This window comes from Pleurodeles waltl, chromosome 11 (genome assembly GCF_031143425.1).
Source record: "Pleurodeles waltl isolate 20211129_DDA chromosome 11, aPleWal1.hap1.20221129, whole genome shotgun sequence".
NCBI lineage: Eukaryota > Metazoa > Chordata > Amphibia > Caudata > Salamandridae > Pleurodeles > Pleurodeles waltl.
Genome location: NC_090450.1, coordinates 485582635 through 485870992, shown reverse-complemented (window position 1 = coordinate 485870992; position 288358 = coordinate 485582635). Strand labels below are relative to the sequence as shown.

Sequence of the window (288358 nt, the reverse complement as noted above, 5' to 3'; positions counted from 1 at the left end):
TAGTTATGTTTAGATTCCACTCATACAAAGCCATTGAAATCCAGTAGTTAGAGTTCTTTCAAGTAACTATAACTCACAAACTAAGGTAACTATAACTTGCGTCCCCGCATTGCACAGTTTTTTCTTCAATAATTTGTCTTCTAATGTTTCATTGATATTTGTATTGCCGTTAAAAAAGTTGTCATGAGTGCTGTAATATCTGGGGTAATTAGTAGTGCTTGGGGGGACGGGACATGAGTTATAGTTACCTTATATATACAGGGACGTTAGAGTTAGGATCACATTTTAAACTTACAAAACTAAGAAATTCAGCAGTTATAGTTAGAGTTATTTCAATTAACTATAACTTGTGCCTTAAGGTAACTGTAACTCACATCCCAGCATGCACAGTTTTCTCCCCAATATGTTTACTGCGAATATTACATTGATATTATCAATGATGTTATCAAAGATGTCATGAGTGTTGCAATATGTGGGGTACTTACCAGTGCATGGCTAGGGCTCAAAATAAAGTTACCTTAAAGTAAATTTCAATGGTTTTGTACGTTTAAAATGTGAGCCTAAATATAATGTCCCTGTAATCTTTGGGTTTTTAAGTGAATTGTATATATATATATATATATATATATATATATATATATAAATGATAGAGAAACACATGTCAGTGCTTTTTCTCATTCCAGGTTGGTTTGGATGGTATTTTACCAATTCAAAGCTGTAATACTGTGTGTTGTGAAAGGCTTTGGCCATTTACAGCTCGGCAGTGATGCAAATGTGCTAATACTTTGCTAAAAGACTTTGCTGTATAAATAGCAAAAGAGTTTGGTGGTCATTATATTCATGGCGGTGTGGCCTGCCATGCCGGCGGTGGCAGGAAAACCTGCCAGCCGGCATGGCAGGCCACACTGCCACATAATGAACACTACTCACCTCCAGGCTGCCTCCGTCAGGCAGCCTGGCGGCGGTCAGAATCATTATCCGACAGGGCAGCGGTGCTGCCCCTCGGATAATGATTCCTAAGCCTCCAGCCCTACCCTGGCGGGTTTCCCCCCAGGGAAAGCATGGCGGAAGGGGTGCACTGGGGCACCGCTGGAGGCCCCTGCACAGTGCCCCATCGCGCAGGTCACTGCTCGATTTTCAGGCAGTGATCAGCGCGACGGGTGCAGCTGCACCCACCGCACAGAGGCATTGGTAGCGACTCCATGTGGACCCACTGTCAATGTTCCGGCCAGGCATTCCTGTGGGCCGGTGGTTGGAAACAATGTTTCCACCCACCGGCCCACAGGAATGTTCTTTCTGCAGCCGGCAGGGATCCGGGGACGCTGGCGGTCAGTAGTTTGACCGCCAGCATGAACACAGCGGTTTTGACCGCCGTGCTCATAATGAGGGCCTTTGTCTTTATATATTAAAGCTTTGAAATTCACTGAAAAAACCCAAAGTTTACAGGGACATTATATTTGCTGTGTAAAAGGCAAAATACTTTGTCATTTTTCTAGCTTGACATGGATGACACTGTGCTAGTCAAAGGCTTAAAATCTTTGCTAGAAAAACAGACATTTGAGGTGAACAAATCTAGAGTGTTGTTGGTATAATAGGGTGCTCTATACTTGAGCTGCTCTCCACCTAAACTTGGCAACTACCCAGAGTTATCTTTTTTCTTTTGCATAATGTATGCGTCACTCTAACCCTGAAAGGGTTTTGTTTTGACTTATACTGGGTGTTTCCTTGTGTCTGGACAAGACTAAACCTCTCTGAAGAGCTATAATGATAGTGAAACATGTATCAGGGTTTGCGTTTGCTCATTCCAGGTTGGCTTGGATGGTATTTTACCAATTCAACACTGTAATACTGTGCCTGAAGTGTTGAAAGGCTTTTGTCATTTACAGCTTGAAAGGATGGCACTGTGCTAATCCTTTGCTAAAAGAATTTGTTGTATAAATAGCATAAGACTTTGTCTATATATATAAAAGCTTTGAAATGCACTGAAAAAACCCACAGTTACAGGGGCATTATAGTTAGGCTCAGACCTCACTCATACAAAACCTTTGAAATTCTGCAACTATAAGTACCTGCGCTAACTATATCTTTTGCTCCAACAATGCACTCACATATTACACTATTCATGACATGGTCAGTAACATCGCTGATGGCATCTCAAATGATATCACTGATGACATCATTCAGTAATAGTCAGTGTTTTCTAAAATTTCTGAGTGTTAAACATCTGTACTAAGATACCACAAAAGTTAAATCAGTATACTTTGTGTACTATTAATTAGTGATTCCATTTTTAACATTTATGATGTAAGTGACTGTGTGACTGCATGCGTCCATGGGTGAGTGGGTGTGTGAGTGACTGGGTGTGAGTGGGTGTGTGAGTGGCTGCATGGATGAATAGTTGGGTGTATGAGTAGCTATTTGGGTGAATAAATGGGAGTGGGAGTAGCTGTGTTGGTAAATGAGCGGCTGTGTAAGTGGTTGTATGGGTCTGTGAATGGGTATATGAGTGGTTGTATGGGACTGTAAGTGGGTGTGTGAGTGCCTGTTTGGGTCTGTGAGTGGGTCGGTGAGTGCCTGTGTGGGTCTCTGAATGGGTGTGTAAGTAATGCAATGGGTCTGCAAATGAGTGTGTGAGTGTCTGTTTGGGTATGTGAGTAGGTCTATGAGTGCCTGTGTGGGTCAATGGGTGGGTGTGCGAGTGGCACTATGGGTCTGTGAATAGATGTGTGAGTGCCTGTGTGGGCCTGTGGGTGGTGTCTCAATGGCTGTATGGGTGTGTAAGTGGGTGTGTGAGTGGTTGTTTCTGTGGATGGGTGTGTGAGTGTTTGTGTGGGTGTGGGTGTGTGAGTAGGGTGTGAGTGGTTGTATGGGTATGTGAGTGGGTGTGTGAGTGGTCGTATGGATCTATAAGTGGGTGTGTAAGTGGTTGTGTGGGTGTGTGAGTAGGTGTGTAAGTGGTTGTATATGTCAGTGAGTAGGTGTGTGGGTAGTTGTATGGGTGTGTGAGTGGGTGTATAAGGGGTTGTAAGGGGGTGTAGGAGTGGTTCTGTGGATTATGTCATCAGTGATGTTATCAGGGTATCTGGTGAGGGCTGGCCATCACGAAAAACCTGGCATACACAGAAAGTACAAAAGGGGACACCCACCTCCAGGCACAGACACGCCTCTGCGGCCGCCATGGCTGACAAACTGCTAGTCTTCCCAGCTTTTTTCTCTCTATACACCTTCAGGGCCACCGATAACGACGAAGATGACAACCGTAAGTACGCCTAGCACAGAGGGGAGGAAATGGCAGTGATATAATCCCACACATAAAACACATTCCTCGCACAGACAGCTAAGGCCACACACAGGCACACACAATATACATCAATGGCAAGTACCCCATAAACACACCAAGCCAGGCTGATACGTGGAAAACATACAGCAGAACACACACAAACACCACCAACACACCCCATAACCACACAACGACAACTAGACCACAAACACCTCAATGCCAGCATAGACAGGCACATTGTGCAACACCACACATACACACACACACACCATGAACTCTATGTAGCAATGACACACAATCAATAGTTGTGAACACACATCCAAACAATGATACAGGTGACACACCATGTACAACCAACAATCAAGGAAATCCACACATGCAGCACCATACACATGGACACACACAACACCCCATATAATCACTCAAGCAAGCAGTCAGACACATCACAACATCTCCATGGCCCAAACCATCTACCCAGCACATGCAACAACACAGACACAATCCATACACAGACCACACACACCTTTGCACACAGATGTCACACCATTAAGTAGAAGGAAACCAGGACTCATCTCAACTTGACAACCACAGCAATGTGGGCAGTTGTAGTCAACAACACATGAATTAAATAAACTATTTACAAAATGTGCCAATGGCAAGCCCAATGTCCAGAAATGCAGGACACATTGTCCATGAATCATGGGCCCAACTTGACTCCTGACAGCAAATAGGCCTCCACATCGTAGGGCATCAATGGGACAGGCAGGCACCTGAGGGGTGTGGGGGTGGTGGGGGAGGCTTGGATTTGGAAGGGGCACTTTTTGGTTTGGGCTTTGGAGGGGTGACTTTGGCACTGGGAGGGGTGGATTCCTTGCTGGGTGGAGGAGCAGGGGAAACACCAGAGGGGGCACCTGAGGAATTGGAGGTGGAAGGGCCTGAGAGGGGCAGGGGGACACAGCATTTCTGGGGAAAATGGGGTAGGAGAAGAGTAGGGAAGAGGTCAAGGGTGGCAAGGAAAATGTCTGTTGTTATGTCTGCAGATGTGTTTTGTGTGTGTGCATCACTGTGGGGACATTTGTGATGCCTATGGCTGTCTTTGCACACCTTGTCTGTTGTAGTGGGAGTATGCTGGTATGTAGGTGTGCTTTGGGCGGGAGTAGGAAGAGGGGTTGTGGATTGGGAACAGGTAGCTGGAGGGGGGACGGAAGATAAAGGGACACCGGCTGCCATTAACCAGGAGGCCAGAGCCTGAAAAGATCTCTGTAGGCCAGACAAGACACCGTGAATGCCTTCCAGGAACGCATTGGACTGTTGCATCTGAGATGCCAGTCCCTGGATGGCATTCATGATCATTGTCTGCCCCACAGAGATGGACCTCAGGAGGTCAATAGCTTCCTCACTGAGGGCAGCAGGGCTGACTGGGGCAGGGGCAGAGGTGCCTGCAGCGAAGGAGACACCCACCCTCCTGGGTGAGTGGGCACGGGCAACTGGGTGGGGTTCTACAGGGAGGGCAGTGCTTGTAAGGGGGTGTCGGACAAGGATGGTGCTGGGGTGGTCCCAGATGGCTTTGCCACCACCAGGGAGCCACCATCAGAGAAGGAATCTGAATCAGATGTGTTGGTAGCTCAGGTCTCCCCCGTGGTGCTCCCCTCACCCTCGGTCCCACTGGTCCTCACAGCTTTACTGGTGCCCGCCTCCTGGGACCTGGTTCCTGCATCCCCACTCACTGGTGCCCTTCCTCCTGCACCAGATGATGCTAATGCACACATAGACAGAGGTGGAAAGCGAGAAGGAGGGTGGGAGGAACAGAAAAGGAGGAAATTATGTTAACCCACACATCCACTTCACATACAAACAATACAGATTACAGCCCCTGCCGGGGAAACAAGAGAACATTCAGCAATCATATACTATTGGGCCATGCAAGCGATACCCTAACTCACCTCATCCCTGCAGCCTAAACACCTGAATGAAGATCTCTACATGGCTACCAACTGCACTAATGACCTATCCAACAAACCAACCCACGACCATACCAATCCACAAGTCATCCATTATGGGATGATACAAATATGAGCACGGAGGGACTGGGAACATTAACTTACTAACAGGAATGTGTGGAGTACATGTGCTAGAGAGGTCCATTGATGTAGCAAGTTAAACAATTGCAATGTTCATGTAACATGCTTGTCATTACACATATACAGTGCCTAAATGACAACATTGTACTACTGCAGTACACACAGAGTTGGAGGATGCAGCCAGTGACATCACTGCATACATGAGCGTCCCATACCTTCAGGTGAACGTGTGTCACAGTACCACCACTTCTTCTGCATGGCTCAACATAGCTAACGTCCCACACTCCTATATGATGGGTGTGACAACCAGGACTGTACATTCCGTAAATGACATCTGACAACATCAATTCCTAATCCAGTGAGGGTCACAGTACACAACCATGCAGTAGTCACCCGACGGTCAACACTTACCCCCTTGTGGATGCTGTGTTTCCTTCAAGCGCCAATCCAACTCTGGGTACGCCATCGCCAGTATGCGGGCCATTAGGGGGATCAAGGTCTGACAGGCACCCCTCCCACATTGGGAGACTATCCCCAGCTGGGCCTCTGCAGTCTTCCTGACCCAGCGCCTCAGGTCTTCCCATCGCTTCCTGCAGTGGGTGCTCTGCCAGCTATGGACCCCCAGGGTCCACACTTCCTTGGCGATGGCTCTTCATAACCCTTTTTTCTGGTGGGCGCTGACCTGCATGGGAAACATTCAGAAAAGGGGGGGACATGAGGTTAATTACAATAAATACAATAGTAACCTTTGGTGACAAACAACAAACAGGGACCATGTACACTGCCAATATTCCACAAATATCCTGTGCATGCTAAACACCTGAACAGTCATGACATGTCCATGTGCACACACATACATCATCAAACACCACCTGACATGTGGGCCAAAGGATGTTGTACTGACCTGCTGCCCTGGCGCACCGTACAATTGCCCATACAGGGGTAGGACCCCTGCCACCAGTTTCTCCAGTTCCTCCATAGTGAAGGCTGGGGCCCTATCCCCTGCAGTGCATGCCATCTTTGCTCCAAGTGACAGGACACAGCAGCACACGAAGTAGAGGTCTGCCTTGCCCGAAAGTCAGGAGCCAAGTGAGCTGGCTCTTACAAAATGGCGGTTACGACCGCATCAGTCATGACCATCACCGCCAGCGGTGATCATCATTGGTTCTAGTCTCCCATAGACGTCAATGTAAACCAATGGGGAGTTGCACGGCGGTTCAGACCGCCTTCTGCCATGACGACTTCCATGGGTGGAATGAGGTCACTTCCAGATGTACAATGCATGCCGACAGGCGGATGCCACATTAGTCTGTGACATTACTGTCCTGGGTGTACACTGCATAATTATCTGCATGTCGTCACAAATAGATACATCAGGTCACACATTGTCGATAATGACACATGTAGTGAGTGTCTGGTGACATCACCTCATTTGTCACTACAGTTATCAGCATATATGATCAGTATAGTGGAACACATGGAAGGTGTACGTGTACATGTCCTGCATAAGACCATTGCCACAGGGATCATGTGCCATTGTCTGGTTAGGAATGGAGTGTGGAGTAATGTGTCTTCCCTCAACATGACAGCCAACTTGCATTAATTACACTTCATGTCTGTCGTATGTCATACTTGGTGCCCTACATTGTGAGTGGTTCCCAGATTGTTGTTTGTGTCCCTGTACAAATATCGCCACAATGGAGTGATGAGGAATACACCAGTTTACCGGCCACTCGTAGAGCTTGATCCCATGGAAGAGCGCCACATTATCATGAGCTATCGACTGAACCATTTGTGTATCAGGGAATTGGTCGCCCAGTTGAAGCTAGACCTCCTGCCTGGTTTGAGAAAACCCCATGCCATTCCACCAACAGTCCAGGTTTTGTCAGTCCTGCATTTTCTGGACAGTGGCTCTTTTCAGGTTACAGTGGGACTGGCTGCAGGGTTTCATAGCCCCAGTTTAGTAAGGTGTTGCAGGATGTGCTGGATGCCCTACTCAAGCATGAACACAGGTACAGTAGGTTCCCACAATGTCCTGAATTGCCCACTGTAAAAGCAGCCTTCTACAACATAGCAAATGTACCACACATAATTGGGGGCATTCATGGGACTCACATTGCCTTGGTACCTCTGAGGACCAATGAACAGGTCTACCGAAACAGGAAGAGTACATATTTGCTCAATGTACAATTGGTGTGTCTTGCAGACAAGTACATAACACAAGTGAACGTAAACTTCCCAGGATCAGTACATGATTCCTACGTCCTGAGGAACAGCAGGGTCCCTGCAATGATGTCACAGCTAAAGGGAGAAAGGGCCTGGATCATAGGTATGTGTACTGTCCGCCATGTCAGACGTTTGTACCCCTCATATCACAGTCAGCACTCATGTCCCCTTTTCCACACAGGTCATTCTGGATACCCCAACCTGCCCTGGCTCCTGACACCTTTGAGACATCCAACTAAAGGAAGGAAGAACAGGTACAATGAGGCACATGGCCGAACGAGACGAGATGAGTGATTGAACGGACTTTCGGTCTCTTGAAAGATAGATTTTGTTGCCTTCATGTGTCTGGTGGTGCCCTACAGTACCGACTAGGAAAAGTCTACAAGATCATTGTTGCATGCTGCATGCTCCATAATCTGGCCCTCAGAAGGCACATCCCACTGTTGCAGGAGGGGGACATTGATGCAGGAGCAGTGTTTGGGGCTGGTGACTCTGATGCTGAGGGGGAGGCAGATGAGTATGAGCCACATGGCAACAGGACTGGTCTGATTTGTCACTACTGTCAATGATGTACAGGTATGTGTGAATTGCATTTCATCTGCACATGGAAGATGTATTTCTGAAGCCAATCACTAGCCAGTATTGTATTCATCAAGGTGTGTGGAGGGGCTACAGTCTGCCATCTTGGTTTCCGAGCTTGAAGGGTAGTAGACTTACCATGAGGGGTAGTGGTAATGCACTGCTGCTGAGTACATGTGTGGAATCCTGGTGCCATTGCAGTACAGCCTTATTGTTGTACCAAAGGTTTAAGGTCCTCAGTCTTCCTGTTTGGGGATATGTTAGGGGGAATTATCAGTCATGTCCTACTGTGTAGGCATGTCATGCTGCATTGTTAGCTGCTGTGTGGCAAGTACCTGTTCCTGACCACTCAGGGAGGTGAACAATAGAGGGTGTTACCTATGTTACAACTTTTCTGTCCCACACGTGTGTGACTGCCTATGCAGACCCTTACATATGTGGTATCATAGCTGCTGGGCCTGTCATCCTGTGCATGTGTTCAAATGCTGTGGATGTATGTATTGTTTACATGTCTTACAACTTTGTGCCTGATTCCATTTCATTTTCCCTCTTCAGGTCACATCTCTGTCTGCAAGCTGATTTCTGTATTGTCTGTTGCCATCGCTGACACTGGAAATCATTACAATTTGGATTTACGTACACACCTGCCCCGGTGTCCTACTACATCAGTCACTTCAACATTGTTGTGGTGCTGACATTTGTATTTATTTGCTGTTTGGAAACAGGATTGTCACTACATACAATGAAGAGATTTGCACCATGACTTGTGTGAATTTGTGTTTATTATGTGTATGACATCACTTTCATAGGAGTGGGGTATTGGTGTGGTTGCCGATCACAGTGGGTGGTACAGATGTTTGTTTCACAGATCCTGTATGCATTTGCCCGGTATACTGTGTACTTGGTATTTGACAGCCAACAGGGTGTGACAATAGCACACCAGGGTGACAGTTCAGAAGAAGGATCACTTCCTGGTGGGGGAATTGGTACTGGCCTGAGGTCCTGCAGGATGTCTGGATGGGTGGCCTCTTTTGCGGGGGGTTCCTCAGCTGCAGGGGTAGGGGTGTTGGTGGCCTGAGGGTCCTCCTGCTGTGTCCCAATTCCAGTAGCAAGTGCTGATGTTGTTGCCAGTGGTGTTGCCTGACTACTGGATGTGGCCTGCTGTTGGGTGGAGGATGTCCGCAGGATGTTGTTTAATTCCTTGAACTCTCCTAGTATGAGACCATGGTCGCATTGAGGGCCTGCCACTGCTGCATGACTTCCTGGTGGTATTCCCCCTTCAGCCTTTGTGTGTCCTGCAAACTGGTAAGTATCTGGCCCATCTTGTCCCTGGTTTGCTGGAAGGCTCCCAGGACTCTGGAGATGGCCTCCTGGCCAGTCGTGTCCTGTACCAGCCTCGTCCCTTGGCCCATGATTGCCCTCCCAGTGGCCCTTGCCCCCTGGTGGAGTGTGCCCCTGGTGGAGTGTACCACCTCCCACTGACACCAGGACCGTCATTGTCTTGGGTTTGCACTATTGATTCCTGCCCCTGTCCTGTGGGGCAAACTATTGTTTGATGTGACCTTGGGACACAGGTATGGGAAGGTGGGCTCTGCTGTACATTGGCTGCCACAGGGGAGGTGGTTTCAGTTGTGAGCAGGGTGATGCTGGTGGTGGTGGACTGACCACTCATGGCTGATTGGCAAGGTTTGTCATCCATATTTATATTTCCAGGGGAGTCCTCCCCTATTGGACCTGCTTCCAGGCCTGGGCTCTCTGTCACTGGGCTCCTATGCTGTGTGTCAGTATTTGGGAGACCTGTGTAATGAGAGGTATTGTGTCAGATGATGGTATTGTACCAGTGAGACACACTGGATTTGCAAGGCAGTAATGCTATTGACAGTTAGCAGTCCACGGCTTGTGCTCCCATTGGTGGAATGTTACAATGGGCCTATTTTGGAGGATAGTTCATGTTTGCTTTGCTATTGCCTGCCATGTACTGATGTGCATTCCTCATACTTATTTTTAATGGAGAGTGACATGGTTCAAGGTTTAATTGCAGTGATGTGATGAGGATGTAGCAGTCATGCAAGGGTAAAGAGTGTTGCATTGTGGTAGATGTGGTACTTGCTCAGTGTGGGGTAGCCATGCACAAGGTGGGCCTGTGTGGGAATGGTGTCAGAAGGGTGCTGTGGCATGCAAGGGTGGGTATTGTGTCCATGGTGGGTTTGTGCATGTTAGGTTAATGTGAGGGGGTGAGAAGATGGTGGGGTTACATGCTTTGCACAGGGACATATTGGCCGGGCAGTACAGTATACTTACCAGTGTCCAGTCCAATAGGTATTCCCATCAGCCCTTCTGGATGTAGTATGGCCAGGACCTTCTCCTCCCACTGTGACATTTCTGGGGGGTCTGGTGGGGGCCCACCACCTGTCCTCATAATGGCGATTTGGTGCCTGGATGTCATTGCCTAAACCTTCCCCCAAGGCCATTCCACCTTTTCCTAAGGTCCTCACTTATGCATGGATGGATCCCCACTGCATTCACTCTGATGACTATCCTCTGCCATAGGTAGTTCTTACAGGCTATAGATGTCTGCTGGATCTGTGCTCCAAACGGTCGTGGCTCCACTCTGACAAGTTTGTCAACCTTTACCCTGAGCTCCTCTTCTGTGAATCGTGAGCTTTTTGTGGTGCCATGGTGGTTGTGTTGTTGGTGGGGGTGTTTGTTGTGAAAAGAGTTCTGGGTATGTGTGGGGGTGTTTGTAGTGCTGTGGACAGGTGAGTGTGTGTCTCAGGTGTTGGGTAATGGTATTGTCCAATGTGGTGCAGTGTTCTGTTGGTGGTTCCTTTTTTCCCCGTGACGGTTCTGAAAGCCAATTGATTGCCGCCGTATTGGGTCCGCGGTGCTGATTTGTGAATCGTTATTTGGCGGGTGGGATATTATCGGCGTGGCAGCGCTGGTGGTGCAGCTGCCTCCTTCCCGCCATCATTTCAGCCGATGGTGTCATTTTATGGGTTTATTTTAGGTGGTGTTGTGTGGGTGACTCGTAATACGGCTGTCTTCACTCTGCCATCACTGGCGGTGTTTCTGGGGCCGCTTGCGCAAAGCTCTTCGGTAATGGCCACCAAACTCGGAAAGACCACCTCAGTCTGAAATTGTAAGTCAGTTTCGGTCATTATTCCATGGCCTTGAAAGACTCAAAACAATGAAAGTGCCACTTCACATTAATGAAGACATTTACCCTGTTTCTCAGTGGCACTGCAGAATTGCCTTTCATTTGCTAAAAGCTGTTGAGGAAGAACTGTAAAGGCTGTTGAAGCATGACATCATTGAATGCTCCACAGATCGTACGCCATGGGTTTCACCCATAGTGGTGGTGCCCAAAAACAATAATGGAGGTGCTGTTTGCATTTCTGTTGATATGCGCAAGGCCAAAAAGGCAATCAAGAGAGGAAATCCATCCTGGTCCACTCATAGCGGACATGATCATGCAGTCAAATGGTGCCAAAGTCCCTTCTCGTCTTGATCTGAACAAAGGATACCACCAACTTGTGCTGGAAGAGAACTGCAGGTACATTACCACTTTTCAACTCATGCTGGTTTGTTCTGATATTAAAGATTGAGCATTGGAGTGTCAGCATCACCAGAAATATTTCTGGATGGTATGTGTTGCAAAATTCAAAGGGTCACGCATGCTTTCAACTACAGTGATAGCATACTGGTGTGTGGAGCATCATAGGAGGAGCATAACAAAGCTCTTACACAAATGTACAAATTACTTAATGATGCCGGTCTCACTCTGAATGCAGCATAGTGTGAGTTTCATAACAACTAACTTAAATTCTTTGGACACATTCTCTGATGGGGGAATGACTCCTTACCCAAGCAAAGTGCAAGTGCTGTCAGCTACTTGCCCCCCACAAGATATCACCATGCTGCGATCCTTCTTGGGGATGGCTAGTTATTGCTTAAGGTACATTTGTGATTTTGCGACAGTAAGTACCCCATTGAGAAATTTGACAAAACAAGAAATTCCTTTTCAGCGGTCCGTGAAGTGTGATCAGAGTTTTAAAAAATTAAAACAGTTGTAGTTGAAAACGCAACTGAGATTGCCTATTTCGACACCAAGCTACATACTGAGATCACTGTAGATGAGAGCCAAGTGGGGCTGGGGGCAATCCTTACTCAACATAATGGCCATCGGAATGCTCAGAGACACATTGTGGTCTTTGCCAGCCCAAGCCTGTCTGACACAGAACAAGCCTATTCTCAGCTGGAGAAGGAAAGTTTGGCTGTTGACTGGGCCTGCAAACATTTTCATGTGTTTCTAGATGAAAAATGTTTTACTATCATTACAGACTACGAAGTAGTACTCACTATCCTTGGGAACCTGAAAGCCAAGATGCCACCCTGCATTGAGAGGTGGGGGTTGTGACTGCAAGAGTAAGACTATGTGATTATGCACAAGATAGGTAAAGATCAGAACCCTGCTGATTACTTTTCATGAGTACCTCTAACCAAACACAGGTCAACATCTAAAACAGCTGAAGAATATATCAATTTCATTATAAAGTCCAGCACGCCAGCAGAATTATCTCTTGAACAGATCATTGCTGCTACTGATGCAGACAAGGACATGATAATTCTTAGAGACATCATTTCAACTCAGTAATGGATAAAGAGTGTTTGACCCCTGGAGGATGACATTGAATTTCAAAAGTTAAAAAATGTATAAGTTGGACTGTCTGTAACTAAGGAAGGCGTTGTGCTGAGAGGCTTGAGAATCATCATACCTGACAGCCTACAACAGTAGGTTATTGAAATGGCTCATGAAAGACATTGTGGCATCATAGCTGCCAAAAGAGCTCAAGAGATTGAGTGTGATTCCTGCGCATAGACGAACGAGTTGAGAGGGAACTGAAGGGATGCCATCTTTGAAACTGTCTTTTGCCTAAAGTGACTCAACACCCATTGACAATTTCTGATCTAACCTACGTAATCTTGGGAAAGAGTTGCTGTTGATTTCTATGTGTCCTTAGGGTCGTCATCTCACGGTAGTACTTGATGAGTATTTATGCTTTCCGCTAGTGCAGGAAATGTCATCTAACAACCATAACAAGGTCATTGAGTGGCTGGACAACATCTTTGTAGCACGGGGTATACCTGCCATGTGCAAATCTGACAATGGCCAGCCGTTCACCAGTCAAGAGTTTAAGGAGTTTCAAATTAAACTGAATTGAAAGCATCAAAAGAGCACACCTCTGTGGCCTCAAGCCAATGGCATCGTTGAACGATTCATGTGCACCCTCAAGAATGTAATTGAGTGAGCAGCGATAGCAGAAATTAAACTGAAACATGATTATTAGTACATTCTTGCAATTACAAATATGGAGTGATGACAAAACAGATTCAATGTAATAGTGAGTATGGGGTTTCTGTTGCAGAGCATGTTCATAATGTAACATGGATGCATGGTACAAGTTGTTCTGCAATATTAGCTTTTTAAAATGATGTACTTGTAAGTATTGCAGATAGCACTTTTGGATGGTTATAGGAAAGTATTTTGTCAATGTCCATGATGACGCTTTGCACTGTGGGTGTACTTTAAGAATTCCAAAATGGTGTCGCGACTGAGCCTTCTTTATAACTGCAGATGTCTATCTATCTATCTATCTATCTATCTATCTATCTATCTATCTATCTATCTATCTATCTATCTATCTATCTATCTATCTCTGTGGGAACAGACAATGCAGCACAATCAGTGTAGTGCTCAATGTGAAAGTTAATTTATGCTAGGAACAGTAGGAACAGGTGGTATATATATATATATATATATATATATATATATATATACATATATATATATGTGTGTGTGTGTTGGAAAATAAAGTATTGGTAACGGCAGGTAAGTACCTACACTTAGCAATAGGCCACTAACCTCCACTTAGGTCCAGTTAGGTTTCAATAAATTATACCCAGATCAACCCTTGGAAGCTTGGCAAAGAGCGACAAGGCTTAACATAGGAGACATATGTGTAAAGCCCTTAAAAATCACAAAACAGTAAATAAGTAAGACACAAAACACAATAGAAATCCAACACCAATTTATAAATAAAGATTGTATTTTTATCTTTAAAATTACACCAAAAGAAATTACATTGGATAAGGGGAACCGGAGATATGAATTTCTAAAGAATTAATGCCTTTGGCGCTTAGAAATGAATAGCGCCAATCTGGTCATCTGGTCGCACCTCGACTGGGGCAAAGTCAAAGTTTGAGGCTGACCGCGATGGAGCCCTGCTCGACTACAGCTTACGGGAGGCCTTGGTCAAAAGTTTACCTTCGGACTTTCGTTTTTTTAAGATTTTCTTCAGCGGGACCAAGTCGCCAGTCAAATCCGACCTCCTGGAACTCTTCCTCGGATACACGTTGTGGGAGCCCTCAGTGGAGATTTTTACCTTTGGACTTAGTCATTTTTTTTTAGTTGAAAATCCTTTGACCAGGGCAAACCTGAATCTTGATCTGACGTCCCTGGAGCCCTCTTCGGATACACTGCCTGGGAGGTCCCAGTCAACTTTCTACATTTAGACTTACTCACTTTTTCAGAGATTTTCTTCACTGGGACGAACCTGCAAGTCAGGCCGGGTCATGGTTGAGGCAAGCCGACTAGAGTTGCTGCGGCGGGTCGGTCCCTTTATGGAGCTTTTTTCCAAAGGTTCTCCAAACTTCTCCAAACTTCTGGATCTTCTTCCAGATGTTATTTTAAGGTTCTTTCGGTGTCCACAGTTCACCCCAAGGTTCCAGAAGCTCTCAGATGCTCCTTGAGGGTGCAGACTACAACTCCCAGACTGCACCTGGCGCCAACTCCAAATTAGCCACTGGACAGTGGTCAGCTGGTCAGTTTCTTCAGGCATTGGTGCAGGGGACTCTGGTTAGCAATTTTTTCACCTGTAACAAAGATAGAGTACCTCCTTTCACCAGTCATTCTTGTGGTGAAACCCAAGTGTGCAGCTTGTACAGTCCTCCAGAGCGCAGTGTCCAGGTGCAGGTCAGTCCTTTTTCTTCTGCAGTTCTTCCTTGTTGGAATCTGGTAGGGATCTGAGGTGTGGGTGCAGGACTGCCAGTTTTATCCTTGCTCCTGGGTGAAAATCAGGGGTTTCCTGGATCTCCAATCAGATGCTGGGCCCTTCCCCCTGTGATGACCACTTCATGGGAAGTGTGGCAAAAATCAATCCCAGGGAGCAACATTCTTCAAAAATCCATCATGGCTGAAAGTGATTTTTGGAGGTTACATCCGGTTGAGCCCACCTACTGATGCGGCTGACAATCTTAAACACACCTTTCTCCTGCCCTCTCCTAATCTAATTAAGGGGGCACCTAATTGTCTGGGTTTGCAGGATGTGAGGGGGGTGCTGGATACTCCAAATGTCCTTCCCTGCCTTTGAAGACCAGTTTGACAGCCCTCCCCCTTCCTACTTCCCCATCTGCGGACGGAAGATCTCCTCCCTGTAGGAGGCTGGACTGGCTTGTAGTGAGTACCAAGGGGTACTTGCACCTTGCACCAGGCCCAGTTATCCCTTATTAGTGTATAGGGTGTCTAGCAGCTTAGGCTGATAGATAATGGTAGCTTAGCAGAGCAGCTTAGGCTGAACTAGGAGACGTGTGAAGCTACTACAGTACCACAAGTGTCACTTGCACAATATCATAAGAAAACACAATACACAGTTATACTAAAAATAAAGGTACTTTATTTTTATGACAATATGCCAAAGTATCTTAGAGTGTACCCTCAGTGAGAGGATAGGAAATATACACAAGATATATATACACAATAGCAAAAATATGCAGTATAGTCTTAGAAAACAGTGCAAACAATGTATAGTTACAATAGGATGCAATGGGGACACATAGGGATAGGGGCAACACAAACCATATACTCCAAAAGTGGAATGCGAACCACGAATGGACCCCAAACCTATGTGACCTTGTAGAGGGTCGCTGGGACTATTAGAAAATAGTGAGAGTTAGAAAAATAACCTTCCCCAAGACCCTGAAAAGTGAGTGCAAAGTGCACTAAAGTTCCCCTAAGGACAAAGAAGTCGTGTTAGAGGAATAATGCAGGAAAGACACAAACCAACAATGCAACAACGATGGATTTCCAATCTAGGGTACCTGTGGAACAAGGTGACCAAGTCCAAAAGTCACAAGCAAGTCGGAGATGGGCATATGCCCAGGAAATGCCAGCTGTGGATGCAAAGAAGCTTCTACTGGACAGAAGAAGCTGAGGTTTCTGCAGGAACGAAAAGGGCTAGAGACTTTCCCTTTGGTGGACGGATCCCTCTTGCCTTGTAGAGTCGTGCAGAAGTGCTTTCCCGCCGAAAGAACGCTAACAAGCCTTGCTAGCTGCAAATTGTGTGGTTAGCGTTTTGGATGCTGCTGTGGCACAGGATGGACCAGGATGTCGCAAATTGCGCCAGGAGGTAGAAGGGACGTCGAGCAAGACAAGGAGCCCTCTCAGCAGCAGGTAGCACCCGGAGAAGTGCCAGAAACAGGCACTACGAGGATGCGTGAAACGGTGCTCACCCAAAGTTACACAAAGGAGTCCCACGTCGCCGGAGACCAACTTAGAAAGTCGTGCAATGCAGGTTAGAGTGCCGTGGATCCAGGCTTGGCTGTGCACAAAGGATTTCCACCGGAAGTGCACAGGAGCCGGAGTAGCTGCAAAAGTCACGGTTCTCAGCAATGCAGTCTAGCGAGGTGAGGCAAGGACTTACCTCCACCAAACTTGGACTGAAGAGTCACTGGACTGTGGGAGTCACTTGGACAGAGTTGCTGGATTCGAGGGACCTCGCTCGTCGTGCTGAGAGGAGACCCAAGGGACCGGTAATGCAGCTTTTTGGTGCCTGCGGTTGCAGGGGGAAGATTCCGTCGACCCACGGGAGATTTCTTCGGAGCTTCTAGTGCAGAGAGGAGGCAGACTACCCCCACAGCATGCACCACCAGGAAAACAGTCGAGAAGGCGGCAGGATCAGCGTTACAGAGTTGCAGTAGTTGTCTTAGCTACTATGTTGCAGTTTTGCAGGCTTCCAGCGCGGTCAGCAGTCGATTCCTTGGCAGAAGGTGAAGAGAGAGATGCAGAGGAACTCGGATGAGCTCTTGCATTCGTTATCTAAAGTTTCCCCAGAGACAGAGACCCTAAATAGCCAGAAAAGAGGGTTTGGCTACTTAGGAGAGAGGATAGGCTAGCAACACCTGAAGGAGCCTATCACAAGGAGTCTCTGACGTCACCTGGTGGCACTGGCCACTCAGAGCAGTCCAGTGTGCCAGCAGCACCTCTGTTTCCAAGATGACAGAGGTCTGGAGCACACTGGAGGAGCTCTGGACACCTCCCAGGGGAGGTGCAGGTCAGGGGAGTGGTCACTCCCCTTTCCTTTGTCCAGTTTCATGCCACAGCAGGGCTTAGGGGTCCCCTGAACCGGTGTAGACTGGCTTATGCAGAATTGGGCACATCTGTGCCCAAGAAAGCATTTCCAGAGGCTGGGGGAGGCTACTCCTCCCCTGCCTTCACACCATTTTCCAAAGGGAGAGGGTGTAACACCCTCTCCCAGAGGAAGTCCTTTGTTCTGCCATCCTGGGACAAGCCTGGCTTGACCCCAGGAGGGCAGAAACCTGTCTGAGGGGTTGGCAGCAGCTGCAGTGAAACCCCAGGAAAGGCAGTTTGGCAGTACCAGGGTCTGTGCTACAGACCACTGGGATCATGGGATTGTGCCAACAATGCCAGGATGGCATAGAGGGGGCAATTCCATGATCTTAGACATGTTACATGGCCATATTCGGAGTTACCATTGTGAAGCTACATATAGGTAGTGACCTATATGTAGTGCACGCGTGTAATGGTGTCCCCGCACTCACAAAGTTCAGGGAATTGGCCCTGAACAAAGTGGGGGCACCTTGGCTAGTGCCAGGGTGCCCTCACACTAAGTAACTTTGCACCTAACCTTTACCAGGTAAAGGTTAGACATATAGGTGACTTATAAGTTGCTTAAGTGCAGTGTCAAATGGCTGTGAAATAACATGGACGTTATTTCACTCAGGCTGCAGTGGCAGGCCTGTGTAAGGATTGTCAGAGCTCCCTATGGGTGGCAAAAGAAATGCTGCAGCCCATAGGGATCTCCTGGAACCCCAATACCCTGTATACCTCAGTACCATATACTAGGGAATTATAAGGGTGTTCCAGTAAGCCAATGTAAATTGGTAAAATTGGTCACTAGCCTGTTAGTGACAATTTGGAAAGAAATGAGAGAGCATAACCACTGAGGTTCTGATTAGCAGAGCCTCAGTGAGACAGTTAGTCACTACACAGGTAACACATTCAGGCACACTTATGAGCACTGGGGCCCTGGTGAACAGGGTCCCTGTGACACATACAACTAAAACAACATATATACAGTGAAAAATGGGGGTAACATGCCAGGCAAGATGGTACTTTCCTACACAACCCCCCCCAAACGAAGGACAATAAGACTAGCCATGACCTGATGAGTCTTCATTGTCTAAGTGGAAATATCTGGAGAGTCCATCTGCATTGGAGTGGCTACTCCCAGGTCTATGTTCCACTGTATAGTCCATTCCCTGTAGGGATATGGACCACCTCAACAATTTAGGATTTTCACCTTTCATTTGTTTTAGCCAAAGTAGAGGTTTGTGGTCTGTCTGAACAATGAAGTGAGTGCCAAACAGGTATGGCCTCAACTTCTTCAGAGCCCAGACCACAGCAAAGGCCTCCCTCTCTATGGCAGACCAACGCTTTTCTCTATTGGTCAACCTCCTACTAATAAAAGCAACAGGTTGATCCTGGCCCTCAGAATTAAGTTGTGATAGGACTGCCCCTACTCGTAATTCAGATGCATCAGTTTGGACATAGAATTTTTTAGAGTAACAAGGGCTTTTCAGGACAGGTGCAGAGCACATGGCCTGCTTCAGCTCCTCAAAAGCTTTCTGACAGCTTGCTGTCCATAATACCTTTTTAGGCATTTTCTTGGATGTGAGGTCATTAAGAGGGGCTGCAATGGAGCCATAGTTCTTAATGAACCTCCTGTAATACCCAGTGAGGCCTAGGAAGGCTCTCACCTGAGTCTGAGTGGTAGGGGGAACCCAATCAATAATTGTTTGGATTTTCCCCTGAAGTGGTGCAATCTGTTCCCCACCAACAACGTGTCCCAGATAAACCACTTTACCCTGCCCTATCTGGCACTTTGAAGCCTTGATAGTGAGGCCTGCCTTTTTTTGCAGGGCATCCAAAACTTTCCATAGGTGGACCAGGTGATCATCCCAGCTGGAGCTAAATACAGCTATATCGTCCAAATATGCTGCACTGAAAGCTTCCAGCCCTTGCAGGACTGTATTCACCAACCTCTGAAAAGTGGCAGGTGCATTTTTCAAACCAAAAGGCATTACAGTAAACTGGTAATGGCCTCCAATGGTTGAAAATGCAGTTTTAGGTTTAGCATCTTCTGACAATTTGATCTGCCAATACCCTGCAGTCAAATCAAAAGTGCTTAGATACTTGGCAGATGCCAGTGTATCTATGAGCTCATCTGCCCTGGGTATAGGGTGAGCATCAGTTTTGGTTACCAGGTTGAGACCTCTATAGTCTACACAAAACCGCATTTCCTTCTTTCCATCTTTGGAATGGGGTTTTGGTACAAGTACCACAGGAGAAGCCCATGGACTTTCAGAGTGCTCAACCACTCCTAGTTCTAACATTTTCTGCACCTCTTGCTTTATGCAGTCCCTGACATGGTCAGGCTGCCTATAGATCTTACTTTTGACAGGTAAACTGTCTCCAGTATCTATAGTGTGCTCATACCAAGAAGTGGTACCTGGCACAGTAGAGAAGAGTTCAGAGAATTGATCTAGGAGATTTATGCAATGGTCTTTCTGCTCAGCAGTAAGACAATCAGCCAAAACTACACCTTCCACAAGAGCATCTTGTTCTGTGGAAGAGAAGAGATCAGGTAGAGGATCACTGTCTTCTTCCTGTCCCTCATCAGTTGCCATGAGCAGGGTGAGATTAGCCCTGTCATAGTAGGGTTTCAGGCGGTTTACATGGAGTACCCTAAGGGGACTCCTTGCAGTGCCTAAGTCAACTAAATAGGTGACTTCACCCTTTTTCTCAACAATTGTGTGGGGACCACTCCATTTATCTTGGAGTGCTCTTGGGGCCACAGGTTCCAAGACCCACACTTTCTGCCCTGGTTGGTACTGAACCAAAACAGCCTTCTGATCATGCCATTGCTTCTGGAGCTCTTGGCTGGCCTGAAGGTTCTTACTGGCCTTTTTCATATACTCAGCCATCCTTGATCTGAGGCCAAGTACATAGTCCACAATATCCTGCTTAGGAGCTTTTAAAGGTTGTTCCCAACCCTCCTTTACAAGTGTGAGTGGACCCCTAACAGGGTGTCCAAAAAGAAGTTCAAAGGGGCTGAAGCCCACTCCTTTCTGGGGTACCTCCCTGTAGGCAAAAAGGAGGCATGGTAACAGGATATCCCATCTCCTGCGGAGTTTTTCAGGGAGACCCATAATCATGCCTTTGAGAGTTTTGTTAAATCTCTCCACCAGTCCATTTGTTTGTGGATGATAGGGTGTAGTGAATTTATAAGTTACACCACACTCCTTCCACATGGCCTTTAAGTATGCAGACATGAAATTGCTTCCCCTGTCTGATACTACTTCCTTTGGGAAGCCCACCCTGGAAAATATTCCCAAGAGGGCCTTTGCCACTGCAGGAGCTGTAGTGGTCCTTAAAGGAATAGCTTCAGGATATCTTGTGGCATGGTCCACTACCACCAAGATGAATCTATTGCCTGAAGCAGTAGGAGGGTCAAGGGGGCCAACTATGTCAACCCCTACCCTTTCAAAGGGAACCCCAACCACAGGCAGTGGAATAAGGGGTGCCTTTGGGGTGCCACCTGTCTTGCCACTGGCTTGGCAGGTTTCACATAACTTACAAAAATCTTTTGTGTCCTCAGACATCCTAGGCCAATGAAACAAGGGAACAAGTCTGTCCCAAGTTTTCATTTGTCCCAGATGCCCAGCTAGGGGAATGTCGTGGGCAAGAGTTAGGAGGAACTTCCTGTACTCCTGAGGAATCACTAATCTCCTGGCAGCTCCAGGTTTAGGATCCCTATGCTCAGTGTACAAGAGGTTGTCCTCCCAGTAAACTCTGTGAGAGTCACTGACATCCCCATTAGCCTGTTTGACAGCTTGCTGTCTTAGACCCTCTAATGTGGGAGAGGTTTGCTGTGCCACACTCAGCTCCTCCCTGGCAGGCCCCCCTTCACCCAAAAGCTCAGCAGTATCTGCTTCCAGCTCCTCTGGTGTAGGTTCTGCACATGGAGGGAATTCTTCTTCCTCAGAAGTTGAATCCACTGTAGAGGGAGGGATAGTAGGAAGTGGTTTGCTTCTACTAGCCCTAGCTTTAGGGAGCACTTGGTCCATTGTTCCAGGATCCAAGCTTCCCTGTCCTTTTTGCTTTTTGGCCGGAGCCCTGGTTAAAGCAAAAATATGCCCTGGGATGCCCAGCATTGCTGCATGGGCCTCCAACTCCACATCTGACCAAGCTGATGTCTCCAAATCATTTCCTAGTAGACAGTCTACAGGTAAATCTGTGGCTACCACAACTTTCTTTGGACCAGTAACCCCCCCCCAGTTGAGATTAACAACAGCCATGGGGTGGCTAAGTGTGTTGTTGTGAGCATCGGTTACTTGGTACTGGTGACCAAGTAGGTGTTGTTCAGGGTGGACCAGTTTCTCTATGACCATAGTCACACTGGCACCAGTGTCCCTGTAGGCCTGAACCTCAACACCATTTATTAGGGGTAGCTGCTTGTACTTATCCATATTAAGGGGACAAGCAACTAAGGTGGCTAAATCAATAGCCCCCTCAGAGACTAACACAGCCTCTGTGGCCTCCCTAACAAGGCCAACCCCAACTAAGTTACCAATAGTGAGCCCAGCTACTCCCTTGGATTTGCTATTAGTAGGTTTGCTCCCACCACCACTGCTATTAGTAGGGACACTAGGTGTAGCAGTAGGGGTTGTAGTGGTAGGAGGCTTGGTGCTTTTCTTTGGACAACTGGGATCTGTTGTCCAATGGCCTTTTACTTTACATAAATAGCACCATGGTTTCTTTTCTTTGTTTTGATTAAAGGAGGATTTGGACCCACCACCCCCACCAGAGTGTTTTTGTGGGCCTGATGAAGACTCATTTTTAGATTTGTCCCCACCCTTGTCAGAAGACTTACCATCCTTCTTTTTGTTGCCATCTTTGTCACCCCCTGTATGAACTTTTCTGTTCACTCTTGTTCTGACCCATTTGTCTGCCTTCTTTCCCAATTCTTGGGGAGAGGTCAGATCAGAGTCCACCAAGTACTGGTGCAACAAATCAGACACACAATTATTAAGAATATGCTCTCTCAGGATCAAGTTATACAGGCTGTCATAATCAGTAACTTTACTGCCATGTAACCACCCCTCCAAGGCCTTCACTGAATGGTCAATGAAATCAACCCAGTCTTGTGAAGACTCCTTTTTGGTCTCTCTGAACTTTATCCTGTACTGTTCAGTGGTTAAGCCATAACCATCCAGGAGTGCATTCTTAAGAACTGTAAAATTATTGGCATCACTTTCTTTAACAGTAAGGACCCTATCCCTACCTTTTCCACTAAATGATAGCCATAGGATAGCAGCCCACTGCCTTTGAGGGACATCCTGTGCAACACAGGCCCTCTCAAGTGCAGCAAACCACTTGTTAATGTCATCCCCCTCCTTATAAGGGGGAACTATCTTGTGCAGATTCCTGGAATCATGCTCTTTTGCAGGATGACTATGGGGAATACTGCTGCTGCCACCATGGGTTTCTAAACCCAACTTCTGTCTTTCCTTCTCTAATTCTAAAGACTGTCTATCCAAATCCAGCTGTTACTTTTTAAGCTTCAGTCTGGTTTGTTCCACCCTCAACTTATTGAGTTCCCTTTCTAACAATCTGTCATCAGGGTTGGTGGGGGGACATTTCTAGATACAGAGGTATGATGGGAATGAACAGAAGGAGACCTGTCCCTTACAGAGGGCACCCTAACAGCTTGGCTGACAGTGTAATGTGAGAGAACATCATCTGTATGATGTGACTCCACCTCAGTACCAACTATGCTAGACTGTCTTGTAATGGGAAGGCTAAGAAGTTTCTTTCCTGAACCTTTACCTGGGGGAGTCCCTGGATCAGATTGAGAACCATTAGCTACTTTTTCAACAGATGGGGCACCTTTAGCCTTATCTTGTTCTCTAAGCATGTTAAGTAACAGTTCCAAGGAAGGATTCTTCCCTACACTCAAACCTCTCTCTATGCAGAGACTCCTTGCTCCTTTCCAGCTAAGGTGATCATATGCAATCTTAGACAGGTCAACATTTTGGCCTGTGCCAGACATTTTTAGAGAGAGTTAAAGTGATAGAAAAAGAGAAAAAGGTTTGTCAGAGCTTTTAGAAAGACAGAGAAAAAAACGTTTTAAACTTTTTAGAACTTTTTAGAAAGTTAGAAGTACTTTTCAGCACTTAGAAAAGAGTGAAAAGAGGAAATGCAAAACTTTTTGGCTATGTGTATATACACTGACCTTGTTTTGTATATTTTTCTCTTATGAAAAGTACAATGACAAGAGTGGTAAGTAGTCTCAAAGCACTTATCCCACCGCTGCACAACCAATGTAGGAGGCTGGACTGGCTTGTAGTGAGTACCAAGGGGTACTTGCACCTTGCACCAGGCCCAGTTATCCCTTATTAGTGTATAGGGTGTCTAGCAGCTTAGGCTGATAGATAATGGTAGCTTAGCAGAGCAGCTTAGGCTGAACTAGGAGACGTGTGAAGCTACTACAGTACCACAAGTGTCACTTGCACAATATCATAAGAAAACACAATACACAGTTATACTAAAAATAAAGGTACTTTATTTTTATGACAATATGCCAAAGTATCTTAGAGTGTACCCTCAGTGAGAGGATAGGAAATATACACAAGATATATATACACAATAGCAAAAATATGCAGTATAGTCTTAGAAAACAGTGCAAACAATGTATAGTTACAATAGGATGCAATGGGGACACATAGGGATAGGGGCAACACAAACCATATACTCCAAAAGTGGAATGCGAACCACGAATGGACCCCAAACCTATGTGACCTTGTAGAGGGTCGCTGGGACTATTAGAAAATAGTGAGAGTTAGAAAAATAACCTTCCCCAAGACCCTGAAAAGGGAGTGCAAAGTGCACTAAAGTTCCCCTAAGGACAAAGAAGTCGTGTTAGAGGAATAATGCAGGAAAGACACAAACCAACAATGCAACAATGATGGATTTCCAATCTAGGGTACCTGTGGAACAAGGGGACCAAGTCCAAAAGTCACAAGCAAGTCGGAGATGGGCATATGCCCAGGAAATGCCAGCTGTGGATGCAAAGAAGCTTCTACTGGACAGAAGAAGCTGAGGTTTCTGCAGGAACGAAAAGGGCTAGAGACTTCCCCTTTGGTGGACAGATCCCTCTCGCCGTGGAGAGTCGTGCAGAAGTGTTTTCCCGCCGAAAGAACACCAACAAGCCTTGCTAGCTGCAAATCGTGCGGTTAGCGTTTTTGGACGCTGCTGTGGCCCAGGATGAACCAGAATGTCGCAAATTGCGCCAGGAGATAGAGGGGACGTCGAGCAAGACAAGGAGCCCTCTCAGCAGCAGGTAGCACCCAGAGAAGTGCCAGAAACAGGCACTACGAGGATGTGTGAAACGGTGCTCACCCGAAGTTACACAAAGGAGTCCCACGTCGCCGGAGACCAACTTAGAAAGTCGTGCAATGCAGGCTAGAGTGCCGTGGACCCAGGCTTGGCTGTGCACAAAGGATTTCTGCCGGAAGTGCACAGGGGCCGGAGAAGCTGCAAAAGTCACGGTTCCCAGCAATGCAGTCTAGCGAGGTGAGGCAAGGACTTACCTCCACCAAACTTGGACTGAAGAGTCACTGGACTGTGGGAGTCACTTGGACAGAGTTGCTGGATTCGAGGGACCTCGCTCGTCGTGCTGAGAGGAGACCCAAGGGACCGGTAATGCAGCTTTTTGGTGCCTGCGGTTGCAGGGGGAAGATTCCGTCGACCCACGGGAGATTTCTTTGGAGCTTCTAGTGCAGAGAGGAGGCAGACTACCCCCACAGCATGCACCACCAGGAAAACAGTCGAGAAGGCGGCAGGATCAGCGTTACAGAGTTGCAGTAGTTGTCTTAGTTACTATGTTGCAGTTTTGCAGGCTTCCAGCGCGGTCAGCAGTCGATTCCTTGGCAGAAGGTGAAGTGAAGAGAGAGATGCAGAGGAACTCGTATGAGCTCTTGCATTCGTTATCTAAAGTTTCCCCAGAGACATATACCCTAAATAGCCAGAAAAGAGGGTTTGGCTACTTAGGAGAGAGGATAGGCTAGCAACACCTGAAGGAGCCTATCACAAGGAGTCTCTGACGTCACCTGGTGGCACTGGCCACTCAGAGCAGTCCAGTGTGCCAGCAGCACCTCTGTTTCCAAGATGGCAGAGGTCTGGAGCACACTGGAGGAGCTCTGGACACCTCCCAGGGGAGGTGCAGGTCAGGGGAGTGGTCACTCCCCTTTCCTTTGTCCAGTTTCGCGCCAGAGCAGGGCTAAGGGGTCCCCTGAACCGGTGTAGACTGGCTTATGCAGAATTGGGCACATCTGTGCCCAAGAAAGCATTTCCAGAGGCTGGGGGAGGCTACTCCTCCCCTGCCTTCACACCATTTTCCAAAGGGAGAGGGTGTAACACCCTCTCTCAGAGGAAGTCCTTTGTTCTGCCATCCTAGGACAAGCCTGGATTGACCCCAGGAGGGCAGAAACCTGTCTGAGGGGTTGGCAGCAGCAGCAGCTGCAGTGAAACCCCAGGAAAGGCAGTTTGGCAGTACCAGGGTCTGTGCTACAGACCACTGGGATCATGGGATTGTGCAAACAATGCCAGGATGGCATAGAGGGGGCAATTCCATGATCTTAGACATGTTACATGTCCATATTCGGAGTTACCATTGTGAAGCTACATATAAGTAGTGACCTATATGTAGTGCACGCGTGTAATGGTGTCCCCGCACTCACAAAGTTCAGGGAATTGGCCCTGAACAATGTGGGGGCACCTTGGCTAGTGCCAGGGTGCCCTCACACTAAGTAACTTTGCACCTAACCTTTACCAGGTAAAGGTTAGACATATAGGTGACTTATAAGTTACTTAAGTGCAGTGTCAAATGGCTGTGAAATAACGTGGACGTTATTTCACTCAGGCTGCAGTGGCAGGCCTGTGTAAGGATTGTCAGAGCTCCCTATGGGTGGCAAAAGAAATGTTGCAGCCCATAGGGATCTCCTGGAACCTCAATACCCTGGGTACCTCAGTACCATATACTAGGGAATTATAAGGGTGTTCCAGTAAGCCAATGTAAATTGGTAAAATTGGTCACTAGCCTGTTAGTGACAATTTGGAAAGAAATGAGAGAGCATAACCACTGAGGTTCTGATTAGCAGAGCCTCAGTGAGACAGTTAGTCACTACACAGGTAACACATTCAGGCACACTTATGAGCACTGGGGCCCTGGTGAACAAGGTCCCAGTGACACATACAACTAAAACAACATATATACAGTGAAAAATGGGGGTAACATGCCAGGCAAGATGGTACTTTCCTACACTCCCCCAGGCACATCTCTTTGTATTGAGCCCAGGCCACTTCACACATCATCAAGAGAGCCTGGCCGGCCTGCCAGAGGCTGGCAAACAGCAAAACACTACAGGGCTGAAGTTGGCAACTTTTTAGGTAAAGTTAAAAACTCTTTACCTGAACAAGTTATATTAAATTCAACAATTGAATGTTGTGGAATTTATTATAACAATTAATTTGATACCAAATTTAAGGTATCTGACACTTAAGGGGACTTTATAAATTAAAATAAAGTCTCCCTATTCTAACCTATGGAGGCCATTCACTACAATGAGGGAAAAATGAATTTGGCTGCTTTAACTCCCCAGGGCTTATAAAACTATTTTATAAGGTCCCTGCTTATAGTTACATGGCACGCAACCCTAGGGGACATAGGGCACACCTTACGGGTGACTTAAATATAAAAATAAAGTAGTTTAAGACTTTGGAACTACTTTTAATTCCAAAGTCGAATTTGCATGTGACTTTAATTTAAAAGCAACCAGCAAGACAGGCCTGTCTTTAAAATTACACTGGGCACCTCAGCAGTGCACCTGTGGGTGCACCACCTATGCTGGGGTCCCTGAACCTACATGCCCTACCACATACTAGGGACTTATAGGTAGGTTGACTTAGCCAATTAGATTTAGCCTAATTTGCATGCTCATTTTGTACAGAGCACAGGCCCTGGGACTGGTTAGTGCTACCCAGGGCACCATCAGAGTCAGGAAAATACCAGCAAAAAGTGAAAAATGGGGGCAAACAGTTAGGGGACCTCTGCAATCAGCCCTGTTTTCTCACACAAGCCCCCCCAACCAGCCTACACGCCCAGGAGACTCAGCCCAGCCCTGGGAGAGTCTTCCTGGCTTGTCAGGCGAGGAAGATAGTGAAGAAAACTGTCTGTCTCTTTGCAGGTTCTACTCTGCCTTACATCCTACTGTCATGGTTACACCTTCTGGGAAGTGAACCCATCCACACAGAGAAAGGACCCATCCTAAATAGAAACTTCCCTCTAGGGGGTCTTCCTCTTCTCTCTCTGCCAACTTGGGTAGTGAGGTGCCCACCTCCCCTATCCCTAAACTTGCTAGGGCAACACCTAGCTTACCCAAACAGGTCACCCAACACATGAGCAACCCCACCATGACCAACAGGGTCATGGGGCCTAACTTTCTTTAGGCCCTGGGGTCTGTCTCCCAGGCCAAGTGCAATGCTGCCATTAAGGCCAGCACCCAGCAGAGGCTACTGACAGCCGTCAGCACCCAGAACCACACCCTAAGCTCTCCACTGAGAGGTGGCTGAGTTGCTATAGGGGGAACTGTGGGGTCCTGGCACCACTCTTGCTGTCTAGAGTGGGGGCTACCACCTCCTGTGGCAGACACCATCCTTCCACTCTCTCTTCTGTCAGTACAGGGCAACACCCTGCATCTGAACAGTTGCCTGACTACTCAGGACTTCCTTGGGGTCAGGTGAAGCCTCACCAGTGCCAACTCTGGGCTCCCCCCTACAGGGGCATAAGGCCTTTGGCTCCCTAGAACTCTCTTTAAGAGTGGCCTACCCTTCCTTTTCTTCAGGACCCCTGTCTCCTAACTGTAGGGACTGGCTCCCCAGGACTTTGGGGTGCAGGGCGCCCTGGACGACCACCCTATCTGAGACCAGACTCATCTCTAGGAGGTCAATTACCAGGATAGAATCCAGGGGGAGGTCAGCACTGACTACCACCCTAAACCAGTCAAAAATAGCCTCCCTCTCTAGGGGCACTAAGGCTACAGGTTTGGAGGTGACCTCCCCTGTGGCTATCCTGACTTTCCTGGTCTCTCCTGGGACATATGTGTCTGGAGTCACCAACTGGTCACTCACTATAGTGTAACTGGCACAGGAGTCTCTCAGGCCAGTGGTAGGGATTCCATTCACCTGAATGGGGTGAAAGTGCCTACTCCCACCCTCAATGATCACCAGCTTACCATCTGGTCCTGTCTCCCAGCCCATTGCTATGATGACTTCATCATCTGAGGAGATCGCCTCCATGGCTACACTGTACAGCCCAATGCTAACCTCCTTCCTGGGACAGGCTGCATCTCCTCTCAAGTGACCTGTCTGCTGACAGTCAAAGAAACCCTTACTGTCCAAGAGCTTTTTCAACCATAGGTCTCCCTGCCGCTGCTTGCCAGAGTGGGAGTGGTATTACTCCCCTCCTTCTTAGGGTTCTGTGGTACAGGGGGATTCTCTGTTGTGGGCTTACCACCTCCCTCCTTAGGTTTTTGAGGACCAGACCCCACCTTCTTGGAGTCTCCCCAATGGTACTTGACGAACACCCTGGTTCTCAACCACTCACCAGCTGCCTCCCCCAGCTCTCTGGGATTGGTCAGCTTAGAGTCCACTAGATGCTGGCGTAACCTTTCTTGGATACAATTGGTCAAGATGTGCTCTCTCATGATCAAATTGTATAACCCCTCATAAGTATTTACTTTGTTACCATGTATTCAGCCCTCTAGTGCCTTAAGTGAGTTGTCTACAAAGTCAACCGAAGACTGGGTATTAGCATTCTGGGTGTCCCTGAACTTCATCCCATACTTCTTTGGGGTCAGACCAAACTTCTTGGTTAAGTACCTCTTCATACTAGTGTATGAATCTGCTTCCTACCCACTTAAGGTCAGAACTCTATCTCTCCCATAGTTGGGGACCATCTCCCATAGAAGTGAACCCCAGTAGTGAAGCCTAACCCTTCTCATCTGGAAGGCCCTCTCAAAGGCCCCCAGCCACTTCTCTATGTCATCCCCCTATACATAAGCAAGAACCACCCCCTTGGGTAGTCTGGGACGAAACCCCCCCCACCCGTGGACATCTCAACTTCTCTATTGCTGCCACAATTTCCCTGTTCAATTCTTGCCCACTTCTCCTTCTCTAGGGCCAACTTCTCTGCCTCCAAAGCTATGAGGGCTACCTGGGCCTCAAGTTCCCTTACTCTGAGGTCCAGCTCTACTTCCTCCTGCTATAATACCACAGACCCTCCCCTCCCACTAGCGCTGGATGGGGCCCTAGCTACTGAGATCACAGTGAGGCAATCGTCCTCCTCCTCCTGGAGGTTGGAGATGACATCTTCACTTTCCCTTCCTATCTCCGAAGCGTTCTCTGTCTCTTTCTGCGCTACCCAGGTTTCAAATGACTTGACCATCACAGCCGCCATAAGGTTGTTAGAAGCAGGTAATCCCCTCTTTCTACACAACACCCTAAGCTCAGCTGCAGTAAATGTGGGTAGGCTAGCCAGATCAAGCTCCATGGTCTCCCTTGAGTTTTTGTGGCACTTAAAAAAAACATTGGCAACAATTGATCAGAACAATTTAGAAAAATCCACAATGAAGTAATTATAAAATGAGTCCAAATTTGAAAAATCAAAACCATTTGTGCTCTAGGTCAATTTAGAGTATTTTCAACTTACTGCACTTAAAACTGTAGTGTGACTTTAAACACAAGTCTTGGATCCCACCACTGTGCACCAAAAATGTTGGAAAATTGAGTCTTGGTAAGGGCAGGTAAGTACCTACACTTAGCAATAGGGCACTAACCTCTACTTAGGTCCAGTTAGGTCTCAATATATTAAACCCAACTCAACCCTTGGTAGCTTGGCAATGAGCGACAAGGCTCAACTTAGGAGACATATGTGTAAAGCATTTACAAATCACAAAACAGTAAATAAGTAAAACACAATAAAACTCCAACATCAATTTATAAAAATAGATTGTATTGTCATCTTTAAAATTACACCTAAATGATTAAAATTGGAATAGGGGGAACCAGAGAAATGAATTTTCAAAGAATTAACGCTTTTTAGTGCTTAGAAATCAATAGTGCTAAGCTGGTCATCTGGTCGCACCACCACCAGGGCAAAGTCAAAGTTTGAGACTGAACACAATGAAGCCCTGCTTGGCTACAGCTCACGGGAGGGCTCGGTCAAATGTTTACCTTTGGATTTCATTGTTTTCTTGAAGATTTTCTTCATCTGGACAAAGTCGCCAGTCCAATCTGACCTCCTGGAATTCTTTCTCGAATACACGTCACGGAGCCCTCATGCAGATTTTTGCCTTCGGACTTAGTCGTTTTTCCGAGACGAAAATCCTTCGACCGGAGCAAACCTGAACCTTGATCTGACGTCCCTGGAGCCCTCTTTGGATACACTGCCAGGGAGGTCCGGGTCAATGTTCTACATTCGGACGTAGTCACTTTTTCTGAGATTTTCTTCACCGGGACGAACCTGCAAGTCAGGTAGGGTCACGGTTGAGGCAACCCAGATAGAGTTGCCGTGGCGGGTCTGTCCCTGTGATGACCACTTCCTGGAAAGTGTGGCAAAAATCAATCCCAGGGAGCAACATTCCTCAAATATCCATCATGGCTGTAAGCGATTTTTGGAGGTTACATTTGGTTGAGCTCACCCACTGGTGTGACTAAAAATCTTAAACACACCCTTCTCCTGCCCTCTCTTAATCTAATCAAGGGGGCGCCTAATTGTCTTGGTTTGCAGGATGTGAGGGGGTGCTAGGTTGCTCCAAATGTCCTTCCCTGCCTTTGAAGACCAGTTTGGCAGCCCTCCCCCTTCCTGCTTCCCCATTTGCTGAGGAAAGATCTCCTCCCACAGGCACATCTCCTTGTGTTGAGCCCTGGTCGCTTCATACCTCATCAAGGTGATCTGGCCAGGCTGCCAGAGGCTGGCCAATCAGAGCAAAGCAGCAAAACACTACAGGTCGGAAATTGGCAACTTTTTAGGTAAAGTTTAAAACTGTTTACCTGAACAACTTATATTAAATCCAACAATTGTAAGTTGTGGGATTTATTATAACATTTAATTTGATACCAAACTTAATGTATCTGACACTTAAGGGGACTTTATAAATTAAAACAAAGTGTACCCATTATAGCCTATGGAGGCCAGTCACTACAATGAGGGAAAACAAATTTGGCTGTTTTACCTCACCAGAGCTTATAAAACTATTTTTATAAGGTCCCTGCTTATAGTTACATGGCACCGAGCCCTAGGGGCACATAGGGCACACCTTAGGGGTGACGGATCTGTAAAAATAAGGTAGTTTAAGACTTTGGAAGTACTTTTAATTCCAAAGTCAAATTTGCATGTAGCTTTAATTTAAAAGCAGCCAGCAAGGCAGGCCTGTTCTGTAGCCATTTTTAGTCAGAGCTCCATGTACGTTATTTTAGCACATTAAGCCTGCTAATATGCACTTTAATCTAGATATATTTTATTCAGCTTTGTTTATTATTTTAGCAATAGCCATATTTGCGGCCTTGTTTACTTCTCTCTATCTAGCTGTTATTTGCCCAGGCCAGCACTACGTTCTTAAACAAGACATTCTTGTTCACTCTGTGTTTCTCTCAAGGCTGCAGTAAGATAGGTTGCCGGTAAAACATGGTAATGCTTTGTCTCTGGTATTCATAGAAACAGCCACACCCTTACGTAGGGACATTTCTCAGAGCATCAGCTGTTTTATTATAAAAGCACTTCCCGGTACCATACACGTTAGAGGGAGAGTCCAGCCAGATGACCACTACTGTATGCTGATTGCTAAATGCTTTGCTACAGCCGCATATGCAGACTTCAGGCCTTTGCTCAGGTATGGTGGATGAGGACTTTCCAAGGGAACCTGAAGGGCAGAACTAGAGCTTAACAGGCTGTGCTCTAATATAGCCTAGGTAGGAATTAGTCTATTGACTCCAGTGACAATATGGTAGCGTTATTTCTATGTTTTACTCTCCTTGTCACAATTTTAATCCTGTCATGCTTTATCGTCCTGGGTATTGCAGTGCATACTTTATTATCTAAGATGCAGTTGCTTCATTAAAACCTTATGAAAACATTACTGCCTCTGTATGTCATTGTATATGTGAGACTAACGTAACTGAGAGAAACGGATGAGATCTGAATGACCACGATTTGCCTGAGGAGTCAATTGTGTAATGCGCTCGGCTGCCCAATCATCCCTGCTCTTGGGTAGAGATGAGGCACTGCTAGTTAGCCAGAGCAAATCTGGATTGGGGCGACAGGGGACACCTGTAGTGGGTTAAGACACAGTCTCCCAACCTGCAGGCGATTCTGCCGCTCAAATCCATTAGTCTCATTAGAATTGTGAGATCCTACACGACAGGCCTGCCTTTAAAATTACACTGGGCCCCTCAGCAGTGCACCTATGGGTGCACCACCTATACTGGGGTCCCTAAACCTACATGCCCTACCATATACTAGGGACTGATAGGTAGGTTGATTTAGCCATTTATAATTAGCCTAATTTGCATACTCATTTTGTACAGAGCACAGGCCTGTTTTCTCACAATGTATATATTTATATATATATATATATATATATATATATATATATATGTATAAACACACCTCTGCGGGCAGGGAAACAGATGAAAACTCCGCTCCTAGCAAGTAAGAGCTGTTTGACAGCTCTCGCTTCCTTGGAGTGGAGCTGTGTTTGCTCTGACTTAGCAGGAGCTGTCATAGCTCCTGCCAAGTCAGAGCAATAAGCTTTGTCCTGGGGGTGGGCATCCCAGGACATAGCAGGAGCAAGCCCTGGCGGGTGGTGGTCGCCAGGGACCACTGCCTACGCTGAAGAAATAAAAAGGAAACTTTTCATTTTTTTTTGTAATGCATCCTGTTTTCCTCTAAGGAAAACCACCTGCATTTCAAAATAAAAGAAATCTGCAATATTTAAAAACTATGCGCCCTCGCCATGCACTGCTAATTATCCCAGATATTACAGCACTCATGGCAACTTTTATAATGTAATTAAAAATATAAATGAAATATAAGCAGTCAAATTATTGAAGAAAAAACTTTGAAAGGTATGGGTGTGATTTATGGTTACCTTAGGGCACGAGCTATAGATACTTGAAATAACTAACTATATCTGCTGAATTTCTATGGTTTTGTGTGAGTACATTCAGAATCTAACTATAATGTCCCTGTAACCTTTGTTTTTTTAAGTAAATTTATACGTTTTTTTCCTAAATTCTGTTTTCTATCCCTTGGATTTTTTCAGTGGAACAAAGAAAAAAAGAAATAATAAATAAAAATTATATATATATATATATATATATATATATATATATATATATACATTTATATATATATACACACACATATATTACATGTACATGTATACATATATATGTATTTCTATATATACATATATATATGTATATATATATTTAGAGATATATATATATATATATATATTTTTTTTTTTTTTATTTTTTTTCACTGCAAAAAAGAAAGGTTAAATAACGTTATATTTAGGGGAATTTCTCAGTGACAATGTTAAGGTTTCAAACTAAAAAAACAGAAATTTACCAGTTATAGTTAGCAGTGCTAACTATAACTTGTGCCCCCACCATGCACTGCTTATGACCTCACATATGACATCATTCATGACATGTTCTATGATATCATTTATGACATCACTGATGACATCTCAACGGACATAATTGATGACATCACAGATTAAGGGATTCAGCTATTTGTGGCAGGGGTTGGTCACAGGCCCTGCAGTCAACTCCTCACAGACAATCAACCCCATGCCACACACGACATTCGGCCAAGAGTGGTGTGGAGTTGGCCCATGGCCAGGTCTGTGGCCAGTCCCTGTGTTCAACCACCCTCAGGCGGCTAACCTGTCACCTTGCATGACTGAAGGCTGGTGGTGCTTGCAGGGTCTGGCTATGCACAGGCAGGCCCCATTCCCTAGGCTGATATGTCAAAAAAGAGGCACGTGACCACACTGAGCATTTGTAGGCCATAGGGACCTCAGCCCAAAGGGTCCAAACCCCAGATCATGGCCTAATTATTTATATTTTTGGGGACGGGGGCCCAAGTGACCTACCTTCCCAGAGCCGATCTCATCCCATCTCCAGCAGCCCAGCCATGTGGCCTGGGTGCCCCCCATGGCATCTAGTCTCAATGTTGGGGACCATGGGGGGAGCCTGACGGCCCCTACATTCCTAGCTGTTGCACAGAGAAAGGTTATCTATCCATGGAATATTTTCTTGTATGCTGGGATTTTGAGACAGGGTGCCAGTCTAAAGAGTAGGCTTCTTTGTTGGATGCATTTTGTCATTTTCTTCTTGAGGAAGAGTGGTCCTTTGCCATGTATTGCCTTGAGAGTGATACAAAGTAGCTTAAAGGACAACCTTCAGACAACTGATGATCAGTGCTGGGCCTTCAAGGCAGGGGAGCTGGGGTCTTGTGGTTTTACATGTATAAATAGTTTAGCAGCAAAGTTCTGAATTCTCCTTAATCTTCTCATGGCTAATAAATGCGGGCTGTATTAAAAACGATTAGCATAATCTAGTTTTAGTAGGACAAGAGAGAATGTCGCTTGGACCTTGAAGGCTGAGATCCAAAATTGGGGAGATGTGTTGAAATGCTTTCATGGCAAAAAAAGCTTGATCTGGAAAACGTTTATGGATAGCATTCATGGACAGATTGGAGTCATTGGTAATTCCCAGGTTTCTTGGCACCTTGGATATTTTTGGTGGTAGTCCTAGATAGTCAGGACGGGCACAGAGTGGGTCATAATACTTCCATTTGCCAAGTCTTCCACTGTTCAACAGCCCCCAGAGGTAACTGAAGAGTTTCCAAGTTTTCAAAATCCTCTTGCTTTTTCCAATTTAAATATTATCTTGAGTTGTCTACAGAGATAAAGCAGGCAAACTCAGGAACATTGATCATTTCTAATATGGATTTTGTGTAGATATTCAAATGGGAGGGTGAGATGATAGAGATTTGATAGAATCCTGCTTTTATACTGTAGGGTTTCAATGAGAAAAGAGGAGTGTAGATCACATTCTATTTTGTAGGTAAGATGTGATACAAGTGAAAGAGGAACCTTCTATGGCAGCGTCCTTGAGTGTTAAGATTAGTGTGTCATGATCTACTGTGTCAAAGACAGCTGAAAAGTCCAAGAGAAGTAGCACAACAACCCCATGTGGGTCTACTGTATTTTTAAGCTCATTCCAGATGGAGGGTAGGGCTGTTTCATTGCCTCTTCCTGGACAAAATCCTACTTTAACGTTGGAAAGTAGGGAGAGTTCTTCAATGAATTGTGACATATGGACAGTGATTGCTCTTTCCATAAGTTTCCCTAGAAATTACCTGTTTGCTCTAGGTCTGTAATTGTTGATTTCTTGAGAGTTCAGGTTTGTTGTGTTTAGTAACAGGCCTATGTATGTCTTTTTTAAATCTTCTTTAGAAAATTTCAGAATTAAGGAGTTTTTAATGAATGCTCTGAGTACAATGGCCACTGAAAGATTTCAGAAGAATGTTTTTGAAGAGTTGGGTGGGGCAAGGGTCAGAGTGGCAACTGGCTGGCCTGCTCGCTTTGATAAAATTCAGAAATTAAGTTGGTGATAATTCTTTGAAAATGGACAGAAATTGGGTTAACCTTTCCCTGAAGGGATTTGTTGGAAAAGGGTTAGTTTTATTGTGTTTTTCTGTTTTACCTATTTATACAACTTGCCTGCTTTAGTTGTCTAATGAGTTGCCAGTTTGTGACAAAATTCATGAGAAATTGGATGGGTTCCTTCAGTACATTTGAGATTGAGAAATTCTGATGGTAGTTTAAAAAAACTTTATTAGGGCATTTATATTGTGAATTCTGATTCAGTAGTGGCTTTTTTAGCATTTTGGATTGCTAACTTGTACATTCTGTTATATCTGTGTAGGGTTATTATGTCTTAAGGGTTGTTTGTTTTGAGCTAGGTGCATTAAATATTTATGATTTGTTGTTTTATCTTCCTAAAATTTGCATTCATCCAAGGTCTGTTTACTTGTGTTATGATTTAATGTTTTGTGTGATATTAATATATCAAACACTTCATAGAGGCATCAATTACATTTTTGGACTGAGTTTATTGTGTCCATATCTGTGTTGGATGTAAGTTGGTTTTCTAAGTCCTCCAAATACAGCTTATTGCAAGGTTGAAGCGCATTGGTTGCTACTGAAGGTGTCACCAGTTACCAGGGGGGCAGGAGCCCTTTAAAAGAACTTCGCGCTCCCGCCGTCGCGGGAAGCGCATTGGTTGCTACTGAAGGCGTCACCAGTTACCAGGGGGGCAGGAGCCCTTTAAAAAAACTTTGCTCTCCCGCCGTCGCGGGAAGCGCATTGGTTGCTACTGAAGGCGTCACCAGTTACCAGGGGGGCAGGCGCCCTTTAAAAGAACTTCACGCTCCCGCCGTCGCGGGAAGCGCATTGGTTGCTACTGAAGGCGTCACCAGTTACCAGGGGGGCAGGAGCCCTTTAAAAGAACTTCGCGCTCCCGCCATCGCGGGAAGCGCATTGGTTGCTACTGAAGGCGTCACCAGTTACCAGGGGGGCAGGAGCCCTTTAAAAGAACTTCGTGCTCCCGCCGTCGCGCCCGTCATCGCCCGTAAGAGGCTGGGCTGGGCCACCCCTCTTCCGTTCTCAGCAAGGAGTGACTGTTTGAATCTATTTAACCCCGACGTGTAACCTGAAGTCCTCCTCTCTGTTTTTAGTGGTCTTCTAAAAAGCCTAATTAGTCTAAATAAGTCTGTCTTGCCTGTTGCTTGTTTGACTATTGTGACTTTCATCTGGTCCTCTGGGGGGTGGTGGAGGCAGTAGCAGACAGGGTTGTGGTACCACCACTTTAGACTCCTTTCTTGCAAGAGCAGTCAGGGTTGTTACAAAGGAGATTGATTTGGCTGAGAGGAGGCTATCCATGGAATTAGAGGATTGGCACTAGGCCTCAATAGAAAATGGTTCTTGTGAGGCTGTGGAGCTGGATTGCCTGGGGGGGGGGGGGGGGGGGCAAGGTGCTGGTATGGCTGATGCTGAGCCAGTCCAGGCTGGGATAATGGAGTCAATAGTGGATTCCGGGGGGTTTGGCCCCTCTAGAAGAAGTAAAAGACATTTAATATCTTCTCCCCCGGCCTGTCCCATGGAAAAATGTAGTCCCCCTCCAAGGAAAAAAAAGCCCTAAAAAAACTGATACCCAAGACGAAAACACCTCTCCTGGAGCACCCTAAGGATGCGAGCAGCGACCTTGCACCTGGCCAGCATCTGGGGTGTGATGCAACTGGTATAATGACCAAATTTCGGGAAATTATACAGGAGATTTTGTCTCCAGTGGTGGCAAAACTATCAGCCATAGAAAAAACAGTATCCCTGATCTGTGCGCATGGTAGCCAAGGAGGAAACGGTATGGCTTCAACTAAGCATCCCTGTGCCGGGGAGGAGATGTCCCTTCCAGAGGTAGCTGCAGGAACTTTGGGGCCCATGGGTAAATCACCTTACCTATTGGTGAATCCAGTAAATTCAGGGGGTCAGGGTGCCTGTGTTGAGACCAATTGCACCAACGTCTTCAGTAAGGCCAGAGGGGACCGTCAATATGTTTAGCTGCAGGAGGCAGCCTGAGACTGTTTCTGTGGTAGCCAAGGGGGGTGGTCAACTGCTGTCTGAAAAAGATATTTTGAACCCGCCAACGGCCAGGCCCTCCTCAGCTTGCTTGGATCTCCCCCCAGCATGTGCCCCCTATGTGGTAGTCCTGACGAATGTGCCTGCTCTTGTTTCTGGGTCAACTGAGTCTACCAACCAACTCATAAATAAGGTTGGCCACTGGCTGAGCAATAATTGTGATTTTTCATGTAAGGACTTCAAGGACATTCTGTTTACCAGAAGAATTGGCTGGGTTAGTCCTAAAAATAAGGTGGGAAATGAAGACTGTATTATCATAAACGTCAGATATCCTGCCCTGACTAAAAGGCTTCTTTCTAGCTTTCGCCCTCCTGTTTGTAGAACAAGTAAAATGGGTATGGTCCCTTTGGGCTATTTCTACGATCACATGCGTCTGAGTACTGGGGTGTCTCTTGGTTCTGGGAGAAATCTCCCCCTGGGACAGATTAGCCTGCAGGAAAATAGCAGAAGAACCAACAGCAACCTATCCCTGGAGGGGGTGGATTGACAATGCGCCGAGGCGCTGGCTGTACAAGAAGAGGTGCTCACACAGTGTAATCTTATCTCATGGAACATTGCGGGCTATGATGCTAAGCTATAGGATCAAGCTTGGGTTGGGTGTGTGGCTAACTATGATGTCATCATGCTTCAGGAAACCTGGTCGGAGGGACTGTCTGTGTGGGATGGGTATGACAGATATGCAATTCCAGCTGTGCAGTCTCTTGGCGGTCGCTCAAAAGGTGGCCTGGTTACCCTAATTCGCCTCTCAAAGATAGTGGGTGCCTTTCAAATTAACTGCAACCATCAAGGTATATTGCTGGTTTGGGTACTCTTCTCTAATCATTTTAATATATTACTGGTCAACTTTTATAATACTGTGTGGGATGTGGGGTGCCAAATTGGGGCCTTGTTCTCCGTTCTCAAGGTTATGAAATATAGAATGGAGAAGTTGGGATTGGAATTTCGTGCCATCATCTCGGGTGACTCTAATGCCAAATTGGGCAGGGTTAGCACTGTGGTTAATCCCTTTATTCCTGACCGGGAGGACTACTCAGCGCATGGTCTGCAGGACCCTAGAGGCAGAGATCTATTAAAGGAACTCAGGAAGTTGGGCCTCTTAAATTTCTATGATATTGAAGCAGTAGGCACCCATCAACTTCCAACCTATGTGGGAAGAGGGTCTGGATCCACCATTGATTATATTTTTGTCTCTCCTCCTATGAGAGGCTTGGTGATTGGGGGTAAAGTGTTAGGCGAGTGCTTTAGCGATCATAATCCCCTTATACTGTCCTTTAAACTCCCTGGGGTCCTACGCTTACGGGGACGAGGTAGGCCTGTAATGGTGGAGACAAGGGATCAGGGTAGGAGGCTTGGGTGGAAGCAAGTAGACTCTCAAAAAGTAGTAGGAAGGGTTGTGGGGGAAAACTTACACCTATTTATGGAAATACTCCTGACAGAAGCGCCAAATCCCACAACTGTTATAGATGCGATAACAGTAGTAAATGCAGTAGTCGGTGACTGCCTCTTTCCAGTTGGCAGCCACCCTAGCAAACACAAATGTGGCTGGTACGACAAAGCCTGCTATGATGCAAGGGTAAATTTAAAGATGGCTACCAAGATTCACCCTAGAGACTGGGCTCTCGTAAAAGAAGCTAGAATGAGGTATAAAAGGGCCCTGAGGGATAGTAAGCTAAAATATAAAGATAAAGCTTGTGGAAGAGTTAGAGCGTGCTACAGCTTTGAAGGACCCTGGCCTGTTTTGGAAGGTGGTAAATAGAGGCTCCTTTGAAACAGAAACCTCTGAGAGCCTTGGCTGTAATATCGCCCCGGAGGCCTGGGTAACTAATTTCTGTGGAATATTTGATGGTACCCCCCTAAGAAATATTCGGGAGAGCGTGTATGATGCGGCTCCGAACCTAGCAATCGGGTTTTCACTACAGGACGTTATTGATGCAATACAGAGTAGCGCGAATAATAAAGCTCCGGGCCCGGACTCGATCCCGATGGACATGTATAAAGCTAATCCTCAGTTATGGGCACCCATTCTGTGGGTATCCCTGCCTCTTGGAGACTGGCATGTATAGTTCCAGTGTTTAAAAAGGGGGATCGTAATGATCCTAAGTCTTATCGCCCCATATCACTCCTGGACTCCTCTGCGAAGATTCTGAGATGAATTATCCTAGGCCGCCTGGAGGCCTGGATGATAGGAAATGATATTCTAAGTCAGGAACAGTATGGCTTCAGGGAAGGCCTCGGCACGCAAGAACAATGTCTCAATTTACTGATGATGATCGGTAAATACACCCAGGCTAGGAAAGGTACCCTTTATCTTGCATTTATGGACCTTAGCTGTGCTTTTGATAAAGTGAACCGGTCTTTATTATGGAAAAGGCTAATTCAGTCAGGGCTGGATCCTGATATTGTAGAGATTCTCCGATATCTCCATTCAGGGACAATCGCAAATGTGAGGGTGGGCCCTAATGGGGAATGCTCGGAGGCTTTTAAGCTTTCAAGGGGTGTGCGCCAGGGGTGTGTTTTGGCCCCTACCTTGTTCCTACTATATACAAATGGATTGTCCGACTTTCTGATGGAATATTGCAGGGATGTCCCGAAGGCGAAGGGTATTGATATCCCTGTGCTGACGTATGTGGATGACGCGGTCCTTATGGCCCGCACGATGAACGGTCTCAGAGAATTAGTTAGAGCTTATGTTATCTTTATGTCAGCTTTGGGACTGGAGGTAAACTTTAAGAAATCACATTTTATGGTGTGCGGTAAACCTTTGAGTAGGGTGGGGGAGCTAAGGGTGGGGGATCAAGTTATTAGCAGATCCACGAGTTCCCATACTTAGGGGTCATTTTTGATGAGAAAGGATCTTGGAAACCCTGTACTGCTAGAAGGATTGTGCTTTTTCATGCAACAGTTGGTGCAACCTTTGACTTTGCGGCTAGGGTAGGCAGCAAACCTATCAAATCCATGCTTGAAATCTATAGGCGGAAATGCCTACCTGTCCTCCTGTATGGTTCGGCACTTTGGGGGTTTAGGGATACCCGAGCCCTTATGGTGGAAGAAAATCGTTTTTGTAGAAGGCTTCTGGGTGTTGGTCAAAATATTCCTGGTTTTTGCCTACACCTGGAACTCGAGCTTGAGTATGTACAGGACACTACCCAGCTGGCCCCCCTTCTGCTATGGATCTCAGTTTGGAGCAACGAACATACCACTCTTAATAGGGATATCCTAAGGGATTGTCTGGCCTGCGATAATGTAAAGCATATTCCCTGGCTGTCGCACATAAGGAAGATGGCACATGACCTGGGGCGGCCTGATTTGTTTGACTATCCCGAGGACCTGACTAGCTATGATAAGAAATGGGTTAAGGATAACTTTCTGAGAATCCAGGAGACCAAGAGAGAGGGGGAGGTTCTGGGTAAAAAATCGATCAGGGATTTTATTGTGCTAAAGATGTGGGTGGGTCCTGAGCGATATCTCTTAGAAATCAAGGATGTGAGGAAAAGGTCTCTCATAACTCGATTTCGCTTGGGGATCATTAGAAGTAATTTGTGCTTCCCTTTAGGTCAGTATGGGGAAAAATGTATTAGACCCTGCCCCTGTGATGGGGTGTCCCATCAGACCTTGATCCATTTGACAATTTTTTGTGTCTTTTATACACCATTTAGAAATCGATTTTTATTACCGCTCCTAATGAACAAGGGTTTCGTGCAATACCGTCCTGCTTTTATGTGGCTGCAAATGGCCTCAGATGTATTGGTATGGAAGGGCCTGGGATCATTCCTGAAGGGAGCTACTACTTGGCGAAAAAATTTAGAATTTTTAGAGTGATTTCTTTTTATTCTTTTTCTGTTTTTATGAATGAGGTTTTTATGATGGGTGTTTTCATTACATATGGTTTTTATTTGTATTTTAATAATGTATTGGTTGATTATCTTGCTGTAATGGATGAATTTTTTCATACCGAATAAAGTTTCTTCTTCTGTGTAGGGTTATTATGTCTTAAGGGTTGTTTGTTTTGAGCCAGGTGCATTAAATATTTATGATTTGTTGTTTTATCTTCCTAAAATTTGCATTCATCCAAGGTCTGTTTACTTTTGTTATGATTTAATGTTTTGTGTGATATTAATATATCAAACACTTCATAGAGGCATCAATTACATTTTTGGACTGAGTTTATTGTGTCCATATCTGTGTTGGATGTAAGTTGGTTTTCTAAGGCCTCCAAATACAGCTTATTGCAAGGTTGATATGTAGTTGGGGTGAGTGCTGTCTTGTATTGGAAGGTAATTAGGTGGTGTTCTAACAACGTGAACGGATTAACCTTTGAGACTGGCACTTCTGGGTTGCTGAAAATGACAGCTAAGGTGTCTCATGTAATGTGTATGGGTTTGGGAATGAGCTGTTTTAAGTTAAGCATGTCTGATCGAGTGAGGATTGTTCTGGAGAGTGGCTTATTAAGTTTAGCTAACAATATGTTTAAGTAACAAAGGATGCATAGGTTTGAGCGTTTGACAAATAGGTTTGAATTTTTGTCTAGAAAGGTGTATGGTGAAGTTTCATTGCTAGATGGTGGTCTGTAAAGAAGAAGAAAGTTCTTGGAAAAGGGTGGAGTACACCTGAATCTGACAAAAAGGGCCTCGTAAACTTCTAAGGAAACATCATCAGCTTTGGTGAGAGTTATTACTTCCTTAAGTATAACGGGTAAGCTACCTTCTCTTTTGATGGTGTAATTTTGTTTAACCATTTGGCATCCTACTGGAACATGTATGAGTGTTCTTGATACACATTTTAATTCAATGCAAATAAGTGCCCACACACTGTCAGCAGATTTATTTGGTGAATAGAATGGTGTCTCTGGTTTACACATTAAGCATAGTTGACTGAACACAACATTTAGAAGCTTTATCACCTATTCATCTGCAGAACTCTCACTATTCTTCGGGATGGCAGTGGCCTTTTAGGAGATATTGTATATAAGTGTCCTTGTGGTTCACAGCAACCTTGCTGGGCAATTGAGATACCTTGTTGCTGCACTATGATCTGGTTAGCAGACTTAGGACCTGATTTAGTTCTTGGAGGTAATGGCCCTGCCGTAGAAGTTTTGACAGAAAACCCATCCATCTACGAGGCGGACTACCCGTTCAATTTAGATGTTGGCAATCCCATAGCTGATAGCACACCGAGTCCCGCCAAATCCACCTGAACTTCCCAACCATGTTGATGGCACCATAGGAGAAAGAAGCTGACAGCAGGATTCCAGCCACCCTCCCCGTCGAGCAGATTTGGATGTGCCTTACCCACCAAGCTAATTGTGGTGGTGCTACCATCATACCAGAGTTGGCGGATTGGTGAGGAAATAAGGTAAAAACCTACCTTTGTACCTGATTCCACTTCCGTTTTCGACTGAACAGGACTGGACAAGACCTTCTGTTGCTGTTGTCACTGGACCGTGGAGAAAACACAACCCCCGTCATCAGACTTGAAGCTAGGGATTCCGCATTGCCAGTCTAAGTGATGTGGTAATGGCACATGAGCTCGGGACCACTTCAGTCATATACATGTCACAGTAATTTTTTAAAAGTACTGTGATGTGCATATGTTGGGACACACAACTGTGTCGGACATGGATGGGGACACACTGGTACAAGGAACATATCACACGCATACGCAGTTGTCATTTTGGTGTCAGTAAATATTACCAAATGAATGCTGGCACCACAATGAAGTAACATTCATGCTTGTCAACTATGTCCATGTATGCACATGACAAGGGGACCTGTACCTGAATGTTGTACTTCCAGTTGTGTATGTGAGTTAGAATGGGTATGTGTGTGTACGATTGGATTGGCTGGTTGGGGTGCGGGGAGCTAGAGTGGGTGATGTGCTTGTGTCAGATTGTGTGCCACTCGCTTATGGGTCTAATGTTGTTGTTTATGTTTGATTGTGTATTGTGTTGCTCTGTGTAACATTCAGGGGAGAGTCATTGTTTTGTGGTGGTCATTGTTGTGATGTGTGTAGTTGTGCTTTTATGTGAGTGTGTTTGTGTAGATGAGTGTGTAGTTGCATTGGTTGTCGTGGTTATGCCGTATGTGGGTGTAGTGTGAATACTGTGTGTATGCTATGTCATGGTTGTATAGCAATGTGTGTGTTTCGGCATTTATGTGTTGTGTTGTGCTGGAATGGCACTGGATAACAGATAGTGCAGGGGGACACATATGGCTAAGGTACAGTGTGTGTGTGTGTGACTTACCTCTCTTCCATAGCCACTGACATTGTACTATCTCCATTGGGTCCCGCAATGGCCTTCCTCCATCAGCAATCCACCACCAGTACAACACCTGTAGACCTGTACCATCTAAACATGGTCCCCTGGAGCCCACTAACCTGATGGCTCGGAACAGCAGTCCGTCATGGTGGCCGGCAGCTCAGCCACAATACATCTCATAACACCGTCTACTTGATGGCGTACTCAGGTCCGTGGCCACACCAGATTGGCGGTAATAACATCAAGATCTAAATCAGGCCCTTAGTGAAAACCCAGGAAATTGTTTGTTTTCCTATTATAAGCATGTTTGAAGTTGAATCCAAAGTATTCTAGGGAGAATAATCATATCTTAGAAACAAACTTTAATAGTTTCAAGTACTGTTTCGAAGACAAATGTGAAGGGTTACAAGCTTATGTCTATTGGTGCAATTTTGAACATTTAGCCACATGAGACCGAGAAGGATTCTCATCACCTTTAAAGACTAATAATATGTGTCCTAGATACATTTGTATTTAAGTTAGTGGTATGCACTTACAGAGGTGACTTGTTTCAATGCGAACTATGTAATTTTGACAAATGTTTCTTTGTATTACAATATAAGAAACTGCCTTGAATGTATGTCAGAGTGTATATTCAGATTACAGACAGTAGTCGTTTTAAAAAGGAGTGAGTTTAAGGCAAAAAGACATGTGATATATGTTTATGTTTCATTTCCACCAATATCACAAAGTGTCTCAGACATTAGGATATTCTAGTGGTGGGTAATGTATTATTGCAAGTCTAAGATGATTCTATTTAAAGATAAATTATGAAAGAAATATTGTCTATTCTATCCTGATGACATTGGTGCTCAGCAGAGTGACATGTCCAACAGGTGATGTCCAATGTCTCTGTTTTCTCTCTTATCACATTCCCCTTTTGATGGGTCTAGTGCTAACCTACATATTCTCATTGTGGGCTATGGTTGCTCATATGGAGAAATGCAGAAAAGGTCATAGATCCACTGGACCTGGAATTCTAGTTAGTGTATTCTGTCAGACCTCTATAAGAGTACTTGATCCTAACCTAACATGCAACACCAGGACTTCACCTCTATTAATACTAATACCTTTTTCCAGACAGGGAAATCAGGCCTGGCACCTTACCCATATGTCCTTACCATTAAGAAATAGGCATCATACGTCCTTATTATTACCCACCAACAAAAAATTAAAGCAGAAAAGGCCAATAGCCAATGCCAGTAGTAAAGGTGTTTGGTTTCCTGAAATGATTGCCATCAGAGCTTCTGCTATATCTAAATCTCACTGTGTATAAATATGCAGTGGGATAGACATATATAAATATATCAACAACCTCCTGTTTGGACCCGCTCATGAATCAAGAGCTTTTATATAAGAGTTTGTCAAAAATGAGACTAAATGTATTGCTGCATATGTGGTCAGAAACTTCATTTCCCTTGAAGCCCTGCAACCCTGTGATAAAAAAACGAATGAAGGACACTGGCAGAGAAGAGCACTGGAATGCTCATTCTGCCCTCACATAGGGAGTTGAAGGTGGTCTACAGTAAATGATGACAAAATTGCTTACATTCATGCAAATAAATAAATAACTGAAACCTAACCCTTTTATTAACCCTAACTCAAAATGTATTTTAATTTAATTAAATAAAAAATAAGTAACATTACGTTAATACTCATCATAACTTATCCTTAAATGACATTATAATAAATAAATTAAATAAGTAACTTTTGTGTAGCACTATCGTCAATCCTAGAGTAGATTAATAAAAAACAAGTAACTGAACCCAAACCAATCCTTTCTATTAAATATACACTACTCAATGTAGCAGCATCCTAACAAATGGGAACCAGTTGCAGTAATGTTGATTTAGTGCCACTGATGCAGTGCCAACTCAATGCAATAATTTCGAAGTAGTGAGGTTGATCACCTATTGAACTCACAGAACAGTTAGCTTAATTTATTTAGAAAACAATGCTCTAAACAGGGTGAATAGGACCTCTAAAAAGACAGCAGAGGAATGTCCTGCTTTTAAACCACTGCTCATCAGATATCAATCTTTAGTTAAAAGTAGTTTTTCAATGCCTCAAAGGCATAGGGGAGCATAGAAAGAACACGCAAACTTGAAGATAAACACTAAGGGCCTGATTTAGAGTTTGGCGGATGGAGTTGCTCCATCACAAACATACTAAGATTCCATGATATGATATAGAAATTGCAATATGTCGGACTGGATATCCATCACGTTTGTGACAGAGTAACCTGTCTGCCAATCTCTAAATCAGGTTCTAAGTTCGGCCAGGGTCAAAGGAGATGAACCTTTATAAATTAAAAAACATATGGGCATGTAGTCATGAATGATATTCATAATATGTCAGATTCAACAGGAGGTCCGGTGCTTAAAATTATGGGCCCGATTTAGAGCTTGGACGATGCTAGCCTATGAGTAAAGAAAGTGAAGAACATAATGTCCAGTTACCCTGATAGAGGATTGCCCGCCCACCAAATTGAGAGATCACCCCTGCCCAGAATAGATCTCTGCCCAGTCATCAGAAGTGTTGTCATGGTAACTACTCAAAAGGTACAAAAAGTCTGGTTGACGGTCACCATCAATTTTAATGTATATCCACCAAATCATTTATTTTTGAAAAACAAACTCCCAAAGTAGGAGTTTGTTTTTGAAAAACAAGTTAATAGTGACACCCACTCCCCCAACCATGGAGTCTTTTCCCTGGGTATGGCTGTTTGTTACCACCATGATTTTCTGGCAGTGACTAGCAGGAAGAAAAAAGCATCAGACTGTCCATCCTAACTAGGGTGGGTTATCTGATGCACATACTACAATGGCCAGCTTTTCTTCTGGCTATGGGAGTTCATTTTATGTTTCCACATGCAACAAGAGCACCACCCATGAACTTCTGAGGAGCAGCCCAAATTAAAATAGGCCGGGTAGACTAGGAGTTTAGCCTACACTTTTGATGCCGTACCTTGTCTGCCAATTTCTAAATCAGGCCCTTTATTATTAAAACATGGAATATATTATGCAACAGAGCAATTTATTGGTTAGGAAACATGAAGATATGTCTATTAATCATTCGTTAGCACTTGTAAAGGTATTTTTGGATATACTGATCTCATCTTCACTTGTTTTCATCAAACAATAGGAATGACTGTTTCCTCACGTGATGTTCAGTTTGACCTGACAATATAAATGAGTGTGAGATGCATGACCCATATTGGTGTTCAAGTATGTTTTGTCCTTGCACGTGCTGCTTTCAAGAGGATTTGTTGCAGAAATGTTCTGACCTGATTCACAAAGGTAAACTTGAACCTTTTGTCTAATTTTAGACCAAAAGCCTAAGTATATGACTGGGAATTCATAAAGGGAATTTACGAGTACTATCTTTAGGTTCACACTCAGGGATAGTACTCGTAAATGCCCTTTGTGAATTCCCAAAGTCATAAACCTACATGTTTGGTCTAAGTTCAGACCAAACGTTTAAGTTAACCTTTGTGAATCGGGCCCTTCATTTCTAGAAAATGCTATCTCAAATATATTATCCTGAAGATTGTAGGAGGAATAGTGAAGGCACTTCTCAGGCTTTTCAAACAAATCTGGGACTACCTACTGTTTAGCATAATCTGACGATTCTTTTTACTTACCTGTGTAACAATGTCCAACCCAAGGACACTAGAATCAACCACTATTGCAGTTAAAATTGTCTGTAGTACCAAAGCCACAAAAGTGTTTATCCCAAAAACAAGAGCATATCTTGCCATGCTTAAATTTGCTGCAATCTGGAACCTGAAAAAGAAGAAAGGAGACTGCTTTATTTTCTTAAAATTCTCACATTCCATTGTTAGGAATCATCAACTTAGAAATATTTTGTGTGGCTTTGGTTGGCTTATTTTTTACAGGTACGCCAAAGAGAAATCGTGAGCTATGTTAGCTACAGGCAGATCTACATCACCTTGTCAACATATCCAAGACAAGGATTACCAAATGCCTAGATCATTCCTCTGCATGGATAAAAAATATATCTCCCTAAGTGCTACACAGCTGTACTACTGCTTTGGTAGACCAGTCGATTTGTTATTTTATCAATTAAAATGTCTAACACAGTTATTTCTAGTGCCCTGTACCAAAAGCAAGTTCTCAGAAAAACATCAGTGAAAGGGAAATTACACAAAGCCAGGAGACTGCTTAGGTGAAAAATGGAAAATGGAAGTGTATTAACTGCTCAAAAGAAATTTGATTATCACAGTGAAAAGTAAACATATTAAGTGCTTAGACGAAGACTGAAAATTACAAAAACCAGGCAACAAGTATGTCTACAACATTGATTTTGTATTGATATTGCCAAAATGTAACTGTACTGCATTCACTGCGGGCCACAATCTGAGTTGATGTCTCTGAAATTTGTGGCTTCCAGGACCTGAAGTCTGCATCCAGGTTTCACTCACTTTTAGAAGTATGCAGGTGGGTATTTTATCATTGGAATTACTCCCTGGGATTCACTTTCTGCACGACCTACCAAGATTAAACTGTCCTGAAGAGCTTTAATGAAAGTCAAGATATCAGGAGACTATCACAATGAAAATGAAATTATGTTACATTAGTGAAATGAAAACTGAAAAATTAAGAAATGGAAGGTATATCTATCACTGTTCTAATGTGCCTTTTTGATGACACAACTGTGATATGCTCTTTGCTGTTTTGATTGAATGTTGATGTTCCTTAATGCAGCCACTATTGAGATCACAGATGTAGGTGGCACCAAAGCTAAAGATCTCACCATTGCTACTGGGAGCCACCCCAATTTCAGTCGGGAAAATAAAAAACTTAAACAAAGAACAGTTTTAGCTCACCGTATTAGGGAAATTCATGATATTTATTGACCAGTTATGTGAATAAACTGTCAAAAGCCTTGGGTATGACAAAGGTGAGGGCAAGCGTAAGATAAAGTGAGACGTACTCCACTGCTGCTCCTGCATGGCTGCTGTATAGCCGGTCAATGTTCTGAAGCAGCATGGCCACCTGCTCAGTCATTTCAATCTTCTGAAGAAGTGTAGCTTGGGTGAAGCAATGAGGATGAATGTGGACCATGTCTCTGCGATCCCGGGCAGGAGAAAGTAGAGTGTCCTTCGGATTGGAGCCTATCACAATATGTCAGAGCTGCTTGAGTCTATGGGTGGAGAACAGTCTTGGGACACGTGTTGAGCTGCTGCCGCTGGGGTAGAAACAGGTTGGGGACTCAAACGTGGGGCCCCACCACATTTTATCAGCATGAAGTGAGGCATTGAAGTACATTTGTGGACACCCAGGTTGGTCCTCTGCTGCTGAAAGCCATCTGGAGCAGCGGGGCGGGTATTCTGAGGAGGGAACAGCTAAAGTGATATGCCCTTTATTGAATGGGGTAACATGCAGTGTGAGAAGAGTAGAGTGTGCAGAGTACAGGTGAGGGGGCATGGGAGGTGACCCGCCATGTTTGGATAGCACAAAGGGTGAATGGATGTTCGCTGGTAGTCCCGTCCATGGGCCCTGCTTGCCAATGAAGGATGCGTGGAGCATCAAGTAGTGGGGTCTGAGAAGTGGATGTCACTTGTCCGGCATGCCTATCCCTGGATAGGGCCTTCTGTAATTCCATTTGAGGAGGACAGGTGCGCTGGGGCACAAGGGCACTGCCCCCCTGGTGACGATGAGCAAATGGAGGAAACTTTGCAGGCCCTGGACCTAGGGGCCTGCTTGCATGCACTCGCCCAGAAGCTGATTACAAATGTAAACGTACACTAGGGGCACAGTGGTGGATTTGTTATCAACAGTAGGATGAAAGGGTGACACAGTCACAGTGGTGGATTTGCAATCAAAAGTAGGATGAAAGGGTGACACAACAGTCTTTATCGAGGCACCTTTCTATAGCTGGGTCACTTACACCACATTTGTGCCTTTTAAGGGGGGCATTTTAGCACTGGAAAAACACAGTGAAATGCAACATGATGGAGTGTGGAGGCAGACATCATGCTGGAGTCCCTTGAGATGACTCTGCTGGGTCACACTGAAAAATTCAACACCATTTAACAGGTGATATTGGTCATTAGATCCACATTGGATAACAAGATTGATGCTTGATGATTCAGTTGATGTAAACTTGCTGGGCACTGACCACAGACACTTAGCGGAATGGATGATACAAAATGAGTTGCGCTACTGAAAAGTAGGGACTTACGGTCCTCTTATGGAACATAGTGGGAATTCACTCAATGTTGAGGAAACTGGACTGATTGTCTGTCACTAAAGATGATATCACTTGCTTGAAAGGAACCTGAACTCCTGATGACTTTTGTCTAAAAGTTTTTAATTGTATGCGTAGTCAAGCTATTCCACTTTGGGCAGGCAGAGCCACAGGAGGCTTGGCATTCATGATCTCAGTCAAATTAACCAAACTCCAGACAGAAGTAACTGTTTCTACTCTCTGTTATCAATGTGTTTGGAGACTCCTAACTCCTTTGTTGTAATGTTGATTAATTTTTATTGCATTTTTTTGATATGTATGTTATTATGGTTATAGATGACCTAGAAGTTAGTTTAATGACATTTCAATATGGTCAGACAAAAGAGGTTTTACTAATTTGGGTTGAAGATTTCAATCTACTATTGTGTAACTTTAGTAAGAAGTCATTGTGTGGCATAAAATGCTGAAACATGATACATTTCCAGCATGTCCCACAGGGGGAGACTATAAACAGGATTACATTGTCAAAAAATCTGGCCTTTGCTAAAGAGTACAGGTCAAAAGAGACACCTCTCCCTCTGACTTATAAAGGAATTGGGCATTGCAGTGAAACAGAATTAGTAATGCTGCCCTTGGATATAACTATCTTACTGAGAGATTAAAATGTTGACGTCTCCTGTCTGAGCGATCACAGCCCACTTGTTGTCACTTTAGATTTACACTTACTTGAGGACAGAGCCTACAAGGAAAATTTGATGCTATCAAATACATGCAGGAAAGGTATCAGAATTAAAAGGGAAAGGGTAGATAAAGAGGAATACTTACATAGACTTATAAAGAACAAAACCCATCCAATTACAATGCTGACCTCCATTGATAAAATCTTCAGAGAAAGAATATTCTAGACCTCTTTCATGCCCAATTCTATATCACATGGTCTCACCTTAAGTAAACCTGTCAAAAATGACACCCCACAAGGCTGGTTTAATCATGCAGGTAAGCTGCACACAAGCGGTTAAAGTCAGTTCTCTTAAAACAACTGCACTCAAAGGTAGACATAATGAATGGTAGGAGGTTGTATAAAGAAATCTTTAAAACCAGGAAAACAGAGCGTAGAAAGAAAGCTTGGGCAGAGTTAGAAGTGGCAACAAAATGTAGGGCTAGCTCTGCTTTTTGGAAGTTGGTATATCAGCCTTTTTTGTCAGCATATCTAAAGCCTGTGATGGAATCTTTAATACCAGTGTGGGTGGATCATGTTTCTAACATTTTTAATCTGGGAAATAAGGATACTATCTCAAATAGCCAGAAACTAGTAATTGGCAGCTATGAGGATGCTGTCCAATTTAGCAAGACTATTGATATGAGAGATGGGACAATTACCATTAAGTCAAGCCCTTTTGGGCAGGCCCCTGGCCCAGATGGTATGCTGTTCGATATGTCCAAAGATAATGTGTACGTTTGATTTCCACTACAAGCTAATGTTATTAGAGCGGTCACAAGAGGGCAATTTATTCCATCCTAGAAGGAGGTTGTGGTAGTTCCCATTTTTAAAAAGGGGACAAACACACTTCATGTTGTTACTGCCCAATCTCTCTCTTAGACAGCTCCCTGAAAATACTAGGTAGAATTTTGGCTGCTAAACTAGAGGTTAATTAGAGGAAAGGCATGCTCTATCCAGAGTGCCGTATGGTTTTCATCCAGTTCTGAGCATTGTGAAACAGTGCCTGAACATCCAGCTAATAATTGGGAAGCATGCTAGGGCAAGGAGAGGATTCATTAACTTAGCATTTATGGCCCTCTTCTCTGCACTTAACATGGTCAACAGAGTAAAATATTGGGCCATTATTGAGAGAATGGGGTTAAATCAGGCTTTTATTGATTTACTGGTCATCCAAGAGGGTAGTGGCCTGCATGTGATTGGACAGTTGCCCCCCCCCCGCTTTCTACCCAAGGAGCAAGGTAAAATAGGGCAGAGATGCACCCACTACTCAGATCCCTACAAGGAACAACATCAGAAGAAGAAGGACTGCCCTTCTGGACCCCTGACCTGCACGTGGACATTGCACTCTGAAGGACTGCACCAGCTGCACACTTGGGCTCCACCACTAAAATGACTTTGCCTGTCTTCAACAGTTTCAAGAAGGGACTTCCAGCTTGCTACAGGTACAAAATAGCTATCCAGAGTCCCCTGCATCAAAACCTGAAGGAACTGACCAGCTGACCAGTGGTTAGTGCTCATTTTTGGATTTGAACCTGGTGCATTCTGGGAGTTAGAGTCCTAACCCTCAAGGAGCAACTCAGAGTTTCTGTAACCTTTGGGTGAGCTGTGGACTCCTAAAAGACCTTCAAAGTCCTTCTGGAAGAAGATCCAGAAGTTTGGAGAACTTTTGAAAAAAGCCCCAAAAAGGGACCGACCCGCCATCGTGAGTCAAGCCGGCTTACCTCAACCGTGACCCGGCTTGACTTGCAGGTTTGTCCCACTGAAAAGCTCCGGAGCCCCAGACTTCCAGGTTTTCACTAGGGGCTCCTGGAAAAACAATCAAATGACCTTGCATCGAAATTGGCTTGCTATGGCAGGGATGGCCCCCATCGGAAGGATAAACCTCCAAAAAAGTGACAAAGTTTGAACGTAAAAGTTGACAGGGACTTCCTGTGCAGCCTATCTGAGGACGGCTCCAGGGACGTCAGATCAAGATTCAGCTTTGGCCCGGATGAAGACTTCCGTCTTGAAAAATCACTAAGGGGGTCATTCTGACCCCGGCGGGCAGCGGTTGCCACCCGCCTGGCGGGAACCGCCATTTGGCCGCACCGCGGTCAAAAGACCGCTGGTGCCATTCTGACCTTCCCGCTGGGCCGGCGGGCGCTACCCAAGGTAGCGCCCGCCGGCCCAGCGGGAAGGAGCCCTGCAACACAGAAGCCAGCTCCGAATGGAGCCGGCGGTGTTGCGGGGGTGCGACAGTTGCACCCGTTGCGCTTTTCACTGTCTGCTAAGCAGACAGTGAAAAGCTTAATGGGGCCCTGTTAGGGGGCCCCTGCACTGCCCATGCCAGTGGCATGGGCAGTGCAGGGGCCCCCAGGGGCCCCAGACACCCGTTACCGCCAGCCTCTTCCTGGCGGTGAAAACTGCCAGAAACAGGCTGGCGGTAAGGGGGTCAAATCCCCATGGCGGCGCTGCTTGCAGCGCCGCCATGGAGGATTAGCCCAGCCGGGGGTAAACCGGCGGGAAACCGCCGGCCCTGGTTTTCTGACCGCGGCTTTACCGCCGCGGTCACAATGGGCAAGGAAGCACCGCCAGCCTGTTGGCGGCCCGTAGAATGACCCCCTAAGTCCAAAGATAGAATTCTTCACTGAGGCATCCTGCAGTGCGCATCCGAAGAGGGCTGCAGGGAAGTCGAATCGGATTGGTGACTTCATCCCACTGAAGAAAATCTTCAAGAAAAAGACTAAGGGCCTGATTTATGAAAAGTTAGCGCCGCCTTTACGACATTTTCTGACTTAAAAGCAGCACAAACGTACAAAATATAATTGTATTTTGTAAGTTTGCGCCACATTTATGGAAAAAAATGATGTAAAGGCGGCGCTAACTTTTCAGAATCAGACCCTAAGTCCAAAGGTAAACTTTTGACCGAGGCCTCCCGCTTGCTGTAGCCGAGCAGGGCTCCATCACTGTCAGCCTCAAACTTTGAATTTGCCCCAGTCTAGTGCGACCAGATGACCAGATTTGCGCTTTTAGTTTCTATGCACTTGAAAACATTAACTCTTTAAAAATTCATATCTCTGGTTCCCACCGTCTGATTTTAATAATTTTGGTATCATTTTAAAGATAAAGATATACTCTTTTTTATATAAATTGTTGATAGATTTTTATTGTGTTTTATGTTTTACTTATTTACTGTTTTGTGATTTGTAAATGCTTTACACACTTGTCTCCTAAGTTAAGCCTTGTGGCTTGTGGCCAAGCTACCAAGGGTTGAGCTGGGTATAATTTATTGAGACCTAACTGGACCTAAGTAGGGATTAGTGGGCTACTGCTAAGTGTAGGTGCTTACCTGTCCTTACCAATAATCCACTTTCTAACACTGCTGAATTTCTATGGTTTTGTACGAGTAAATTCAGAACCTAACTATAATATATATTATAAGCAGCCAAGCCTGTGCCATGCATGGCCTTTGGCCGTGTGCAGCGCAGGTTGGCCACAGTGCCTGTCTCTGTCAGTGGATGTGTGAGTGTGAATCTATGAGTGGGTCTGAGTAGGTGCATGAGTGTCTTAGTGGGTGTGTGAGTGGGTGCCTGAGCCTCTGAGTGCATGTATGCGTGAATGAATTAATGTATGAATTAATCTGTGATTTTTTTCAAATCTTTCCAGAATCGTGAATATTTTGTAAATAATTAGCGGAAATTCATAAATTTTCATGAATATCGTGCACCGTGACACAAAGTTATATTAAACCTATATTTTGTCCCTAAAACACACCTATATCACACGCCTGGGGCCAGGGTACCTTCACCCTGACCCCTTATGTCACTTTTAATTTGAATTTTCACCCCCGGGGACAGTATCTTGTAAAATAAAATGGTGGTCACAACATTCTAGTCATGTTGCTGTCAGCCAATTGCAACGCTTCTTTTACGCACGCGTATTCATGAAAATTCACGAATTTCACGAATTATTCACGACAAGAGATATACAAATATATTTGCCCCTAAAAATCTTCTATACTACTGAACAGATTTACATCAAATCACAAGAGATTAATCATTGCACCGAGAGCTAGCTTTCTGCCAAATGTAATGTAATTCCGCCCTGTGTTTCAGGCTGTAGGCATTTCCAAAGGTCCTACCCCCACTTCACGGATCACCCAGAAACTTTCTGTGCACAACAAGAATCACTGCAACACAGTTTTGGGAAAATTCATGAAGATTCGTCAAATGGTGGCAAAAATATAAGCAAGTTAAAAAACCTCTTTTTCTATGGAAGCATTGTCCTAACTATAACTACTACTATCAGTTATACTCGTGACCAAGGAGCGAGAGGCTCCGAAACGCGTAGAGGTTATGCTGTCATTTTTAATTCAATAAACGCTGGATGAATAAGAGCCGTGGCCTGTGGTCTGCTACGTAAGACATGCTTAGGGAGCAGGCAACGCGTTTGTTGGGATATATATATATATATATATATACTTCCCTTTACACCTCCATTAAGCACCAATATGGGATACGAGCATGCAGATATTTTTTTAAAACATGGCCCATTGAGTTCTTTGAACATACAGAAATGCTTTTGTCCATGCTACAATTTTGTTTGACCCATTACCTTTTCATGTTTGACAATGAATGTTTTCTGCAAAAACAGGGGACAGCTATGGGTGCTTCCCTTGCTCCCACTTATGCTAATTTATATATGGGTTGGTGGGAGAAAGAAGTGGCTTGGTCTGAGGTTAACAACATTTACATGGACAAAGTGATATCATGGGTGTGATACATTGACGATGTTTTTATTATCTGGGATGGTTCTGATCATTCACTATTGGACTATATAGCGCTACGAGGCCTCTGGGTAGCTGGCGCTATATAAGTCTCAATAACATAACATAACATAACATATAAATGTACTTAATGAAAATTAGTTCAATATTCATTTAGAAACTACTTTCAGTAGAGACACTATTGAATTTTTAGATGTTTTACTGGAAGTGAAAAATTATCGATTAGAGACCACCATATATCGCAAACCCACGGCGTGTAATTCTATTTTGCATGCTAATAGTGGACATCCCACTGCATTAAAATGGAGCATACCTTATAGCCAATTTCTGCGGGCTCGCAGAATATGCTCTGATGACAGTAGGTACGATATGGAAATCCTGACAATGACAGAAAGATTTTTAAGCAGAGGATATCCTCTTAAAATCTTGGTTGATGCACAGAACAGAGTCAAAGAGAAAAGTAGGGATGAGTTACTTTTTAAGAACACACCCATAGATAATAAAGTTGAGACCTAACAATCACCTCCTAGAATATTTTTAGAATTCAATCAACAACATGGTTCATTGAAAAACATCTTACAAAACAATTGGCATATTTTACAGAATGATCCAAATATCAGGGACTGTATTGGCCAACATCCTTCCATAACTTATTGTGATGCTCGTTCATTAGGAGACCATCTTACCCGAAATTTCTTTTCTATGAAAGATAACACATCTTGGTTGAGTAAAAAAAGTCTGGGGTTCTGGAAGTGTGGCCACTGTAAGGCATCTAAATATGCACAGAATATGCAAAACTATCAGACATTTGATGGACGTTATTGTGAGATTAAGGATTGGATCACATGCAAAACTGAATATGTGGTCTATGTTGTTGAATGTGGATGTCGAAAAAAATATATAGGCAGTACCATCCATAAATTGAAGATCAGATTTTTACAACATTTTAGAGCCATTAAAAATCATGATAGAAGGTATCCTTTGGCTAAACATTTCTGGGATACACATAATGGTGATTGTAGCACTTCAGTATTTTATGGAATCAAATTTATCAAAAGCAATCCCAGGGCGGGTGACAGAACATTAGAACTTAGACAAATGGAATCAAAGATGATTTTATTACTTGGATCTGAATCTCCTTGGGGTCACAACCTTGATGCTGAATTACATGTTCATTTATGAAATACTATAGGAATTGAATTTCAATTAGAACTTGATTACAGTGGAAAATGACAATTGCTGTTGAAATTGCCAGCATCTATTGGATTATGTAGACAGTAAAATGTCTGCATTTTCTATGAATTAATGGGGACTTGAATTTTTCTCTATGTTGCCTTGAGAAATACGGAAAAGTATATTTTAATTTTTCTTCCTATACCTATATGTTATTAAGGGAAGCTAATTTTCCATCATTTTTTTTAAACATGTGACGTTCACATTATTTATATAGATGTGTTTTTGACGTTTTGCACTTTGCACTTTATTCAAGCAGCCCCCTTTTTTGCACATTCATATATTACAAAATTGAACAAATGATGAAGAATTATTGTATTGCGCTTTAAATTTCATTGTATGTTCAGGACACCAGGCACTTTGAATGACAATAGTAAATTATACATTTCAAGACTTGAATGACAAAAGGCTCTTCTATCTGAGTCACAGTGTATGATGCTACCTGTGAAAGATGGCTCCAGACTAAAAACTTTTTTACAGTTCAGTATTATATCTAGACTATTTACAAATATTTACACCATGTCACACTTTATTTCTAATCTCAGTTTTAGAGAATAACAATGATTTTATCTATTTTCTAATTTTATTAAGAATGTGAGTTAATTGAAGTATTTTATTATATGATAATGATTATTTATATTCTTCATGACTGTATTTAGAAATAGATGATTATAGTGTTTAGTAAAAAACATAGCCCAAAACGCAAATCCTGCCTAATAAATTACATTAAAAAACAAGGAATGCCTAATTAATAACAAAATTCAGAGCATAGTGATGCAAAAACACTCTACGTATAAGAGACAGAATGATTTCAATAATCAAACTAGACTGTATGCAATGCATGTTCACAACATAAAGTTTATGTAGCCTTGCATGGGTCCTATTTGGTGTCCTGTAGTCCAATGTTTAGGGCTTAGTTCGTTTTTCTAGATTGCACCCAAGCATTCCAACGCCATTCCTAAGCTTCAGGTCATGGAAGTGGGATTAACACAACCTGAAGCAAGAGTTTCCACTACAAGCTAATTCATAAGCAATCTCCATGTAGACAAGTGTTTTGACTACAAACAGCATGGCCTAAATTGAATATAATGATTACTACACCCCGCTTTTTTTTATAAAATGTGATGGCCCCAAAGAAGTGCTCATCAGATTATGGGGCATATTTATACTCAGTTTGCGCTGAAATAGCGTCATTTCTTTTATGCTAATTCAGCGCAAACTTAACTCCATATTTATATTTTGGAGTTAAAGTCATTTTTTGCCTGCAGAAAACTACCTTGCATCAATGAGATGCAAGGTAGGCGTTCCTGGGCAAAAAACTACAATATGGCCTCAGCGCCATATTTATCCCCTGTGCTAAAATCAAGCACAGGGGATGGGGGGTTTAAATAATGGCACTAAGCTTGCTTAGCGCCATCATTCAACGCCTGGGTCAGGGCCGGCATTATGAGACCTTTGGGCCTTTTTCCATGGTCAGAGACCATGGAAAGAGCCCACAGGTGCCCTTCCCTTGCCCCAGGGACACCCACACCCACACCAGAGGGACAGCGGAGCATGGGGGACCCCATCCCAGGTAAGTATAGGTAATTAGAGGTAAGTATTATTTTTTATTTTCCGTAGTCCCCTGAGGGGGAGCCTAAATTGGGCCCCCCTATATGGCACTGTGTCCAATGGCCATGCCCAGGGGACATCTGTCCCCTGGGCATGGTCTTTGGGGTGGTGGGCCTGACTCCTGTCTTAACTAAGACAGGAGTCATATCCATGGTTTTTAATGTCAGAAAATTACGCTAGTCTGGTTAGAGGCATTTTTATGCCTCTGCTAGTACTAGCGTCATCCTTTGAGGCTAAACCACCTGTTTCAATTACGCCTCCCCCACCTACCTAGCGTCTTTTTTTCATGACGCTAGCTGGGCCTTACTGCCGGCTACCATCATATCATAAATATGATGCCTGGCTGGTGTGTTGGGATGGCCCTAGCCAGCGGTATACCTTTTGACGCTAAACTGCATTAGTGCAGTTTAGCATCAAAAAGTAAAATCAGGGCCTAAGTCTCCAGTCTCACGTGCTTTGGTGCAATCTATTTTTTTAACTTTTTGTATTTTTTCGAAAACTGCCAAATTTAGCAGGAAGCTAGATTTTGTTTAAACCATTTAAGTAGTTTTTGAAAAACTAAGGTTAAACAATATTTGTATATCTGGAGTGCCCCCCCAAACACAACTTCAAAAAATGAGAAATTGGTTTGCTGGTTGTGAAAGAGTGACCCCAATTCAAGCAACAGCCACAATTCTCGTCGGGGTGAACTGCAAAAGTTACTAAATTAACTTGTGCTTAACCCTTGGTCGCTTGGCACAAAACGCAGTCAGGAGTACATTTGAAGAGAAGACACAACACAAGAAAAATCCCACATCAAGTTAGAAAAATAGAGTACATTTCAATAAATTGAAACCAAAACAACAGAAATCCAATCAGTAAAACCAGAGATTTTTTAAAGATTGAGGTAAAAACTAGATTCTAAAAGATTAAAGTACCAACCAAAGACATCTTGTCGTGCAAGACTGGGTCAAAGTCGAAAAATATGGCAGACCATGATTCAGCATGGGTCGGAGACAAGAAGTGGATTGAGCCCAGTGGGCATTTACTTCTGTACTCAGAAGAAATTCTGGAGAAAAAGTTCTGAGAAGGCAAACGTTCACTGGGGCAGGGCTGCAGGCGGTGTTTGAGGAAGGAGCGTCGCCATTAAGGAGCAGGTGGAAGAAGTCACGGTGACAATGTCTACGTTCTGACTTAGTTCACTGGTGATACACCTTAGGAGGATACACAAACTGTTTGTTCTCGTTCTTCTCTCGATCCTCAGAGCAGTGTTTATGAAAATTTTTCTAATTTCTAAGTCACAAGTTTTGGATTTTGGCTATCTGGACACATTTAACACAATAACCAAGGGTCCGGGACTGGAGAAGCTCCACTTGGCTGTTCAGGACTCACTCAGGCTGGGATTAGGTGCAGGTTCAAGATAAAAGGAGCCTGTTATCTACCTATGGCTCTGAGCAGGAGGCCAATGAAGTGGTCCTTGGAGTCACTCTAGTGGTACTGGGTTCAAGTAGTGAAGCAGGCTCAAACAGCAGTGCAGGCTTCTGAGGGTTGAAGGCAGGCTCAAGGCAGCGAAGCAGTCCTTCCAGGTGCAGCAAAGCAGACTTATGGAGTACAGAGGAGGCCACAGGAGGAGGCAACCCTCTGAGAGTTCTTCCGCAGGTCCACAAAGTGAACTAAAGAGCGCATCTGAAGGTCCCCTCTATTTTGTATTTGTTTATTTTTCAGCTTATAGGTTTGGTCATAAAAGATACTATATAGTTATACAGTAAGAGCATTAACGGCATGCAGTAGCTGTAAAAAACATCACAATTAAACCAAGGATCACAGAAAATGAAATATCCACTCAGGTATGGAGATTGGGCGCAATTTGTGTGCGATATTCACAGTTCAGAATTACAGTCCCAGTTCTTAGACATTGCAATTGGTGTGGCCGAAGATGCGTATGAGGCAAACCATATTTACAGGATGGGCCAATGTTGAATGCAGTGCATGTTTGTAATTGGGCTTTGCATGTAGCCTGTCCAAGAGAATAGAGAGAGAAGATGTAAGGAGTGGGGGATCTCTGGCATGAACAGTAATCTACAGCCTGTATTGATATGTGCACTAATATGTAAGGAATATTGGGATGCACAGCAGGGTGCTCACATTTGGAATGATACCCAATACCATCCTCATGGCGGGGTAAGACAATCATAGGTAAAAAGAGTTTCAGTGGTGTCCAGAAGTGTCAGGACAAAGAGAGCCTACATACTTCATGAAAAACATCCATCTGATCATTCAGTTTATAAATCACCTTCGTCTGTGATGCTGTATCTGCAAACAACATAGCCTTTTCCTACACTGATAGTGGTGTCGTGGATTGCCAGTGCCTCAGACTGCATATAATGGCCACAGTCAGTGAGGTAACTAGCCAGCATTTATGGTGGAAAGATTTGTCATATGTCTTGTGTGTCGTGTGCAGAACTGCTAGATCCAGGGAGGGTCAAATTTGTAATCTGTGGCTGTTTGAAGAGTATCCCACACCACTGTCTAGAACAGTGCTTCCCAACCTGTGGACTGGGGACCCCTGGGGGTCCGCGAAGCCTTCTCCGGGGGTCCGCGACTGCTTAGAAAATGAAAAAATATTAACAAATAATGACAAATTAGGTCCCATGCTTCCAGTAATGACTCAGTGGGGGTCCACTGATTCCAATGATGATTCAGTGGGGGCCCCTGGGTTCGATTAATGATAAAGTGGGGGTCCACAGAAGTCAAAAGGTTGGCAACCACTGGTCTAGAGTATCCCATATTTCTGATTAATAAGAGTATAGTGCTTGACATGACCATATTATGTGCACTGTGTCGCCTCAGACATGTCTGGATCTCCAGCAGCAAGGGAGCCATCCAAATTTGCCCTTTAGAGCTTGAATGGGTCCCAGCGCCACTCATGGAGGATCTTAAAGTGGCTACATTTCAGTTACCCTTCACCCAAACTTTTCTTGGGTTGAAAGAGTAGCTCCTCCTATTCCGATTCAAATAGAGTAGCTGTGCGTTGAGAGACAAGGAGGCATAAAGATGGGTGGAGATGGTCTTCGAGAGTGTGTTATTGATAAGATTATCATATAGCCCCATATTGACCCTCATTTGGACAGGTACCTGTGAGAGTAGAGTCTCCCAGACCCTTCAGGTCACCTCCTAATTTCCAAGGTAGCAAAGGTATTGAATGTGTTCCAGGTGATAGTCCTGTTGTAGTGCAACAAAAGCAGCTAGGTTTGTGTTACGAATGAGAACAGCTACTGTGCCAATACCCAGTGTGGGCCAAACCATTTGTTCTCCTTCTACAGTGAGGTCTGTGTTGTGCCAAAGTGGTGGTGAAGAATGGACATACCCCTTTTGTTTAAGCATTCTATGGCCTGCATCCAAAATCTTCTGGTTGCCTTGTAGTATTTGGTTGGTGTGTGCCATAGTTGTTAAGGATTTGTTGAACACCACTGAAATGTTATCTGGCATCTCCTGTAACTGTTTTTCGTGTCACAGTCAATCCAGAGTTTCCAGGGTGGGCTAAAAATAATAGTTGAACTGAGGGAGTTGAATTGCTGTGTGGTGTGGTACGTCTTGAGATTGGAGAGGCAGTCCTTCAGAGGTGGTAGCCACATTCAATCTGGAGCCTGATGCCTGAGTCAATTTGACATAGCTTTGGCTGGGGAACAGGCACTGGCAACATTCGCAAGGTGTAGTTGTAGTGAGGGGCCACGTTCATCTTAATGGTTTGTACCCTTTCCACAATTAAAGTTTGCAGGTATTGCCACATCAAAAAGTCTCTCTGCATCTGATCCAGCATAGAATCAATATTGCCAGCTACTATGAGATGTGGGATGGACTGAATCATGATTCTCAGATACTTCATCAATGTTAGCATCTAGCAAAATTCCAATCCTTGTGGGCTGTTCAGCGTTGTAGTCAGAGTCATGGGAATGGTGTACCAGCGTATGGTAGAAGTAGCCTCACACCACTCAATCAAAAGCCTTCTTAGCATCGAGGGAGAGGGCAACACATGTCTGTAGAGGATTGCATAATGAGCATCCTGGTATGAAGCCCACCTGGTTAGCAAGAATAAGGGATGGGATATACTGTCTGAGTCTGTTAGCCAGGATCTTAGTGAGGATCTTCATACCTGAATTAATAATGGAAATCAAACTGTAGTTTTTGCAGAACGAATGGTCCCTGTTTGGGTTCGGTATCAGCATGATCAGGGCTTGTGTGCATTTTGGTAGTGGCTGAGTTTGGCAAATAATGGCTCTGAAGGATTACCCTAGTAATGGTACAGTGTTCAGCTGGGATTTGATAAAATTCAAAGGAGAATCCATCCATTCCCAGTACTTTTCCTGTTAGCATCGCCCTGATGGGTTTCACAACTTCGCCATCCACTATCTCTTCATCCAGAGCAGTTTGGCTGTCATGTGGTAAGTGTGGCAGTGGGAGATCCTAAAAGAATATGGTTTCCTACTTATTTTCAGCTGGAGCTCCTGTGGTGTAAAGGACAGAATAGTACTGAACAAATTCTGCAACAATAGCCATCATGTCCATTAGAGGCAGGTAATGTAAATTGTACAGACCATTGTTTCAGTTGGAAGGTAAGAAACCTGCTAAGCTTTTCTACTCTTTCATAGTGACAATGTCAGAGTTTTTTAAGGGCTTTTTCAGCAGCCACCCTAAGCAGGGAATTCAGTTCAAACATTTTGGTTGTGAAGGAGCGAAGAGCCAGTGTGGGCCAGTGCAGAATCTCTTGTCTCAAGGCAAGCTGGCAATGTTGAGCCTGTTTCTTTGCCTTTGCAGAGTCTCTCATCATCATACCTCTTATATATGACTTGCCCAATGCCCACATAAGCTATGGACAGGGTATTGAGCCCACATTGCACTCCACATAATCACTCACACATTTCTACCTGTTCTCAGTAAGTTTGTAGTTGTGGGTGTTTATCCTCCAGACTGTGTCACAGGGTTTTTAGGGGTACAGTCAGTTCAAAGTGGACTGGGGGATGCTTTGAAACATGCTGCTCCCCTATTACACAGGAGTATACCTTGGGTGGTAAATCAGTGCTAAGTAGAAAGGAATCAGTACGGGATTCCACTTGGTTCATAGAAGAATATAAGATGTAGTTCCTACTGGTCAGGTGGAACAACTTCCAAGTATCCACCAGTTGATAGTCAGTTGTTGTATCATGAAGGGTGTATCACTCAGTGTTGTGAAGATGGTCAGGATGTCCAGAGCAATCCAGAATAGGGTCCTGGGTGAGGTTCCTATTACTACCTATTATACACACCAGTATTCCCACATCCATCAGAATTCTGTTAAGTTTAGAGAAAAAGTATTTCTTGTCCCCTGTCGGTGTATAGACGGAACCCACCACATATGTTTGGGATTGGAACGTAAGGTGGCTAAATATGTATCAGCAAGGAGTGAGATTTAAAGTTCATCTTGTTGCCTAAAAGAACACATTCTACAAGACAAATTATGGGGCTGTCAATAGAAGCAAAGAGAGTATTTGGCAACCAATGCCGTATGCCAAGTGGATGCAGATTCATGAGCTATTGTTGTTAACGTTATGTGGGTGAGCTGACTGTGTCATTGCCGGGGGGGTTCTTAACTAATGAAATTAACTGAAGGAAACAGGGGCTAAGTGAAAAGCATGCTGTTCTTGGGGTGCTAAAGGTGTCCCAGCTTGGCATTCTCTGAGGGTTTCCCAGATGAGAACAATAGTCCTTTAAAGTTTAAGAGGAGATCAAGATTTAACTTGTGACTCTGTGTTACGGTCTGCAGGTGGGCACAATGCTTCCATCTGGAGACTGGTGGGGACTGCCTATCATTACAATGAGAGTGGGGTGGGTCCCCAAAATGGCAAGGTCCCCTGGTGACATTTCCGGGTGAAGGCAGCAATGTATTCATAAAATTGCAGTCTAGCAAATCTAGAAAGTCCTCCAGTGCTGAAGATTTGTAAACTCTCAGGTGGATCTGTCAACAGTCAGGATCTTCGTGGCCGTTTCAGTAGTCTGTATTGAATCCCCTTCTGCGTCAATTTGGGGTGGAGAGAGAGAAATCAATGACAAAGCAGATGGGTATCATAAGAGAAGTTTGCACAGAACATGATTAAATGTTCCCTGTAGGAGAACCTTGCAGCTGTTGTGCTATCCTGAGGATCTGCCAGGCCTGCGCATGGCGCGAGAGAAAATTATGATCGGTCGAGAACAGTTCAGTGTGTCAGGCCCACTTTGCCTCAGTCTGTGAGCCTGTTCAAATTCAAAAGGGGATTGAAAGTCTGTGTCAAGTATGTGGGTAAGAAAGGTATGTAGTAAGCCCCCAATATCTTCGCTTTCTTCCGTCTCAGGCACTCCCAGCCAATGAACATTGTTCCACCTACTGCCGTTTTCCGTGAACTTTTAATGGAGGGTCCATATCTCCTGCCCCTAATCATGGGAGTTGTAGAATGTATTCTCTAGTGTCAATATCCCGGCATCTGTGGAGTCCAGTTTGATCCTAAAGGTATATAATTAAGCGTGTATCAATGTGAGCTTGCCCATTGTAGTAGATGAGGTCATTTCCACTGTTGTATATGTAGCTTTTGAGGTCCTTCAGAGGCACCACCATATTGATAGCCTACTCCCCAGACATAGCTTCATGTAGCAGTTTACTGTTTGTGCCAGACATTGCTTCAGTAAACTGAGTTGCCACAACATCTTCCCTTTCAACATTCGAGAAAGTAGGGGCATCCAATGGCAGGTACCTCACATGGTTGATTCTTCCCCTTAATCCGATTGGCATCATGTGGGTAGTGCCACAATGATTTCTAAAGCAAAACCAAAAAGGGTACCTGACTTGATAAGGAGAGAAACCAAGAGAGCAACATCTAAACACGACACATGTAGCTCTCACACAGTATTCACACTATTTAAATAGTTGTCCATTATAAACACTGTAACTGTTTCATGAGCCACTTAATGATCCTCAGGGTTCATAGTAGGCAGTTTTGATTTCATCCTGCCACTTAGTACTCTTTAGCCATCTCTTAGCCGGTGCCTAACGTTAGAGCGTTTATAATGGACAACTATTTAAATAACCACAAGTACGCGATTTACAGTGTTCATAAAGGACAAATATTTAAATAACCACAGGTACGCGATTTGTGAGGATCACTAAGTGGCAAACGAAAGGGCTGTAGTGCTCAAAATCAACATCTATCTACTGGAACTGTATGTGCACCTATGAGTATTTGGACTAAAGATTGACAATTACACTATTTGGGTAGAATGTACATTTGACATTATCTGTGATAAATTTTAAGTATTGGACGTTTTGCTTGATGTATATGTGTTGTTATGTGATATTTGTGTCTGCATGTCAGTTTATTGTTATTGTGGTTTTGTACTTTATTGTTTCTAATTTGAGTAATTTTCTTTGATTTCTGTTCTGTCCTATTTATGGTTACATGTTCTATCTTTATCTCTGTTTGTCTAGGGAATTTTTGCTTTGATACTGCATGATGAAGTATATATATTTTGAATAAAATATTTTGTTCTAAGATTGTATGGTAATTACTGATGTGATACATTGTGAATACTGTAGGTAATACCGCCAACAGGCTGGTGGTAAATACCGCCAAATTATGACCATGGCGGAAAGAGCTCAGACAGACAGCCACTTTAACACACCGACCACCAGGGCGGAATCAACAGGCACCACGCGGTAACCGTCTATAGCCAGGCAGAGGCCAATTGTTCGCCAACTGTATTATAACAGTCCAATCCGCCACCTTATCCAGGGTGGTACCAACGACATCAAAAGCCTGGCGGAAACATATCTCAAAAGTCAAAGGACTCACCTGTGGAGACACAGGGAAGCACCACGCTGCCATGGAGCCCGAGCTGCACATATTCACAATATTGTTTTACGTCCTGCCCCACCACGAACACCAACGACGGCGAAGACGACTACGGTGTGTACAGCCGCCTAGCACACAGGGGAGGGAGGGAGGAAAAGGAGAGTGACACACACACGCAACACCCCCACCCCCAACACCATGCACACAAGCAGATGCAGTAACATTACATATTTACCCCGCACCACTCAGGAATAATGCAAGGAAAACACCAATAGATAAAAGTGAGTGTAATAAGATAAATATTGTAGCAATACGTACATCCAAATAAAAAAGCATATGCATATTTATAAATGAAGAGACACTGCCCAGTCCTCAATGTTCGTGGGCCACAGGGCCACATTACAAAGTCCAAGGCCCCACTTGACTCCTGCAAAAACACGGAGAGAACACTGCAGAGGCATCAGTCAGAAAATAGGCAGGCACCTCAGGGGGACAGGGAACTGGGGGCACCTCAGCTGGCAGATGGAACAACGCACTGGTCCTAGAGGGGGCAACATGCCCATTACTTTGTCCTGGGAAGTGCAAGGTCACAGTCTCTTAAGTGGGTGACTTGCCCACTGGTCTGGAGGGGCAACATGCCCATTACTCTGTCCTGGGGAGTGCAAGGCCACAGTCTCTCAAGTGGGTGACTTGCCCACTGGCTCTGGAGGGGGTAACATGCCCTGTGCTCTGTCCAGGGGAGTGCAAGGCCACAGTCACTCAAGTGGATGGCTTCACCGCTGGTTCTGGAGGGGGCATCATGCCCTGTGATCTTCATCCTGGGGAGGATGGGATGAGTGGATGGCTTCTCCACTGGTTCTGGAGGGGCATCGTGCCCAGTGAGCTTCATCCTGGGAAGGATAGGGTGAGTGGATGGCTTCTCCACTGGTTCTGGAGGGGGCATCGTGCCCTGTGATCTTCATCCTGGGGAAGATGGGGTGAGTGGATGGCTTCTCCACTGGTTCTGGAGGGGGCATTGTGCCCAGTGACCTTCATCTTGGGAAGGATGGGGTGAGTGGATAGCTTCTCTATTGGTTCTGAAGGGGGCATCATGCCCAGTGATGCAGATCGTGAGGAGTGCAGGGTCACAGTCTCTCAGCTGGGTATCAATCCAGCTGGATGTGCAGGGGGCAGGCCGGACAACAGCCCATGGAGGCAGGAAGACACAATGTCCGCTGGCGGTGACGGCTGTTCAGTAGTGGTGCTGGTGGTGCAGCTGCTACTGGTGGTAGTTGTCGGGGGAGGCTCCAGGCCATCCCCTGCAGCCTTGGATGGCTGCCACTGGTGCTGTCGCTGCTGGTGCTGGTGGCGGTGCTGCTGGCAGAGCTGGGGCTGGTGGTGGGGGAAAGCTCCAGCCCATCCCCTGCAGCCTCAGACAGCTGCCCACTGATACTACTGGTGGTGGTGCTGGTGGCAGTGCTGCTGGCAGAGCTGGTGGTGGTGGTGGGGGGAAGCTCCAGGCCATCCCCTGCAGCCTCGGACAGCTGCTCACTGGTGCTGCTGGTGGTGGTACTGGTGCTGCTGCAGAGCTGGTGGTGGTGGTGGGGGGAAGCTCCAGCCCATCCCATGCAGCCTCGCACTGCTGCACCACCATGGTTGGTGGTGTGGGCTACAATAGAGTCCCAGCACCAGGCCCCTTCTCTTTACTGCCTGCTTGTGAAGGCCCCTTGCCCTTCCTGCCAGCAGCTGAAGATGGCTCCTTATGGACTTTGGGGTGGGAGAGGGAGAAGGTTTGTGAGTGTATGAAGAGGGAGTAGTTGCAGGAGGTGTCTGTCTGCTGTGTTTGGGTGCAGGTGCATGGGCTGGATGCTGTTGTGAGGTGGATGGCTGTTGGGTGTCTGAGTACTTGCGTTTGTGTACTTTGGGAGGAGGGGGCACAGACACAGTGGGAGAGGACACAGGGGATGTGTGCATGGCTGTTGGGGTGGTGACTGCCAGTGAGGTGTGTGTTCTGATAGGTGTGCTGGTGATGGCGGTAGTGGATGAGGATGTAGTGCATGCAGGTGTGAGTGTAAATGAAACTGGGAGGGAGGTGGACGACGAGGAGGGGACCACAGTGGAGGCAGTGGATGTTGGCATGTCTGCATCTGGATGGTGTTTGTCTGAGTGTCTTTGGGATGAAGTGTGGTGCTTGTGTTTGCCTGTGCCACTCTTGTGTGTTGTCCTGTGTGCATGCTTGTCTGCCTGTGCGCTTGGGATAGGTTGGGATTGAGGGGAATGGGATTAAGTAGAGGAAGTTGGAGGGGGAGGGTGGAAACAGGGACAATGGCTGCCGTCAGAGAGGAGGCCAGAGCCTGGATTGATCTCTGTTGGGCCGCCAAGCCAGTGTGAATGCCCTCCAGAAATGCATTGGACTGTTGCATTTGGGCTGCCAACCCCTAGATGGCATTCACAATGGTTGACTGCCCAACAGAGATGGATCGCAGGAGGTCAATAGCCTCCTCACTCAGGGCAGCAGGGCTAACTGGGGCAGGGCCTCAGGTGCATGGGGCAAAAGAGATGCCCACCCTCCTGGGTTAACGGGCATGGGCAACTCGCTGAGGGGCTCCTGGGAGGGCGGTGCTGGTACGGGGCGGAGGCTGTACCTGTAGCTGGGGTGGGCACAGAGGTGTCCGCCACCACCAGGGAGCTTCCATCGGAGGAGGTATCGGTTTCCGAACTGTCCCCTCCAGTCTCCGCCATGGTGCTCCGATCGCCCTTCGTTCCACTAGTGCCCTCACCGTCGGTGTACTCTGCCTCCTGGGTGCTGTGGGATTCAGCTCCTCTAATGCCGGCACCTCTGCTCCTCCACCAGATGATGCTAATGCACATAAGGACAGGGTGACAAAACAAGAAAGGGGGGGAAGAGAAAAAGGATACACTTGGTCAATGGCGGCACCAACACCACCGTTGGCGTACACAACACACTCACATACAGGAAACAGCCATACGCACTAGGCAATACACTACCAGTTACAATGCTAGTCACCAGGGCATGGGGAGGGACACATACTGCCAACTGCAGCATACCTGGGACCCACACACCCCTGCCCAGTAGTGGATGCCTACTAGCTAGGTTTGAGGAATTTCACATCAGAACCCTGCCCAACATGGGACCTACTCTGCAATGTCAGGCCTGGCCTAGGGGCACCCACAGGGACACATCCCCCACCAGGATACCAATCCACCAGGCATATGTAGTAATGAAGGGGACTGTACTCACCCCCTTGTTGCTGCTTTGATGCCCCCAAGCACCCATCCAGCTCCGGATAAGCCACCGCCAGTATGCGGGCCATCCGGGGGGGTCAGGGTTCGACAGGCACCACTTCCTCGTTGGGATCCCATCCCCAGCTGGGCCTCTGCTGTCTTCCGTGGCCAGCGTCTCAGGTCCTCCTACTGGTTCCGACAGTGGGTGCTCCACCTGCCGTAGACAACCAGGGTCTGCCCGTCTTAGTGATGGCACGCCATATACCCTTCTTTTGATGGGCGCTGACCTGCAAAGGAAATCTACACAGGGAAAGACCGTCCTGACTGTTACACTCATGGCCCACCATACCCCTTCCAAACCCCATTTGCACAGACATGACCCAGCATACATGCTGCACGCTGCCCAGGGTCCATTCACCAACTCCCCCCCTACACAAGGCCTTCACACAAACTTCTCCATGCATTCATGCCCCATCCATCGTACTCACAGTGTACTCACCTGTTGGTCTGGAGGCCCATACAGTAGTCGGTACTGGGGTAGGATCCCATCCACCAGTCTCTCCAACTCCGCCGAGGTGAAGGCAGGGACCCTTTCCCCGTTCACACGAGCCATGGTATGTTCCAGACACAGGTCACCGCAGCACATGCAGTGTAGGTCCTCTCCTGTTGAAGGTCAGGTAGCAAGTGAGTGAAAAGATACAAAATGGCAGTGACGCCCGTGGCGTTGCATACCGTCAACTCCGGCGTACATCACCATTGGTCACTGTACCCCATAGAGCCCAATTATAACCAATGAGGAGTTGCACGGCGGTTCCCGATCGCCTCCTGCAACGGCACACTACGTCAGTGGAATCACCTAATTTCCACCTGTTCCTCCATACAGGACAGGCAGGCGCCATTTCAGGGCGGGGGGCAGGCCATGGTTCCTAACTGCGTCACAGTTCGCAATATCACATTCTGGACATATGCCACCAATAAATTGTAAAAATCACAATATGCATTGAACTGTAGTGGTTACAATGTACAGATTATGACCAGCTGCTCACTATTTTGCCCCATAGATTGCAAACGCTGAGGATGAATAGGAGATGGAGACATTCCCCCGTGTACAGACCCCTGGTGGACTTGGCAACAATGGAGGACAAGCACATTATACTCACCTACAGACTTGACAGGGCCACAATCACAGAGCTGTGTGCCCAATTGGAGCCTGACCTGATATCTGCTATCCGTAAGCCCACTGGGATCCCCCCTCTTGTGCAAGTGCTATCAGTGGTCCATTTCTTGGTGACAGGTTCTTTCCAAGTGACGGTGGGCTTGGCAGCAGGAATGTCACAGCCAATGTTATCAATAGTGGTGACCAGAGTGTTGTCTGCCCTGATTAAACAATGTGCAGCTACATCGTTTTCCCCCAGGTGGAGGATTTGGCCACAGTGAAGATTGACTTCAATGCATTGGGACATGTCCCCAACATCATTGGGGCGATGGATGGAACACATATTGCATTTGTCTCCCCCCAGCAAAATGAACAGGTATTCAGAAACTGAAAACTTTTTCACTCGATGAATGTGCAGATGGTGTGTTTGGTGGACCAGTACATCTCCCTTGTCAATGCTAATTATCCAGGCTTAGTGCACAATGCTTTTATCCTGAGGAATAGCAGCATCCCAAATGTGATGGCCCAACTCCAGAGACACAGGGTGTGGCTAATAGGTGAGCCCTGGTTCCCACCCAGTGGATGTTGGTGTATGGGTATGGTGTGGGCCATAAGGGTTAGTGTGTGGCTAACAGTTGTCCCTCGATATTTGCAGCTGACTCAGGTTACCCAAACTTATCATGGCTACTGACCCCTGTGAGGAATTCCAGGACAAGGGCAGAGGAACGTTACAGTGAGACACACAGGTGAACAAGAAGGATTATTGAACGTACCTTTGGCCTCCTGAAGGCCAGGTTTCCATGCCTCCATCTAACAGGTGGATCCCTGTGCTACTCACCCAAGAAGTTCTGCCAGATCATCGTGGCATGCTGTATGTTCCACAACCTTGCCTTGAGACACCATGTGCCTTTTCTGCAGGAGGAGGAAGCTTGTAAATATTACTGTACAGTTGAATTGCAATGTTTAAACCTTGTTAAATGAATACATACTTAAATCATTTGACATGCTCCATACTTGTATTTTTTCAAAGTGTGTTTATTGCAGTGCTCTGACAAAAAGGGAGAAATGCAATGGGCTGGGGTGATGATGGAGGAAAGTCCAGGTTAGAGTCCAGTCTATTTAGAGCACAGGTGCATTGTCCAAGGGGGCATAGGAAGGGGAGCAATGGCAGTTCAAGGTGGACAGTGTGACAGAGTGGGACACAAGGGTGACAATAAGGAGTCTTAATTCCTGGTGGGGTCTTGCAATAGTCTCTGCCTTCTGCCTGGATCGCAGGGAACATTTGCAGGGTGGTTCTCCTTCTGCAGGGGGAGGGGTGCTGGTGGCCTCTTGGTCCTGTGGCGGGGCCTCCTGTCCACTAGCGGCAGCGGAGGTGGAGGGCTGTTCAGTAGTCTGGCTAGTGGCAGGGGCCATATGTTGTGCCACTGCCTCCCTCGTACTGCTGGCCAAGTCCTCCCTGATCCCCAGGTACTGTCCCTCCTTCAGCCGCACGTTCTACTGCATCTTGTCCAGGATCTGGCCCAGCGTATCCTGGGAATGTTGGTATGCTCCCAGGATCGCGGTGAGTGCCTCCTTGAGAGTCGGTTACCTGGGCCTGTCCACCCCCTGGTGCACAGCCGTTCTCCCAGCTTCCCTGTTGTCCTGTGCTTCTGTCCCCTGTACCGTGTGCCCTCTGCCACTGAACCCAGGTCCCTGATTGTCCTGGGTTTGTGGTGTGCCCTGGGGTCCATGTAGTGGTGGACACACTGCTGATTGATATGTCCTGGGGACAGAGGTATGGGCCCGCTGTGGTGGTGTTTCCTGAGAAGGGAGGCTCTGTGGTGGTGTGAGACTGTGCCTGGGAAACTGACTGTCCAGATGTCCCAGATGGGCCAGGTTGGTCATCCAGATCTATGCAACCAGAGCTGCTATCATCACTGTGTGCCTCTTCTGAGGGGGGACTGGATGTTGCTGGCACCTCTTCTCCGGTGACATTGGCTGGGATACCTGTGGGGATGTAAATGTAGTGTAATTGTTTCTGTGTGACATATTGTACATGGGTGGGTTTCCCTCTATGGTTCTTATTGCCGTGGCAGTTTTGCCTTGTGTGAGTTGTTATTTGGTGGGCTAGCTGATTGTCTCTAGAGTGTATGCTTTAGTGATAGGTGTCCATGCAGGTCTGTGAGTGGTGTCCATACATTGGTGGTGCATACCGTGCTTGGCATTGGGATGGCTGGGTTGTGATGGTGGGGTGTGTGGGAGATGGTAAAGTGATGGGACTGAGGGTGAGAATGGGGATATGTGATGGCATGCAGGTAGTGTGGTAGTAGTATTATAGAGTTGACTTACCAGAGTCCAGTACTCCTCCTACTCCTGGCAGGCCCTCAGGATGCATGATTGTCAAGACTTGCTCTTCCCATGTTGCTAGTTGTGGGGGAGGAGGTGGGGGTCCACCACCAGTCCTCTGTACTGCGAGCTGGTGTCTAGCTGCAATAGAACGTACCTTCTCCCGTAGGTCATTCCACCTCTTCCTGATGTCGTCCCTTGTTCTGAGGTGCTGTCCCACGGCATTGACCCTTTACACGATCCTCCACCATGGCTCCATCTTCCTAGCAATGGATATCTGCTGCACCTGTGATCCAAATAGCTGTGGCCCTACTCGGATGATTTCATCCACAATGACCCTTAGCTCCTCCTCAGAGAATCTGGGGTGTTGTTGTGGTGCCATGAGTGTAGTGTGAGTGGTGTGGGTGAGGGTGTGTAGGGTGATGTGTTGGGGTGTGTGATGTAAGGTGCGTGGTTGGTGTATAGGTGATAGATGTGTGTGTCTCTGGTCTTGTCTCTGGTCGTGGTGTCTATCTTGTGCCAATTGTTTGTATTTGTAAAGGGTTGTGGGTAGTGTGGGTGTGTGTTTTATAGTGGTGTGGGTGTGGTTTGTGTAAGGGTGTCAGGTGTGTGTAGTTTGTGTCCAATGCAGTGTTGTTTTGTGTGTGTATGTATTTTGAGCATGGCAGTATGTACCGCCAATGGTTTACCGCCATTGAATGTCCACCGTGGTGATTCGTGGGTCATAATGTTGTGGGCATTGTTCTGTTGCCGTAACGGTGTGGGTTTGGATACCGCCAGTTTATCACTGACCTTTGGGCTGGCGTTTTTGTGTGTGTGGCTGTACAGTGACGGATTGATGTGTGTGTGTTATTATATGGTAAGCGGATATCCACAGTGGTATGTTGGTGGCAGGCAGCATGGCAATAAGTGGGATTTACCGCCAATGTCATAATTAGGGCCAGTGTGTTTTTTTGGCCATGATCCTGCCATTCTCTTGCTGGATCAAGTTAAAAAAAATGGTGGCTGACATTGTTTTTTTAAATGACCCCCTGGTTGGCCAGGTCCCAGGGTCAGGGTTCGACAGGCACCACTTCCTCGTTGGGATCCCATCCCCAGCTGGGCCTCTGCTGTCTTCCGTGGCCAGCGTCTCAGGTCCTCCTACTGGTTCCGACAGTGGGTGCTCCACCTGCCGTAGACAACCAGGGTCTGCCCGTCTTAGTGATGGCACGCCATATACCCTTCTTTTGATGGGCGCTGACCTGCAAAGGAAATCTACACAGGGAAAGACCGTCCTGACTGTTACACTCATGGCCCACCATACCCCTTCCAAACCCCATTTGCACGGACATGACCCAGCATACATGCTGCACGCTGCCCAGGGTCCATTCACCCACTCCCCCCCTACACAAGGCCTTCACACAAACTTCTCCATGCATTCATGCCCCATCCATCGTACTCACAGTGTACTCACCTGTTGGTCTGGAAGCCCATACAGTAGTCGGTACTGGGGTAGGATCCCATCCACCAGTCTCTCCAACTCCGCCGAGGTGAAGGCAGGGACCCTTTCCCCGTTCACACGAGACATGGTATGTTCCAGACACAGGTCACCGCAGCACATGCAGTGTAGGTCCTCTCCTGTTGAAGGTCAGGTAGCAAGTGAGTGAAAAGATACAAAATGGCAGTGACGCCCGTGGCGTTGCATACCGTCAACTCCGGCGTACATCACCATTGGTCACTGTACCCCATAGAGCCCAATTATAACCAATGAGGAGTTGCACGGCGGTTCCCGATCGCCTCCTGCAACGGCACACTACGTCAGTGGAATCACCTAATTTCCACCTGTTCCTCCATACAGGACAGGCAGGCGCCATTTCAGGGCCATGGTTCCTAACTGCGTCACAGTTCGCAATATCACATTCTGGACATATGCCACCAATAAATTGTAAAAATCACAATATGCATTGAACTGTAGTGGTTACAATGTACAGATTATGACCAGCTGCTCACTATTTTGCCCCATAGATTGCAAACGCTGAGGATGAATAGGAGATGGAGACATTCCCCCGTGTACAGACCCCTGGTGGACTTGGCAACAATGGAGGACAAGCACATTAAACTCACCTACAGACTTGACAGGGCCACAATCACAGAGCTGTGTGCCCAATTGGAGCCTGACCTGATATCTGCTATCCGTAAGCCCACTGGGATCCCCCCTCTTGTGCAAGTGCTATCAGTGGTCCATTTCTTGGTGACAGGTTCTTTCCAAGTGACGGTGGGCTTGGCAGCAGGAATGTCACAGCCAATGTTATCAATAGTGGTGACCAGAGTGTTGTCTGCCCTGATTAAACAATGTGCAGCTACATCGTTTTCCCCCAGGTGAAGGATTTGGCCACAGTGAAGATTGACTTCAATGCATTGGGACATATCCCCAACATCATTGGGGCGATTGATGGAACACATATTGCATTTGTCTCCCCCCAGCAAAATGAACAGGTATTCAGAAACTGAAAACTTTTTCACTTGATGAATGTGCAGATGGTGTGATTGGTGGACCAGTACATCTCCCTTGTCAATGCTAATTATCCAGGCTTAGTGCACAATGCTTTTATCCTGAGGAATAGCAGCATCCCAAATGTGATGGCCCAACTCCAGAGACACAGGGTGTGGCTAATAGGTGAGCCCTGGTTCCCACCCAGTGGATGTTGGTGTATGGGTATGGTGTGGGCCATAAGGGTTAGTGTGTGGCTAACAGTTGTCCCTCGATATTTGCAGCTGACTCAGGTTACCCAAACTTATCATGGCTACTGACCCCTGTGAGGAATTCCAGGACAAGGGCAGAGGAACGTTACAGTGAGACACACAGGTGAACAAGAAGGATTATTGAACGTACCTTTGGCCTCCTGAAGGCCAGGTTTCCATGCCTCCATCTAACAGGTGGATCCCTGTGCTACTCACCCAAGAAGGTCTGCCAGATCATCGTGGCATGCTGTATGTTCCACAACCTTGCCTTGAGACACCATGTGCCTTTTCTGCAGGAGGAGGAAGCTTGTAAATATTACTGTACAGTTGAATTGCAATGTTTAAACCTTGTAAAAATGAATACATACTTAAATCATTTGACATGCTCCATACTTGTATTTTTTCAAAGTGTGTTTATTGCAGTGCTCTGACAAAAAGGGAGAAATGCAATGGGCTGGGGTGATGATGGAGGAAAGTCCAGGTTAGAGTCCAGTCTATTTAGAGCACAGGTGCATTGTCCAAGGGGGCATAGGAAGGGGAGCAATGGCAGTTCAAGGTGGACAGTGTGACAGAGTGGGACACAAGGGTGACAATAAGGAGTCTTAATTCCTGGTGGGGTCTTGCAATAGTCTCTGCCTTCTGCCTGGATCGCAGGGAACATTTGCAGGGTGGTTCTCCTTCTGCAGGGGGAGGGGTGCTGGTGGCCTCTTGGTCCTGTGGCGGGGCCTCCTGTCCACTAGCGGCAGCGGAGGTGGAGGGCTGTTCAGTAGTCTGGCTAGTGGCAGGGGCCATATGTTGTGCCACTGCCTCCCTCGTACTGCTGGCCAAGTCCTCCCTGATCCCCAGGTACTGTCCCTCCTTCAGCCGCACGTTCTACTGCATCTTGTCCAGGATCTGGCCCAGCGTATCCTGGGAATGTTGGTATGCTCCCAGGATCGCGGTGAGTGCCTCCTTGAGAGTCGGTTACCTGGGCCTGTCCACCCCCTGGTGCACAGCCGTTCTCCCAGCTTCCCTGTTGTCCTGTGCTTCTGTCCCCTGTACCGTGTGCCCACTGCCACTGAACCCAGGTCCCTGATTGTCCTGGGTTTGTGGTGTGCCCTGGGGTCCATGTAGTGGTGGACACACTGCTGATTGATATGTCCTGGGGACAGAGGTATGGGCCCGCTGTGGTGGTGTTTCCTGAGAAGGGAGGCTCTGTGGTGGTGTGAGACTGTGCCTGGGAAACTGACTGTCCAGATGTCCCAGATGGGCCAGGTTGGTCATCCAGATCTATGCAACCAGAGCTGCTATCATCACTGTGTGCCTCTTCTGAGGGGGGACTGGATGTTGCTGGCACCTCTTCTCCGGTGACATTGGCTGGGATACCTGTGGGGATGTAAATGTAGTGTAATTGTTTCTGTGTGACATATTGTACATGGGTGGGTTTCCCTCTATGGTTCTTATTGCCGTGGCAGTTTTGCCTTGTGTGAGTTGTTATTTGGTGGGCTAGCTGATTGTCTCTAGAGTGTATGCTTTAGTGATAGGTGTCCATGCAGGTCTGTGAGTGGTGTCCATACATTGGTGGTGCATACCGTGCTTGGCATTGGGATGGCTGGGTTGTGATGGTGGGGTGTGTGGGAGATGGTAAAGTGATGGGACTGAGGGTGAGAATGGGGATATGTGATGGCATGCAGGTAGTGTGGTAGTAGTATTATAGAGTTGACTTACCAGAGTGCAGTACTCCTCCTACTCCTGGCAGGCCCTCAGGATGCATGATTGTCAAGACTTGCTCTTCCCATGTTGCTAGTTGTGGGGGAGGAGGTGGGGGTCCACCACCAGTCCTCTGTGCTGCGAGCTGGTGTCTAGCTGCAATAGAACGTACCTTCTCCCGTAGGTCATTCCACCTCTTCCTGATGTCGTCCCTTGTTCTGAGGTGCTGTCCCACGGCACTGACCCTTTACACGATCCTCCACCATGGCTCCATCTTCCTAGCAATGGATATCTGCTGCACCTGTGATCCAAATAGCTGTGGCCCTACTCGGATGATTTCCTCCACAATGACCCTTAGCTCCTCCTCAGAGAATCTGGGGTGTTGTTGTGGTGCCATGAGTGTAGTGTGAGTGGTGTGGGTGAGGGTGTGTAGGGTGATGTGTTGGGGTGTGTGATGTAAGGTGCGTGGTTGGTGTACAGTATAGGTGATAGATGTGTGTGTCTATGGTCTTGTCTCTGGTCGTGGTGTCTATCTTGTGGCAATTGTTTGTATTTGTAAAGGGTTGTGGGTAGTGTGGGTGTGTGTTTTATAGTGGTTTGGGTGTGGTTTGTGTAAGGGTGTCAGGTGTGTGTAGTTTGTGTCCAATGCAGTGTTGTTTTGTGTGTGTATGTATTTTGAGCATGGCAGTATGTACCGCCAATGGTTTACCGCCATTGAATGTCCACCGTGGTGATTCGTGGGTCATAATGTTGTGGGCGTTGTTCTGTTGCCGTAACGGTGTGGGTTTGGATACCGCCAGTTTATCACTGACCTTTGGGCTGGCGTTTTTGTGTGTGTGGCTGTACAGTGACGGATTGATATGTGTGTGTGTTATTATATGGTAAGCAGATATCCACAGTGGTATGTTGGTGGCAGGCAGCATGGCAATACGTGGGATTTACCGCCAATGTCATAATTAGGGCCAATGTGGTTTTTTGGCCATGATCCTGCCATTCTCTTGCTGGATCAAGTTAAAAAAAATGGTGGCTGACATTGTTTTTTTAAATGACCCCCTGGTGGGCTAGGTCCCAGGCGTCAGAACATTTATTAAAAAAGACAAGGCGATGCTTGTGGACCCTCCCTGAGATGATCTCAGCCCCAAGGACCCATTCCCCTGGGGCTGGGCACTTTTGATGAAGTAGTGAGGCAAGACACTAGCAGACCTGAAAAAATGTTCAACCCAAGCTGCAGCTATATTGCTTCACAGTGGGGTTGCAGGGGCTGAACCCTTGCTGGCCGTGGTTTCCCAAAATAAGCGACGATTTCTCCCCTTAGACGCAGCCAATAATGCCTCCCATCCAGAGATCTCATGGTCTTGTTTGGCCCTGCCCAGTACTGCTTTATAGGAAACTCTAACGTCCTGTGTTACAGCTCTAGTCCCTCCCTTGATAGTAGCTATCAAGGCCCTCCTAGCTAACTGACATGCCTTTGTAAACCTTTTGCCCACAAGAGCCTATTTTGGAAGAGTCCTAGCTTCTACCACAAAGAGCTCCTTTATGGAGCAGAACAGGGAATTGTGAATGTCAGTGAGGCCTTCCCAGGAGGGCACTGCAACCAAACTTCATCCTAGGTCCAGAACTGCTTCCAAAGCTATAGGAATGTCCTCGTACAGCTTGGCCTGAATAATTGGGGTGGTGGCAATGACACTCCATCTCAAGCTATGCCAATTGCTGGATAGCACATGCCTCCTGTCAAGGGGTTCTAGATTGTATGATGGAAAACTGGAGCCTAACAACCTCATGGAGAAGCTCAAGGCATTATGATCGCTATCCTGACTGGGAACCACCTCCATGTCAATTACTTGTGATCATAGGCTTACATCCATCAAGATATAATCAATGAGACCCACCCTGCCGATTGAAGGTACTGTTCCCCTTTTTATTTGAAGGGGTCCTCCAGTTGAATGCTCTCAGGCCATTATTGTGGGTAAAGGTATTAATTTGCAGAGCTGCTATAGACCATTTTTTAATTGGTTGAAGTGTAAGCTCTGGAGTTGCCCAGACTTCAGCCTCTTCTCCGCTAAGTGCATCATCAGCAATACCAAGAGGTTGAAAACTGCATTTGAAGTCCCCTGCCACAATTCTAAAAACACCAACTGGAAGGAAGGAAAGGTGCACATTAATACCATCAATAACAGCAAGACCATTTGTGTTACCTTTGTGTCTACATTAGACATTATACAGAGATTATGAAGGCCTATCAGGAAATTGTAAAAGTACACATAGCACGTCAGGGGACCCAAGATCGATGACTTTAGCAGTGCAGGCCAAAGTGTTTCTCAACCAGATTTCAAGGCCCCCGATGGCGTGCCCTTTGCTGAGAACTGAGCAGGTTGATCAATATTGGGAAAAACCCAGGCCTAAAGCATAGCTTAACAACCAATGTCTCCTGGAACAAGTTTCTAATGAAATAGTGATGTTTTGGGCACCCAATAGCTCTGCATGACAATTCTATCTTCCTTCCTTACAAGTCAACGGGGCTGGCTAGATGTGGTAGTTGAGCGTAGTTTATAGAAGTAGCCCAAGGGGACAATACTAATGTTTGGACTTCACTTTTCTTTTCTTTTCTTCCTCCTTTCTTTCTTTTTTGTCTTCTTCCTTTTTCCTTTCCTTCTTTCCTTCTTTCTTTCCTTTCTTCCTTTTTTTGCTTTCTTTTCGATTTTTTTATGCATTCTTTCTTTTTCTTTAATTTTGCCTTTCCTTTTTTTCCTTCTTTCACCTTTTCTTTTCTTCATTACTTCATTCTTTCCTTATTTCCCTTATTCTTTCTTTTTTTTTCTTTTATTCTTTTTTGCCTTCTTTCTTCCTTTTTTCTTTTTCCCCTTTTCCTTCTTCCCTTTCTTTATTTTTGTCATCTTTCCATTAATTTCCTTCTTCCCATTTTTGTATCTTTAGTTCTTGCCTTCTTACTTTTTCTTACTTTCTTTTCTTCTTACTCAATTTTTCTTCTTTCCCCCTTTCTTCTTTTTACCCTCTTTCCTTCCTTAGTTCCTTCTTTCTATTTTGGCTTTTTCCTTTTTTCTTTCCTTCATTCTTTTTTCCCCTTCTTCCCTTTGTTCTTTTTTGCCTTTTTTGTTCTTTCCTCCGTTCTTTCTTTAATTCTTCCCTTCTCTATTTTTCTTTCTTTCTTTCTTTTTTTCTTATTTTCTTTTTCTTTTTTCTTTCCTTCTTTAATTATTTTTGCCTTCATTTTCCTTTCCTTTCTTTTCTCCTTTCTTTTTTGCCTTCTTTCCTTTTTCTTTCTTTCCTTCCTTCTTTCATTCTTTCTTTCTTTCTTTCTTGTGTGTCCTCTTCCCTTCTTTCATTCTTTATTTACCTTCTCTCCATATTTTTCTTTCTTCCTTACTTTCTTCTCCTTTTTCTTGCCTTCTATCTCAGCATCTAACATCCAAGGACAGATTGGAGGCTTTTTAGATCTGTGTTAGCTAAGACCTTTTGATTTTACTAAAAGTATGTATGACATAGTTACTTATAAGGGTTTTCAGCCTGACTTCATCCATTAGTCTGTGATTGTGTCATACATTTTTCTTCCACCCACTCCAGCATGCATAAAGGGGCAATGTTAGTCCACTTCAGCCACTGACTGACTTTACTGTCAGTAACAACATGCTACCCTTTCACAAGGAGCACACCCATATATAAGGTAGTTTTCTTCACTGCATGGGTACACTATGGGCATGTGTACTTTTTTGAGACCAGAAAAACACTTTTGCCTTTAGCTAAACATTTTTTAGATTGAATAAGGATGCAGCAGATTACTTTAAGTTACTTTAGGACATGAGTTATAGTTCCTTGAACTAACTATAACTGGTGATTGCAGTGGTTTTGTTAATTGAAAATGGTATGTATATATATATATATATATATATATATATATATATACAGCATCGCCCCTCTGGCTGTGCCAGAAGCAGTAAAAATTAAACAATGGTTTTCTTTCATTTTATTTTTCTGCTTGTAGCACAGCAATGCAAGGAGGGGTGGGGATGATCCTCGGGCGGTAGGAGGAGGTAAGAGAGGAGAGTGCACTAAGTGCACATGTTTGTTTGTACGGTGGTCTGAGGCCAGCCAAACACACATGCATACTTAAGTTTCTCCAACCTGGCTGCATACACAGCTGGGCTGGAGAAACTGCAGAGACTGAAGGCTTGTGACTGAGCGGCCAATCCTGATGCTGCTTACTTGCTATGTAAAGAACGTAAGCAGTGCCAGGATTGCTGGGGAGCCTGTAATAGGTGGATCAAGGCGGCAGGTAGCAGCAGCGGTGACAGAATGAGGTAGGTACATTGTTTTATTAATTTTGATTCCCTCCCAGCTCCCCCGCCCCTCCCCTTGAGATTTGCGGTCGCCACCGCTGTATATGTATATATATATATATATATATATACATATATATATATATATATATATATATATATATCACTGAAAAAAACAAAGGGTTAAAGTAACGTGAAAAGCATATTTTTCCTTTTAAAATCTAAGGTTATTAATATACCTAACTATAAAGCCGCTTTAACTTTTGTTATTTTTCAGGAAATTTCTGAGGTTTTTCAATATTAGGGAACATCAAATTACAATACCTGACTACAGCGACTATTTATCCTTTGGTTTTTACCATGAATTTCTAGGTTTTTTAAACAAGTTTATTCAATACCTCCACTACACATAGCCTTCGGCCATTCACAGTGAGGGGTTTGCATAGATGCCTCCCACTGATGGCCAGCATACCACAGCCTACCATCCACGATCAGCCCTCTGCCTTTGCCCCTGCTGCCTTTCTGCTTGTGCTCTGTTTTCTACCTGCCCCAAACTACTGCCCTGTGTTCTCAGATTGATGTCCCTGCCTCATCATGCCTGCTCTCTGTTCTCCATCTGTTGTCCCTTCCACATGCCCTCTGCGGTCAGCTTGCTACTCCTACCCTCTTCCTGTCTGCACTCAGCTCACCATCTGTGGTCCCTCACTCTTTCCCTCCATTGTCCTGAACTTGCTCATGCCCGCCTGCTCATCATGGTCATGTTGCTGCCCCTGTTCCCCTCCTGCCTTCACTCTGTTCACCATCTGTGTGCCCCTGCCTCATCCTGGCAGCCCTCTGTGGATGGCTTACTACCCCTGTGGGCCTGCCCTACATGGTGAGCATGCTACCCCTGACTCCTCCTCCAGGCACTTCATACTCCATATGTGTGTTCATACCCTCTCTTTCCCTCTGTAGTCTGTTGTTCTGCCCCTGCCCAAGCACGCTTTACCCCAGAGGTCAGATGGTTGTTGCCCCAGCTCCCTTCCCTCCATTGTCCCAGTCTATGCCCGTGCCACAGCTCTCCCACTTGACCTCTGTGTTTAGCTTGCAGCCCCTAACTTGTTTCTCTGTCCTCTGAAGTCAGGGTGTGGGACTTTGTCCCCTCCATCTTGTCCTTCATGTTCCATTGTGCTTCCACTGCCCCTCCCATCTGCCCTGCATAGCCCAGTGTGCACCACTGCCCTTCCTGCCAGCCCAGCATGGTCAACTTACTGAATCTATACCTGCCGCTCAACCATGCCTCACATTGTCTGCATTCCTCCTCCCTCCTGCCATCAACAGTTCATTGTACTACCTCTCTGTCCTGCTCTCTATGGTCCATTGTGCTGCTACTGCCCCTCCTTCCTGCCCTGTGTAGTCTGCTGTGCTGCCCCTGGTCCTTCCCTCTGCCCTATGTTGTCTGAGCTTGGCCCCAATCCCCTCCCTTCTGACATCTTTAGTCCTTTGTGCATGCCCCTGTCCCAGTCCTCTTGCAGAAAATAGTCAGTTGTGCTGCAACTAACCCATCAATTTGCCATGCATGGTCTGTTGTGCTGCCTCTGCTCCTCCCATCTACTGAGTGGTCGGCTTGCAGCCGCTGCCCCCTCCCACCTTTCCTTCATTTTCCATGTGTGTGCCATTATTCCCTCCTTGCTGCCCCCAGTGGTCTGCTGTGCTTCCACTTCCCCTCTGGCTTGCCCTCCATGGTCAGTATGCTGCTCCTGCATTGCTGCCCTCCACCTAGGGGTTCTTGTCCCCAAAACCCCTCCCTCCTGCATTCCTTGGTCATTTATCTTGCCACTGCTCCTCTCCCCTGTCTTCAATAGTCCGTTGTGCTCCCGTTCTCCCTCTCTCCTGCCCTGCTTAGTTCATTGTGCTGGCTCTGCCCTCCTACCAGCCCTGCATGGATAGTTTGTTGCCACTGTTGTAGGAGGCTGGCCTGGTTTGTAGTGGGTACCTAAGGTACTTACACCTTCTACCAGGTTCAGTAATCCCTTATTAGTGAAATGTAGTCAATGTCTAGAAGCCAGGCTGTCTAGCGGGAGGTGTAGGCAGAGCGGCCATGGCTGAATGAGGAGACATGCAAAGCTCTTGCAATACCACTGTAGTCACAAAGTACTTACACACAAGCAAGACAATACTCAGAGTTACCAAAAATAAAGGTACTTTATTTTAGTGACACAAGACCAAAAATATCTTAGAGGCTACACTCCCTTGGGAGGTAAGTATTGCACAAAAATATACACTAATAACCAAAATCAGGTGAGTACACAGTCATAAAATAGTGCAAATAGTGAAAATCACAATAGGTTGCAACGGGCCTAGGGGGAACACAACCCATATACTAAAATAGTGGAATGTGAAAGTCAGTTTCCCACCTAGGCAAGTGTAGTGTGAAGAGGGTCCCTGGGACTACTTGAAAACACCAAAGGTAAGTACTAGAACCCACCACAGAGCCCAAGAAAGTAGGAGTGAAGCACAGTAACTTTCACAGAACACACACAGAAACAAAAAAGAAGATCATACAAGAACCAAAAGAGATTGCAAGACACTAACAGTGGATTCCTGGACCTGAAGACCTGTGGAAGAAGGGGACCAAGTCCAAGAAACACAGAAGAGTTCAGGGAGAACAGGAGCCCCTGCTAACCCGGATAAAGGTACAAAAGAAGAACCACTGGTGAAGAAGAACAGTCAGTACTGCACCCGAGATTCGGGTTCCTGGTTGGTGCAGATGATTTCCCACGCTGGATGGAAGATTGCAGTCCTGTTTGCGCCACTGGAGTCTGCCAACAAGCCTTGGCACACACAAAGCTTGCAGTTAGTGAAAAATGGTGCTGCCCGGGACCAGGAAGGACCAGGTAGACTCTACAGAGGAGGGGGAATCAGAGGGGGCTCTCAGGAACTCATGGATCCCACAGAATACCAGTCAGCATTCACAGAAGTCCCACAGCATGGAGGCAGAGGAGTTGCAAAAGGAGGCCCATGCAGCACTACGACAAATACTCCCACACCACCGGGGAACCACTCAAGAAGATGTGCATCACAGGATAGAGTGCTGGGGGCTGGAGCTGCACAGTGCATGAAGAACTCCATGCCAGAGCAGGGACTGGGGGTCCCTGAACAGGTGTAGACTAGATTATGCAAGAAGGGCACCAAATGTGCCCTTCAAAGCATTTCCAGTGGCTTGGGGAGGCTACTCCTGTAACACCTATTTCCAAAGGAAGAGGGTGTAACACCCCTCTCCCAAATGAAATTATTTGTTCTGCATTCCTGAGCTTGAGCTTCGCAAGCAACAGGAGGGCAGATACCTGTCTGAGAGGTGGCAGCAGCATGGCTGCCTGGAAAACCTCAGAAAGCTGTAATGACAATACTGGGGGTCCTCTAAGGAGCAAACAGAGTGTATGAAATCATACACCCAATGCTGGCATTAGCACTGGGGTATGATTACAACATGTTCAACACCAGACATGACCATATTCGGAGTTACTATCATGTAGCTGGACATAGGCATTGACCTATGTCCAGTACACGCGTAAAATGGTGCCCCGCACTCAAGAAGTCTGGGAAAATTGTCCTGGAGGGCATGGGGGCACCTCTGCTAGTGCGGGGTGCCCTCTCACACAGAAACTCTGCACCCAGCCCTCAGGGCTGGAAGGACTGCCATAGGGGTGACTTGTAGGTGACCTGCTGCAGTGTAAATGACGGTGAAAGGGTGAATGCACCTTTTCATGCAGGCTGCAATTGCAGTCATGCAGAAGCTTTTGCATAAGCTCCCTATGGGTGGCAAAAGATATGCTACAGCCCATAGGGATCTCCTGGAACCCCAATGCCCTGGTTACCTAAGTACCATATACTAGGGACTTATACGGGGGCACCAGTATGCCAATTGTGGGTGACCAGTAGGCAACAACCATAATTTAAGGGAGAGAGCATAACTACTGGGGTCCTGGTTATCAGGATCACAGTAGACACAGTCAAACACACTGACAAACAGGGAAAAATTGGGGGTAACCAAGCCAGAGAGAGGCTACTTTCCTACAGCCGCTGAGGGAGCCTCAATTCAAACCACGGTCTCATTGCTCCTGCACACAGAGAGCAGCAAGAAATGCTGCTCCCTGTCTGCGGGAGCAATTGATTTATCTGTTTTCCGTAAACAGATAAAAAGTTAGCTCCCTGCAAGTGGAGCAGTTTTCCTGCTCCCACCTGCTGGGAGGGGTTTCACTGTTTGCTCTCACTTTTAGGGAGCTGTCATGGCTCCAGCCAAGTGACAACAAACTACTCTGTCCCAAGTGTGGGCACCTCAGCACATAGGGAGCCGGGAGGTGGCGGTCCACAGGGCCATTAATGGCTCCAGGACAGGGACTGTGTGGTCCCCTCCATTTATTTTGAGGGCCAGCCCTGGGGAGGTGATGGTGCCTGGGGGAGGACAACCGCGCAGGAGGGGGGGCACATGGCATTCCTTCCTTTCCAGAAGTAGGCCAAGTCCCAGGGAAGTGGTGGTCTCCAAGGCTGAAAATGGCTTGGGAGGAGGTCTGTCTGACCCACCTCCCCTTTTAATGCACAATTGTGGCCCTGGGGTGGTGGTGGTGGTGGTCACCAGGTCCTTATGGGGCAAATGAGGGGGATCCGGGCAGCCCCCTTCATATTTCACAGTTAAGTCCCCAGGAAGGATGTGGTCTTTGGGGCCTTTCAGGGCATTAGGAGGGGATCCATGCAGCCTTACTTCATTAAAGTCTTTACTTGGCCTGCTATGTGGAGGTTTGCATCCCCGGTGCCAAGATCGGCCATGGAGAAGGGGTCCACGTGTGTTCCCCTTCTCAGAGAATTTAAGAATGTATGTATGGGTCCTGGCTGGCCCAGCTGGGGGTTCAACTTTACACAAGCACAGGAGACCACACTTTAAAAAATCTGGATTGGTGGATTCTCTGGCGTTTTTTGCAGGAACCTTTTTAGAAAAAATGTTTTTTAGCCCTGGTGGAGACCTCACCACCAGGGCTGGGGGGGAGGGTAATCCTACCCTGTCCACTCCTCTTTTTTAACTGTTTTTGGGACTCAGCTCAGAGTCCAAGTCCCAAAATGGCTGCCAAGACTTCCTCGATGAAGTGTTAGCAGCCAATCAGATCTCAGCATGACATCTGTTAGATCTGGGGAGGATCCGCGTGCCTAGATATCTATATTTTTTTAGTTCAAATATCTCCAAAACTACTGAACAGATTTACACCAAATAACAAAAAGAGCACTTTTTGGACCAAGATCTAGCTTCAGGCTGTAGACTTGTCTAATAATGCCTATGGAAATTGTATAGGGAAAAAGTATTTTTCTTGGCCCTCGCTTGACAAATCAAACCACAATCTTGAAGACAGCAGCTGAAGTAAGTGACAAACTAGTTTTGAAAATTTCTTGACGATTCATGAAACTATGTAAACTAGGTACTAACTATTACTACACAGACATATATACTTTCTCACTATCTACCTCTGCGTGGATAGCACTGTGCTGATCCAATGCTTAAAGACTTTGCTAGTTAAACATACATATGAGGTGAGCAAATCTAGAGTGTCGCTGGTGTTGCAGGGTGCTCCTTCCTAGAGCTGCTCTCCACCTAAACTTGGGAACTACCCAGAGTTCTCGATTCTTTTTTGCATAATTTACGCGTCACTCTAACCCTGAAAGGGATTTGTTTTGACTCATACTGGGTGCTCCCTTGTGTCTGGACAAAGCTAACCTCTTTGATGAGCTCTAATGAGAGCGAAACACGTGTCAGGTGTTGCTTTTACTCATTCCAGGTTGGCTTGGACAATATTTTACCAGTCCAAAGCTGTAATACTGTGCCTGGAGTGGTAAATGGCTTTTGTCATTTTACAGCTCGCCAAGGTTGACACTGTGTGAAACCTATGCTTAAAGACTATGTCACTATCTAGCTCGGCGTGGATAGCACTGTGCTGATCCAATGCTTAAAGACTTTGCTAGATAAACAGACATTTGAGGTGAGCAAATATAGAGTGTCGCTGGTGTTGCAGGGTGCTCCTTACTAGAGCTGCTCTCCACCTAATGTTGGGAACTACCCAGAGCTCTCTAATCTTTTTTGCATAATTTATGCGTCACTCTAACCCTGAAAGGGATTTGTTTTGATATATATATATATATATATATATATATATATATATATATATATATATATATATATGTATAATACAAATATTCATTTTACAATATATTAATTGTTTTTATATTTGAAATAAATAAATAGGACGGTTATATTTAGTCATAGTATTATTATAAGCAATTAAATAAATTTAATTTAATTGAATAAGAAAAATAAAATACAGGAATTCATGTAGACAATAAACATTCACTAAAAATACTATACACATTAAAATAAATGGAAAAATAAAACAAAATAATATCAAATATTAAACCAAATAATGCTATAAAATGTATTTAACCAATATTATAAAAAAGATTGAAGTTTAATAATATCAAATTAACTATTTCTACTCCAGTTCATGCAAAGGTAGGTAAACTGTTGAACTTCGGAAGGGTTAGATTTATTATTCCTACTCCAGTCAGTGCAACAGTGGGAAAGCTTTGGACTTCGGAGGGGGCAGATTTACTATCCCCACTTCAGTCTAAAATCAGTAGGAAAAGCGTTGGACTTTGAAGGGGTTAAATTTACTATTTCCATCCCAAATAGTGCAAAAGTAGGGAGATCATTGGGATTTTAGAGGGATAGAATTTACTGTTCCCACTCCAAACATCACAACAGTAGGAAAGTGATGGACTTTGGAAGGGTAAAAAGTACTTTTCTCACACCACCTGTATAACAGTTGGGAAAGCATTGGATTGTCAGAAGGGTGAAATTTATTATTCCCACTTCACACAGAACAAGAGTAGGGAAAGTGGTGAACTGCAAACAAGTTAGATTCACTAATCTGGGCTAAGCAAGTGTAGGGAAAGTACTTCACTTAAAACACATTACATATATTAGGAAATTTGTGAATGTGGATACAATATTAAACTCCTTACTAAAAAATATTAATTAACATACAAACTGTATGTATGTATTTAAAAAGCTATTAACAATTAATCACTTTACATAATTAGTATTAAATAAAAATTCTCAATTAATAAATGTTATTCAATTATTCATTAATTAACTTCCCACCCTGGATCCCTACAAATCTAGGAGCGCGCATTCTAGCAGCTCACACCTAAAATATAACTAAAAAAATTGTGTACATATTTAAAATAAGTTAAATGATAATTACACAATTAGTAATTAAATATGAATTATCACTTTAAATAACTTCCCACCTGAGGCCCCTACAAAGCTATCATCCTGCAACTAAAATAAAATGAAAATAAATAAATATTCCACAAGTTATTTATTTAACCGGTTCTGTGCCGTGGACGTAATGGTTACGTCCTGCAGCACAGTGCTCCCTCTGTGGGCTTCTCCCCCACCCCTCAAGGGCAGGGCTGGAAGGGGAATCACTTCCCCTTCCACCCGACCCCCCCCGCCTCCCCAGAGATGTCTGATGACGTCAGCACGCAATTGCTTGCTGACCAAACCAGAGGTCTTCTCCCATCATGCTGGAAGCATGCTTCCAGCGAGATCAGGAAGGGAAATGCTAGGCATCTCTCTTCTGCTCGGGAGGAGGCTTTTTCTTTCTTTTGATGTCATTCTGAGCATTTCTGCAGCCCGATCGTAAAGCAATCAGGCTGCAGAAATGCCCACTAGACATCAGGGAATTCTTTTTTTTGGTTAATGGCATGAAAGGAGAGCGACCCCCTGAGCAAGGGTCGCTCCATTAGGAGACATTTTAATTAGGCCAATCTGCCCGCAAGGGGGGCAGAAACCACTAGACACCATGGATTTGTTTTAGGTTAGTTTGACGCAAGGGGAGTGACCCCTTAGGAAAGGGTCACTCCCCTGGGGGGGCACATTTATTTTAGGCCATTTCTGCCCGCCTTGGGGGCAGATCAGTCTATTTTTGTAAGGCTCATCTACCACCCCAGGGGGGCAGACACCCCATCAGACACCAGGGAAAATTTGTTTTCAAAATAGGAGGGTGGGGGTATAGCCATACCCCCACCCTACATAAATGGGGACAAAGTTGTTCTGCCCACTGACGGGCAGATGGGGCAATTACTCCGATCCACTCTCGGGGACAGAAAGCCTACTAGATGCCAGGGAATAAAAAAAATTAAAAAAAATACCCCAACTGAAGGGGCTAACAGTCTCTCAGCTCTCCCCCACACACTAAAATATCTTATCCCACAGCAACTAAGAGGACATTTGATTGTTTTGAGTTTTGGGTTTACATTTGGGCCATGAGAGCTTGTCTAGCTCTCAAAATTGTCCCACTTGGAATGGTGAAGGCTGCACTTTTCGAGATCTAGACACATCTGAAAACTAAACATCTGGGTGAGTCCAGGGTGGTGTGCTTCACATGCAACCCACACCATTTTTTTACCCACAATGCCCTGCAAACCTCCAACTTTTCTGGAAATCACACATTTTTCCCACATTTTTGTGATGGAACCTTCGGAATCTGCAGGAATCCAAACAGTTCTTACCACCCAGTATTGTCGCATCTATACCAATACAAATTCAGCCCCACATGTCAGTGTAAAAACATTTATTTTTCAAACTGCCCTTTTGGACCTGCTTTGGTTCCCCCTCAATGTCGACATGTTTTTGGCTCTTCCCTGTCACAGGCACTTGGCCCACCTACACAAGTGAGGCATAATTTTTACTGGGAGACTGAGTGGAATGTTGGATGGTAAGACATTTGTGTTTGTGCAGTGACCCCACTCAGAAATGTGAGAAAAATGTGATTTTTTTAGCTAAATGTGAGGTTTGCTGAGGATTCTGGGTAAGAACACACTGGGGGATCCACGCAACTCACACCTCCCTGGACTCCCTCAGGTGTCTAGTTTTCAGAAATGCTTGGGTTTGGTAGGTTTCCCTATATGGCTGCTGAGCCCAGGACCAAAAACGCAGGTGCCCCCTGCAAAACAGGTAGTTTTGAATTTGATAACTTTGATGTGTCCACATAGTGCTTTGGGGTATTTCCTTTCGCGGGCACTAGGCCTGCCCACACAAGTGTGGTACCATTTTTATCGGGAGGCTTGAGGGAATGCTGTGTGGAAGCGAATGTGTCATTCCTCTCAGATTCCAGAACTTTCTGTCATCGAAACGTGACGAAAATGTGCATTTTTGGCCACATTTTGAGGTTTGCAAAGGATTCTGGGTAACAGAACCTGGGGAGAGCCCCACTAGTCACCCCATCCTGGATTCCCCTGGGTGTCTAGTTTTCATAAATGCACAGGTTTGATAGGTTTCCCTAGGTGCCGGCTGAGCTAGAGACCAAAATCCACAGCTAGGCACTTTGCAAAAAACAGCTCTGTTTTCTTTCGGAAAATGTGATGTGTCCACATTGTGTTTTGGGGCATTTTCTGTCGTGGGCACTAGGCATACCCACAAAATTGAGGTACCATTTTTATTTGGACACTTTGGGGAATGATGGGTGGAAGGAAATTTGTGACTCCTCTCAGATTCCAGAACTTTCTGTCACCAAAATGTGAGGAAAAAGTGTTTTTTTTGGCAAAATCTTGAGGTTTACAAAGGGTTCTGGATAACAGAACCTGGTGATATCCCCAGAAGTCACTCCATCCTGGATTCCCCTTGGTGTCTAGTTCTCAAAAAAGCACAGGTTTGGTATGTTTTCCTTAGGTTTTGGCTGAGCTAGAGGCCAAAATCCACAGCTAGGCACTTTGCAAAAAAACACGCCAGATTTCAATGTAAAAATGTAGTGTGTCCATGTTGCGTTTTTTGTTGCGGGCATTAGGCCCACCCATGCAAGTGAGGTACAATTTTATCAAGAGGCTTGGGGGAATACAGAATAGAAGAACAAGTGTTATTTTCTTTCTCTACATGTTTGCCCTCCAAATGTAAGACAGTGTGTAAAAAGGAAGTCTATTTGAGAAATCACTGATATTCACATGCTAGTACGGGGGTCCCAGAATTCAGAGATGTGCAAAGAACCACTGCTTCTCAACACCTTATCTTGTGCCCAATTTGGAAATGCAAAGGTTTCCTTGATACCTATTATTCATTCTTTATATTTTGGCAAATTAATTGCTGTATATCCAGCATAGAATGAAAACCCATTGCAAGGTGCAGCTCATTTATTGACTCTGGGTACCTAGGGTTCTTGATGAACACACAAGCCCTATATATCCCCGCAACCCTAAGGGTCCAGCAGACATAACAGTATATTGCTTTAAAAAATCTGACATCTCAGGAAAAAGTTAAGGAGTAAAATGTGGAGAGAAATTGCTGTTTTTTTACCTACATTTCCATTTTCTTTTTATTTTACCTGTTATTTTCTGTACGAAAACCTTAAAGGATCTACACAAATGACCCCCTGCTGAATTCATAATTTTGTCTAATTTTCAGAAATGTTTAGCCTTTGAGAATCACTGCTAACCAGTGCTAAAATGCATATGCTCTCTCCTTAAAACATGGTGGCATTGGCTCATACCTAATTGGCTTATTTAATTTACTTGTAAGTCCCTAGTCAAGTGCACTACATGTGCCCAGGGCCTGTAAATTAAATGCTACTAGTGGGCTGCAGCACTGGTTATGCCACCCACATAAATAGCCTCCTAACTATGCCTCAGGCCTGCCTCTGCAGTACCTGTGTGTGCAGTTTCACTGCCACTTCGACTTGGCATTTAAAAGTACTTGCCAAGCCTAAAACTCTATTTTTTCTACATATAAGACACCCCTAAGGTATGTCCTACGTAACCCATAGGGCAGGGTGCTGTGTAGGCAAAAGGCAGGACATCTACCTGGGTGTAAAATGTCCTAGTAGTGTAAAACCCCTAAATTGATTTTTACACTGCTGTGAGGCCTGCCCCCTTCATAGGCTAAGATTGGGGCTGCCCTCATACGTTGTTTGAGTGGTAGCTGCTGATCTGAAAGGAGTAGGAAGGCCATATTTAGTATGGCCAGAATGGTGATACAAAATCCTGCTGACTGGTGAAGTTGGATTTAATATTACTATTTTAGAAATGCCACTTTTAGAAAGTGAGCATTTCTCTGCACTTGGGGCTAGATGTACTAAGAAATGGGTTTGCGAGTCGCAATTTGCGAGTCGCAAACCCATATGCAGGATGGTGTCCCTGACACCATCTGCGAATCGCAAGGGGGTCGCAAAGACCCACCTCATTAATATTAATGAGGTGGGCCACAGTTTGCGACCCCCTTGTGATTCGACGCACTCACAGGGATGATGGCCTGCTGGAGACAGCAGACCACCATGTCTGTGACTGCTTTTTAATAAAGCAGTTGTTTTTTTGTACTGCAGCCCGTTTTCCTTAAAGGAAAACAAGTTGCAATACACTCGGGAAAATGAAACGTCACTGCTCTGAAAAAATGTTTTTAGAGCCATTCACAAAGGGGAAGTGGTCCCAGGGGGACCTCTTCCCTTTTACGAATGGGTTAGCACCCATTTGAAATGGGTGGTAACTGCGAACTGCTTTGCGACCGCGTTCGCGGTCACAAAGCAATTCTACATTGCGATGCGAATCACAAATAGGAAAGGGGAACACCCCTTCCCATTTGCGAGTCGCATTCCCATTTTGCGAGTTGGTAACCAGGTTACCGACTCGCAAAATGGGAATGAGCATCCCAATGCGCATTTTGCATGGCGCAAACATTGAAATTTGCTGTTTGCACCATGCAAAACGCTTTGCACATCTGGCCCTTAAATCTTTCTGTGCCTCACAATCCACGTCTGGCTGGGTTTAGTTGACAGCTCCCTTGTGCATTCACTCAGACACACCCCAAACACAGGATACTCAGCCTCACTTGCATACATCTGCATTTTGAATGGGTCTTCCTGGGGTGGTAGGATGGAGGGCCTGACACATGCATGTCAATGGACAGTATCTTGCCCTCACACAAAGGACTGCCACACCTCCTACTGGGACCCTGGTGGACAGAATTGAACTGAAAGGGGACCTTGTGCACTTCTAAGCCACTCTTTGAAGTCTCCCCCACTTCAAAGGCGCATTTGGATATTTAAACAGGGACTCTGCCCCTACCAACTCAGACACTTACTGGAGAAGAAACCTTAACCAGAACCTGCATCCTGCCAAGAAGAACTGTCTGGCTGCCCAAAGGACTCACATGTCTGCTTTCTGTGAAGAACTGATGCCTTGCTGTTGCCCTGCTGCCTTGCTGCTTTCTGGCAGTGGTGTAGAAGTGCTCTCCAAGGGCTTGGATAGAGCTTGCCTCTTGTTCCCTGAAGTCTCAGGACCAAAAAGACTTCATCTCTACAAAAAGGACTCCTTGTGTGGCGAAATTCGATGCACAGCCTGCCAGGAACGACGCACAGCCTGCACCGTGGTGAAAATATCACCGCATGCCAAACTGGAACGACGCAGCCCGACTTCGCAACGAGAAGATCAATGCAGCGCCAGCGTAGCGACCGGAAATTCGACATACTGCCCACCGAATCGACGCACAGCTGAGCCAGGATAACGTGCTCGACTTTCAGAGAGGAATCCACGCAGCGCCTGCCATGCGGTTCAAAATTTGACGCAACACCCACTGGATCGACGCAGCTCCTGTGACTTTGGCCCTCATTACAACATTGGCGGTAAAAGCCGCTTACCGCCATGCAGAGCACCGCCAACACACCGCCGCGGCCGCGGAATTCCACCACAGCTATTATGACCCACATTTCGGAATCCGACACCCACACAAGTCCGCCACACCAAAGGTCAGTGATAAACTGGCGAAAACAAAACCTCCACCGTCACGCCAACAGGAATACGCCCACACTATCACGACACACGAATCCACGCGGCGGTCTTTCAACCGCGGTATTGCATTGGTGGTACACACCGCCGCGCTCAAAATACACACACTTCTACAAAGCACAGCCACATTGGACAATTCGAAATACACACACCTGATACACATACACACACCACTCCCACACACCCATTACAATATAAAACACACACCCACATCACCCACAAACCCCTACTACCAAAAATTCCGAAAGAAGGCCAGAGAGAGACAGCACAAGCAAGAATAACAGCATCCACAGGCACACAACACCATCACCCACAGAACTTCCATGCACCTCACACAACACATACTACATATCAGCACACTTATCACCACACACTCCACCCCACACATCACCTACACCACCCCATGGCACGGCAAAGACACCCCAGGTTCTCAGAGGAGGAGCTCAGGGTCATGGTGGAGGAAATCGTCCGGGTAGAGCCAAAGCTATTCGGATCACAGGTGCAGCACACCTCAATTGCAAGGAAGATGGAGCTATGATGAAGAATAGTGGACAGGGTCAACGCAGTGGGACAGCACCCAAGAAATCGGGAGGACATGAGGAAGAGTTGAAACGATCTACGGGGGAAGGTGCGTTCCGTGGTCTCAAGACACCACCTGGCGGTTCAGCGGACTGGCGGCGGACCCCCACCTCCTCCCCCACAACTAACAACATGGGAGGAGCAGGTCTTGGCGATTCTGCATCCTGAGGGCCTCGCATTATATTAGTGAAAAGTATACTAAAAAATCAATATTAATTATAACAATATTACTTAACTAAAAAACAAATTCTTGTCAATGGTATTCGTGCCTCACAATACTTGTGAATCATGATATTTAATTTCTCAAATGTCTGCCTCCTGACATCTTTTACCAGATATGTTGTCCAAATATCGTGGTCTGCTGTGTTGACACCGCCCTCCTGTTTGCTCAGTGTGGTCAACTTGCTGCCTTTGCCCTTGCTCCCTTCCCTTGACCTCAGTTGTCGGAATCCATGCCCCTGCCCCCCCACAGTGCTGTAATGAACAACTAAAACATTATTATTATGTTGTTTTTTTTTTTACAAAAGTGTGGCACACTTCAGGTCATCCTGATGGTATCTAAACTGTAAAACCTAAAGCACTTCCTTTAGAAATGTACAAAATTAGTTTTTTTTTCCCTCATAGAAATTATGGTTCGTGCTCCAAAAAATAAAATGAGAACACATTTTCCAAGTGGTCAAATCAAATAGCAACAAATAACTTTTAAAATAGTTGGTATTTTTATTTGTGATGATTTGTTGCACAAGTTATTTAAGCATTTTGCACACTCCTACCACTAAGCTATATTTAGGCTTCATTTATGCTATCTATAGTTGGGCTCTTTTTCCTCTGGTGGCCATATTGGGAGACTTTTGTAATATCAAGTTTTCTCATTTCCTAATTCACTGCAGTATCCTCTGTAGGAAATGCTTTTGGTTTAAAAATTTCAATTCCAACAAGATGTCATTCAGGTATGCCACTTTTTTGTTAGAATTAGAACACTGTGGTAAAGGTGCAGTTGATCACTACAATGTTGAAAGTATGTTTCCGTCTGAATGTCACAATGTGAAATGGATTAGGAAAATATTTGAGAACTCATAGAAATTGTGTCCTAATTTTGCTTTTTACAGCACTAAGCATAATTTCTATGACAAAACAAAGCACCTCATTTTGTTCATTTCATAAGGCTATGTTTTAGGTTTTACAGCATTATTTCCATCAGTGTGGCTCTAGGTGTGCCATTGTTTTGTCATAGATACAGAATAAACTACTCGTTGACCGCTCAGTCCCTGGCCCTAACTCACCCTGAGGGGTTGGCTAGAGCCATTCTTCAATTTCACGGTGGATTCATGGATCCTATACGGATTTGAAGACCCGATAAAAAGAATCTGCAGTTTGTGGTCCCAGTGTGTCCATCTGGGATACTCTCTCCAAAAGGCCTGGGTTGGCAGGGTATCCCTACTCTCCCCCATATAGGTATTTTTTATTTTGATTTGAGGATAGGGTGCTAAGTCCATGACTCCTGAAATGGCTGTTGCTACATCTTTGTTGACTTTGACAGCAGCCAATCAGATCTTATCTTTAAATTTGTTGATCCTGCTGTACTACTGATGGCTATCTATACATACACTTTGACCCTTAATTTCTTAAAAATGATACAGTGGATTTACACATAATCACAAAAAACACGGTTTCTGGGGAAAGATCAAGCTTTAGCCATGGCAATTATGTCTAGACCTGACATTTTGCCCACTTGAGCTGAATTGTGTACACATTTGCATGTGGGTCCAACTTACAAATGTCTTATTACATGGGGGACATTGTATACACCACATGTGCTACTTTAAGTTAGTCTACAACTACCAGCATGCTAGGATCTGGGCTGTTGGTACATGGGAGGTGTTATGCAGCCACTCATCCTGATGCACAATCAATGTGGCAGACGCTTATGTCTAGTACTGAATATTGGGTGGATTTCAGGAGGGATTAACTTTTAGAGCTATTGCCAACCAATAGTATGTGTGTGAGTAGGACACATACTATGCACTGGATCAAGTTATGCATGGATTATACATTAAAACTGTGTGTCAAATTTTTTAACTCTTGTTCAGTCTGGAAGTGGAATCAGACCAAAACTGGTTATATTAGTCACGTTTCAAATAATATGTTTACATAAATTTTGATTACAGGCAATAGATTGTGCATCTTGTGTTTGTATTACTTAGATTTTTTGCATCATATATCAAATGTGGCTGTACGATTTTTGTATTTCAATATGGCACTCAGTTTATGTGTCTATTAAGATGGTAATGTGTGGATTTGTCCCTTTTCACTGTTTGTAATCAAAACTATATCACTAGGGGTGGAAGCGTCTGTCCTTCACCCCTGAAAAAGGCTGAGGCCAAAATGCATTGGAAGAAGCCTATATATATATGTAATTATATATATATGTGTGTGTTTATATATATATATATATATATATATATATATATATATATATATATATATATATATATATATTTATGTATATGTATATCCGTCAATTGGAGGCAAAGAAAAAAGGGATGTAAGGGATGTCCCAAAAAAGCAAAATGCATTTTTGATAGATTTCTTGAAGCAAAAACTGTGGAAAAGAATTACACCAAATGTGGGAGAAAGCTACATCTTGTTCCACAAATTGTATTTTTTGTGGTTTGGTGTAAATCTATTCAGTATCAGAAATTAAGGGTCAACAATATCTGTACATACAGACTGTTGGGTCTGTGAGGGGCTCGAGAAACTCATTTTAAAAATGGAGTGTTGTGATTGGCCCAGGGAGATTATTTTCTTCTGGCCCTATTCACTTCTACAGGAGTCAAACCACAGCATGAGCAAGCGCTCTGATTAGCTGCTAGCAACATCAGAAAAATGTTGCTGGCAGCCATTATAGTACTCCGGGACTAAGCCCTCTGTTGTGAAGTTTAAAAAAAAGTAATATAAGGGGGCAGGGTAGGGATACCCTGCCCCGCTAGGTTCCATGGGGGAGACCAAAGTGGGACGCCCAGGTCAATATGATAAATAATTGGCAATTTTGCCACAATCCACCAAGACTCCCACAGGATTGACAAAAAAACAATAATAGTGGGGCAGCATTTTTCAAATATAGGCCCCAGGGAGATCTCCTGCAAGGCTGCATTGTTTATTTAAGGGGAGAGTGGCATACGGGCCCATCCCTGAGCCCATCTCAAGACTGCTAAAGTTGCGCAGAGGACATCACTGCTATGGCAGTGACTTCCCCTCTCAGCATATTTTAATGTTCCCACTGGGTTGACCGGCGGGAACATTGTAATATGTGGTTCCAGCCAGGCTGCCCTGTGGGAACAGTGACACGATATTGGCCTCGGCTCCTATCGTAGCACTCCAGCACCATTGGAATATGCACTGTGTGCAGCGGGCAGGGGGGTCCTGCAATGCCCATGCCATGGGCAGTACAGGGGCTCCCCTGTGGCCCCAAGCACTGCCTTTCACCCAGACATTCCATGTGGGATCCCCGCTGTGGAAAGGCTAGCATAAAGCTGAGTTGTAATCAGCCAGGCAGCATTGAGTTCAGTGCTGCCGTGGCTGAGTACAACTCAGGCCACTGTCACCACATCATGAGCCATGTTCCTGGCAGGGACGGTGGTCTTTAAGTGGGCCTGCCCACCAGGGTTGTAATCTGGTGGTTGGACCGCCTGGAGTGCGGCAGTCCAAGTCACTGCGAGTGTGACGGTCCTCGGACCGCCACACCCGTAATGAGGGCCAAAGTCTTTTTCCATTTCTACAACAAAGTCTTCAAGCATAGGATTAGCACAGTGCCATCAACGCCAAGTCATAAAATGACAAAAGCCTTTTATCACTCCATGCACAGAATTACATCTTTGGACTGGTAAAATACCATCCAAGCCTATATATATATATATATATATATATATATATATATATATATATAAAGGAAAATAAAATTATTCGTTTCTTGGAGTGTGATTTCATTAACCTTTGGGGATAGCAATGTAAACAGAGCATGGTCAGGCTCTGTGGAATCTGCACCGGTAAATAGCGCGCTGTACTTAAACTGACTTGGGAAGAAAGATGTATATATATATATATAATATTACCTTATTACCTACTGGCAGTCCCAATTACGAGTTTGTTTGGCGATTGGACCACCAGACAACCAAGGTGGGGGTCCCAAAAAGACCATTGAGTCCACTGTCTCCCGCCCGCTGTATTACTATGTTACAGCTGGTCAGGTGGTGGTGAACCTAATGGCAGTGGACGGGCGGGGGATGCAGTCAGCAATACAAAGTATATTTTAACATTAGTGTCAAGGCATGTGTGTACATTCTGACCAAAAGTACACATGTGCATGACACATGTGTAAAAATACTTTGTGCATGTACCATTCCATTGCTGGAGACTAGGCCATATATGCCCAGTCCAGTCAATGGCTGAAAAATGCAAATTGTACTTACTTTGGTTTTTTTCATGGGTGGAGTTGATGCTGGGGGGGGGGGGGCTGAACGAAGGAGCCAATGTTAGAGACTGAGGGGATGTTGGAAAATGGGTTATTGGTAAGGGCAGGTAAGTACTTACACTTAGCAATAGGCCACCAACCTCCACTCATTTCCAGTTAGGTCTCAATACATTAAACCCAGCTCAATCCTTGGTAGCTTGGCAATGAGCGACAAGGCTTAATTTAGGAGACATATGTGTAAAGCATTTAAAAATCACAAAACAGTAAATAAGTAAACAAAATCCAACACCAATTCATAACACTAGTTTATATTTTTATCTTTAAAATGACACCAAAACTATTAAAATCGGATAAGGGGAACGGGAGATATGAATTTTTAAAGAATTAATGCTTTTTACCACTTAGAAACAAATAGCACCAATCTAGTAATCTGGTTGAACCTCTGCCGGGGCAAAGTCAAAGTTTGAGGCCGACTGCAATGGAGCCCTGCTCGGCTACAGCTTGCGGAAGGCCTTGGTCAAAAGTTTACCTTCGGACTCAGTCGTTTTCCTGAAGATTTTCTTCAGTGGGACCAAGTCGCGAGCCCAATCTGACCTCCTGGAACTCTTCCTCAGATATGCATCTGGGAGCCCTCGGTGGAGATTTTTACATTTGGACTTAGTCGTTTTTTTGAGGTGAAAATAATTCGACCGGGGAAAACCTGAATCTTGATCCGACGTCCCTGCAGCCCTCTTCAGATACACTGCTTGGGAGGTCCTGGTCAACTTTCGGTGTTCAGACTTACTCACTTTTTCGGAGATTTTCTTCATCGGGATGAGCCTTCAAGTCAGGCCGGGTCGTGGTTAAAGCAAGCCGGCTAGAGTTGCTGTGGTGGCCGGTCCCTTTATGGAGCTTTTTTCCAAAAGTTCTCCAAACTTTGAGATCTTCTTCCAGATGTTCTTTGAAGGTTCTTTTGGGGTCCACAGTTCACTCCAAGGTTCCAGAAGCTCTGAGATGATCTTTGAGGGTGCATACTACAACTCCAAGAATGTACGTGGGGCATACTCCAAAATGGCCACTGGACAGTGGTCAGCTGGTCAGTTTCTTCAGGAGTTGGTGCAGGGGACTCTGGTTAGCAATTTTTCACCTGTAGCAAACAGGGAGTCCCTCCTTGAACCAGTTGAAGCCAGACAAAGTCCTTCTTGTGGTGGAGCCCAAGTGGGCATCTGGTGCAGTCCTCCAGAGTGCAGTGCCCAGATGCAGGTCAGGGGTCCAACGGGGCAGTCCTTCTTCTTCTGTAGTTCTTCCTTGTTGGAATATGGTAGGGATCTGAGGTGTGGGTAGGGGGCTACCAGTTTTATCATTGCTCTTGGGTGAAAAACAGGGGTTCTTGGTTCTCCAATCAGGTGCACGGTCCTTCCCCATGTGATAACCACTTCCTGGGAAGTCTGGCAAAAATCAATCTCAGGGAGCAACATTTCTCAAAACTCCATCATGGTTGAAAGTGACTTTTGGTGGTTACATCTGGCTGAGCCCACCCACTGGTGTGGCTAAAAATCTTAAACCCACCCTTCTGCTGCCCTCTCCCGATCTAATTAGGGGGCACCTAATTGTCTGGGTTTGCAGGATGTGAGGGAGGTGCTGGGTTTCTCCAAATGTCCTTCCCTGCCTTTGAAGACCAGTTTGGCAGCCCTCCTCCTTCCTGCCTTTCCATCTGCTATGGGAAGATCTCCTCCCACAGGCACATCGCTTTGTGTTTAGCCCAGGCTACTTCATACCTCATCAAGGCAGCCTGGCCAGGCTGCCGGGGACTGGCCAATCAGAGCAAAGCACTACAGTGCTGAAGTTGGCAAGTTTTTAGGTAAAGTTTCAAACTCTTTACCTGAACAAGTTATATTAAATCCAACAATTGTAAGTTGGGGGATTTATTATAACAATTCATGTTATACCCAACTTGAGGTATCTGTCACTTAAGGGGACTTTATAAATTCAAATAAAGTCTCCCCATTCTAGACTATGGAGGCCATTCACTACAATGAGGAAAAAACAAAGTTGGCTGTTTTACTTCACCGGGGCTTGTAAAACTATTTTATAAGGTCCCTACTTATAGTTACATGGCACCCAGCCTAGAGGCACATAGGGCACACCTTAGGGGTGACCTATATGTCAAAATAAGGAAGTTTTAGACATTGGAAGTACTTTTAATCCCAAAGTCGAATTTTCATGTAACTTTAACTTAAAAGCAGCCAGCAAGGCAGGCCTGCCTTTAAAATGACATTGGGCACCTCAGCAGTGCACCTATGGCTCCACTACCTATGCCCCTGCCCCTAAACCTACAAGCCCTACCATATACTAGGGACTTATAGGTAGGTTAATATTGCCAATTATAATTAACCTAATTTACATAATGTTTTTACACAGAGCACAGGCCCTGGGACAGGTTAGCAGTACCCAGGGCACCAACAGAATCAGCAAAACACCAGCAAAAAGTGATAAATGGGGGTCACAAAGTCAGGAGGCCTCTGCAATCAGCCCTGTTTTCTCACAAGGGAAAAAAGAAAAGGGGGGAGCTATCGTCCCATTTCCTTTGATCCCACCATCTAGAAGCAGGCGGTCTACCGCCACAGCTGGATCAGCGGAAAAGTACATTGTAATGTGGATGGTGGTACCCTTGTCTATACTGGCCTGTGAGAGCTGCTTTTCCCCAGCTGCCGTCAAGGCGGTCGGGTGTTAGCTGGTGGTGTCGGTGAGACTCTGGTGGTCTCTGCTTCAGCAAACTGTCAATATTGTAATTCGGCTGGTCGACCACCTAGTTGGGGTCAGGGTTTCCGACAATGCTGTGACAGTGGTGACAAAACTACCAAACTCGTCATTGGACCCCTAGTTTCCATAGAAAATGAATTTTTTGACTTGCATATTTCTTTGGCACCGTATGACAAATCTTCGCAAACTTTTCAAAAAAAGGTGCCCTCATGAGTCTTGTTGTGCATGGAAAGTTTTAGGATGATCCCTCAACTGGGGGCTAAGAATAAAAGGGAGGGTCAAAAAAAGGGTGTTTCCCATGTTAATGCTCATAGATTCTTCAGACACGCCTGAAGCCCGAATCACTGGACGGATTTACACTAAATCACACTTTTTTATTTGGTGTAACTCCGTTCAGTAGTTTTTGAGATATTAAAAGGAAAAGAAATGTGTATTTCTAGGGCAGCGGATTCAGGGGGATCTCCTGCTGGGATCTGAATAGCTGTCAAACCTTCAAACAAGAAGAGTTGGCAGTCTTTTGGGACTCAAATTCAACCGAGTCCCAAAAAACTTTAAAAAAGGGGGCAGGTTATGTATTTCCTAATCCCCTAACCTTGGTCCAGGGGTGCCCCTCGGAGCATGCAAGGGCTAAAAGGAATTTTTTACAAAAACATTGGAGAAATTCACAGCTGGATGTATGGATATTGCAGATTTTCTTTTTTTTTTTTTAATGCAGTCTAGTGATTTTGCCCCAGGGTGAAACAGCTCCCGGGGACATTCTCAATGTATAAAGGAGGGGAGCGCATGGTGCCCCCCTCCTAGGGCTTATTAAAGCCCTGGGGACCACCACCTCCATGGGGAAAATATACTACCTACGCGGGCTGCCGTCTGAACCCCCAGGCCCTGGGGACCACCACCTCCCTGGGGCAACAAAAGTAAAAGAATAGGGGGCCCTGAAGATACCCCAGGGCCACCATCTCCCCAGGGCAATATGTGAAAATGATGTAGGGGCTGTACAGAACCCCCCCAGGTCCCGGGGGCAACTACATCCCGGGGACTAATATAAAAAAAAATGAGGGTGGGGTGCGCAGGCCTCCCCGGTCCGGTGACCACCATGAATGGCGGGGGCATGAATTATAGTAACCTTAGGGCACGAGTTATAGTTACTTGAGCTAACCATGACCATAACTGAATAATTTGAATGGTTTGGGGCAAGTAAATTCAGAACCTAACTATAACCGTTAGTTTTTTTAAATATATATAATAATAGATGCAGTACAAAATGCCTGAATGAATTTACATGAAGTTTTGGCAGGAATATAGTTTATGATACGGAATAGGCCCATTTTGTTAACTGATCTGAAGTCAGAGGTACAAAAATGTAGGTATTTTGGGACGCAGTATACTGCAGTATCTTCGCAGGATGCAGCAGTACATGGCAATGATGAAACAGAATAATAATGGTTAATGAAAGCCCTTGCAAAATAAAAAGGCAGCCATATTGTGGAGACCAAACTTTGGGCCTGATTTAGATATTGTTGGATTGGTTATTCTGTCATAAGGGTAATGGATATCCTGCTCTCAGAAATGTAAGTCTCATAGGGCATAATGGGATTTAGATTTCGGAGGACGTGATATCCGTCAGCCTTGTGACGGAGTAACTAGCCCATCAATATCTAAATCTGGCCCTTTGTCTTTGTTCTGTGCTGGAAGGTGAAATACAGCTTAGTACTCTTTATATAATGTATAGGAAGGCATTAGATACTTCAGCAATGTTTGGAGAGTTAGGGAAAAGTATTTTTATTGTTTTATCTTTTTTTAAAGTTTAATATGTATCACTGTATTTCCTTGAAATTATCTAGAAAGTGCTGCAGTCCTTATTGAAATAAAGAAAAGATATATCACAAAATAAAATTAGACAGAATGTAGGGTGGCTAAGAAGAGTCTTTGTTTTTTGTAATAAATAAACTTATATATGTGTGTCAAGCCAGGTTTTTAGGCTTGAAATGAAAATATGGGGGGTCATTACAACATTGGCGGTAAAAGCCGCTTACCACCGTGCAGAAGACCGCCAATACACCGCGGCGGCCGCGGAAATCCACCACAGCTATTATGACCCACATCTCAGAATCCGCCGAAATTCAGACACCCACACAAGTCCGCCACACCAAAGGTCAGTGATAAACTGGCGAAAACAAAACCGACACCGTCACGCCAACAGAAACACGCCCATGCTATTACGACCCACGAATCCACGTGGCGGTCTTTCAACTGCAGTATTCCATTGGCGGTACACACTTCCGCGCTCAAAATACACACACATCTCCAAAACACCGCCACATTGGACAATTCAAAATACACACATCTGATACACATACAAACAACACTCCCACACATCCAACACAATATAAAACACACACCCACATCACCCACAAACCCCTACGACCAAAAATCAGAGACGAAGGCGACAGAGAGAGAGCACAGCAATAGAGAACCCCACCACACAGTGGCACAAAACACCATCACCCACACAACATCCACGCACAAAATTCCACACACCACAACACATCACCACACTAATCACCACATACACCACCCCACAAATCACCTACACCACCCCATGGCACGCCAAAGACACCCCAGGTTTTCCGAGGAGGAGCTCAGGGTCATGGTGGAGGAAATCGTACGGGTAGAGCCACAGCTATTTGGATCACAGGTGCAGCACACCTCCATAGCCAGGAAGATGGAGCAATGGCGAAGAATCGTCGACAGGGTAAACGCAGTGGGACAGCACCCAAGAAATCGGGAGGACAACAGGAAGAGGTGGAACGACCTACGGGGGAAGGTGCGTTCAGTGGTCTCCAGGCACAACATCGCGATTCAGCGGACTGGCGGCGGACCCCCGCCTCTTCCCCCACAACTAACAACATGGGAGGAGCAGGTCTTGATCATTATGCATCCTGAGGGCCTTGGAGGAGTCGGTGGAGGAATGGACACTGGTAAGTCAAATCTTAACTATCATATCCCCCACCCTACCTGCATGCGATCACACACCCCCACCCTCACCCCCTCCCCTATCACTCCAACTCCTCACTAATGTACTTATAACACCAACCACCCATCCCAACACCAAGCCTTGCATGACACAACTAAGCATGGACACCCATCACTAAAGTATGCCCACTGCACATACCCATAACACCACCCAACCATCATCACACAAGCCCCCACACAGGAATGCTTGCACTGGGGTACAAGCACACCCACCCATTGCACACCATGACACACACACATGCAATAATCATGCTTTTATACCCCTGCAGGACCACTACGTAACGTCACCACACAGGAGGGTCCAGACATGTCCACTCCACCCCCAGAAGAAGCCCACAGTGATGACAGCAGCTCTGTCCAACTGGATCCAGATGACCAGCCCGGACCATCATGGGCCTCGGACAGTCGGTTCCCCTTGCACAGGCACAGCCCAACACTGACCTTCCACCCTCTGGTAACACCAGCACAGCACATACCCATCGGGCCCATACCTCCGTACACAGGACACGTCAGTCAGCTGTGTGTTCACCACTACAGGGAACCCAGGATAACCCGCCACCCCAACAACAACAGGGACCTGGGGGCAGTGGTAGTGGGCACACGGTACAGGGGACGGAGGCACAGGAACACAGGGGAACTGGGAGGGCTGGGGTGTGACAGGGGGCGGACAGGCCAAGGGAACCCACTCTCCACGAGGCCCTCTCCTCCATCATGGGAGCATACCACCACTCCCAGGAGACGATGGCTACAGTCCTGGCCAAGTTTCCGGAGACCCAGCCCATGCTGGACGAACAGTATTTGGGCTTCAGGGAGGAGCTCAGAACCATCAGCACCGCCCTGGCCACCATCGTAGGGGTGCTGAAGGACATACAAAAGACCATGAGGGACACCGTGGCACTCCAAGGGGCCCTTGACACTAGCATGGATGATGAACTGCCCACCACCTCCGCCGGCGCTAGTGGACAGGACGCCCCGCCACAGGACCACCACACAAGCACCCCACCCCCTGCAGAAGGAGAACCACCCCGCAAGCGGTCCCTGAGATCCAGGAACAGGACAGAGCAAGATGGCAAGACCCCTGCCAGGAATTGAGACCACCCTGATTGTCCTCCCACTGTCCCACTTTGTTACCCTGTCCAGATTGGAACTGCCCCAGCTCCACTTCCTATGCCCATATGGGCAATGCACCTGTGAGACTTATAAACTGGACTCTGCCATGGACATTCCTACACCATCACCCATCACCATTTTGCCACCCCCTCTAATAATTAGCACTTCAATAAACACCCTTGAACAACAAAACAATCTGGAGTCAGTCTGTGATTTTGAAAATGTGTATTAGCTATGATAGTGACAAAATCCGTTCTCAATAGTAATGTCAACATACCTATGTCACACATCACAAGTCCATGAAGGATGCAAACAGATGACACACGTTGGTAACCACACCTGTAAAACCGTAATGGAAATGTATCACTCAGTTAGCAGATACTACGTTAAATTGACAGACAAGATAGAGGTAGAAGTGAGAAAGTGAATGTAATCTGGTTGAACCTCTGCCGGGGCAAAGTCAAAGTTTGAGGCCGACTGCAATGGAGCCCTGCTCGGCTACAGCTTGCGGAAGGCCTTGGTCAAAAGTTTACCTTCGGACTCAGTCGTTTTCCTGAAGATTTTCTTCAGTGGGACCAAGTCGCGAGCCCAATATGTCCTCCTGGAACTCTACCTCAGATATGCATCTGGGAGCCCTCGGTGGAGATTTTTACATTTGGACTTAGTCGTTTTTTTGAGGTGAAAATAATTCGACCGGGGAAAACCTGAATCTTGATCTGACGTCCCTGCAGCCCTCTTCAGATACACTGCTTGGGAGGTCCCGGTCAACTTTCGGTGTTCAGACTTACTCACTTTTTCGGAGATTTTCTTCATCGGGATGAGCCTTCAAGTCAGGCCGGGTCGTGGTTAAAGCAAGCCGGCTAGAGTTGCTGTGGTGGCCGGTCCCTTTATGGAGCTTTTTTCCAAAAGTTCTCCAAACTTTGAGATCTTCTTCCAGATGTTCTTTGAAGGTTCTTTTGGGGTCCACAGTTCACTCCAAGGTTCCAGAAGCTCTGAGATGATCTTTGAGGGTGCATACTACAACTCCAAGAATGTACGTGGGGCATACTCCAAAATGGCCACTGGACAGTGGTCAGCTGGTCAGTTTCTTCAGGAGTTGGTGCAGGGGACTCTGGTTAGCAATTTTTCACCTGTAGCAAACAGGGAGTCCCTCCTTGAACCAGTTGAAGCCAGACAAAGTCCTTCTTGTGGTGGAGCCCAAGTGGGCATCTGGTGCAGTCCTCCAGAGTGCAGTGCCCAGATGCAGGTCAGGGGTCCAACGGGGCAGTCCTTCTTCTTCTGTAGTTCTTCCTTGTTGGTATATGGTAGGGATCTGAGGTGTGGGTAGGGGGCTACCAGTTTTATCATTGCTCTTGGGTGAAAAACAGGGGTTCTTGGTTCTCCAATCAGGTGCACGGTCCTTCCCCATGTGATAACCACTTCCTGGGAAGTCTGGCAAAAATCAATCTCAGGGAGCAACATTTCTCAAAAACTCCATCATGGTTGAAAGTGACTTTTGGTGGTTACATCTGGCTGAGCCCACCCACTGGTGTGGCTAAAAATCTTAAACCCACCCTTCTGCTGCCCTCTCCCGATCTAATTAGGGGGCACCTAATTGTCTGGGTTTGCAGGATGTGAGGGAGGTGCTGGGTTTCTCCAAATGTCCTTCCCTGCCTTTGAAGACCAGTTTGGCAGCCCTCCTCCTTCCTGCCTTTCCATCTGCTATGGGAAGATCTCCTCCCACAGGCACATCGCTTTGTGTTTAGCCCAGGCTACTTCATACCTCATCAAGGCAGCCTGGCCAGGCTGCCGGGGACTGGCCAATCAGAGCAAAGCACTACAGTGCTGAAGTTGGCAAGTTTTTAGGTAAAGTTTCAAACTCTTTACCTGAACAAGTTATATTAAATCCAACAATTGTAAGTTGGGGGATTTATTATAACAATTAATGTTATACCCAACTTGAAGTATCTGTCACTTAAGGGGACTTTATAAATTCAAATAAAGTCTCCCCATTCTAGACTATGGAGGCCATTCACTACAATGAGGAAAAAACAAAGTTGGCTGTTTTACTTCACCGGGGCTTGTAAAACTATTTTATAAGGTCCCTACTTATAGTTACATGGCACCCAGCCTAGAGGCACATAGGGCACACCTTAGGGGTGACCTATATGTCAAAATAAGGAAGTTTTAGACATTGGAAGTACTTTTAATCCCAAAGTCGAATTTTCATGTAACTTTAACTTAAAAGCAGCCAGCAAGGCAGGCCTGCCTTTAAAATGACATTGGGCACCTCAGCAGTGCACCTATGGCTCCACTACCTATGCCCCTGCCCCTAAACCTACAAGCCCTACCATATACTAGGGACTTATAGGTAGGTTAATATTGCCAATTATAATTAACCTAATTTACATAATGTTTTTACACAGAGCACAGGCCCTGGGACAGGTTAGCAGTACCCAGGGCACCAACAGAATCAGCAAAACACCAGCAAAAAGTGATAAATGGGGGTCACAAAGTCAGGAGGCCTCTGCAATCAGCCCTGTTTTCTCACAAGGGAAAAAAGAAAAGGGGGGAGCTATCGTCCCATTTCCTTTGATCCCACCATCTAGAAGCAGGCGGTCTACCGCCACAGCTGGATCAGCGGAAAAGTACATTGTAATGTGGATGGTGGTACCCTTGTCTATACTGGCCTGTGAGAGCTGCTTTTCCCCAGCTGCCGTCAAGGCGGTCGGGTGTTAGCTGGTGGTGTCGGTGAGACTCTGGTGGTCTCTGCTTCAGCAAACTGTCAATATTGTAATTCGGCTGGTCGACCACCTAGTTGGGGTCAGGGTTTCCGACAATGCTGTGACAGTGGTGACAAAACTACCAAACTCGTCATTGGACCCCTAGTTTCCATAGAAAATGAATTTTTTGACTTGCATATTTCTTTGGCACCGTATGACAAATCTTCGCAAACTTTTCAAAAAAAGGTGCCCTCATGAGTCTTGTTGTGCATGGAAAGTTTTAGGATGATCCCTCAACTGGGGGCTAAGAATAAAAGGGAGGGTCAAAAAAAGGGTGTTTCCCATGTTAATGCTCATAGATTCTTCAGACACGCCTGAAGCCCGAATCACTGGACGGATTTACACTAAATCACACTTTTTTATTTGGTGTAACTCCGTTCAGTAGTTTTTGAGATATTAAAAGGAAAAGAAATGTGTATTTCTAGGGCAGCGGATTCAGGGGGATCTCCTGCTGGGATCTGAATAGCTGTCAAACCTTCAAACAAGAAGAGTTGGCAGTCTTTTGGGACTCAAATTCAACCGAGTCCCAAAAAACATTAAAAAAGGGGGCAGGTTATGTATTTCCTAATCCCCTAACCTTGGTCCAGGGGTGCCCCTCGGAGCATGCAAGGGCTAAAAGGAATTTTTTACAAAAATATTGGAGAAATTCACAGCTGGATGTATGGATATTGCAGATTTTTTTTTTTTTTTTAATGCAGTCTAGTGATTTTGCCCCAGGGTGAAACAGCTCCCGGGGACATTCTCAATGTATAAAGGAGGGGAGCGCATGGTGCCCCCCTCCTACGGCTTATTAAAGCCCTGGGGACCACCACCTCCATGGGGAAAATATACTACCTACGCGGGCTGCCGTCTGAACCCCCAGGCCCTGGGGACCACCACCTCCCTGGGGCAACAAAAGTAAAAGAATAGGGGGCCCTGAAGATACCCCGGGGCCACCATCTCCCCAGGGCAATATGTGAAAATGATGTAGGGGCTGTACAGAACCCCCAAAGGTCCCGGGGGCAACTACATCCCGGGGACTAATATAAAAAAAAATGAGGGGGGGGGTGCGCAGGCCTCCCCGGTCCGGTGACCACCATGAATGGCGGGGGCATGAATTATAGTAACCTTAGGGCACGAGTTATAGTTACTTGAGCTAACCATGACCATAACTGAATAATTTGAATGGTTTGGGGCAAGTAAATTCAGAACCTAACTATAACCGTTAGTTTTTTTAAATATATATAATAATAGATGCAGTACAAAATGCCTGAATGAATTTACATGAAGTTTTGGCAGGAATATAGTTTATGATACGGAATAGGCCCATTTTGTTAACTGATCTGAAGTCAGAGGTACAAAAATGTAGGTATTTTGGGACGCAGTATACTGCAGTATCTTCGCAGGATGCAGCAGTACATGGCAATGATGAAACAGAATAATAATGGTTAATGAAAGCCCTTGCAAAATAAAAAGGCAGCCATATTGTGGAGACCAAACTTTGGGCCTGATTTAGATATTGTTGGATTGGTTATTCTGTCATAAGGGTAATGGATATCCTGCTCTCAGAAATGTAAGTCTCATAGGGCATAATGGGATTTAGATTTCGGAGGACGTGATATCCGTCAGCCTTGTGACGGAGTAACTAGCCCATCAATATCTAAATCTGGCCCTTTGTCTTTGTTCTGTGCTGGAAGGTGAAATACAGCTTAGTACTCTTTATATAATGTATAGGAAGGCATTAGATACTTCAGCAATGTTTGGAGAGTTAGGGAAAAGTATTTTTATTGTTTTATCTTTTTTTAAAGTTTAATATGTACCACTGTATTTCCTTGAAATTATCTAGAAAGTGCTGCAGTCCTTATTGAAATAAAGAAAAGATATATCACAAAATAAAATTAGACAGAATGTAGGGTGGCTAAGAAGAGTCTTTGTTTTTTGTAATAAATAAACTTATATATGTGTGTCAAGCCAGGTTTTTAGGCTTGAAATGAAAATATGGGGGGTCATTACAACATTGGCGGTAAAAGCCGCTTACCACCGTGCAGAAGACCGCCAATACACCGCGGCGGCCGCGGAAATCCACCACAGCTATTATGACCCACATCTCAGAATCCGCTGAAATTCAGACACCCACACAAGTCCACCACACCAAAGGTCAGTGATAAACTGGCGAAAACAAAACCGACACCGTCACGCCAACAGAAACACGCCCATGCTATTACGACCCACGAATCCACGTGGCGGTCTTTCAACTGCAGTATTCCATTGGCGGTACACACTTCCGCGCTCAAAATACACACACATCTCCAAAACACCGCCACATTGGACAATTCAAAATACACACATCTGATACACATACAAACAACACTCCCACACATCCAACACAATATAAAACACACACCCACATCACCCACAAACCCCTACGACCAAAAATCAGAGACGAAGGCGACAGAGAGAGAGCACAGCAATAGAGAACCCCACCACACAGTGGCACAAAACACCATCACCCACACAACATCCACGCACAAAATTCCACACACCACAACACATCACCACACTAATCACCACATACACCACCCCACAAATCACCTACACCACCCCATGGCACGCCAAAGACACCCCAGGTTTTCCGAGGAGGAGCTCAGGGTCATGGTGGAGGAAATCGTACGGGTAGAGCCACAGCTATTTGGATCACAGGTGCAGCACACCTCCATAGCCAGGAAGATGGAGCAATGGCGAAGAATCGTCGACAGGGTAAACGCAGTGGGACAGCACCCAAGAAATCGGGAGGACAACAGGAAGAGGTGGAACGACCTACGGGGGAAGGTGCGTTCAGTGGTCTCCAGGCACAACATCGCGATTCAGCGGACTGGCGGCGGACCCCCGCCTCTTCCCCCACAACTAACAACATGGGAGGAGCAGGTCTTGATCATTATGCATCCTGAGGGCCTTGGAGGAGTCGGTGGAGGAATGGACACTGGTAAGTCAAATCTTAACTATCATATCCCCCACCCTACCTGCATGCGATCACACACCCCCACCCTCACCCCCTCCCCTATCACTCCAACTCCTCACGAATGTACTTATAACACAAACCACCCATCCCAACACCAAGCCTTGCATGACACAACTAAGCATGGACACCCATCACTAAAGTATGCCCACTGCACATACCCATAACACCCCCCAACCATCATCACACAAGCCCCCACACAGGAATGCTTGCACTGGGGTACAAGCACACCCACCCATTGCACACCATGACACACACACATGCAATAATCATGCTTTTATACCCCTGCAGGACCACTACGTAACGTCACCACACAGGAGGGTCCAGACATGTCCACTCCACCCCCAGAAGAAGCCCACAGTGATGACAGCAGCTCTGTCCAACTGGATCCAGATGACCAGCCCGGACCATCATGGGCCTCGGACAGTCGGTTCCCCTTGCACAGGCACAGCCCAACACTGACCTTCCACCCTCTGGTAACACCAGCACAGCACATACCCATCGGGCCCATACCTCCGTACACAGGACACGTCAGTCAGCTGTGTGTCCACCACTACAGGGAACCCAGGATAACCCGCCACCCCAACAACAACAGGGACCTGGGGGCAGTGGTAGTGGGCACACGGTACAGGGGACGGAGGCACAGGAACACAGGGGAACTGGGAGGGCTGGTGTGTGACAGGGGGCGGACAGGCCAAGGGAACCCACTCTCCACGAGGCCCTCTCCTCCATCATGGGAGCATACCACCACTCCCAGGAGACGATGGCTACAGTCCTGGCCAAGTTTCCGGAGACCCAGCGCATGCTGGACGAACAGTATTTGGGCTTCAGGGAGGAGCTCAGAACCACCAGCACCGCCCTGGCCACCATCGTAGGGGTGCTGAAGGACATACAAAAGACCATGAGGGACACCGTGGCACTCCAAGGGGCCCTTGACACTAGCATGGATGATGAACTGCCCACCACCTCCGCCGGCGCTAGTGGACAGGACGCCCCGCCACAGGACCACCACACAAGCACCCCACCCCCTGCAGAAGGAGAACCACCCCGCAAGCGGTCCCTGAGATCCAGGAACAGGACAGAGCAAGATGGCAAGACCCCCGCCAGGAAATGAGACCACCCTGATTGTCCTCCCACTGTCCCACTTTGTTACCCTGTCCAGATTGGAACTGCCCCAGCTCCACTTCCTATGCCCATATGGGCAATGCACCTGTGAGACTTATAAACTGGACTCTGCCATGGACATTCCTACACCATCACCCATCACCATTTTGCCACCCCCTCTAATAATTAGCACTTCAATAAACACCCTTGAACAACAAAACAATCTGGAGTCAGTCTGTGATTTTGAAAATGTGTATTAGCTATGATAGTGACAAAATCCGTTCTCAATAGTAATGTCAACATACCTATGTCACACATCACAAGTCCATGAAGGATGCAAACAGATGACACACGTTGGTAACCACACCTGTAAAACCGTAATGGAAATGTATCACTCAGTTAGCAGATACTACGTTAAATTGACAGACAAGATAGAGGTAGAAGTGAGAAAGTGAATGTAATCTGGTTGAACCTCTGCCGGGGCAAAGTCAAAGTTTGAGGCCGACTGCAATGGAGCCCTGCTCGGCTACAGCTTGCGGAAGGCCTTGGTCAAAAGTTTACCTTCGGACTCAGTCGTTTTCCTGAAGATTTTCTTCAGTGGGACCAAGTCGCGAGCCCAATCTGACCTCCTGGAACTCTTTCTCAGATATGCATCTGGGAGCCCTCGGTGGAGATTTTTACATTTGGACTTAGTCGTTTTTTTGAGGTGAAAATAATTCGACCGGGGAAAACCTGAATCTTGATCCGACGTCCCTGCAGCCCTCTTCAGATACACTGCTTGGGAGGTCCCGGTCAACTTTCGGTGTTCAGACTTACTCACTTTTTCGGAGATTTTCTTCATCGGGATGAGCCTTCAAGTCAGGCCGGGTCGTGGTTAAAGCAAGCCGGCTAGAGTTGCTGTGGTGGCCGGTCCACTTATGGAGCTTTTTTCCAAAAGTTCTCCAAACTTTGAGATCTTCTTCCAGATGTTCTTTGAAGGTTCTTTTGGGGTCCACAGTTCACTCCAAGGTTCCAGAAGCTCTGAGATGATCTTTGAGGGTGCATACTACAACTCCAAGAATGTACGTGGGGCATACTCCAAAATGGCCACTGGACAGTGGTCAGCTGGTCAGTTTCTTCAGGAGTTGGTGCAGGGGACTCTGGTTAGCAATTTTTCACCTGTAGCAAACAGGGAGTCCCTCCTTGAACCAGTTGAAGCCAGACAAAGTCCTTCTTGTGGTGGAGCCCAAGTGGGCATCTGGTGCAGTCCTCCAGAGTGCAGTGCCCAGATGCAGGTCAGGGGTCCAACGGGGCAGTCCTTCTTCTTCTGTAGTTCTTCCTTGTTGGTATATGGTAGGGATCTGAGGTGTGGGTAGGGGGCTACCAGTTTTATCATTGCTCTTGGGTGAAAAACAGGGGTTCTTGGTTCTCCAATCAGGTGCACGGTCCTTCCCCATGTGATAACCACTTCCTGGGAAGTCTGGCAAAAATCAATCTCAGGGAGCAACATTTCTCAAAAACTCCATCATGGTTGAAAGTGACTTTTGGTGGTTACATCTGGCTGAGCCCACCCACTGGTGTGGCTAAAAATCTTAAACCCACCCTTCTGCTGCCCTCTCCCGATCTAATTAGGGGGCACCTAATTGTCTGGGTTTGCAGGATGTGAGGGAGGTGCTGGGTTTCTCCAAATGTCCTTCCCTGCCTTTGAAGACCAGTTTGGCAGCCCTCCTCCTTCCTGCCTTTCCATCTGCTATGGGAAGATCTCCTCCCACAGGCACATCGCTTTGTGTTTAGCCCAGGCTACTTCATACCTCATCAAGGCAGCCTGGCCAGGCTGCCGGGGACTGGCCAATCAGAGCAAAGCACTACAGTGCTGAAGTTGGCAAGTTTTTAGGTAAAGTTTCAAACTCTTTACCTGAACAAGTTATATTAAATCCAACAATTGTAAGTTGGGGGATTTATTATAACAATTAATGTTATACCCAACTTGAGGTATCTGTCACTTAAGGGGACTTTATAAATTCAAATAAAGTCTCCCCATTCTAGACTATGGAGGCCATTCACTACAATGAGGAAAAAACAAAGTTGGCTGTTTTACTTCACCGGGGCTTGTAAAACTATTTTATAAGGTCCCTACTTATAGTTACATGGCACCCAGCCTAGAGGCACATAGGGCACACCTTAGGGGTGACCTATATGTCAAAATAAGGAAGTTTTAGACATTGGAAGTACTTTTAATCCCAAAGTCGAATTTTCATGTAACTTTAACTTAAAAGCAGCCAGCAAGGCAGGCCTGCCTTTAAAATGACATTGGGCACCTCAGCAGTGCACCTATGGCTCCACTACCTATGCCCCTGCCCCTAAACCTACAAGCCCTACCATATACTAGGGACTTATAGGTAGGTTAATATTGCCAATTATAATTAACCTAATTTACATAATGTTTTTACACAGAGCACAGGCCCTGGGACAGGTTAGCAGTACCCAGGGCACCAACAGAATCAGCAAAACACCAGCAAAAAGTGATAAATGGGGGTCACAAAGTCAGGAGGCCTCTGCAATCAGCCCTGTTTTCTCACAAGGGAAAAAAGAAAAGGGGGGAGCTATCGTCCCATTTCCTTTGATCCCACCATCTAGAAGCAGGCGGTCTACCGCCACAGCTGGATCAGCGGAAAAGTACATTGTAATGTGGATGGTGGTACCCTTGTCTATACTGGCCTGTGAGAGCTGCTTTTCCCCAGCTGCCGTCAAGGCGGTCGGGTGTTAGCTGGTGGTGTCGGTGAGACTCTGGTGGTCTCTGCTTCAGCAAACTGTCAATATTGTAATTCGGCTGGTCGACCACCTAGTTGGGGTCAGGGTTTCCGACAATGCTGTGACAGTGGTGACAAAACTACCAAACTCGTCATTGGACCCCTAGTTTCCATAGAAAATGAATTTTTTGACTTGCATATTTCTTTGGCACCGTATGACAAATCTTCGCAAACTTTTCAAAAAAAGGTGCCCTCATGAGTCTTGTTGTGCATGGAAAGTTTTAGGATGATCCCTCAACTGGGGGCTAAGAATAAAAGGGAGGGTCAAAAAAAGGGTGTTTCCCATGTTAATGCTCATAGATTCTTCAGACACGTCTGAAGCCCGAATCACTGGACGGATTTACACTAAATCACACTTTTTTATTTGGTGTAACTCCGTTCAGTAGTTTTTGAGATATTAAAAGGAAAAGAAATGTGTATTTCTAGGGCAGCGGATTCAGGGGGATCTCCTGCTGGGATCTGAATAGCTGTCAAACCTTCAAACAAGAAGAGTTGGCAGTCTTTTGGGACTCAAATTCAACCGAGTCCCAAAAAACATTAAAAAAGGGGGCAGGTTATGTATTTCCTAATCCCCTAACCTTGGTCCAGGGGTGCCCCTCGGAGCATGCAAGGGCTAAAAGGAATTTTTGACAAAAATATTGGAGAAATTCACAGCTGGATGTATGGATATTGCAGATTTTTTTTTTTTTTTTTAATGCAGTCTAGTGATTTTGCCCCAGGGTGAAACAGCTCCCGGGGACATTCTCAATGTATAAAGGAGGGGAGCGCATGGTGCCCCCCTCCTAGGGCTTATTAAAGCCCTGGGGACCACCACCTCCATGGGGAAAATATACTACCTACGCGGGCTGCCGTCTGAACCCCCAGGCCCTGGGGACCACCACCTCCCTGGGGCAACAAAAGTAAAAGAATAGGGGGCCCTGAAGATACCCCGGGGCCACCATCTCCCCAGGGCAATATGTGAAAATGATGTAGGGGCTGTACAGAACCCCCCCAGGTCCCGGGGGCAACTACATCCCGGGGACTAATATAAAAAAAAATGAGGGGGGGGTGCGCAGGCCTCCCCGGTCCGGTGACCACCATGAATGGCGGGGGCATGAATTATAGTAACCTTAGGGCACGAGTTATAGTTACTTGAGCTAACCATGACCATAACTGAATAATTTGAATGGTTTGGGGCAAGTAAATTCAGAACCTAACTATAACCGTTAGTTTTTTTAAATATATATAATAATAGATGCAGTACAAAATGACTGAATGAATTTACATGAAGTTTTGGCAGGAATATAGTTTATGATACGGAATAGGCCCATTTTGTTAACTGATCTGAAGTCAGAGGTACAAAAATGTAGGTATTTTGGGACGCAGTATACTGCAGTATCTTCGCAGGATGCAGCAGTACATGGCAATGATGAAACAGAATAATAATGGTTAATGAAAGCCCTTGCAAAATAAAAAGGCAGCCATATTGTGGAGACCAAACTTTGGGCCTGATTTAGATATTGTTGGATTGGTTATTCTGTCATAAGGGTAATGGATATCCTGCTCTCAGAAATGTAAGTCTCATAGGGCATAATGGGATTTAGATTTCGGAGGACGTGATATCCGTCAGCCTTGTGACGGAGTAACTAGCCCATCAATATCTAAATCTGGCCCTTTGTCTTTGTTCTGTGCTGGAAGGTGAAATACAGCTTAGTACTCTTTATATAATGTATAGGAAGGCATTAGATACTTCAGCAATGTTTGGAGAGTTAGGGAAAAGTATTTTTATTGTTTTATCTTTTTTTAAAGTTTAATATGTACCACTGTATTTCCTTGAAATTATCTAGAAAGTGCTGCAGTCCTTATTGAAATAAAGAAAAGATATATCACAAAATAAAATTAGACAGAATGTAGGGTGGCTAAGAAGAGTCTTTGTTTTTTGTAATAAATAAACTTATATATGTGTGTCAAGCCAGGTTTTTAGGCTTGAAATGAAAATATGGGGGGTCATTACAACATTGGCGGTAAAAGCCGCTTACCACCGTGCAGAAGACCGCCAATACACCGCGGCGGCCGCGGAAATCCACCACAGCTATTATGACCCACATCTCAGAATCCGCCGAAATTCAGACACCCACACAAGTCCACCACACCAAAGGTCAGTGATAAACTGGCGAAAACAAAACCGACACCGTCACGCCAACAGAAACACGCCCATGCTATTACGACCCACGAATCCACGTGGCGGTCTTTCAACTGCAGTATTCCATTGGCGGTACACACTTCCGCGCTCAAAATACACACACATCTCCAAAACACCGCCACATTGGACAATTCAAAATACACACATCTGATACACATACAAACAACACTCCCACACATCCAACACAATATAAAACACACACCCACATCACCCACAAACCCCTACGACCAAAAATCAGAGACGAAGGCGACAGAGAGAGAGCACAGCAATAGAGAACCCCACCACACAGTGGCACAAAACACCATCACCCACACAACATCCACGCACAAAATTCCACACACCACAACACATCACCACACTAATCACCACATACACCACCCCACACATCACCTACACCACCCCATGGCACGCCAAAGACACCCCAGGTTTTCCGAGGAGGAGCTCAGGGTCATGGTGGAGGAAATCGTACGGGTAGAGCCACAGCTATTTGGATCACAGGTGCAGCACACCTCCATAGCCAGGAAGATGGAGCAATGGCGAAGAATCGTCGACAGGGTAAACGCAGTGGGGCAGCACCCAAGAAATCGGGAGGACAACAGGAAGAGGTGGAACGACCTACGGGGGAAGGTGCGTTCAGTGGTCTCCAGGCACAACATCGCGATTCAGCGGACTGGCGGCGGACCCCCGCCTCTTCCCCCACAACTAACAACATGGGAGGAGCAGGTCTTGATCATTATGCATCCTGAGGGCCTTGGAGGAGTCGGTGGAGGAATGGACACTGGTAAGTCAAATCTTAACTATCATATCCCCCACCCTACCTGCATGCGATCACACACCCCCACCCTCACCCCCTCCCCTATCACTCCAACTCCTCACTAATGTACTTATAACACCAACCACCCATCCCAACACCAAGCCTTGCATGACACAACTAAGCATGGACACCCATCACTAAAGTATGCCCACTGCACATACCCATAACACCACCCAACCATCATCACACAAGCCCCCACACAGGAATGCTTGCACTGGGGTACAAGCACACCCACCCATTGCACACCATGACACACACACATGCAATAATCATGCTTTTATACCCCTGCAGGACCACTACGTAACGTCACCACACAGGAGGGTCCAGACATGTCCACTCCACCCCCAGAAGAAGCCCACAGTGATGACAGCAGCTCTGTCCAACTGGATCCAGATGACCAGCCCGGACCATCATGGGCCTCGGACAGTCGGTTCCCCTTGCACAGGCACAGCCCAACACTGACCTTCCACCCTCTGGTAACACCAGCACAGCACATACCCATCGGGCCCATACCTCCGTACACAGGACACGTCAGTCAGCTGTGTGTCCACCACTACAGGGAACCCAGGATAACCCGCCACCCCAACAACAACAGGGACCTGGGGGCAGTGGTAGTGGGCACACGGTACAGGGGACGGAGGCACAGGAACACAGGGGAACTGGGAGGGCTGGTGTGTGACAGGGGGCGGACAGGCCAAGGGAACCCACTCTCCACGAGGCCCTCTCCTCCATCATGGGAGCATACCACCACTCCCAGGAGACGATGGCTACAGTCCTGGCCAAGTTTCCGGAGACCCAGCCCATGCTGGACGAACAGTATTTGGGCTTCAGGGAGGAGCTCAGAACCATCAGCACCGCCCTGGCCACCATCGTAGGGGTGCTGAAGGACATACAAAAGACCATGAGGGACACCGTGGCACTCCAAGGGGCCCTTGACACTAGCATGGATGATGAACTGCCCACCACCTCCGCCGGCGCTAGTGGACAGGACGCCCCGCCACAGGACCACCACACAAGCACCCCACCCCCTGCAGAAGGAGAACCACCCCGCAAGCGGTCCCTGAGATCCAGGAACAGGACAGAGAAAGATGGCAAGACCCCTGCCAGGAATTGAGACCACCCTGATTGTCCTCCCACTGTCCCACTTTGTTACCCTGTCCAGATTGGAACTGCCCCAGCTCCACTTCCTATGCCCATATGGGCAATGCACCTGTGAGACTTATAAACTGGACTCTGCCATGGACATTCCTACACCATCACCCATCACCATTTTGCCACCCCCTCTAATAATTAGCACTTCAATAAACACCCTTGAACAACAAAACAATCTGGAGTCAGTCTGTGATTTTGAAAATGTGTATTAGCTATGATAGTGACAAAATCCGTTCTCAATAGTAATGTCAACATACCTATGTCACACATCACAAGTCCATGAAGGATGCAAACAGATGACACACGTTGGTAACCACACCTGTAAAACCGTAATGGAAATGTATCACTCAGTTAGCAGATACTACGTTAAATTGACAGACAAGATAGAGGTAGAAGTGAGAAAGTGAATGTAATCTGGTTGAACCTCTGCCGGGGCAAAGTCAAAGTTTGAGGCCGACTGCAATGGAGCCCTGCTCGGCTACAGCTTGCGGAAGGCCTTGGTCAAAAGTTTACCTTCGGACTCAGTCGTTTTCCTGAAGATTTTCTTCAGTGGGACCAAGTCGCGAGCCCAATATGTCCTCCTGGAACTCTTCCTCAGATATGCATCTGGGAGCCCTCGGTGGAGATTTTTACATTTGGACTTAGTCGTTTTTTTGAGGTGAAAATAATTCGACCGGGGAAAACCTGAATCTTGATCTGACGTCCCTGCAGCCCTCTTCAGATACACTGCTTGGGAGGTCCCGGTCAACTTTCGGTGTTCAGACTTACTCACTTTTTCGGAGATTTTCTTCATCGGGATGAGCCTTCAAGTCAGGCCGGGTCGTGGTTAAAGCAAGCCGGCTAGAGTTGCTGTGGTGGCCGGTCCCTTTATGGAGCTTTTTTCCAAAAGTTCTCCAAACTTTGAGATCTTCTTCCAGATGTTCTTTGAAGGTTCTTTTGGGGTCCACAGTTCACTCCAAGGTTCCAGAAGCTCTGAGATGATCTTTGAGGGTGCATACTACAACTCCAAGAATGTACGTGGGGCATACTCCAAAATGGCCACTGGACAGTGGTCAGCTGGTCAGTTTCTTCAGGAGTTGGTGCAGGGGACTCTGGTTAGCAATTTTTCACCTGTAGCAAACAGGGAGTCCCTCCTTGAACCAGTTGAAGCCAGACAAAGTCCTTCTTGTGGTGGAGCCCAAGTGGGCATCTGGTGCAGTCCTCCAGAGTGCAGTGCCCAGATGCAGGTCAGGGGTCCAACGGGGCAGTCCTTCTTCTTCTGTAGTTCTTCCTTGTTGGTATATGGTAGGGATCTGAGGTGTGGGTAGGGGGCTACCAGTTTTATTATTGCTCTTGGGTGAAAAACAGGGGTTCTTGGTTCTCCAATCAGGTGCACGGTCCTTCCCCATGTGATAACCACTTCCTGGGAAGTCTGGCAAAAATCAATCTCAGGGAGCAACATTTCTCAAAAACTCCATCATGGTTGAAAGTGACTTTTGGTGGTTACATCTGGCTGAGCCCACCCACTGGTGTGGCTAAAAATCTTAAACCCACCCTTCTGCTGCCCTCTCCCGATCTAATTAGGGGGTACCTAATTGTCTGGGTTTGCAGGATGTGAGGGAGGTGCTGGGTTTCTCCAAATGTCCTTCCCTGCCTTTGAAGACCAGTTTGGCAGCCCTCCTCCTTCCTGCCTTTCCATCTGCTATGGGAAGATCTCCTCCCACAGGCACATCGCTTTGTGTTTAGCCCAGGCTACTTCATACCTCATCAAGGCAGCCTGGCCAGGCTGCCGGGGACTGGCCAATCAGAGCAAAGCACTACAGTCCTGAAGTTGGCAAGTTTTTAGGTAAAGTTTCAAACTCTTTACCTGAACAAGTTATATTAAATCCAACAATTGTAAGTTGGGGGATTTATTATAACAATTAATGTTATACCCAACTTGAGGTATCTGTCACTTAAGGGGACTTTATAAATTCAAATAAAGTCTCCCCATTCTAGACTATGGAGGCCATTCACTACAATGAGGAAAAAACAAAGTTGGCTGTTTTACTTCACCGGGGCTTGTAAAACTATTTTATAAGGTCCCTACTTATAGTTACATGGCACCCAGCCTAGAGGCACATAGGGCACACCTTAGGGGTGACCTATATGTCAAAATAAGGAAGTTTTAGACATTGGAAGTACTTTTAATCCCAAAGTCGAATTTTCATGTAACTTTAACTTAAAAGCAGCCAGCAAGGCAGGCCTGCCTTTAAAATGACATTGGGCACCTCAGCAGTGCACCTATGGCTCCACTACCTATGCCCCTGCCCCTAAACCTACAAGCCCTACCATATACTAGGGACTTATAGGTAGGTTAATATTGCCAATTATAATTAACCTAATTTACATAATGTTTTTACACAGAGCACAGGCCCTGGGACAGGTTAGCAGTACCCAGGGCACCAACAGAATCAGCAAAACACCAGCAAAAAGTGATAAATGGGGGTCACAAAGTCAGGAGGCCTCTGCAATCAGCCCTGTTTTCTCACAAGGGAAAAAAGAAAAGGGGGGAGCTATCGTCCCATTTCCTTTGATCCCACCATCTAGAAGCAGGCGGTCTACCGCCACAGCTGGATCAGCGGAAAAGTACATTGTAATGTGGATGGTGGTACCCTTGTCTATACTGGCCTGTGAGAGCTGCTTTTCCCCAGCTGCCGTCAAGGCGGTCGGGTGTTAGCTGGTGGTGTCGGTGAGACTCTGGTGGTCTCTGCTTCAGCAAACTGTCAATATTGTAATTCGGCTGGTCGACCACCTAGTTGGGGTCAGGGTTTCCGACAATGCTGTGACAGTGGTGACAAAACTACCAAACTCGTCATTGGACCCCTAGTTTCCATAGAAAATGAATTTTTTGACTTGCATATTTCTTTGGCACCGTATGACAAATCTTCGCAAACTTTTCAAAAAAAGGTGCCCTCATGAGTCTTGTTGTGCATGGAAAGTTTTAGGATGATCCCTCAACTGGGGGCTAAGAATAAAAGGGAGGGTCAAAAAAAGGGTGTTTCCCATGTTAATGCTCATAGATTCTTCAGACACGCCTGAAGCCCGAATCACTGGACGGATTTACACTAAATCACACTTTTTTATTTGGTGTAACTCCGTTCAGTAGTTTTTGAGATATTAAAAGGAAAAGAAATGTGTATTTCTAGGGCAGCGGATTCAGGGGGATCTCCTGCTGGGATCTGAATAGCTGTCAAACCTTCAAACAAGAAGAGTTGGCAGTCTTTTGGGACTCAAATTCAACCGAGTCCCAAAAAACATTAAAAAAGGGGGCAGGTTATGTATTTCCTAATCCCCTAACCTTGGTCCAGGGGTGCCCCTCGGAGCATGCAAGGGCTAAAAGGAATTTTTTACAAAAATATTGGAGAAATTCACAGCTGGATGTATGGATATTGCAGATTTTTTTTTTTTTTTTTAATGCAGTCTAGTGATTTTGCCCCAGGGTGAAACAGCTCCCGGGGACATTCTCAATGTATAAAGGAGGGGAGCGCATGGTGCCCCCCTCCTACGGCTTATTAAAGCCCTGGGGACCACCACCTCCATGGGGAAAATATACTACCTACGCGGGCTGCCGTCTGAACCCCCAGGCCCTGGGGACCACCACCTCCCTGGGGCAACAAAAGTAAAAGAATAGGGGGCCCTGAAGATACCCCGGGGCCACCATCTCCCCAGGGCAATATGTGAAAATGATGTAGGGGCTGTACAGAACCCCCAAAGGTCCCGGGGGCAACTACATCCCGGGGACTAATATAAAAAAAAATGAGGGGGGGGGTGCGCAGGCCTCCCCGGTCCGGTGACCACCATGAATGGCGGGGGCATGAATTATAGTAACCTTAGGGCACGAGTTATAGTTACTTGAGCTAACCATGACCATAACTGAATAATTTGAATGGTTTGGGGCAAGTAAATTCAGAACCTAACTATAACCGTTAGTTTTTTTAAATATATATAATAATAGATGCAGTACAAAATGCCTGAATGAATTTACATGAAGTTTTGGCAGGAATATAGTTTATGATACGGAATAGGCCCATTTTGTTAACTGATCTGAAGTCAGAGGTACAAAAATGTAGGTATTTTGGGACGCAGTATACTGCAGTATCTTCGCAGGATGCAGCAGTACATGGCAATGATGAAACAGAATAATAATGGTTAATGAAAGCCCTTGCAAAATAAAAAGGCAGCCATATTGTGGAGACCAAACTTTGGGCCTGATTTAGATATTGTTGGATTGGTTATTCTGTCATAAGGGTAATGGATATCCTGCTCTCAGAAATGTAAGTCTCATAGGGCATAATGGGATTTAGATTTCGGAGGACGTGATATCCGTCAGCCTTGTGACGGAGTAACTAGCCCATCAATATCTAAATCTGGCCCTTTGTCTTTGTTCTGTGCTGGAAGGTGAAATACAGCTTAGTACTCTTTATATAATGTATAGGAAGGCATTAGATACTTCAGCAATGTTTGGAGAGTTAGGGAAAAGTATTTTTATTGTTTTATCTTTTTTTAAAGTTTAATATGTACCACTGTATTTCCTTGAAATTATCTAGAAAGTGCTGCAGTCCTTATTGAAATAAAGAAAAGATATATCACAAAATAAAATTAGACAGAATGTAGGGTGGCTAAGAAGAGTCTTTGTTTTTTGTAATAAATAAACTTATATATGTGTGTCAAGCCAGGTTTTTAGGCTTGAAATGAAAATATGGGGGGTCATTACAACATTGGCGGTAAAAGCCGCTTACCACCGTGCAGAAGACCACCAATACACCGCGGCGGCCGCGGAAATCCACCACAGCTATTATGACCCACATCTCAGAATCCGCTGAAATTCAGACACCCACACAAGTCCACCACACCAAAGGTCAGTGATAAACTGGCGAAAACAAAACCGACACCGTCACGCCAACAGAAACACGCCCATGCTATTACGACCCACGAATCCACGTGGCGGTCTTTCAACTGCAGTATTCCATTGGCGGTACACACTTCCGCGCTCAAAATACACACACATCTCCAAAACACCGCCACATTGGACAATTCAAAATACACACATCTGATACACATACAAACAACACTCCCACACATCCAACACAATATAAAACACACACCCACATCACCCACAAACCCCTACGACCAAAAATCAGAGACGAAGGCGACAGAGAGAGAGCACAGCAATAGAGAACCCCACCACACAGTGGCACAAAACACCATCACCCACACAACATCCACGCACAAAATTCCACACACCACAACACATCACCACACTAATCACCACATACACCACCCCACAAATCACCTACACCACCCCATGGCATGCCAAAGACACCCCAGGTTTTCCGAGGAGGAGCTCAGGGTCATGGTGGAGGAAATCGTACGGGTAGAGCCACAGCTATTTGGATCACAGGTGCAGCACACCTCCATAGCCAGGAAGATGGAGCAATGGCGAAGAATCGTCGACAGGGTAAACGCAGTGGGACAGCACCCAAGAAATCGGGAGGACAACAGGAAGAGGTGGAACGACCTACGGGGGAAGGTGCGTTCAGTGGTCTCCAGGCACAACATCGCGATTCAGCGGACTGGCGGCGGACCCCCGCCTCTTCCCCCACAACTAACAACATGGGAGGAGCAGGTCTTGATCATTATGCATCCTGAGGGCCTTGGAGGAGTCGGTGGAGGAATGGACACTGGTAAGTCAAATCTTAACTATCATATCCCCCACCCTACCTGCATGCGATCACACACCCCCACCCTCACCCCCTCCCCTATCACTCCAACTCCTCACTAATGTACTTATAACACAAACCACCCATCCCAACACCAAGCCTTGCATGACACAACTAAGCATGGACACCCATCACTAAAGTATGCCCACTGCACATACCCATAACACCCCCCAACCATCATCACACAAGCCCCCACACAGGAATGGTTGCACTGGGGTACAAGCACACCCACCCATTGCACACCATGACACACACACATGCAATAATCATGCTTTTATACCCCTGCAGGACCACTACGTAACGTCACCACACAGGAGGGTCCAGACATGTCCACTCCACCCCCAGAAGAAGCCCACAGTGATGACAGCAGCTCTGTCCAACTGGATCCAGATGACCAGCCCGGACCATCATGGGCCTCGGACAGTCGGTTCCCCTTGCACAGGCACAGCCCAACACTGACCTTCCACCCTCTGGTAACACCAGCACAGCACATACCCATCGGGCCCATACCTCCGTACACAGGACACGTCAGTCAGCTGTGTGTCCACCACTACAGGGAACCCAGGATAACCCGCCACCCCAACAACAACAGGGACCTGGGGGCAGTGGTAGTGGGCACACGGTACAGGGGACGGAGGCACAGGAACACAGGGGAACTGGGAGGGCTGGTGTGTGACAGGGGGCGGACAGGCCAAGGGAACCCACTCTCCACGAGGCCCTCTCCTCCATCATGGGAGCATACCACCACTCCCAGGAGACGATGGCTACAGTCCTGGCCAAGTTTCCGGAGACCCAGCGCATGCTGGACGAACAGTATTTGGGCTTCAGGGAGGAGCTCAGAACCATCAGCACCGCCCTGGCCACCATCGTAGGGGTGCTGAAGGACATACAAAAGACCATGAGGGACACCGTGGCACTCCAAGGGGCCCTTGACACTAGCATGGATGATGAACTGCCCACCACCTCCGCCGGCGCTAGTGGACAGGACGCCCCGCCACAGGACCACCACACAAGCACCCCACCCCCTGCAGAAGGAGAACCACCCCACAAGCGGTCCCTGAGATCCAGGAACAGGACAGAGCAAGATGGCAAGACCCCCGCCAGGAAATGAGACCACCCTGATTGTCCTCCCACTGTCCCACTTTGTTACCCTGTCCAGATTGGAACTGCCCCAGCTCCACTTCCTATGCCCATATGGGCAATGCACCTGTGAGACTTATAAACTGGACTCTGCCATGGACATTCCTACACCATCACCCATCACTATTTTGCCACCCCCTCTAATAATTAGCACTTCAATAAACACCCTTGAACAACAAAACAATCTGGAGTCAGTCTGTGATTTTGAAAATGTGTATTAGCTATGATAGTGACAAAATCCGTTCTCAATAGTAATGTCAACATACCTATGTCACACATCACAAGTCCATGAAGGATGCAAACAGATGACACACGTTGGTAACCACACCTGTAAAACCGTAATGGAAATGTATCACTCAGTTAGCAGATACTACGTTAAATTGACAGACAAGATAGAGGTAGAAGTGAGAAAGTGAATGTATTAGTAAAATAATTGTTCTCACCTGTGTGTCACTGGAAATATTGCTGTATGACAGAGTCCCTGTTATCAATGTCTTCTTCCTCTGCTTCCTCCTCATCCCTGTCCACAGTCTCCACAGCTGCCACAACACCGTCATCTGGACCATCCTCATGCAGAAAAGGCACCTGGCGTCGCAAAGCAAGATTGTGAAGCATGGAGCAGGTGATGATGATCTGGCACACCTTCCTTGGTGAGTAGAATAGGGAACCACCTGTCATATGGAGGCACCTGAACCTGGCCTTCAGGAGGCCGAAGGTGCATTCGATCACCCTCCTAGTCTGCCCATGGGCCTCATTGTAGGGTTCCTCTGCCCTGGTCCTGGGATTCCTCACTGGGGTCAATAGCCATGACAGGTTGGGGTAACCAGAGTCCCCTAATAGCCACACACAGTGCCTCTGGAGTTGACCTACCACATACGGGATGCTACTATTCCGCAGGATGTAGGCGTCATGCACTGAGCCAGGGAACATAGCATTTACCTGGGAGATGTACTGGTCTGCAAACATACCATCTGTACATTCATCCAATAATAACTCTTCCGGTTCCTGTACACCTGTTCACTCCTGTGGGGGGGGACCAGAGCCACATGGGTCCCATCAATGGCACCTATGATGTTAGGGATATGTCCCAGGGCATAGAAGTCACCTTTAACTGTCGCCAAATCCTCCACCTGAGGAAAAACAATGTAGCTCCTCACGTGTTTCAGCAGGGCAGACAACACTCTGGACAACACGTTGAAAAACATAGGCTGGGACATCCCTGATGCCATGGCCACTGTTGTCTGAAATGACCCACTTGCTAGGAAATGGAGCACTGATAGCACCTGCACTTGAGGGGGGATTCCTGTGGGATGGCGGATTGGTGACATCAGGTCTGGCTCCAACTGGGTCCTGGATTGTGGCACGGTCAAACCTGTAGGTGATGATTAAATGTCGCTCCTCCATTGTTTAACAGGTCCACCAGCGGTCGGTACACCGGAGGATTCCGCCATCTCCTCACATGTCCAAACTGACGGTGCCTAGGAAGGACAACAGCAACACAGAGTCAACAAATCCTGAGATATGTACCCACAGCTGCACAGGACACGACACTAAATACAATATCCTTCCTGTATGTGTGTTGAGTATAGGCCTACGTATGTGTGACGCAGTTGTAAATGAAGCCATGTGGGCCCCTGAAATGGCGGCTGCCTGACCTCTAAAGTGGGACAATGGGATGTGAGGTAACTGCGCTGGCGTTGTACACCGCCGCGGTAGGCGGTCAAAGACCGTGGCACAATGCTGCATTGGTTAACATTGGACCCTATGGGTCCCAGGAGCCAATGACGAAGTGCGCCGGCGGTGATGATACGCACCGCAGCGGACGTCACCGCCGCAGATGTGACCGCCATTTTCTATCTGTTCAATCACTCGATAGCTGATCTTCGACCGGAGAGGACCTACACTGCAAGTGCTGCTGTGACCTCGGTCAGGAAGAGACAATGGCTCGTGTGTCTGGGGAAAGGGCCCCTGCCTTCACTGCACAGGAGTTGGAGAAGCTCGTGGACGGGGTCCTCCCCCAGTACACACTACTCTACGGTCCTCCAGACGGTCCTCCCTGTAAGTACACAGGGAGCACGTTGTATGGGCTATGCCTGGGTGGAGAGGGCTGGATGTCAATATGAAGGGGGCAGAGTCCTGCGAACATGTAGAAGTATGACTGCATGTGCCACATGGCAAGGGCAGGGATGTGGGCCACTCACTTCGACGGTGCTGTTGCTAATGACTTCTCTTCTTCCCCTGTACATGTCATGTAGGTCAGCGCCCACCAGAAGAAGGATATTTGGCGTGCCATCGCCAAGGACGTCCGGACCCTGGGGGTCCACCAGAGACGGAGCACCCACTGCGGTAAAAGATGGGAGGACATTCGCCGCTGGAGCAAGAAGACAGCGGAGGCTCAGCTGGGGATGGCCTCCCAACGTGGGAGGGGTGCCCATCGCACCATGACCCCCCTGATGTTCCAGATCCTACCCTGAGATGGATGGGTGCATGAGGGCATCACAGCAGACACAAGGGGGTGAGTACACTCACATTCTCATGACTTTGCGCGCAGTGGAGGTGTCTGGGTGGGGGAGGAGGCCTGTGGGTTTCCCTAGGCCAGGGCGAGTTCCGTAGGCTAGGCCCCTCCGGAATCCAGGTCATGTGCCACTCCACCCCACCTCTGTAGAGTGCCAAGTACAGGTATACATGCCCCTGTGTCATCTATATGGGTAGATGACACTCATAGCCATGTAGGCCATATCCCAGGAATTGTATCTGTAGAGGCCAAGAGCACAGCGTAGTGCAGTGGGCTGCTGTGTCTGTATTGTCCGCCAACTGTAGCGGTAAGCCATGCACTCAACCTGTCTTTCTTCTGTTTCCCCACCCCTTTTTTGTGGTCTCCCTGTTCTGTTGTGCATCAGCATCATCAGGCGGAGGTACAGTGGCACCGGAGCACGAGGGGTCTGCGTCTCACATGGCCATGGAGGGCCACACCACGGACACAGAATACACCAGTGGGACGGAGGGCGAGGGGAGCTTCACGTCGGTGACCGGATCAGCAAACAGCGACACGGACTCGTTCTCCGATGGGAGCTCCCTTGTGGTGGCGGCACCATCTGTGCCCCCGCTTCTACAGGTACAGCCGCCACCCCCCCTACCAGCACCGCCCTCCCAGCAGCCCCTCAGCCTTCGCTCCGTGCCCGCTCACCCAGGAGGGTGGGCATCACCTTTGCCCCAGGCACCTCAGCCCCTGCCCCTGTCACCCCTACTGCCCTCAGTGAGGAGGCCATTGACCTCCTCAGGTCACTCACTGTTGGGCAGTCTACCATTGTGAATGCCATCCAGGGTGTATAAAGGGAGTTGCAACAAACAAATGCATTCCTGGAGGGCATTCATTCTGGTCAGGCTGCCCATCATCGAACCCTGCAATCTCTGGCCTCAGCACTGATGGCAGCCATTGTCCCTGTGTCTAGCCTCCCCCTTCCAACTTCCTCCACCCAGACCCAATCCCCTGTACCCCAGCCTATCCCAAGCACACCATCAGACCAGCCTGCACACACCTCAACACACAAGGGCAGCTCAGGCAAACATAGGCACCACACATCCCACAGGCACTCACACAAGCATCACCCACATACAGACACAGCAACATCCACTGCCTCCACTGTGTCCCCCTCGTCATCGTCTCCCTCCTCCCTCCCAGTGTCGTCTACACTCTCACCTGCATGCACTACCACTACAGCCACTAGGACTCGCACCAGAACACCCAGCACCACACCCCGCTCACCTGCACTCACCACCCCCACTACCATTTACACGTCCCCTGTGTCCTCTCCCAGTGTGTCTGTGACGCCCCTACCAAAGTACACAAACACGGACACCCACACACCCAACATCCATCCACCTCACGACAGCCTCCAGAACCTGCACCTGCACCCAAATCATCTAAAGTTACACCTCCTATAACCACCTCCTCTTCCTCCACTCCCAGACCCCCTCCAGCTACCCATCCCAGTGTTCGTCAGAAACTTTTCCCGAGCAACCTTGACCTCTGTCCCACCAACCCCACCCCTCCAATTCATAGGTCCCGTACTAGCACCTCAGCCAAAAAAAGTCCGGTACCAGTGGTGCGTGTTAGAGGTATGTGGAGTGCACCGGCCACCAGGGCAGCCAGTGTGACACGGAGCCAAAGCACTGCCAGTCCACCCCCTGTAAAGCACCAGAAGTTGGACAGTGCCTGACGGGAGAGGTTGAAGACTCCTGCCGCCAAAGCCACCCACAAGGGTCCCGGGGGGAGTGTTGAGTCAGCTGTGACCCCTCCCAAGGTGGTGAAGGGGCAGAATAAGTCTCCAAAGTCTGGGAGGAACAGCACAGCGGAGAAGGCCGCCATCCTCTCCGCTGGCCAGGACGCCACCGCCAGCCCCATTGTCACTGGTCCGGAGACCACCGCCAGAGTCAGTGCCCTGGAGGGCAGCACTGTCGTCACTGGTCCGGAGACCACTGCCAGAGTCAGTGCCCTGGAGGGCAGCACTGTCGTCATTGGTCCGGAGACCACCGCCAGAGTCAGTGCCCTGGAGGTCAGCATGGTCGTCGCTGGTCCGGAGACCCCCGCCAGAGTCAGTGCCCTGGAGGGCAGCACCGTCGTCGCTGGTCCGGAGACCACCGCTAGAGTCAGTGCCCTGGAGGGCAGCACCGTCGTCACTGATCTGGAGACCATCGCCAGAGTCAGTGCCCTGGAGGGCAGCACCGTCGTCACTGGTCCGGAGACCACCGCCAGAGTCAGTGCCCTGGAGGGCAGCACTGTCGTCACTGGTCCGGAGACCACCGCCAGAGTCACAGCTCTGTCATCACTGGTCTGGAGACCACCGCCAGAGTCAGTGTCCTGGAGGGCAGCACTGTCGTCATTGGTCCGGAGACCCCCGCCAGAGTCAGTGCCCTGGAGGGCAGCACCGTCGTCACTGGTCCGGAGACCACCGCCAGAGTCAGTGCCCTGGAGGGCAGCACTGTCGTCACTGGTCCGGAGACCACCGCCAGAGTCAGTGCCCTGGAGGGCAGCACCGTCGTCACTGATCCGGGGACCACCGCCAGAGTCAGTGCCCTGGAGGGCAGCACCGTCGTCACTGGTCCGGAGACCACCGCCAGAGTCAGTGCCCTGGAGGGCAGCACTGTCGTCACTGGTCCTGAGACCACCGCCAGAGTCACAGCTCTGTCGTCACTGGTCCGGAGACCACCGCCAAAGTCAGTGCCCTGGAGGGCAGCACTATCGTCACTGGTCCGGAGACCACCGCCAGAGTCAGTGCCCTGGAGGGCAGCACTATCGTCACTGGTCCGGAGACCACCGCCAGAGTCGGTGCCCTGGAGGGCAGCACTGTCGTCACTGGTCCGGAGACCAGCGCCAGTGCCCTGGTAGGGCCCCGGCACCCACAGCCCGGCTGGACACTGAGGGACCGACATGCCACACACAGCTACACAGGTCACAGACAGCAAAGTCAAGCAGCGCTGAACAGGGCAAAGACCGCCATGGCAAGCACCGCTGAACTGGGCAAGCACCGCTGAACAGGTCAGAAACGGCTAAGTCAAGCACCACTGAACAGGGCAAAGACCGCCATGGCAGGCACTGCTGAACAGGGCAAGCACCGTTGCACAGGTCACAGACAGCAAAGTCAAGCACCGCTGAACAGGGCAAAGACCGCCTTGGCAGGCACCGCTGAACAAGGCAAGCACCGCTGAACAGGTCAGAAACTGCCAACTCAAGCACCGCTGAACAGGGCAAAGACCGCCATGGCAGGCACCGCTGAACAGGGCAAGCACTGCTGCACAGGTCACAGACAGCAAAGTCAAGCACTGCTGAACAGGGCAAAGACCGCCATGGCAAGCACCGCTGAACAAGGCAAGCACCGCTGAACAGGGCAGAGACTGCCAACTCAAGCACCGCTGAACAGGGCAAAGACCGCCATGGCAAGCACCGCTGAACAGGTCAGAAACGGCTAAGTCAAGCACCGCTGAGCAGGGCAAAGACCGCCATGGCAAGCATCGTTAGACTATGTGCGGCTGGGACACTGACGGAACTGGGACCGTCACAAGGAGCGTGATGCACTCTGGGCACCAGTCCCCCTCCAGAACCAGTGGAGAACTGCATCCACTACCTGAATCCTTCACAGGATGAAGCACTCTGGGGACCAGTCCCCCTCCAGAACCAGTGGAGAACCGCATCCACTACCTGAATCCTTCACAGGATGAAGCACTCTGGGCACCAGTCCCCCTCCAGAACCAGTGGAGAACTGCATCCACTTGAGAGACTGTGGCTTTGCACTCCCCAGGATGGTACAGTGGGCAAACCACCCACTGTAGAGACTTGAGAGAATGTGGCTTTGCACTCCCCAGGATGTAACAGTGGGCAAACCACCCACTGTAGAGACTTGAGAGACTGTGGCTTTGCATTCCCCAGGATGGTACAGTGGGCAAACCACCCACTGTAGAGACTTGAGAGACTGTGGCTTTGCACTCCCCAGGATGGTACATTGGGCAAACCACCCACTGGAGAGACTTGAGAGACTGTGGCATTGCACTCCCCAGGATGTAACAGTGGGCAAACCACCCACTGTAGAGACTTGAGAGACTGTGGCTTTGCACTCCCCAGGATGTAACAGTGGGCAAACCACCCACTGTAGAGACTTGAGAGACTGTGGCTTTGCACTCCCCAGGATGTAACAGTGGGCAAACCACCCACTGTAGAGACTTGAGAGACTGTGGCTTTGCACTTCCCAGGATACAGCAGTGGGCAAACCACCCACTGTAGAGACTTGAGAGACTGTGGCTTTGCACTCCCCAGGATACATCAATGGGCATGGAGCCCCGTCGTGGATCTGGCTTTGCACTCATCCGGCTGAGGTGCCCCCCCTTCCCCCTGAGATGCCTGTTGTATTACTATCTGATGCCCCTGCAGTGGTCTCTCCATTTGTGGACAGGTATCTAGAGTGGGCCTCGCCCATGCATTTTGGGCCCAGTGGTCCACGGACATTGAATTGTGCATACCTGCACTAGTAATCGTGATGTATATATTTGGAATGTGTATATATTTCTGTATATATGAGCTTACTGTATTTTTATTCATTACAATAGTTATACTGATTCCCTTTTGTCTCTGCATTCTTCCGGGGGGGTTGTGGGTTGTTACTGTGATGTTTGGATATGCATTAATGTGTGTGTTGTAGTGGGTGAGGTTCGGGGTGGGGGTGTGGCGTTTGTGTCCCCCTGACTTTTGCCTCCCCTATGTCGTAGGTGCAGTACTCACCGTTGTCTTCGGCGCCACCGTTGCTGATGTTCGTAGAAGAGCAGGTAGACAAGCGCAAGGAGTATTTGGAGTTCGGGCTCCATGGTGCCCTCCTTCCTCATGGCGTGTGTTAAGGTGAGCGTTTTCCCATTGCAAAAGCTGTTTCCGCCGTGTTTTTATCCAAGGTGAATCCGCTCAGGAAAAGGTGGCGGATTGGCCTGTTGTAATAGTGTGGGCGGTACATTGTCTCCCGTCTGTCTGTTGGCGGTGACCGCCGCGCTGCTTGTCTGTACCGCCGTGGCGGTCGGAGTGTTAAAGTGGCTGTCTAGGTTGGCGGTTTCCGCCACGGTCATAATTCCCTTTTTTTCTCCGCCGGCCTGTTTGCGATATTACTGCATCTTTAGCACCGTCTGCCAGGTTGTAATGACCCCCATGGTTTCCACAGGTAGGAAAATGTACACCATCAGGATGATACAGTGCTGCATTGCCATATTTATATGGAAAATGGAAGACATTTCAAGATTGAGTTGTAATGCTGACACGGATGTGCTCAGATTCCTTGTGTGCTTTCAAAATTAGCAACATTTGCAGTAGGTCACTTCTATTTTTGTCTCTGACAAATATTTGAAAACACAAAGGGGGTTATTACAACTTTGGAGGAGGTGTTAATCCGTCCCAAATGTGACGGATATACCACCAGCCGTATTACGAGTTCCATAGGATATAATGGACTCGTAATATGGCTGGTGGTATATCCGTCACTTTACCGTCACTTTTGGGACGGATTAACACCTCCTCCAAAGTTGTAATAATCCCCAAAATGTGTGTTCAGAAACATAGACATTATGATTGCAAATATCTCCTCATCTCAATTTCCAATCTAACTCTAATTGTGTGTCCTATATTATTGCAACCACAGTCGATAATCATAAAGTGGGAATGGTTACATTTAGTAACAGAGAGAGGGAGAGACTGATTCCACTTCAAACCTCTTTCACCAATCCATGAACTCCTTTCAAACCTAAATCACTTTCACCACATGCTTTCTTAGCATGCTGTCCGGTCCAAAAAATGAAACTGTGCCCAGCAATCCAAACCCTAACTATCTTGCACATACACTGGCATACAAGACCACAGAGGTAGATAAAGAAATATATAAAGAGTTAGATGATCGGCCATTAGGAAACTACATTACACCAACAACTTAATATTGAAAGAAGAACAATTATTTACTAGATACAACTTGGGCTACTAATGTAGCACAATAATACTAAAAACTAAAATGAGGTAAGAAAATAAACTAGTCTCCAGCAATGACATTTAACAAGTATTAAAAAGGCATTTGACACACACTTTTGCGGTCACCTGACAATGAAAATGAATAGAAAACCAGATAAGAATTTAAAATTAAGAAGTATTGTCATCATCACATTGAGTGTTTCCGAGAAGCCTACCCAAAACTGAATACCTTGTACATTCATGTCCCACAAACACAGACATTTTGAAAAAGTATATGTTGGACATGTACTACCCAAAAAGAAGTCCATTATGTCTCATTCAAGTTACTCAGTTCTACTCATATACAAACAGTGAGACACAAGATGTCAACACTGGTAAATTTTGAGTAGAAGTTGTTTAATATGACATAGTAAACCTGCTCTTATTAATCATCATAAACTAAGTTGTGACACAGGAGAAAAGAAAGAATAATACTACTTAGCACTTCTCCAACTATTTATTCCATAATGCAAAAAATAACTTATATGTCCCTATCATTGCTATTAAGATAAATGTAGGAAGTCACCTTGCTGTGCTGCACTGCCCTGCACCAAAGGGAAAGAGAAGGAATGGAGCATATTTATTGAGTTCAGCGCATTCCTGTCCTTTCCCCCAGCGCTGGTGCCCTTTTGGGGCCTAGTGCAAATGTCAATCACTATGTTGCAAGAGTGCCTGCATTGCATGATGGATTGGTTTTGTGCAGGAAGGGACACCTTCATGCACAAAACAAATCCTGAGAGGTTTTTAATTCTTTCTATGTGTTCTGCAGAATGATGCACACATACAAAGAGGACAAAATGAGGAGAAACAAACATATTTCTCCTCGTTATGCCTTTCCTAGGAGGCAAATCTTTTTGCCGCATTCCCAGGTTTGCAAGTTCTTGTAACTCTGGGAATGCATCAAAATCCATTGATGTTGCGAGGGAACACCCAGGCAACAGCCATGGAAACACCTCCCTGATGCAGAGCAATGTAACACAGTGATTTGTGCTGCATTACATGACTCAGGATTTAAGAAGCCACGCAGAGCCACCCAATGTGGCCTTGCATGGCTAATAAATCTCACCTAAGAGTAGCGCCGCTCTTGCACCACATTGCATAATCAATGCTGGTAGGGGAGACAGTGGGGACGTGGGTGGCCCTACTGCTCTATCAGCGGTCCCCAGCAAAACAAAATGGATTTGGGTGTCCCTAGTGGGCATTGGGACACCCAAAATAAATGTAACAAAATAATTAATGAGGATCATGAGCCACTCATTTGTTATCCAGTGCTCGTAGCAAGGAGTGCCCCTTAATGCCCCACGACACTTTAATATAACATATTTTGCAGGCTTGTGGTGACCCTAAAAGATGCAAGGGCATCACCAAACATTTTATAATGTTGTTGGGGGCTGCTAGGAGTGCAGCAATCCTCGAGCAACATACAGAAACAGTAAGTCTCCATGGTGATTTAAACCATGACTCCCGGAGAACTTACCATATATTTAAAAAACACTGCAACTCTATGCTCTTCAGCTGGAGTCCAAGACCCTCTTGTAATTGTTTTTATGATTGTGTTTTGTGGGCTGTAAAATGTTTTAAAAAAGACTCAGAGAAATGCTGTTTTATAATTAAAAAAATATGTATCTGAGTCTTCCTTTTAAACTTTTTCAGACCACACACTGTAATAATGAAAACTATGTTAAAAGGAAGGCTCACATGTATTTTTATTAATATTTTATTAAACATTTTTACAATCATCACTATTAATAAACATTGCCTTGTGTGACTTATTGAACTGTTCATTTGATAAAAAATATTGGTGATTTTGGAGAAAGATGATAGATCTGCTTTATGAATATTGATATGCTTACCCCTTTTTAAAACCAATACCCACTTTTTATATTTGGTGTTGTGACCTGTTGATAAAGTCAATAAGTTTGTCTGAGTGTGGCCAAGGCACGCAAGACGAACTGCGGACTGCATATGCCAAAAGGCTGTGTGTGGCACGGGTTGGCTATGAGTGGGAGTTTTTGAATGCAGGGCCTGCATCCAAACCCCATGCCTCTCATGGCCAAGGATAAGAATTGATTGTTTTCCTCCTTTGTTGGATTGGAACTATCACTTAACCAATGGGGTCAGTTTCCATGGAAAGGCTAAGGGCTATAGATCCAGAACCTCAGGACTTGTTGTTTTTCTAACTATAACTAGTGCCCTCTTCATGCACAAAGTTGTTATCTATAATGGCATTTCCCCCATGTGTGTTAGACTCCCTGCTGTGCATGGCTGAAGGCTATGCACAGTGTCGGGCTGGCCGCAGAGAGCCCATCCTCAAGGGCACCTAACCTTCCACCACACTCACTAGATCATACGTTCATTTAATGCAAGGTATGTGCCATGATAAGACCCCATAGGCTCCTGGATTTGAAAGCAGAAGCTTTGTTCAGAATATTCCTCAATTGGACGCCTTGCAAGTAGTAATAGGGTATTTAGAATTGCAGCCTAATTTTTCTCCCTATATCTATGACACACATCAAAGAGCAAAATATTTTGATTATAAATACCTTACTAAATGACAGAATAGAGAAGAGGAAGGCCAGACAGTCTGTTACCTACTGTCCAGCAACCCAGGTGCAGAGTGATCTGATTGTCTATAACTGGCTTGGCCTAAATCCTAGTAATCACTGAAATCTAAAAAAAAAAATTGCTTACATGTACAATCCCAATTGTTAAGAAACCTTGGCACTTTTACAAGCCATAAAATGATGACAAGTGGAAGAACACTGGGATTTGCATAAAAGAGTGCATACTAGAAATGCAGTTCATGTATCGTTTGCATTCTATGATTAATAGCAAGTACTTCATCATGGGGAAATTAAGGATAAACTCACACAGTGCTTCATTGCAACTCAAACATTTTATTATATCATCTTGTGCCCATGCAGTTTCAACTACCGAGTGAAAACCTCCAGGCACCATTCAAATTCTTACCCCTTGTGACAATGCCTCTTAGTTATTTATTTACCTGGTGAAAGGAATTACACGCCAACATGCGCATACATACAGATAATAATATTTTTATGAATATTTTAATAATTCGCTTGACTTCTGTGATTGGGAGGTTGGTAGCTTTAAACCAGGCTGGATTTATACCTTACAGAAAATTGGAAGTCCAAACACCTTTTCTGAATGAAGTGATTTCATATCTATTGGAGGTGGCGTGAAAGGGGCTAATTATCCTTCTCGATGTGAAGAAAACTTTTAACTTGTAAATTGTGATTTTATGTAGGCTGGTGTAGGATGAATTCAGCTGCCATTTTAGTTCATTAGGTCGATTTACCAGTAACATACAGGACCCAGAGAGACAGTTTCTTTAAATGGAATGTACAGAGCTGAGATTTATATCTCCATATTAAGATTTCAGGTCTATGTTTACCTTTGTGAACTGGGCTGCATGTGACTATGTATTTCATTTAAATGGCTTTGGATGGTGTTTTAAGGCTTACCCAGGTACGCCACATCCCTCCTGGACTGTGAAGGATGAAGATCACTCTTGGGACCACACGTCTTCCTCCGTCTAATCCCCAGCAATTTCCTCGGCTTCCTCTGCTTTGAGCCCCATCGGCCTGAAGAACTCTCCTGCATCCCTTCTGCCACTCTGTTTCATTACTCCTCACTCTCCACCTCCTGTTCGTCTTAATCCTCCTCCTCCTGCCTTCTCTGTACCTCCCTCTTCCATATTCCTCTGTGTCTTTTCTGTGCAAGGCCCAGCCACACTCCTGCCAAGATAAGTCATTTTTTAGTCTTTGTAATCCTCAATGTTCTTGTCTCCATCCTCCTTCTTACCACTGTAGCTTTTTATTTTGTGTATCTCGTCCTTATTCGTCCTCTTTTTCTTTTTAATTTGCCTACCTTCCTGAAAAAAGACTCCTACGGATTGATGACGTTCTTACCAGGTAACTTTTTCTTTTTTTCCATTGTTCCTCTCAAGACTATGAAGAATCTTTTGTGCAATATTAACTTTAAGCTACCAGATGTTTGCGTTATGTTGCCTGTTCCCTAATTACTGATTCGCAAAACTGTCATCTTGATTTTATGCTTGATCTTTGAGCAAGAGAAGGTCATTGATATTTACTGATCATAGGTGCAAATAATTATGGGGGTCATTCTGACCCCGGCCGGCGGTGGAAGCCGCCGGCCTGGCTGGGACCACCAGAATACCGCAGCGCGTTCAAAAGACCGCCGCGGGTATTCTGGGTTTCCCACTGGGCTGGCGGGCGACCGCCAGAAGGCCGCCCGCCAGCCCAGCGGGAAACACCCTTCCATGAGGATGCCGGCTCCGAATGGAGCCGGCGGAGTGGAAGGGGTGCGACGGGTGCAGTTGCACCCGTCGCGATTTTCAGTGTCTGCATGGCAGACACTGAAAATCTTGGTGGGGCCCTGTTACAGGGGCCCCTGCAGTGCCCATGCCGTTGGCCCCAGGGGCCCCACGACACCCCATACCGCCATGCTGTTCCTGGTGGCCAAAACCGCCAGGAACAGGATGGCGGTATGGGGGTCGGAATCCCCATGGCGGCGCAGCAAGCTGCGCCGCCATGGAGGATTCCCCAGGGCAGCGGAAAACCGGCGGTACACTGCCGGTTTTCAGTTTCTGACCGTCAGAATGCCCAAGGGAGCACCGCCAGCCTGTTGGCGGTGCTCCCGCGGTCGTTGGCCCTGGCGGATTTTACCGCCAGGGTCAGAATGACCCCCTATATGTCTATTATTCATTACTTAACTTGTGTCTTTTTTACTCTCAAGGGTGTGGAAATTATTTTACACATACCAGTTCCCACACTGTGAATGTTTCATTGATTATTGTACCATGCAGTGTGGGTGTTCCTTTCTCCAATTACTTCCTTGGATCAAGAGCATTACCAGCATTAGGGCCCCCACGCCAAACTCTCCGCCCACTAGCCCCATTACTAGTTTTCCGCCGGGCCAGCAGGCGGACACAGCATTTCCACCTGCTGGCCCAGTGTGAAACAGCCACAACATTGACGCCGGCTTGTAATTGCAATGTTGCGGTGTGTCGGGTGCGACAGGGTCCGTCCCGCTTTTCACTGCCCGTAATTCGGGCACTGAAAAGCACGACAGGGCTGTCCATGGGGGCCGTATGCCCTGCCCCTGCTAAGTGGACGGGCAGTGCAGGGGCCCTCTTGGGGCCACCGGCACCCATCTCCGCCAGCCTTTGCATGGCAGTGGGACCGCCATGCAAAAGCCAGTGGAGAGGGGACTCGTAATCCCCAGGGCAGCGCAGCTTGCAGCGCTGCCTTTGCAGATTAAGACTGCCAGCACTGCCAGGCTGTCAACTGGGAGTGCCGGCAGTCGAACCGTGGCGGCTACGCTAGGGTCATAATGTGGAGGCTGGACCGCTGCTTTAGTGGCGGTCTGACCTCCACTGCGGCCCTGGCAGTCTCATGACCGTCAGGGTCGTATTGAGGGGTTAGGTGTTTATGTGAGTGAGTCTTCAAATTGTATTGGTCATTCTTTGTGCAAGACATATTTTGGAAATTGGGAAATTATTTAGTTAGAACGTGTTTTTTTGCTTTTCTGGAATTACAGAAGTTAATTCTAGTTACCACATTGGTCACTCTACATGAAAATGACATGAACTTTAGATTCAGTTCCTTCTCTTCTTTGTGTTCAAATGATGTACATATCTGGCTGGGATGAATCAAAACTCAGCGCTTTATGTATTCTAGTTTTGGGTGGTATACATTAATTTACGGAAATTTTATATGTATTGAATGGACCTTCAGTATCGCACAAAACCTTGCAATAAGTTGTTACAAGACTGCGTTCAAAGTCCATTGTTTTTTTGGGAGGGGAAGTATAAAAAAGTGGCAATAAAAAAACATTAGTCATACCAGTCCATACATAAATGGACAAGATAATATACACATCTTAAAAAAGTACTTTTTGTCATATATTTATATATATATATATATATATATATATGTATATATATATATATATATATATATATAAAACTTTAAAACGGAAGAAAAACCGAACAAGCTGTTGCCTAATTGGCAAGCACATATTGTACAATTATCGCATATTAGGATGATATTATTCGCCAAACTACAAGCTACAATACATTTTTACCACCAAGTTTTAGGGTCCGGGGGTTCGCTTTGAAGCCAAGCCCCGGTGATGCCCAGCCTCGCAATAGTAATGGCAAACACGTACATACCTGCACTTTGGGAGGTATGTTGTGAGAATTTCCCAACATAATCAGCTTTGCGTCCCAGCAAACATCAACCCCCAGCACGTGGTTCAGTTTAAGAAAAATAATAGTCACAAATGATACCAGTTCAGGACAATTAACGAATACATGCATGCTGTCCTCATCTGAACCCTTACACCAAAAAACGTTAGAGATCTCCCTGCAGCCTGTTTTAAATAAGCAATAGGTGTGTATAATACATATCATAGCGAACTTTGAATGAATGGACTTTCAAACTGGATACATTTAGAGACTTATCAGCCAGATCATTTGAGAACCTGATATATTCCACAGAGATATAATAAGCCAATTTTTAGACTATTCAGTCCCCATTTGATCGAAGTAATGCTTGCAAAATTTGAAATATATATGCCAATACCTCCTCATGTGAACCCAATGCAAAGGCAGCTCAAAAATATGTTTTACCATAGAAAAAACATTAGCCTGCCGGCCGATGGGAGGCACAGTCTCTAAGCTGGAGATAACAATAAAAACCATACCTCTGCATGCCTAGTGAGCCTCAGATGATAACAGAGTGCCATCATGAAAATGCTGGTCAAGGTTTTCCATGCCTAAGAACAGCCAGAACTGGATAAAACCATCTTGAATAATTCATGGCAGATTGGGATTAGCGCCAATGCTGTACAGCAATGAAACCTAAAACTTTTGCACCAGGTGCAAATAAGCGACCAGAATTTATCAAAAACGGCCATAGTTTTAAATCTGGTGCATTTAAAATAGATCGTATCAGTGATTCTTTGTGAGAGTTGATGCAAACAATGAAAAATAATGTAACCCGGAAAAGATGCAACACTTGCCATTCACATATGCCCACAACAGCTGAAAGACGAAAAGCAAATGAAGAAATAAAATAAAGCCACCGTACCTGGAAGTGCCACACCACGCATGTCGGAAGAGATGCAAGTAACAAGTGGAGCAACAAGGAATTTTAAAGTGCCATATAAATTGCTGCCAACTGGCTTTAATCTTTTTTCAAAAAATCCTTTTGGGAGGAACAATGGAATAACACGGTACAAATAAAGGGACCTAGGCAAAATAACCACTTTGGTTAAATTACATCTATCAATAATCCCCAAGCGCAGTCGATCCCAATTTCTAAATACAGGACAGCTAAGGATTCTTGGAACAATAAATTATAATAAAGGCTCACCATGTCCCAGATGTTGGAAGTTATCCAAACCCCAAGGTTTGTAGACGTTTTAACATATTGAAGGTCAAAAGATTTCGACCTAAGGTTAGTAATGACCTGAGTTTTTTCCATATTCAATTTATATCCAGAGACCTTGTCAAAGTGAAGCGCAGTAGTTTAAATATTAAGAAAGCCCTCAAACGGAGGCTAAACTAAAATAGCAATATCGTTAGTTTATTCAAGGGCTTTCGCGCTAAACGTATTAAGCTTAGAAGGGGGTATGCAGTCTGCATCTTTAAGCTTCTGAATGTATGGTTTCTAATGTAAAGACATAACCGGGGGAGACAAAGTGCACTCCTGTCTAGTTCCTCTGCTCATATTGATCTTATCAGACATGATCCCCATACAAACAATTTGGGCCATTAGTGATCGTTAAACAGACTTACCAGCGGTTACAAACTTGTCACACAGTCCCATCTGATCATTACCAACCACAGAAAGTTCCAGGAAACCCTGTTGAACACTTTTCAGTGTACAACAGGATCATCCCAGCAAGTTTAACTAGTACTTGTGCCCCCTCTAATGCAGATATAGCTAGATTAATACGAGCGGACGTATTGTGTGTGGGATTGCACCTGTGCTGCATTGGGCCCACCAAGGTGGAAATAACAGATGAGAGCCAATTAGCAAGAACCAAGTATATACTTTGGCATTGGATATTATTAATGAGATAGGCTGGGACGCGCCTCGAATGGCTCTTTATATTTCTTTAAAAACACCACAATATATTCTCCCCTCCAGGATGCCGGTACCAAGGATGTGAAAGAGAAAGAGGTTAACTAAGTCCACACAACTGGGGATAAGTATATCTGAGAAGAACTTATAAAACTCAATCGGATTAGAGTCAGAATTTGGCACTTTCTTAGATGCCAGTTGGAATAAAGCTCTCCTAGCCTCAGTTATCATTTTATTGGTGCACACAGAGGCAATCTGGGACGTGGAATCTATTCCTGGCTCAAGTATCAAGTCAAAGGGCTCACAGACTATGAACGTGTCCTCCCATTGACTTAATTCTAAGAAAAGAAATCTATAAATGGAGGGATTGTCCATGTTTGGAGCCTTCAGCCACATATGGTAAATTGTAAATTAGCTTTAACATTGTGAGCGATGAGGCAGGGGTTGTTTTTTACCATACTGACTTTAGTCACTGACCATTCACTACTACATGGTAAGTTCAACCCCTATTTGAGACCCTTTGCAGACAGAGAAAGCAAGTATCTTATATCCCAGACTCTCTAGTTTCTTAGGTCTCTCCAATCATAAATGGGTCTCCTTTAGACATACAAGTAGTGGCTTTTTCAGGATAAGCTCTTCCGAAACATATCTAAGCTTAGCTCTCAGGCCACTCATGTTCCAACTGAGAAGATGAATACCTTTGCTGCCTGAGCTGCTATTCTCAGCCATTAAAAACAATTGAATCACTACATATGACAAACATTTTAACAACAGTATTTAATACTTTCCCATTTTCTGATCCTTGTGAATATTCTGTGAAACCTAACACACTTAAAAGAAATCTTCCCCAAAAAACCTTCCTTCCTTGCCCATCCAAGCCACTCTCCCACTGCAAGAACCCTCCACCCCCAAAAGCACCAACCCTACTCCAGTTTCCTGAAGGAAACAAGGACCTTTTTACTCCTCATCCACCCTTACCCCAACCCAACACGCAGTGATTTTGGGTATTTGCTACATGACAGACCATCCCCGGATCTGCCCTAAACCCCCCACCACCTAATAAGACCACAAAAAGAAAAGAAAGATGAACCCTGAGAATTCAAAGAGAAAGAAGAAAAAAGAATGACCAGAAAAACACCGTCTTATGTCAAACCATGCAGTAGATGCCATTAGCAACAATTCCATTGCCCCAGCCACACATTTCAGATAGTAGAAGCACAAGAGTAAAACCATCAAAGAAAGAAAACAGTTTATCTAAAAAGACCAAGAGCCGACATTATCTTTTTGTAGTTCCATTGCTTCCTCAGGCCTTCAAAAAATCTTGAGCTTTCATCAGATCCTGAGAAAAGTAAGTTTGTCCCTGATACAAGAGCCAGGATTAGCAGGCTCTAAAATAAATGCAGAAGCTCGCAGATTAACAAAATAAGGTATCAGCTTTTGATGCTTCTTTCTGCTTTCCACAGTCTTATGACAGAAGTCTGAGCCTACAAATATTTCTACCCCATGTGATCTGATAGTGCTATGGGGGCTAGCATGCTGATAAATCATCTGACAATTTTTTTTACTGCCCACATAAATCAAAATTGCCCTCAGTGAGCTTTCTAAAGGGGACTCAATGCACCCTCTGCACATGTCAATGTCCCAAATGATGAGTTGTGCTTGTTGAAATAAATGGTCAACATGCTCCCTTGCATGTTCATCCTCCTGGCCTTCAGGTACACCTAATATATGCATGTTGTTACAGTGCATAAGATTACCCATATCCTCTATCTTATGCTCAATATGCTTGAGCTTCATCTCATACTCTTTAAACTGTCCCTGGGATTGCTGTACCATTGTTTGCAGAAGAGTTGAGTGATTTTCCATAGTCTTTAACCTTCCCTGAAGTATATTAATGTTTTTTGACATTTTGCGTAAGACCACCTCCATCTTAAGTTGCACAATTTTAAGGGAAAGTGAGACCTTCTAATATTCTTCCTGATGGCCCTGTAACAGCTCATAGATGGAAGCCAATATGGGTGAAACACTCTGAGTTAATTTAGGTTCTAGCACAGTCACCCATTTATCCTATCCCCTGAACAAGGACTTAGGGGGTTATTCCAACTTTGGAGGAGTGTTAATCCGTCCCAAAAGTGACGGTAAAGTGACGGATATACCACCAGCCGTATTACAAGTTCCATAGGATATAATGGACTCGTAATACGGCTGGTGGTAAATCCGTCACTTTTCCGTCACTTTTGGGACGGATTAACACCTCCTCCAAAGTTGGAATAACCCCCTTAGTGCTGTAGATGAAGCAGAAACAGTGGCCAGATGTATTTTAGCTTTCCCTTGAAGCCACAATCATTCCTGTCGAGGCCAACTCTGGAGGCAGATGTAGGGGTCAGTTTGGTGCCAATAGAGTTCCAAAGAAGGTCTACTACAGGGATGTGCCACTGTTTCGGGCGGGTCTGATAAGGACTCTGTATGGACACACCTTGAGGTCACAGAATATTCCAAAGACGTAGTGTACTGGGGCAGAAGAGCAGCTAAAGGCATACACGGTAAAGGACAGCTATGGACAGGCACAGGAAACAGGAATTTAAAAGCAGAGCAACCCTTGTGTGAAAAAACAGAAAACACATTACTAATGGACAAACACAATGGAGTTGTACACAGGGTAGGGAGCAGAACCTCCAACAACAACAGGTAATGTCAATGCCTCTGTGCTGTTTGCTCTTACAGATAGTCACCCCGCCAGCCCCATAGAAAGGAGGCAGCAGAAGTTTTTCTGTCTTTGGACCCTTAGAGGACAAACAAGTTCATGTCTTTAATTTTGGTGGGAGACATTACTTTCTTCAATACTTCTGTTTCAGAGTGCTGGTTTTCAGAAGTCTTTAATTTCGGAGACACAGCAGGTGGCATTGGTGTGGCTGGTTTTACATCAAGATTAGATACCAGTAGATCAAAGAACTGTTCTTCACCAACCGTTGAGCTGGAAACAGGAAACACAGTGGCAGGGAACAGCAAGTGAGGATCAGTGGTTGAGGCTGCAACTGTGTCCAGTTCTAGGAGAAGGCTATAATTTCTTATGACATGCTGTTCAGTTTCAGATTGCTGGCTTTCTTCCTTGTCTGAAATCTACATGGTTTGCTTTGACACAGAAGAGATCTTTAGACTTTCTGAGAAGTCCATCACATTCTTAGTAACTCCAGGTATTTCTTCACGGTCAGAAAAATCCATTAATTCACTTGAAACAGGAACTGTCGCTTCATTATCTGAAAATTCTATGCTATCGTTTGAAAGGGCAGGAGTATCCCCAGAAGCTGAAAATTCTGGTATGTGCGTCTTTCAACAGCACTATCTGCAGGTTTGTTTACCGCAGGGCAGGATCTGCTGTCATCACTAGATTCAGATTCTTCAACACTGTTGCACAACTTGCCCTTCATCTTCAGTAAAGTCATATCTTGGTTTCTTATGGTGCAGCTATTGGAGTCTGCATCAGAACTCTCTTCTTCCTTTGGCTTTCTTTGTTCTGATAGAGGGGCTGAGACCCTTCCTTCTGAAGACTCTGATCCATCATTTGAATCAAAAGGTGTCAAATCTCTCAGAGATGTTAGAGATTCAGTCAACTGTACAGGGATATTCTCTGGAGAACTACAAGCTGAGAGAGAGTCTGAAAAAGAGGCTGATATATTTATAATTGGCAAAGTCTTTTGACATTCATTCATAGCAGGGAAAATCTGCTCTATAGTAGTCTTTGGAGAGGCGCATGAAGTAGCATACTGTTCTTTAAGCCAAAGCTGGTGATCATTTTCTTTTTTCATGTTTTCAAATTGCCTTGTAGTAGCTTCCATCAGCTGCTCTGTTACTTCTTCTAACTCACAGATAAACAGAATATCTGGTTCTAGCAACAGTGAAATATGCATCGATGAAAAGAGCCCATGTGCAAGATTTCTGGTGTATGTTACAACATATTTATCATAGAAGTCTAATATCTGCCTCTTAATCTGCCAGATTTGCTCTTTTAGTGTGTGTATATCCATATCGTTATCAAACCCACTCAGAATAGAAAAGGATTTAGCAGAGCTTTTAGGGATTGAGACTGGTGTAGTGTCATTCAGTTTGGGAAGAGCACAAGCCTTTTGAGTGGAACTAAGGAATCCCACAGTCTTTACTGATCCCTTAGATACAGGGTCTAGCCTGCTGATTTGAAAGCTCTGAGGGATTGGTAGGTCTTTACAAGAGTCAGCACAGCACTTAGGAATTGTGACTGATGGCCTGTCATCCAATTTGGTTAGAGCACAAGCCATTTGAGTTGAACTAAGGAATCCCACAGTCTTTACTGATCCCTTAGATACAGGGTGTAGCCTGCTGACTAGAAAGCTCTGAGGGATACAAACCAGGCTGACCGAATTCCCTTCAATAGCCATGTGTACGTCTCCATAATCAGACAGAAGATGGCCAGTGGTTTGGAATCTCTAGAAGGCAGGCATTATATGTTGGGCATTCTGAAACATCAACGTTATAACTCTGTGCTTGAAATGTAAGAAACAGAAATATTAGTAGTTACAATCAACTTTGTGTCTTTGTGTCATTTTTCCCAAGATTATTTGTAGCTAGTCCCATTACAGGAATTTGTTTTGGTCACGTGTTTCTGATCTATTGGTGTTGTGAAGGATGGTGATTTTGTGTCATGTTAACAGTTATTATGCATTGCAATATCTTAATATGTGTTCTGCGTAACTCTATACAAGAAAAAAATAACTATTTGAGCTGTATTTTTTCATTGTTAGTAACACGCCCTTTGCTTACAGGTTTTCTACTGCCCTAGGCTACTTGAACTGTTCTAAGTAAATGGAGAATCAATAAAGTTGACCAGTCCCATCTTTTATTTTTTCATGCAGTAAAGCCTTGTTGTTCTTTATGTTGTACATTAACACTGTAAGGGGCAGATTTAAGAGCCCCTAGTGCCCCCTTGAGCCACATTAGCATAATTTTTGCTCTAATGTAGCCCAACGAGGCCAAATTCGCTGTGCCAAATTTACAAAGTGGTTCAAAGCATGCATTAAGCCACTTTGTAACCCTTTGCGCTACATTATACCTGTGCCAGGCATAATGTATGCAAAGGGGGCATCCCCTGTTAGGTGGGGCGATCAAATGTTGCGGGGATACCATTAGACGCGTGCACTACATATAGGTCAATACCTATATGTAGCTTCACAATGGTAACTCTGAATATAGCAATGTGAGGTGCCTAAGACCATGAAATTGTTCCCCCATTCCAAATCTGGTATTCAGGGGATCCCTTGCATCCTGGGGGCTCCACCATGGACCCGCAGCACTGTCAAACCAGCTCTCTAAGGCTTGCACTGCGGCTACAGCTGCTGCTACCTCACAGGGTTCTGCCCCCCTGGGGTCTGAGCAGCTCAGTCCCAGGAAGGCAGAACAATGCATTTCCTTTGGGAGGAGGGTGTTATACCTTCTCCCTTTGGAGATAGATGCCATAGGCTTGGGAGGGGTAGCCTCCAAGAGCCTCCCAGAGCCTCTGGATATGATTTGCAGGCATAGAGTGTGCCCTCCTTGCATGAGCCAGTCTACACAGGTTCAGGGACCCCCAGTCCCTGCTCTGGGGTAAAACTGGATAAAGGAAAGGGGAGGGACCACTCGCCTGTCCATCACCACCCCAGGGGTGGTGCCCAGAGCTCCTCCAGTGTGTCCCTGGCATTAGCCATCTTGTTTTCCAAGGTGTGGGGACACTCTGGAGATCTCAGAGACCCCACCTGATAGGTGAATACCTGGGTGGGTAGACAATCCCCCTCTCAGGGCTATTTAGGGTCTCTTCTGTGGGTTCCTCTTCAGATTCAGCTTGCAAGACTCCTCCAGGAATCCTTTGCATCCTCTGCTTCACCTTCTGACTGTCAGATCACCCACAGACTGCTCCAGCAACTGCTGTAATCAATCAATCAATCAATCAAAGAAATTTGTAGAGCGCACTACTCACCCGTGAGGGTCTCAAGGCGATGGGGGTGGGAACCGGGGAGGGGGGGGGGGGGGGGGGCAGGGAGGGTCACTGGTCGAACAGCCAAGTCTTGAGGTTCTGTAACTGCAACAAAGTATCCAGGACAACTCCTGTGACCTGCAACTTCAGCTCCAGCCAGCATTTGCAGCAGTTTCCACGGTGTGCATGCTCTGATGACTCCCTGTATTCACCATGCACCACGAATCTCGCGTGGAGTGACGGGGTCACTTCCCTGCTGCTGCAGGCACCTTCCAAGACGACGACCGGTTCTTTGGGACTCCTCTCCTGATGACGAGCATGTTCCCTGGAGCACAGGTGGTGGACCCATCCGACCCAGACTGTCCTAAGGTCCAGCTGTCCAAATTTGGAGGAGATAAGAGCTTGCCTTCCTGGTTTGCGACAGTACCCCTGTGCACCGCGTCATCTCTAGCTCCTGGGGCTACATTGTGCACAGTGTAGCCCAGGTTCCCAGCACTCCATCCTGAGATGCACAACTCGTGGAGTTGTTCTCCGGCGGTGTGAGACCTTCTTTTGTTGTGCTGCACAAACCACAATTTGCACCTTGTTTGTCCCCATGTCCTGGAACTCCCATGCGTGCTGTCTGGTCATCTGTGGACTCTCTCCAGTGTTGGGAGCCCCCTCTGCCTCCTCAGTTCGAGTAGAGGCCCCCAGGTCTCTCCTGGGTCCAGGCAGCACCATTTTGACTCAAATCGTGACCTTGCTTGAACCAAGGCTTGTTAGACGAATCCTGCGACGCAAACAGCCTGCCTCCAACATCTCGACGTGGGACATCTCCTGCATCATGCAGGAACCTGCAGCCATCTTCTTTGGTGCTCTTCTGCAGGCTTCTTCTAACCAGAGAATCCTCTTTTGCACCATCTTCTAGGTTGGCAGGGGCTCCTGTCCTTCCTGGAATCTTCTGTTACTTCTGGACGTGGTCTCCTCTCTTTACAGCTCTTCAGATCCAGGAATCCATAATTTGTTGATTGCAGTCTTGCTTGGTTCTTGCAATAACTCTAATCACGACTTGTAGAGTGTCCTGAGGAAACTTGCAGTACTTTACCCCTACTTTTCTGGGCTCTGGGGTGGGGTATTTTACTTACCTTTGGTGTTTTCTTACACTCCCAGTGCCCCTCTACACACTACACTTGCCTAGGGGGAAGTTTGTGTTTCCCATTCCACTTTCTTATTATATGGTTTGTGTTGCCCCTAGGACTATTGCATTCTATTCTATTTTCTACTGTTTGCACTATTCTATGACTATTTACTTACCTGAATTTGGTCTCTAGTATATATATTGTGTACAATACTTACCTCCAGAAGGAGTATTGTCTCTAAGATATTTTTGGCCTTGTGTCAATAAAATAAAGTACCTTTATTTTTGTAACACTGAGTATTGTCTTTTATTGTGTGTAAGTACTGTGTAACCATAGTGGTATTGCAGGAGCTTTGCATATCTTCTAGTTCAGCCTAAGCTGCTCTGCTACAGCTACTTCTAGAAAGCCTAATCTGCTTAAACACTGACTACATTTCACTAATAAGGGATAACTGGACCTGGTATAAGGTGGAGGTACCTAGGGTACCCACTACAAACCAAGCCAGCCTCCTACAAGACCACAAAGTGGAAGACTTGCAAGAATGTTGTATAGCCTCAGCTAAATGCCAGTGCAGACGTTTACACTGCAAACCCCTCCTCTCAACTTCCAAACTGAAAGGCGAAGCCTCTGCAGAGACAAGAAGTGGTTGGACCTGAGAGGGAAGGAGAGCATGGAATCATCGAAGAGCTCTGAATCACCAACAATATGAACCTCAGAAACCACACCTGGGCCACAACAGGACCACCAATATCATCACCCTGGCCTCCCGGACAACTTGGCCAACAAGGGAGGGTTCAGATGCCCAGAGGAAAAACATACAACAGGTGATGCAGCCATGGCAGAGTCAAGGCATCCACTCCCCATATCTCCCTCTGAGGAACATCAGAGCAAAACCTGGCAGCCTGCACATTTAGCCAGGAAGCAAAGAGGTCTAGAAATAGCACACCACTAATGAGCCATCCCCTAGGAAAGATAGTCTGGCTGAGTCTATCACCTCAGGATCTCAACAACACCAGTAGTCACTGGGACCACACCCTTGAAATCCTTAGGCAGTGAATTCCAGAAAGATGAAGATGAGACCACAGGGGACGAAGATGAAAATGAACCCAGGGCACCGTGAATACTGCCACTGACATTTGTCCCAGCAATCTCAACCACTGTCTCACTGGGAGGGAACAACAACCCATGGTGTTCAAGGCCAACAACCTCAGGACTGCCACCCGTGGCTCAAGAAGAAACACCCTGTTGAAGTCTGTCTGACAGTGTGCCCCTATGAATGTCAGATCGCTGGTAGGTGTCAACTGGCATTTGCCCTGATTGATCAGAAACCGATGCAACTGAACTTAAGAGCAGACCAAGACCAGGTCTTGAAGCAGATGGGCCCTCATGGGAGCATGCAGAAGCCAGTTGTCCATGTACAGATACAGGTAAAAACTCTGAAGGTGAAGTGACGCCACCAAAGGAGCCACCACTTTTGTGAACACCCGGGGTGCCAACTTCAGCTGTAAGGCAACACTGGAACTGAAAATGTTGCTACCTGACACAAACCCTTAGGTACTGCTGGTGCAGGGGATGAACTGGAACATGATAATAGGCATCCTGCAGATCCAATGTACACATCAAATGGCACTTTACCACCAGAGGAATGATCCTCTGTAGATTCTCCATCTTGAAAGGCAGAGTCTTCACAAACTTGCTTAGAGCTTACAGGTCCAATGCATGCCAAAACCACTCCCATGGACTTCCCCACCTGAAAGATTTTGGAGTATGTCTGCCCTTGAGGGCCAAGGGGTGAGCCTTATACCAGAGGAACCTGTCAGAGTTGAAACCTCAATCCTGTATCCTTTCCAAAGGATGTCCAGCACCTGAGAGGCTGAATTAGATACCTCCCACACTGGAAGAAACCTTTGACAGCAACTCGACAGCCCCCTACTGAGCCACCACCATATAGTCAGGAGAAAGGTTTTGGAGGGAGACTTGGTCTTTCTGTCTCTACCCCTCTGAGCCTGAAATCTCACTTGTTGTGGCAACCTCCTGGAAGGCTGACGAAAAGGAGACTTAGGTTTTACAGATAGTTTCTCAGAAGAAGACCGCTTCAGGGATGAGAAATGCTTCTTCTCCTTGAACAACTTGTGGAACTTCTCCTCCAGCTCCACACCAAATAACTGAGCACACTGAAAAGGACGCCTGAGAGCCAATGCTTTCTGGGCAGAATCCATCCACCAGTGCTTTAAAACCAAATTCAAGCACCCTCATACAGGGCTGCTGCCCAGTCCACATCAAAGGAGACATCAGACAAATATATTCAACCTGACGCTCAATGAGGGCCAACAACCCAGAACAATCAGATTCTTCCACTATGAACACAAAGAGGGCCTTGAACTCTGAAATCAAGGACTGTGCCACATAAGTCCCACATATCACAACCTGCAGTGCCAGATGCAACCTAGAATTAACTTTCCGCGAGGCTGCATCAACCTTTTAATCAACAGAATCTTTCATGCCAGCATCCTCTGCCAGGGATGTCTTTCCCATCAAACCAACCACAAAATAGGCAGTAGGAATAGAATTGGGGAGATTATTTCGCATATCGTCCAAATGGTACAACTTCACCATTAACCTGGGCAGAATAATTTCTCTGGGTCCTTCACTTTAAAAATGCAAGGATGAACAGGCACATTCAGCTGTGCAGAGCTCCTAAATTGATGACGAAATGACCCAAAAGATGTGCCTGGAACCTCCTCCTCTGGAAATTCCATATTACCCTTAATATGCATGAGCAACTCAGGCAACTTTTCACTAGCAATATTCTTGCCTTCATGATCCTCTATCCCAGGGACCTCTTCTTAAGACCCTGAAGCCCTAGAAAGAGACAAGGGTAACACCTTCCTGTGTTTTAGAGAGTCTGTATTAATTTCCACTAAAGTCTCCTTAATCAGCTTCCGCAGTCTGTCATCAATAATCTCTCTGTGACGTGTGGGGAGGGAGGAAGAGGAGGAAGACTTGGAAGAAGAGAAAGTCCCATATTTATACTTTGTCGGCGCTGAATTTGCGTCACAAATTTTGACACAAATTCGGCACAAACCTTACACCATATTTATACTTTGACGCCCAAGCCCGCGAATGCCAAAATTTCGCCATGTGCGTAATTTTCTGGATGCGTGAAACCGGCTTGCGTCAATGACATGCAAGGTAGGCGTTCCCGTCCAAAAAATGACTTAAACACCAGTGCGCCATATTTATCCTACCATGCAAAAATGCCGTACGGCTGGGAGGCAGAATCGAAAAAGGACGCACAGCCCAATTTGCGTAAAAAAATAACGCCTGGGACAGGGCAGGCATTAAATGGGGCAAACACACCAGTACTTAAGGAAAACACACAGAAGCAACATCAGAGCTCCAAAAGGAAGACATGGAGGTGCTATTCTTCCAGCATGCACGAAGACGCAGAGCACAGGACCAACACCAGCAGCTTTCACCACACCAACAGGGACCCCAAAGGCAACGCAGAAGGCAGGAGAGGATATTCCGTACCAGGACAACCCTTCTGGGACTCAGGGAACATGACATTATCCAGAGATACAGACTAAACTGGCAAACCATTGAGCAGCTGCTGCACCACATTGAGCCACAGTTGGCACCCAACTTGCAGATCATTTCACCAGAGACCAAGCTGCTAGCTGTCTTCCACATGTTGGCAAGTGGCTCTTTTCAAACCACTGGTGCCCTGGTCACTGGGATCTCACAGCCCTCATTCTCTGCCTTCCTACCCAAGGTATTGGATGCCATCATCTCCCTCACACCCCGCCACATCAGCTTCCCCAACACACAGCAGAAGCAGCAGGAGACCAAACAGGGCTTCTACCAAATCAATGGCTTCCTACATGTACTTGGTGCCATTGACTGCACACATGTACGGATTGTGCCACCTGCTGCAACCGAGCATCTATACCGCAACAGGAAGCACACACACACTCCATCAATGTTCAGGCCATTGTCGAACACCGGGGTTTGATCACCAACATCGTGGCACAGTATCCTGGGAGTGTACATGATTCATTCATCTTCCGCCACTGCACCATCAATCAACACTTCCAGGATGGACTATATGGCAATGGTCTACTTGTTGGTAAGTACAGAAACACAGTTATATACACACAGCACAGCAACCCTCTAGGACACACAACACATACACCACTACATTGACAAGTGGCCAGGAAGACACTGAGGTTGTGACACTGCTAGTCATGTTTGATATCCTGACCCAATGGGATACACACCTATGGACAAATTACAGATACAAATAACAACAGATGCCAGTCCACAGACACAAGGGAACAATTTAAAACCACACAGTGACAATGACATGGCCTTAACTGCCAGTACAACGTGGAAGATGAATCTTACAATATCACATCAATAACACTCAATAGCACACCCTTCCAAACAATATGTACTGTGTAAGGGGTATGCAATGTGTTTCGCTGCAGGTTTAACACCATGACACAGATAGCATGATGATGATGACGCCAACGAATGGGACATGGAATCATTGAGGCTGTACCAACATCTCACATCACTCCTGGTCTGACATTGCCCACTACAAATAAGCAAGTGGACTGTGCTAAGAACACATATTGATGTGACAATATTGAAAAATGCACATTGCTACACATACATATTGAGACAATTACACATATACACAACAGATGTACAGGCATATGGACCTTCTGACACTTAAACCTTCAACCCCACAACCAAGTTAGCCAGCTTGACCGGACCAGGTTCAGTAGTGTAGGTACACGTTTGAACATGAGCCAACTCGGTGAGGGCAGATAAATAGGTCTGCATAGAACTTGTCACACATGGGATATTTGTTGCCACCAATGTGGAATTGATTCTGTGAATGGAAGTATCATGTCACCCCCAGTTAAGACATATGGACACCTCTTTCACATGACATTATGCATGGGAGTACACAATGTATTGCAAGTCTACAAAAATACTGCTGACATCCGGTCAATCAGTCAAACACCAGTTCAGATAATGAAACATCCCAATGCCGATGGTACATCCTAGAAGCAGAGGATTCCACACAATAACACAAACACAGATGAGTCACAGACAACCCAAGAGAACAACTGCCATGCAAATTGATAATCATGGTGCAAGCTCCATCAACATTTTTCACTCATTTTCTCTTTCAACTGATCAGGGGTATGGGATCCAACCATGGATCATGAACCCATTTGCAAACCCAAGCACTGCAGCAGAGCATGCCTATAATGAGGCACATCAGAGGACACACACCATAGTAGATAGGACCTTTGGCATCCTGAAGTCAAGATTCAGGTGCCTCGACATCACCGGAGGCAACCTCCTCTACTCACCTGAAATGGTGTGCAAGATAATTTTGACCTGTGCTATCCTGCACAACATTTGTGTAAGGAGGAACATTCCCCTCTATGAACCAGAACCACAAATGCCTGAAGAGGAGGAAGAGGAGGATGTTGTCTATCAATATGAGGGGGACCATCCAAACACTGCTGCAGGATTGCGTCGGAGACAACACATTGTACAAAACCTCTTTTAACTCTAGTCACCATCACCACTATCTTACCATATGTCATTAAACACCTAATCTAATCACTAAATCATGGTCTGGGTAATTATTTCTGTATCACATGATCCCTAGGAATCATGATCAGAGTTTAGCCTCATGGAGCATTGTAGATATGCAGATTAGGATACTGAAAAAGGCACATCACATTTGATGGGTATGAATGTACACCCAACTTCACACACAGTGTAAATGACATATATCCTGTCCATTTCACATTTGAAGGGCAATATCAGAGTAGCACAGCTATGGCACACATCCATGTTGGCAACATGGTTCATTGCAGCATTTGGCATACAACTAAGACACCGTCAATCATAAGGTAAAAAAGTGCTTCATACACGAGGCAGTGGATGTGCTATTGCATTGGTAGCAGGAATGTATGACCAGACCTTTGCCAGCAGTAAGTGTGACATCAGCTATCTTTGCAAGGAGTATGTGTGACAAGAAGTCCACGTAAGCTGCAAATGGATAGCATGAGTGCCCCAGGTATGACAAGCATTGCTCACAAGACATGCACTGCACATGCCATCCCAGGTTATAAGTCCTGCCACATGTATGTTTTCAGTCTCTCCCCACCCTTCTCTAGGGGGCCCTGTAAATGGACTATTTGTACCCTGATAATCCTTCATCTACACACACCCAGACTCACATTCTGACTCCAGTGTGCTTCACTCTTTAGTATGGCATGCCATAGTCATAGTTCATCTCTCTGCATGGACTTCAGGTCCGATAATGCACTGTCTGGTAGTCTGTAGGACCTGTAATCACCTGTCCATTGCTTCCCATGTGAAAGGTACTGTTGGCCCTTTGAACTTGATTCACACCTACAGGACGTGTAAGAGACTGAAGCTGCACACACCTGTGAGACACTTCCATGCAGACCAGCCATTTGAACCTGCACTGTCCTTGCTGCTGCCTGGAATGGTGTAGAAGCTGCCATTTTATGTATATCCTTGTTGTGCATTGACGTATAAATCTCTTGTGTAACACAGGCTTTGAGTGATTGTGTGACGTTGCAGCCCACAGCACAAATACAGTTTTCATTTTCCACAGTGTTGTTCCAGCTTTTCCTAGTCAGAGTCTGCTCACTGTGTATTTGCCTTGTTCATGTTAGTTCCTGACAGAGCCCCCATCCTGTTATCCTGATTGGTTCCTGTCTTTGTGTTAGCATAAAGGTTCCCTGTGGCAACATTTGTCTCATAGTTGCTTTCCATGCCCTCACTTTCCTCCTGGGGTATTGTGTCTGATAGGTCTACGATGAATCCTCAAATAGATTGTATAGCGTAATCAGTTTACTTATCGTATCATGGTCTGGGACATGTTTTCAAATAGCCTAACCCCGGCCCTATCCCTTGTCTAGGTTTCATGTATGCATGAGTGACAAACAGTGACAGTGTACCATGGCTGTATGCATGGATTGGGTATGATGCCTCCAGTACAACAAACAACGTTTGCTAATGTGCATGAAAGGACAAAACATGTTTGTGCCCTGACAGTCCACACACAGATTCACATTGGCTGCAACCCAATGATGGTGCTTGCGTGGTGACTAGCTGTGAGATTAATCAGTACAGAGGCACTGATGTTCCCAGCTGCAGTGAGAATTTTAGAGGCCACCATGTATCAAATGTTGTTATGAAACCTGCCGGTTTTAAATTACTGATCCATTAACTTTGTGAGCACACCAAGGTTGCCCTGTTGTCAGTCTCCTAAAACTTCTGCAGTGTCATAGCTGGACTATCCTCATGTGTGTTGTTGATTCCTCTTTGGCTTTAGTTCAATTCTGCTTTGAAGGATACTCTGTTAATGCAGGGGATGGCTTCACAGACCCATGACTAGACCTGCACGTAACTGAGACAACATGGAGCCCAATAATGCCACAGGGTACACATGGCCACACACTTGAACTGGACACCTTTGTGCAATTAATCACTGGAAATATGTGAACACATGCAGCTTGGTCTGCTGGTCCTCCGCTGCTACAAGAGAAACACAGGTAATTTATATGACTCAAACTGTGGAGTGACATTACATTTTTGGATTGGTTTTGGGACTCTGTGTCACAAAAACCATACCCACATAGCATTTTCAAATGCCTGACTCATGGGTAGTATACAAACAAGTGACCAGGAAGTGGTATCCAACATTCCAGTACATGTGATGGCTTACTCTTATAACATTGCCAATATCAACCGTCCTCTATCTATCCTGTGCATAGTTTGTCATGGGAGATGCTTTTGTCCCAAAAGTCAGGGAAGTTTACACAGCATTAGTTGCTATGTGTATGACAAACACATTTCCTGACTCATTTCCACACTGAATAGCATTTGATGGTTATCCACAGTTACAACACATGCATACAAGCACATTAATGAAAACAGGTCTTGTGATGTTCACACAGAGGCCCAACTAAAATTGAAATAGCCAATCCACAGACATTGACACACAGGCAATGAGTTAATGTATTAAGTTGCGTAGTCTTGCTATCCTCTATTGACGCCCAACCTGCTCAAACTGGGTAATACTAATTTGTATTCTAAAGGTTTGGGTATCTATTGCGTCAGTGAAAAGTGCTCATCCGGTACAACAACTGAAGTATGATGGTCCACAGTAGTGTGATCTGCCACATGTGCCCAAACACTGGAAAGCACAATGCAGGTGCAAACCGCCTATCTCTGTACAGTTACAGCTGTCATTTACTATAAAAATGTGAGAAATTACACAAACCTAGTAAAAGACATACATTTTGATGCAAAAACGTCCAAAAAGATGCATATGCGTAAACAATCGCTGCATATGCATAGAAAAATGACGCTCACAGCCATGATACATCCATTGGCCCGAGCGGTAATCCCTACACTGTACCCCATGAAATTGGTTACCAATGCTAAATATTTTGAACTATGGATGCGGGGTCATTTTTAAGCATTTGTTTAAAAAACAAAATACGCACAGACTGCAAGCGTCATAATATTTTGACGCATCATAATAAAAACGCACTGCATTTGAGGCAGGAAGTGATGTAATAGGATATCCTGTTTACAGAATTGGTACAGTGGGTGTACTTTCACTTTCACTTTGCAGTCTGTGATTTTTCTAGACTGTGTGGCTGTGCTTAGAGTTTTGTCTGTCCCAATTGTGCTTTTGTCTCCTGTGTGCCATCCTATTTGTCATCCTTTTTATTTGTAATTGTCTCAGTTGTTCATTGTAAGTGTTTTTTGTCATATTTGGTGTCTAATTTTGTCTTTGTACTGTTGGGAGTCTGTTGTGGGTATTGTTAGTTTGGGGATAGTTGGGCTGTTTTAGGGTTACATTTCTTTCATTTTCCTCCCTCCTTTGCCTTCATTTTCCTCTATACCCTTTATTTTTCCTAATATTTCTGTCATGTTGGGTAGGCCACGTCTGGGGAGAATGGGTGAGGGGGAGCTGGGGGCATTCATTTTGCTTGTGTGCCACTTCCTCCCCTTGATGATAGAAGCAGGTGGCAGGGTGACACAGGGGTATCACACAGAGGCGAGGAGGCTCCGGTGGTCAAAGGTGTTGTACCATCTGCGTCGCATCTTCAACACACCGCGCAACGACCACCAACTGAAGCACCGCTGGGCTGACCTTGTTGCCAGAGAGCAAGACCTGCTGGACCACGTGGGTATTGTGATTGGTGGCCCTGTTGGTGAGTACAATTCAGAGTAATGTGCACATTTAAATGGCTCTGTAGTGCCAGTAGCAGATTTGTTGATATGCTGCAGGCAATGTTTTTGGACATGTGGAATGCAAGTTAAACATACAGTGGCCCTGAGTTATATAATAATTGCTACACATTACGGTCATTTGTTGACGCAATAGCTGCACTAACTTACAAAACACAACAGGATCTTGTAAATTAGTGCTGCCTTCACGTCAATAGATGATGCTAATGCGGCTCAAACATATGTTTTATCCATGGTCTGTGAGTGTACCAGGAAAGAGGTGTTTTTCACAAGCTAAAGCAAAGAATTAATGTGTTCCCCAATTATTTTGAATACATGTCTCAACTGTATTCTGGCCCATATGTACCAATTTCTGTCTAACCTCCGGTAATTTCTTAGGCTGATAGTTTGACTTGATTGTGCCGCAATTAAATTAGGAATGGATGTCAAAGTAATACATACGGGTTCATATCTAAATGTTTGGTGCTACTTTCCATAGCTGTAGCGTATAACATGAAGCAAATGATACAAATTGAGGGATAACAACTATCCCTGGCCCTCTGTTCATTGTACCTGATTGTTTTAAATTGGTCTTGGGCACAATAGCTGGAACAGAGCTAATACATTTCCCATCTGTGTTACTCTATAGCCATGCACTTCTCATAAGTTATGGGGTCATCATGGGATACCTGACGTTGGGTAATGCATGGTCACAATGTATTATGTGCATGATGTCATTCAAGGGACCCCTGACTAATACCATCATACATATCAAGTTCCCTAATACTTTGCTAGTTTACCTTTGGTACACCCCTGCTGATCTAGCGCAGCATATGTACAATAGCTAACTTCCCAGTATGGAGGCTATCACAGACATGGGTGTATGCTAATATCAGAAGACCAGCATTCCTGTGACTGCTGCCATTCCGAAGTTACATACAAATTGAAACCTACATCATCATGATTGACACAGTAGTACATTTGCTAAACCATGTTTCAATAATGTGACAGTGTGAGTTTTCTGTATACCCGCTGATCTCCCAACTTGGCAAATGTAAGATGAGGAATGTGGCTAACTGTGATTTCCAAAACCCATTATGGGTACACAGGGCAATGAGTGACACATTTCAGGTGCAATGACTACACCTGTGCCCATGCATTCTGTTATGGATGACCACAATATACACTGTCAGCATATATTTCTTTGCTGTATTACAATTTTAAAAATGACCAATCCATGTTTTGCCTTAAATTGTCACCAAGTATCGCACAGGATCCCTGCCATTATGGTGTCACATGTGGCATATGTGGCTCAGGGTACACTGTAAATGTAGAATATGTAACCTACACACAACACAGGCCCTACATATAAGAGACCATAGGAAGCATAATAAATCATGACCTTCAATCAACCCACATGAGCATCACACAGTAACTGATTGCCCCTTGATGCACAAGCCACAATACCTGAGAGACTGGTATTGTAGTGATCCAGGATGTGGCTTTGCATGTCTCTCATTACTACAAATTATGAAAGGAGTACACTCCATAAATGAGTCTGCAACCAATTGATGGATCATGTTTGTCACCACATGATAGTTAGGGCCACTGCATGTGTGCAAATGTGTGTGTATCACTCACTGGAGTGACAGGGTCTATACATGTTTAAAGTGCTATGTATGTTGGAGTATCATCATGCATGAGAGGCTGGACTTTCAGATGTAATGTCACACATAGTAATTTTATTTGAAAGTGTTGTACAGTTAACAGACATTGAGCACATTTCACCCTTCCATGCTTTACAGGTTCACCTGCCCCTTACACAATTGGCGTAGTGGCTCGATTTACGGACCCAGACATATCCAGTAAGTGTTGATATTTCTGTGCTGTGTTGTGTTTGCAGCTGTTATGTGATTGACTCATGTGTGTTGGACACATATCAAGGTATGATCTGCTGGCACATGATCTGATATGTAACCTGACTGGAGTTTCACTTTTTTTTCCATATTTGAGTTGGACAATCAGTAGCGTATAATCATATTTTAGGATTGTAGTGCAGGCCTTTAGGCATGGCCACTTGAATAGGGTGACAGTTGTTGTTAAATCTCTTGTAAAGAAGATTTGGCAGAGGGTCATTTTCATGATTTAGTCAGCAAGTCATATCCTGAATCTCACTGAATAGGGGTGCCAAAGTATTACCCACAGACTTGAGCCTCCCTGTTCACTAATGAACATGTTTGACTGTATGTTTGACTTCCTAGCAGCATCTACCTCCAGATGTTGTGCTACGCGCATGTGGCACTTGAGTACAATGTCATAGGTGTGCATGCAGCTCATGCCCAGATGTGCGCTTGCATCTATCTGCTTGTTGTGGGACAGGTATTGGTGGTATCAAATGATGTTGACAATTGTCTGCAATCACAAACATAAATGTGGATGGGATTGTCCAAGGTTTGTGTATATCCTAGTTGGACACCCTCCTTACCTGTAGTGGACTGACTAAACCCATGTACAGCTGTCCAAAGCTTCCTGGGTGCCCTTGATGTTTGAAAGTATGTGTTGCTTGTCCATCCCCCCCTGAGGCACAGGCTTAGGGTTATGAAATGTGTACCTTGATGTGATGATCCAAGTGTAGTACACAGACATGTAAATCTGCAAATCACTTGTCCCAACCTAGGATACCCACTCTTGATTAGCAACTGCATACCATCCTGGCAATTCCATTTACAAATCACAGACCTTGTAGCCCTTGATTGTCATCCAGAAGATAGTCATTAGTTGCCCTCTCACATGTGGAGGACTTGTAGCAATGTTACGTGACTAATGGCTGAACAATGATGCTTAGATCATTTAAGCTGGTCCACATCTTTTAGACCATCGCTGTGCTGTTAGATAGGACATGTGTAGGCTGCATTGGCATGTACTTCCTAAGGGAGAATCTGTGATCTGTATGGTGATATGGCCTGTTTCAGCTACATTAGATTTATTGCCTGATTCTCATCAGTAGTTGTGCCACACAATGATGTACCTAATGTGTGGCTTTATCTTTTTTTAAATGCAGCCAATATGGATGCCAGCCCGAATTGTGAATTTCAGCAGAGGGCGATGCGTTACCGCCACATTCTGGATGTGGAGTCTGGGTTCTGCAACATGGCACGGCGTCATCGCCATGAAAGAGCCTCAGGGGTGTGGAGGGCATTTGCCCAAGGGGGCCCTTTTGTGTCCACAACAGCCGCCACCACCAGCACCACCACTACTACCCAAGTGGCACCAAGGATGCCAGCCATCACTGCAGGACCGTCAACTTCCTCAGCTCAGCACTGACAGCAGCACCACCAACTGGACAACTCTCAACAACTGGCTCTCAGACCACCCCTGCTGCAGTCATTGACACTGGTGATTTTCATGCTATGCAACGTGACATGCAACAGATGTTGCGCAGACTGGACAGGCTGCAGCAGGAGGTGTCGCAAATAAATAAGAGGGTGCATGCTATTAAGAAGACCCTGCAGGAGGGCAAACTTGTGAATATGACACCCTCACCCATGATTCCCTCCCCTCCCTCCTCTTTCCTGGTTCTTTTAATTAGTGGGTTTAGGGGGCTTAGTGTTAGTTTAGAATAGTTAAAAGTGGTGGGTTGGGGGTTGAGGGTATGATATTTTTACATGTTCTTTTATGTGGGTGGGTGGGTTGTGGGTGATGTTGGAGTTTTTGTGTATTAAATTTTAAAAAAAAAGACATTAAAAAATATATTAAAAAAAATATGTATTTGTTTAGTATAAGATAGTATGTGTTTAGGTTAGTATATGTTGTCTTCCATCTGTCCCATTATATAAGGTGGGTGGGGGGTTGATGTTTAGAGTGTTTAGTTAAATGTGATAAGTATGTTTAGCTTAGAGTAGCTAGGGCCAGTTGTGGGTAATGTGTAGTTAGGATAGGTTAGGTTAGTTAAGGTGTTTCCCCTAGTTTTATCATCCTTTTTCACTGTTAAATATTTAGGTACTCTTTTAGAGTATGTGTCATATGCTTGGGGATCAGGGCCTTGGCATGGGTGAACAGTACCAATTTAGTATTTGCATTTGTGTTCCATCATGCATTCAAATCCCAATTGAGCTCTCACATTGACAGCTACACCAAAGCTACTTCTCTATGCATCTGCCATCCATTGCACCCACCACTCAAGGTTACTATGGTTCCCAATGTGTTGTTAAGTTTGGACAAATGTTTTCAATCTGACATACTTTGAGACCAGATTTGGTATTGAGGACACTGTGTTAAGTCTGCCTGCTGCCTGATGTTCATGTGAACCCTGATAGGGTGAGTGGTGGTATAATCTCATGCAGTATAGTATACATAACTCACACCTATCATTTGTTACATTGTACAGCCAGGTTACTTATTTGTACATACACTCATACACATCCATTCCTGCTATATGGTGTGTGTGAGGAAAAATTTGAGTCAAATGTCACATACGTAAAGATTGTCTGGAAGAAAAATTTGAAGACAATAATTTTCTGCTTAGACATCCCTTGAAGAAGGCTTATTCTGTCCAAAACAGCATTATACTGAATAGTTTCTATTTACCTCAGAATTAACCTTCAGGAAGGGCATATGATGGTACAGTCCAGACCACAGTGCATAGTTATCAGCCCACAGTCTTTCAGGGCAGTTGTATTGACATTCTATGGGCATTGACATGAGGCAAACATCACTATCTCCCTCACGTTTGATGTGTCACATTACACAGAGCCAAAGTGGTTGTGTAAGTGCTAATTATTTAAAAGTGCTGTAGTGCTATATTTACATTGTCCAGGATTGTGAGTCCAATAGTGTGCTACCTTCCATTGTGATCCTACACAAGTGCAAAAGGACATATCATTGGACATGCTGGGGTGAAGTGTTTTACAGTGCAGAGGGACATGAATTGCCAGTGAGGTAGTGAGAGACAATCACAGGGCATAGTGACAAGGTAAACAGTGGGCTGGAGAACAGTGCTTGTGAGCAGCTGTTGCAAGACTGGCATGTTACAAAGCACAGGACCTTGGTTATAAGTGGCCATGTGGCAGGGACTAGTGCTACCGGGTACTCTTATGGGTGAAGGTGATCTGTTCCACGTCTTCATCTTCTGATGTGTGTGTTGTCTCCTCTGCCCTTGGTGGCGGTGGGTTTGAAGGGGCCACACACACTTCAGTGTTTGAAGACGTGGAGTCAGAAATCCCGGTAGCTGCTAACTGCAGGGCTATTAAGGGCAGTACTGCAGCAAGGAGGAGCTGCTGGTTCTTAAGGATAGCAGCTACATCACTGTGGTAGGCAGCCAGGTCGGCCCTGAGGGGGTCAATATTGCATTTGTGCACGTGTTGAAAGGTTTGTTGTTGGAGGTGTTGTGTTAACTCTCTTACTGCTGTGCTGGTTTCCTTCACACTTTGTTGATGTTCTTGCAAGATTGATGTTCGCCCTTGCATGGCTGCTGCCTGTTCGGCAGTTGACATCATGCACGAATGCACCCCCTTTAGCTGGCTGCCATATTTTGCATCCCTACCTGCACCTCCTTGGCTAACTCCAGCTGTACTCCAACTACAGTCCTCTCAAAGCTGGTGCCAGTGTCGTCAGGGTCCTCAGCTGGGTTGGAGCTGGCAGGTCATACAATTGGGGTGGTGGTTGGGTCCTCTGTGATGGCTGCTGTATCTGTGCTCCTCCTTGCAACTGAAGGTGGGGTCTGGAGGGTTCCAAGGACATCTTGGAGGGTCTGCTGGCTGTTTGTCAGCTTGTCATCCATGTTATCAGGGAAGTCCAGGACAGGCCAGGAGAGTCCAGGAGAGCCATTGTCCTCTGCAATGAGATATAGTACAATTAGTGTGTCTGTGTCTGTGTTGTGGCATTTGTAATGTGACGTGCCTGACTTCCTATTAGTTGTACATTGTGATCTTGGTTCCTGTTCATTGTTCCTGTCTTTAATATTAGCATTCTCCCAGGTCTATGCCCCACCTGCATTTCACATGTAGTGTGGGCAGTTTGGGGAAATGTCAGCGTCATGTCCTCTAGGTGTAGGTTCTGCCCAAATTGTATGTTGCCACCTTCTTGTCATATTCAACCCTCCGTCTACTTCCATTCTCATGTTGTAGCCTTACACTGGCTATGGGTGTTCTGATGGCGCTTGCACCACACTTAACAATGGGGAACTGCCCCAATCTCTGATACTTCACATCCAGCTACATGTTGCTGGGACCTAGCATATACTATGTATAGCATTGGCATGGCACACTACAGATGTCAGCCTTGGTAGTGTGTAATGTTGATGTTGTGGAATGTGTGCTACATTGGATTGCACTGATGGTCCTAGCAGTGTTCCCTTTCCTCGTCTGACTGTGCGTGTGTATTTCACTAGCCAGTTACATATGTCCTCCCCCTCAATGCTGTTTTCTGAGCAGTATAACAGTTGGGATGTTGCATGGTGTCATTGCAGCTATTGTGACCCAGGCACAGGATGGACCCTGACATATGCAGCATGGGTATGACATTACTGCTGTGTACCTCATAATGTTTATGACAATGTCTGAAGTGTGTAGTGACTATGGACATTCACATTTGACTGGTTTAGCACATTTTTATTGATTACAGGGGATTAATGACGTTGTCATCCGGGATTAATAACGTTGTCATCCTGAACCCTCTACTTTGGGTGTGCTTGATCCATGGGCACGTAACTGCCATTAGCTACTTGATCTGCACACACAGCAGAGGTGGTAGTGCCAACTGTTGTCAATGTTAAATTCCACTTGCGGATATGGCCTGAGACTGTTAATTGATCCCTAGTTCATGTAGGGAGAATACCCGCTGTCATGTGACAGCAGGTCAGTTTTACGTTATACCCTACCCTCCTGGACTGGCTTTACCTTTACATCATCCTTGGCATGGAAGCATACCCCAATGCAAATGTTGTTGGTGTAGTATAGTACTGTGCCCCAGGTTACCTCTGAACAACCTATTCCACTCCCTGAATATCATGACTTCCATGCATTGTGTAGTAGGTAGCCCCCCACTTACAGTTTACAAATAGCCATTTTAGTTTCCCATGCCACTTACCCTGCATATGTGTTGTCTCCTGGTAGTCTGTGCTGTCCTGTCCTTGAATCCCTGTGATGATCTCCTCAGGGATGATGGCTGCCACCATCTCCTCCATGTGGCCTAGGGCCTCCTGCGGTGCTGGACTCCCACTTCGAGTCTGCAGTGCTGCCTTCTTGTTCCTGGCCATCTTTTCCTTGGTCCTGCGCTTGCAGTCATGCCAGCATTTCTTGCACTCGATGACTGATCTCCGTACTTCTGCCACACTGTTTATCTTGTCAACAATTTGTTGCCAAATTGCCTCTCTCCTCCCAATTGGCAATTTAGAGGTGACAAAAAGTTGATGCTGGTGTTTTGTCATCTCTTTCACCAGTATTTCCTGCTCCTCTGCACTGAAGCAACACTTCCTTTTCTTCTTCTCCCTCTCCTGGGTCTTGTGTGGGTCCTCCTGGCTGGTTCCTGGTCGTCTGTCATCTTCCTGGGGTTTCTCACAGATTCTGGGATCCATTTTGGCTCTCCTTTGCACATTTTGCAGAGTTTGTGCTGCTTTATGACGCAATTGCGTCAAAAAATGCCGCCTATCCGGTTTGCGACGTCGTAAACTGGATCAAAGTAATTTTCACTGCATTACTGTCTTTTTCTTTACGACTTGACACATTGGTTTGAGTAAAAAACACACACCAGTGGTTTGCGCCGCCGTGCGTCAAAGTATAAATTTGACGCCCGAGCGGTGCTAAGAAATGGCGTTAAAATTTTTGACTCAAAACTGCGTCGACCCAGTTTTGCATCAAAAAGTATAAATATGGACAAAGTCTCTATATGCCTTCTCTTCCTAGAATGTTTCCTCTTGTTCAGGAACACTAGCACAATTGGAACAGTAAAGCCCAAAAATCAGCAATCCATCTGAAATTCACAAACTGCTATGCGCTATTCACCAAAAACGCAGGTAATTGAGGCTCTCTATGTCCGAATCACTTGAAAGAGCCATGACCAGCCCGTGCATGTACACCCCCTTTACCAATGTGCATGTGCATCCAAACGACCCAGAAGACAGGTGTCCGACTCCATTCAACTTGGGACCTCTCATTGCAAACAGCACACACAAGCCAGGCCATCCACGTGTCTCCCGGTAAGCCACACAGACCAAAAGATGCATCTTCCAACCGGCCAGCATCTCCGCCCAGGTGAAATGCTGGCAGAAGACAAAATAACACCATAGGATCACCAGAGCCCTGCCGGAGTAGCGCCCATTCCTGGTCCTCTTCACCTGATGGCACGACAGAAAAAAGAACAGGAGGAATGATGGGTAGATACTGCTTATGTAGCTTCCAGTAGGATGGGTAAGGCAGTAGTTACTAGCTTTCCTCTGTTCTTTTTTCTGTACAGTGATAGGATATATGATGTGATGAAGGGGACAAGAGGGGCCTGGGGGTAATGTGGGTTTCTAAATTGTGATTTTGTAGTTCTTAAGGTTCCTTTCATGCCCACTCAACCATTCTAAATGATATAAATATTGAACACACATTATTTCCTATTTTCAGGAACCGCTGACAAGTCTCACTTTTGTAGTGAATCCTAGTTTGTTTTAATGGGAAACAGGAGTTAGCTTAGCCTTTGGCTTGCAGAGTAGTGCCCCTGTCACCTAGTGACTCTTACCCTACTTAAATTGCTCTGTTTCAGCGCATTTATTTAATTCAATCTTTTAAGATGGCAGCCTTGTTTTTAGTTAGGCCCATGTTTTAGTTTGGCGTTATCTGTGCCACCGCGCTAAGGCATCAATATCAAGCCACAAGGATGAACAAACTGTAGGTGTTCACAATAGGTACTTTCCCTCTTCACGCCTTCGGAATTGTTTATATAAATTACCATCCCAAGCATATAGTGTTATCTATTGTTTGGGAACAGACCTATGTCAGGGGTCCAAGCAGATCTGTATAAATACTCCTCACTTAAACAGACAGTCAGAGTGATTGCGACAAGATGCCATCACTGCTATTGATGCTGCACATCACCTTGACGCTGACCCAGGCTTCGTGTCCCTATGGAGTCTGAGCTAGAGACCTCATTCCAAGGTAACGAGGGCCGGGGTGCTCTTCTCATGGACATGGCATTGGCAGATTGGGTTTAACACACCTAGCTCTCTTTGAGGTTAGAGATTTGGTAAATGACATTAGGGTATTAGGACATATTTCATAACTCATGTCTATTCATGATATTGCAAGATGGTGGGGATCTTTATACTAATGACTCTTGTCTTTACCATTCTGTTTCTTGCACTGTTCATTATCCTAATCATTGCAGCCCATGCAGATTATCATAGATTGCAGTTTTGTTAAAGAAAACCTATTGAAACCTCACTGCATCTTCTTCATTGCCTGTGTTTGAATGAGACATGTTGTTCATGTGAGAAAGGGGTAATCTCTGTTTAACCACAACACTCCCTGAGTTGTCACACTCTTGAGTCCATGCGTAAAGGCTGCCACAAATCACCTTTTACTGTTTGGGTTTCTGGTGAGGGGCTGCTGGTGAGCTGGGAGGGTTGGGACCACAGTTGCGACTTGTGGGACTGCTATAGTCACCTACAAATATAAGTACTGTCATCCTTAAACCAGCAGTCTTGCGTAGAGCACGAGTCAAACTACGACACTTTCATGACTGGTGGTATCCTCTTCAAGATTCCAGGTAACTTCAACTGTATTCTCAGGATATGTCCACTCCCATGTATTCTTATTTTCTGAGAATGGTATATCCCAATGACTTAAAGTTTATATTAATCTCTAAAACATACACACACAATCTTTAAAATGAATGCAACTACTTATCATATTCGAACAACGTAATAATTAAGACCAACTTACATTGCTATAGTGATGAGAAGCATGTGTGAAGATTTGAAGATGACGTAACCAGCATAGGAAGCCCAGATGTTACTAGTAAAATCCATTAAGTACAGAGCTCCACTACTGACTGCTGAAAACAGGCTTAAAGCGAGTTCTCCCCAGATACTCCAGTCAAGTTTAACATAGCCAACGGCAAACGTAGCAAGGGCTCCTGAGAAGTATCAAAAACATAAGAAATGCTAAGATAAACACTGTGCCACCAGAAATTATAAATAAGCGATAGATTCTATTTGATTTTATTCAATTGTATTGCAATTTAAATGAATAACCTCGACAATATCTGAATCGAACCAGCATAAAAATATTTATTCAATATTAGCAGTCATTTCATTTATTATTTGTTACTAGAATGTGCAATATTTGATCATTTTTGTTATTTGTTATAGCCTCTCATACAGAACAAAATAGCATCAGCACCTTTCATTTTAGATATTCATTATTATAATGTTGTAAACCCAAACTGTTAACTCCCATTGCATTTAGATAAACACAAATGTATACAAGCAGAGCATCAAGAAATATTTGCAAGATATCATCTGGTACACCAACAAGTGTTAGGTTTTATTACGTTTTCTTAGGTTACACAGTTTGGAGTTGCAAAAGGGAACTTTGGGCAAAGGAGACACCTGGTTACATATCCTTCTCTGTGGATTTCAATCCAATTGGTCATAGAAATTATTTGGCCTTTTCTGATAAGAAGTTTGTGAGCAAGGTTTTCTACTTTAGTAACCGATTTCAAGAAATTTAGGCCCTCATTACGACCTTCAGCCGCCCGCCAAGATCGGACCGCAGGGAGGCCGCCAATGTGGCCGCACCCCCACCGCGGCCATTTGGAGATCCCCGATGGGCTGGTGGGTGGAAACCTAGTTTCTGCCCGCCGGCCCAGCCGGGATCTCGGTCGCAACACAGGAGCTGGCTCCAAATGGAGCCCGTGGTGTTGCGGCCGTGGGACGGGTGCAGTTGCACCCGTCACGCTTTTCACTGTCTACATAGCAGACAGTGAAAAGCTGCACGGGGCCCTGTCAGGGGGCCACGCAACTCAGCCTTTTCCTGGCGGTTCAAACCACCAGGAAAAGGCTGGCGGTAGGGGGACTCGTAATCCCCTGGGCAGCGCTGCAAGGACATTGTGGAGGGAAACCGCCGGCCCGGCGGTGCGTCCGCGGCATCGTAATTCCCTGGGAAGCACGGCCAGCCTGTTGGCGGTGCTTCCTCCAGAACAGCCCTGGCGGTCTTGGACCGCCAGGGTTGTAATGAGGGCCTTAGATTGGTAATCATTTTCTAGGAAGAACTACAATAGCTTGTGGTGTACTTCAGGGCTCAATCATAGCAGATACAAACAATACATCGATGACAAACAAATCTACCTAAAAACATTCACATTTGATGAGGATATATCTTCTCCATGTACATGGTATGAGAGATTGCATAACACTGCATTAAAGGAAATCTTCCTCCACAACCTTTCATTGAAGTACATATTTATTTCCACTATTAGATTTACTGAAACTCAAAGGTATCCTGCCTTCAGCTGTATCCTGGCTTCACCCTAGATGCTATTCTTACTCACATGCTACACATGAACATGGTAGTAAAGTCTGCAAATTTCTAACTTCACTTCAATTTTTAACTTCTCTCTCTCAAAAAACAATCAAGTATCTCATTTCAGAACATTTGATTACAGCAGTTCAATATCTAATTGCCTCCATAATGGACTCCAGGAATGCTCACTTAGCAGGTGCCCTGTTGACATTGCTCACCAAATCCAGACACTACATTCTGCAGACAAACTAATAATTACCAGAAGTAAATGTGTATTATGTATCAACACATTTCGCCATGGACACAGAGTTGGTAAAACCATTTGATAAATCAGGGCTTTAATTGGCTATCAATAGCTACAAAGATCAAATCATCAAATCAAAATTATGCTGCCACATTTACAAAGCTATTAAAAGCCATTTGCTAGGAGAATGTCCCTTATTTATCAGAGCTTTTCTCACTTTGAGGGAGTGAAAAGAGAACTCAGAATCCTTGAGCTACCCCAATTCAGAACATCAATTGCCTAGAAACATTGGTTTCACCACTACTTCCTGGAACTCCCTGACTCTCGACACCACATCAAAGTTCATGAATGTCACATTTTCTGTCTCTTCTTGCTCTACTGCCCTTGCCTCCAAAACACAGACAGCAAATGTTCGACAATATTATCCAAATTCAATGCTTTTCTATCATTTCAGATTAGAGTTTCTAATAGTTATCTGTAAATCGCTGTTACTCTTCATGTAGTGATGCAAGATTGTAAATCAAAAATAGTAATAATAAAGAGGGAGTGTGTTTGTGTCTTGCAGTCATTATCAACATCTGTATAAGTTTATTTAGCTTGTCCTGTGCTCAGTGGGCTGTGTTTTCCTGTTGTTGTGTTTTTTCCCTTTGTGGCATTGTTCCATTAGTAATGTGTCCTTTTGTCGTGTATTAGTCCAAGTATCATGATTATTCTCAGCTCCCTGGTGCTGTGTGTGCTGCTAGATTATTTGATCAGAAGTTGAATGTTTCTCCCTGATCTGATATGAGATTATCTCTGTGTCAGTAATTTCTGAGGGATAGTTGGAGTTTGTCCTTCTCTCTTTCAGTGTTGGTGTGTCCCATCACACAAGAATGTTAAACATCTCTAAAAAAATAATGTGATATTAGTACCGAAAGCAACTTCATTTGGTCTACTTTCAGGTTACCAACCAAGCAAACACACCAATGTTATTATTAAAGAAAAATGACAAAAAGGTTACGGAAAAAGTTCAGCTGGAAGCGAAATATTATTGTAGTGCAAAACCTAATAAAATCCCAAATGTGCCTGTTATGCTTAATTGAGCAATCACTGTCACCACTTGCACTGTTCATGACACATATCCGACCCAGGTGAACTTTTCCTTTCAAACCTAGAATAACTTGAATGTTCATGTGATTTGGTTGATTAGAAGACTGCCGAAAACAATGTGGCACATTGAGTTTGAAAAACATTCTCCTTTTGAAAATGTTGATGGCCATTCACAATGATAAACTTATATGTGGTAAAGCTACATATGTAGGTTTAGTCGTACATTTTTGAGTAGCTTCACTGCTTCTAACTATTTACAATTTCTTAGTGTAAACTTTCATGTCCAAAAGTGTAAACTTTCATGTCCCCACCGCATACAACATATATGAAGTAAGTAAACACCTATTCTAAGACTGTAATGTTGCTACCAGTAGCAAATTACGACTGTATTTGATGTCCTGCATACTTGGCAGAGACCGCTTCAGGCGGGGCGGGGATCTCACATGGCAGAGTATATGTATTTTAAATATAGAGAATTTTTGAAGAAGTACTACAGCACTAATAAAATACATTTTAAATTTCAAATGTAATTAATTGCGCAAATTAAATGTATTTTAAAATAAACACCTACTTAAAGTAGAATGTTTATATTTGCTTATTATGCATTAAAGATTATTAAAAGTTATGTACAAATTACATTATTTTCATTTAAAAAAAATGTAAAACATTAGTTTCTCAGTTATTTTTCAATTGATAAAGATCATTAAACTATTTCAAAATAAAATAATATTCATGAGTTTAATTTTTAACATACATTAGTTTTCTATATATTTTTTAAACATTTAAACAGTTTATGTTAAAATTACTTATTTTATGTCCCTACAACCATTGTTTTTGATAGGAGATGTTGTAGTACCTGTGAGTGGCCACATTTGGTATTGAACTTACTCTAGCTCTGAGCTGCAGTACATTCACATTTGCTTTGGGTCCTTTTTGGCTGTTGTAACTATAGAAGTGCAGTTTATGAGTAGGAAGGAGCTAGCCCTTTTTGGGTGGGTACATGTCCTTCCCTAAGCCCATTCCTAGCTGCCTCTTTACCTCTCCTTAAATGACCCAAAACATTTCCCCTTTAGTCATAAATATTCCCCATTTTCTAGCCACTGCCACATCCCTCTGACTTACAGTACTAAAATGTGTACCCACTTGTGCGGATATCTCTGCAGTAAGAGAGAAGATCTCTGCACATAAAGGAGTGGCACAGGCAGAGACCTCTGAACGTGGGTCTGTGAATAGCATTTTGTAGTCTTTAGCAGTACAATTGTAGAACTACTAACTGTACTACAAAATGCAGTTTGTGAATAGGTCCCATTAGAAGAGGTCCTCTGCATCAGTCCACGTGTGCTAAGGACAGCTCCAGGCTGTCCTCGCACATGAGGCAGGAAATCCATCTGGTGTGAGCACCAGATGTATTTCCTTTTATTTCGTTGTCCTGATAAAAATGCTACCCCACTTGTGTGACTTGGCCTAGAGCCTGCAACAGGCACAAATCAAACCAGGGTCAATGAGAGTCGTTCCACAAGACTCCCACTGACCTTGGTTTGATGCTTGCCTGCCACATTCACTAGGCTCAGCCACACAGGTTAGGTAGGATTTTTATGGGAACAAGTGGGAAAACACCAGGTGGTAAGAATCCACCATGTGGATTCCTGCTGATTTTGGAAGTTTACCTCATAGAAAAGCTAGGAAAATTGGCAATTTTAGGCAAAGTTTGAGGTTTGCAGGGTATTGTGGGTTAAATAACTTTGTAGGATCTATGCAAGGGATACTATTGTGGACTTCCCTGCGTGTCTAGTTTTCACAAATGCAGAGGTTTGCTATGTTTCCATGGGGCCCGGCTGAGCTAGGGCCCAACATCCACAGCTACACACTTTGCAAAAAGCGGGTCAGTTTTGAGTGGAAATATGTGCTGCATCCATGTTGCATTTGGGCCATTTCTTGTCACTGACAATAGACCTCCCCACACAAGTGAGGTACCATTGTTATCAGAATACTTAGGGAATTTCAGGGTGGAAAGAAATGTGTGGCTCCCCCCAGATTCCAGGACTTTCAATCACAGAAATATGAGGAAAATGTGTTTTTTAGTCAAAGTTTAAGGTTTATAAGGCATTCTGGGTAAAACAATCCTGAATTTTCATAGGTGTCTAGTTTTAAACAATGTACAGGTAAAAAATGTAGGTTTTACTAGGTGCCTACTGAGCTAGGGCCAATGATCCGCAGCTACCCATTTTGCAAAAAATTGGTCAGTTTTGAGTGGAAAAATATGATGTATCCATGTTGCGTTTTAGTCCATTTCCTGTTGCAGGCATCTAGCCTACCCGCACAAGCGAGGTACCATTATTATCAGAAGACATGTAAGGGCATACAATAGTAAGATATTTATTATTACCAATTAGAATTCCCTGCATTTGTGTCTTCCAATTGTAAGCCAGTGTGTAAGAAAGAAGATATTTTGAAAAATACCCTTTAAATCATATGCTTGTACGGGTGCCCAAAAAATTTGACATGTACAAATAACCACTGCTCATAAACTCAATATTTTGTGCCCATTTCAGAAATACATAGTTCACCTTGATGCCTATTTTCACTCAACCTCTTTCACCATATGAATTGGTCTCTGTGCAGTACACAATGAATAACTATTGTACGGTGGAGCTCAGTTTTTGGCTCTGAGTATCTTGGGTTTTTGGAGAAACTACATACCCTATATATCCCCATAACCGAAAGGGTCTAGTGGAGGTAATGATACAATGTTTTTGTAAATCGTCTGTTGTGACACAAAGTTACAGAAGAAAACCTATTTTTTCTTACTCTTTTTCAATATTTCTTTCTTTCAACTGTCATTTGTATTAAAAAACCTAGAGGAATCTACACATATAAGCCCTACACAAATTCGAAATTTTGTGACCTTTCGCACTACTTTATGCCTACACCAGGGATAATGTATGTAAAGGGGGGTGTTACCCAGTTGGGGGGGTGAACAATTGGTGCAAAGAAATCTAAGAGAATTCTTTTTGTCATTTTTTTCAGCACTTTTAAAAAGAGGCACACCATTGTCTACAATGGGCCTCAAAGGCCTTTGCAGGATTATCATCAATATTTTTTAACTGTAATCCTGCAAAGCTCCAAACTAGCATCCAAAAATTCTGATGCTAGTTCCCTAAGTATCTCCATGGTGCGCTGTATCTTAAATATGGTGCACACATGGTGGCATTAGGGAGGCACTAAGGGGCCCAAGAAGATACTGCACTGGGTACAGCGCCACTTTTCTTAAATCTGGCCCTAGGTTTTTTTATTCTGCTCTGCTTGTTCCTGAAAGCTGGGAAGATGGTGACTTTAGCAGATGAAACTGTTCGCTGATGCCATTTTTATAGAAACAAATAGACACTTTAATTCAGAGCACCTTTTCCCTTTTTTCCAAAGACCTCCACATTTTAAAAATATATTTTGGCTAATTTCTCAGTCCCCTCCTGGGAAATCCACAAACTCTGGGTGCCTTTAGAATCCTCAGGATGTTGGAAGAAAGGAATGCCAATTTTGGGTGGATAGCTTATGAGGACAAATTAGTTCTGGAGGCCTAAGCACGAACTACCCCAAATCAACAAATAAAGGCTTAGCACTGGGTAAAAAGGCATAGCAGAAAAAGTGTTAATCAAACATCCTATAATGGAGGGAAGGTCCACATAAGACTGCACAGCTTTTCTTCACTCACTAGGAACCTGCTAGCACCCAAACTCCTGCATCAAACATACTGCACTGCACATATTAGCATTTTAACTTTGCCATAGCAGAAGACAGGTCTTCTAGCATGTTCATATAAATGCAAAAATAACAGATGGACTATCGTCTGTTTTGTGGAGTGTAATCCTTTCATAATTTCTATAGCACGAAGACTCACAGTGAAATTCTTTAGCATGTAATTGAGAAATAAATCACAATACATTTACAACATGATACAGAATGACCATCTACAGAATTGTATGTGGGTAACAGTATATTACTCGGATGTTTTTCACCAAGGGGTTAATCATGACAAAATAGACACTGTGAGTGAAGAGTGAGTTGTCTATGATGTCCCTTGAAACCCCATGGGGAAAAACATTTCTGTAATTCACTTTATACCCATCTATAAATGTTCCTTATGTATGGCACCCAAATCATCTGCCCATACTTTAACAGTTATTCAGTGGCAGAACAATAATGGGGAAGCATACATAACATACATCTCCTTTCTGTTCCAAATAATAAATAAGTACCTGGCCTTCCTCACCATGTTGTGCCTACTCATCCCTCCAGAAGCTGAACCCCTTGCTTTCCAGTGCCTCTTTGACAGGATCTCAGAGAGTCCAGCCAGAGTAGCCTATAATTCCATTAAGGCATAGCAACAGTGGGTAACAAGTTCAGTTTTCCTGCTGATGCTACATTATATGAGTAAATTACTAGATTTAGAATCAAAAGAGTATTTTTAGTGCTGAATATTAAGGCAAACAATATTTTGATACAAGAATACTGTGGTCAAAATATCATAGACTAACTTATCAAAAAGTAAATGCATAAATAAAAAGTACAGATTTAGGCCCTCATTACAACCCTGGCGGTAAATGCTGCCTACCGCCATGCTGACGGGTGCCAACATATCGTGACCGCGGTGATAAACCGCCACGGGTATTATGACCCACACAGAGAATACCACCACAATACAGACACCCACACAAGTCCGCCACACCAAAGGTCAGTGATAAACTGGAGATAGCAAAACCCACACCGTCATGCCAACAGGAACACGCCCACAGTATCACGACCCACGAATCAACGCAGCAGACTTTCAACCGTGGTAAACCATTGACGGTACACACTGCCACGCTCAAAATACACACACACTTACAAAACCACACAACATTGGACAATTCAAAATACACACACCTGACACACATACACACACCACACCCTCACACTCATACCACTATAAAACACACACCCACATTACCCACAACCCTTTCAACGAAAAAATTAGAACAAGCAGAGAGAGAAAAGCAAAGACCACACCTTCACTCAGAGGCACAGAACACCATCACTCATTCACCATCCACGCACATCACATAATACATCACAACACATCACCCCACACATCACCTCACACATATCACTCACACCACATCATGGCACCCCAAAGACACCCCAGGTTTTCTGAGGAGGAGCTAATGGTCATGGTGGAGGAAATCATCTGGGTAGAGCCACAGCTATTCGGATCACAGGTACAGCAGACGTGGGACAGCATCCAAGAACCAGGGATGACATCAGGAAGAGGTGGAACGACCTACGGTGGAAGGTGCGTTCCGTGGTATCAAGACACCAGCTAGCAATACAGAGTACTGGTGGTGGACCCCCACCTCCTCCCCCACAACTAACAACATGGGAGGAGCAATCATGCATCCTGAGGGCCTCGCAGGAGTAGCAGGAAGACTGGACTCTGATAGGTCACATTTTTACTACCGTATCCCCCCACCCTACCTGAATGCTGTCACTAACTCCTACCCCTACCCTCACCCCCATCACTCCACCACCTCACATCTACCCCACTATCACAACCCACACATCCCAATACCAAGCCCTGGATGCAACACCAATGCATGGACCCCCATCACAGACCTGCTTGGACACCCATATTCACAGCATGCCCATTAGAGAGACTCACCCACCCCACACAATCAGCAATCACACAAGGCCAAGGCAACAGGGAAAGCACAATTCTATAAGGGAAACACACCCATTACACAAGATGGCACACACAGATACATTGACAATGCTTATGCATCCCAACAGGACCCCTACCGAATGTCACCGGACAGGAGGTGCCAGCTACATCCAGTCCCCCCACAGAAGAGGGCCACAATGATGACAGCAGCTCTGCACGCCTGGATCAGGATGACCAGCCTGGCCCATCTGAGACCTCTGGACAGTTGGTTCCCCTGCCACAGTCGAAACCCACCACAGATCCTCCCCCCTCAGGAAACACCAGCACAGCACCCACCCAGTGGGCCCATGCCACTGTCCCCAGGACATGTCAATCAGCAGTGTGTCGACCACTACAGGGACCCCAGGCAACCCCACTAACCCAGCATGACCAGGGTCCTGGGGTCAGTGGGCAAACAGTTCAGGGGACAGAGGTACAGGACAACAGGGAAACTGGGAGGACTGCTGTGAGACAGGGGGAGGACAGGCCCAGGGAACGAGGCACTCACCAACATCATGGGAGCATACCACCATTCCCAGGAGAATCATTCACTCACTTGAGACCCAGTGGCTGCAGGAGGGAAAATACATGGGGATCAGGGAGGACCTAATCAAAATCTACACCATCCTGGTCACCATAGCAGGGGTGCTGGCTGGTATGGGCAAGATCATGAGGGAGGCATTGGCTCAACAAAGGGCCCCTGACACTAGCCAAACCGAGGAACAGCCTTCCACCTCCTCCGGCACTAGTGGACAGGAGGCACCGCCACCGGACCAACAGACTACCAGCACCCCACCCCCTGCAGAAGGAGAACCACCCTGCAAATTGTCCCTGCGATCCAGGCAGAAGACAGAGAACATTTCCCAGACCCCCGCCAGGAAATAGGACTCTCCTAATTGCCACCCTTCTGTCCCACTCTGTTTCCTAGTCCACCTTGAACTGCCATTGCTCCCCTTCCTATGCCACATTGGACAATGCACCTGTGATACCAAGGGACTGGACTCTACCATGGACCTTCCTCCAATATCACCCCAGCCCCTTGCACATACCCGTATACCCATTAGCACCTAAATAAACACCCTTTAACCAAATACCAATCTGGAGTCAGTCTGATGATTCACAAATATATTACTACAACATTAACAAAGCATTGCAAGGTATATGTTCATGTACTCATACCAATAAATGACAGTTGTTGGGCAGCAGAAGCCAGAATGGGGTACACAGATCTGAAAAAAGGAAATCCAAAGGGAACAGTCAGTGGCCATAGACAGAGGGTAAGAAGCTGCCATGTACAATGTCCTAACGTAAACTGATATGTGAAGAGGAGTTACAGTCTCTTACCTGTGTGTCACTGGAAGTACTGCAGGATGATGTTTGTCCTGTTGTCAACATCTTCTTCCTCTGCCTCCTCTTCCTCATTGTCCACAGGCTCCACCGCTGCCACAAGACCATCACCAGGCTCATTGTCCAGCAGAAAAGGCACCTGACATCTCAATGCCAGGTTGTGCAACATACAGCATGCCGCGATGATCTGGCACACCTTTTTGGGTGAGTAGTACAGGGATCCACCTGTCAGATGGAGGCACCGGAACCTGGCCTTCAGGAGGCCAAATGTTATCTCAATAATGCGCCTAATTCGCCCATGTGCCTCATTGTAGCGTTCCTCTGCCCTTGTCCTGCCATTCCTCACTGGGGTCAGTAGCCATGAGAGGTTGGGTAACCAGAGTCACCTGCAAATATCGAGAAACAATTGTGAGACACGCACTAACCCTTAGGGATTACCCCATACACAGACACCTACTCATACTGTGTGGGGACCTTGGGGTCACCTATTAGCCACACCCGGTGCCTCTGGAGCAGGGCCCATCACATAAGGGATACTGCTATTCTGCAAGGTATAGACGTCATTCACAGAGCCAGGATACTTGGCATTCACATGGGAGATGTACTGGTCAGCCAAACACACCATTTGCACATTAATCGAATGGTAGCTTTTTCTATTTCTGTACAATTGTTCATTTCTCCGGAGGGAAGGGGGGATGCAAATGCTACATGGGTACCATCATTGGCACCAATGATGTTGGGGATATGTCCCAGGGCACAGAAGTCAGCTTTCACTGTGGCCAAATCCTCCACCTGGAGGAACACAATGTAGCTGCGCATATGTTTCAGCAGGGCGGACAACACACTGCTCAACACGTTTGAGAACATTGGCTGAGACATCCCTGATGCCATGGCCACTGTAGTTTGAAAGGAGCCACTTGCCAGGAAATGGAGCACAGGCAGGACCTGCACACGAGGGGGGATACCTGTGGGCTGGCTGATAGCTGAAATCAGGTCTGGCTCCAATTGGGCACACAGTTCTGGTATTGTGGCACAATCAAGTCTGTATGTGATTATGATGTGTCTGTCTTCCATTGTTGACAGGTCAACCAGGGGTCTCTGCACCGGAGGCTGCCGCCAACTCATATGCTGCCTCATCGGTTGTAGCCTATGGAGGAGAACGGTGAGCAGATGGTCATTTACCACATAGATAGCACAACTGTGTCTGAACTAAAGTTACAGAATCCATGTGTTAAATCGTGAGTCAGTATATGTGCCAATATGTGGTGTGACGCAGTTAGGTGCCATGACATGTGCTCCCCTGAAATGGCGGCTGCCTGACTTGTGAGGTGGGACAAGGGGAAATGAGGTAACTACGCTGGCATTGTGCAGCATCACGGTAGGCGGTCAAAGAACGGCACGCAACTCCGCATCGGTTATTATTAGGTCCTGTGGGTCCTAGGAGCCAATGGCGATGTACGCTGGCGGTGACGGTACGCACCGCCACGGACGTCACCACCATTTTCTACTCATTCACTCACTTGATACCTGACCATCAACAGGAGAGGACCTACACTGCAATTGCTGATGTGACCTGAGTCTCGAAGCAACAATGGCTACAGTGTCTGGGGAACGGGCCCCTGCCTTCACTGTGGAGGAGTTGGACAAACTGGTGGATGGGGTCCTCCCCCAGTACACACTACTCTACGGTCCTCCAGACAAACAGGTGAGTACACTGTGAGCATGATGCGTGGGCAATACCTGTTTGGAGTACTGTAGATGTAAGCCACATGTTGGGGGATGGCCTGAGTGCTGCATGTGAGGTGGTCAGTGTATGTGCATCAGGGCATGGTTGGGAAGTGGTGGGCCATGAGTATGACGGTCCAGACGGGTGAGTAATACATTTTTTCGATCTGTTTACCCTCTAGGTCAGTGCCCACCAGAAGAAGGGTACTTGTTGTGCCATCACCAAGGAGATGCGGACCCTAGGGGTCTATCACAGGCGGAACACCCACTGCTGCAAGAGATGGAAGGACCTACGCCGCTGGAGCAAGAGGACGGCAGAGGCCCAGCTGGGGCTGGACTTCCAGTGTGGAAGGGGTGCCCGTCGCACCATGTCCCCCCTGATGTTGCGCATCCTAGCAGTGACCTATCCGAAGTTGGATGGTGCTTGAGGACATCACAGCAGCCACAAGGGGGTGAGGACAGTTACAGAGAGGTGAATTTGCGTGGTTTAGGAACTAGCTGGGTGGGGGATGTGGGCTGTGGGTGCCCCTAAGCCAGGGCGATCATGCCAGGGTAGGTCCCTTGTTTGCAGGCTCTGAAGCACCCCTACCCCAATGGTACAATTGGGCAACTACTAGTGTGCAGGGTCCTGTGGGTGTCAGGTGTGCAGGTGCTGGCGTTAGGCATTGTAGCCCATGGGCTGGTGACTACTATAGAGAGTGGTTGGGCAAGGCATAGTGCATAGGGCAGCTCAGTGTGTGTTGTGTCCGCCAACGGCAGTGGTGTTGCTGGCATTGACCATGTGTGTCCTCTGTCTTTCCCCCCCTTCTTGTTTTGTCACCCTGTCCTTGTGTGCATTAGCATAATCTGGCAGAGGAGCTGAGGCACCGGCGACGGAGGGAGCTGCATCCCACAAGGCCCGTGAGGGTGAATCCACAGAGAGTGAAGGCACCAGTGGGACGGAGGGTGAGGGGAGCTCCATGACGGGGACAGAAGGGGATAGCAGTGACAGCGACTCCTCCTCTGATGGAAGCTTTCTGACGGTGGCGGACACCTCTGTGCCCACCCCAACAACAGGTACAGCCACCAGCCCCCCACCAGTACTGCCCTCCCAGCAGCCCTTCAGCGTGTTTCCCGTGCCCACTCACCCAGGAGGGTGGACATCTCCTCCTCCCTAGGCACCTCAGGCCCTGCCCCAGTCAGCCCTGCTACCCTCAGTGAGGAGGCTATTGACCTCCTGAGGTCCCTCACTGTTGGGCAGTCAACCATTCTGAATGCCATCCACGGTGTCGAGAGGCATTTGCAACAAACAAATGCATACCTGGAGGGCATTCACTCTGGCGTGGCGGCCCAACAGAGAGCATTTCAGGCTCTGGTCTCAGCACTGATGGCAGCCATTGTCCCTGTGTCTAGCCTTCCCCCTCCAACTTCCTCTATCCAGTCCCAATCCCCTCTACCTCAGTCTATCCCAAGCAGACCTTCAGACCAGCAGGCACACACATCAACACACAAAAGTGGCTCAGGCAAACATAAGCACCACACTTCATCACACAGGCACTCACACAAGAACCATACCTATGCACACATACCAACATTTAATTCCTCCACTGTGTCCCCCTCCTCAACATCCTCCATCTCCCTCCCAGTATCGTCTACACTCACACCTGCATGCACTACATCATCAGCCACTGCCTCCATCACCAGCATGCCCATCACAACACACTGCTCACGAGCAATCACCACCCCCACAACCATTCACACGTCCCCTATGTCCTCTCCCAGTGTGTCTGTGGACCCTCCACCCAAAGTACACAAACGCAGGTACACACCCACTCAACAGTCACCAGCCCATTCACCTTCACCCAAACTCAGCAGACGTACACCTCCTACAACCACTACCTCTTCCTCCACTCCCACACCCTTCTTCCCATCTCAGTGTGTCAAAGAAACTTTCCCTAACATTAACATATTCCCTACGCCTCCACCCCGTCCTTCCCCTAGGGTCAGGAAGTCTAGATCCCAGCCCAGCACCTCAGCCACCAAATCTGTGTCTGCTGTGGTCCCTGCAAGTCCAGGTGGATCGAAGGGGGCACCCGTTAGAGCTGCCAGTGTGCCACCTAAAGATGGGAAGGACCACCCGATTCCGCCACCTGCCAGGGTCAAGAAGGGGCCGGCATGCAGCAAGGGAAAGTCGCATCACCCACCCAGCAAGGCCTCATCCAAACACAAAGAGGACAGTGCCAAGGTCCCAGCAGCGACTACCAAGGTGGGGAAGGGACACAAGACAAAGGCCAAGTCACCTCAGGGCACAATGCCTCCTGGTGAGGGTCTGGTGACCACCATTTCCTCAGAGATGTCAGCGACCTGTACCACGGTCACCACCGCTGCAACGACTGCCACCTGCACCACCACCTGCACCGCCTCCTGTACTGCTGCCTGAACCGCCACCTGCATCGTCGCTGCCAAAATGTCAGTCTGCAGCATCCTCCCCAAGGGTCAGCCATCCGAGGGTGCCGGAGATGGTCTGGTGTCCCCCTCCACCACTACAGACACCTGCACCACGGGCAGCACCAGCAGCATCTCCGCCGCAGCCACAGCCACCGCCACCGGCCCACCATCTGCATCACCACGTGCCCAGCCAGTGCCACTATATCGGACATCAACAGCACCCCCAGTGGGCAGCCATCCGAGGCTCCAGGTGACGTCCTGGACCCTGGACACACCACATGAGGCACCACCACCAGCGCTGGCACTACCAGCAGTTTGCAGCCTAAGTCGCCACAGGATGGAGTGTGGCTCTGCCTCTATTGAGTATCATGCTACCTGCTCCATGTACATCTCATGGCTCAGACACCCAGGTGAGAGAATGTTAACTGCATACCCCAGGTGCAGCATCACTGGGCACAATGCCCCCTCCAGAACCACTGGAAGAAGGCATCCACTATCACTATCCTTGGCAGGATGAAGCACTCTGAGCACAATGCCCCTCAAGAACCAGTGGAGAAATGCATCCACTCCCTCTATCCTTGGCGGGATGAAGCACTCTGGGCACAATGCCCCCTCCAGAACCAGTGGAAGACGCCATCCACTTGAGAGACTGTGGCCTTGCACTTCCCAGGACCAGGCAGTGGGCATGGAGCCCCCTCGAGGAGCAGTAGCATCATTCCATCTTCCGGCTGAGGTGCCCCCTTCCCCTTTCCCCTGATGTGCCCCCCCTCCCCTTCCCCCTGAGGTGCCTGTTTTTTTCGACCGGATGCCCCTGCAGTGTTAACTCCTTTTTGAGGCAGGTGTCATGTGTGGGCTTCGCCCATGGTTTTTGGGACCACTGGTCCACGGACATTTACAAGGGACAGTGTAATGTAAAATGTTGTATATACTGATGATTTAAAATTCTATTGCTATATCTGAATGTTCCAATATAACACTGGTTAAACTCATTTCCTTTTGTCCTTGCGTTATTCCAAGGTGTGACAGGGTTTATCAGTAATGTTGTTGGATGTGTTGTTGTGTATGGTGCTGTGGCTAAGGGTGGGGGGTGGTGGTGTTACCTGCCGCGTGTGTGTCACTCTCTTTTCCCTCCCCCCTCCCCTGTGTGCTAGGTGCAGAACTCACCGTCGTCACCACAGCAGCCTTCTTTCTACTTCCTGGTGTATTAGTGGATACACCAACATGGGGAGGATCTGCATTTCGGGATCCATGGTGTCCTAGATCTTCATGGAGTGTCGAAAGATGAGTGGTTCCCCTTCGATGTACTGTTTCCATCATGTGTGTGATGTCGTTGGTACCGCCTCGGCAAAGCTGGTGGATTGGCCTCTCATAATAGGGTGGGCGGTACATTGCCCTCTGCCTGTCTGTTGGCGGTGACCTTCACAGTGTATGTTTCTACCGCCGTGGTGTTCGGAGTGATAAAGTGGGTGTATGTTTTGGTGGTTTCTGCCGCGGTCGTAATCCCATTTTTTTAAATGCCGGCCTGTTGGCGGTGTTACCGCCACTTTAAAACCGACCGCCAGGTTTGTAATGAGGGCCTTAGTATTCATAACTCCCCATCTAACCCCCAGATCTACACTTGAAAAACTTCAGCTACCAATTATACACAGAAACTATGGTGTTGTTATCTGAATCAGTACATATGGATCGCAATAGTGGTTCTACTCAAATTCAAGTGGGTGGTACCTGTTCTTCGGACCAAAGATGGAGACAAATTTGGAGACATTTAGATGAAGGATAATGTATTGTATGCAGGAAGTCAAATGTCCTTCTCTCTCTGGATGGCAAGGTTAGGCAGGCGAGTGTCCACACAGATATGTATCTTGTCATCAGATTGGTGCTTTGATACTGGACCTGTGAGTAACAGCCATGTTGTACTCCATTGTACTTGTTCCATGATATCTTGCTGAAGAATGTTACTACTTTTATCACCCCTTGTTAGAATGTTGAATGGAATGCTTCTAGAGTGTTGAGCCATGATTTTCATGGATTCATTGAGGAATAGGAAATTTGTTGACTCTTGCTTATAGCAGAGTATAGTTTGGGAAACATCATTGTTATACATGTTTCTTCAGGGATAGTCATATGTACAATCATTTGACATAACACTTGAAGAAGACCCATCTTTACCTAAAATGTAGCAGGTAGCCAGTACCAGCAACAGTCTTTGAAACATGTATATCAACTCAGCAGAATTCTCCCCTAATGTAAAAACATGACAGAAATATCTCAAGCACTTGAGAGACTTAGGGGCTTATTGCGAGTTCACCAGTTGAACTGTCTGAAGTCCAATACGGCATTGATGAGGCGGCCGTCAATCCTGAGGCCTCACCACTATTATATTACGATGTTTCCACCAGGCTGACCAGTAGAAATGTCATATTAGAACATTCCTGTCAGTCAGCCTGTTGCACACAGCACCCTGCATACTGTCTGCCATAGCATTCCAAGGGTGCTGACAGGGGGGCCATGTCGTGGGCAGCACAGGGCCCCCCTGTGGTCCCCAACTCTTCTTTCTGCTAATCTGGCCCTCACCATGAGAAAGCTGGTGGAAAGGAAAGTTGTGATCAACATCGCCATTGCTGACCATGACTTTTACCCCCACCAACCCATCGGGATCCCTGATCCTAGCAGAGGCAGCAGTCTCCAGGTGGTCCAACCACAAGGATCATAATCTGGCAGACGGACCAACAGGTTTGTAGCAGCCTGACTACCACTGCAAGCAGGACTGCCTAACTTGTAATGAGGCCCTCAGGTTTTGTAGGTTTTCTGCTGTAGGGGATATTAGAATTTGTTTATCATTGTTTAGGTTCTCATATAAAAGGAAAGGGTTCTTATTATGTTTCATTGTTAAATGTTCAGACATTTATATGCCTTGGTAACTTCAAGAGGCAGGAGGAGTATTGCTGGTGCTTTTATAGTTCATGCAATTATGTTCAGGGTCTCTAGGCAGTGTCCCTTTTCGGAATGTGGTTGTAGGATCCTGGGAGCTAGTGCTTGACTCTTTTATGTACTGCAAAACTGCCCTTACTTTTATATCTGTCACATTTGGGTGGTAGATTTTGCTCCCTTACATTAATTACAACATTACCTTTTGTAGTGATCCTCCCATAGCATGCATGAGAATAATATTTGGTAAATTTCCAGTTCACATTTTTTGTTGATGCACATTCTTGGTGGCAGGAGCAGCCCAAGTGACTTAGGGCATGACTACAAGTTTGGTGGTCCATGGCCTGCCATCGCGGCAGCCTGACCGCTATCAAGTTGGTGGTCGGACCACCATATTACCATGTATGCGGTTCCATATACCAAACACCGCCGCAGTCCTTTTGGCACCGCCAGGCAGCGCAGACCGCAGCAGTGGCGAGATAGGCAAATGAGGCCATCGGAGCCAGTGTTTCAGCTGAACAGATTATGATGTTGACTTCCGCCAACGTGACTGTGGCAGGCCAGCCACCACGTCCCAGCTGGCGGCCACTGAGATATTAAAGGTATTAATGGAAGGAACTCACCTGCAGGCAGTGTCACACATCCTGTGCTGCCATGGACCTGATCTAACACATCCTGCCACTGCTGCTGCTCATAGATGAAGCTGAAAATCCTTGCCGCAGCGGACACAACCTATGGTAAGATCACACACCTACCTGTGTTCTGAAACTCAACAAAAGATTGTCACACCCCATCCACCTGGCATGTGGGTAATACAAAGTGGACCACGTACACTTTTTTTGTCAGAGTCGTTCACAACAAATGAAACATACACAGCCACATGACGCCCCCTTCGGGCAGGTCATTGACATTTCACTGCCACACTCCACAAAAAGACATGTCTGCTCATCCCAGTTTCAAGGACAGTGAAGTTCACAGAACATCGTGTCACTCAACAGCAGCACCACATCAACATCACACATAATTAAACTGACACCCTCACATTGCTTGCATGCCATGCACTGTAGTGATATTAAAGAAACATATGTATGGATGTGTCATTTAACCCAAACACACCTCGAGGAAACATCCCTGTGATGGACCCACACATATCACCCACATTGTAACACAATGGAAGGTCACTGGGATGCACACTATTTTGTGAGACAAATATCCAAACTTCACAATGTAAACAATACCTGCGCAACAGGTCTGGGGCATCAGGAGCACTCTAGGGAGGATGCTGCCATGGGACACATTTCACTTTGCACATGCCCCAAAAACGCCATTTGCACAGGAACTGGGCCTTCATGTATCTCAGGGACAACCAATAGTAGAGCCAAGTGCCTTTACAATCTGCAAAATGTGTAAGTGTGAGTTAAGAAAGTAAATACAACAGCAACAGCATGGGTCACACATGTAGATGAAATAACTGGAAGGTACACACATCAAAATGGACATATGGTCAGTCAAATGTAAGGGAAAGTAGCACAGTTGAACACCTTCCATTTGTGGAAAAACAAAACTCTAGTTTGCACACGAATGTCTAATCTACATCAGGAGGACACATCTAGCAAAATATATGCTGACAAAGGCCAAGCAAAGATGAAATACTTACCATATCAAACAAAATACAATATAATGACAACATAATTGGATTACCACTCACATAACCACCCAGTGAACACCTACCATTGTCCTGGATGACACCAGCACTGCCCACAAATTCAGATCTTGCCAACCACAGCAAATCTGTGAGAAATTAGCCTCTTTCTAGCATGGTAACCCCCATTTTTGGCCTTTTTGTCAGTGTGTTTTTACTGTCTCACTGGGATCCTGCTAGTCAGGACCCCAGTGCTCATAGTGTGTGGCCTACATGTCAGTATGTTTTACTGTTTTGTCAGTATACTTGACTGTGACATTGGAGTCCTGCTAAACAGAACTCCAGTGCTTATGCTCTCTCTGATTCAAAATGTGTACTTACATACTGGTAATCTAGTATTCCACTCCAAATTGGCATACTGGACTCCCCTTATAGGTCCCTAGTATGTGGTACCTAGATACCCAGGGCATTGGGGTTCCAGGAGATCCCTATGGGCTGCAGCATTGTTTTCCACTCATAAGAAGCTCATACAAACACTTCTTCAGGACTGCTATTGCAGCCTGAATGAAATAGTGTAAGCACTATTTCACAGCCATTTTCACTGCACCAGGTCACTTATAAGTCACCCATGTGTCTAACTTTCAGATCCTGAAGGCTAGGTGCACAGTACCTGTGTGAGGGAACCCCTGCATTAGCTGAGGTGCCCCCACATCGTCTAGGCCCATCTTCCCAGACTTTGTGAGTGTGGGGACGCCATTATATGTGTGCACTACATATAGGTCAATACATATATGTAGCTTCACAATGGTAACTCCGAATATGGCCATGTGAGGTGTCTAGGAACTGGAAATTGTACCCCCAATCTGATTTTGGTATTGCGGGCCAATTCCATGCACCCTGGGGGCTCCACCATGGACCCCCAGTACTTCGATACGAGTCTTCTGAGGTTTTCACTGCAGCCCCTGCAGCTGACACCTCACAGACAAGTTTCTGCCCTCCTGGGGCTGGAGCAGCTCAATCCCAGGAAGGCGGAACAATGCATTTCCTTTAGTACAGGGGTGTTACACCCTCTTCCTTGGTAAATAGGTGTTATAGGCATGGGGGGTATCCTCCCAGAGCCTCTAGAAGTGCTCTAAAGGGCACAGATGGTGCCCCCTTGCATAATCCAGTCTACACTAGTTCAGGGACCCCCAGTCCCTGCTCTGGCACGAAACTGGACAAAGGAAAGGGGAGTGACCACTCCCCTGTCCATCACCACCCCAGGGGTGGTGCCCAGAGCCCCTCTAGAGTGTCCCTGGGTTCTGCCATCTTGTTTTCAGGATGATCAGGGCACTCTGGGAGCATCTTAGTGGCTAGTGCCAGCAGGTGACATCAGAGACCCCTCCTGATAGGTGCTTCACTGGTTAAGTGACCAATCCCCCTCTCAGGGCTATTTAGGGTCTCTCCTCTGTGTGTTTCCTCAGATTCAGATTGCAAGACTCCAGCAGGAATCCTCTGCAACCTCTGCATCACCTTCTACTGTCGGATCAACCGCAGAGCTGCTCCTCTACAACTGCAGCAAAGTATTCAAGAAGGCTACTGTAACTCTGTAACTTCAGCTCCTGCTGGCAACTGCAACAGTTTCCAGGTTGTGCACGCTCTGCACAAGAAGGACCGAAGGAATCTCAAGGAGAGTGACAGAGTCATTTCCCTGCTTCAGCAGGCAACTCTCTGCAGCGACGACCGGTACTCTGGGTCCCCTCTCCTGACAATGAGCGTATATCCTAGAACCCAGGAGGTGGACCGAAGTGACCCTGACCGTCCAAAGGTCCAACTTTCAAACATTGGTGGAAGTAAGAGCTTGCCTCCCCTTGCCAGACAGTATTCATGTGCACTGAGTGTTCTGCAGCTCCTAGGGCTTCTGTGCACCTCTCCAAGAAATCATTTGTGCACAGTGCAGCCCTGGTCGCCAGCACTCTCTCCTGTGATGCTCAGCTCCCTGATTTGTCCTCCATTGGCGTGGGATCCCTTTGTGCTGCAATAATTGTGATTTGCAACTCCTTTGTCCATGTTTACTGGGACTCCTGTGAGTGCTCTCTGGTCTTCTGAGGGCTCTCTGAAGTGCTGAGAGCCCCCTCTGTGTCCTCAGACTGAGTTGAGACATCCAGGTCCCTCCTGGGCCCGGGTAGTGCCTTTTCCTGCCAAACGTGTCTCTTGCGTGAGCCAACGTTTGTTGGCAGAATCCAGTGACGAAAACCAGCCTGCATTCATCTTTTCGACATGGGACATCTCTTGCACCAAGCAGGAACCCGCAGCTGTCTTCTTTGGTGCATCTCTGACTTTTTCTTCCATCTGGAGGTTCCACTTTTGCACCTTCATCCGGGTTAGCAGGGGCTCCTGTTACTCCTGGACGCTTCAGCTGTTCCTGGACTTGGTCTCCGCTCTCCACAGGTCTCCAGGTCCCAGAATCCATCATTGGTGTTTTGCAGTCTTGCTTGGCTTTTGCATAATTCTATATCACGACTTCTAGTGTGTTCAGAGGAAACTTGCTGTTCTTTACTCCTGCTTTTCTGGTCTCTGGGATGGGGTACTTTACTTACCTTTGGTGTTTTCTTACACTTCCAGTGCCCCTCTACACACTACTCTTGCTTGGGTGGGAAACCAACATTCGCATGCCACTATTTTAGTGTATGGGTTGTGCTCCCCGTAGGCCCATTGTAACCTATGGTGATTTTCACTATTTACTTACCTGATTTTAGTTACTAGAGTATATTTTATGTATAATGCTTACCTCCTAAGGGAGTATAGCCTCTAAGATATTTTTGGCCTTGTGTCACTAAAATAAAATACCTTTATTTTTGGTAACACTGAGTATTGTCTTTCATGTGTGAGTAGTGTGTGACTACAGTGGTATTGCAAAAGCTGTGCAAGAGCTTTTCATGTCTCCAAGTTCTGCCTTGGCTGCTCTGCCTACAGCTTCCTCTAGACAGCCTGGCTTCTAGACACTGACTACATTTCACTAATAAGGGATAACTGGACCTGGTATAAAGTGTAAGTACCTGTGGTACACACTACAAATCAGGCCAGTCTCCTACAAAATGAATCAGCAATCATGTTGAAAGACACACACCTGTAGGCATACAGCACAAATTACTCAGGAACAACAAATAGGTAGGAAGGTAATGGCAGGACAAATGTGTACACAAACAATAACACAGTGGGTTTATTAAGAGAAAAACATGAAGATCAAAGGCCATTGGCCAGCCCATATGTAAGTCCAAGCCTAATAATGTGCACCAGCCTTCCTCTGATCACTGCCAGAGAACCTCAACAGGAAAGGCATCAAGTGGGTATGCAGGCACCTCAGGGATCATTCTCGGGTAGGGTCAGATTTGGGATTGGTGGGTTTTGGTTTGGGAGGGGTGGACTTCTTAGGAGGGGAAGTCTTCTCCTTTGGAGGAGTGGACTTCTTCCTCGGGGTGGGAGGGGTATGGGTGCTTGTAGGGGGGCTGGTGTGACAGGGGAGGACTTGGATGTGGAAGGGACGGGTTGGAATGTGGGTGGGATTAGTTTTGGGAGGAGGGGTGGTGATCACAGGGGAAGGGGCAAAGTCAGAAAAGGAAACTTTCTGTGGAAAAATGGGTAGGGTCCGCATAAGGTATTGGGGTTTGGGAGGTTGAGGGAGTTCCTGTCTTGCCTGTGGGTGTTGATGCTACTGGTTTGTGCATTTCTGAGGTATTCTTGGGTTTGGATGGTGCTGTTTGCATGTCTGAGTGTGTGTGGGTGTTGGGGTGGTATCTAGGGGTATGGTAGCTGTGTTTGTGCGTGTTAGGGTAGTAGCTGGGGGTATGGTGTATGTGGTAGCTCTGTTTGTGGGTGTTGGGGTTGTGTCTGTGGGTATGGTGGTTGTGGTGTGTGGGTCAGTAGGGGTGCTGTCTGTGGGAATGGTGTGTGTTGTGGTGTGGGTGAGTGACTGTTGAGTGCTTATTTAGGAGGCTGGCCTGGCTCGTAATGGTACCAATGGTACTTACACCTTATACCAGGTCCAGTTATCCCTTATTAGTAGAGTGTAGTAGTGTTCTAGCGGCTTAGGCTGATAGAGGTAGCTATAGCAGAGCAACTAAGGCTGAACTGGGAGACATGCAAAGCTCTTGCAATTCCACTTATATCATATAGGTACTATATCATAAGAAAGCCAATACTCATAGTTACTAAAAATAAAGGTACATTATTTTAGTGACAATGTGCCAAAAATATCTCAGAAGATATACTCCCTTAGAAGGTAAGTAACATACACAATATATACACAAATAACCAAATTAGGTAAGTAAAACATTCAGAAAGTAGTGTAAACATTGTAAAACACAATAGGATGCAATGGGCCTAGGGGCAACACAAACCATATACTAAGTAAGTGGAATTCGAACCACAAATGCACCTCTAGGCAAGTGCAGTGTGTAGAGGGTCCCTGGGAGTGTCAGAAAACACTAAGGGAGTAAAGGAGACCCCACCCAGGACCCAGGAAAGTAGGAGTAAAGTATTACTATTTCACCCAAAACACACTAAAGTCGTGATAAAGGATTTTGCAAGGACCGAAAAAGCACTGAAAAGCACTGAAAACTGAAAAGCACTGAAGATGGATTCATGGACATGAACACCTACAAAGGACAGGGACCAAGTCCAAAAGTCGCTAAAGTGTCCGGGGGGGGCAGGAGCCCACTAAACCAAGGATGAAGGTGCAGAATGGCTGCCTCTGGTTGGAAGGAGATGCTGGTTTTGCACCAACGAAAGGAGGTAGGAGATTCTGCTTTGTGCAGAAGATGTCCCATGGCGTGCTGGAGGATGCAGCATTGTTTCCTTGGCAAAATACCATAACAAGCATTGCTACCTGCAAGAGTAGCGGTTGAAGAAAAAGGGTGCTGCCCGGTCTCACGAAGGACCAGGATTTCGCCACTCAGGTCAGAAGACAGAAGGGTCCCTCAGCAACGTAGAGAGCCCACTGAAAGGAGGGAGGCACCCGCAGAAGTCCTTGAACACGGGTTCAAGAAGACTGAACATGGCACTCATCTCAACACTGCAAAGAGAGGTCCCACGACACCGGAGGTCAACTCAGGGAGCTGAGCATCACAGGACGGAGTGCTTGGGACCTAGGCTCAGCTGTGCATTCAGGATTTCTTGGAAATGTGCACAGAAGCCCTTGTAGCTGCAGATCACACAGTGCACAGGATTACTGTCTGGGGAGGGGAGGCAAGGACTTACCTCCTCCAAATTCAGATAGTTGGACCACTGGACAGTCTGGGTCACTTGGGTCCACCACCTGTGTTCCAGGGGCCATGCTCGGCAGGATGAGATGGGTCCCAGAGTACCAGTGAAGCTGAAGTTTGGAGCCTGCTGGAGTAGGGGGAAGATTCTGTCGACCCACTGGATAATTCTTTGTGCCTTCCAGTGCAGGGTGAAGGCAGGCAGCCCCCGAAGCATGCACCACCAGGAAACAGTCGAGAAAGCCAGCAGGATTAAGCGCTACAGTGTCACTGGTAGTCTTCTGGCTACTTTGTTGCAGTTTTGCAGGCATCCTGTAGCAGTCAGTGGTCGATCCTTGGCAAAAGTCAAAGGGAGAAGTGCAGAGGAGCCCTGCTGGATTCTTGCAAGTCATAATCTGAAGAGAAGCCCGCAGGAGAGACCCTAAATAGCCCTCAGAGGAGGATTGACTACCTAGCCAGGTATGCACCTATCAGGAGGGGTGTCTGACATCACCTGTGGCCATTGGCCACTCAGAGGCCTCCAGAGTGTCCTCACACCTCTGAAAACAATATGGCGGAGGTCTGAGACACACTGGAGGAGCTCTGGGCACCACCGCTGTGGTGGTGATGGACAGGGGAGTGGACACTCCCCTTTCCTTTGTCTAGTTTCGCACCAGAGCAGGGACTGGGGTTCCCTAAACTGGTGTAGACTGGCTTATGCAAGGAGGGCACCATCTGTGCACTTCAAAGCATTTCCAGAGGCTGGGAAGGCTACCCCTCCCCAGCTTTTAACACCTATTTCCAAAGGGAGAGGGTGTAACACCCTGCTCTCAGAGGAAATGCTTTGTTCTGCCTTCCTGGGACTGGGCTACCCAGACCCCAGGAGGGCAAAACCCTGTCTGTGAGGTGGCAGCAGCTGTAGCTGTAGCTGCAGTGCAAGCCTCAGAGAGATGGTTTGGCAGTACTAGGGGTCCATAGTGGAACCCCCAGGATGCATGGAATTGGCTCCCCAATACAAGATTTGGAATGGGGGGACACTTCCATGATCTTAGACATGTTACATGGCCATGTTCAGAGTTTCCATTGTGAAGCTACATATAGCTATTGACCTATATGTAGTGCACGGGTGTAATGGTGTCCCCGCACTCACAAAGTCCTGGGAAATGGCCCTGAACTATGTGGGGGCACCTTTGCTAGTGCAAGGGTGCCCTCACACTTAGTAACTTTGCACCTAACCTTCAGCAAGTGAGGTTTAGACATAAAGGTAACTTATAAGTTACTTAAGTGCAGTGAAAATGGCTCTGAAATAACATGTGTGTTATTTCACGCAGGCTGCAATGGCAGTCCTCTGTGAAGGTTTGTCTGAGCTCCCTATGGGTGGCAAAAGAAATGCTGTAGTCCATATGGATCTCCTGGAACCCCAATGCCCTGGGTACCTAGGGACCACTAACCTATAGTGACAAATTTAAAGGCAGAGAGAGCATGAGCACTGAGGTTCTGATTAGCACAGCCTCAGTGACACAGTTAGGCACTACACAGGCATACACATTTAGGCGACAAACTATGAGCACTCGGATCCTGGCTAGCAGGATACCAGTTAGACAGGCAAAACCATACTGACATACATGTAAAATTGGGGGTAACATGCCAAGAAAGATGGTACTTTCCTACACTTGTGTGCCGATGAGTCTTGTGGTGCTTGTGCTTATGTGTGCTGCTTGTGCGTGTTGAGGTAGGTGTGTGCAGATGTGTCTTTGTGCTTGGGACAGGTAGAGGAATAGGGAATTGGGATGGGTAAGAGGTAGGTAGTGGGGAGGATTGTGGGGGCGAATGGCTACCGTCAGTGAGGAGGATAGAGCCTGAAAAGATCTCTTTAGGGCAGACATGGCATTATGAATGCCTTCCAGGCAAGCAACCATCTGCTGGAGCTGGCTGCCCTGTACCTGGATGACATTCATAATGGCAGTCTGACCCACAGAGATAATGCTCAGGAGGTCAATAGTCTCCTCACTCAGGGCTGCGGGGGTGATTGAGGGTAGGGTGTGAGGTGCCTGGGGTGAAGGAGACACCCACCCTCATGGGTGAGCAGGCCCAGCCAACTGTGTGGGGAGCAGCAGGGAGGGTGGAGATGGAACTGGGGGTGGTGGACAAGGATGAAACAGGAGCAGGTCCTGATTGGTCCACCACCAGTAGGAAGTGGCCTCTGGAGGAAGAATCTGAAGATGATGACGTTGATCCTGTGTCCTCATTGGCACTCCCCTCACTGTCTGGGCCACTGGGTCCTTCCATGTGACTTGTCTCATGACTGGAGGTACCATGGCCAGCTGCTTCCCCACTTGGTTCTACCCAGTCTTCCTGACCTTGCATGGAATGATGCAGAAATTACAAAGACAATTAGGATCACTACATGTTCTTGATCACACTTGAACAACAGCTGTGATTAGCAGAAATTACAATGACATACAGTAGCCCCCCACCACAAGTTCCAGTAAAGTGTCTCCAACATTTGTAGCACCATATGCATGCATGCTACATGAACTTGCAACAGTTTCCTGAATGAAATTCAGAATTATAAACAACTTCAATTGCATGGATTAGTTGTGCAATCATAGTACCCATTGAACAAGCAGGAGATCTTATCACCTTCAATGGCCTGCCTCATGTAGCATCTCTCAGTTACCTGTTGTCATACAATAGCAGGGCAATGCCAGGTTAATTTACACAGATCCCATACAAGGTCATGCACTCAGTCAGTCTTCATATACCCAATGCTACATCATGAAGAAATGATGGCCAAATAATCCAGCCATGTTGCTGGCAGATATGCAGTAGCCAGAAGAAGGTGACATAGAAACACCATGTCACACTAGAAACAAATCAATAATGGTCACTTCACCATGTGTACATTGTCTACATGGACTCATAAGGTTGCACTAATGTTGCTCAGATAGATAACACATCTTGCATGGAAATGTACTCTACAGACAATTTGGACAAAATGTCAGGGAGATTTGTCTATAAAATCCACACCACAATGAATCAGCTAGCCCCAGGGATAACACCCCTCTTGATTGGTACTCATGACAATAGCATATTCTGATTGCATTAGTAGAGGACAATAGTAGTCCTTTGAATGTTGTAGTGGCCCAGGGATTCTTGAGTACTTGCGGAAGGCCTTTAACATGTTGCTCAGTTGGAAACCACATCACTGTTTCTTTTTGTCATGGAAACATAGATTCCTTTGGATGAATGGTGTACAAAACCACATATGATTCCCACATTACTGCAAGTCACTCCCTGATGCATGTCAACACTTAGGTAACAAACCTTCCCCATTTAATATGTGCACTTTGCTACATGATTCTACATCAATGGCATGGAAATGCACATTGTGGGTAAAAACCGTAGTCCTGCCTGTCATGTTCTTCATTGCTACTGCAGTTGTACATGCCAAATTACGTGCAATGATGGGTGAGGGTATGTAAGAGCTACCAATCAATGTTGACACACTCTTGTCTGTAGTACAACATGAACTGTAGCCCCATAACATATGTCCAATTCCAAACACATTTCATACACACATAAGTGAGGGAGTTCAGACATCATCCTATGAAGACAGGTAGACCATGCATGAAACAACAGTGAAAATGATATGGCAAAAGTGAAAGGTCCACATGCTAACATGTAGGCACAAGGAATGATGGCAATAGTGATGTCACCAAAATCATGTCAATGGACATTCACCACTCACCAAGGGAAAGTATGCTCTGTGACTGCACCCAAAGAGCAATCTATGCTCTGTCACAAGGGCCTGTGGGGGACAGCTGCCAATATACTCACTTGAGCAGACACATACCTGAGGACAGTGATCTATTATTTCATTTTGTTTGGGTTCTCACACTGAAGAGTAGTGGCCTGTTGTGTACAAAATATACCCACAACAAACAACGTGACCTGATTGATCACTGTACTCAGCCATGTCTTGGCCCTGGACAGTTAATTGTTCATGGACTATACTCGGTTGTGTCCTAGGTCACTGGGCTAATAGGCAACACACATCAGCATGCACCAACCTCCATACCTGCACAACTACTCATCTTGTGTATCACACTTGGCCGATCCCCAATATTCAGGGAGAAATAGAAGAGCGTAACACATCAACTTAGAAATGTAACAGGTAGAAATGTTTCCTGGACTCAATCCCTTGTAGCTACCCTCAAATGTCCACCAAGCTTGGGAAAGGCCACCTCCAGAATGAGGGCCATTAGGAGGGGTCAGGCTACAATGTGTATCCCGCCACGTTGGGAGGACAGCCCCAGCTGGGTCTTTGCAATCTTTCAGGCCCAGCGTCTCAGGTCCTCTTACCGTTTATGAAAGTAGGTGCCTCACCAGGGTCCACACATTCAGGCGATGGCGCTTCAGATCCCATTCTTCTGATGGGTGTTGACCTGCATGGATGCAAGAGACAAATCAAAAGGTTACAAAGCCATTTTATTACCCAAATGATTGTGCCATCCACATTTCAGAAACACCAGCCACAAATATTTTGTAATTGTAAACACAACACAAATGTAAAGCAAACATGAAGATAAGCACAGGGACATGACTACACTTTTTTAGAGTCATCTGCAGACTAACCCACTACTCTGCTCATGGCCTACACTGATCAAGCAAGCCTAGAGACATCAGTTAGCCCACGCTGAAACAACATGCACTGTGATGGGAGCCACAATGACACACAACACACCATTGAGGCCTTCTGAAAGGGTAAAGTCCTTGGGCCAGACTGGACAGACATTTGTGCATTCAGCATCATTGACTCAATGCACACACTCGCTCCAGGCAACTACCATAGTACAGACCTCACCGTAACACTTAAGTGACACTGAAAGGGCTGACATGAGTGGCATGGAAAGTCTCTTCCCTGTGCGGACATGTTGCCTAACCAATGTTAACTCATACCACTTCAGGGGGGGTTTAGGTGGTATGTACTTGTAGCACAGAACACACTTTTTACCATATGTGGCAATCCTAAAGAGATGGCATTGAACATACATAGGTCAGTTTGGTCAGATTGGTTGCATGTAACCAAGCTAATGATGCCCTCTCCGGACTCAACCAACTATCTGCACTGTTGGTTTGGTACTGATGCAATATGAATGCACTGGACAAATATAACTTATGTAAAGGTGACAGCAGAGCTGTGGGAGAAGGAACGTCTTATAAGCAAATGACACACATTGACAATGAGGCAAAATGCACAAATGTACTAGTTCATGAAGTAACCTCAATAGTCATCCCTAATGTAGTCATTGGCCAAAGGCCTTCAGGCCAGGTCTTGCCACTGGAGACTCATTATGGCCACATGCCAGGATCTGCAAGTCTATGGGGAGTGGGCCTGGTGCCACAGTAGCATGACCACAGTAAGTCCACCTGGCCTATGTCCCATATTGGGAGATACATGTGACACTCTCTGGTCTCTGGTGGCTGAGCATACAGAACCTACATGACACTTACATGTCCATCACTTCCATGCATGAGAGTACATCATGTGCCTATCATCTATGTGGATTGTGGCTTGCATGGCACTCTGAAGGGCACAGTGATTTTAATATGGTTCTCATACAACAGTTTGCCAAGCCCAGATGTGGGCTGAATGCTCTGTGGCACTATATACATTGCTAACAAGATCCTCAAAATGACTCAAACAAAATAAATACACAGCTCATGATGTGATGCACATATATGTCATTTGACATTTACAACCATCATGTCTGCAGATAAGTCATGTATGGCTGTAAAGGCTCCTACCTAGATATATGAATGCAACACACGAGGATCTAGGTCTTACCACACATCACATAACACAATGTTAATCTGAAATGCATAGGTATTCATCTACACTACCTGCACAATGTACATCCCATGTATGGCACACAAAATGTGACAACAGGCACCCAAAAAGTCTAACTGACACACAGAGGCACATTGTAGCCTATGAGGAAGGAAAAGATGGTGTTGAACAGAGTCAAATATGCCTATGAGGTTCTTACTTGCTCCTCTGGTGAGCCATAGAGCTGGCCATCCATGGGAAGGACCTCCTCAACGAGCATCTCCAGCTCCTCAGTAGAGAAAGCAGAGGTCCTTTCACCTGCTTGGCCACGCACTATAGCTCCCAGAGGTGGCACAGAGCAGTGGAAGTGGTGGAAGTGTTGATGGCAGCAGTGTCAGGAGTTAAGTGAGTAAATTTGCAAACGTGGCCTACATGTACTCCACGTGCTTGGTCATCACCATCAACTGCCACAGCCTTTGTCCCGCCTCCATCACAGGCAACAATTTTAGCCTATGACTGTGTCCGCTCCGGTTAGAACTACCAACCGCAAAGTCAACTTCCTCCGGCAGCTGTGGGCGGTTCCTAATGTCCAGTGAAGTAGATCAGACATCCACCATTTTTGCGGTTGGAAATACAGTATTGGGTCCCGATAAATGCGTCACAACACCAATATATGTGTCGGATCATAACAAACATTCTAAAGCAGCAGTGTTGTTTAGATTATACTACACAATAACCAATGTAGCGTGTTGCTTGGTACAGAAGGCATATGATGCAGTGCACTGTTCACCGCCGCTGATGGTATTTTCGGCTGTTGGAACAGACTTCAATTTCAAGGCATATCTGAGCAGCAGATAATTGGGTGTTGCCCAAAACCATATTGTGGACACATGTGTTGACAACCAAGGGGGTCACATTTGACCCTTGAATAGTTAACAGATGTGATGTCTACTGGGTGTAATGCATTTCCAGTCAGAAATGCTTTGTCACATGATTTTGTTGCTATACAACATGAATGTTGGTGTGAACACAGTGATCAATGCTCCAACTCATGTAGACACATAGGTGCCCTGGGAGAGGGAAGAGGCGACAACCTCCAGTGTACTGTCCATTGCCAGACCTTCAAACCATGGAAGAATGTCACATCGTCAAACAGTACCGTCTGAATAGGGAAACAATTGTGGATTTATGTTGTCAGTTGGAGACAGATTTGATGCCTGAAAAAAGTAATCCAACATGCATACCACCCATTCTTCAACTCATGGCTGTGTTATACTTCCTAGCAAACGGGTCCTTCCAATGAACACTGTCCCAACCTATGTTCAGTCTTGTGTTATCAGCAATGATGAAACACATTGACAGCTAAATCAGGTTGCCCCCGGCATGAGGATTTAGCCAATGTGAAGGCTGACTTCTATAGTTTTCTTCACCTCCCTCATGTGGTGTGAGCAATTGATGGCACACATGAAGCCTTGGTGCCACCGCAAGCCAATGAACAAGTCAATCACAAAAGCAAAAAATTCCATTCTAACAATGTGCAAGTTCTGCTTGCCCGAACTCTACTTCACAAACGTATGTGACCAGTTCCCTGGTTTAGCCCATGATTCCTTTGTAATGTAGAACAGCACCATACCCCTAATGATGCCACAACGGCAACCAGTGAGGGCCAGGCTGGTTGGTAAGTCACATCTGTCCTAATTTTGTGTGAGCAATGACAGGTGCTGCAATCATGAAGTGAGTGACTCATTGTTGCACACATATCTCATTCCTAAACAGGAGACACAGCATATCCAAACCGTCCTTGGTTATTGATGCTGCTGAAGAATCTAACTATGCCAGGGAAGTCTGCTTTATTGAGGCCCATGGAAGAGCACCTCAGGCAGTAAAGTGAACATTTGGGCTCTTGAAAGCCAGATTTTGCTGTGTGGACAGGACAGGTAGAGGCCTCCTCTACTCACCAGAGAAAGTGTGTTAGACCACTGTGGCATGCTGCATGCTCCATAACATCGCCTTGCAGGGGAATATCCTTTACATTCCAGAGAGGGGGAGCCTGCGTTGCCACCGGGTGAGAGATCCTGAAATGCCAAGATGATAATGGTAAAGTGAAAGGAGCGTACTTGCAACAAGATCTTTTTGTTATGAGTGTAAGTATGTAATGAGATATCATGACTTTGACTGTACAGTGTACTGTAGATGTGATAATGTGTGGAGGTAATTCTTAGAAATAGTTCTGGAACTGAGGCTCAGGCCAAATCAGCCAAAGGGTGTTTGATGAGGTAGCTTTTGACACATCTTGATGATGTTGCTTTATTTATGTCAGATTTATTGTAATGTACTTTGTCTTCCATTAGCTTGCTATGTGGCCTTTGCCATATGTATGGTTTCATACCTATACTCCTTGTTTTTTTCTTTGTTCAGGTACCTTCATCATGACATCTTCAAGTGGGCATTTCAGAGTTGTGACATTTGCAGGTATGTGATGCTGTTCGGACAAACAAAGTGGACATGGATTGCTCTCAGGAATGTAGGTCACAAACTTTGGGTGTAGAAGATCTGTGCCAAGACAGCTTGCTCAGTGATAGGATGGAAATTAAGAAGTCTCTATTGGACTTGTTCCGTGTCGTGTGGTGGCCCTGATGGATTATGTGTGTCATCATGTGTCAGAAAATATGTGGTCGTAGGCCATAACCATGTCAGTTACCATTCACATTGGCTGAACACTAGGGGACATATTTAGGGAAAGTGGCACTGCACCCAGTGCAGCGCCACTTTCCTGCCCCATAGCACCCCCCTACCGCCACCATGAGTGTGCCGTATTTAAAATATTGCGCACCATGGCCTGGGGTAGGGGGCAATAACGTCATTTTATTTGACACTATTGATGCACTCTGCAGGAGTAGCGTCAAAACTTTGGCTGTACTCCTGCAGAGTACATAGGGGCACATTATAAATAATATTATGCCCCCTTTTAATGCCTGCTCTGAGCAGGAGTTAAAAGTGCCAAAATAAATGGCACAAGGAAATCTCTTAGATTTACTTGTGTAATTTTTTCGGCCCCCTAACGGGGGAACACCCGCCCTTGCATACATTATGCCTGGAACAGGTATAATGTGGTGCAAGGATTTACAAACTGGCGCAATGCAAGCATTGCACCACTTTGTAAATATGGTGCATGGGAAACGCCACCTTAATGCCACATTTGTGTCAAAATAGATGCTGCAAATGTGGTGCAAGGTTGCGCTAGGGGTTTATAAATATGCCCCTCTTTCTGTATTACCTGTATGTAGCTGTTGATGTGTTTCATCATTGTAGGTGGGCCGAAGCGCCTGTGGTGCATCACTGACATTTCTTTGAGTCACAATACCACAAGATACTGAAGCACTGGATTGTAATATCCATGTGATCAGAAACTGTTGTACTGCCATGTGTCTGAGTCTTGCATTATAGGATGTTAGATTACTTGTGTGCAGTAGGCGATATGGCTCTAGCGAATGACATCAACCACTTTATTGCTTGCCTATGTCTGATAAATTCCTTCCTTTCATGGTCTGGAGGACTGTACCTGTATATTTGATCATTTACCCAGTACGATTCAATCATGAATGATTTGTTATGTTTCAGACATATTGACAGTCTATGTGCTGAACAATGTAATAAAAGTTCTTCTTTGACAGGAAACTTGTATGTATGTGTTTATGTGGAATGGTTGTAATCCTGAGCTGGAAACTGTGTACATGCAACATATCCCTGCTTGCGCAAGCACCTTGGATCATCATTGTATGGTTCACATGGTCTGACATATCTACATGGCTAAATGTGAAATTTAAGACAGCAGATAATGAGTTTGTGGCAGGTAAATTTATTGCAATGCTACTATACGCAGAAAATATTTGTGATAGAAATAAACAAAAATGTCAAATGAAGGGGTCAGTCATGGTGAATGAAATCATTGGAGTAGATGCCACACCATCGGAAGTTCAAAGTCCAGAGTATTCCTTCCATAGGACATGGTCTGGGGTTCAGGATCAGTCCACAGAGTGACACACAAAGGAGGACATTAAGGAAGAGGTTTATTGCTGGCAGTGGTGGGTGTCCTGCCATCTGCACCTCCTGGATACTTTGCTGGACGTCCCTCTTGCGAAGGAGGATCAGCTGCTATAGAGGCAGGGGTATCTGTGGGTGGTTGTGCCTCTAGCAGGGCCTGCCTTCCTGTGACTGCCGCAGATGTACTTTGGCACAATATAGTTGCCACTCAGGAAGGGGTAGATGGTGGAGTGAAAGTCCTTCTCAGATTAGTGTTGATTTCCCTCAGCACCCCTGTTAAGGTGCACATTACATTGCTATGGGCATCCAGTTTTTCTATCATGACTCTCTGAAGCTGCTTTATTTCACAGAGCTTAGTCAACACCTGGCCCATCACGACTTGAGACTCCTGATTGCCCTCCAAGACATGGCTGATGGTGTCCTTTCTGACAGCCGCCCCAGTGGCCTCACACCCATGGTCAGCAGCATCCCTCCCATGTACCCTACCCCCACAAACCTGTGTCATTGGCACAGGATGCCTTCTCCAACTGGGTCCTGGACCCTTAGTGTCAGGAGTGTTAAGTTGCACTTCAGTATCCAGGAAAGTGTGCTAGGCTGGGGGGTATCATTGACTAGGATGTTGATGCAACAGGACTGGGAGGTGACGTTCTGTGCACAGTGAGAAGCACTGTTGCCAAGTGTCCAGGTTGCATGGATGGGCCAGGACCATCCTTCAATTCCACAAGTCCTGGAGTGTCCTCATCACTGAGGGGTAGTAGGTGTCTGTTCGGTGGCCTCCATGTGCCCAGTTGCAGATCGACCTGTTGTTGAAGGAAGTACATTCTTACTGGTTGAAGTGTGACATCTACATCCCAAAGTTTTGTGTTATAATAAGCAGAGACATTGGACATTCTTAAGTTGTGGGTTAGAGCATTGTGCCACTTTCACATATTATTTGAGTATATGACCTGACCCGTGAAGTTTGCCTAAACTATTTGACTCAAGCTGCTCATGAGATGTGCAGATCAGTTTCCCTTTGGATGATGGAATGAAAATGACATCTTGGCGACAGTGAAGCCAACACAGTGGAGATGGAATATATGCCTTTGACCATTTGGAGGCCTAGTTGAGTGAGATTCAGGCAAACACAGTACTTTGTGTATACATAACTACAGCTAACATGTGTCCAGTGCTGTGTCAATGTTTTTGCTGCTACTACCAATCTGGTGAGGCAGCTTGAGGCTTTAGGAATACTTGGGGTACACACTTGGTAAGGTGTCATTCCTGTCCTCGATCTTGGGATAGCAGGTCATTATGGAGCTAGGTAGACAGACATGTCTCTGAGATGAGCATGATCAGTATATTACTCACTCGCAGGTGAGTAAACTTCAATTGAAAGAGGTGGATTTGGGCAAGTGACCACTGCCTGGTGGTTAGAATTAAAGACACAGAGCCTCCTGGGAGTTGCAGTTAGGCCACTCCCTCTACTTTCCAGACTTGACAAATGGTATCCTCCCAGCTGAGTACACTTCAATTGAGAGTTAACAAACAGGTATATGGGAAGGTAAACACTGGGCTGGTGGTTGGAATTACATACAGTGGGCCTCCTGGGCATTGCAGTCAGGTCTTTCAATCTACTTCCCACACTTAACAAATGGTATCCTCCTAGCTGAGTACATTTCAATTGAGAGTTAACAAACAGGGGTATATGGGCAAGTGAACACTGGGCTGGTTGTTGGAATTACAGACACAGGACCTACTGAGAGTTGCAGTCAGGTCACTCCCTTTACTTTACACACTATACAAATAATGGGTATTACATATCTGTAGGAAGACTGCATTTGTGTTTGAACATACATTTACATGTTCAGAGATACCATGAGTTCTGGGATGATTTTTAAGTATTGAAAGACTTACCAGCCCCTTTTTCACTTATAGCATGTGATGGGCCTTGGGAGCTGTGACGTTGGGTCCAACAATACACATTAACAATTGACAGATGCTCTAGATATTGAATGCTGGTGAAGTACATGAACAACACAGTGGCAAAAGTTGAGCTGTGAGCATGTAGGATATTGCAGTTTTGCAACAGTTTTTGTGTGGTAATTATACCAGAATCCAATCCTCTAGGTATTCATGTCAAGCCCTCAGGAAGGAGGATGGCCAAGACCTTCTCCCAGGGAAAGAGTGTTAATGGGGCACTGAGAGGGCCAACGCCAGTCATGTTCGCTTCCATGTGCTGCATGGAGGCAAGGGAATTCACCTTGCCCCTCAGGTAGTTACAACTTTTCCTAATGTCTTCTTTTGTGTGGAGAGTGGTGCCTACATCATTCACTCTGTCGACAATCCTTTGCCACATTTCCATTTCCCTACTGAAAGGAGTATGCTGGACTTGGGCTCCAAACAATTGTGGCTCTATTCTTATGATTTCGTCCACAATGACTCTCAACTCATCTTCAGAGAAAGGGGATTTTTGGCACGTGACACGGTGGACAACTAAAGCGGGTGACAGGGGCTTACTTAACAGGGGAAGTGCAATAGGGAGTGAATGGACAAAATTGTGTGCAAGGTGTTAAATGGAATGGTGAAAAAAGGGGTGCCTAATCTATGGAAAATTCAAAAAATGGTGGTTGGTTTTCTTTGAATTCCACTGGAGGTGCAAAGGATTGTGGTCTGTGAAGTGGTGTGTTTTATATTGTGATTTGCAGGTGTGTTCACTGGACCAATGTGTGTCAGCTGTGTTGTTTTTGAATTCATCCAATGTGCACTTTTCTGTTACTTTGTTGAATGCAGACCGCTGTGGTCAACAGCCATTGGCTAACCGCCACAAGGGGACCGCCACGGCGACTGTCTGTTTATAATAGGCTTGGTGGTTGGCTGCGGTGCTGACTACTCTAGAGGTTGGACTGTCTGGGTACCAGCCTGCCGTGCCGCTGGAGATCTGCCTTTTTGCTTGGTGGTGGCAGTTCTGCCTGTTTCCATCATAATACGGCAGGCTAGGGATCACCTGCGCAGTGGTCTTTCTAGGACCTCCAACATGGAGGTCAGACCGCCAAACTCATAATCAGGCTTTAAGTAACTGTTTCCTTTCTGGAAAGTTGTATATATTCAACTCTCTCTGTCATTGTATTTGAAATGTTGTTTAATAGTATAAATAAATACATTTTTTGTAAACTGTATATGTTTGTTATTTACATATAAAAGTATGCTTCTACTTCCATTTTTCATACTTACATTTATGTTCTTTTTAGATGTTTCACACTTTTGCAACTTTGAGGGCTGCTCTACTGTGGAGCAGGTGCTTTCTTTTCTGTTGGAAGAAACAAATCATCAATTTCACTATAAATCTTTATTTGTTGCGAGTCTGTAGAGGTTGAGGTTGTTAGGTTTATTTTTACTCCCTGATGGGGTGAGTTCATATTTTTTAATTAATAATATATATATATATATATATATATATATATATATATATTACTACTGTGCAGTAGGCAATATGGCTCGAGCGAATGACATCAACCACTCTAATGCTTTCTTATGTCTGATAAATCCCTTCCTTTCACGGTCTCGAGGTCTGTAGCTGTAAAGTTGATAATTTACCCAGTATGAGTATAAGTATATATATAGTCGGCCCTCAGGACGCCTGCCCCACTCTGAAACTTGCTCTTCAAGCATTTCCAGGCGACGACATCAATCCGGTATGAATAATTGCTTTTACAACGGGTTTATTAATTCATAACAATAAAAGTGCAAGGTGCCACCAGAGAAAAATGGCCTACGTGTATCAGCAAAAGCCTTCGACTGGGCCATTCCATAGTACAGTGCAGGACACAAATTTAAAGGAACATCCTCCTTTTTGTCCACACCTTTTTCTGTAAAGGTATAGATGCTTACAATGGCCACGTAAAATGTAATATATATATATATATATATATATATATATATATATAAACACTTGTTCGGCGTGGTCGCTTCACACCTAAGCGCCGGTGGTGCCTGATAACTGACGCACGCCACTGCGTCTATGTAACAACACTCTCCCCCTTCTTCAAAGAGGACCGGCACTCCAAGAAGAATATTGAATAGTGTTTATTTCACAATTTCCACAGGAACGACATCTCCGCCTTCATCAACCTGAAATATATACGAAAGAGTTATCCCCCTTATTTTGACATCTTACAGCGCACTTTTTTCCTCTTCTGGAGGTGCTGGTTTTCTCTGCAGTGGATGTTGGATTTGGTCCACAAAGGTTTCTTTCCTTCTGTTTGTTGACAGGAAAGGTATATATATATATTTTTTTTTAGTTTGTTATATCTTTTGGCTGGTTTGAGCTAGTTGTGTTTTTTCTGGTTATCACTTTTCAAAGTTGCAGTGTTTTTTTTAACAAATACATGAAAGAGATAGAAGTCCACGTGTGCTTTGTTAATTATTTGTTATTTTACATTTAAAATTTTATATACATGTAAGTTTTAGTTTAGATATGTTTAAGTCATTGTCGAGATGTATATATTTCTTCTTTAAGGGTCCTGTCAGAGAATCTGGCAGAGCTTCCACGTCTTGCTGCGTTTGTCACTAATATTTAGTTGATAAAATTTGTCTTTTTTTATATTGTTGATTGAATTGTTTGTCTGATTTTATTGATTAAGGATGTTTTTTGTTTTATTTTATTGATTAGTTTAGTTTTAGTTTACATGTTTTGAGCAGTTATGTCCTCCATGATAATATGCTAATTTATGTTTTATTTATAATGTTTTGATACAGTTTGACAGGTTTGAATATTCTTTATTTTTATATATTTATTAATAGTTAGGTTGTTGTATACATTTTTGTAGTTAATGCATTCGGTTATATTGTTTTGAAGTTAGTACATATATTATTGGGTTGAATTATAAATATTTTGGTGATGTATGTAGGAGGCTGGCCTTGTTTATAGTGGGTACCTAAGGTACTTACACCTTATACCAGGTCCAGTTATCCCTTATTAGTGAAATGTAGGCAGTGTTCTAGCAGCTTAGGCTGTCTAGAGGTAGCTGTAGCAGAGCAGCTTAGGCTGAACTAGGAGACATGCAAAACTCCTGCAATACCACTATAGTTACACAGTACTTATACACAAAAAAGACAATACCTTCTGGAGGTAAGTATTATTCACAATATATACACTAGAGACCAAAATCAGGTAAGTAAATAGTCATAGAATAGTGCAAACAGTAGAAAATACAATAGAATGCAAAATGCCAAGGGGCAACCCAAACCATATACTAAGAAGGTGGAATGTGAATCACGGTTTCCCCTTAGGAAAGTGTAGTGTGTAGAGGGATTCTGGGAGTGTAAGAAAACACCAAAGGTAAGTAAAATAACCCACCCCATGGCACCCAACCCTTGGGGCACATAGGGCACACCTTAGGGGTGACATGTGTAAAAATAAGGTAGTTTAGGACTTTGGAAGTACTTTTAATTCCAAAGTCAAATTTGCATATAACTTAAATTTAAAAGCAGCCAGCAAGGTAGACCTGCCTTTAAAATTACCCTGGGCGCCTACGGGTGCACTACCTAACACTGAGGTACCTAAACCTACATGCCCTACCATATACTAGAGACTTATAGGTAGGTTGACATAGTCAATTATAATTAGCCTAATTTGCATACTTATTTTACACAGAGCACATGCCCCGGGACTGGTTAGCAGTACCCAGGACACCATTAGAGTCAGGAAAACACCAGCTAAAAGTGAAAAGTGGGGCAAAAAGTTAGGGGGTCTCTGCAATCAGCCTTCTTTTCTCACATAATTTGAAACCTTCTGCCACGGTTTCGGATGAGTTATCTATTGTTGAACATATACCTATGCAGAATGACTTGTGCATAATTCCAGTGTCAGTTCGGGAGACACATGTTAGCTTGGCACATGCTTGTCACTTGGGAGTAGATAGCACCTGTAAAAATCTAAAAAAAAATTTTGGAGACCTTCCATGAACTGTCAGGTCAGCAAGTGGATTGATAATTGCAGAACATGTCTTTTATCTAACAAACATTGGAGGACATTTGAAACTCCCCTATTTGCTGTTTCTTTGCCTGATCATGTGTGGACTAAGGCCACCCTTAATTTTGCAGGTCCTTTTGAAATGTTACCTCCTGGAAAAAAGTATTTATTGGTTTTGACTGATTATTTCTTGAAGTGGCTGTATTTCGAGTCAAAAATCACTTCAATTGTCATAAGAGAATATTCCTGATAGAGAGTGTACCGAAAGAATTGGTGACTGCCAATGGGACCCATTTTATATCTGCTCAAAGTCAAAAATGTATTGACTTGTATCATTGAGTCTTATCATATAAAACACCTTCAATTAGCTCCCACTTGAAATGGCCTGGTGGAAAGAATGAAAGGAGGGGTTTAAGCTGCTGTGGCTATTCGTATGGATGTGGGAGATTTTCTTCACAAGAAAATGTAAACTTACTTTATCATTCCACATAGTATGACAGGAGTGTCTATCTGTCTCCATTTAAGTTGTTACGTAAAAGAGATCCCAGAGTGGATTTGAGTTATGACTGGCTGAATGATCTAGGAGCATATTTATAACACAGTGACCCAGTGCAGCAAGTCACCTTGCTGTGTTGTGTCACAGGGAAAGGGTAGGAATGTGCTGTATTCCTGTCTTTGTCTCTGCGCCGGTGCAGTTTTGGCTGCCTACTGCCAGCGCACACACCCTTGTACCATGGTGCAAGGGTCCCCACGTTTTAAGAAGGATTGTTTCTTGTGCAGAAAGGGGCCCCTTCCTGCACAAAAGCAATTCCCTGAGACATTTTCCTCTTTCTCTGTGTGCTACAGAATGCAGCTCAGATAGAAAGATGAAAAATAAGAGAAATAAAGATATATCTCGTCATCTGGGAAGGAGTAGCATTTTGGCACATTTCCTGGTCTACCACTTCAAATACCTGTGGATCGCCTCCCTGGGTGGAGTAATGCAACAAAGTGATTTGCACTGCGCTGCTTTACTCCAGATTTATGAAGCCATTCAGCGCCCTGCAAGGTGGCCTTCAGTGACTTCAGAAATTTGGGCTTGCGTCGTGCATGTACCACATTGCGAAGTGCAAAAACGATGCAACCCAAGCTATAAATATGCCCCCTAATTTCTAATGACGCATGTGGTGTTGTTTCTGGCAAGGCTGTTCTTGTTAGAGTGTTATGTCATCAACGTACTTCTAAGCAGGAAACACAGGGCTAAATAAGTTCTCTCCAAATTAGTGATTGGATACTCACCAACAAACCTAATGAAGTAAAAAAGGGGAATCTAAATGCACGACTTCTCTTAAGGTGTTGCAATTGTCCAAAGGTTCTATGTTTATTGAGGTTAAGGGTTGGTACAGTAGGAGATGTTTGGTGAGATTGACTCCTAAGCAGTAGCATATTCTGCTGGATGGTGGGAAAAGGATTACTTCTGACGTTAATTGTAGAGAACCCGGTCAAACTGATGGGTATTGATACATTGTTACATGCTCATAGAATGGATTGTATTCTAATCTCTCCATAACACTTCTGAGGCAGGTCTTCTACTGTTACTAACACAGGTTTGATGGTTTCTTGTACTTTCTCAGGGATCTATCAAGATGATTTCAGCAACAGGGATAGCTGACAGAAGTTTGTTAGTTCTCGCAGTTTTGCTGGGAATTCCCCTAATCATTCTTTTGTGTCCACATCTGTTCGGAACGTTTCTTTACGTGCTAAGCTTAAACATTTTTTAATGCATTACATTTTTATTTCTATTTATAGTTTTGTAAGTGGCGGTGATATACTGATAATGTTCTGGTGCTTTATCGTGAGTTTTGTCTATTTGTATCAGCATATTTGTTCTTACCTCATTCCATGCCCTACCTCGAACGTAATTATCTTTTGTCTGCTTTCCGTGTTCTGTGCTCTTCAGGGAAAGTTCCTGAAAACAGTCTGCGCGGGCAGCTGATGGAGTGCGTCCTTCCTATGAGGAATGCAGGACGAGGGTGTGGCGTACTTTCTTCTACACAATGGCCAAGTTGTTATTGTTAGAGATACTGAAATGTGGTGAAAAGCCTAGGGGAAACAAGTAAGAGGAACTGCGGGTATGTGGCAGTGTACGTACTTGGTTGAAAGAATAGCAACAGAGGCACCCACCGCTGACTTGGTGACAGTCTTCTCCCTTTCCAACAATAGTACGATCCAAGAGTTATGCCATGCACAGGGACACCACTCTGAGCCGTGGCACGTACAGCAGATACCACAGCTTCCTCGTTGACACTATAGATTTGAGCTGGTTATTTAAATAAATCCAGGATATGGGCTGAGTTGCAGTTATAAAGATATCTTTAATAATAATAAGTATAAGGGATAAATTAGGGTAGGCCAGTCTTTCTCTTCCTGCCTGGTCACTCTCTCAGAATGCAGTGTACAGTACCTCATGACGGGTGCATATGATGTGACACGTATCACAGGCAGGTAGCATGACTTTTACTATTGCTGTATCTCGATGCTAGGCGCAACAAAGGCACAGGATTGGTGATGCAGGTAGACAGTGACAGCTTAGCTAATAAGCTGAGGACACAACAGCTGACCTGCATCATAACATTACCTATTGGCCTAATGAGGGCTTTAAGTCATAACTTGCCATGAGGCAGTCAAGAAGAAATGTTTCTCAAAGTCACAGCACACTTCCAGCTGGTGCTCATACCAGTCTTGCGACAAGGCACATTCTCTGCTGCATGTAATGGGTGTCCAGCACAGCAGGTAAGAAGCCATACACATGTGCAAGCTCATGCATGCCCACCACCAGTATGCACAGCTTAATTAATGTAATTGTTTTAAACCTGCTGATACTGAGTCTGCCTGCTGGGACAGGTAACTGCATATACACAGAGCTAGGGACATACAGCCCCTTCACCACTCGTTGTGTTTACCTTCTACACTACCATGGGCATTGTACTACATTCAAGCATGACTACTGGTGTTGGTCCTGCAGCAACCCAATGCGGGGGTCTGCAAAAGCTAGACTCCATCATCCAAGGAATGTGCTCTCATCCTTGAAGACTAGTCTGGTATTAGCTATGATTCTTCTCAATAGGTAAATCAAACTTTTAAAGGTCAATGAAAGACAAAATTGAAACAACACACATCACTGTTATACCAATACTTGGAGTACTTTACAAGGTAAGAATTTGTTTAGACATCTGTTATTATTTACATCTATTGGTTTGATTGCAGCATGTAGATGTGTGACCAAAGCCATTTTATAGAAAATAATAATTGTTATAATGCACTTAAAAATATATTTTTCATGCTGCTGAAGACAAAGCAGTTGTACAAAATTCATCAGGGGTTGGATCAGTAATAGTAATACCATCTGAGGATCAATTCCTGCTTCCTCAAATTCTGAATAAAGCAGTCAGCAGGAGATAATTGAGCACACAACGTTTGCAGATAATTAAAACCTGCTGCACCTTTTGAACTGTTTCTGTTGGAACTACTTGTTGTAATCAGATCTTTAAAATCTGTATTTAGGAGCTTCCATAAACAAAAGTTGGAAGGCAACAGATTAGAGGGGTCTGATGGGTGTTGTGAGGTGGGGCAGAGTGACCACTTGTCCTCCGGGCAGTGAGCCCTTCCAGTAATACCCTGGTAACACCAACCGGTATGAAGGCACGTCAGGTGCTTCTCGTGTACCACCTTGGAGGCCGGAGCGCACTCCAAAACCTTTCCCACATTAGATGGCAAACATGCTTGCTTATGGACCGTGGTTCAGACTAGGGGTGGAGAGCACACTCACATAGGGCCTGATTTAGTTTTCGGCAGATAGGTTACTCTGTCACAACTCTGTGACAGCGTAACATGTCTGCCGAAATCTAAATCAAGCCCATAGTCTTTGAGGACTCGGCTTGAAACCGGGTTGAGTCTTAAGTTGTATTGCTGACTCCTTGATAGGTCCTCAGGCTGTCCATCCTGGCTTCCGTGGCCCATGCTCATGAAGGATTTCTGGCATGGACAGTTGTTTCTTCTCCAGGCCTGGCTTGACCAGCACTTCTGCTGCATTCCAGCATTCTTAAAGGCATGACTTCAATCAATCAATCAATCAATCAGGAGTTTGTAAAGCGCACTACTCATCCGTGAGGGTCTCAAGGCGCTGAGGTGGGGGTGGGGGAGGAGGGCTGCAGCTACTGCTCGAACAGCCAGGTCTTGAGAAGTTTCCTGATGGTAAGGTGCATTTGAAGCAGGTGGGTGGGAAGAGTGTTCAATGTCTTGGCGACGAGGTGCGAGATGATCTGCCGCCGGTTGTAGTTCTGTGAACGCGTGGGATGGTTGCGACAGCAAGGCAGGCAGAGCGGAGATGCCGGGTCGGGGTGTAGAAGGAGAGCCGTCTGTTGAAGTATTCTGGTCTTCTATTGTGCAATGCTTTGTGAGCGTGGGTGAGGAGTTTGAAGGTGATTCTCATGTTGACTGGGAGCCAGTGTAAGTCTTTCAGATGGCCTGTGATGTGGCAGTGGTGGGGGATGTCCAGGATGAGGCGTGCAGAGGCGTTCTGGATGCGTTGCAGTCTCTTCCGGAGTTTGGCCATGGTTCCTGCGTAGAGGGCATTGCCGTAGTCTAGTTTGCTGCTTACGAGGGCTTGGGTGACAGTTATTCTGGTTTCGGTGGGGATCCATTTGTAGATATTTCGGAGCATGCCGAGGGTGTTGAAGTTGACTTCCATGTCCAAGGCTTTTAACCCATCTCCTTATCTTTCCTCACCTGATTCTACTGAGCTTATCACCTTATTAAACCATGAAACGTTCATTGTCACACTTTCTTCACCTCAGGCTGCTACTATCATCATGCCCTGCACTTCTCGGACACACCACGGTTCCTTCTCAAACATCGTCCTAAACTTCCACCCAGGATGGCAGTACCAAACAACCACAAGGTCTCCAACCTGCAGTAACTGGAGCTCTGCTCATTGTGCCAAACTGCTGTCATCATTGCTTGCCTGCAGTTGCACTTAGTCAATGTCAACAGGAGTAGGATGCCAGTTTGGTCTGAGGGGAGGATACCTTGGACTGATCATTGAAACATTGGGGCTATCGAAGCACATGTGTGGTGCTGTGAGGCTTGTGTCTGTAGGCACTAAGAAATTGATGTAAAGCCCATTCAAGGTTTTTGCCTTGGTTGACACTGATTCAAAGAGACATGTTGAGTGTCCTCATAATATTTCAGTGTTGTATTCCCAGCCTCACGAGATATTACTTGGACTCGGATCCCTGAAAGAGTGGTCTTTTGTCAGTCTTTAACTCCACCAGAATTCCAAATGTGGTGAACAAGTTCTCAAAGAGGGGCCTTACATTGCGAAAAGATGTTGATTTGGTGAATGCAACAACCAGGTACTTGGGGTAGATGTCTACTAGCACCAGTGTGATGGATACATCTGAGAAGCTCCTAAAGTCTGCAATGATATTAGTCCATGGGTTTATGCAGGGGTCTTCTGTTACGACTGGGGCTGGCAGTGCTTCTCCTCCAGTGATGTGGCACACATCTCAGTCTCAAATTCTGGTGTTGATGTTGTGTCTATCCCAGGAAACCAAACTTTACCCTGAGTTTTGCCTTTGTCTTTCTGGCCCCCCGATGTCCCTGCTGTACTAGCTCGACAGTGTGGGCACACAAAAACTGTGGCACGCCTAGGTGGTGACCCCACAACATGAGGTCATCTCCTGCACAGTTGAGCTCATTCCAGACCATCCATTGCGGCATCATGATCAGTTGTTCAGTCAAGTTCCAGGTCTTGACCCCATACAGGAAATGTTTCCAATGGCTGTGCTGCAGCACCTGCATTGTCCTTTGTAGACAGATGTCTACTGTCATTGACTCCTGGATTTCTTCAATGGTCATGGCTAATGAACATGCATCCTGGGTGATGCTGTGAATGAACATCTCCACTCTCCTAGCATCTTTGCCACCTCTGTCCATTATCTGCGAGTGTGTCCTGACAGATAGTCAGCAGGATCTTATGTGCCAGGCTGGTAGACTAACATAGCATGATTGTAGTGGCCTGTCCCATCTCTTAATCCTTGGTGGAGAGTGGCTGGAGGTGCGTTCGAACAGGGGAACCAACAGCTTGTGGCCTGTGACCACCTGGGGCGTATATTACAGAATGCAGTACAATTTCCTTGTTTGTGCCAAGCTCACCTTTCAAAAGGTCCACCCAGCTCAAACAAGGAGAAACATTGAATGTGCTGCCCTCAGGGCAGCTGTGAACTTGTGCTGTCCTAGGAGCAGCGCATTCAAATGAAAAACGGAGTGGTTCTTTTAAAGCTGCCCCATGTTTCACTGTGGAGGTGGCAACCTGCCGGCACTTTTAAGGTGGATTGGAGATCCCCTTGCAAGCGGGTGCAGTGAGTGACCATATGACCCCCATCCCCCTCCTCCAGAGGGCTGCCTTCATGGGGCGCACTGACAGTGCACCACCTTTGAGGGGACAAGCATCTGTGGCCCCTTCTGGAATACCAAGGTGGCCTAGAGGCACGCAAAGAGAGTGCAGATACCCGCTGCACCACCCCAGGCACTTAAAAAATATGGCCATTGGAATTCTCTCCCATACTGATAAGGATGAAAGTGTTGGCAGCCCCAGTGGATGGCCACAGCCTCCCTATCAATCTAAGCATATTCTGTCTTGCTGTGATTGAATGCCCTACTGGCATGTGTAATGAGGACCCACACACCTTGAAACACTTCCTGTGTCAGTACTGTCTTTAGTCTATTGGGGCTGGTGTCAATGACTAATGTTAGGGTCGAAGAATGCCATGATTGAGTTGCGGAGCAGGGTGTTCTTACGCTCCACTAACCCTTCATTCGTCTTGCTGTCCCAGTTCCAGATAGCCTTGTTTTTCTTCAGCATTCAAAGGTGTTCAGACAACATCGTTAAATTTGGGATAAATTTCCCACAATAGGTGGCGATGTCAAGAAAACTCCAGACTTCTGAGGGTAGTAATTCACTCTGAATGGCATCTAAAATCAAAGGTTACAGGGATGTCATAGTTAGATTCTGAATTTATTTGCACAAAACCATAGAAATTCCGCCCCAGAGTACAAGGGTCTAGTTCCCCAAGTATATCTTAAGTGTATGCCTAACACCTCACTGTCGGTGACTATGTGAAGGGGCTGTGTGTGGGCGGATCTTACACTACAAAGCCCGTAGTTGTGGTCAACATGTTTCTCGCCTAAATAGTCTCAAGGATCTAGTGGCGGATCATCAGGACCTAAAAATTCGTAATCCTCACTAAGAGAGTAAAAGCACTCCTTCTCAACTAGGTGTCAGACATCAAAACATCTTACAACAGGATTTCATTAAAAAAGCAGAGACCTGCCAAGATTCAGGTATTAAGGCCCCTTGGGGATAACATGGGCCCTAGCTGTTCTTGCTACGCAGTAATTATTTCTAGGAACTTTGCGGTCCATATGGCCTACCAACTCTCCTTGCTCCCCAGGTCTCCTTAGTGTCCCTACCCTGCCCCCTTTTTCTTCTTTTAAACATTTTTTCTAGGACTCAGCTGAAGCTGAGTCCTAAGAAGGCAGCAAACATTTCCTGGTTGAAGTGTTGGCAGCCAATCAGAAACCAGCATGAGATCGGGAGGGTTCACGGAGCATTCCCCTCCTTATATATACAGATTTGTTTTTTCTTTAATATCTCCCAAAGTACTGAAAATAATTACACCAAATAACAAAAAGGGCTCTCTCTGGACCAAGAGCTACCTTTCTGACAAATGTGGTGTAATTCCATCCACCAGTTCGGGCTGTAGTCATGTTCAAAATCCCTATGGAAAACTGCATTGGAAAAGTGCATTTTGGGACCCCTGTTTTTCTCGGCTCCCGCTTGATGGCTCCCATTCCTGATGCATTTTGGTCCACCTGGATCTTGTTCAAAGGTAAGCTTGCTGTAATTGCATTATGGTAGTTCTATCTTGGCAATATGTGACCACAATAATATTATATTTCAACAGCTGATATATAAGTGACTGTAGTCCTTTCATGCATTCCTTAATAATGTTCCCCATTTAATATCTCTTCAAAAGTCCTGTTTTCACTCACCAGTCACTTGGTTATTTCTTAGATGTATGCCGGGATTTGCAGTCACAAATTAAACATTAGTTACCCCCCAGTGGGCTTTACTGCCACGCTGATTCTAGATTCACATATACTTTCTATTCCTTGCTAAAACATTTCCTGTTTGGCTTTCATTCATAACTAAACTGAACCTGCTTTCCGCAGGTCCATTCATCACATTATAGCAGGTGGAAATGGAGAGTATAAAGGAAAGAAATCACCAGCAGGCAGCATCACACATCGTGTGCCCCCATTGGAGCTGGTCACACATGCCCTGCTGCTGCTCATGGATGGAGTACAAATTTCACGCCGCCTTGGATGCAATCGACTGTAAGAATACACACATACCTGTGCCATTAAGCTCAACAACAGATCAGTGCGCTGTTATCCAAATGATATGGGGGTCAAGCTATGTGGACCAAGTACACTTGACATTGTGTTCCGGGTCAAAGCCATTCACAATGAATGACCCATCCACACCCATAAAATGCCTCCTTTTGGAAGGTCACTGACACTGCACCACCTCATTCCACAATAACATGCGTCTGCTTATCTTAGTCAGAGTGACAGTGAAGAGTACTGAGCATTGTGTCACACAACAGCCACATCAGTATCACACACAATTCAACTGGCACCCTCACATTGCTCACATGCCATGGACTGTCATCAGAATGAAGACACATATGCATGGATGTGTCATTTAACATAAACACTCCTCCCATTAAACATCCCTGTAATGGACCCACACATATCACCTACATTGCAATACAATGGAAGGTCAATGGGATACACAGTATCTTGTGAGACAAATATCCAAAGCTCACAATGCAAACAATACCTGCACAATAGGGATGGGGCATAAGGAGCACTCCTAGAAGAATTCTTGCCTGAGTCATATTTCACTTTGCACACGCCCTAAAACACCATTTACAGAGGAACTGGCCCTTCATGTATCACACGGACAAACAATAGTGGAGCCAAGTTACATGCCAACCTGCATAATGTGTAAGTGCAAGTCAAGGAAGCAAATACACCAACAACAGCATGGACCATACATGAGGATGCAGTAGCTGCAAGGTACACACATCGACATGGTCACATGGTCAGTCAAATGTAAAGGAATAAAGGAAGGTAGTACAATTGAACACCCTTCATGTGTGGACAAAAAAACCTCTAGTTTCCACACAAGATGAATGTACAATCCATATCAGGGGGACAATTCTAACCTCATACATGACATTGGCCAACCCAAGATTAAATAGTTACCATATCAAACATAACCCAACGCAATTATACTCCAATTGGATATCCATACAGTGAACATCTACCCTTGTCCTGGGTGACACCAGCACTGCCTACAAAGTCAAATTTCACAAACAACAGCAAATGGATCAGCAATCAGGGTGAACACACACAACAGTAGGCATACAACACAAATTACTCAGTAACAACAAAAAGGTAGAAAAGTAATGGGAGGACAAATGTGTACCCAACAAAACTACAACATGGGTTTATTAACACCAATGATTTAGATCGAAAGCGATTGGCCAGTCCATATTAGTCCATGTATAGTACTGTGCTCAAGCTTGACCCCAATCACTGCCAGGGAACCTCCACAGGAAGGGGTGTCAAATGGGCATGCAGGCACCTCAGGGATCATGCTTGGGTAGGGTGGGGTTGGATTTGGGATGGGTGGGTTTGAGTTTGGGTTTGGGAGGGGGCTGTTTCTTCAGAAGGGCCAGGCTTTTTCTTTGGGGGAGGAGTATAGATGCTTGCAAGGGGGCAGGTGTGACAGAGGGGGACTTGGATGTGGACGGGATGGTTTGGGATGTGGATGGGAGCCTCTTGGATTTGGGAGGGGAGTGGAGGTAACAGGGGAAAGGGCAAAGTCAAAAAGGAAACTTTCTTTGGGAAACCAGGTAGGGTCATCAGAAGGGACTGGGGATTTGGAGGTTGAGGGAGTGGCGGTCTTGTCTGTGGGTGTTGATGAAGATGGTGTGTGCTTGTGTGAGGTATGCTTATGTTTGGGAGGTATCTGTTGTGTGATTGTGTGTGGACATTTGTGTGTCTTGGGGGCTCTGAGGGGTAGGTGCTGGATGATGTAAAAATGGTGGATGTGTATGTTTGTTGGGGTGGTGTCTGTGGGTATGGTGGATGTGTGTATGTGTTGGAGTAGTATCTGGGGTTATGGTTGACATGGTGGATGTGTCTGTGGGTGTTGTGGTAGTGTCTGGGGGTATGGTGTCTGAGTGTGTGGGTCTGTGGGTTGTGAGGTATTGTCTGGGTGTATGGTGGGTGTGGTGGATGCGTCACTGGATGTTGTGGTGGTGTCTGTGGGTATGGTGGCTGTGGTATGTGGGTCGATGGGGTGCTGGGAGTGTCTATGAAATGGTGACTGTTGTGGTGCCTGTGGGTGGCTGTTGAGTGCTTTTGTGCCAGTGTGTCTCGTGGTGCTTGTGTCTATGTGTGCTGCTTGTGTGTGCTGAGGTGGGTGTGTGCAAATGTGTCTTTGTGCTTGGGACAGAGAGGGGAATTTGGATTGGGAAGAGGGAGGTGGTGGCGGGGACGATTATGGGGGCTGGATGGCTGCTGTCCGTGAGGAAGCCAGAGCCTGTAAAGATATCTGTAGGCCAGATTAGTCACTATGAATGCCTTCCAGGTAGGCATTTGTCTGCAAAGGTTGGCTGGCCAAACCCTGGAAGGAATTCACAATGGAAGTCTGCTCCATTGAGATAGTCCTCAGAAGGTCAATAGCCTCCTTACTCAGGCAGCAGGGGTAACAGGGACTGGGGTGAGGTGCTTGGGGCAAAGGAGATGCCACCCTCTTGGGTGTGCAGGCACGGCCAACTGGGTGGGGAGCAACAGGGAAGGTGGCAAATGAACGGGAGGTGGACAGGGAGTGACCACTGGAGGTAGAATCTGAAAATGACAAGCTCAAACCAGTGCCCTCTGTGCCATTCCCCTCACTCTCCATGCAACTGGGTCCTTCCGTGTCGGTGGTATCATGAATGAAGGTACCGTAGCGAGATGCTTCCCCACATTATTCTGCCCTTCCTCCTTTGCTTGCCTGGGATGATGCTGCAAATACAAAGAGAAATAGAGTTACTGTGTGTTCCTGAGCACACTTGAACAACAGCTGTGATTATCAAATATTATCATGACGTAAAGTTGGCCCCAGCAACAAAGCCAATCAAAGTGCCTCCTACATTTACCACACCATATGCATGCATGCCATATGAATTGTCAACAGTTTCCCACAGGAAAAGCAGAATCCCAGACAACTCCAATTGGATGGGTGAAGTTGTGCAACACAGTAACCATCGAACAAGTAGACCTCATCACCTTTAATGGTTTGCCTCATATAGCATACCTCAGTTACCTGTTGTCAGACAATAGTAGGTCAATGCCAAGTTCATTCCAACAGATCCCATACAAGGTCATGCATACATCTATTTGTCACATACACAATACCACAATAGTAAGAAATGATGGTCCGAAATCATGGCATGTTGCTGACAAAAGTACAGTAGCCTGAAGAAGGGGACATGGAAATACCCATGCCACACTGGAAACAAATCAACAATGCTCACTTCACCATGTGTAAATTATCCTACTGGAGTAATGGAGGTTGTACTAATGTTGCTCAGATATACTTCACATCTAGCATGGAAATGTACACTGTAGACGAATTGGGCAAAATGTCAGAGAGATATGTCCCCAAAAGCTACAATGCAATGAATCACCTAGCCCCAGGGAAATCACCTCTCTTGTATGGCACCACTTCTAATGACATACTCTAATTGCATCCATATTAGCCAATACTCCCCAGGGATTCCCAAGTACTTGTAGAAGGCCCTCAACATGTTGCCCAATGGGAAGCGAAATCACTCTCAACCACATATGATTCCCACATAACCGCAAGTCACTCCATGATGCATGCCAACAGTTAGGTAACAAACGTTCCACATTTCACATGTACAGAGATCTTTGCTACATGTTGCCACATCAATTGCATAGGAATGCACATTGTGAGTAAAAACTGTAGTCCTACCTGTCATGTCTTTCATTGCAACTGCAGTTGTACATTGAAATGACATGCAATGATAGATAAAGGCATGTGTGAGTCACCAGTCAATGGTGACACACTCCTGTCTGTGGAACCACATGAAATATAGCCCCATAACATAGGTCCAATTCCAAACACATGTTGGCATGCACACATATGTGAGGGAATACAGAAATCATCCCATGAACACAGGTAGACCATGCATGAAACAGCAGTGAAAATAATTTGTCAAGAGTGAAAGGAACACATGCTAACATGTAGGCACAAGGAATGTTGGCAACAGTGATGTCACACAAATCATGTCAATGGACATTGCTCACTTACCAAGGGACAATATTGATCTGTAGCTGCACTCAGAGAACAATTTATGCTCTGTAAAAATGTATGATGTCCACTTTCACACTACAGACATTAGTGAGACACCAGCACTCATGACACACTGGAGCCAAGTTGCTCGCTTGAGCAGACACATGGCCGAGAGCAGTGATCCATCACTTCATTTTGTTTGGGCAGTCACTCTGAAGAGTAATGGACTGTTGCATACAAAATACACCCACAACAACAACCAACCTTACTTGATTGATCACTATACATAGCTATGTGTTGGCCCTGGAGAGCAAATTGTTTGTGAAATGTACTCGGTTGTGTCCTAGGTTGCTGGGATAAAAGGCAAGGCACATCAGTATGCACGAACTTCCATACCTACACAAACAGTTACTCTTCTTGTGTGTTACACAGGGCCCATCCCCAGTCGTCAGGGGGAGATGTCTGAACCTAACACATCAACTTGGATGTGTGACAGGCAGGAATATGCCCTGTACTCACCCTCTTGTGGCTGCTGTGCTCCCCTCAAACACTCATCAAGCTCCAGGTAGGTCAATGCCAGAATGCAGACCATTAGGGAGGTCAGGCTCTGATGTGTGCCCCGCCCATGTTCAGAGGGCAGCCCCAGCTGGGCCTCTGCGATCTTCCAGACCCAGCATCTCAGGTCCTCCCACCGCTTCCATCAGTGGGTGCTCCACTGGCTTGGGCCCCTAGGGCCTGCACCTTCTGTGCGATGGTTCTCCAAATCCACTTCTTCTGATAGGCGTTGACTTGTATGGATGCTAAAGACAAATCAAAAGATTACAAACACAAGTATTTGCCAAATTGTTGTTTCACACACATGTCAGAAACATCAAGCACAAATTTGAAATTTGTCAACACATCACAAGTGTAAAGCACACATGCTGATAAGTACAGGGACATGCCTACACACCTTTGGGGTTATCTGCAGACTAAATTACTATCCTGCTCATGGCCTACAATGACTAAGAAAGCCAACTGACATCAGGCAGCCCAAGCTCCAGGCACATATACTGTGATGCGAGCCACAATGAAACACAACACGCCAATGCGGCTTCTGAACGGTAAACCCCTTGGGCCTGACTGGACAAACACATTTACACTGAGCAACATTGACTCAATGCATACAGTCCCTACAGGCAACTAACATAGTACAGCCTTTACCCTAAAACTTGAGTGACAATGAAAGGGCTGGCATGGTGGGCATGGAAAGTCTCAACCCTGTGCATGTGGGACATGTGGCCTACCAAATGTAGACTCATAGTATTTCAGGGTAGGTTTCTGTGGTATGTACCTGTATTGCAGAACACACCTTTGAACATATGTGCAAGCCTACAGAGATGACATCCAACATAGATAGGTATGTTTGGTTCCATTTCTGCTATGTAACCAAGTTACTGTGTTACATGTAATGCCTCCCTAAAATATACACATTATCTGCACTGTGGGTTTTTCAATTGTGCAATACGCCTGCACTGGACAAATATGACTTATGTGAAGGTGACAACAGAGCTGTGAGTGTAAGGGACCTGTCATGAGTCAAAGACACACATTGACAATGATGCAACATGCACATTTCAACCAGTTCAGGGATTTACCTCAATGTCCATTCCTAATCTAATCAATAGACTGAGGCATTTAGGGCAAGTTTTGCCCCTAAAACCTCATAGTGGCCACATGACAGGATCTGCAGGTCTAAAGGGAGTGGGCACAGGGCCACAGTTGCATAGCCACAGTGACTCTTCACATCCTTGAGTATGTCCCATACTGTGAGATACATTTGACGGGCCCTAGTCTCTCCAGGCTGAGCATACAGATCCTACATGACACTCACATTTCTCTCACTTCCTTCCATGATGGTATGTCATGTGGCCATCATCAATGTGGCTTGTGGCTTGTGTGACAACCTGAAGGGCACAGTGAGTCATGATATGCCTTCCAGACAACAGTTTGGCAAGGCCAGATCTAGGGTGGAAGATCTGTGGAGCTATACATATTGCTTATAACATCCTCAAATGATTCAGACAAGATGTATACATAGCACATGCTGTCATGAACATGCATGTTGTCTGAAATTTATAAGAATCACAAACAAAGAAATGCCATTGTACGGCAGTAAAGTCTCCTTTTCTAGTTATATGCATCCAACACAAGGAGGTTCTAGGGCCTCAAAAACATCACACAACACAACGTGAATGTCAACAAAATATAGTACTGGTCTCCAATAGCTGCACCATGTACATACCATTGATGCCTCATAATCTGCAACAACAGGCACACAATACATCTAACTGGCACACAGGGGACACACTGTAGGAGGGAAAGGATGGTGTCGAGCAGAGTCAATTATGCATATGAGGGACTTGCCTGCTCCTCTGGTGAGCCACAGAGCTGACCACACAGGGGATGGACCTCGCCCATAAGCTTCTCCAGCTCCACTGGAGAGAAGGCAGGGGCCCTTTCACCTGCTGCCCGTGGCATGATTGCTCCCAGAGGTGGCACACAGCAGCTGAAGTGGTCGAGGTGTTGCTGGCAGCAGTGTCAGGAGTTAAATGACTGATTTTGCAAAATGTGATGTACACATACACGTACATGGTCATCACCGCTGATTTTCACAGCCATTGGCCCATGACCGCCACAGGCAACAACATTAGCCTAAGGCTGTGTCTGCTGCAGTAGGTACCACCCTCTGCATGGACGACTTCCACTGGTGGTTGCAGATGGTTCCTAATGTCCAGTGGAGTAGGCCAGGCATCCGCTGTTTTAGAGGTTGGAAATACAGTAAATGGTCCTGTTAAATGCATTACAACAGCAATATATGTGTGGGATCACCACAAACATCCCAGCTCAGTCAAGTTGTGTAGGTCCTACTACACAATCACTAGTGTAGTGTGTTGCTGAGCACAGACGGCATTTGACGGTGGTGCAGTGTCCACCGCCACTGATGTTTTTTTTGGGAATTCGGCTAAAACTATTACATTTAGAGAGGCAATCGAGAAGCAGGTGGTTGGGTGTTGCATGATTCCATGTTGTGGACACATGTCTTGTCAACCATGGGGGTCACATTTGACCCTTGTGTAGTTGAGAGCTGTGATGTGTACTGGTTGTAATGTATTTCAAGTCTAAACTGCTTTGTCAAATGATTTTGTTGGGATACATCATGTATTTTGGTGTAGTGACAGTGACAAATGCTCCCACTCATGTATTTTCACATGTAGGTACCCAGGGAGAGGGAGGATGCGATACGCTCCTGTGTACCATCCATTGCCAGACCTTCAAACCATGAAAGAACGCCACATAATTCAACTATATCATCTGAATAGACAAACAATAGTGGATTTATGCCATCAGTTGGAGCCAGATCTGATGCCTAGAAACACCAATCCAACATGCATACCACCCATTGTGAGACTCTTGGCACTAATTCACCTCCTGGCCACAGGGTAATTCTACATACAGTGGCTATATTTGGTGGTATGTCCCAATCTATATTCAATCTTGTGTTGAGAGATTTCCTATCAGCAATGTTGAAACACAGTGACAGCTAAACATGTTCCCCTGACATGAGGATTTGGCCAGTGTAAAGGCTGACTTATATGGTTTGGGGTGCCTCCTACACGTGGTGGAGGCCATTGATGGCACACATGTTTACTTAGTGCCACTGCATGCCACTGAACAAATCTATTTCAACAGGAAAAACTTCCATTCAATCAACGTGCAAGTTGTCTGTTTATCTGATCTCTACATATCAAATGCCTGTGCCTGTTTTCCTGGATCAGCCGACGATTCCTCCATAATGTGTAACAGCACCATACCCCAGCTAATGTCACAACTGCAACCACAGATGGCCTGGCTGCTTGGTAAGTCACATCTGTCCTGATTGTGTATGTGCAATGTCAGATGCTTGTACTGCCATTTGTTAAATTTTGTTTTGACCAATGACTTTGTGTTTCACCACTGCGCATATTAGTTGCTCACCAGTAGCACATGGTATGTTTTGTTCAGTTGAGCCGCCTATGGGCTTTGACATGGCATTAGCCATTACTTTCTGTATTCAGTTTAGCCGCCTATGGGCTTTGACATTGCATTAGTCATTACATTCTGTATTCTGCCTATTGGCTTTGACATGGCATTAGCCATTACTTTCTGTATTAGCCATTACATTCTGTATTCTGCCTATTGGCTTTGACATGCTGTATCCAGTCTAGCCGCCTATTGGCTTTGACATTGCATTCCTATTGGCTTTGACATGATATTATACATTGCATTTTATATTCAGCTCAGCTGCCTATTGGCTTTGACATGATATTATACATTGCATTTTATATTCAGCTCAGCTGCCTATGGGCTTTTGACATGATATAAGACATTGCATTTTGTATTCAGCTTAGATGCTTATTGGCTTTGACATGACACTAGACATTGCATTTGATACTTAGGTTAGCTGCCTATTGCCTTTAACGTGGAGTTAGACATTGCAGTTGAGAATCCAAGCTGTATTTTTCCAAGCTGTGTTTTTGCACAAGAGAACCAAGATGTTTTTCTCACAGTAGACTAGACATGATAAGAGAGAGTACATGGGTGTTGTTTTTTCTTCGCTTGAGCTTGGGAACAGGAGTAGTCTTGGAGACCTGGCCAGTCTCCAAAAGGCTTGCTCAGTTTCCCAGGTCTGAGAGGAGGGGGCACACCTTTGTAACGAATGTAACAGGCTGCAGAGGGTCAGATTCGAATCTGCCGGACCTCGTGCTGGAGCTTGGCGCCAGCTGCCAGCAATCCCGTGTGGGTAGATGAATCTCTTTCTCGCGGCTGACAGGGGTCATCAGCTTGCAGACCTTAGAAAGATGAAGCTGTAGATAGTTCCCACACGGTGAAGTATTTGTTTTGCTTTGCATTCAATATCTTATAAATATAACCTGCTGTGTATATTGCAAACTGATATATTTTGTTTGATTAACGCGGACTTGAAAGCTACTAATTCGTCATACATAAAAATTGGGGTTGGGGAAGAATTAACAACAATAAAAGTCTTCTTTGACCTCAGAAGTGCATTTCTGTTGTGTTATGTTAGTGCTTAGAAACTAGATAAGAGGAAAGCACTACAATTGGTACCAGGAGTGGGGTCGGTCATTAAGAGGTGATTAAGAGGGTGTTGACGAGTTGGTAGATTTCTAAGTGCACACTTTAAAAGTGTAATTGTTTTTTTGTTGTTTGGAGAATTACAGAAATTGTTTTCTGTTTGGGGAATTACAGAAGCACTGCAGACCATGTCTGAAAATGCATGTGTAGCTAAAATGCCTGATAGTGTTTTGAGAAATAATTTCCGTTGTACATATGTAGAAAAAGTGTCTTTTGGAAGTAATGATGACAGAAAGGTCTGGATGCCTTTATCTGCTTATAGAGAAATGCAGGAGAAATGTAGGAAGTTGGAACATGAAAATAGGAATTTACGTGAGCAAATTAGCCCGACTGAAAGTTTTAAAAAGGCTGTTTTTGAAGAATCTTTCTTGTCCCATTCCAGTAATGAGGGGGTTAAGACAGCTCCGAGCTGCACTGAGTTTTCGTGTGAGCCAGGGTTTTTGGCAGACAAAATGCATTCCTTAACTGATAACATGGAAGAGAGAGACCAGAATGTGATTTACGAGTTACCGTTGCAAAATGCACAAGTAAAACGAAAGATTTTAGAGCAAGAGTCGACTTTCATTAGCTTGTTTGATTTTTGGAAAAAGAATAGCCCTCATTTGAGAGAAATCCTAACACTTTTGTATATGGTCACTGTGAAAAATTATATGCAGCTGCGCGCTTGTGATTTGGCAAATGAAATAATGCAGACTTTAGGTTTCTGCGCAGTGCAAGAAGGAAATACTTATGTACATGTAACTCAAGAACAAGGAAAGAAAATAGTGCCCCTAGGTAGAATCATACAATGGATCTGGTACTTGCAAGACAGGGCTAGAGTACCACAGGTAAAAGAATTACCGGTGACATTGTGTGCACCATTTGAATTCGTGTCCACTGAAGATAAAAAGCATGTTTGTTTTACTAATGATTCATTGACTGAAATGTTGTTTTCTGGCACAGTAGAAGGAACAGCGTTGTATAATGTGTGTCAGATTTTAAAGCAAGAGCTACGTGAGATGTGTCATTTTTACGCTGATTTTTGGTTTATTGCTAATGTTTTAGCTGTTTGTTTTTACATATGGCTTGTACCTAACTGGTTCAATTACCTTGCAGATGTTAATGAGAAAAATTCAGAGAGAGAAGTGTTCACCCAGAATTCTGCCTTAGTGGGGATGGCTAAGTGGGTGCCCCAGAAATGTGAACAGCTGAGAGAAAAAGCCACTTACAGGTGGGCAGAGATGAGAGGGATGCACATTCCCCTAGATTTGATAAAAACTGTGCAGCACGCACAAAAGCAATTTGTCATGCAAGCAGTCACAGAGCAGTTGGGGAGAGGAAAGTTACCAGAACAGAAATGGCAAATTGATCAGGTTTTAGGGAGAGTGATTGCTGCAAATTACCAAGGAAAAATCGAAATTATGCTGATACCTAGAAAAGAATCTGATTTATTCATACAAATTGGAGACAGAATGGCCCAAATTGGCAAAAGTGCAGTGAATGGAGGTTTGTTAAAGAAGGAGTCTGCCCCAGCCCTTCTTACAGTGCAAGAAAAGGGAAGCTGTGGTGCAGCAGATAAAAACCTCAGTGCTGATGTGTGGGCTGAAGCCCCAAGTGATCCTCCAGAACCTGCAGAAAATATAACAAAGGGCCCCAAAAACGTCCTGCTGATTATAAAACAGGGAAAGAAAGAGGAAGGGTGCAGTTTAAATGAAAAATGTTATTTGCAAGAAAAGTCATACTTGTTTCTTTTGCAGATCCTACCACGTTTCGCCACTGTCCCTGAGTGTGCTGTGTGGTTCCCCTTCCGGTGTGTGCGTGTGGGGTCGGGGAAGGGACCGAACCCCCAACCTGAACCTGGCTGAGTAAAGTGCCAGCACCATGGATCCATTTTGCGTAAACTGCGCCTTCAGTTCAAGTTCAACTTGTTTGATTGCATTCTTCCACTGGAACTAAGCTGTGATTTTTTTTTTTTTTTCCCTCTCGTATGGAACTCTGACTTTTGCTTATCTTCCAGCAAACCTTTCAGGTGGACCGTGCACCTTTACATGAGCAGAACTCATGCCACATCAAATTGCTAACACTGTTGAATTTTAGACTCACTCAGAGTATAAAAATTGCCCAGTCTTTTCTATGTAGATGTATCTGATGTGAAAGGTTATGAGATCAATGTGTTAATTCAAATGTGACTTGCTGATAATGTTTTTTTTTGTGCTGATGTTTTTTGTTTTTGTTTGAAACAAGAGATATGTGAAACAAAAATTCATTGGTCAAAGGGCGGAATGTACTGCCATTTGTTAAATTTTGTTTTGACCAATGACTTTGTGTTTCACCACTGCGCATATTAGTTGCTCACCAGTAGCACATGGTATGTTTTGTTCAGTTGAGCCGCCTATGGGCTTTGACATGGCATTAGCCATTACTTTCTGTATTCAGTTTAGCCGCCTATGGGCTTTGACATTGCATTAGTCATTACATTCTGTATTCTGCCTATTGGCTTTGACATGCTGTATCCAGTCTAGCCGCCTATTGGCTTTGACATTGCATTCCTATTGGCTTTGACATGATATTATACATTGCATTTTATATTCAGCTCAGCTGCCTATTGGCTTTGACATGATATTATACATTGCATTTTATATTCAGCTCAGCTGCCTATGGGCTTTTGACATGATATAAGACATTGCATTTTGTATTCAGCTTAGATGCTTATTGGCTTTGACATGACACTAGACATTGCATTTGATACTTAGGTTAGCTGCCTATTGCCTTTAACGTGGAGTTAGACATTGCAGTTGAGAATCCAAGCTGTATTTTTCCAAGCTGTGTTTTTGCACAAGAGAACCAAGATGTTTTTCTCACAGTAGACTAGACATGATAAGAGAGAGTACATGGGTGTTGTTTTTTCTTCGCTTGAGCTTGGGAACAGGAGTAGTCTTGGAGACCTGGCCAGTCTCCAAAAGGCTTGCTCAGTTTCCCAGGTCTGAGAGGAGGGGGCACACCTTTGTAACGAATGTAACAGGCTGCAGAGGGTCAGATTCGAATCTGCCGGACCTCGTGCTGGAGCTTGGCGCCAGCTGCCAGCAATCCCGTGTGGGTAGATGAATCTCTTTCTCGCGGCTGACAGGGGTCATCAGCTTGCAGACCTTAGAAAGATGAAGCTGTAGATAGTTCCCACACGGTGAAGTATTTGTTTTGCTTTGCATTCAATATCTTATAAATATAACCTGCTGTGTATATTGCAAACTGATATATTTTGTTTGATTAACGCGGACTTGAAAGCTACTAATTCGTCATACATAAAAATTGGGGTTGGGGAAGAATTAACAACAATAAAAGTCTTCTTTGACCTCAGAAGTGCATTTCTGTTGTGTTATGTTAGTGCTTAGAAACTAGATAAGAGGAAAGCACTACAATTGGTACCAGGAGTGGGGTCGGTCATTAAGAGGTGATTAAGAGGGTGTTGACGAGTTGGTAGATTTCTAAGTGCACACTTTAAAAGTGTAATTGTTTTTTTGTTGTTTGGAGAATTACAGAAATTGTTTTCTGTTTGGGGAATTACAGAAGCACTGCAGACCATGTCTGAAAATGCATGTGTAGCTAAAATGCCTGATAGTGTTTTGAGAAATAATTTCCGTTGTACATATGTAGAAAAAGTGTCTTTTGGAAGTAATGATGACAGAAAGGTCTGGATACCTTTATCTGCTTATAGAGAAATGCAGGAGAAATGTAGGAAGTTGGAACATGAAAATAGGAATTTACGTGAGCAAATTAGCCCGACTGAAAGTTTTAAAAAGGCTGTTTTTGAAGAATCTTTCTTGTCCCATTCCAGTAATGAGGGGGTTAAGACAGCTCCGAGCTGCACTGAGTTTTCGTGTGAGCCAGGGTTTTTGGCAGACAAAATGCATTCCTTAACTGATAACATGGAAGAGAGAGACCAGAATGTGATTTACGAGTTACCGTTGCAAAATGCACAAGTAAAACGAAAGATTTTAGAGCAAGAGCCGACTTTCATTAGCTTGTTTGATTTTTGGAAAAAGAATAGCCCTCATTTGAGAGAAATCCTAACACTTTTGTATATGGTCACTGTGAAAAATTATATGCAGCTGCGCGCTTGTGATTTGGCAAATGAAATAATGCAGACTTTAGGTTTCTGCGCAGTGCAAGAAGGAAATACTTATGTACATGTAACTCAAGAACAAGGAAAGAAAATAGTGCCCCTAGGTAGAATCATACAATGGATCTGGTACTTGCAAGACAGGGCTAGAGTACCACAGGTAAAAGAATTACCGGTGACATTGTGTGCACCATTTGAATTCGTGTCCACTGAAGATAAAAAGCATGTTTGTTTTACTAATGATTCATTGACTGAAATGTTGTTTTCTGGCACAGTAGAAGGAACAGCGTTGTATAATGTGTGTCAGATTTTAAAGCAAGAGCTACGTGAGATGTGTCATTTTTACGCTGATTTTTGGTTTATTGCTAATGTTTTAGCTGTTTGTTTTTACATATGGCTTGTACCTAACTGGTTCAATTACCTTGCAGATGTTAATGAGAAAAATTCAGAGAGAGAAGTGTTCACCCAGAATTCTGCCTTAGTGGGGATGGCTAAGTGGGTGCCCCAGAAATGTGAACAGCTGAGAGAAAAAGCCACTTACAGGTGGGCAGAGATGAGAGGGATGCACATTCCCCTAGATTTGATAAAAACTGTGCAGCACGCACAAAAGCAATTTGTCATGCAAGCAGTCACAGAGCAGTTGGGGAGAGGAAAGTTACCAGAACAGAAATGGCAAATTGATCAGGTTTTAGGGAGAGTGATTGCTGCAAATTACCAAGGAAAAATCGAAATTATGCTGATACCTAGAAAAGAATCTGATTTATTCATACAAATTGGAGACAGAATGGCCCAAATTGGCAAAAGTGCAGTGAATGGAGGTTTGTTAAAGAAGGAGTCTGCCCCAGCCCTTCTGACAGTGCAAGAAAAGGGAAGCTGTGGTGCAGCAGATAAAAACCTCAGTGCTGATGTGTGGGCTGAAGCCCCAAGTGATCCTCCAGAACCTGCAGAAAATATAACAAAGGGCCCCAAAAACGTCCTGCTGATTATAAAACAGGGAAAGAAAGAGGAAGGGTGCAGTTTAAATGAAAAATGTTATTTGCAAGAAAAGTCATACTTGTTTCTTTTGCAGATCCTACCACGTTTCGCCACTGTCCCTGAGTGTGCTGTGTGGTTCCCTTTCTGGTGTGTGCGTGTGGGGTCGGGGAAGGGACCGAACCCCCAACCTGAACCTGGCTGAGTAAAGTGCCAGCACCATGGATCCATTTTGCGTAAACTGCGCCTTCAGTTCAAGTTCAACTTGTTTGATTGCATTCTTCCACTGGAACTAAGCTGTGATTTTTTTTTTTTTTTCCCTCTCGTATGGAACTCTGACTTTTGCTTATCTTCCAGCAAACCTTTCAGGTGGACCGTGCACCTTTACATGAGCAGAACTCATGCCACATCAAATTGCTAACACTGTTGAATTAGAGACTCACTCAGAGTATAAAAATTGCCCAGTCTTTTCTATGTAGATGTATCTGATGTGAAAGGTTATGAGATCAATGTGTTAATTCAAATGTGACTTGCTGATAATGTTTTTTTTTGTGCTGATGTTTTTTGTTTTTGTTTGAAACAAGAGATATGTGAAACAAAAATTCATTGGTCAAAGGGCGGAATGTACTGCCATTTGTTAAATTTTGTTTTGACCAATGACTTTGTGTTTCACCACTGCGCATATTAGTTGCTCACCAGTAGCACATGGTATGTTTTGTTCAGTTGAGCCGCCTATGGGCTTTGACATGGCATTAGCCATTACTTTCTGTATTCAGTTTAGCCGCCTATGGGCTTTGACATTGCATTAGTCATTACATTCTGTATTCTGCCTATTGGCTTTGACATGGCATTAGCCATTACTTTCTGTATTAGCCATTACATTCTGTATTCTGCCTATTGGCTTTGACATGCTGTATCCAGTCTAGCCGCCTATTGGCTTTGACATTGCATTCCTATTGGCTTTGACATGATATTATACATTGCATTTTATATTCAGCTCAGCTGCCTATTGGCTTTGACATGATATTATACATTGCATTTTATATTCAGCTCAGCTGCCTATGGGCTTTTGACATGATATAAGACATTGCATTTTGTATTCAGCTTAGATGCTTATTGGCTTTGACATGACACTAGACATTGCATTTGATACTTAGGTTAGCTGCCTATTGCCTTTAACGTGGAGTTAGACATTGCAGTTGAGAATCCAAGCTGTATTTTTCCAAGCTGTGTTTTTGCACAAGAGAACCAAGATGTTTTTCTCACAGTAGACTAGACATGATAAGAGAGAGTACATGGGTGTTGTTTTTTCTTCGCTTGAGCTTGGGAACAGGAGTAGTCTTGGAGACCTGGCCAGTCTCCAAAAGGCTTGCTCAGTTTCCCAGGTCTGAGAGGAGGGGGCACACCTTTGTAACGAATGTAACAGGCTGCAGAGGGTCAGATTCGAATCTGCCGGACCTCGTGCTGGAGTTTGGCGCCAGCTGCCAGCAATCCCGTGTGGGTAGATGAATCTCTTTCTCGCGGCTGACAGGGGTCATCAGCTTGCAGACCTTAGAAAGATGAAGCTGTAGATAGTTCCCACACGGTGAAGTATTTGTTTTGCTTTGCATTCAATATCTTATAAATATAACCTGCTGTGTATATTGCAAACTGATATATTTTGTTTGATTAACGCGGACTTGAAAGCTACTAATTCGTCATACATAAAAATTGGGGTTGGGGAAGAATTAACAACAATAAAAGTCTTCTTTGACCTCAGAAGTGCATTTCTGTTGTGTTATGTTAGTGCTTAGAAACTAGATAAGAGGAAAGCACTACAATGCTACAATCATGAAGTGAGTGACTCATTATTGCACTTATGGCCTAGTCCTAAAGAGGAGACAGCACATCCAAACAATCTTATGTTATTGGTACCGCTGAGGAATCTAACTACGCCAGGGGAAGTCCTTTCAACAAGGCTGTAGGAAAGTATAATCTTTCTTGGCATGTTACCCCCATTTTTACCTGTATGTCAGTATGTTTTGCCTGTCTCACTAGGACCCTGATGGTCAGGACCCCAGTGCTCATAGTTTGTGGCCTACTGTGTGTGTTGTGAATAGTGCTTAACTGTGTCACTGAGGCTCTGCTAATCAGAACCTCAGTGCTTATGCTCTCTCTGCTTTTAAATTTGTCACTATAGGATAGTGACTTCATTTACCAATTTCAATTGGCACACTGGACCTCCCTTATAAGTCCCTAGTATATGGTACCTCGGTATCCAGGGCATTGGGGTTCCAGGAGATCCTTATGGGCTGCAGCATTTATTTTGCCACCCATAAGGAGCTCAGACAAACCCTTTCACAGGACTGCCACTGCAGCCTGCGTGAAATAGTGCACACATTATTTCAGAGCCATTTTCACTGCACTTAAGTAACATATAAGTCACCTATTTGTCTAACCTTCATTTTCTGATGGCTTGGTGCAAACTTACTAAGTGTGATGGCACCCTTGCACTAGCAAAGGTGCCCCCACATAGTCCAGGACAAATTCCCGGGACTTTGTGAGTGCAAGGATGCCATTGCACGCGTGCATTACATATAGGTCAATACCTATATGTAGCTTCACAATGGTAACGCCGAATGTGGCCAGGTAAGGTGTCTAAGATCGTGGAATTGTTCCCCCATTCCAAATCTGGTATTGGGGAGCCAATTCCAGGCATCCTGGGGGCTCTGCCATGGTCCCCTTGCACTGCAGCTACAGCTGCTGCCACATCACAGACAGGGTTCTGCCCTCCTTGGGTCTGAGCAGCTCAGTCCCAGGAAGGCAGAACAAAGCATTTCCTTTGGGAGCAGGGTGTTACATCCTTTCCCTTTGGAAATAGGTGTTACATGCCGGGGAGGGGTAGCCTCCCCAGCCTCTGGAAATGCTTTGCAGGGCACAGATGGTGCCCTCCTTGCACAAGCCAGTCTACACCGGTTCAGGGACCCCCAGTCCCTGCTCTGGCATGAAACTGGACAAAGGGAAGTGACTACTCCCCTGTCCATCTCCACCCCAGGGGTGGTGCCCAGAGCTCCTCCAGTGTGTCCCAGACTTTAGCCATCTTGTTTTCTAAGGTGTGGGGACACTCTGGAGGTCTCTGAGTGGCCAGTGCCAGCAGGTGATGTCAGGGACCCTTCCTGATAGGTCCATACCTGATAAGGTAGCCAACCCCCTCTCAGGGCTATTTAGGGTCTCTCCTGTGGGTTTCTCTTCAGATTCTACTAGCAAGTTTCCAGCAGGAATCCTCTGCAACTACTACTTCATCCTCTGACCTCGGATCGACTTCAGACTGCTCCAGGAACCGCTGTAACAGCAAAAAAGTATCCAGAAGGGCTACTTTTCAACTGCAACTTCAGCTCCAGCCAGCAACTGCAACAGTTTCCATGGTGGGCACACTCTGGGTACTCCTTGTCTTCACCCTGCATCAGAAGGACCAAAGAAATCTCCTGTGTAGTGACAGAGTCACTTCCCTGCTCTTGCAGGCACCTTCTAAGTCAACAACTGGTTCTCTTTGACTCCTCTCCTGGCGCCGGGCATGCTCTTTGGAACACAGGTGGTAAACCCCTTCGACACAGACTGTCCTGAGGTCCTGCTGTCCCAATTTGGAGGAGGTAAGAGCTTTCCTTCCCCAAGTACGACAGTACCCTGTGCACTGTGTCTTGTTCACCTCCTGAGGCCTCTGTGCACTATTTGCAAAATTCCTTAGTGCAAAGCTTGGCCCAGATCCCCAGCACTCTAACCTGTGACGCTCAACTCACTGAGTTGACCTCCGGTGGCGTGGGACATTCCTTTGTAGCGCTGCACCAACTGCATTTTGCACCTCCTTTGTCCCCATCTCCTGGGACTCCTGTGGGTGCTGTCTGGTCGACTGAGGGCTCTCTGAAGTGCTAAGAGCACCTTCTTCCTCCTCATGCAGAGTTGAGGCCCCCAGGTCCCTCCTGGGTCCAGACAGTGCCACTTTGATACAAAACGCAACTTTGTCCGAACCAAGGCTTGTTGGAAGAATCTAGTGCCAAAACTCACCTGCTTCCAACATCTCTTCATGGGACATCCATTGCATCATGCAGGAACCCGCTGACATCTTCCTTGGGTACATTTCTGCAGGCTTCTTCCAACTGGGGATTCTTCATTTGCAGCCTCTTCATGGTTGGAAAGGGCTCCTTTTCTTCCTGGAACTTTTTCCGACTTCTGGACTTGGTCTCCTTCCTTTGCAGGTCTTCAGGTCCAGGAATCCACCATTTGTTGTGTGCACTCTTGCTTGGTTCTTGCAGTAACTCTAAACACGGCTTGTAGTGTGTCCGAAGGAAACTTGCAGTACTTTACTCCTACTTTCCTGGGCTCTGGGGTGGGGTACATTACTTACCTTTGCTGTATTCTCACTCTCCCAGCGATTCTCTACACACTTCACTTGTGTAGGGGGGGATTTGTGATTCGCATTCCACGTTGTTAGTACATGGTTTGTGTTGCCCCTATACCTATTTTCTCCCATTGCATTCTATAGCATTTCCTATTGTTTGCACTATCCTATGTCTAATTACTTACCTTATTTTGGTGTCTAGTGTATATATATTGTGTATAATACTTACCTCCAGAAGGAGTATTGCCTCTAAGATATTTTTGGCCTTGTGTCACCTAAATAAACTACCTTTATTTTTGGTAGCACTGAGTATTGTCTTTACTTGTGTATAAATACTGTGTAACTATAAGTGGTATTGCTGGAGCTTTGCATTTCTCCTAGTTCAGCCTAAGCTGCGCTGCTGTAGCTACCTTTATCAGCCTAAGCTGCTAGAACACTACTACATTTCACAAATAAGGGATAACTGGTCCTGGTGTAAGGTGTACATACCCAAGGTACCCACGACAAACCAGGCCAGCCTCCTACAGAGGCCTATGGAAGAATACACAGACTGTGGATCGGCTTTTGGGATCCTGAAGGCCAGATTTCACTGTCTGAACAGGACTTGGGGAGCCCTCCTCTACTCACCTGGGAAAGTGTGTCAGATCACTGTGGCATGCTGCATGCTCCACAGCGTCGCCCTATGGAGCAATAACCCTTAAATCCCGGAGGAGAGGGAGTCTGCAGTGCCACTGGGTGGAAATCCTGAAATGCCAAATGAAGATGGTAGTGGTGAAGAGGAAGGAGCTGACTTGTGACAAGATTTCATCAACAGCTTCTTCTCATGTGTGCATGACATGTGATGTCATGAGTTTGGCTGCACAATGTACTGTAGTTGTGAGAATGTGCGGAGTTGATTATTTGAAATAGTTGGGGAGCAGATACTCAGCCAAAAATCAGACAAAGGCTGTTTGATGAGATAGCTTTTGACACATTTGCTGTCAGATTTATTGCAATGACTTTGTTTTTCAGATGCTTGCTATGTGACTTGTGTCATATGTATGGTTTCAAGCCTATGCTCCTTGTTTTATTCTTGTCGAGGTACCTTCATCATGACATCTTCATGTGGGCATTTCAGAGTTGTGACATTGGCAGGTATTTGATGCTGTTCAGACATACGAAGTGGACATGGATTGTTCCAGGGAATGTAGGTTACAGACTTTGGGTGTGGGAGACCAGTGCCATGACGGCTTGCAGAGTGATAGGATGGAAGTTCATAAGACTCCATCGGACTTGTTTCTTGTTCTGAGTTGGCCCTGATGTATAATGTGTGCCATCACGGGGTCAGAAAATATTTAGACGTAGCCCACAAATATGTCAGGTACCCTTCATTTTGGATAAACACTATTTCTGTAAGATCTGTATGTAGCTGTTGGTATGTTTCATTGTAGGGCAAAGTTCCTGTGCCAAATCATTGACATATGGTTGTGTCAGACTACCAGATGCATGAGCACTGGACTGTAATGACCCTGTGGTTAGAAACTGTTGTATTGCCATCTGTTTGAGTCTTGCATTATATGATGTTGGATTTCTTTGGTGTGGTAGATGATATGGCTCCAGATGATGACATCAACCACTTCAATGTTTGCATACTCTACAGAACAATGTCTGACAAACTCCTTCCTTCCATGGTTTGGAGGTTTGTACCTGTAAATATGTCCATGTACTCAGTATGACTCAAACATTAGTGATTTGCAATGTTTCAGACATCTTGAAAGCCTAAGTACTGAACAATGTCATTAAACTTATTTTTTGACTAGGCACTTCTATATATGTGTTTGTGTGAAATGGTTGCAATCCTTAGCTGGACTCTGTGTATATGCAACATAGCCCTCTTGAACAAGTACCTTGGATCATAATCTCATGGTTCACATGGTCTGACATATCTACATGGCTGTATGTGAAATTAAAAACAGCAGACAATAAGTTAGTGATGGGTGATTTTATTGCAAGCTACAATCAACAGAAAATATATGTGACATGACTCAAACAAAAATCAAATGTGAAGGGTTCAGTCATGGTGAATGAAATCATTGAAGTAGATGCCACACCACTGGAAGTCCAAATTCCAGAGTACTCCTCACATTGGGAATGGAAGGTGGTTCAGGATCAGTCGACAGATTGTATGTGTGACACACAAAGGCGGAGGACCAAAAGGAAGAGGAATATTGCTGGCAGTGGTGGGTGTCTTGCAATTCGCACCTCCTAGATTCTATGCTGGGCATCCCCATTTGTGTAGGGGTGCAGGATTAGCTGCTACAGAGGCAGAGGTGTCAGTGGTTGGTTGTGCCTCTGGCAGGGCCTCTCTTCCTGTGGCTGGCACCGATGTACATGGACCTGATGATGTTTACCCAAAGGAAGGGGAAGATTGGTTTGCAAAGCCCTACTCAGGGTTGTATGACTGTCCATCAGCAACCCTGTTAGGGAGGCCATATTTGAGTTGTGGGCCTTCATTTGTTCACAGGTGTACCTATGCCTGTCCCTCTGTAGCTGCTTGATTTCCCGGAGTTCAGTCAACCCTGGCCCATCATGTCTTGGGATTCCTGATAGACTCCCAAGACGCAGCTGATGGTGTCCTGGCTGACAGGAGCCCCAGTGGCCTCACTCTGCTGGCCAACAGCATCCCTCACACGCACCCTACCCCCATGAGCCTGTGCCCTTGGCGCAGGTGCCCTCTCAAACTGGGTCCTGGACCCTCAGTTTCCAAAGTATCAAGTTACACCTCAGGATCTAGGATTCGGGGGCAGAAGATGGTGGAAACTGTACTAGGTACACAGGTTGGGGGGCGCACCATTGACTGGGATGTAGAAGCAACAGGGCTGGGAGGTGACGTTGTGGCCACAGTGAGACTCACTGTTGCCATCTGCCCAGATTGCCCAGATGGGCAAGGGCCTTCCTCCACACCAACAAGTCCAGGGGTGTTTTCGTCACTGAGGGCTTCATCAAGGGGGGTAACGGTAGCCTGTTCTGTGGCCTTCGTGTGCCCCGTGGCAGCTCGACCTGTTGATTAAGAATGCACATTGTTACTGGTTGAATTGTGACATCTACCTCCATAAGTTTTGTTTTACAGTAAGCAGTAACAATGAACATGGTTGTGTTGTAGGTAATCCTATTGTACTAAGTTACCATGGTATTGGGTTATTTGACATGACATGTGTGAAGCATGCCTATACAATTTGAGTCAAGTAGCTGATGAGATGTGCAGATCAGTTGCACTTTGGAAGATGCACTGAAAATAACATATTACCACCAGGGAAGCCAACACAGTGGAGAGGCAACATGTGCATTTGGCCATTTGGAGCCCTAGTTGAGTGATATACAGGCACACACAGGACTTTGTTATATATGTGACTGGAGTCATCATGTGCACGGTGCTATGTCAGTTTGTCAGCTGCCGATACCAATCTGGTGATTCAGCTTGAGGCCTCAGGAATACTTTTTGTACACACTGGTCAAGGTGTCATTCCTCTCCTCAATAGTTTCATCTTGGGTTAGCAGGTCAAGGTGGAGCTAGGTAGACAGACATGTCTCTGAGTTGAGCATGATGTGTATCTTGGTCACTTCCAAGTGAGTAAACCATATTTGAGAGTTACCTAACACGGGTATATGGACAAGTGCACACTGGGCTGGTGTTTGTAGTCACTGACACAAGGCCTCCTAGGAGTTGCAGTCAGGTCACTCTCACTACTATACACAGTATACAAATGTTATCCTCCCAGATGAGCACACTTCAATTGAGAGTTACCAAACAAGGGTATTTGGACAAATGCACACTGGGCTGGTGGTTGGAGTTACAGGCAAAAGGCCTCCTGGGAGTTGCAGTCAAGTCACTCCCTCTACTCTCCAGCACTTGACGAATTGGATATTCCCAGGTGAGTAAACTTAATTTGAGAGTTCACTAACAGATGCATTGGGGCAAGACTGGGCTGGTGGTTGGACTTAGAGAAACAGGGCCTATTGGGCTTTGCATTCAGGTTCACTTACTCTACTTCCCAATACTTAACAATTTGTATCCTCCCAACATACCTTTGAGAATTTACTAACAGATGTATTTGGGTAAGTGATTACTGGGCTGGTGGTTGGGGTTACTGACACAAGGCCTCCTGTGAGTTGCAGTGAGGTCACTCCCTCTACTCCCCAACACTTCACAAATTGTGGGTATTACATATCTGTATGCAGGCTGCATTTAGGTTTGAGCATACATTTACATTTTGGGCCAGACCATGAGTCCTGGGATATTTTTTGATATTATGAGATATATAGGTACCATTTGGACATATTGGATGTGATGAGCCTTGGCAGCTGTGATTTTGGGTGCAATGATACACACTGACAGTGTTAAAACTCAGATACTCTGGGTATTGAGTTTTGGTGAGGTACATGAACAAGACCGTGGCAAAAGCTGAGCTGTGGGCATGCATGACATTACAGTTATGTGACAGTTTTTGAGTTGTAACTTACCAGACTCCCCTCCCCAGGTATTTCTGTCAAGCCCTCACGATGCAAGATGGCCAAGACCTTCTCCTCCCAGTGAAGAAGTCTCAATGGGGCACTGGGAGGGCAACTGCCAGTCTTCTTGGCCCCCAGCTGCTGCCTGGAGACCAGGGAATGGACCTTGCCATGAGGTTGTTCCACCTCTTCGTAATGTTTGCCTTTGTGCCCAGGGTGATGCTTACTGCATTTATTCTGTTGACTATCCTTTTCCACATTTCTTTTTCCCTACTGAGAGGAGTATGCTAGACCTAGGCTCCAAACAATTGTGCTCTACACTTATGATTCCATCCACCGTGACTCTCAACTCATCTTCAGAGAAATGGGGATATTTGGCATGTGACATAGTGGACAACTAAAGTGGGTGACAGGAACTTACTTAACAGGGGAAGTGCAATAGGGAGTGAATAGACTAAAGTGTGGGCAGGGTGCTCTATGGGATGGTGAAAAAGGGGTGCCTAGACTATGTAAATTTAAAAAAACTGCGGTCGTGGTTCTTTGGATCCCATGGAGATGCAAAGGATTATGATCTGTGAAGGGGTGTGTTTTATGGTGTAATTGGCAGATGTGTCAACTGGAGCAATGTGTGTCAGCTGTATTGTTTTTTAATTCATCCAATATGCAGTTGTCTGTTACTTTGGTGGACGTGTACCCAGTGGTCGACCACCATTGGCCAACCGCCGCAAGAAGACCACCACGGCAACTGTGTGTTTGTAATAAGCTTGGTGGTTGGCCACGTGCTGCTGATCAGACGGACTAGATACAAGCCTCCAAGCTTCTGGTGGTCTGCCTTTTTTTCTCGGTGTGGGGCAGTCCTACCTGTTTGCATCATAATACAGCGGTCTGTGGACAGCCGGCACAGCGGTCTTTTGGGACCGCCAACATGGTGGTCCGACTGCCAAACTCGTAATGAGGCTCATATGTTTAGTAAATTTTCAATTTATTAATATGAATATATATATATATGGTTATACATTTGTTCTAATAAATGTAAAACATTTAAAATATTATTAAAATTAATATAATTTAAAATAATTGTAATAATTATCTAGCTAACTTAAATGCACAAAAAAACCATAACAAATATAAAGTGAATAAGCAAAAATACATTAATTAATGTAAACAATAAATAAAATATTAAAACTTGAAATATCCAAAAGATACATATATGAAAACATTTAAATACATTTAAAAATAAAAACAGGTAATATAAAATAAATCAAATCAAGTTATAAGCTCTTTTTACCCAACATCACAAAAACAATTGGAGTCTAAGAATTGTAAATATATTATTCCCAGTTGATACAATGCAATGGTAGGGAAGGTATTGCACTTCAGAGGGGTAAAGTTTACCATTCCCAGTCCAGTCTGTACGAAAGTAGGGAAAGTACTGGATTTTGAAGGGATACTATTTATTATACCCACTTCAAACAATACAACAATAGGGAAAGTGTTAGACTTTTAAGGGGCGTGATTTACTATCCCCACTCAATTCTGTGCAATTGTAGGGAAAATGTTAGATTTTAGAGGGGTGACATTTACTATTCCCACTCCAGTCAGTGGAACAGTAAGGAAAGTGTTGGACTTTGGAGAAGTAAAATTTACTATTCACACACCAGGCTTCGCAAACAGTAGGGAAAGTGTTGGATTTCAGAGGGGTAAAATTTAATATTCATATTCCAAACAGCACAACAGTAGGGAAAGTGCTGTACTTTAGAGGTGTAAAATGTACTATTTGTTCTCCAGTCTATGAAACAGTCGAGAATGTGTTGGATTTTGGGTGGGTGAGGTTTACTATTCCCACTCCAAATAGTACAACAGTAGTGAAAGAGTTAAATTACAAAGATGTTAATCTTACTATTCCTACAGCCATCTAAACAAGAGGAAGTAAAGTTCTTCACTTCAAACACATTATTAAATATATAAGTAAGACCATGAAAGTAGAAAAGGCATTACACTCTTAATATAAAAGTTATTGATTAGTATAAAAATATAAATATATGTAAAAAAAACACACACATTATTACACAATTACTATTCAATAATGAATTTGCAAATATTAAGTACTTATTTTTTAATTATTAATTCTTTAACTTCCCACCCTATACCACTACAAATCTAGAAACCTGCATCTGAAGTCAAACTTATAAAATAAGTATTATATAGTTTATATATTTAAAATAAACATGTAATGATTAATTGCTAATTAATACTTACTTTCCCAGTCTAGACCCCTACAAACTTGCAGCCTAGAACTAAAATACAATAATTCCATAAAATCTAATTTATTAATTAATTTACTGATAATAACAAATAATTAATGAATTAATATTAAGTTCCCTTCTTACTGTTTACCCCTACAAACCTAGCTTCCTTCAACTAAAATGACATCAACATACTCAGTATTCCATATTTTCCATATTTTAAAATTAATTGAATAATTATTTTAAAAAACATGATGAATTAATGTATTCAATAATTACTTAATTAACATTCCACCGTAGTCCCCTAAACACCTAGAAGCCCACAATTAAAATATAAGTAAGATGAATATGTATTCCATAAATTGCATAAAAAAAGGTGATTAACTAATTAATTAAAAAAAATAGTAATTACTTCTTAATTAACTTCATACCCTATACCGCTACAACCCTATCAGCCTGCAAATAACACATAATGAAAATAAATCAATATTTCATATTTTGCATAATAAATTTAAATCATATAATGAAATAAAATGTATTAAATAATTAATATTAATAACTAATAAACTTCTCACCCTACTCTCTATAGCTCCAACAACCCGCTACGACTTTATAAATTGAAATCAATTAACTAATTAATTTAAAACTAATAATTGTTCGTTAATTACTTCCTAATTAACTTCTTACCCTATACCGCTACAAACTTAACAGCCTGCAAATATATATAATGAAAGCAAATCAATATTACGTAACTTGCAAAATAAATTTAATTCATATAATTAAATAAAATGTATTACATTTTTCATAATTATTATTAACTAATTAATTTCCCACCCTTTTCCACTATAATCCCAACAACCCGTTACAAATTTATAATATTACTATAAAAATTAAATAAAAATTTGAAATCACTTAAAATTGCAATCCCTTTATTAAAATGAATCTATATATAAACAATAACACATAAAATTAGTATATCAAGTAAAACACATTTAAATAATGAAAAAACAATATATAAATCACTATATTATTGAAAATATTAACAACATGAATATTACTTAAAACAATGTTACCTGTCTCAAAAAACGAAATTCTTCTCAAGGACATTTGGGCATCTCAATACTTGTGTATCACAATATTTATTTTCTGATATTTCTGCCTCCCCAAGATTTTGAAATTGATATGTTGTTTAAGCACCACTGTGAGGTAGTGAGATAAAGGATAATAGAAGTTGGGAGAAGCAAAGGTGAAGAGAGAGAGGAACCTTCACAATTAACCATCTTTAGCATACTGTTGCTCAATATGGGTAAAATTCCAGAAAACACAGAATATATTTCCAAATAGATCTGCTCCATAGTGGCCCAGAAAAGAACATAGGCCCTCCTTACAAGTTTGATGGGTGTCGAAGGCCGCCTGCCAAACTTTGCCCACCTTCAGACCGTCTGTGCGGCCTGAACCCAACCAGCCCTATTAGAAGTTCACTGCAGGGCCGGTGGGCAGAAACAGTGTTTCCGCCCGTCGGCCCTGCGGTGAACAGGGCATTAACATTGACAACAGCTCCAATAATAATGGGGCCGGCACCAATGTGGCTGTGCGGCGGGTGCAGGAACACCAGCCACACATTCCACTGCTCATAATTCAGGCAGTGGAATGCGCGACAGGGCTGTGCATGGGGGCCTGTGCACCTTGGCAGTGTAAACCACTATGGAAAGGCTGGTGGTGTGGGGACTCGTAATCCTCAGTGTGGCGATGGAAGAAGCGCTACGCTGGAGGATGAAAACCACCAGGACCACCAGGCTGCCGGCTTGCGGCAGCCTGGCGGTGTCATTGGTCCGACCGTGGCAGCTCCGCCACGGTCATAATGTGGCCGTCCCACCGCCAGACTCATAACGATGCCCATAATGTTCTTCATCTATCTTTGGCTTCTCGTCAGTTGCTTCCTTTTCATGACTCCAAAATTTTGCCTCCAGCTGTCAGGTAGGAAAACATGTACACTTTCCCTTCAAATTGAGCTTGTAATTGTGCTGGGCAATAAAGGGATATCGCCAGGCCAATTATACCTGTTCCTCAATTTTGTTCTGCAAGGCGCTTTCACCCATCTGGCTGGCATGACTCAGTTTCAAAGCTGAGAATTTTCCATTTCACTGCTGCTTTAGTGACCATTTCACATTGTTTCTGGGACACCAGCTTCAAAATCAAAGGGCCAGTCCCTCCACCAGAGCCTTTTGGGACCCTTGTGGCCAAACATAAAACCCCATCACTTGTACCTGTGGCTCTGAAGAACCTTCTATGACCTCAGTGCAAATGAAGCTTTGCACCAATACTTTAGGAGGTTTCACATTGCAACTTTGGACCTCCCCAATAAAATACCAGTTGAGTGACAGGCATCATCTTCCAAATGCTCCACTGCGAACTTAACAATGATAGGTGTAGAAAATGACCATCTTTTGCTTAGTATACCACTAGATTCGTACCATTCTGTTTTTGCTGACTGTAGAGCTTTGTGCCCTTTTCTTTGTGACCATTTTTTGCTCGGTATACCCCTAGATTCTTGCCCTATCTGTTTTTGCAGACTGTAGACCTTTGTGTCCTTTTCCCCTGCTAACCAGTAACAGAGTGCCTGTGTCCCATAATTTAAACCTGATTGAATTGGCATAAACTGTTTTGACATTTAACATATGAATCAGTCCCTAGCATATGGTACCAGGTATATCCAGAGCCTGTAAATTAAATGCCAATAGTGGGCTGCAGCAGCGTTAATGTTATCCACTGCAGGGCCAGTGAAAACATCTCTTCAGGCCAATCATGGTGGCCTAGATTCCAGTGTTATAGGACAAAGCTGAGAATCCAGAATCTTGTGATCCTTGGTTAATCCAATAATAGGTAGAAACTCCAAGGTTTAAGTATAAAAATTCAATAGTTTATTAAAATGCAATCTCATGAATCCTTTTAATGTTCACCAAATAACTTTTTGACATACAGGCAACATGTGATTCCCCCCTAGTGGCCAAGCAAATCTGGGGCTTTTTTAAGGCTGGATATAAAAGAAGATCAATGATAAATTAGAGAACCATATGTAGTGATCATTCTAAACACAGACAGTGACAAAATAACATATCCCCCAACAATAGCCCAAGTTATGCGAACAAATTTCACCATGAGGAAAATAAAAAATGAAAGAATTTGAAAAAAGGTGAAAAAATGTAAAGAAATAAAAGAGAAAAAAAAAACAACAGTAAAGAAATAATATATGCATGGGGCATTAGTGCATATAGTTTGCATCATACAGTTGAAACACGTATACCCCATATGGTTGACAATTACTGCAATGCTTGTAAAGTTACAAGGATTGTGAACGGAACACCATGTATTAAAAAATATACAACTTGACACTATATATCAACAATAACATCATACATATCCATGATTCAAATAAATCATACACTACCAGAAAGAGCATATATATCAAGAACTGAATATAGTTCCCGATCCAAGCGTTCACCATAAGAGATACAAGTCAGTTTCCATAAAGCGGGCATGGCATAAAAAGGAACCACATATGCTTGCAGTAGCATATACTTGTCTCAAAGATTAAACTATGCACATGTAAGTACACATGGCCGGTGCAGTGAAACTGCAAATGGTGCAGTAAATCAGTTATGGTTCCTTTGATCGCTTAAAAAACTACAAGATTTTGAACAACATTATCGATGAATTCGAGGAAGATCTTATATAAAGGAAGAACCCTAAATTTAGGAGAGACCAAATAGACTACCAATTGGAAATTTTATACACCTTTTCCAAAAAGTATGATTTGACATCCAAATTACCAACAGGAATAACATCTCCAATGGGACAAGCTTCAAGTTTGGACATTGGGTCACCTGAATCAAATTTAAGAGCTAGCCCATCCACACATAAAGTACATTTTTTGAGGAGGTTTAACACTACAGATTAGGTATAAGGACACCAAGCATCCAAAATAGAAAAACAACTCAAGAGCCTCATCCGAACAGACAGAACAATACAGCAACACCAGGAATGACTATCTGAGCCAGAAGGAAGGAACAGAAGAGAGTGCCCTCCATATCAACAACTTAGTCACTTACTTAATAAAAAATAATTTGCAACAATCTGAAATTGAGCTACTAAATAAAGGTTTATCTTTTTGCCCTATTGCAGCTTGAGATATAACCGAAACACAAATTGATCTATTTAAATGCACTCAAAAACAGAAATTACTTTTCTTTTTCCATGATAAATCCAAAAGACCACAACATAAAATACAACAAATCTGACCACATTTTCTGTACAAAATCTTGAAGGTATCAATATTCTTAACAACCTTTCTGCAATGGAAAACAAATCCATTTCCCTTATCCACACTGCTATAGAAATGGAGATAGACGCTGAAGCCACAGGCATTACTAAATTTAAGACTAAATCAAGTTTCTGCCCCCTATTGGCAACGGGTCGTGTCTTTGTCTCTGTCGCAAGCAATAATGGATTAAGGGGGAAGGACAACTGATAAGGAAATAGGGGCCTTGGGATTGACCAAACTGTCTTTCCTTTAACTGGTATAACTGTAGCCTTAGAAAATATTGCAACCTTGCCGGGAAGAAGTCTTCAAAGGTCAGACAGTATTACTGTACAGGGTACACAAAGAAGGAGGTCAGAAGACTTTAAGAGGTTGGAGGATGACAATGTAGATAATTCAGATATTGCTGGTATCTTGATGAAGGACACACTTGGAAGCAAAACTTCAGTGCTTCCATAACTACATTGAAGCTGGCTGCTGAGCGCCAGAGGTTGCCCATGAATCTAGTTGGTTTGGGTAAGTTGAACAGATTAACAACTGGGAAAATCTCCTTGGTCTATTCAAAAGGAAATAAACCCATATTTTACACACACAGAAGAATGACAGTAGAGGTACAGATTATTCCTAGCCCTTGCGAGGTAGGAAAGAACAGGCTCAGGTACTGGAACCAACACTGACCTGCTCAGCGACTCAACATTAATGCACTGTCAGACTCAAAGGGTAGAAGTTAGCCAGCTGTGGAAGAAGAAATGGTGTCTCCCTCTTACAGTAATTATATGACGCAAGGCTCAGAAATGAAAATCAAATCTTTATTGTCTCCCATTGTGGCAGGAATACAAGAGTTGAAAGTCAGATCCTGCTTGCTAAATCACTGAGTAAAGAAATGTCTGAAGTGAGAGTAAGATTTACGCATATATGGCACAGATTGAGGAGATAAAATCAAAGATCTGAAACTTTGAAGAATTTCAAAGTGACTAGCTGAAACAAAACTCTATGCGTAAAAAAGGAATTGGGCAATACAAGGCAACAACTGGGGAAAAAAGAGAATTGTTCAAAGAAATCTAACATTAGATAGATATGTGCAGATCCCAGAGAGGGAGGAGGCAAATGTGATCCCGAGAAATATATGGAAGATCAGATTTGTGCACATATATTACAGAGAGACAAAGGATCTAATGATAACTCATGCATACCGTGTCCCATTTTGAGAGTACCTGAACAACAATGCTGGTTAACTTTGGTGATTTCAGAGTGCCTGAAAAAGTTCGTTCACATACTATTAAGCATAAAGGGATTAAAGTGCCCAAAGGTGTTCATTTTCAGGTCTTCCCAGATGTGGCTGATGATCCCATCATTCCAAGCTGTTGGTGCACAGGCCATGTTAATACAATCAGGTAAATTAAGGGTTCTGGCATACAGAATTTTGAAGATTTTTAATAAGACAGCAGTCGCACAGCACTATTGAGGGAAATTGGGGAACGAAGTGTCAGGACATAAAAAAAGTTATTTTGAAGTAGAGGATGTAGACAGCTTTTTTAATGTCATATTAAAGTAGGCATTAGGATGCTGTGAGAAGACAATTGATTGTATGTACTGTTTTATTGCCCTCTTTTCGTGAGATTGCAGTATAGTGCAGGAGTTGAATGGGTGAGGATTTTACTGAGATTTTGTGGGGGACATGATGAGCAACAGGATCATGCTGACTGCTCGATAATGGTTAGGATGCCTTGGCTAGGGGGCTAGAGGCCTTGGCAAGGGCAGGGACAGAGGAAGAGAGCTGGGTGGTTGAGAGGGCGAGGATTTGGGGGAAGGTACAAAATCAGAAGTTGGAGGTGTGGATGGACTGCAGCCTGAAAAGGGAGGATACAGCACAAAATGCACAAAAAGTAAATTGAAGTATTGTTATTATTATGTTTACGATTCGTTCAAGCCAAGAGGGATGCAAAATGTATGAATGGGGTGGAGATCACAGGATATTTTTTCTATCAAGACAAGATGCATTTGCCCATATTAAATGCATGTATATTCTCAATATTAGGATTATTTCTTTAACCATTAATGGGATGAACAATCTGAGAAATGGAAAGCAACTATCAACTGTTTGATTGAATGAAAAGTGTCTATTTTTTATTGCAGGAAACAGACTTTAAGCAATCACTGGAGAATAATCAAGAATCCTTTGTCAGACCATGATGCTTTTCTTTTGAATGTTTTCTTTCTATCTTCATTATCTTCAAATAGTTTCTGTTCTGAATAAGTACCAACCATTGCAGATAGAGTATACAAGTGAAATAGCACATGCTTTATTTAATCCCTCCAATGGCCAGAGAAAGTTAATCAGTTCAAACATTGGCTATAGGCCTAGAGGGAATAACTTTGAAGGCCAGTTCTTAGCCGTCCAGAATAGCTATGCAAGGAAACAAACACAAATATAACTTGAGAGGATTGGTAGTTAGCTTCCCAAACTAATTAAGAAGGGCTGAGTGTCCATATTTTTTGCAGGACCAGAACAAACCTGCCTAGCTGATACAACGAAGGTGCATTGCCGCTGGGATGAAGCAGCAGGTTTTCCCTGCGAAGAGCTATTTCGCAATGGCAAATCCTTGTCAGCAGGGCCTTATGGAGATGGTGTCAGGCCTCATGGAGCCCTTATAAGATACAGTCTGCAACATTGCCCCTCTGGAGGAATTCAAGCTCCACAAAGGTGTGAACGAACAAATCGTGGCTGTGCGAGGGCGCTAAAAGCATACAGCCAGTGATAGACATCTCCTGAGTGCAATATTCAACTTTCTCCCACACAGAGCTTTTGAGATAAAAGTTAACAGCTTTACCACAAACTCATCTTATGGCTATTTAACCTACTGCCTTGCCATAATGAAGCCTTTGGAATTCCGTTTTTGAGGCCAAGTCCCAAGATAAATACTGTGACTCACTCAAACTTGGTCCCTGTATCGGACCTGCGCTCCGTTGTGGTCAACCTCAAATTGTGCTCATATCCCTGTCTTACGCTTCCAGTTGACTGTGGTTGAAGCTGAACACTTTTTGGAGCTATATTTATTTCAAGTTTTAAAACACTTAATTTGTCCTATTCTTCTTATTAGATTTTTTTCATTTTGGTGTCATTTTATTTATTAAAATGTACCATTTTTTTCTGAATGGGGTTTGGATTTTTTGTATTGTGTTTTGACTTTATTACTGTTTTGGTACTGCACAAATACTTTACAAACTGCCTCTAAGTTTAGCTTTTCTGCTTTCTGCCATAGCTACCAGGTGGTTTGACGTGGGTTTAATGTAGTGACTCTAGTGGTTGACCCTGTGCTTATTACTTAAAGTAGGTAGTGAATAAATAATCCACTTTCTTACACTAGCAGATGAGCCATCTTCCAAACCCTGACCTATCTACAGTTGCTGTTCATAGTCCCTTCAGTTGTTATAATCATGCCTTTCATTAGCCTTGCAACTGTTTCAGCATTGTCTAGATGCCGCCTAATTCTTATAATGCCCCCTCATTAAAGGATACCTTGTTTTCACCCATTTCGTAGTACCCTGCAGCTCTCTTAGTGCATATTATTTATTTGATGTTTGGCATTCTGTAAAGAGACTGGTCCTTATCATTTCATATGGTTTGAAATAGGGAATAAAGAAGTGTGTGACAGCCCTAGACATCCAATTTGAGCAAATGAGTTAAATTCTCAAGTGAAGTAGATATTTTGATGTCTCTTCCTAGGCTTGCCTTCTGTTATAGTCTCTAAATAAAGTATTAAATCAGAAGAATCCACCTACACAATTAACGCTGTCACAGGTATACTTAAATGCATTCTCGTTTGGTATTAGCACTTCCTTCAAAAGCAGCAAGATGTTCAATACCACCCAGCTCTAAAACAGGACTTTATAACATTTCCACATTTTTGTTTGACATAGCAAAACGTAGAAGACTGCTTAATTATTATTCTCAAACTTTACGTGCCTTTTGACAAAGTGGATTGTGAGATATTACTCAATGTGACAAAACCCCTTATGGAAATGGGTTGAATGCCCTGAAGTGATTCATCTTCTTACTGAGTAAGCAATTACAATGAATACAACTCTAGGACGGAAAATCGTCACAGATATGAATACGCAGGTGAGTTCTCTAAGGATAACTTCCCATCCTTTTCTTATTACACTTTAAGTTAAGGTTCTAGTAAAGATAATTACCGAAAAACTCAGTGGAATTCCATGGAGCTCAGCGAGCGGGCAGAAATACCGGCTCTTTGAGTCCTGTGCCTTGGCGATGGGTCCAAATGTAATCTGGAATGCCACATTCAGCCATCTGTTGATGTGCTCGAGCACGATCTGTTTAGTCAGCATGAACTACTGATTTACAACGCAGAATGCAGGCATGTAGCTGATATTATGGAATTAATTATTATCCATGTATGTGTGGACTGCCTTGCTGATAAAATGTTGTGCCTAACCAGCTGGTAAAAAAGACAGATGTGTCTATGATCCGTGGGATCCTTTCAAGAGCTGCAAAGCAGACACTTGCTGTACACATTGTGATCATCATCTGTAGCTGTACAAAAGTGAAATGCTTAGATGTACATCCTGCACCGGGCACAAATGAGATAGCCATTTTACCTAGATCGCACAGACTGCACCGGTTTTCTCTGTAGCGCGTCCACCTGTGATCTTTCACTCTTCCCGCTAAACAGTACACACGCCATTTTCGTACTGGCGCACGCACACAGTGTTGTGGACCAGCACAAGGTCCAATTAAAGATCTAGAATGCTGACAACGCTGAACGGGCCATCCTGGGCGATATGAAGCTTTGGAAAGCATAAATTAATTGTATCCGCAGTGGCACCAAGTCGTCCACCCTAGATGTGGCCCTAAAAGCAGAGCTTCTGAAGCGCATCTGCCACGCGATCACTGCATGATTACACGTCAACAATAGAGGACAAGTTTCTACGTCTCAGCTGAAGGTAACAGGCAGCGTTTTTTCTTGGTGCACCCTTGGACTTTCACTTTTATTGTGTTCTTGTATGCTTCACAACCTTATACTGGCCTAGCTAAGTCAGATTCCCCTGCTTACAGTCTATGATGACTCACACCAAGATATGGTGGAAATGCTTCATACAGCCATTTAAGGAAACATTTATCATCAACCATGTTTGTAGAGTCTGTACGACTGTGTGCGTAGGTGCTTCTGTGTCACGTCACAGGTGCATGTTTAATTCTTCAATATGTGAGGCTGTCCCTTTGGCACACTGTGGTGCCCTATGAGTGCCTCAAGGAGTTGTGGGAGCCCATCAGAGAACATTCTGACTGTACCTCTACCTTTATTGGTCCAATGAAAAGCTGTAGTGAGGGAGCCAGCAAGTAGACAGTGCCTAGTAATAAAGGCGTGGATGATTTGTAGGGGTGTCATGTTTCATAAGCATTAACTCTCCTGGAATAGATCTGCGCACGGTGCTGGGCGGCTCTCGGAGCTGTGAGTGTGAGCTGTGTGTGACATGGCGCCGAGCGAGGCTCATGGGCTCTATCCGCCTCCACCTTTGTTTGTGGCTTCTGATGTTAGCCATCAAGCTGAGTCGGGGGAGGGTGGACAGACAGGGTGGGGGAAGCAGCTGTTACAACTGTGCTGCTCCATTTAAAAAACAAATATACATATCCACTTTTTTCATCCGAAACTACTCTCTGCAGTTGAACAAGTGTTATTTGTACTGCGTGCTCACGTACAGTTAGTCTTGGACTGTAATTTTGACAGAAAACTCACATGTTCAGTATCCCATTGCTCTGAAGGGTGTAGGCAATTAATGCCATATTGCGGGATACTTTTAATTAGGGGTGAGCACTGACTGGACAGCGCAACAGTAATCTCCCTCCGCCGATGGCCGGAGGATTTTTTTTGCTGAACTCCACATTCCAAACGGAGCACGGACTGTCAAAACTCCACAAACTCCACCAGCGAAGAGGAGTTTACCACCCACCTCTAGAAAAAGCATGACGATGTCACTATCAACACCTCAAGGTCCAGAAGAGCAATACTTTGGTCCACCATCTTGCAGTTAACACAGAATTGCACATCATCATAGTGTTTCTGGATCAGTTCCCCTCAAACCTCCTGATTCACAATTCATGTCACTTTTCTTGACTGTAATTGTATCTCTCACACAAAATCCTGGGAGGCATGTGGCACATCAAACTGAAACAACGGACCTGATCTAGTGTGTGGTGGAATAACCTACCACAGGCCAAAGTTAGAGATCACCGTCAACCCATTTGTGATCTGTGTACCTTGACAAGAACCACCATTATAGTGATTCCTGTCAAGGTACAAAATGTTTGGTTAGTGACTGAAGTTGGTTTGATGGCCTTTCATAAAACATTACAAAAAATGTTGTTTATTAAAAAGCTAACTCCCAAAACAAACTCCGAAAAGCTAAGGACCTCCACACTAATGACCTTTATTCCCTCATGCAGGGTTCATTATTTGTTTTGACATATAGAATGGACATCACACCATCTGCCCTGAATAGGACAGTGGTGCTATACCCTTCATCTCATTCTACATATTCTGTCAGGCTGTCAGAGGACTCTTGGGGGTCTTGTCAACCCTAGATAGGGCAGCATCATTGATTTGTTGGACAGGGTACGGAGTCACCTTTGGACCAAATAGCCTGCCTGCCAAACTCTAAATGAGGCAATACCTCTGCAAATAAATAATATGAGGAAAGAAAAAGTTGGGAATGCCAAGCTGAAATTGTTCCAAAAGGCTGATTTGCATCACTTAAAAGCAGGTTAATCTGCACCCATGCAGGTCTTCGTCCTCTGACAACCCACTAAAGCATGCTGTGTATTTAAGATTGCCTGCTTAACCACAAGAATACAGAATCCTGGGGGTGCTGAATAAACACACAATCTCACAGATCTACACTACATTACTTAACAATAGTTTTAACTGCTGATTAAGATGAGAGAAAAATGGGAACAAGATTAAGGGAAGCTAGAGGACGAAGATTGGAGTGAAGCCTGTAGATACCCAAGACACGTGGCCATAGCAGCTGTGTTATTGCGGGCTCAACAACAAATATAACATAGGGCATACTATACTAGAATTAGATTATTTAGATTGGGAGGTTGAACAATGATAAATGTCTAACAGGTTGTAACTAGAGGGGTATGCTATTACGCACCATTTGGAGTTGCCCATTAGCACAGGGATATTAGATGAATGACAAATGAAGAATATCTTCTATTCTTGAAGACACCTCAGGACTTATCCCTCAACTGGTCACATTGCGTATTTGGGAGGAGCAGACTATTGACAATGTAGATTTGATCGTAGCTCGGCATGACATAATAAGATACTGGAGAGGAGTTTTGTCCAGACTTTGGAAAAGTGGGAATCCAATTTGGACTCATGTTAGCAGACTGAGGAAGTGGTTTACGAGGTGCAAAGCTACCTCAAAAATGTGGTAAAGTATTGGGAAGGTGTAAATGAGGATTTGGATTAGGGCCAGGGAATGTATTTACAGGAATTGGCCAAAGTATGGATTTGAAAATACATATTTGTCAGATATTTGTTGGATAAGTATAGAAAAGGAGCGAGGGATGTGGGACAGGATCCCAATACACCTGTTTTGTCATAATATTGAATATATTGACATGGGTGGTAAAGGGACTTGTAAGCAAAATCGTTTTATATCTAAACATTTGTGATTGTGTTATAAGAAAACCCAAGAAAAGAGATTAAAAGAGATTGGCTACTTAGCCTTCAAAATTCTATACACAAACTGTGCAAAATACTTAGCTAACAACAAACTCATCTTATTTTAGTAAACCTAGTTGTTACAGGGATTAGAAGCTTGGTAAATAAGATCCATACCACAAGAAAACCCAACTCTAAGACAACACTTCATAGAGCTTTCCCATATAATTTATGGTTCTCTTCCTTCTTAACTTTGTTATACATTCTTCCTCCATCATTATCTTCCAGAGAGAAGAGAAAACCTTCTTCGTAAAAAAAATCTCAGTGAAAGAGACTGAACATGGACCACATTGGAGACTGTCAGCCTAAAAAATTGTTTGTTAAGGTGCCATACACATCTCACACATTTCACCATTGATCTCAGTGTACAAGAACTCTGCATAGCATATGACTACTGCAAAACTCATTCATATGCAAAGCTTTAGTTGACACTGTACACACTCATCCTGTTTTCCAGCAAGAACTATACCTTCCTCAAACTCCTTCCATGTCCCTTGATCTGACATAAGAAAACCTGTTTTACTTACTTACCTGTTACACCCCATGAAGTGTCTTGGCATGTTAAAGGTATAATTACTAATGGAAAAGATAAGCTGCAGTATGCTGTGCCATAAGAAGCTGAACCAATTAGGCTAAATCAGCTTGAAACATGTTGGGATTGCTTATGTTTATATTGAGCAGTTTGTACTGGACGTTCCGTTTCAGGGTGAGGCCAAGCTTAGACACATGAATGGTCCCTGTAAAAAGACAATGGAATGGAATATGGCACACAATAGTTAACCCTGGCTGAGATTAAGTCAAGAATTCCAACCATTACCTTTTGTTTTTCTCATGAGTCAAGCTCTATGACACAAGTATCCCAGAGACTTGAGGCCAGTAGCTTTCTGTCACACAAACAACATGTGACTCAAAGAAAATAGGCAACTAATAAGCAGATAGAAAACTAACAAACAGGACCCCTTTAGAATACATCTGACTCACAGGTAATAAAACATATTCCTTATTTCTATACCTATGTGAGAGATGTCACCTCACATCGCTCACCACCCATGAATAGTCCTCATAATTTCTTCCTCTCTCCAGTGCTTGGATGCATCTCTCCTTACATGTGTTTTTGTGCTAAAAAAGAGGAAGCATACAGGGATTAACTCCTCAATACCTTTTATAGGTGTTTTCTTGGGGGGGCGTATCACACTCACCCACCCAAGAATTCTTCCCATCGGATGCATCTGTCTATAGAGGTTAGACTAACCAAACTTGTGCAGGAATGGAAACTGCATATGGCATCTACATCCTCACTTTTCTTTTTAAATCAGGAACTTGTAATGTAGGGAAAAGGTTGAAGTGTTCCAATGATGATCAACATTATCCCTAACCGGTGCGTAGTGTTGGTTGCCCCGATATTTTTATTCCATTCTATGTGCATTTGTGAAGCTCAGGGCCACCATTGGCCATCCCAGCACTGGCATGACAACACAGAAATCATCCACTGCGCTCAGGGATAGAATCAGTTGCTAAAAAGCCAAGATTTTAGTAGTTTATGGAACTTGAGTTCATTGTCGGTAAGTCTCAGAGTGAGGGGAAGGGAATTTCATAATGTAGCCTTGTTGTAGTCAAAAGACCTTCCACCACTTCTTGCTTTTCTTATGGGCAGAACCACAGCGAGGTGGGAGTTGGAGGATCAAAGGTCTCTATTTGGTACATAAGGATAAATCTGTGGTCTAAGGATGAGAGGGCCTTTTTATTGGAGTGCCCTATGAGCACTGCACAGGACTTTGAATTTGATCCTCTGCTCGACAGGTAACAGTGGAGAGTGGCAAGGGCCTGCCGGGCAGACTTGCATTTGAGGACATTGAGGATTACTTGGGCTGATGCGTTCTGTACCATTTGAACTTTTTTTGTCACAGCTTTTGTTGCACCCACATATAACAAATTCCCATAGTCCAAACAGGAGTCAAGGGGGAGCATATGTATTATTCTATGGAACATTCTAATGGCTGTGGCATCATGCAGAGAGCTTAGTGGCTTGGACTTCCAATTCTTAGAGATTTGTTCAACCATACCACCAGGCTCTGAATAACTGCCTTAGCGGCAGGGGCCATGCCTAATCTAGTCATCCTAGGTTAGGACAACATTTGAGGTTTTTGCCTAGTAGCATGAGCTCCATTTTTTCTTAATTAAGTTTGAGGCAGGATTCTGCCATCTAACTTGCTACTCCCTTCAGGCAAGGTCCTAATGTTGGTGACAGGGGATCCTGTCCTTGGATTAGGGAAAGCACCAGTTGGTTGTCATTGGCATACAATACCAGTGTTATGTCAAAGGACAAAACAATGTCAGCTTAAACAGGGTCAGACTCAGGGACGATCCCTGTTGTACGCCACACTGTAATGGGAATGTTTCCGAGGAGCAGGATCCCCAAAGACTTGAAAAGTCCTATCCCTCAGGAAGGAAGTGAGCCATATGAGTACCAGTCCTGTGTTTCTTTGTTGGTATAATTGCCCCAAGCAGAAAGGGTATGTCGAGATGTGGCTCCCATGCTCACTGTGCCACTGGATTCCAGCTAGCCTGGCTGATGAGGGGTGATACCATGAAACCGGTCCCACGATGCTTGTTTCTGGTCCAGGAGGACCTGGCCTGGCAGTCCGGGCTGGACTTTTCCCAGGGGTAGCAGGGTCAAGACTGATTTGCATATGGAAGGCTCCAAACTGGGCTGCCGTGATGAGCATAATGACAATGGATTTAACCTAGATCTGTGACTGGGGGTGAATGTTTGACAATGTTCAGCATTCCGTCCATCATCTTTTTTCTTTTTTTTTTTGTGTTGGTATAGGTTCCAGTGAACTCATTTGAGTGACAGGAAGAGTCACAAAGGTTCTGGACAGTGAGACAACTAGAGGGGTGTGAAAAGGGGTCCCAGTCCTCTGGGTTCTGATGACGGGGGAGGAGCCATAGGGTATGCTCAGGTAGATGAGGAAACAACAGAAAGTGAGTTTGAGGGCAGGTCCCAAACAAGAAGAATAGCGCATAGCTCAGAACGAAGGAGGCAATCTAGGTGGGATTTATAAGAAAGGCACACACCAAGGAGGGGGAGAGAGAGGTTGCACCCTGGAAACATAAGAGTAGAGTAGCGCGCCCTCCACCTGAGGCGAGCAGGGGTGGGCACGGATCCCTGTTTGAGGAAGAATCCAAGGCAGAATTGGAGAATTGGCTCCTGTCTGCGATCTGAGCCTCACCAGACCGTCACTGTAGGAGAGGGGCTGACCAGGAAATAAAAGACCAAGGTATTCTGGTGCAAACTCAGCTTAGATGCAGGAGAACCAAGATGGCACCTTTGCATGCGCACAAGGAGAGCAGTGACAAAGATGTCCTCTGCTCCTCCCGATCGCGCAGGAGAGACAAACTAACCCCAAGAGAGACAGTGGCCCAAGAGGAAGTGAGATCATTTTGTCAACTGCTAGCCTGATGAATGAGGAAAGTGATCAGTACGACAGACCCTGGCTGGAGGAGGGATCCTTCAAACCAGAGGACATAGCTGTTGTGGAATACTGCATCCAGTGTGGAGGGGGACATCCAAAGTGGAACTTCCCCTACATGCAGGATTGTTTAAGGAGACAGGAACACTATGTTGGGGAGAAACCAATGGAGCTACCCAAAGCCAACATATGCCCACTATTGCAGAAGGGTACGTCAGGGACCATCTATGTGTCATGGGCTCAGATGGCTAAAGAAGGGCTAAAAACGAAATTGCCACGGTTGTTGGGCAGGGAAATAGATCTCATGGTTTGAGAAGAACACTGAAAGAATAAAACTAGCGATAGTTGATGTCAAAAGACTGCTAAGTAGCCTTATTGGAGAGCAGACTAACACAGTGTTCACCCGAGCTCGCATCCCAGCAATCATGCTGACAAACACCAAGCACGACAGGGCCACATTCAATTCATACAGACACCAAATATGGACGGCCCTGAGGGAAATGTTCCCTGATTGCTCAGATGTAGGAGGGTTAATGGCAGAAACCATGAAACCTAGGGAGACCATAACAGACTTTCTGGATAGGATGAGAGAACGAGGAGGACAAGAGACAGGACAGCCATGGGTCAATACAGGCCCCCAGGTCTCATTCTTTTACAATATCCCCAAAAAGGCACTGCCCACTGAAATACAAAGCAGTGTGGACAGTGTAGTAGTACTAGACACCAGATCCTGGCAGGAGATACAAGGTCACATATTATATTATCACAAAAAGAAAATAGAAAATGGCAGAGAGAGCCAGCACAAATTGAAAAAGACCACTCTTGAGGCGGACGTGCTGGCCGCACGAATGCAGATGGTACCAGTTCTAAAGGGAACTCCACCACAAAACCCCAGAGGGATTCAAACCAGCTATAATGACAGAAACCAGGGAAGTTGGTTGCAGCCAGACCCTATAGAATGTTACTATTGCCACAGAATGGGCCACACGGCTGACAGATGCTGGCTAAAGGCATATCACATGCAGAAGTGAATGATCTGGGCCAATTCCCCTCAAACTTTCCATTAACAAAACCAAGCCCAGGAAAACTTGAATGCACCTTACACTCAGCAGCAGGGAAGTGAGTCCACTGCCATACGACCGCATCGGGGGTCAGGTAGATGGGCAAACTCATGTCAGCAGCAACCACAGACAGCGAACCCAGACCAACAAGGACCGGGGCCACAACTACGGCAGAGAGGGCTAACTGTTTGGGGAAGCAATGCTTTCGCTCAATCGCAGAACCTAAATGTGCAGTAAGTTAAAAACCCAATGTGAAGCTTCCATTTCATGCACATCTCAAAATTCACTGCACCCAAAACTCAAAAGATACACCAATGAGACAACATTAGAGATTTAAACCTTTACTTGCGTCTGGAAAACTCAGTGCTGCTGCACATGTTCTGTTGATCGGGTATCCTCACTAAACTCTGCCGTTCAGGGAGCCTGTGGGAGCCAAGGCCTCACGTTGCTGCTGATCCCCCAGTGTGGGGTCGGTTGGCCACACCCCAGAGGGAGGGCAGTCTGATGAAGGGTGGTTCCCCGACCAATGCATAAAAAGCAGGCACCCAGGTCCCCACACGCACAAATCAAATGGGACAGGTTCTATTTACCAATTCAAAAGATCCCAGTTCTCGGGCACCCAGCCAGGACTGGAATGTCTTTGTTGTGTAGTCCCAACAGCAATAAAACCCCTAAAAAGTCAGCATCCTCCAGCGAAATGGAGGCCCCCTTTTAGTTCCAAAACTGAAGCTGTCCTACAGAGACAGGAGCCAAATTTTCCATGCGGTTGGGATAGTGGAGACCCCATAACCTTCAACAGCACAAACACAAAATCTGCCAGATTGTGAAACATTGCATGGCGCTGAGTCAGTTGAGAGGTTTCACCAGAGCAACCAGCTGTCCTAGTCCATTAACATCATTTGGACAACATTGTATGAGTTCTTGGCCTTGCTCCAGACTCTCCATGCAGCAGTTCTACCTACAGACATGGAGTTTCAGTGTGGGGCCATCCATCTCAGTGATACAAAGAGGAGTGAGTCTCCTAGGGGTGGGTTGAATAACAGCAAAGATAACCCATGTCAGGAGATCTGGGATACTGAGATAGGTATACAAGGATAGGAGGAAATCGGCAAACTAAATTGTACGGAAACACATGTTGTATTCCTTATGTTTTAGAGGCAAAGGAACCATTCCTCTGGGTTGAATAATAACTGTGGCACAATCCTGCACATTCCAGACATGCAAACGGGCGCCTCCATGCTGATGGACACTTACTGGCAACGAGTCGAGGTTGCCTATACATGGCTCATCCCTGGATGGTGTGGCCTCTGCTCCCTCGTCACCATACACACCCCAATCCTGGTCATTGCCAGAGAAGATCTGTCAAAACTGTACCAACACCCATTAAGGAAGAACATGGCTCTGTTGAATCAGGCTTGAGAGAAATGAACTGCTCATTGTTTTGGCTAATCTCAGTATAATAACATTCCAGATGAATTCAGACTGTTTTCTGACACATGGTTATAAACAGGGGAATCCACCTTCACTGTGCAGAAAAAATCGAACGTAACTGTTTGCACATAACCAGGAGGGAAATGCTCAAAATGATGAACAGCACTGAGCTCTGCCTTAATCCAATCCAGTAACAACTGAGAGCTAGCCGCCTCATGGTGATGCAACTTCGGTATGTGTTGGACTTAATGACTGCAATGGAGGGTGGAGTGTGCACAAAGATCGATGCATCTTGTTGTACATTCATACCAGGCAACAACATGGACAATGGGACTCTAAGGCCCATATTTATACTTTTTAGCACTGCGTTTGCGCCGCGTTTTAATGCAAAAATGGCACAAACTTACAAAATACAATTGTATTTTGCAAGTTGGCGCGATTTTGAATCAAAACGCAGCGCAAACGCGGCGCTAAAAAAGTATAAATATGGGCGTAAATCTTGCCATTCAAGCATTGCACAGGCTACAAAAAGACATGCATGAGAAGGGAGGTGCTCATGAGCAGAAGTGGTTCACAAACTGTTTATCCTGGTTCCACTGGTGGGTGACCAGTTTGTGCACATCATTGTTGTACATTTTTATCGTATTACTGTTCTTGTATGGTTTCCTGCAAGTTGGGGTTTCCTACTGTATAAATGCAGTCCTCGAATTTGGTAGAATGCAAGTAGGTAGGGAAGTAGGAATAGACAATGAGCTATAAAAAGAGCTACAAGCCTTGGACAATGTGACTATCATGACCTATAGGTTAGCTGACGTAGTTGAAAATTCAACTAGAAAGGGGAATGTTAATTGTAGAATAATCAATGCTGATGCACACCATGATACATTCACATATCAGAAAAAAGTTGCATCACAGCTATTAAACTCCACGTCATGAACTCTCCATCGACCCCGGCATAAAAGTATGTCGTCAGGCAAACTCTGATACCTAGGCCGGATATTACAGATTGACAGGTCACAGGTGGGGTGGCGTGAAGCAAGCAGACAAACATGTGAACAGGAATCCTCGTCAGTCCTACAGATAGGCCCAGCAACACCACAATGGTTTGAGGAAATGGGCTCCAATAAAACACACCTGGCCAAAGGAGTGCTCACATACCCCAACACACTATAAACTTTAGATTCCACATGAAGTTAAGAACACTTAGGAAATCAGAACACAGTATGCACAGCAACACACAGCGACCATGCGTCCACTGGGCCAGACAAATGGACACGTACTCGGTGGCCCACATTGTGTCCACGCAAGGTCGAGCCCCAAGTGCAGTTGTTATCAGGACCTTAATTATGACTCCAAGACAACTGTTCACATTCTTCACCCCAAAAACGAATGCTGTAATCATTTTATGGTACCCAGATAATTGTATAAAACACCGCTCAGAACCACATAGTATAAGACAGTTGTTGGACCTGGCTTTTTGACAGGGACATCCCCAAACTTTTTGCCTCCTTCCTCCTATTTTTTCTGACCTGTTGTTGTTGGCTTTTGACCTCTGGGCACTTTACCACTGCTAACCAGTGCTAAAGTGCATATGCTCTCTGGGTAAATTGTACTACTGATTGGTTTATCCATGATTGACTATTTAATTTACTTGTAAGTCCCTGGTAGAGTGCACTACATGTGCCTAGGGCAGGTAGATTAAATGCTACTAGTGGGCCTGCAGCACTGGTTGTGCCACCCACCTCAGTAGCCCCTTAACCCTGTCTCAGGCCTGCCATTGCAAGGCCTGTGTGTGCAGTTTCACTGCCACTTCGACTTGGCATTTAAAAGTACTTGCCAAGCCTAGAACTCCCCTTTTACTACATATAAGTCATCCCTAATGTGTGCCCTAGGTAACCCCTAGAGCAGGGTGCGGTGTAGGTAAAAGGCAGGACATGTACCTGTGTAGTTATATGTCCTGGTAGTGTGAAACTCCTAAATTCGTTTTTACACTACTGTGAGGCCTGCTCCTTTCATAGGCTAACATTGGGGCTGCCCTCATACACTGTTGAAGTGGCAGCTGCTGATCTGAAAGGAGCAGGAAGGTCATATTTAGTATGGCCAGAATGGTAATACAAAATCCTGCTGACTGGTGAAGTCGGATTTAATATTACTATTCTAGAAATGCCACTTTTAGAAAGTGAGCATTTCTTTGCACTCAAATCTTGTTGTGCCCTTCAATCCACGTCTGGCTAGGTTTAGTTGACAGCTCCTTGTGCATTCACTCAGACACACCCCAAACACAGGGTACTCAGCCTCACTTGCATACATCTGCATTTTGAATGGGTCTTCCTGGGCTGGGAGGGTGCCCTCACACAAAGGACTGCCACACCCCCTACTGGGACTCTGGCAGACAGGATTGAGCTGAAAGGGAACTTGGAGCATTTCTTAGAGACTCTTTGAAGTCACCCCCACTTCAAAGGCACAACTTAGTATAAAACAGGGCCTCTGCCCTACCTCATCAGACACTTGCTGGAGAAGAAACCTGAACCAGAAACTACATCCTGCCAAGAAGAACTGCCTGGCTGCTCAAAGGACTCACCTGTCTGCTTTTCTACAAAGGACTGCTGCCTTGCTGTTGGCCTGCTGCCTTGCTGAACTCTTGTCTGGCTGTAAAAGTGCTCTCCAAGGGCTTGGATAGAGCTTGCCTCCTGTTCCCTGAAGTCTCAGGACAAAAAAGACTTCACTCTTCCTCTTGGACGCTCCGTGCGCCGAACTTTTCGACGCACAGCTTGTTCCTCGGCAAGAAAAACGCCGCACACCGACGCTGATCAACGCGACGCCTTCGGGACGACCGAAACTTTGACGCACGGCCTCGCAAGGACAACGCCACCCGACTTCCCGGGAGAAATCGACGCGACGCCTGCCGTGAGATCAAAACTTTGACGCACGGCCTCGCAAGGACAACGCCGCCCGACTCCGCAGGAGAAATCGACGCGACGCCTGCCGTGAGATCAAAACTTTGACGCACGGCCTCGCAAGGACAACGCCGCCCGACTCCGCAGGAGAAATCGACGCGACGCCTGCCGTGAGATCAAAACTTTGACGCACAGCCTCGCAGAACGACGCGCAGCCGGAAAACAAGCAGGAAAATCCACGCACAGACCCGGGACATCTGGTAATCCCCGCGACCCACAGAAAGAGACTGTCCGCGCGCCAGAAAACGACGCCCGACTTCCCCGCGTGGAAAATAACGACGCAAGTCCGTGTGTGCTGGGGAGAAATCGACGCACACACCCTTTTTCCACGCACCTCTTCCTTTGTGGCCCTCTGAGGAGATTTTCCACCAGAAACCAGGTACTTTGTGTTTGAAAGAGACTCTGTTTACTTTCTAAAGACTTAAGACACTTTATATCACTTTTCAGTGATATCTTTACAAATTCATATTGCAACTTTGATCGTTTTGACCTGAAGATACCCAGATAAATATTATATATTTTTCTAAATACTGTGTGGTGTATTTTTGTGGTGTTATGCTATGGTGTTGTATGATTTATTGCACAAATGCTTTACACATTGCCTTCTAAGTTAAGCCTGACTGCTCGTGCCAAGCTACCGGAGGGTGAGCATAGGCTTTTTTTGGATTGTGTGTGACTTACCCTGACTAGAGTGAGGGTTCTTGCTTGGACAGAGGGCAACCTAACTGCCAACCAAAAACCCCATTTCTAACATTGGTGATCAGCGGTGAGGATAGGACTTGTGTTTGTGCAGTGACATACAGTAGCTAAGTATTTCACTACCTACCCACAGTTGAAGGTCAACTTGATTTTTCATCTTTTTTGGCTCTTGGTTCTCTGATGTCCTCCTGGATATATTATTGATATTTTGGACTTTGGATTTTGGTTTTTGCTGATAAGATCTTATCAAAATGGGATTGTGTACCTACTCATTCTTTGTTCGTACTGACCACCTCACTAAGGCTGACCTAAGGAAGCTTTGCAGACAATGGGGCCTTCCTGTAGCAAGGAGATCTACTAAAGCGGAGATGCTCCATCACTACATAGTCTGGGGGGAGGAAAGATGGGCAGAGAGAGAGGCAGCAAGAAACCAAATGACTAAGTACCCCTCAGATGAGGAGGAGGACTACGCACATGAGGAGGAAGACTACTCAGATGAGGAGGAAGACTACTCAGAGTTGGACAGTGACCCAGAAATAGATGAATGGCTCCGAAGTCAAAGGCGACAGGAGCAACAATTAGAGGAGTATCTTGCAGAGGTTGAGGCAAAAAGACTCTTAGCCCTGGAAGAAGAAAAGATTGCAGCTCAAGAGCTGAGCTGTAAAGAGCTGAAACTGGAGGCCGGAAGGGCTGAGTCCAGTTCAGATGGTGGCAGCAAAAATCTTGCATCTAGTACTGCTGAAGAAGGGCACAAGCCCAGAGATGTGGTGCCCAACTTGAAGAAGGGAGTTGACACACCCCAGGCAGTTCAAGGGTATGAGGTAGTTCCCGTTATGCACAGGGTCCCTGAGAAGGATTGGGGAAGTGGCACAGGGAGTCATATTCCTACTGGGGGGAGGGACACTTTACTGACTCTAGCAGAGAGTGACAGAGAAAAGGGTTCCCCCCTGGTGGACGTCCTGGATATAGAGTGTAGAGACATCCCAGAAGAGTTTGGGTTGAGTGTCAGGGACAGACAGATACTGTCTCACCAGTCTCAGGAGGGTGAAGTAGAGTGCTTTTCCAAGGTTGAGTTACTGGGTGGTTGGGTGAAGGGTACTGTGGTTAATACATGTGAAGGGCAGAGTGATGTAATTGCTGGAGAGCATATGTCTGGTCCTTATTTTCCAGAGCTACGCCAACACCAGGTGGAGTGTGAGTTCTCTGACCCCAGGGAACTTACAATGGAGGCAGACTTCTGGGTGAGTACCAGAGAGTCTGAAGAGGCATTTGGGGGTGCTCCTGAAGGGAGTGGTCTAGGTGGTTCCCAACCGAGTGTGGTGGGAGAGGATTGTAGTGTCCCAGGTAGGTCCCAGGTCCTAGAGGGTTCCATGAGGGAACACCAGGAGGGAAGCCTAGCCTGTACCGTAGGGCCACCTTTTGAGGGAAGCCCCGCAGTGTCAGAAGAACTTGGGGGGGTGACTGTAGCCAGCATCCCAACAGTTCTGGTGTCTGGCAGTACCCCTCCTAGTGAAGGGGTGCAGAAGTCCAGACATAGGGTTGAGAGGGGGTTGCAGACCCCAGTGGAGGACCTTGAGAGTCAGGGGACAGCTCTGAGAGCAGAGCCCCCCAGGAATGACCCAGGTGAAACCGTTTCTGGTTTGGGGGAAACCCAGACTCTGCCGGATGGGCAGAGGTCGGGAGACCTGCGCCAACCAGACTCTTGTGTGGCCCTTGGGGACGGTGTGTCCCTTGTGGGGGGTGAGAGTGCCCCCCAGGAAGTCCTGGCATGCCAGGCAAAGATTCAACCTCAGGGTGGTGACTCTGGGTTGGATACCCAGGTTCAGAGGTTAAACTCTGACCTGGTGGGAGGTAGATGTGCCTCCCAAGAAGTCCTGCTGTGCCAGGCAATTGTCCAACCTCAGGGTGTTGACTCTGGATTGGATGACCAGGTTCAGAGGTTAAACTCTGACCTGGTGGGGGGTAGGTGTGCCCCCCAGAAAGTCCTGGCGTGCCAGGCAATTGCCCAACCTCAGGGTGGTGACCCTGGGTTTGGGAACCAGGCTCAGAGGTTAAACTCTGACCTGGTGGGAGGTAGGTGTGCCTCCCTGGAAGTCCTGGCCTGCCAGGCAATGGTTCAACCTCAGGGTGGTGACTCTGGGTTGGCTAACCAGGTTCAGGGGATAAGCTCTGACCTGTTGGGGGGTAGGCGTGCCCCCCAGAAAGTCCTGGTGTACCAGGCAGTGGTCCAACCTCAGAGTGCTGACTCTGGGTTGGATAACCGGGTTCAGAGGTTAAACTCTGACCTGGTGGGGGGTAGGTGTGCCCCCCAGAAAGTCCTGGCGTGCCAGGCAATTGTTCAACCTCAGAGTGCTGACTCTGGGTTGGATAACCGGGTTCAGAGGTTAAACTCTGACCTGGTGGGGGGTAGGTGTGCCCCCCAGAAAGTCCTGGCGTGCCAGGCAATTGTTCAACCTCAGGGTGGTGACTCTGGGTTGGATACCCAGGTTCAGAGGTTAAACTCTGACCTGGTGGGAGGTAGGTGTGCCTCCCAAGAAGCCCTGCTGTGCCAGGCAATTGTCCAACCTCAGGGTGTTGACTCTGGGTTGGATGACCAGGTTCAGAGGTTAAACTCTGACCTGGTGGGGGGTAGGTGTGCCCCCCAGAAAGTCCTGGCGTGCCAGGCAATTGCCCAACCTCAGGGTGGTGACCCTGGGTTGGGGAACCAGGCTCAGAGGTTAAACTCTGACCTGGTGGGAGGTAGGTGTGCCTCCCAGAAAGTCCTGGTGCGCCAGGCAATTGTTCAACTTCAGGGTGGTGACTCTGAGTTGAATGGCCCAGTTCAGAGGTTAAACTCTGACCTGGTGGAGGGTCAGTGTGCCCTCCAGGAAGTCCTGGTGTGTCAGGCAATTGTTCAACTTCAGGGTGATGACTCTGAGTTGAATGGCCAAGTTCAGAGGTTAAACTCTGACCTGGTGGAGGGTCAGTGTGCCCTCCAGGAAGTCCTGGCGTGCCAGGCAATTGTTCAACTTCAGGGTGGTGACTCTGAGTTGAATGGTCGGGTGCAGAGGTTAAACTCTGACCTGGTGGAGGGTCAGTGTGCCCTCCAGGAAGTCCTGGTGTGCCAGGCAATTGTTCAACTTCAGGGTGGTGACTCTGAGTTGAATGGGCAGGTGCAGAGGTTAAACTCTGACCTGGTGGGTGGTAGGTGTGCCTCCCAGGAAGTCCTGGTTTGCCAGGCAGTGATCCAGTCTGAGGGTACAGACCCTGGGCTGGAAGACCAGGTTCAGGGTGTCCCCCCGGACCTGGAGGGAGGGGCTACTGATAACAGTGCCCCTACCATGTTGTCTTCTGAGGAGGCCACTCCTAGTTGGAGGGTGCTGGACCCCAGAAGGGAGGGCAGGGGGAGGGAAGCCTCACCCCGGGCCCTAGTCCAACCTGAAGGTACAGGCCCCAGGTTGGAGGGCCAGTTGCAGGTTAACAGCCCTGCACTGGTGGAGGAATGGTACAGGGTGACTTCTGTAAGCACCCTGACCATGTTGGACTCTGGGGGTACCGCTCCAGGAGGGAGGGTACAAAGCCCCAGAGGGGAAGACCAGGTTCAGGCTGTCATCCCTGACCTGGTGGAAGGGAGAGTGGTTAAAGGGTGCCCAGCACCTGGGGCTACCGCTCCCCACTCTCCACAGCCACAGTGGTTGGAGAGCTTTGAGAGGCCTGGGACCTGGCTCTCATCCCTGGCAGCTGTCAGTAATCACTGTGGCTTGCTGTCCGGGTGGACCGAGTTATCCCTGGGGAGGGGACAAGTGTCACACCCCAGGGGTAGAGTGGGCAACACCACTGTGTTGGTCATGGTGGTACTATCCTGCTCCTGGGATACATCTGTGAGCAAAGTAAGGTTAGGTGCTGCACAGATGGGATCCGCAGGTAAGGAGAAAGGTTCCCCATGGGTTGGCTTAGTGGGCCCTGAGAGTATGGACAGAGTGATCCAATTGGAGTCAGGAAGGCGAAGAACTGGAGCATGCCCCTGCTGTTGTGGGCCTGGGTCCTTGTTCTGTCGCCTCAAACAGGGAAGTACATCAGGATAGTGATTGTTCTCCCCTGGCTTTAGGCTGGTAGGGGGTCATGTTGGACCTGGCTTTTTGACAGGGACATCCCCAAACTTTTTGCCTCCTTCCTCCTATTTTTTCTGACCTGTTGGTGTTGGCTTTTGACCTCTGGGCACTTTACCACTGCTAACCAGTGCTAAAGTGCATATGCTCTCTGGGTAAATTGTACTACTGATTGGTTTATCCATGATTGACTATTTAATTTACTTGTAAGTCCCTGGTAGAGTGCACTACATGTGCCTAGGGCAGGTAGATTAAATGCTACTAGTGGGCCTGCAGCACTGGTTGTGCCACCCACCTCAGTAGCCCCTTAACCCTGTCTCAGGCCTGCCATTGCAAGGCCTGTGTGTGCAGTTTCACTGCCACTTCGACTTGGCATTTAAAAGTACTTGCCAAGCCTAGAACTCCCCTTTTACTACATATAAGTCATCCCTAATGTGTGCCCTAGGTAACCCCTAGAGCAGGGTGCGGTGTAGGTAAAAGGCAGGACATGTACCTGTGTAGTTATATGTCCTGGTAGTGTGAAACTCCTAAATTCGTTTTTACACTACTGTGAGGCCTGCTCCTTTCATAGGCTAACATTGGGGCTGCCCTCATACACTGTTGAAGTGGCAGCTGCTGATCTGAAAGGAGCAGGAAGGTCATATTTAGTATGGCCAGAATGGTAATACAAAATCCTGCAGACTGGTGAAGTCGGATTTAATATTACTATTCTAGAAATGCCACTTTTAGAAAGTGAGCATTTCTTTGCACTAAAATCTTGTTGTGCCCTTCAATCCACGTCTGGCTAGGTTTAGTTGACAGCTCCTTGTGCATTCACTCAGACACACCCCAAACACAGGGTACTCAGCCTCACTTGCATACATCTGCATTTTGAATGGGTCTTCCTGGGCTGGGAGGGTGCCCTCACACAAAGGGCTGCCACACCCCCTACTGGGACTCTGGCAGACAGGATTGAGCTGAAAGGGAACTTGGTGCATTTCTTAGAGACTCTTTGAAGTCACCCCCACTTCAAAGGCACAACTTAGTATAAAACAGGGCCTCTGCCCTACCTCATCAGACACTTGCTGGAGAAGAAACCTGAACCAGAAACTACATCCTGCCAAGAAGAACTGCCTGGCTGCTCAAAGGACTCACCTGTCTGCTTTTCTACAAAGGACTGCTGCCTTGCTGTTGGCCTGCTGCCTTGCTGAACTCTTGCCTGGCTGTAAAAGTGCTCTCCAAGGGCTTGGATAGAGCTTGCCTCCTGTTCCCTGAAGTCTCAGGACCAAAAAGACTTCACTCTTCCTCTTGGACGCTCCGTGCGCCGAACTTTTCGACGCACAGCTTGTTCCGCGGCAAGAAAAACGCCGCACACCGCCGCTGATCAACGCGACGCCTTCGGGACGACCGAAACTTTGACGCACGGCCTCGCAAGGACAACGCCGCCCGACTTCCCGGGAGAAATCGACGCGACGCCTGCCGTGAGATCAAAACTTTGACGCACGGCCTCGCAAGGACAACGCCGCCCGACTCCGCAGGAGAAATCGACGCGACGCCTGCCGTGAGATCAAAACTTTGACGCACGGCCTCGCAAGGACAACGCCGCCCGACTCCGCAGGAGAAATCGACGCGACGCCTGCCGTGAGATCAAAACTTTGACGCACGGCCTCGCAAGGACAACGCCGCCCGACTCCGCAGGAGAAATCGACGCGACGCCTGCCGTGAGATCGAAACTTCGACGCGCAGCCCCGCAGAACGACGCGCAGCCGAAAAACAAGCAGGAAAATCCACGCACAGACCCGGGACATCTGGTAATCCCCGCGACCCACAGAAAGAGACTGTCCGCGCGCCAGAAAACGACGCCCGACTTCCCCGCGTGGAAAATAACGACGCAAGTCCGTGTGTGCTGGGGAGAAATCGACGCACACACCCTTTTTCCACGCACCTCTTCCTTTGTGGCCCTCTGAGGAGATTTTCCACCAGAAACCAGGTACTTTGTGTTTGAAAGAGACTCTGTTTACTTTCTAAAGACTTAAGACACTTTATATCACTTTTCAGTGATATCTTTACAAATTCATATTGCAACTTTGATCGTTTTGACCTGAAGATACCCAGATAAATATTATATATTTTTCTAAATACTGTGTGGTGTATTTTTGTGGTGTTATGCTATGGTGTTGTATGATTTATTGCACAAATGCTTTACACATTGCCTTCTAAGTTAAGCCTGACTGCTCGTGCCAAGCTACCGGAGGGTGAGCATAGGCTGATTTTGGATTGTGTGTGACTTACCCTGACTAGAGTGAGGGTTCTTGCTTGGACAGAGGGCAACCTAACTGCCAACCAAAAACCCCATTTCTAACAACAGTCCTCAGAACCTGGTTCTGTCATTGTTCTCCAGGCAGTAATGTTTAATTAAACAACTGTTCCTGCTTTGCCAGACACCTCTTGATTTTAGTTTTATAGGTAAATTTACATTTGAGCAACAACCCGATACCCCACATATAACTTGGGTCTTCAAGCCCCAACGGACAATGAAATAAATCGCTCCCTCACATAGGACTGGTTCATTTATCAAAATTGTCCACAAATTAAGAGTCCAAATATACTTATATTAGCCTTTGAAGCCTGCCTGGCACCTTTTCCTAAAGCAAAATCTAAAAAAAGTACCCATCTGATTTACAATACACCATGGGAAATCACTGTACTGTGGAAAGTTCTAGATCAAGCTGATTTTGGTGTAAATATGTTCACCTGTCTTTGTTGTGGTAATTATCTAGCACACCTCCTGTGTAGCTTGTGACAAAACCTTGTTATCTATGTCAGACTAGCTCAGAACCTACATACGTACATAAATATACATTCACTCTCTGTGTATTACTGCCAGGCTTTCCCTTACAGAATCGTGGCTGCCTCTGCAGTTACAAGCACTTTTAGCTAAAAAATAAGACTTGAACTTTCTTAACTAACCTAAGCTTCGGCAGGCAGTGCAGGAAAATAGTTTTGTTGGAAAATGTTTTACTTTTCCCTCTCCTTTTAGATCCATGGACCCTAATGCTCGAATGGAGGTTTTGGAGTTTGCCTGAAATGGAACGTTGTCCCCCAAAAAGTGTATCACTGATTTAAAAGAAACTTTGAGAGCAACTACAAGGCTTGAGTCACCCACCAACAGTATTATTACAATCATCACCTTATAGGTTCACCTTAAATGCACACATGTGAAGCTTACATTGACATGGTAAGGTAAAAGTTAATCAGACACAAATATTTTAAGTAATTTTGATGAAAACAAATAATATTCCTTACCAATTAGAGCTGCTGCAGCTTCTACGCCACCATTGTACACAGCCGATGTTCTGGAACTTTCGACATGGTCCCAGAGTACCTGTACATAGTTGAAGACTTGATAGTAGCCACAAGTTGCCAAAGACCACCAAAGGGACCAATAGATGAGTTTCTTAGAAGAGTAGCACGATTTGAAGTCCCACCACAACTGATGAAACAATTTCATGCATCTAAAGTTCCAGGCTGATTTTGGTACAGTATTTTGCCCTGCTTGTGTTTGTGCATTATTGCAAAACCCATGCTCGAAAAGGCTTTTGCTTGGCATAGGAAGCACAAGAGAAGTGAACAAGGCCATGATTGCACATCCTAAGGTGATGGTGTTTAAAAAGAAGTAAGGAACTTTGCCCAGAGAGACAAGGAGTTGTCCCAGTATAGCCCCCATTGTATAGCCCACTAAAGTAATACTTCGACAGTAACTGGTCACTTTTTGATAGTACTCTATACCCACAACACTATATATGTAGGAGAAATATGCCACTTCAGAAGCAGTGACCACACCATAAGTAAACTGTAAGTATTGCATAGCTGGTATTCCCTGGGCGAAGCAAAGCAAGCTGGAAACAATAATGGCGCTTACTCCTTGCAGAACTATGGTTGGTTTGTAGCGGCATATATCTGTGATCAGAAATATTGGCAATAGCATGGCTAAAAATGAATAGGTCCAGATCGGGTAAAGTCCATTCATCACCTAATAAAAATAGAGAAATATATATTAGTGTCATCCTTATGAGTATCAACAATACGCATGATCAATTGCAATCTGAAAGTAATGGTGATATTTCAAGCACATATCCGTGGATTTAACATTTAGGGCTTGGTTTTGGGATAGGACACTAACAGAGAATCATATGACATGTGTAAGAATTTCTAAAACCGGAGGAGACTCCGCTGTTAGAATGTCTGCTACCATCCCATCCATATACCAGTGATAAAGGTAAATTACACTGGTGAAGTTGCCTCAGTTGATATATAACACTCGCAGCAGAAAATTGAGGACTTTCTGCTACTAGTTTACTCTAAACCTTCCCCATTTTCAGTTGAGCTGTCCGAAGGACAAAAATAAACATGATCTTACTTTCACAAGTGAAGAAAGAAAGCTACTGTGATTGCTACTTGATACTAACAGAGAAGTTCTTTAGGCTTTTGATAAGGCAACCATAACTTGTCATAAAATATGGTAACATAATTACACAATAGACAATGGGGCCTAGTGATAAAGGCAATTTGGAGCGCGTGAAGTAGCACTGCTGAAGTACTCTTTGATGTATGTACAAACACGTTTTCATAAAGAACTGAATTTAGCCCTTAGCTTGTAATAATGGGCTTATTCTAAAAAGGAAGGCATGATGTTTGCTTCTGAATTATAGCAGTCAAGAACAAGTTGCAGAGCACTTCTCTCAATTCAGAGAAAACTGAAATTCAGTTGATGATGAGCATTGACAAAGTTAATTGGCCTGGCTTATGTAAAAAAAATAATTAAAAAACCCTGAGAACTGTGAATATGCAGATGGAATGAAGATTTCATCTTTTGTGTATGATTTATTTTCCGAGCACGTCAGAATACTTTTGAAGTAAGAACTACATAGATTGAAGTGGTGACATGCCTGTCAGTGACATATTTATTAAAACAGACAGGTTAAAGGCGGGTCTAGTTAGAAATGCATTTTTCAACATATGAACAAAAATTATTGCCTATGACTATTCAAATGAAATATATAAACTCTCACATGCAAAAATGCCTTGGTGAATGATTTAAGAAAGGCATGAATCTGACTATTTGGAACACAGGAAACTCACCAACCCATGATGGAAAAGGAAAAAATAATAACATGTAGTTTTAAAAAGAGATCAGAATTTTCTGTTGGTACATTTACATCATTAATGCGATTTTACACATCCGAGCGAGATGATACTTTTAGCACTAACCGTCATATCTGAAAACGTAATCTCCATGTACACGCTCACATGCAGTGCTTGTGTTTGAAATGCAAATGCGGTACCTGCTCAACTGTAAAATTCTTGTATGATCCAGTCAAGTAAGGCGTAAGGAAAGGCTCCGCTGGTCTCAAGTTAATGAAGAATCCATAAACACATATCACTGTGGTCGGATAAACCCATCCAGCTCTCTGTAAAGCCTCCCGCAGAGACATGGTGGGTTGTTGAATGTGGTGGCTCAGTCTGGCTTGACACAAACTCAGATGTCCTGCTGTTGAATAAACAAGTGACTAAATCCCCTATGTTAGTAGCTTAAGTTTGTGCAGAGTCAAAAATGTATAGGTTGGGAATTTAACAATGAGGTGAATAATCTTTTACAGACCTTTGGACTTCTTCAAATTGATAAGCGAACGCTGACTGGCAGGAGACTTAATTGGCTCAGCATCAATAAAACACTTGATTGAGGTTATCGAATATGCAATGATTCCGGTTAAGAGGTGTTGTGAAAACATTGCGTGTTTACAGTGAAGTATGAATTTGCCTGTTACTACAAATACAATGTACTGGTATCTACTGATTCGGGTGTCTGTCAATTGGCGGCCTCCTCTGTCTTGTCCAATATGAGACGCCATTACATTAACTCTTATTTGTGTTCCTATTGGACATTCAGCATCTTGAATAGATATAATCACTGACTTCATATCAGCAGTTTGGCATTCTGCGCCCATGCAAGTCAATTCACCCAAATGCTAGGGGTAGCAAAAGTGACCACACGCCCATTGACCTTCAATTACACACACACACACACACACACACACACAAACACACACACGCACGCACGTGAATTCTTACATATTTACACGTACAAACGCACACTCTCACATAAACACACACACTCACCTTCAAGGACCCACACACCATTCACTTAAAGCACTTTAAAAAAAAAAATGCCTCAGCTGGCAGGGAAGGCTATATTTCAGCTTAATTTACTCCATTTATAATGACAATAGCAGTGAACAATGAAGCCTTGTTCACAATTAGGCCCGTATTTATACTTTTTGACGCTAAACTGCGCTAACGCAGTTTAGTGTCCAAAAAATTAGCGCCGTCTAACGCCATTCTGAAGCGCCATGTGGGCGCCGTATTTATAGAATGGCGTTAGCCGGCGTTAGCCGACCAGCGCTGCCTGGTGTGCGTGAAAAAAAACCACGTACACCAGGCAGCGCCGGCGTAGGGGAAAATGGCGTATGGGCGTCTCAAAATGGGGCAAGTCAGGTTGAGTGAAAAAAATCGCCTTAACCCGATTTGCGCCATTTTTTTACGACGCCCATCCCCCATTAACATGACTCCTGTCTTAGCAAAGACAGGAGTCATGCCCCCTTGCCCAATGGCCATGCCCAAGGGACTTCTGTCCCCTGGGCATGGTCATTGGGCATAGTGGCATGTAGGGGGGCACAAATCAGGCCCCCCTATGCCACAATTTTTTTTTTAAAAAAATACTTACCGGAACTTACCTTAATGTCCCTGGGGTGGGTCCCTCCATCCTTGGGTGCCCTCCTGGGGTGGGCAAGGGTGGCAGGGGGTGTCCCTGGGGGCAGGGGAGGGCACCTCTGGGCTCATTCTGAGCCCACAGGTCCCTTAACGCCTTCCCTGACCCAGGCGTTAAATTCAGGCGCAAATGCGGGTTTTTTTGCCCCGCCCACTCCCGGGCGTCATTTTTGCCCGGGAGTATAAATACCACGCTCATGCCTGGGAGTCATTTTTTTAGACGGGAACGCCTACCTTGCATCTCATTAACGCAAGGAAGGTGTTCACGCCAAAAAATGACGCTAACTCCATGAACTTTGGCGCTAGACGCGTCTAACGCCAAAGTATAAATATGGAGTTAGTTTTGCGTCGAATTTGCGTCGAAAAAAACAACGCAAATTCGGCGCAAACGGAGTATAAATATGCCCCTTAGTGTCATAAAAATGTTGAGAGAAAACACAGTGGAGCCCCAACCGACCTCCACAGGAACGAGCTGCCATTGTGCTCCTGGCACTGATTGTGCCACCTCTGAAGCCAGGGGTCGCAACGACAGTGTCAGGGGTCGCAGGCGACCCGTAAATGACGACTATGGCTGCACCACCACTCTGACACTGTACTGTAAATGTCAACGGGTTGTGGCCGAAATTAAGGCTGCGCCACCACTCCATTCCCCCTTTGCCACGACGTGCTAAATTGTTATTTCCTAAACCCCACCCATATAAATATAACAACAGTCCAAGCACAAGGGCCGATTCCTTCCGCATATGTGTTTTTTTTGTTTTTTTGCCAGTAGTATAAGCAGAACACACACTTTACTTATTGTTGAAGGTTCACATAAATATTTTGTTATGAGTGTAGGGCATTCTCTTTATTAGGCTTCCTGGAGCCCGCACTTTATTTTTTAGGGGTTCATGATCTCAGTTTGTTTTAATGTTGATGGGCGTGTACCGGTCTATTAACAGTGGGTATTGATGAATGAAGGTGGCACTAGGCACAAAATCACCACCCCACTCCGAGTTCAGAATCTAAAAAACATACAAATGCGTCTTACATCTCCTGAGCCTCAATTGAGAACCAGTGACATCTTAAGGATTTGTAGGGACCTGGGCAATATATATTTAAGTGTCCCTTGGTTGCAACAACTTTAGATTACCCACGTTCAGCTCATTCAAGCACTTGTGATGCCATTAAATATTGAATAATATGTTAACCCTTCAGATGCGGGTACAACCAAAAACAGGAGAACGATGAAACTGCTTGGTGTCCACCAGCCAATAGTGCCCAAGGAAAGCTTGAACAAGCCTTGATGAAGCAATTTATTTTTGAGTTTGGAGCTATTTGTTATTTTTGCAACAACAAATATGTGTGATACAGTATCTAACCATTGTAGGAAAACATGCTAAGGGAGACTTGTGCAAAGTATTAAAAAGAAAAAATAAATAAATATATACATAGTTCTTGTAATTGTAGCTTTAGTTGCCTAATATTTGTAATCATAAATCCAAGCCTATTTACTACTGGCCTTCTTGACTGAAAACCAAAGTGCTACTTAAAGGATTTTCACCATTCCATTGGTTAACATCTAATATCTTTCTCTTAATTTCTCTTTACAGGCATTGTCACGTTTCTCTTCATTATATGTGAGCACATTTGACTCCACTGAGTAAGAGAAATGTGATTGGGAATGACACAAGAGGTGAATAGAGGCATAAAGAGAACTTTATGGCAAGAGACATAAAGTAGAGGGATAAGGGGCTGGAAATAGAGGTGATGTACAAATATATGCGAGTTAGAGAGGGAGGTAAGGTAAATAGAGGAATGGTATGTAGCCAGAACGAAAGAAAAAGAGCGGTAGATTTTAGATAGAGACAGAGAGGTAGACCAATAAGTAAGGCTTTAAATGTGATAAAGAGGTGGAGTGAGAGAGGGATAGGAAAAATAAAAATGTCAAGCATTGTGTGAGAGCATGCACAGCCCTTTCAGGTGTAAGTGACCACTCCTTCCCTCCCCTCAGCCTAGATTGCCCATCAGGATATGCAGGCTACACCCCAGCTCCCTTTGTGTCACTGTCTAGAGGAGAGGTGCAAACAGCCCAGCTGTCAAACTGATCCAGATAGAGAATCCACAAGCAAGCAGAGTCACAGAACAGTTTAAGCAAGAAAATGTCTACTTTCTAAAAGTGCATTTTCAAACACACAATCTAAAAAACAACTTCACTAAAAGATGTATTTTTAAATTGTGAGTTCAGAGACCCCAAACTCCATGTCTATCTGCCCCCAAAGGGAATCTGCGCTTTAATAATATTTAAAGGTAGCCCCCAGTGTTAATCTATGAGAGAGATAGGCCTTGCAACAGTGAAAACCGAATTTGGCAGTCTTTCACTGTCAGGATATGTAAAACACATAAGTACATGTACCACCTTTAACATGCACTGCACCCTGCCCATGGGGCTACCTAGGGCCTAACTTAGGGGTGCTGTACATGTATAAAAGGGGAAGGGTACGGCCTGGCATGTGGGTACACTTGCCAAGTCAAAATGGCAGTTTAAAACTGCACTCACAGACACTGCAGTGGCAGGTCTGAGCCATGTTTACAGGGCTACTAATGCGAGTGGCACAACCAGTGCTGCAGGCCTACTAGTAGCATTTGATTTACAGGCCCTGGGCACCTCTAGTGCACTTCACTAGGGACTTACTAGTAAATCAAATATGCCAATCATGGATAAGCCAACGTACACCTACAATTTATACAGGGAACACTTACACTTTAGCACTGGTCAGCAGTGGTAAAGTGTCCAGAGCAAACAAAATAGCAAAAACAGAGTCCAGCACACAGAAGCAACTTGGGAAGTAGAGCAAAAAGTTAGGGAAGGCCATGACAATGATGCCAAGTATAACACGTTTCCCCCCAACTGAAAATGGGGAGAAACTACCCAACCTTATGGGAGTTCTCATCACTAAGGCGGAATAATCTGGACAGACCATCAGTATTGGTATGGTCGGTGCCAAGGTGGTGTTCCACCGTAAAGTCCATTCCATGTAGGGAGATGGACCACCTCAACAATTTGGGACTCTCACCCCTCACCTGCATTAGCCATCTGAGGGGCCTGTGGTCTGTCTGAACCCAAAAGTGAGTCCCAAACAAGTAGGGTCTTAGCTTCTTCAGCACCCAGACCACAGCAAAAGCTTCATGCTCAATTACACTCCACCTATGTTCCCTGGGACGTAACCTCCTGCTAATGAAGGCTACAGGCTGATCTAGGCCCTCTTCATTAAACTGTGAAAGTACTTCTCCAGTACCATGCTCTGAGGCATCTGATTGCACAACAAATTCCTTGGAATAGTCAGGTGCTTTCAGCAAAGGTGATGTGCACGTGGCAGCCTTCAGGGCATCAGAAGCTGTCTGGCAAGACTCAGTCCAGATCACATTTCTGGGCTGCTTTTTGGAAGTTAACTCAGTCAAGGGAGCAACAATTGTGCCATACCCCTTGACAAACCTCCTATAGTATCCAGTGAGACCTAAAAAGGCTCTCACCTCAGTCTGGGTCTTGCGGTTTGCCAAGCCAGAATGGTGGCTGTAGGGGTGCCACCTGGCCGCTCCTCACCTGGTGTCCCAAGTACACCACTGAACCCTGCCCTATTTGGCACTTGCTTGCCTTAATAGTGAGGCCTGCCTGTTGTAGGGCCTCCAACACTTTGAAGAGGTGCTACAAGTGTTCCTCCCACGTGGGATTGAACACAGCAATGTTGTCCAGGTCGGCGGCACTAAAATCATCCAGTCCAGCCAACACCTGGTTGATCAAACTCTGAAAGGTGGCAGGGGCATTCTTCATTCCAAAGGGCATTGCCAGAAACTGGTAGTGCCCATCTGGTGTGGAGAACGCAGATCTCTCCTTAGCCCCCTCAGTTATGGCAATCTGCCAATACCCAGAGGTAATATAAAAAAAACATAGGTATCTGGCAGCTCCCAACCGGTCAATGAGCTCATCGGCTCAGGGGATAGGGTGCCCATCACTCTTAGTGACCACATTGAGTCCCCAGTAATCCACACACAACTGTAGTTCTGGAGTGGCACCAGAAGCAGCAGGCTTAGGGATCGAAGCCGCAGGACTGGCCCAAGGACTGCTGGAAAACTCAATAAACCCCAATGCTAAAATTTTAGAAACCTCATCTTTAATGTTAGTCCTCACCCTGTCAGTCACTCTGTAAACTTTGAGTTTAACAGGAGGACTGTCTCCAGTGTCCACATTGTGTGTGCACAAGTGTGTGACCCCCTGGGGTCAGGGAGAACAGTGAGGTGAACTGACCCAACACCTGGCGACAGTCCCTCTTCTGCTATGGGGTCAGGGAGGGGATCACTCCCTCCACGGACCCAACTTTTTCTCCTGCAGACAGGAGGTCAGGAAGAGGCTCACTCTCTTCCTCCACCCCATCACCTGTTGATAGGAGCATGGACAATTCAGTCTGCTCAAAGTGTGGCTTGAGCCGGTTCACATGCAGGACCCTTAAAGGGCTCCTGGGAGTCCGTAAGTCCACCAAACAGAATACTTCACTCTTGCACTCCACCACCTCAAATGGCCCAGTTCACTTGTCCTGGAGTGCCCTAGGCTCCACTGGCACCATCACCCACACTTTCTGACCAAGTTGAAACTCGCCCAGAGTGGCATTCTGGTCATACCAGAGTTTCATGTCTTCCTATCCCTAGCCTGCTTCCAGGGTCTCCTGTACGAGAGTCCTGAAGCAGGCAGTATGGTTTCCCAGAGCCAGCATGTAACGGAATACATCCTGGGGAGGGGGGGGTTAATAGGGGCTTTCTCCAAAGCCTCCTTTACCAGACTCAAAGGTCTCCTCACAGGGTGGCCATACAACAGCTCAAAAGTGACACAAGGCCAAAAATATCTTAGAGACAATACTCCTTCTGGAGGTAAGTATTATACACAATATATACACTAGAGACCAAAATCAGGTAAGTAAATAATCATAGAATAGTGCAAACCGTAGAAAATACAATAGAATGCAATAGGCCTAGGGGCAACACAAACTATACACTAAGAAATTGGAATGTGAATAACAAATTCCCCTCTAGGCAAGTGTAGTGTGTAGAGGGGCACTGGGAGTGTAAAAAAACACCAAAGATAAATAAAATACCCCACTCCAGAGCCCAGGAAAGAAGGAGTAAAGTACTTCAAGTTTCCTCAGGACACACTACAATTCGTTATAAGAGATGTTGCAAGCACCAAGCAAGACTGCAATCAACAAATGGTTGATTCCTGGACCTGAAGACCTGTGAAGAGAGGAGCCCAAGTCCAGAAGTCGCTGAAGATTCCAGGAAGGACAAGAGCCCCTGCCAAACGAGAAGATGGTGCAAAAGTGGATTCTCCGGTTAGAAGAAGTGTGAAGAAGAGCACCAAAGAAGATGGCTGCAGGTTCTTGCATGGTGCAGGAGATGTCCCACGTTGAGATGTTGGATGCAGGCGGTTTGCGTCGCTGGATTCGACCAACAAGCCTTGGTTCAAGCAAGGCTGCAGTTTGCACAAAATGGCACTGCCTGGACCCAGGAGGGACCTGTGGGTTTCAACTTGGACTGCGGAGACAGAGGGGGCTCTCAGCACTATAGAGAGCCCACAGAAGTCAAGGCAGCACCCACGAGAGTCCCAGGACATGGGGACAAAGAAGATGCAAAGTGCAGTTGGTGCAGCACAACAAAAGAAGGTCCCACGCCGCCGTAGAACAACTCAGCGAGTTGTGAATCACAGGATGGAGTGTTGGGGACCTGAGCTAACCTGTGCACAAAGGACTCTTGGAGAAGTGCACAGAAGCCCAGGGAGCTGGAGATGTTGCAGTGCACAGGGGTACTGTTGCAAACCAGGGAGGCAAGCTCTTACCTCCTCCAAACTTGGACAGCTGGACCTTAGGACAGTCTGGGTCATGTCAGATGTGTTCCAGGGAGCAGGCTTGTCGTCAGGAGTGGAGTCCCAGAGAACTGGTCATCGTGACAGAAGGGTGCCTGCAGGAGCGGGTAAGTGACTTTGTCACTCCACTGGAGATTCCTTTGGTTCTTCTGGTGCAGGGTGAAGACAGGGAGTCCTCAGAGCGTGCACACTTTGGAAATTGTTGCAAATGCTGTCTGGAACTGAAGTTGCAGGTCACAGGAGTCGTCCTGGATACTTTGTTGCAGTTACAGCGGTTCCTGGAGCAGTCTGCGTTTGACACCCACAGGAGAGACCCTAAATAGCCCTGAGAGGGGGGATTGACTACCTACCCAGGTATGCACCTATCAGGAAGGGTCTCTGACGTCACCTGCTGGCACTGGCCACTCAGATGTCTCCAGAGTGTCCCCACACCTTGGAATCCAAGATGGCTATTGCCAGGGAGACAATGGAGGAGCTCTGGGCACCACCCCTGGGGTGGTGATGGACAGGGGAGTGGTCACTTCCCTTTCCTTTGTCCAGTTTCACACCAGAGCAGGGGCTGGGGATCCCTGAACTGGTGTAGACTGGCTTATGCAAGGAGAGCACCATCTGTGCCCTTCAAAGCATTTCCAGAGGCTCTGGGAGGCTACCCCTCCCAAGCTTGTAACACCTGTTTCCAAAGAGAGAGGGTGTAACACCCTCCCTCCAAAGGAAATGCATTGTTCTTCCCTCCTGGGACTGAGATGCTCAGATCCCAGGAGGGCATACACCCATTTGTGAGGTGGCAGCAGCTGGGGCTGCAGTGGAAACCTCAGAGAGCTGGTTTGGCATTACTGGGGGTCCACCCTGGAGCCCCCAGGATGCATGGGATTGCCCCCACAATACCAGATTTGGAGTGGGAGACAATTCCATGATCTTAGACACCTCACTTGGCCATATTCAGAGTTACCATTGTGAAGCTACATACATGTATTGACATATATGTTGTGCACTCGTGTAAGGGTATCCCCACACTCATGAATTCTGGGGAATTGGTCCTGGACAGCGTAAGGGGCACCTTTGCTAGTGCAAGGGTGCCCTCACACTTAGTAACTTTGCACTTAGCCTTCAGTAAATGAAGGATAGACATACAGGTGACTTATAAGTTACCTAAGTGCAGTAAAAATGACTGTGAAATAGTGTGTGCACTCTTTCACTCAGGCTGCTGTGGCAGCCCTGAAGAAAGGTTTGTCTGAGCTCCTTATGGGTGGGAAAAGAAATGCCGCAGCCCAAAAGGATCTCCTGGAACCCCAATTCTCTGGGTACCTAGGTACCATATACTAGGGACTTATAAGGGGGGGTCCAGGGTGCCAATTGGAATATGGATTCACTAAACTATAGTGACTAATTTGGTAAGTAGAGAGAGCATAAGCACTGGAGTTCTGGTTAGCAGAACTTCAGTGACACAGTTAAGCATACTGACAACACACACATTAGGCCACAAACTATGAGCACTGGGGTCCTGGCTAGCAGGATCCCAGCGAGACAGGCAAAACATACTGATAAACAGGCAAAAATTGGGGGTAACATGCCAAGAAAGATGGTACTTCCTACACCCACCCACCTGGAGCCAACTCCTCCTCAAGCGCTACACTGTCCAAACCCTGTGACTGAGCACCAGTGGGTGCCAGTGTCCACTTGAGACATTTGGCGTCCCCCCTCATGTGACCCTCCTGATCACATGCAAAGCACTTGTTGGACCCCTTCTCTGCAAGTTTTCCTGTACAGACCAATGGTTTATTTTCTACTGGGGACTGGGATTCTTTACCCTGGGAACTTGGTTGGGGCCCTTTAGAGAACTCGCTCTGTTTACCCTTACCCCCTCCCACTTCTTCTAATGGGGATCCTGCCCACCCTTGCCGTGGCTTCCCCATACCTCTTTTAGACCCTGGTGCTCTCCCAATGGTCCGCTTCCTGCGCAAGCTTCCTGGAGTCAGTCAGCTTGCTGTCAATTAGGTGCTGTTGTAGCTCTGGAAAACATAAACTGTGTCCCCAAGCAATTAAATTGTAAAGCCCCTCACACGTTGTTATCTTACTGCCCTTCACCCAACCATCAAGTGACCTGCAAAAAGAATCAACACATTCCAGCCATGTTTGGGATTCCTTCTTCTTATAGGATCTAAACGTGTCCTTATACTGTTTAGGGGTGAGACCACACCTTGTGATCAGGGCATCCTTCAGGAAAGGGTAATTGAGCCCCTGGGTATCCCCTAAGCATGTGAGAGTATCCCTTCAATCTACCTCAAAGGGCTTCCATAGACCTGCCCCCCCAATGAGATTCAGTGACCAGATTCATATGCAGAGCAGACTCATACCCCTTAAACCACAAAAGTATGTCATCCTCCCTCTTGTAATCCTTCACAAGGTCCTTAGGAATGTGCAGCCTTCTCTCATGCTGCACTGTGTTATTGCTGCCACCATCCCTACTCAACTGGCTCCTCTGATCCAGCTCCCTGAAGCTGAGCTCATGAGCCATCAATACCTTTTTCTCTTCTATTGCATGCTCATTTTCTCCACCTTCAATTGGTGAGCCCTCTCTGCCTGTCTGTCCTGCAACTCTTCAGGAGTCTGACCCTTTTATGACACACTGCTGCCTGCCCTGGAGACCCTCTCCCTGCACATACCAGGCCCACCCACTACACCACTGTGTATGGATTGTTCTTCCTCCTCCTCATACTCCTCCTTCTTCTCTGTATGCCCTTCAGCTTCCTTGGCTGTTACCCAGGTCCCCAGTGCCTTCTGCAGCTCCTCCTTCCTGGTGGACCCCTTAATGGGATAAGCAAGGTTTTTGCAGAACTGCCTCAACTGGGCAACTGTATAGCTCTCCAGTTTCGTTACTTCAAAATCAGCTCCAGCTGATGCATCTCCAGATTGAAACATGATGAAGAGTTAAAAGTGCAAAGTTCCAAAGGTAGAAAAACAAGTTCCTAAATGGAGCTCAAAAGCCAATGAAGGATTACTGCAAAATGGAAGAAGGGAAAAATCCCCAAAACAGCAAAAATCACAAAGACAAGTAGTATGTGGTCACGTAATGGTCTGCACTAAAAACAGTAGTGTACACTTAATCATTGTATGTCAGGTACAAATACAAGTCCAATCACAACCGCTGATCACCAGTGTTAGAAATGAGGTATTTGGTTGGCAGTCAGGTGTCCAAGCAAGGACCTTGACTCTAGTCGGGTTAAGGAGAATCATCAACGGTTAACTTCGGCTCATCCCCTTGGTAGCTTGGCACGAGCAGGCAGGCTTAACTTCAGAAGCAAACTGTAAAGTATTTGTACCAACACACACAGTAACACAGTGGAAACACTACAAAATTACACAACACAGGTTTAGAAAAATAGGTAATATTTCTCTAAACAAAACAAGACCAAAACAACAAAAATCCAACACATAGAAGTCAAGTTATGAATTTTAAAAAGAATAAGAGTCTTAAATCCTTTAGAGAACAGTGAGAACATCATTAGTGTACAAAAGTACCTCAGTAGCGTCAAAATAAAACCCCACGGGCGAGTGTGTATCGAAAAAGGCCAGCGATGCGTCGATTTCTCACCCCCAACTAAGAATGTGCATCGTTCCTTCTCAGGTCGGGTTGGCGTGTGTCATTTCTTCTCTTCCACAAGAGAGCGATGCGTCGATCCGGACAAGCACCTCGAGTCCGGGCAGGCTTTGCATTGATTTTCCACGCCCAGTGATGTGTTGAAATCCGGGACCACGGTGTCCAGAAACTGAGCTGCGTGGGGGCTTTCGTAGTTAACAGCAGCCGCTGCGGGTGTTGCACGTCGTTTCTCCAGCTGCATTGCGTTGATCTTCCAGCTTCAATGCAGGTGGAGCGTCAATGTTTGCAGTGAGGCCAGCGGCATGTCGTTTTTCAGCCGCGAGGCGGGTGGTGAGTTGAACGTTTCTTCTCACAGCGGTCTTTGCGTGGATTTCTGTCCTTTTCCACCAGCTGCATGTTTCAAGGCCCCAGAGACAGGTTAGGCAGGCAGGACTCTCAGCAGAAAGTCCAAGTGCTGGCAGAAAGAAGTCTTTGATGTCCCTAAGGCTTCAACAACAGGAAGTAAGCTCAGTTCAAGCCCTTAGAGATTCTTCACCATTGGGAAGTCACACAAAAGGCAGTCTTTATCCTCTCTCAGGCAGAAGCAGCTACTGCATACCAACCCAGCAAAGGAAAGTCACAGGGAAAGGGTTAGTACTCCTTCAGCTTTCAGCTCTTCTTCTTGTAAGAGGTTCCTCTTGGTTCCAGAAGTAATCTGATTTTCAGGGGTTTTGGGTGCTCTTCTTATACCCCTTTCTGCCTTTGAAGTAGGCCTACTTCAAAGAGAAGTCTCTGTTGTTTTCAAGATCCTGCCTTGCCCAGGCCAGGCGCCAGACACACACCAGGGGGTTGGAGACTGCATTGTGTGAGGACAGGCACAGCCCTTTCAGATATAAGTGACCACTTCTCCACTCAGCCCAGATGGCCCATCAGGATATGCAGACTACATCCCAGCTCCCTTTGTGTTACTGTCTAGAGGAGAGGTGCAAACAGCCCCACACTGACTAACTGACCCACACAGGGAATCCACAAACAAGCAGAGTCACAGAATGGTTTAAGCAAGAAAATGCCTACTTTCTAAAAGTGGAATTTTCAAACACACTATCTAAAAACCAACTTCACTAAAAGATGTATTTTAAAATTGTGAGTTCAAAGACACTAAACTCCACATCTATCTGCAGCCCCATGTTAACCTATGAGAGAGATAGGCCTTGCAACAGTGAAAACCGAATTTGGCAGTCTTTCACTGTCAGGACATGTAAAACACATAAGTACATGTCCCACCTTTAACATGCACTGCAATCTGCCCATTGGGCTACCTAGGGCCTAACTTACAGGTGCCTTACATGTATAAAAAGGGGGGCTTTAAGCCTGGCAAGTGGGTACACTTGCCAAGTCAAATTGGCAGTTTACAATTGCACCCACAGACACTGCAGTGGCAGGTCTGAGGCATGTTTACAGGGCTACTAATCTGGGTGGCACAACCGGTGCTGCAGGCCCACTAGTAGCATTTCATTTACAGACCCTGGGCACCTCTAGTGCGCTTTACTAGTGATTTACTAGTAAATCAAATATGCCAATCATGGATAAGCTAATGTACACCTACAATTTATACAGGGAACACTTACACTTTAGCACTGGTTAGCAGTGGTAAAGTGTCCAAAGTAAACAAAACAGCAAAAACAGAGTCCATCACACAGAAGCAACCCGAGAAGTTGAGGCAAAAAGTTAGGGGAGATTATGC

The 288358-nt window shown here is 45.6% G+C and overlaps 1 protein-coding gene across 1 annotated transcript; it reads right to left on the bottom strand.

Annotated features, from left to right (window-relative positions):
* Positions 1 to 47868: 47868 nt before the first annotated feature.
* On the bottom strand, positions 47869 to 285956 carry LOC138265113 (thiamine transporter 2-like). Its single transcript, XM_069212655.1, has 6 exons — positions 285701 to 285956; positions 275665 to 275870; positions 273626 to 274352; positions 170964 to 171156; positions 48354 to 48495; positions 47869 to 47889 (listed from the first exon to the last, which is right to left on the bottom strand). Exons 1-6 carry the CDS (start codon positions 285954 to 285956, stop codon positions 47869 to 47871), a joined length of 1545 nt encoding a protein of 514 aa, XP_069068756.1.
* Positions 285957 to 288358: the final 2402 nt, after the last annotated feature.

What these genes read in the sequence shown, in the direction of transcription:
- LOC138265113 (XM_069212655.1), bottom strand. Translation starts at nt 285,956, where the DNA reads ATGTTTCAATCTGGAGATGCATCAGCTGGAGCTGATTTTGAAGTAACG. An exon ending in AGAATTTTACAGTTGAGCAG is followed by an intron (nt 274,353 to 275,664) that starts GTACCGCATTTG and finishes TATTTTTATTAG; the next exon opens with GTGATGAATGGACTTTACCC. An exon ending in AGCTGCAGCAGCTCTAATTG is followed by an intron (nt 171,157 to 273,625) that starts GTAAGGAATATT and finishes GATACTTCTCAG; the next exon opens with GAGCCCTTGCTACGTTTGCC.